Source organism: Lathamus discolor, chromosome 12 (genome assembly GCF_037157495.1).
Source record: "Lathamus discolor isolate bLatDis1 chromosome 12, bLatDis1.hap1, whole genome shotgun sequence".
Taxonomy (NCBI): domain Eukaryota; kingdom Metazoa; phylum Chordata; class Aves; order Psittaciformes; family Psittacidae; genus Lathamus; species Lathamus discolor.
Window position 1 is genome coordinate 1,369,165 of NC_088895.1, and position 274,964 is coordinate 1,644,128.

The window sequence follows — 274,964 nt, forward strand, 5'->3', positions numbered from 1 at the left end:
AACAATGAAAATCCCAGCCAAAATCCTCAGATGCTAATCTCACGGAATGGCTCGTCAGGTAAAGATTAATGACTAGTGACTGGTGACAATACTACTTGGTTTCTAATCACATTTATAGCAAGGGATAGCAACGGTATTTCACAGGTATCACTTCAGAAATCCACTGGAGGAAAAGAATTATAAAATCACAGAATCAACCAGGTTGAAAAAGTCCTTCAAGCTCATCCAGTCCAACCGTTCCCAGCACTGCCAAGGCCACCACTAACCCATGGCACTGACGGCCTCATCCACATGGTGTGTGAACACTTACACAGTTTTTGGACCCTTTAAATATGATTGCTCAGCTCATGTGGGCAGTGTGAGAGTGTGACTTGTGTATTGCCACCATGGTGAGAGGCCCCTCCACGCCTCCTTGGAGGACATTGCAAAACTCGAACTCTCCCTTTTGAAGTGTGAAATTACTTTCATTTCTCCTGCTCCTGCAGGTGTTTCATTTCTTCTCCCCACTCTCCTCCCAGCACTGAAAGCAGCCGCAATCAGATGATTTCCTACACTGCACATGGCAATGGAAATCCCAAAAGAATCCTGTCTGCAGGTGAAAACCCACCGCTGACACCTCTCCGTAAGATCACTGCACAGCATCAGGGGCTGGGGTTATTTTCTTGTTGAGGACGGGGTATTTAAGGATGTGGTTGAGACAATGCATTTTCCGTTTGACTTCAGTTTGACTTTCAGTTTGAAACAGAGCTGCTGCTCTTCTTGTTAAACCCCATCCCAGGAACAGGGAACGATTTTCAGAAGCCTTGCCAACCTGTTTCGGCTTGGCAGGTTGAGGATACCCACATTCCAGCTATCAAAGAACTATCATCACGATAAAGGAAGAAGGGCTCCCCTTCTCCACTGGTTCTCTGGAGATCACCCTTTCCCCTGAGTGAATGTTCCCAATATTCTGTGTTTTAAAGCTGTTTGTAATCTTAATTGCTGCTGGTATCTCTGGGAGATCAAAGGGAGATGGCTCTGATTCTTTGTATTACTCACTGCTCCATTAGCACAAAGCTCCCATATTCACTTATTTGGGTTTAGGAGGTAACTGTCTCCTTTCACTGCATGCACATCATTACTGTAAGCATTCGGGGCCTTGCCAACTGATGCACAGGGGGAGGAGGAGGAGAATCTTTGAAGAAGGCTGTTCAAATGTAATTCAGTCTCTAATTGGCAAGGGACCGTTACTAACGAATTGCTCCTGTTTTATGTCAGTAATGAATCAGGTCGATGATGTGTAACATACATTAAGGCAGTTAATGAGTGTTAACTAGAAATGCGACTGAAAGACAAGAAAAAGGGTTTTTTACCTTTCGCTGGCCAAGCAGAATTGCTAATAAATAAAAGGATATGTGTAAGTGGCTTATGTGATTCCAATCTGCAGTGGAAAGACTTTTCTTAGAATCTGATGGTAACCACAAGTTTGTGGGAAAGAGAAATCAGACGCTTACTGTGGCAGCTCAGCACAAGGTACTTCACTTCTAACCAAGCCTGAAATGAAAATGACTACAAGTCATTACCGTAAAATAGCTGATTAGAAGCCAATGTGAAGTGAGACAGCCTCTGGCCATTGCTACAGCACCAAGACATCGTGCAGTCACCTCTGCTGTGGATTTACTCCATGGTGTCTGTGTGCACTATGTGCTGATCCAAGTTAGCTCATTCACTTTCATTGCGGGACAAGACACTTTGCACCTCCCAGTGTGCACCAAGCAAGCTGCATGCCCCAAAGCCTGCATCTAGGAGAAGGAACAGCCGTAATCCCAGTTTGACTCTTAGACACTATGCAACAACACAACAAGGCCTTGGGTACAAGCAGGAGCCTGTGTATGAAGGAACAGGGGAGACACACAAGCTAGCAGTGCCAGGGCAGAGCCTTGGCAGGTCCCGAGCTGCATCGTCCTGTGGATGTGCAGGCACAAGAGCAAGTATCATTACAACATCTGGGCAGAAGGAAGAGTTCTGGTTTGTTTTGGCATGTGAACAAGCTGGCTTATTAGGCCACAGGTGCAGAAATGAGAACACGGGACTGAAAGTGAGGATAAAATGGAGAACTCTCATGTTCTACAAGTTTTGTGAAATAGGCATCAATGAAACCTGCCAGCCACTGCTGCTCATTGCAGGGCGATTGGACTAGATGACTTCTGAAGGTCCCTTCCAACTAAATCTCTTCCAGGATTCTAATGATAATCCCTACCTCCTGGTAGCTTTTATCTAGACAAGCAAAGAAAGATCACTGTTTCAGCAGTGGGGAAGGTCTCTGATGTCTGGAGCCACCTTTAAGTGCTGCCACAGCAAAAGACATCACCATATGAACGGCAATAGGGAACCAGTGTGTCAAGCAACAGCACTGGTGGCTGAGGTCCTTCAATTAGATGCCCTGGACACTAAAGGTCAGGCACTTGTGGATGAGCCTCACAGCTTTCTAGGGAGCAATCTGACATACACCACAGAAGAAACCCTTCACATCCAAAGCCACTGCTGCTCTTTAAGTCCTGAAGTACCTTTGTGTATGGCAGAAATGTCAGGGATGCTGCTATACCCCAGGTGCGTTGCTCTGCTGTACTCCATGGCTTTTATTTCCCCACCACTGTAACACTTGAACACTTCAGGTGATCAATATCACATTGAGAAGAAGGCTTACTACATTCCCTTCTTCACCACTTCATATTGCAGTATCTCCTTTGCAATGTGTACAAAGTAATGCACAGGCTTTCCCTGAACAACTGATATAAAACGTCCAGTTTAGAGCATTTTGATCCTCCCACTCCAGTAGCAACCAGCAGGTCTGGACAGAGTGCCTGCCAAGCAACCTAAACCAACTACAACTTTTGATGCTGTGCTTCTCCTTATCTGTATCTGCAACCATGAGGTACCTTTATTAGGTTTAAAACGTGGTGTATTGCAATCCAATTTCTATCACCCAACGGTCGAAGCCTCTTGGTGCCTGGCCGGTTGCTGGTTTAGAAACAAGCTGATAATAGAGTCATAGCAACAGGACTTGCAGAGTCATAAAATGAAACATTGAGCATCAGCAGAAGCTAGGTATAGATTGCTGTATCTCTGTATTCAATAGAGATAAAAATCTCTCTTTGAGAACAAAATCTATGCCCCGGAAACAGTAGATAGGATGAAGTTAAGCACAATCTAGTGAACCATGAGGCCTGTTGCTTGCTGACATTGATACCTCAGAGTTCATCTTGAAATAGAGCCACTAGCTATTGGTGCGATACTGGCAAAGGACAGTGCAACCACAGAGGAGGAAGTTTAGCCAGGGAGAGGGGAGTGGGGAGACAGAAAGAAGTACACAGACACCGTTCGCATGGAATCATAAATCCTCAACTTTAGAACATCAAACAAGTGCTGTTGGTTGACACTGCCATGACAATTACAGTGCTTGTTGGACTGCTCTTTGCAATCCAAGCTGTCACCAGACAAATAAACATGCAGAAATACAGGGGTATGGGGAAGAGTTAAACATTGGAAGAAAGTGTCTTTACGAGTCAGGTGACAACGCAAACTCACACCTTTCAAAACGTATTGTGTGTCAGAACGAACATGATTTCCTGCCTTCCAGAAGCAGCTTCTCTGGTTCACTGACCTTCCTTTTCTTCTTGGGTCCTGTTACCTCTTCCTGGCTAAAGGCAAGGTTCAGGCAGTTTATCTGTAAGAACCATCAGAAACAGTGATCATTCTCACGGTACAGGCTCCTGCTAGACGAGTCAAGAAACACAACTTCCAAAACTACAGTGTGTTTTCCTGGATCCTCTCGTATTTGCTCAGTATGATCTTGTTCTCCTGAAAAGCAGTTAGGCAAGGAATCAAAATTGGGATAATGGATGGAATTGGAACTGTAAGATTTGTGAAAGTAACAGGTTCAGCTTCAGGGAAAGAGGATGGGTTTGGTGGCACAAGGAACAGTTCCCATCTCCCCAGCACTGAGAGAAAATACCAGGAGCATGGACACATTTGAGAAATAGCTCACAGGGCACAGCCTGTTTCACCAACCTCAGATCATCATAGAAGCATGCAAAAGAAGTAGGGACACTTATGTCAAATTGGTGGTCACTGGAAACAGCCTTTCAGGAGGAGACACACAGCACCTCCATTTGTACACCAGGGAACTTCAACGTGACTTGGTCCATCTCAGACCTCAAAGACTACCTGTGAGTCTCCAAGAACATAACTCAGTGAAGCAAACTGTTTTCCAAGAGGCTTAACTTCCCTCTAGAAAGACACAAACCTCCCTTAGGAATATTCAGGGGACTACAAACCAGAGGGTTAAAACCCACAGATTAAATAGATGTTAGAATATAAACAGGTCAGTGGTACAGGCAATCCAGACAGACCACAGAGAGATGGACAGCCAGAACAACAGCTGAAGTGTTGGTTCTGCCAAGTGACAAACTCACTTATTCTCAACATCACATCACATATCTGCACTTTTACAGTAATAATCTGGAGCTGCAGAGAGAAATGTGTGTTGTTGCCCACCCAGAAGGGACAAAGCACAGTCTCGCCATGGAACCTCTCCTGCTCTCACTGGAACTGAGCTGGAGGGACACACACATTTCAGCTCAGCCTCCGAAAGTAAGTTCATTTGGGGGAAAGCAAGGTGAATGAAAAGGGAAAAGAGGCTGACCGAGTTCCTGCTCCAGAACTTTACTCCAGCTTCATCCTAAAACATGAGGAATCACGTAAGTGAAACAGGATAAACAGAAGGAGTTAATAGAGAGCTATTCCAGAACACATCCTGGAGACAAGCACAAGGTCTCCAGATTGTGGTCATTACAGAATTCCCCACTCGCGTCACCAAGGCTTTCTTTTCTATCTGACCTTGGTATGAGGCTCTGGTAATCTCTGCATAGCAATGGTCTTTCTAATGTGTGAAATAACTCTGATTAGGGATTAACAGCAAACCAGTTTGAATCAACCTCACTTTGCCTCTCGATCATGTTGCAAATTGTTTTTCCTTCCCTCTTTCCTCCTCTTCATTATGAGCAACACAACATTGCTTAATGCAGAAAAGTACCATTTCCTTTCCATAAAAACAGAGAAAACAAGAATCTGCCAAGGTGGGACGGGCAGGTTCTCTTCACCCTGCACGTTCAGGTTGACACAAGGGGCAGCGCTGCCCGGGGTGTATTTGCTTGAGGGCAGAGTGATGAGTGGATGTGGGTTCGAGCTCCTGACCTGACACCCAGCTGCTCATACTGGCACGTTAGGCGGTTATTTACTTTCCTTTCCCTGGCATCATGCTAACCTGTCTGCTTCCTTTTTGAAGTAAGCGGCCCGGGGGCAGAAACACCGCATCCAAGAACTCTACGGTGCTCATACAGCCGCAGGGTTTGTTCCCTGCCCCGCTGGATGCACACTGAAGCAAAGCAATGAGCCCCAGTTACCTCAATAAGGCAGCAGCTCTCCTATTTCACTCTAAACTGTATAAAAAGCATGAGCTAGAGTTGGTGCTTTTATTTCCTCTATTGAGGAATGGCTCTTCTGCAGCACAGACTCAGTAAAGCTTTTACCTCTTTGCTATTCTTCCTGAATTTTCGGCATGGATGGGACACTTCTGAGGTGGGAGAAAGATCCAGAAGGAGCAGCTGCTCATGCAGAGCCACTGCAACTCTCCAACCATCTTCCCCCCCTTTACCACAGGCAGCGTGACCACCTCACAGGAACCTGAGAGAAGGGTACAAACATCTATGCAAGCCATCAAGTGCTCTAGACAAGCACTATTCATCTGTTGGATGAATCAGATGTCAACCGTGTGAGGTATTTCACCGAAGCCAACATGTCCTGTCCTGCCCCACCCCTGCCCAGCCACAAGTTCATGTAGGAACTTGGAGCAAGGAATAGACCCCAAGTCCAACATCCAGGTCCCATCCTTAACCAAACACTCAAGCTTCTCCCCCAGAGATGTTGTTCTAAATGGGATTAAGCCAGATCCTACGTGTGTTTATTTGACTTAAACCAGAAAGTAAACCTCTTAAATGGTGTGCACAAAAGCAGGAAATCCCTCCCACTGACTAAACATACAATCAAAGCCTCCAGAAGTTGATTAATTCTAATTTTTCCCATGTACTGGGATGCTTGACTTGGAGCTTGCGCTGTACCTGTGTTGTCTTACACAACCACTGCAGGTCCTCGGCTCCGCTGATGAGCCAGGTGCTGTAAAAGCACACAGGAGAGGGTCCAGGCTCCCAAACACTTGCCCTGAAAAGGGACCATGCTGACAACAGGACAGAGGGGACAAGTCCAGGTCAAGCAGCAAAACCAGACACAGATCCATGGCGTCCTGACTCCAAGTACAAGGCCTTGTTCTCCCCAGGACCCGGCTTCAGTGTGTGCTTAAGCCCAGAACCTCCAGTGTGCGGGGCTGCACCCCCAGAGCATGAGCAGCAGCTCAGGGAGGGGATCCTGCCCCTCTGCTGTGCTCTGGGGAGACCCCCCCTGCAGCCCTGATCCAGCTCTGGGGCAGCAGCACAAGAGGGACATGGAGCTGCTGGAGTGAGGCCAGAGGAGGCCATGGGGATGCTGCGAGGGCTGGAGCAGCTCTGCTCTGGAGCCAGGCTGAGAGAGCTGGGCTGGGGCAGCCTGGACAAGAGAAGGCTCCTGAAGGGGAGACCTGAGAGCAGCTCCAGTGCCTGAAGGGGCTGCAGGGAACCTGGAGAGGGGCTTGGGACAAGGGCCTGTAGGGACAGGCCAAGGGGAATGGCTTGAACCTGCCCGAGGGGAGACTGAGCTGAGCTCTTAGGCAGAAGCTCTTCCCTGTGAGGGTGCTGGGGCGCTGGCCCAGGGTGCCCAGAGAAGCTGTGGCTGCCCCATCCCTGGCAGTGCTCAAGGCCAGGTTGGACACAGGGGCTTGGAGCAAGCTGCTCCAGTGGAAGGGGTCCCTGCCCGTGGCAGGGGTTGGGACTGGAGGAGCTTGAAGGTCCCTTCACATGAAACCATTCTATGCCTCTGGCCCCAGGTCAGAGCATGAACACACACCGAGTTGGACTCTCCTAGTTTACCACGCTGCACTACGTGTAAAAAAGTAGTATTTAGGCGCAGAGCTCTGCTGTGCAACCCAGCTAACTTGTGAATCATACCAGTGCTGCTGATTTCTGGCATCAAACTCACAGGACAGCTGCACATTGTCTGGAGAAGATATCAGGCTAAAAATAGATTAGACTTAGATTAAAGCCTTCCCAAGGCAGACTGGTGGACGAAACAGAATGAGCAGACCACAGCTCCACTGCTATTCTTAGATAGACAAAACCAGGCCCTCCTTTTGCTTGCTGAAGTTTTCAGTCCCCAGTGTCCCCACGTATTCCGGCCAAAAATTCCCAGCATAAATCCAAGCAAATTTACAGTTTTTCTGACATGTGTTTTGCTTCCCAAGGCATCCTATGTAGAAAAGCTAAAATTGCACAAGAGCATTTGCCTGTGTCCCTCTTTGTCCCTGGCCTGCCCCATGCTGAGCTTTGGCACTTGGTAAATTTTATGCCCTCAGAAGAGTTCCCTTTGTCAGGGACAGGGAGTGTTTGGTTTGTACCTTGTAACTATCCTGATGCTTTCAGAAGCACAGTAATGTCACAAGAAGACCAGTTCCATCAAGAAAGCTCAAAGAATAAGAACTGAAATGTATGGATTAACTGCTGAAGTAAGGCTAAATGATCCCCAGGTGTCAGGGTGATACACAGTGTCTGCAGGGATGTCCATCATCATCAAGGAACTTGAACAGGAGAAAGCCTGATGCATGCTGTGATTTCAGCTGCAGCTAACACTGACTGGAGCACAGAGAATCCTTGTCTCTTTCAAAAAGCAAACCCAGTGACTTTAGATTGACCCCCAAGACCTGAGACATTCCTGGTGCCATTTCTCTCTGGCTAAAGGCAATACCTCCCACCTACCCACCCACAGCTGGCTGCTCCATGCTGTCCAAGCACAGCAAAACTCAAGTTTCACCAGGTACATTATGGTGTCCACTGAAAGGATGAGAGGAAATGGACACAGACTGAAACACAGCGAGCCAAAGGAGGCCACACAGATGCTGCAAGCTGTGGCTGCTCCATCCCTGGCAGTGCTCAAGACCAGGCTGGACTGGGCTTGGAGCAAGCTGCTCTAGTGGAAGGTGTCCAGCCATGGCAGGCGGTTGGAACTGGATGAGCTTTAAGGTCCTTTCCAACCTGACCCATCCATGATTTTATGAAATCCCATTTAAATGTGAGGACATGTTATTTTTTACAATGAGGCCAATCACACACTGAGAGGAGCTGTCCAGGGAGGTTGTGGAGCCTCCATCCTTGACAATACTCAACACCTGACTGGACAAGCTCCTGAGAAGCCTGCTCCAGGTGCCTCTGCTCTAGCAGGTAGGTTGGACGTGATGATCCCCAATCATCCCATCTCACCCCTGCGGTGCTGCGAAGGCGGCACAGTGGTTAAACGCCCAGCACAGGGCTTGTATCTGTTTCCACTACAGCAATTGCACTGACATCAATGGAATTAATCCTGATCTTCATCTGTACGTGTGGAGGAGAATCATGCTGCTTTGCATGAAAGCCAACTTACGCAGGTGGAAGAATGAAAGACACTCACTGTGGTGCTTCTGTGGCAACCTGCCACATTTTTGTCCCCAGGAAGCTGTGCCAACACATCACTGCCCATCACTGGTCCTCTTCCTTTTCCATAGCTCACTGTTACAATCTTTGACATTCAAGGCAACTCCTTTGTTGCCAACGGGAAGCCTCACAGGCCTGCTCTGCCCCTCACGGATCTCGTAGCATTTAAAGGACCAACAAACAGATTTTCCCAGAGTGTAGAAGAGAAATTCATCAAAACTAACTGTTGAAAAACAACGTTTCTCAATCTCTCTCCTCACAATCTCTTCCAGGGCCCTCAATCCCACTGCAAACTGCACATGCCAATTGCCAGATCCCAATCCAGCACGCCTCCCAAAACAGAAGCATTCCCCAGTAAGGTTACAGCATCGTAACTGAGGAGGCGAAAAGCAACAGACACTCCTCCTGCTTCCTAGGCTGCAACCCAGCTTAGTCCCTCCTGGGATGTTGGATGTGTCCAGCATTCATCAATGCAGATCCCTCCCGAGGCTCTGGTTGCTTGCATGGCCTTAGGAAGGCATGTGAAGGCAGCCACGGCTTCCCACGGGTGTCCCTGGGGCAGCTGGTGGGAATGTGGGGCACAAGGGTTACCTCTCCCCGGATGCGCGGGGTGACGGGCCTCACCTCCGCGGGAGGACATCACTAGGAAAGTGTTTCCTGCACGCTAGACAGGGATAACTCATGCAAGGGATGAATGGCCCCAAGATACAGCTAAGGATCTGACGTGAATTGAGAGAAGCCAGGAATTTCCTGACCTCCCTGTCTCACTCCTCCCAGAATGGCCTGAGCTCACAGGAAGGAGAGAGGGAAGCTCATCTCTGAATCTTGCTCTCTTCATTGTTTTGGGTCTGTGTAGCCTCAGCTGGGTTGGAGGAGAAAATGTTCTGGGAACTTCTCATCAGATAGAGCTCTCTTGATAGGCAGTTACAGATAAACCTTGCTGCTGTTTTTTTTCTTTTCTGCAAAAGTTCAAGATAATGACATTGCCACAGAAAAATGCTTTCCTACTGCTCTGCACATGGCAGGCTTCACCCTTCAACTGCTTGCTGTCATGGCAAGTTTAACAGTGGTGTGCCTGGGAAAGATCAGACAACAAAGGTCTTGATCTCCAAGCTGTTATTCTGCAACTGAACCCCTTGTGCTGACCTTCACCTTCAGACAGAAGATGTGCACAACACGGAAGCTCACCAAAGGGACAAGAATCTCCATCACGGACACTGATCACTGGCAAACACAGCAGATATTACTTGAAGAGTGTCATCCATGAAGGACTCTGGTCACACTGGCTTCCCTTGCTGCCACAGGCCCTGGGAGAAAGGACGTGGCCAGGTAGCCAAGCCTTCTGCAAGAGGAGCAGCAGCTGGAGGCCAGACAGGCTCTCCTCTGAGATCTAAACCAACGCTGACTTACAGCAGTTAGGTCTGAATGTCTCCCTAGACATCCAGCTTCCAGACAGCTCCAGTTAAGAGCTAATCCTCATGGCAGGAGCAGGCCTACAGCACGCAGTGAGCTGCACTGCAGAGATCCCTGAGCTATCACTGCTCCAAAGTGGTATGTCCACATACAATGCCAAGTGTCAACACACTTCCTCATGTCCCACAGCAGTTTAGTAGCATAAGCACGCCAGTCCAGCAGCACAAGCAGTGTCTGGTGCTAGGTAACGAAGCCAGAAACTTGGGAGGCTGATCTGTACTGTGCTGATATGGCCACACCGTTTCCAGCTCTGGTGCAGGCTCGGTCAGGGACGATTCAGGGCTCCCTGCAGTGAGACTGTGCTCTAAGGACCACCCCAGAACTTCAGCCCACAGCTTCCTGATGGGAGATAAAGGTCTGCAGAGGCGTCCACATGGTCAGATTTTACTCATCTTCTAGTTCTGTTTCATTCCAAATTCATTCCACCACAACATGTTTGCGACATGAAGACAAAGCTGACCAAAACCTATTAGGAGGACAAGAATGTTAAAGGATGTTTAGACACATCCTTTAACACAAGAACATAATGGCATCGTAGAATCACAAAATCCCAGCCTGGTTTGTTTTGGAAGGGACCTTACAGCTCATTCTGTTCCAAACCCCTGCCATGGGCAGGGACACCTTCCACTGGAGCAGCTTGCTCCAAGCCCCTTCTCTCCAAGCCCAGCTCTCTCAGCCTGTCTCCAGAGCAGAGCTGCTCCAGCCCTCTGAACAACTCACAAAGTTATCCCAAGTTCAGTGCAGGACCCCAATCACACCAGCAGATTTCTATAAGCTGAAACAATGGGCAGCAATTCCCTATTTTCCCCATCTTCTCACAGCTCCTGGGTGCCAGTGGCAAGTCATGAGACGCATAAGGATAATGCATGGGCCCAATCCTTGGCTGATGCAATCCGAACTCTCCTGAAGCCAGCAGAGGTGGGCTTATTTACATGCTGGTGTCTGACTCTGGATGATTAATTACAGAGCTGCTGTGCTGGGAAAGGGCAATCTCTCATTTGATCCTAAGCACCATCAATCATGAGATTGCAGATAACAAGCCAGTTGAGTGCATGTAAATTTGTCTCCAAGCTGGAAAGCCCTCTGTGGAGACTCTCCATGGCCACTGCTAAAGCCCAGACTGGGCAGGAATAGCTGCTTGTCCTCCAGCAGATCCGCATCCTTTGCCTTTCCCATGTTGATTAGACAAAAATAAGCCTTTAATACTTTCATTCCTGGTTTGCCTGAAGAGCTATAGGTCAGGAAGATAATGACCAAACTCAGTTTCAACAGCACTGGTTTTAGTTTTAATAACCAAGGAATCAGAAGGAAAAAGCTGTTCCTTTTGGAGGAAGAGCAGTAATGGGCTCACTCACATTGACTTGGCAGTGCTGGGCTAAAGGTTGGACTTGGTGATCTTAAAGGTCTTTTCCAACCCAGCTGAGTCCCCGATTTCCAAAAGTAGCTCCTGACTGTGGGCACCATTTCTGAACTCAGCGCATTCAGAATACCAAATCCTTGTACAGACACCACATTCTGGGACACTCCAAATTGGTTTAGTTAGCTCTGAAGATGATGGCCAGTTAATGGTACAGACAGAACCTCTAAACCCGTGTCCCTGAGGTGCTGCTCCATGGACAGCTGAGTGGCTACCACTACATTGCCACCAGAAGGGCAGGACTCCTTCCCAGGCCTTTGTTGCCTGTTCCCCTCCATCCAGCCTTCCTCTCTGCCCCACAGTAGTGCTGGCACGTGAGCAACCATTTGGTAAGCTAGTCCAAAGGGATCTTATGGTGGAAACCTAACACTCAAAGTCACACACTAGCACCGCAAGTCTAAGGGCTCGTGTCTGTCCCACCAAAGGGAGCTCTCCATGGCCTGGGCTACCTTGTTCCCCAATGCCCCTAACCCACTAAGCTAACTGAACTCTGAAATCCAGGAGAAAACAAGTCACTCTGGAGACCTTAAAGCTGTTTAAAGCAGAGAGTTGCTCTGAACACTCTGTGACAGCTGGAGAACAGTACTGCCTGACTGCACTGCAGTCTGGAGAGCACCAAGGTGTTTACATTCATACCCTGCTTCTACCCATCTTACCTACACTTGACCCTGTTAGATAATACCTAACTCAGACTTCCCCTCCACTCAAGCTTGTCCTCATTTTTAAAGACAAACTTCACTGACCAGTTTGGCTTCCCGATTCAAGTGGAATACACAATGGTCATTTGTTTTAACCACTTCCCTCAGAAAAGAAGGGAAAGTCCCTCTCATGTGGAAAATAGTGTCAAATTTTTCTTCGCACTGGCTTTACACTGATGATTTTAACCAGTGACTTGACTTGGTTTTTCCTTAGATGGGCTGAAATATTAGCCAACTTCTAAAAAATAGTATCAAGGAATACATTAAAAGCCCTTTGCCATGCAGAATGTACCAGGCAGAGGGCCTGGATTTATTTTTTCTAGACGTCTTTGGAAGCATACAATGGATAAAGTGACTCTTCCAGTTTTCAGCAACTAATGCTGTTTCCACCACCTCCACAAACTCTCACTATTGCTACTGTAGCCTAATGAAATTCACATGCTGCAAGCACAGAGGTGTCTGGCGCTCTGCTTCCAATCGTGACGGACCCAGAAGAATGTCAGAGCATGAATCAGGGGGACAATCATGAGCTCTAAACAAAAAAGGCTCCTGTTTTCACACAGCCGACAGAATAAACAACGATCAGAAGGAAACTGGAGGATGTGACACCAAACAAAAATGCGGTCAGAGCTTGAAAAATACCAGCCTAGGCACAGAAGTTCATTTCTAAGATGTAGAGTCGAGGCAAATACTTCACAGATGCCTTTTGAATGACACGGGAGGTTGTAGTCTCCAGCTCTGTCTGGGTTAGACACCCCGGGATTCTTTTCAACAGAGGCGGGGAAAATTTTAGTAGCAATTTCCTACTCTCATTAACTTACCCTGTAAAGATTCAGCCTCTGCACATTCAAGCTCACATGATGCTCAACTCATTTGAATGGGAGGAGGATCAAGTGGCAAGTGTGGTGGTGTTCACATATTTGCCCCGTCACTGAAAAACCTCTGCACAAGCCCAGGAATTGGAGCTCTGATTCTGACTCAGGCTTTGGCCAGGGCAGCCTTCAGGATGGGATTGATTTCACACCACTGGACTTATCTAGGATTACATGTCTGGCCTGCCCCTCTTCTTTGGGTTGCCCCAACAACTGCTGAGAAAGAGATCAGCACCTCGAGGGGATAATTCTTCCTATCCTAGAGAGGCAGCCAAAAAGGGAGAGGATCCAGTAAGTACCTGTGACTCACATGGAAAGATAGTCTGGAGGCAGAGAAGAAGAGGTGAAGACCATGTCAGGCAGCAGACAAACACACCTTTCAAACCTGAAATGTGGTGGTGATTTCAGAGCTTAATCCAAACACACACACAGGTGAGCGGGGGGAAACACACACTGATACCATCAGTCTGTGTATGTAATTCACAGATGCCAACTCCAGAGACCGGGACAAAATCCTTGCACTGGATGCAAGAAATAAGCTGACCACAGAGAGTTTCATCCTAAATGCTTCCAGTTCATGCTTCTGTCCCTGTGCCCTCATACATTGTCACCTCTATGTATTTTGATACTGCACAATAAAGCCACTAATGTCAGTTGAATCTTATGCCATCCTCGATGACAGAATGCTCATGGCAATGGATTCCACCCTGTCTGGCATATCTCAGAATCACTAATACCTCCTCACCTGCTGAGATGGACTTGAGCAAGGCATCCTGCCTGTCTCCTTGCCTCTAGTCTTCTTCTTCCCACCTACAATACAAGCACCACACCAAAATTAGCTCCAAAGCTAAAACCTTACGTTCAACTGAAAAAAGAAAGCACAGAAGCCTGAGTAACCCACGGCAGCCAAATCCCATGGCTGAAATTGTGTAACCTTTGCCATCAGGCACTGCCAACACTGGCAGTTTATTCCTGGAAACAGGGATTTCAGAACTGTGTCATCTGAATGTGCAACACACCAACCTGCAGCAGCTCCTACCAATATTTTAGCTCCATTTTAACCTGGTTTCTAAGATAACAAAGCTTATGTCTACATGTGCTTTATGTGTGTGTGTGTGTATGGGAAAGGAAGGGAGATGTCCCCTGAGTAATAACTATTGACCTTACTACACTGTTTGAATAAAACTTGATGGGGAGTAGCAGAGCACCTCAGTTTTATGAAAGCAGACAACTGTTAGAGGAGAAAGATCCTGTAAATATCCCCAGAGTGGAAAAGGTGACAGTACGAGTTTAGCCCTTATTAGTCATCAGAGAATCTACAGAAGAAAGACCTGAAAAGGTGACTCCATAGCAGACAAGCTGCTTTATTCCACTGCCTGGGGATCTCAGGAATGCTATTTACCATTTTGTCACTAGATGGTATTGTTCCACAGGCTATATCTGAGAGCTTCAAAGGTCAGATTCAGCATGGTATATCAGGAGCTGCGTTCGTGGGAGTGAGAGAAAAGGCTTTTTTTGTCATGTATTTCCATACATGTTTTCACATATGGAAGCCATTAGCAAAATCAAACTGTAACAGCTAAAGGACAAGAGCTTTGGGGAAAGTGTAGATAATGTAACTCAGCACTGATGAGCTGTGCCTCTCCTCCACAGCTGAAAAAACCCTGCTGAGATAGAGATGGGTAAAAAATTGACCGTTTCTGTTAACAAACCAAGCATATACAACAAGCCCTATTTTGTAGCTCAATCTGACCCGACACACAATTCAAACAGCCTGACAAACTCTGTTCATCCATTCCAAAGTAAGTGAGAAAGCCTCAGTGTTATGCTAGGACACAGTCACAAGCGCAGGCTCTTCAGCTTTGAAACTGGTGTTTACCTGTATCTTGAAGGCAAGAAGATGCTTCCATTTTCTGTCTGACATTTTTGTCCTCTTCATGCTCACTTGAATCTGCTCTGACAGGGAGAGGGTGACTCTGTAAAGCAAATGATGGCTTGTCTTTACAGCATAATCTAAAAAATCCACTCAGGTGGTAAATCCATAAGTACAGCACTAATGGGGATGAGATCTTCACAGCTCCTCCATGCCCTTCCTCCTCCCAAGCCTGTAAGTCTTTCAAGAGAGAAATTTCTTTAGATAAGACAGAATTCCTACCTAAATGGCTTCCTACCTTCAGGAGTTAGTTATGTTGAGCTTTATTCCCCGATACTCACAACCTAATGTCAAGTCAAGGTTCCCTCTTCCATCATTCTAGAGAGCAGCACTATTAGAAAGCCATTCCTTCCAGCCAACCTTAGTGTCTAAGGGCATCACCTGCTAAAGATGCCTCCTCCTCCTCCTCCACTACGTGCAGAGGAGGCCTAGTGAAATCAGACACAGCACACAACTTTCAGATGGCTGGAGGAATCCCACCTAACTACACAGTGGAACACGGCTTATTCCTGAGAAACACCAAGCAGAAGTGCACAACTGTTTGCAATGTTTTCCATTTTGGCCATGTCTGTGTCTGAGTGCTCTCCCTGGAGGATGTACCAGCCTCTGGGAGTCAGTGGAACTCTGGAACAAAATGAGAATCACAGACTCATGGAATCAACCAGGTTGGAAAAGCCCTTTAAGCTCATCCAGTCCAACCATTCCCCATTGCCAAGGCCATCACTGACCCATGGCACTGAGGCCTCCTCTCCACGGGCTGTGAACACTTGCAGGGACGGTGCCTGCAGCCCTGCCCTGGGCAGCCTGTTCCAATGCCTGAGCACCCTCTGGGGCAGGAATTGTTCCTCAGCTCCATCTAAACCTGCCCTGGGGCAGCTTGAGGCCGGTTCCTCTTGTCCCATCCCTTGCTCCTTGGGAGCAGAGCCCAGCCCCTCCTGGCTCCATCCTCCTGTCAGGCACTTGTAGGGAGCGATCAGGTCCCCCCTGAGCCTTCTCTTCTCCATCTGAACCCCCAAGGTCCCTCAGCCATTCCCCATCACACTTGGGCTCCACACCCTGCATCAGCTCCGGTGCCCCTCTCTGTACCCACAAAATTCACTTGATGTCTGCAGACTCTGAGCCCCAGCATTCGATTCACTGCAGTGCCTCTACCCAAGACAATCAGAAACCCTCATGAAACTCAGATTCTGAGAAAATGTGTCTTTTAAGGAGAGTTTTGCTAGATAAACTCTGGTCCTCCTGCCAGAACTGAATAGAGCCATTTCCATACCTTTGTGGTCCTCTCTTCTTCCTCTTCATCACAGTCTAACCCTTGATGGGAGATCTCAGTAGGGCCATTCCTCCTGATCAGGCTGCTCTCAACCTTCCCCATTCTCTTCTTTTCAGTTGTCACTTTCACTTTGATGAGGTGGAAGGCAGTGGAGACTGACCCTACTCTTAGGTTGACAGGATCACCATCGAAGAACAGGTCACCACGGCTGCCCTCCGCCTTAAAGCCAGGGGGCTGGTAATCGTCAGGAGTTACTACACAGGGAGAAAGAACCCACCGATGTCAGAGAAACCAAGTTCTATCTCTCCTTAACCTGATTTATACAGAACAAGTCTGTACCAGCCTCGAGTAACTACATCAGCCACTGAAAATATTCTGGGGTTCTTTTTTTTCAGGAAGAAGGGAGAGAATGCAAAGGAAAAATGAGCTCAGCAAATGTGACCAGGGAGCTCAAAGACTGACTTTTGGATGCTGAGATACCATTCCAATGCTCAGCTTCCTGAAGCAGAATCTGACATGGCCTTGAAACACCAAAACCCACCAGTGAAGGAGCCAAATGTCTCCTTTTGGCATTACATGGCTGTACTTCTTACATGGATGCTCAAACCTGTCTTAAAAGGCATCTGCCATCCCCACGTGTCAGAAGGTTTTACTGTGTTTTACACCATTTGTCACTGCTTTCAGCCAACACTTTTGACCATATCACCTTTTTATGCTTTATTTACATTACAGGGGCTCATGATTATGATAGGAACTGCTGGACAGGGAATCTGCCCCCCCCAGCACACACTGTTCTCCACCTACCATCGTTGTAGTAGAGGAGTTTCATGGTGAGGGTAACATCACTGGGAAGTGGGCCAAGGTTTTGCATTAGCAGGTAGAGTTTCCGGATCAGGAGCCTGCTGGCCTGTTTAACATCCTCACTGCATGCCCCATCCACAAAGCTCACTTGGTTGCTACAATCAGAAGAAGAGTAACAGATTTGTTTTCCTCAGCCATGAATATTCACGACCTAATTACAAATACAGAGCACCCACTGACTTGTCTGAAACCACCAGCCCAAAGCTACAATGCCAGATCAACAGGGAAGTGAAACATGACAGGGATGGGGTGGCAGCTCTCAGCTAGGAGGCATGGCATTTACATTTGAACAGACTTTGTAGCTGGGGCAATGGACCCCATTATACAAATGTCATGACTCACTTGTTTGAACATGATTAAATTGGATCAAAGGACCATAAAACAAGTGCCTTTCACCTCAGCAATTTCAGGAATGAGAGGAATGAGGTGAGAATCCCATATAAAGCCGATTCATCACAGAGGCTATTTTGCAGCTTGAAGAGAAGTGAATTGCATGTTCTCACTTCAATTCCACGGAAGAAAAACTAGCTCAGAAGCACATTCTTCCAAAGTGACTAAGGGGCATTCCTCTCACCTCCTTCACCCACCCAAATGTCAGCTGGGCAGCCTAAGCAGGCAGTCTAGACTGAGATAACACCTCACAGGAGTGGGATGAATAGGCCTCTGGAGGAGTTTGTTTCTCCTGACTACAGAGGTAGAGGAGATGAGCAACTTAGATCAGCAGCTGACTTCACACAGTTGAAGATGGACTGGATGAATCACTACGTGACTAAGGAACCTGAACTTCCTTGACTTTCAATGAGAAGGGGCCATAAAAACCCCATAGCTCCTTCATTACATCACTGGAAGCCCACTGGCAGGTGGATGACACTATACACAGGCTGGATGGTCCTTAACACAATCATCCCAAAGTGCTTTAATAGCAATAAGTAACCTGTGAGAGCAGAGAGGACCCCAGGGCAGAATTTGACTGATTAAACATTGGAACAACAGCTTCTTTAAGACTCATTTTTCCTTCCAGTTGAAGCTTCTTGGCTTGTTGTGAAAACAGAGGCTGTTGCTTGACTACCAGGGTACAGTTTGGTAGGCTTCAAACTGCTGGTGGCACAACCCTGTGCTGAGCATGTAGCACCATTAGATTAATCCTGAATGATCAGAAAGGTGCATCAACTGAGAGGACCAATGCTGGCAATGCCCAAGGTGGAGTAAAGAGAATGCAGGGCCTTCCCTCCCACCTCACCTTACAAGTCTTGGGATTAGCAGGAAGGGGAAGTGGAAGGAAATGGGAAGTGGAAGAAGTATAAGCAAAAAAAGAGATGAAACTTCCATAGGAATTAACAGGTCAAGTACTGGTTCAATACGGGAATAATACTGTGAATTTGATGGAGGAATGTGTTGAAAGGTACAAGCTGAGGAACTGCTCTGAAGGACTGGGATCCATGGCAAGGAATTCCTCCACAATCCAGTCAAAATAAGGCAGAAACTATTTAGGAGAAAGGTTCCCACTTTCAGATCTGAGGATGCAGAGCCACAAAACATCTCTCAAGGAATGATTAACTTGGAGTTTGCACATGCCAATAACCACTCCAGGCGTGCCAAAGCAGTGTTATCAGCCAAGGGAGCTGATAGCAAAGATGACACAATCCTGATCAATGCCAGAAGGTCACTTTATTAATGACTGCAGGTACACGTGTGACCCTGTGACAGCAGTGTCAGTCACTGAGGAAACAACAGAGCCCAGGAATCCCATGCCACAGGCTCTGAAGCCTCAGAGCAGTAATGAGATATCAACAGAGTAGACAGAAACACAGCGGCAGGATTACTCAGCCTCTCCTTAGCCACACCAGGGGATGCGGAGCTCCATCAGGAGACTGTTATTTCTTTGATCTGAGAAAGGGTGATTAAAAAATCAAAGTGCTCAAAAGCCATCTATTCCATCCATCTCTGGGGCCCCAACACAAGAGGGACATGGAGCTGCTGGAGTGAGGCCAGAGGAGGCCATGGAGATGATGCGAGGGCTGAAGCAGCTCTGCCCTGGAGCCAGGCTGAGAGAGCTGGGCTGGGGCAGCCTGGACAAGAGAAGGCTCCTGAAGGGGAGACCTGAGAGCAGCTCCAGTGTCTAAAGGGTCTGCAGGAAACCTGAAGAGGGGCTTGGGACAAGGGCCTGTAGGGACAGGCCAAGGGGAATGGCTTGAACCTGCCCAAGGGGAGACTGAGCTGAGCTCTTAGGCAGAAGCTCTTCCCTGTGAGGGTGCTGAGGCGCTGGCACAGGGTGCCCAGAGAAGCTGTGGCTGCCCCATCCCTGGCAGTGCTCAAGGCCAGGTTGGACACAGGGGCTTGGAGCAAGCTGCTCCAGTGGAAGGGGTCCCTGCCCGTGGCAGGGGTTGGGACTGGAGGAGCTTGAAGGTCCCTTCAACCCAAACCAGGCTGGGATTATCTTATGATTATCTTTCAAATCAAAAAGGTCTCCTCATTCCCTCAGTGTAGGGAGGACAACCGACAGCAGCTTCAAAGCAGAAGCAGAGGGTACAGTTCACAGGACACTCCAGACTCAGTCACAGTTCAGATTTTCCCAACAGAAAATCATTGTGCCACATACTATGGATTATTTGGATGTGCTTTGAGAAAGAGCAGCAAATGGCACACAACTGAAGCATTGTGGAGGAGCTTCCTGAGGAGCACACAAGGTAGCAGAGCTCTCTTGCTGCACAGGCGGCTTCCAAGGCCCAAACCTCCATCTTTCTATAGCAACTGCAGAAGCAAACTCAAAAAGGGTTAACTCTTTTTCTTTGCTTTGGTTACAGCCAACGGCCTCTGACAGTATTTATTTGCAACTACACAGATTACGGCCTACTAAGCACAGCTTTAAAATATCTAACAGACAGAGAGAGCCCAAAAGATGCAAAACCCTGCTGCTTCCTGCCGCACAGTGTGCAGCATCGAGTGAAAGTTCTCTCAGGTCACCCACGCAAGACTGCTCAAGCAGAAGACACATAGGCAAATGCCCAAGGAAAAGCAGTCCTAGGTGCAGGGTCATAGTGAAAAGAGAGCAAACCTGGAAAAGCTGCATCTGAACACACCAGGCTGCCTGGTGGAAGTGGCAGAACACTTGCTGAGGCAGTAGCAAGCTCAACAACTGAGCTGGTTTCTGCATCACTTCCCTGATAAGGCGCCAGTTCTATCAGCTGTCCTTAATTCAGTTCTGGGGCACTATGTTGCAGTGTTTCTGCTCATCAGCTCAGGAGTTCATACCCTGTAGGGTGAACCCCCTCTGATAGTATTTACAGCTGCTCAGGCACTCAGACATGCTCTCATCATAAAGTGCAGTTTCTCCCTTGTGCTTCAAGAGCACGGTTTTATTTCTGAGAAATAAACCCAAAGCATTACCTGATGATGTCCATCTGGGGCACTTCCTTTTTGTACTTGAATTTGAACTGGTACAGTTCAGTCACTGTCTACAGATATAGCAAAAGAGGGGAAAAGAAAATATAGGTCATCTGTTACTGTAGCAAGTATAAAGATGTGGCCTAACCTTAGCAGTGAACTTTGACGGCTTCAGGCCAGAGCACACCATTAACTAAGTGATGTGACGACAGCATTAACTCTATTATTCCTTGCAGAGGCTTTGGCACATTTTCTTAGCAGCAACTTCTTACCTAGCACTGAAAAAGTCACCCCAAACTGACAAACGTCCTGCCTCCTCCTTCCACTTCCTCTGTGCCCTGACTCCCCAGCCGAAATCTCTAACCAGCCCCCAGGGCAGCCAACCATCAACACATCTCTCCATCCCCCCTTACTAAAGGAAGGACTGTGAGCTCCGTGGGTGATGCAATTACAAGGAAGCCTGGCTCAGGAAAACAAGGGCCTGAAGGATTCTTCCTACTGGGAAATACAAACAATATTGAATGGGCAAAAGTTGCTGAATTTCCCTGGTCTTTCTGAGGGAGATAAAAAAAAAAACCCTTGATGATTTTCCAGTTAAAAGGAAATGGTTTGCTCTGATTTTAGAGAATAATGAGGAATAACAGACAACTTCACCACAAGAGAAATGGTCTATTGTAGTCCAATTCCATGCCTATAATCCACTTTTTCCACAGGCAGTGAGGTCGATTTGTAGGAGCTCAGCTGAGCCCTTAACTCTGAGCCTTCCTTACAAATCCAGCCTTGGGACAGACTAAACTCTTGCTCCCTCCCCACATGCTGAGGTGGGACACAGCAGAACTGTCCTCAGGGGAGCAAAGATTCTGCTGCTCCTCTCTGCGGTGCTGTGGAGATCACTTCTAGATCACACTGCCCAGTTCCTGCACTAGCCAGATGTGGATAAAATGGAACCACTACAGGAAAAACTGAAAGGACAAGGATAGGCACCACCAACACATGCAGCCCAGGTCTGAAATGATGCAGAACTTCAGTCCTAAACCCCTCTCCATGAAAAACCAGCTGTCTTTTCAGCACTGCTCTTAAAAGGATGGTTCATAAAAGAATTCTTTGGAACTTCCCATTTCTTCTCTTCTTTGGGAAAGAAAACCAAACCTGGGAACATGCCCATTAGCTGCCTGTTAACATCCCTGCCTGAGGCCCAGACGGGCCCACAGCCTCGTGCCCAGTAGGAGTGTTTGATCACAGTCCAGCTCACTGAGCTGTTGCTCTGCAGTGAAGGCAGAAGAAGAGAAACGGGGTCACCAGGCAGCTACGTCAGGGTAGAACTGAGGCCTACAAGGCCACTCTGAATACAAATCTACTCACCCATGCCTTCAGTTGCCTCAAAGATTAATTAAGACTCTTTCTTACCTCCGGTTCCTTGGGATTGGTGTAAATCTGTGGAAGAAAGCACAGTGAGGCCATTCTCCCCTCAGATAGCTTGACCCAGTGCGAAGTGCCTAAACAATGATATTTTTCATTTTACAGCAGAGATTGCACTATCTTCAGCGTGGGATCAGGGAAAGGAATGGCTGAGCAACAGCTTCCCTCTATCAGCAGCCAGCACTTACCACTTCAAAGACAGGTAGAAGACACTCATCTGTGTAATTGTGGAGGAATGAGGTGAATTCCCATTCCAACCCTCACAGGCAACTCTTGATGCCTGAGATGGAGCTACTCAGATTATGCACGGAAGAGGTGCATAGCACAGCTCTTGGGGCTTTACCAAGGGCAAAAGACTCACTACAAAACCACCAACAGTGTGTGTGTGGTTTCTTGGGGATCAGATTAATAAGGAGGACTCTTCTGCAAGGGGGAATGGAGAAGACACAGCAGCTTCCAAGGCCAGAGGCAAGAGTTTAAAGGAAGCAGTGATATGAAGCACATGGAAGTGCTTCTAGGAGTTTAAGGATGCATGTGAGGCATCGGTCAGGAGTATGACATACTGAGAAAGATACTCCCATGCAGCCTGGGAATTCATATTTACCATATTCCAGACAGGTCAACGCTCTGTTACAAACCACATACATGCTGACTGCCCCTTAAAAAAGGCACAAGAGGGTTGACACAACCTTGACTCCATATCTCTTACAAGCAGAGGGGAGAAGAAAACCAGTTTACTTACTGCGAGGACAGCAGTGTGCAACTAAGGAGGGAAAAACAGAACAAAGAATCAAAACCTAAGCTTACTGGGCAAGGAAAAGAAAGGCAAAATCTAAGTGTCTGCAGACAGAGAAGGAACAGACACAATCAACAAAGTGGGAGTTAGAAGACAGATTCTCCACAGCACAGCATCAGCAACACCTAGTGGCCAGTTTGCTTTGGCTTTACTTGCCATTTCCCGAGGAAACAACTGCAGGCTCCAGACTTTCCCCTTGGGACTCCTTTGAAACATGTCTCCAAAGGCCACACTGATTTGAAACTCTCTTACAAGAGCGTCTATCCTACTGAAGACTAATATTTGATCTCTGCTATGAAACTTTCCAAAGGTATTTGGTGAATCCTACAGCAAGGAAATGTAGTACTCTCAAAAACAATTTTACAACATGCATTAAGCAGCTCCATTTTTCCCCTTAATCCTTGTCAAATAACAATTAATTTGTGTCTCAGAAATAGCAAAGACCTAAATATCCCCAGGAGCTGTCAGGAAGTAATAAACTGAGTTCACAACATGTTGAATTATCTTATGCATGTTGACACTTGTACTGATGTGCAAGAGCCCATCTGATCATCAGTGCCAAAACCAACACCACTTCATCTCATCGAGATGAGAGGTGGTTTGATGAGCAGTGCTGACAGAGATGACAACAGTTGGTGCTTTTTCCTGTGCAGAGCATTTTTTATGTGAGAATCAGCAAGGAATATGATGATTTACTGGCTGGTTTTGCCCTGGAACCAGTTACATACTTGACTTGATGAATTACTTTCCAAAACCAGTAATGAATTCTGAACTCAAGAGAAAAGCCAGGAGGGTTTCAGAAGATGAGAAGAAGGGAAAAGACTTGGGGAAAGGAAATGAAGGAAGGCAGAAGCACACAATAACCTCTCTCAAGATCTCACTTCTGAGAGGCAGTGTCTCTACCAATGCATTACAGAATGCAAATGTAGAACACAGAACTAAGGGAAATCCATTTCAGGCTACAAATGAATTCACACACCACAGACAAGCCTAGGGAGCAGCAGCATTCAGTACTTGGACTCAAGGAATAAAATTCCAAACCTCACATGTATACACTCAGGGCAGGGCCTCCCCCCCCATCCCACAGCTGTAAAGGAGTGTTGTGTCCATGCAAGATCACTGCAAAACTATAAACCATGAATGGAAAGAAAGCTTTGACCAGACTTCATTAAGAAACAGGAAAATCCTGTATAAAATGGGAAGAAAACTTACATATTGCCTCTCCAAAGCATCAAAACAGCCTTGGATCCTGCCAGGGAAGAAACACATTAACACTAACCAGCAAAATAGATAGCTCCTGATCTGCAAACACACACTCATTAAACACAGTTTAAAGTGCTTTTTGTTTTCTGGAATTAGGACAAGACAGTAACATTTTGGGCCTGTAAAGTCCTTTTCAGGTCAATCATGCTAAAGGCACTGTCCTCCCACCTGCATCTGTGCATTGCCATACTTCAGGACAGTACCCTGTCAGCCTAGAGGCCACTTACGTCCCAGCAAAGACAAGGATTGGAAGGGTAAGGCTGGGGCTGGTGACCCTATGCTCAGTGCTCTGTTCCAGCTCCCAGCCTGACCTTTGATGGCTCTTTTCCCATCAGCCTTGTACAGAGCTTGGCTGGAACTCCCATCTGAACACAGCCTGACACGTCTGTTCTTGTAAAGTCCTGCTATCTGATGCATAGCTTACAGCTATGGATTCTCTCAAAGTAGTAAATATCGTTTGAGCTGGCAATGGTGAGATATTTACTCTCTGAGTCAAGTGATGTGCAGCTAGGTGTCTCCTTAGCACGTCAAAGTCAGATTCTGCTTGTTGGGAACATGCCAACTCTGAAATAGAATCAGACTGCTTTGGGTTGGAAGGGACATTAAAGCTCACTCAGTTCCAACCTCTTGCCACAGGCAGGGACATGAGCTGTAGGGCACTTAGACACACAATTCCAGGCAGATATAATACTGTACATACTAAAACCCAAGCTACAAGAATCCCTGTATAAGTGAAGCTAGAAAAGACTAAATCAAACAGACTCAACCTCATGATTTTTGTCACCCTCTCTCAGTGCTTACACTGCCCACGTGCGCTCTGGGGCCTGACCATGACCTCACTACAGCCAACACCTCAACAGACCTTGAACTCACATGGTCTTGGGCAGCTAATTCTGGCTTAAGTACACAGGCTGCACACTGGGAGTTGCAGCACTGGCAGAGTCAATAGTGCTGCTTGGCTCAGGGCTCTCAAATTCAGGAAGAAGAAGACCACGAGGGCTTGAGGTCTTGCTATTCAGCACAACCTTGTCTTGGTTTCGCTGTTACTCACTCACCACTTGACTATCTGCAGTGATCCCAGACAGCTTTTATCTTCTCGCAGAATTTTTAGACAGAGGTCTGCAAAACCAGATTTAGCACATAGTCAGAGTCCTTATCACAGCTCTGGGGCAAACAACACTGAACCAAAGGCAGTCATCCTCCCTTTTTTGGATAAAACGCTTTATCTAGAGATCCTTCCGGAGCACAAACGTTGGTTTGCCACTAAGTCCCAGGTGGGCAGACACATGCTTATTGCTGCATTTTCAAATATGAAAACTTTCCTCAGACGCTCTGGGCTCTCCCACAGCTACAGCTTCATTTCAGAACCCCAGCAGCTTCCAAATCTTCTCCCTCCTCTTCTCCACTCCCACCTATTCTGCCATTCCCTAACAACACCTTTAAGTCTGCATTTGGCTTTCGCCAACATCCGTATGCGGTGGAGGACTGTGCTCAGAATAAACTGCTTCTTGTTAAGCTTTTCCACACAGCTCCTTCCACCTCTGTTTTCAAGCATTTGGAATAGCCAGAAGAAACCCATCCTACCACTGAAAAGGTGAATTAACATCTTTGGGTTCAGCCAAGGAGCCCTCAGAGGCAGGAGCAGGCCAAGTGTTCACAGCCTTGATCAAAAAGGCACTTGAAAGACCTGACATCCAATGACAAAGGGTTAGGTGATCAAGAGCCAATCTGGGACTTCCTGTGCCCTCAACCAAGTCCACCAAGTACAGGTGACCATGTTTCAGGCCACCTAACTCCATAAGGGAGTTGACTGGAATGCAGTGAGAGATTTCACACCCTACTACCACATCTCGAATGAGCACGAGGATGTTGATGAATCAAAGCATCACTAATTCCTGTGATCCTATGACAACACTCTGGTTCTTAAGGTTCTTTTTGTTTTCTTAAAGCTCTGATTCCCAAAGCACGTGTGACTATGTGAGACAGTTTTCGCAGAAGAATAAAGCCCATCACAATAAAACAAACAAATGTACTTCCAGTCTCGCAAGGAAAGCTGAAAATAGGAACCTGAAAGGCTCAAAACTCCAAAGGGAAATAAACCACACCAACCAGAGTTAATTTTTAAAAACTGACTGCTTTTAAAGTGACTCCTGACTCTGAGACCTGATTCACGGGGCTGGCAATGCTGAGGGGCTATTACAGACCAAATAAATCACTAACAGAAGAACCAGCACCTGCCAACAGCCCTTGGTTGTCTTCGACACTGCCTATCTTACACAGAAGCGCTGTCTGTACCCGCACCTGAGGAGCCCTGGTTGCTGACTTCCTAATAAACTGAACTCCTACACCTCTGAGCAGCTGGAAGCTTACATGTAGAGCAGATTATAGCTAAAACACAGCAAGCAGAAATAAGAATTCAGCATCAAGTGAATGCGTTACCATCCAAGTATCGAGTTCCGTACGAGCTCTCAGGGAAGAGCCCTCTCATGTAGGTTATACAGGACACAGAGATGGCCAGGAGCCTCTTCACCAGCACCACCGACTGCTGCTCAGTAGCAATCTTGTTGGGGAACAATACTGATTCCTGAAAAAGAGAAGGGCAAAGCCCAAACCAGCACCATTTTAGTAACACAGGCATTACCTTTAGAAACAAACTTTTGGCAGGTGGAAAAAGAGGGTGACTTGGAAATGTAATGTTCACATTTCTCTGGTCTTCGTACTACACAGGGAAGGCTCCTGTCTAACATGGGTGGGATTAGGAGTTTTAAAGATAATTATCTACAGATCTGACATGATTTATTCAGGTGCAGACCGCACTGGTGGGTCATTTCCTCCTCTTTTATCACAGCTGACCATTTCCACCCCCTACTGCACCAATCCTGGCACTGAAGAGACAACCGCCCCTAGAAACACCAGTGTGTAGTTTTCTGGCAGCTCAGCTCTCCCCAGTTCATTCTGGAGCCAAACAAGTGCTTGTGATGGTGTGGCACGCACTGCTGTGCCCAAGTTCACTGCCTGCCACAGCTTCTCCGGAGACCTGGCAGCAAGCAGAGCCTGTCAGCACTGGAGGCAGACCCAGTTTTCAGAACAATTTTAGCTCAGAGCTATAAACAGAACATGTCTGGGACTGGAGCTGCTGTAAATACCAAACACTGTGTGACTTCAGCATGAACAATCTCAGTGGAAAGTATACTCAATTTAGTTCCTCTATGAGTTTGTTACTTTTCTTCCTGCTGATAAAGCTCTGTGCACACCTCATGAGCTTACATTTCTTAGGCAAATACATGTCAAAGCCCCATGCTGTATCTTTCTGGACTCACTAAACTGGAAATAATCCAACCAAGAACAGGGCAGGCAACAGGAAGTGTTCAGCACCTCACTAGGCACAGACATGCCAGGTCCAAAACAGAGAGCTGAGGTTCACAGGACCATCACGTTTCAGGGTTTTTACCTTAGAGGACTTCTTCTTTTGCCTAGTCTGTAACAGCTGATGAGTAGCCATTTGATATATTTAAAGACCTGTCTTCCGCTTGTAATTATAACCTGAAAGGAAGAGAAGATAGGAGATACCTGGAAAATACAGTCATTGCTATTTCACATCTTCCTTAAACTGAGATTCTTCAGCTTATTCAGGTCTCAAAGCAAACTGTCAGCCAGGACAGGTAAAGCAAAACCAACCAAGGATACAGCACAGCACTGCCTGAGAGGCTGCACAGCAAGAAAACTCCCTATTTACGGTGAAAGGATCAATAGTAGTTGAAATTCAGGCCCATGACTGTCAGCTGGTGCACTTCAAAACGCATTCCTCATATTCCAAACCACAAATGTTAATTCCTACAACCATTAAGTAGTGTGAAGGGTGAATGTGAAAGAACTGGAAGCCTGCCAAGAGAAGCCAACATTTTAGCAAGGGTAAGCAGGAAATGCACGAACATCGGTCCTGGCTGGAATAAAGGAATGATGCTTCTGGGACACCTTGAAGGGGAAAGGAGAAACACAAAGAGAAGAAAGCCCACATTGTTTCAATGAGAGCGGGCCCTGTTGGACAAGCCTGGATTAAAGAGGAAAATGCTCTTTCCACAAGGATGGAAAGCAGACCGACTAAGGCAGTAACATGGACTGTACATGCTGGGCACCCCGGTGAGGTGCTTGACTTTGCACCAGCTGACAGATCGGTTAAAAACTTCCATGGACGTTGTTAAAACTGTGCTAACCGGGAGGGAAAAAACGGCTTGTGGGGAGATCCCAACACCCAGCTGCTCATGGGGACATGCAGTGAAAGGGAACCCCGCAAGCAGGGGTGTTGCCGGGTCCACATTTCTCCTCACAATGAAAAGACCAGCACAAACAGGGCGGGTCGATTGAAACCCTGACCCACAGCAGCCTTGCCTCAACACAGCTGAGCTCATCTTGCTCTGCATTTGTACCTCCTCAGCTTCTTTCCATGCCAGGCTCATTTCCATTTGTTGGCAGTCATTAAGACATGTTGATTGGAACATGTTGACAGCTTTCATGCTAAATTTAGCCCTTCATTTAGTGAGGAGGAGAGAGTGCAGCTACAGAAGCGCATCCCAACAAACACACACCTGCAAAGTGCTGCATATGTTAAAGACTGGAGGGAAGGAGTCTTCTTTTTGTACTTGCGATTGGCTGCGCACTGTGGACGCGACTGGAATGCATCAACAGCAGACAAAGGCACTATTCCAACGTGAGGTTATTCCCTAAATAAAGGTTATTTAAGTGAGGCAGATAAGAAAACATGTTCCCAACAAGATACCACACTCAGGATTGATTTATTGTGCCAAGGGAACATCACCTGCACTGAGCTTATCTGCTCCAGCCGGGCTGTCTCGGCACAGGGAATCCTCCAAGGCTCCAACGGCACCGTCTCTCCTTGACCAAACCTTGCTTGCTCCCAGGCTGCGAGAGGGAAGAGGTTCCCCACAGCCAGCGCTCATCCATGAGGGTCAGGAAACCCGAGTGAAGGGGGAGAAACTGAACCTCTTCCCTGCACCCCAAAACCCCCATTCCCTGGGGACCCCCTCAGCCCTGCACCCGCACAGGGGCTGCCCCTGATCACCGTGATCCATGCGGTGCTCTGGGCGAAGGGGCCTTAAAGCTCCTCCAGCCCCAACCCCTGCCACGGGCAGGGACCCCTTCCACTGGAGCAGCTTGCTCCAAGCCCCTGTGTCCAACCTGGCCTTGAGCACTGCCAGGGATGGGGCAGCCACAGCTTCTCTGGGCACCCTGGGCCAGCGCCTCAGCACCCTCACGCCTGGGCTGCGAGGAGGCTGCAGGAGGCCCCGAAACGGCCGCCACGGCCCCAAGGGCCCCTTTGGAACCCTTCTGTGCTCTCAATGAGGGGAGGCCCAGGCCCCACGCGAGGCCGGCACCGGGGCCGGGTCCTGCCCCTCACCCGCCGCCCCCCGGCGCTCGGGGCCTCCCGAGGCCCGGCCCCGCCTCCCCCCGCTCGGCCCGGCCGGGCCCGAGTACCTGAGCGCGGCCCCGCCTCGGACCCGCGCGGCCCCGAGGGCGGAACCGGCCCCGGCCGGCGGCGGGCGGGGCAGGCGAGGCCCGGCCCCTGCGGAGCCTCGCGTGCTGTGAGTGAGGGCTCGGGGCGAGCGCTGCCGGGGAAGGGGCCGTGCCCGGGGCTGCAGGGGCTTTGGGGCCGCTTCCGAGCCGTCCCCGGCCGTGGTCCCGGCTCACCCCGCCAGGAGCAGGGCTTGCGGCATTCAAAGGCAGCAGGCACGTCCTTGGGAGGTTCTGGTACTGCCGCGGGGCAGGGGAGGCTCCTGGTGTCATCCCAAGCCAAAGCAACGGCATCAGGAGCTGCTTTGTGTGCCCCGGAGCCTTTTCACCACCGCTCAGTTCCATTGTAACGACGGAGAGCTCCTGCCACAGGACTCACCTCAGCTCCCCTCGGGCAGGTTCAAGCCATTCCCTTGGCCTGTCCCTACAGGCCCTTGCCCAAAGCCCCTCTCCAGGTTTGCTGTGGGCCCACTCACAAAGGTGCTGGAATGCCGCGCTCTCCCCAGTCTCCGATGTACAGGATAACCTGGCTCACCCATTCTGCCCCGTTTCCAGGCATTTCGTTATCCTTCGGATGAGGAAATGTGGTTTGTTCTCATCTCTACCCCGCTGCCATCCCAAGCAATCCGGGGGGATGCTGCCCACTTCCCCCCTGGAATGCCGGTGATGGTTTGCCCAGCTGGCAGGGCAGGACACGGCGTTTCCGGAGCGTTTTCCAGGCCCTGTCTGATGTCTTTCCAAAGACCTTTTCCCTGGTTCCATTGGGAACAGCTGCAGGAAAGCTCCTCCCCGAGGGAGGGGGGAAGACACCATTGATGTTCAAGAACAACCTGAGGACACTGGAGCCGTGGTGCTGCTGCCCGGCGAGGAAGGGGCTGGAGGCGATGGCCGGGGCACACTCGGGGCTTTGCAGGCTCGTGTTCACCTCCCATCTACCCTGGTGGAGATCCAGTGCTCCATGGCAGCCAGGTCACATCCTGCCTCGTGGAGAGGTGCCAAGCACCGAGTGACAGAGGAGTCAGCGCGAGCACAGGCAGCATGTCGGCGTGCAGGAGGAACGCGTGTGGGAGACCTGGAAATGCCCCTTGCAAGGGGAGGAATGGAGGCCCTCTTCCATGAGCAGCCCAAGACCGGGAACCAGTACCTGGAAGATGCTTTGCTGCGGGGTTACCTGCGGACACACTTCCTGCCGAGGTCTGGAGCGCGCCGCTGTGCGCAGCCCAGGTCGCTGGCTGAGGCTGGGAACTGAACGTGTCTCTTGGCCCTGTTGTGCCTTCCAGCATGGAGCTGGGGGGAATTTATCAGCCTTCTCTAAAACTTGTTCGCTTTCACCCAGTAAAGGGGTGAAAAATACTGCCAGGACATGAACAGAAGGGGCTGAGGGGGGTCCTGGGTGTTGTAATACGTGTTGTTTTGGGATCGTCATTTGTTGCCTGATGGCCTGGAGAAAGACATTTCAGAGCAAGGGAGAAAGCTGCCCTGCTTCCAAACTCTGCTATGCGCATCCTCTCCTCTCCCCCAGGGAAGAGGGGCTTTTAAGGACGTTTCTTCCCGAAGGAACGGGGCTCTTCTCAGCTGGGTGTTCAAGAGGCTGCAAAGGCCATCGGGGTTTGCTTTTCTCAGCACAGGTCGTTGGCTTTTCAGGGCTGATTTTCATCCAGAGAAGGCTCTGTACTTACTGCAGGGGTGTGGAGAGGTGGGTGAGACCCTGAGCTGTGGGTCTGTGCTCCGTGAGGTCCAGGCCTACAGGAACCCCTGGGAGGGGGCAGCTCATCTCACTGGCTGTGCTCTGCTGTCTCAGAGCAGAGTGTGACCTCCCTCCATGATTTACACCAGCAGAAGCAATACAATGACCTGTAAAGCCACTGGGTGTTGAGGGCAGAACCTGGCTTTCAGCGATGCTCTCCTTGCTCTCCTGGTCTGTGAGGCCCTGCAGAGTGTGGTGGCAGCGCTGGGAGCTTGCTTTTGTCACAGCCATCTCAAAAGGTAGGGGTGAGGCCCCCATAAGCACCACTGTGGCCTTCTTGCCAGAAGAGAAGACCAGAAAGGAGGATGCCTTTGGGCAACCATGAAGACCTTGCTCCATCTCTGCACCTTTGGAAGAAGCACGATTCAGATCTCCCAAAGAATAAAAGGGTCAGTGCTGTCTTTCACCAGAGCCAAGAGCTGCTCTTAGCTCCTTCCCAAGGCAGCTGCAAAATCCCCCTGGGGATCAGCAGCCCGTCCCTTCGTTCCTGTGCTCCGTCCCAGCGGGGCAGTGTTGCCTCACTGCTGAAAGGCAGAGCTCAGGCTCTGCTTCATGCAGCACCCGCTTGCCTGCAGCCCCGGAGCGAGCTCTCCATGTCAACACCTTCCTCTCCAGGAGAGCAGCGGCAGATGAAGCTCTGCGTGTCCCACTGAAGCAGGCACCACGCTGGGGTAGGTTCCTTTGTGTTCAGTGGTGAACACAGAATGAATGGAGCAATGTGAGGATGATTTCTGGAGAACAAAGCACCTGCTTTTTCTGGGTATTGTTTTGAGCTCTTGCTCTTTGATCCTTCTGAAAATACAGCCTTTAACAGAAAGGTTTGTACTGTCAATACGCAATAACATGCACGTTTCGCATACGCTCATCCCAGGGACATCCAGGATTTACAGATGTCCTCTCCGTACCCTGGTGCAGGTGTTTTGGAGTGCACAGGCTGCTGTGTGTCACATTCAGCAATCACCACCATAGGAGCTCTGACATTGTTCTGTGCTCAGAAACAAACACATTCACTTGGGCAGCACTTGGTTTGTGAGGGTCAGGGGTGAGCTCCCAGCTGGGGCGGTCAGGGGGGGTTAGAAACCATGGATGAGGTGAAGGAGCTGTTGCAGTTTGGGCTCTCTGTGGTGTGCTGACCGAGAGACCTGCATGGTAGAGTCATTCTTCTGCCCATAGAAAAGCAGTTCAAAGGTTTGTGTGCTTCAGGGATCAGCAAAATTCATGACCCTTGTACTGGGAGGTTGTGCCTGTAGAACAACCTTCGGATTGCTGTCAAGGTGCCAGGCACTGGAGGCATACACTGGTCCCAGCTGAGCTCCGCTGACAGCAGACGGGTGCAGTGTGAGCTGTGCCAGTTGACAGGGCTCTCACGTGTGGATTTGGCTTCTTTTGTGATTTTTAACACCATTTCACCATTCACCTGAAGGAAAACTGGTCTGAGGATGGAGACTTCCAGAGGAGTAACTGGACAGTGTGTGGTGATCCTCGTTACACACACTGAATGGCACAGCCATGAACAAATCAATCCTATGGGATGGAGCTTAATGAAAAGTCAATACGGGAGAAACAGGAGAGGAAGAAGCAGTGTTTGTATTTCATCACCAGCAAATTAGTGTGTTTTATAACTGCACTACTTTGGGTACAGCAACTACAGCACTCACCTCCATAATTGTTCTATGGGGAGGAACCGAGCATCTCTTGGTGAACAGCAAAACATTCCTCTGATGAAAGCAAGTGTAGATCAGTGCCCCTCTGACCCCCACCACAGCTTTGGGTGTATTTGTGCTGATGGAGGTCCAGCAGTGCTGGAAGTTGGGCCCACCTGGCCTGATTTGAATCCTCTGTAAGTGAGGTTAGTGAAGCCTCGGCAGCATTCCTTGGCTTTGGCCACAGCAGTGAAGAGCACTTGCAGAACGCAGTTCCTGTCACCTTGAAATAAGTGTTGAGGAGGGTTGGAATGAACCCCTGCTCTGCGGGTGCCAGTTTCCCTCTGTTAACTACAGACACACCGCTCTGTCATAGAATAGTTAGGGTTGGAAAGGACCTCAAGATCACCCAGTTCCAACCCCCCTGCCTTGGACAGGGACACCTCACACTAAACCATCCCACACAAGGCTTCATCCAACCTGGCCTTGAACACCACCAGGGATGGAGCACTCACAACCTCCCTGAACCCCCTGTCCAAGTCAGCTAAGCCTGACTGAGACTGGGTATGTGAATCCTCATCCAGGGCCATTCAGGAGGGGGGATGCAGGATGGAAATTTGAATCTAGACACCCTTGGCGCCAGGCTGGGGCTCAAATGATTGCTCCATCCCTCCTATTCTAATCTGCTAGGCAGGTATCTCCTGAGCCCAGTGGAAGCTTTCCTACACAGATGAGGCTTTCTGGTTTTGGCAGCTCTCCCCCTGGCATTCTCCTCCAGCAGTAAATCACAGAGTGGCTGAGGTTGGAAGGACCTCTGGAGATCGTCTCATCCAACCCCCCTGCCCATGTGCATCTGTGTCACTTTCAGCCCTGATACAAAAGCTCTTCTGTCTCCTGTAGAAGCCAGAGATGCTGCCAAAAGTAACTTGAAAAAATGGGGAAAAGTGACAACTGCGCGGGGCTGTGCCAGCAGCGGCTGAGGGACAGGCTGCCCTGCCGCATTGCTGGAGTCATGGGAGGGTTCAGTGGTAAGAGACCGCTAGTCCCAGAGGACAGGACAGTCAGTGCTCTGCCGTTCCAGCTGGGATGAGGCTCCTTGCCTTCCAGGAGCCTGCTGAAGGGCTCTTCTTGCTGTTCACAGGTACTGCAGGAGGTGGATCAGGACCTGGAGAGATTCGGGAACCTCCTGCTGACGCAGATCAGAGCCTTGGGCTGGGAATGCGAGCTGAAGCGGCCGGTGCTCCGGCAGTATGATGCTTGGGGATGGCGTGTGGGTCATGTTGTCACCTGCTCAGCCTGGAGGAGGATGAAGGAGATTGCAGCAGAAGAGGGGCTGGTTGCTGAGGACTACAAGAGAAGATACTCCAACTGGAGGTAACTGGGAGAATGGGAATGACTTGATGGTATTCTCAGTGAGGTATAATCAGTTGTATAACAGGTACCAGATGAAGCACGGACAAAAGCACACCTACTGCTGCACTGAACAGCAGTGTCTGTCTGCTGCAGTGTTCCACATCAGTGATGAGAAGCTGTCACTAATGGCCTACAGTTGCTCATAATATTCTTTGATGTCACTTTCCTGTTCCAGGGGCCTGGCAATCTGCACTGCGCCAGCTTTACGTGCATTAGTTGTATCACAGCTAAAGAGCTAGGATTTGACTTGAAGTTTTGCTGTGTTCCAGCCTCTGGAGACAGACCCACATTTCTGACTTCTAAAAGCTGCACTTTACGTGCCCTGCCTGGCATAAGGTGCCTCCCAGCCAGCCTTGCACTGCCCATCCCTCTGGGACTGAGAAACTGCTGCTCTTCTTCTGGAGGAAGCAGGTTTTGCCCTTTTGGAAATGTGCAGTCTGATTCTCACCTGCTTTGGCTGTATTTTGTTCCTCTCTTCACATCAAGATGTTTTATCCTCCTGCTGTGGCACTGCTGCCTAATCCGTCTGTTTCCCCTCACTCTCTTTCCTATAGCCGCCTGCATCAGGCTGTCAAACTCTACTTGTTCTCAAGCTCCTCTGGAAGATTCAACTGTCCACTGGCCATGACAGATGGGGCAGCCAAAGTCATTGAGGTATGAGCTCAGCTGGGCTCTGAGGGCCCAGCCCACGTCCTGGCAGTGCTGGTTAGACTGGAGCACTGGCCAAGGATGGAGCAGAGCTCATCTGCCATCTGGCTCTGGGCACAGCCCTCCCTTGCTCTGTGACTCAGCTCCATCTCCCACTGCCTTTCTCCTTTAGTTACAGAGTCTTTGTGCCCAGCTTTTCTGTTTACCTGCAGCACTGTGTACAATAAAGCCTTTGCTGCACATGTGGCACTGCAGGTAGCTGGGAAAGTGTCCCATGTGCTTATTGTGAGACTGTTTTCCTGTTCCTGGTGTGGAGCTGCAGTTCAGTATCTGGGCCAGATCCATACCTGATGTAAATAAACCAACCTAGCAAGACTTGTCACTGTCTGAATATTTGCCTCTGCATCTTGGCAGCACCCTTTGCTCTGTGTCCATGCAGAGAAGAGCTAGCCCTTCAGGAGCTAGCCCTGGTCATTTACACTCAATAAAAGGTCAAAAGCATAATGCAGTGACCTCTTTCCTTCAGCTCTTTGGGTGCTGCTGACACCCATTGTCTATGAACACGTGCTGACACCTGGCACTGTTCTCAGAGCTCTCTGTCCAGATGTCTAGCACTGCAGAAACCCCAGGGTTGCAATACAAGTGAGCACCTTCTGTGTGCACAGTGCTCCAGCAGCCGTGCAGGAGCTGGGCAGGTTCAGGCTTGCAGCAGCAGGTACAGATGTGCTGCAGTGCAGGACACTCTCGCCTGCTTGCAGACGATCCACTTGGAGCCTAGGACGCTTTGAAAGTGGCTTTGAAAGCAACTGCCTAATTTCATCTACTGTGTTATCATCATCCTAAGTTCCTCTTCCTTCCCCCAAAACAGTCACTGGGTATTCCTGGATCTCTGAAAAATGCTTTTGGCCATCTGACATCCCGTGACCCCAAGAAGTTCTGGACCTCTGGCCAGTGGATGACAGAGCGCAGGGGAGGCTCTGATGTTGGTATGTGTTCCAAGGTGGGAAGCAGCTGCAGCAGCAGCCAGATGTGTGAGCAAGGACTGAGAAAATGGGGTACTTATAAAGCCATGTGGCTGGTTTGGGAAACTTGAGCAAAAGTCATCCACATCCTCTGCATAGCTCTGCTTTTTAACCAGGAAAAGGCCTAATCTGCATGCAGCACACAGGCAGGTGCAGAGCTGTGTTCCTTGCACAGATAACACACTCCTATCTAGCCCTATAATCTAAACCTTGAACCAGCCAGACCCATCCCAGCTGTGACTGAGAAAGCATTCTTGGCCTTCAGCTTTAAATGCTAGCAATACTGCGATGGGCCAGGAAACCACAGACCTCCGGACAGAAACGTGGAAGGGGCCTCACCTGCATCTGCTGAAGCCGCAGTTGGTTTCCTGGTGAAGAAGTGAAAGGGTCAGCTGTGGAGTGAATGGTGTGCATCATGGCAGGACTGCTGATTCCGTAGCACCCTTTGTTGTACTGGGCTGTGGTAACTCCTAAAGACATGGAAGCATTGGGTTATTCATCGTGGTGTGTTCTGCTTACAGAGCACTGCCATCACCAGCCCTTAGCCCGGAGCAATTGCTGGAGAGCCTTGCAGTGAAGCAGATTTCCTTTCTAGTACTTAACTCTTGGCTGCATTTCTTATCCAGGGTCAATGAAAGGGATTAGCAGCTAATCCATATTCCACCTGGATCGCAAGAGGTGACTTACAAGAGCTGCTGCTTAAACTGAGAATCAGCATTGATTGATACAGGAGTTCCCATAAAGCCAGGATGATCTTCTCCTTCCTTTCAGCTACGGAGACAGTGGCCAGGAAGCAGCCAGATGGAACATACCGTCTCTACGCTTTCAAATGGTTCACATCTGCAGCTGATTCTGATGTGACACTTACCCTGGCCAGGGTAGTGGATGCTGAAGGCCAGGTAAAGCAGTCGTGTTTGATGGTGGAGCCAGCTGAAGGAGCAGGGCCATTCTTTTTCTTCCTTCTTTCATTGTAATGAAATCTCTTTGCATGCTTTTCCCATGGCCCCAGGGTTCCGGTGGCCTGTCCCTGTTCTTCCTCAAGGTTCGAGATGAGGAGGGGAAGCTCAACAACATCCAAGTGCAAAGGCTGAAAGCCAAGTTGGGCACGCGGCAGATGGCAACGGCAGAGCTGTGGCTGGATGGAGCTAAAGCAGAGCTAGTAAGTAAGGTTCCACCTTCCTCTTGGGACTGGGCTGGCTTGACATGGCAGAGCAGAGGACCAGGGGGGAGGTTGGCAGTGATACCAGCTGGAAAAGTTCCTCTCCTCCACCTCTGTGGCTGGCTGGTCACCCCACAGAACGCTTCACCAATGGGGCTGTGTGGGGCAGAGATGAAAAGAGCTCAAGAAAAGATGGGAGGGAAGGAAAAAGGAAACAATTTCAGGCTGGTCACTTCCCTGACCCTGTTGCACTGACCCAGCCGAGGGACTATTCTGAGGGCCCAGAACTGATCATGCTGCACCTCTGAAAGAAAGAGCAGATCCCATATAGTCCTATGGCTGCAGAGCTTCACATCCCAGTGCTTCCCAAATCACAACTGGCCAGGGAAGTTGCTTAGCAAACAGCCTGTCAGAGACCTTGCAGATCCCGGTGCTCAGAGGTTGACCATCAGATGTGTGGTCTTATGTCCCTTTCCCTTGGGAATGATGTGGAGTTGTGCCCTGGATGCCTGATAGGAGTTCTGATAAGGCACCAGGTGGGCCTGAGAAATGGCACAGCCCCTCTCCTCGTACTAGAGTGCAGTATCCGAGAGCAGCAGCTCCAGACTGCCTTTAATATCTCAGGCTTTGCGCCTTGCCTGGTCAGTGCTCTTTGCCTCTGGAGCTGTGGGTCTGCATGGGTGGCATTTTGCCTATGTCCAAGTATTGCACATCCCTTTGAGATGGTCTCTCAGCACCTCGATGGACCAGGCTGGAGGGAGCCAGAGTCAAAGATCCTTCCCAGTGAAGCTCGCACGTCTCTGCCTGCAGGTGCAGACACGAGGGGCATTCCTGCTCCTTATGGACATCATTCGTCTGCTTGGACTCGCGGAAACCAACATGGCAAGTGAGCAAGACCAGCTTCTCCTGAGAGTGCTGGTACCAGCTGCCAAACTGTACACTGGGAAGCGGGTATGGGATGAGCAGTTTGATGAGGAGGTGGGCTTTGGACAAGGGCCTGTGGGGACAGGCCAAGGGGAATGGCTTTAACCTGCCCGAGGGGAGACTGAGCTGAGCTCTTAGGCAGAAGCTCTTCCCTGTGAGGGTGCTGAGGCGCTGGCACAGGGTGTCCAGAGAAGCTGTGGCTGCCCCATCCCTGGCAGTGCTCAAGGCCAGGTTGGACACAGGGGCTTGGAGCAAGCTGCTCCAGTGGAAGGGGTCCCTGCCTGTGGCAGGGGTTGGGGCTGGAGGAGCTTTAAGGTCCCTTCAGCACAAACCAGGCTGGGATTCTGTGATTAACCTGGAGCGGGGCTGTGGGGCTCGTGAGCAAGCACAGAGCTGGAAAGGGGAGTGCTGGACACAACAGGATGGGCAGTGACAGCAGGAGATACCAGCAATGGCTGCGAGCTGCAGGCCTGCAGCAGTTACTGCTCTGCTCCGAGGGTGGACTCTGGGCAGCAGACTTGTCTCTTTGCTCTCAAGGCCACAGATCCGCCATCTGATCAGAACAGCCACAGAACACTGTGAGAAGGACTCCACAGGCCACAGAGGAATGGTGCTGAGGCTGCTGTAAGACCAAGAAGGGGCACTGAGCCAAGGGGAATATCTGTCCTCTAACCAGGAATAAATAGATGAGAACAGCTTAGCATCAACCTCTAACTTCAGGGGTCTGCCCCTGTGCTAATTGCCCTCAGCTTAAACGCACAGAAGCTTACACACCATAGGCGAGTAGAAGACAAAGACTGCTGGACTTGAGACATACACACCGGGTACCAAGGAAACCACAGGTTTATCCTTACCTGGAGAGGACTGTACTGAGACAGGATCTCTCTGGATCTTCTCCTGAGGTCTGACTGCTCCTGCCCATCCTCTCAGTGTTACTCAGCCTTCACTCCCGAGCTCCTCCTCCTGCATCTGCTTCAGCACATCAGTGGGATCCAGTCAGTGCCATCCCAGCAGGAACCGCTGTGTGCCATGAGAGGTTTCTGGTTGCTCTTTCCCCGTCTGCAGCATGGATCATGTCAGCTCTCTGCATTTTGCAGGCTTCTGCTGTGGTTATTGAGGCAATGGAGAGTTTTGGAGGACAAGGTTACATGGAGGATACAGGCTTGCCAGTCATAGTCCGTGATGCTCTGCTAAGAAAGCAGGAGAAGCTCCTGTGTGCCTCCTACTCCCCTGCCCAGTGCTGCGTGGCTGCCCCTGAAGACGTGCTCAAGGGAGAACACATTCCTCCAAGTGTGGCAGCAATTCCCTGCTGCCTTCCTGCTGAGCCCAGCCATCCCCAGGGAGGGGATGCAGCTTGTTCCTGCTGCTGGGGTCATCTCTCAGCTCCCATCACCACTGCCCCTTTCCGCTGAGGCATCCCTGGAGGTTCCCTTGGCACCCTTTGGCTCTGCCCCATGTCTTTGGTTCCTCACGTTCCCCTTTCTTTACTGCAGTGGCTCCAAGTGGCTCCTTCACGCTCTGCCACCCACAGGTGCTGTCCATATGGGAGGGAACAACAAACATCCTGTCCCTGGATGTGCTGCGATCCCTCAGCAAGAGCCAAGGGCAGGCGATGGCCGCGTTCCTCTCCTCAGTGCAGGTGAGCTCAGCCCGCTGCGCCCGCGGTGGCAGAGCTCTCTTTGGGGTTTCTGCTCCTGCTGAGGCTGGCAGGGGACGTGCCCAGGGTGAAAGCCTTAGACAGGTACTCAGGAGGTGTCCTCCCGTCCTGCTCTGCAAATAGCACTGAACTCAGGCAGCGCCTGTTTGGGATCCGTGTGCTGCAGGAAGCGCAGGGCCTTCCACACAGCAGTGAGGAGGTTTTGCATTGTGAGAGCTCCTCGTGACAGGTACCTCTGTAAATGTACCTTTACTGTGAAGGAGTCACCCTCCTGACCCCAAAATCATTCTGTGGTTCTGCTGCTTCACTGGAAAACCACCCCAACGCTGCTCGTGCCCTGCTAGTGAAGCTTCAGCAGGGCTACCCACTGCGTCACTCTGATTCCCACTGACAGGATGGAGAAAGCCAAAACAATTCCATTGCTGCCTCTTTAGATCTGCTGTTCTCTGGCTTTACCTACTGGCTGCTCTTCCAGAGGTGCAGCATGGGCAGTTGTTCAGCTTTCAAAAGCACAGGAGCGAGAGGCTGTTGGTAAAGAGCGTCTTGGTCTGACACTGAAATGGGGGAGGAAGGGAGCCAGTGGTGGGCTCTGAAGTAGTTTGGAAAGGCACCAGCCTGCACAGTCTTACACGTACACTCCTCAGAACCAGTCCCCCTACTCAGTCCTCAGAGCACCTCCCTGGGGTAGCTGAGGGGGTCCCTCCGGCTTAATGGAAGCATTAAAGAACACAGCAGTGGGATGCAGAGCAGGCACCTGCCCAGCAGTAACCCCAAGTATGCAATGTCTTCATTAGCAAGCTCCTCATTGCTCTCCCACAGACCACGCTGTGGGTGAGACTGGAGGTGACCAGTGAGCACCGACTTCAGAGGTCTCCACATCCCGGTAAGTGCCATCGCATCTGCTGCTGCCCTTGGCTGCCTCCCCTTCCATGGGGAGTGCCGGGGACAGGCTGAGCAGGGAGCAGTGCTGCTGCGCTGGGTCTGGACAGCGCAGACTGGCACCTTCACCCTGCACTGGTCACAGCTTCTCCCTCTCACCATGGGCAGCCGGGCCCTGAAGGGCAGAGCAGGGGGGATTCCTGCAGGGTGCATCCGTGCTGCATTGGGCAGGAAGGTGCTGGGTTCCTGCAGCAGCATCAGGGCTTCACTCACAGGAGATGAACAACCTCTCACTGAGCTCCAGGTGTTCAGACTCTCGGGCTCTGTAGGAGCCTGGCTCATTTGGAAGCACCTTTCCCACTCCTGTCTAGTGAGGACATCATTTGGTGCTGTGTAAAGGGATTTTTGCTGTCCCAACCCATTTCCTTTTTACTGATGCACATGAAATGAGTACACTTTATTTTACTGTTGCCCATCAAGGTTCTCAATGTGCAGGGCCTGTGCCCATGACAGGCTCTGGAGGAAGCAGCATTCGACCTTAGTATGAACCAGCACTTGGTTCCTTGAGGGTCATTACTTCAGGGTAACATCCCCCTGACCCTGCTGTCACCTACTTGTGCTTCTATCCTGTGCCAGTGGCCGTTAATCACAGTGCAATATCTATCCAGTGCTGTCATCTGGGAGCAGGACCCCATGTCCCAGTTATCCCCAAGAACAGGGGAGTGCAGAGAACTTCCCCATCCCCACCCCAGACAATGGATTTTAGGGGTTATGATGCACACGGAAGTTTGTTCCAAACAGGTCACTGCTCTGCAGAGCCTCTGGAGAACACATGGAGAGAAGAGCGAGTGTGAGAGGACAGCCCTGGAAGCCAGCTCAGCCCTGGTGGGAGCTCCAGGTGGATACAGCCCAGGGGAGACTCATAGAACCCAGCCTGGTTTGGGCTGGAAGGGACCTACAGCAACAGCGGCTGCCCCATCCCTGGCAGTGCTCAGGGCCAGGTTGGACACAGGGGCTTGGAGCAAGCTGCTCCAGTGGAAGGGGTCCCTGCCCGGGGCAGGGGTTGGAGCTGGAGGAGCTTTAAGGTCCCTTGAACCCAAACCAGGCTGGGGTTCTGCAATTAGCCTGGGATGGGACTCGTTGGCACATGAGCAAGCACAGAGCTGGACAGGGCAGTGATGAGCAGTCAGATCAAAGGCTGCAGCCTCCGCTGGGTTCATCCAGGCAGCTGTGTCCACAGAGCAGCTGGTTGAGCCTCCCAGCACGGCATCACTTGTGCTTTCGCGTGATACCTGCGGCACCGGGGGAGCAGCAGCTTACCTCGACCAGGGGAGCTCTGAGGCACAGCTCAATGCCCGATGTCCATCAGAAGAGAGCCCCTCTGGGCCTGGGGCCTGTCCCACTGACACCACTTGCAGGGAAAAGCTCCTTTCAATCTGACCTTTTCCAGCTCTGGTGCCTTTGTGGAAGGAAGAGCATAAAACCAGGAGAATCAGAACCTGGTGCAGGTCCACAGCGAGAACTGGGATGGGATCTGGTCCCCACACACAGCTGGAAAACCAGCGCAGGAGCAGCATCACGGGGGCTCTGGCACGCAGGAATTCTCCCTGCTCACGGCCGGGCTGTGAGCTTCCCTTTGGCAACGTGATCCCAGCGGCCCCGTCCCGTGCAGGAGGTGAACACGTTGTGGTTCTTCCTCTCATTGTTTCCCCTACAGAGAAAACTGGATCTGGCTTCGAGCACCGGGGGCCTGGAGCCCGCTGTGGGGCAGACACGGGCTGCACTGGGGAGACTGGAGCAGTTCCTGCGAGCAGCTGGTCCCAAGGGGGCACTGACGATGGAGCTGGCAGCAAGAGACGTCTCCTACACCCTGGCGAGGCTCCACACAGGTGGGGGAAAGGGAAGCGATGGATTTCAGAGTGGGAAGGGGCTGGGAAGCCGGCCTGGCATGGCCGGGACTCACATCTGTGGGGTAAAGGGTGGTGTGGAAGGAAGCTGGGTCCCCCCCCTTCTTCCAAACAGAGGCAGCTCAGCCTGGCCCGTGCTGCTGATGTAACCCCCCTGCTGCTCCCGAGGGAGCTGGGAATACCGGTGTTTCCTTCCACAGGAGCCCTTCTGCTTGAACACGCAGCTCGGCCTGATGCTTCCTCCACAGACATCGCCACTGCTCGAAGGTGCGCGAAACCCTCCTCAGGGTCCGGCCTAGGGGCTTCCATGGGCAACGCAGCTTTGCTCTGCCTCTCTGAGCGGTCTGGCCCCTCACCAAGCTTTGTATGGTCACAAATGGGGACAAGCAGCGTTCTGGGCTGGTTCCTGTTAATGCCCCACGGGCAGTGGTGAGAGGGATGCAACCGGGGCTGCCCTCGTGGCGAGAGCAGCGCTGCCTGCATCCCGGGGCTGGGACAACCCTCGTGTGCCCTCTGTGCGGGCGGTGCAGGCAGGAGCTGGGTCCTGTGCCCTTTGTGCGGGTGGTGCAGGCAGGACCTGGGTCCTGTGCCCTCTGTGCGGGCGGTGCAGGCAGGAGCTGGGTCCTGTGCCCTCCGTGCGGGCGGTGCAGGCAGGAGCTGGGTCCCGCGGCTGTGGAGCTGGACAGTGGCAGCTACGAGGCGGAGGCCGCGCTGGTGGACGTGGCACTGGTGGACGGGGGCAGCCCTGCCTGCAGCAGCCGGCTCTGACCTCCTGGAGGTCCGGCTCCGGAGCCTGCGAGCCCAAATCCTGCGGCACGGTGGGGATGTGGCACCAGCGGCAGGGCCAAACCCGGCCTGAGCCCCCCCAGCCTGCCCCAGTGCGACACCGCTGCTTCGTGCCATCGTCTGCTGCCACAGCCGCGAGGTCCAGGGAGGCACTGACATGCGCTTACCGTGACTTGAAGCAGCAGCTCTGCAGGTACCGATTGCTGCTCTTTTTAGCGACAGAAGTCAAACTGAAAGGTAGTTGAAGCTGATTAAACACACAAACCCACCCGTTTTCCCTGTTGACCTCCTTGCTGCCCATTGCCCTGCACCACCTCCACCCTGGCACTTGCTGGGGTGGGTTTGATGTGGGGGCCGCATCCTTTCCACAAGCAGCCTCTCAGCACCTGGTCCTGAGGGAACGTTTGGCTAAACCAGAGCATCTGTAACCCAAACGTCCCGTTTCCGGGGGCAGGGCTGCCCCGGGGCAGGGCGGTCACTGGGCACTGCCCAGCCTGGGGCCTGCTCTGGATCATTCCTTGTACGTTCTGCTTTGTCTCAGCCAAGCTTTCTTATTCTGAACCAACCTGGAGCAGAAGCTTTACCTTCATGTGCGTGGTTTGGGTGCCTCACCCCCGTGCCCAGCTGAGGAACGCTCTCACCCTCCTGCACTTCCCACAGGGATACAGTCAATGGTCAGTGTCCACACAGGCACTGCCGTGCGGAGCTGAGCCGGGGAGGAGGTCGCTTCAATCACATCCCTCCGGTGACATCGGAACTGTGGGAGCTGGTACCAGAACTGGTAGAGACAGGCAGGTTGGACACGGGCTTGGAGCAAGCTGCTCCAGTGGAAGGGGTCCCTGCCCATGGCAGGGGTTGGGACTGGAGGAGCTTGAAGGTCCCTTCCAACCTGAACCAGGCTGGGGTTCTGTGACATGAACTCTGTGACATGAATTCTGCCCTATGTTTTAGACTGAAACCCCGTAATCCCGCACCAAAGCAAACGCCTCCATCGTGACTGTGTCTCATCACCCTCAGCCCGTCCCTCGTCCTGCCTGGTGTTACCCTGATGATAGAAAGGTTTCCCTTAAGAAGTCGCTAAGAAGAGAGACAGGAATGAACCAAGCGTCTGTTCTCACCCCCAGCGCTGCCCGATGGGGTCACCCCCCCTTCCCGATGGAGTTCTCATGGATTTCTGAACACCAGGATTAAGTTTTCCTAACATATGAGCTATGATTTGCCTAAAATTCAGCCTCACGGATGGGGATCCCGACGGAAGCTCCGGTACAGACCCGAGGGGCTGTAAAGCTGTCACCAGGTAGGAAAATGACAGCTTGATGAAGATGTGAATACTCACTGAGGCTGCAGCAGCATAACCGCTGGTACAAACAAGCACCAGGGCCCAACGCTTCCTGCTGCTGCTGAACAGCTCCTGCTCCCCGGGTTCAGAAGATTCAATGTGCCCGAAGTCATTAACGAAGACTCCAGCTGCCATCTGGATACACCCAGACCCCAGTAAAGCACAAGCAGATGTTGCCACTGCAGAGAACTCACTGGGCAGCGGGACTGGGGGAAACTGGCTGAAAACGGTTGGTGTTAAACAGCAGGATAAAACTTGGGCAGCGCTTGAAGAGCTGAAAGCCTGAGGAGTGGGGTGATGCGAAATCCCCAAATGCAACGACCTGAGCTGGTGCCGGTGCTGTGAGTGCCAAAGGAAGGATGCGGTTGTTACTCCTCTGCCTGGAGTAACTGCTCCTCACTGTGCCCATGGGGCGCAGGGGCAGCAGCACGGATGGGTGCTGGGGTGCAAGGTGATGCTTCTCCCTCTGCACCCTGGCGCTGGTGGAGCCCCTCTGTAACAGAGCACCAGAGGGCTGCTCAGTATCACTGGGCCCAGGCACCTCTCACCTTCCTCATGCTCCAGCCCAGCCTCAGGCACTGCTTTTACTCTTTAAGCACAGCAGGGATCTCCATGGAGCACGGGAGCCCATGATGGAAGTGGCTGAGGGCAGCCCTAAGGGCTGTGTCAAAGCGGAGCGCATCCTGCTCCGCAGCAGACATGGCAGCACCGGCCTCCCTTGGCACTGCTGAGCGGCTCCTTCAGGTACAGCCCAGCCCAGCGCCTGCCAGCTCGCCCTGGCCCCGGCTTCCTCAGAGGCTCACACTGGGTAACCAGGGACCTGTCAGGGGATGGTTGCAGACCGAGCACAGAACATCCGCACCCCCCTGCAGGGCAGCTCGGGATCAGCTTTCCTGCACAGCGCTTTTGTCCTTTGCAGCCTGCCGAGGGCTCAAACCCCATGTGAATGCAGGCTCCATCCCACACCAACAGCCCCTCTAGGGCAGAGGAGCGGTTCCTGACACCCCCTTCCCTTCCCTTCCCCACCCAAGAGCTGTTGTTTCCACCCTACACAGCACAGTTCCTCACCCCTGCACTGAAGCTGGTTCCGCTAATGGCTGCGGGTGCACGAACACTGCTGGGCTCCTCAGCCACTAACACGGCCCCATCCCTGGCAGTGCTCAAGGCCAGGTTGGACACAGGGGCTTGGAGCAAGCTGCTCCAGTGCAAGGGGTCCCTGCCCGTGGCAGGGGTTGGGGCTGGAGAAGCTTTAAGGTCCCTTCCAACCCCAACCAGGCTGAATTCCATGTGTGAGACTCTGGCCATCCACCTCCGTGCGAGGAGCCTGAAGGACAGCAGGGACACCGCACACTGAGCGACAGCACCGCTCTCCTCTGAGGCTCTGCTGCTGTTTGAGAGCTGTGCCAGAGGGAAAGGAGGCTCATGAGGAAGAGCTGATCCCCAGGGCATGAGCTCCCCCAGCAGAGCGGCTCAGGTGGAGCCCATGGGCACACCACCGGCAGCACCGGGAGTACCGGGGGGGACACAACAGCTCCAGCCACAGCACCAGAGAGACTGAGAAAGCACTTGGGGTAACTCGGGTGTGAAAGGAGCTCCAGGAGAATCAAACCCTGCGGTTCCTCTGCGTGTTCTTAACAGTGCAGAACATCAGACATGCTTTTTGTCCCTGCGGGGGTAAAGGGGAGCTCAGCTGCGCCCACAGCTCTGCCCAGAACCTGCAGCTTTAAGGGGTTAAATAAATACCCTGCGATTACAACGCGATTGCGCCTGATGCGCGCTCGGGGCAGGCCTGGCCCAAAGTAACTCCCAGCTGCTGGGGGGGCTCCGCAGCCCCCTCAGAACGGGCAGCAAATCCTCCCAGTGAGACAAGGAGGAGGCGGTGGGAGCCATGGGGCTGGGGCCATGGAGCGCGTGTGGCCGAGCAGGAGCAGCCCCCTCCTGGGGGGCAGACCCGGCAGGACGAGCAGCAGTTTTCCACCTTCCGGGAAGAGATCGGAAGTTGTTAAACGTGAGCCTGGTTTGGTGCCCACCAGCTGCAGCTCCACCGTTCAGCGCAGAGAAAGGCAAAAGGGGCTGCAAGGCTCTGACCAGCTCCCTTGTGGCGAGAAGGGAGACAACGGAGCTCCCTGTTCCAAAGGTCACTGAGAGCCCGTGAGCTCCCTGCTGATCCCGACTGCTCCCGCATTCCAGCCAACGGCTTCAGACCCGCGCTTTGGAACGCGATGGTTGCCTAAGGGGAAGAGGGAGAAGGAGATGCTGAGGAAGAGAGGAAGACAAGGCCCTGGGGCAGTTCCCACCTTGGGCTGTGCCGATGGCCCCCGGGCTTGGTGCTTTCCCCACCCCGGGATACCTGCACCAAGACACCCGGTGGGACAGGGAGCACCGGGAGCGCTGCAGCCTCCTCGGGCAAAGGCCTTGGTGGCTCTGCTGAGCCTCAACCCAGCCCCTGGGAAGGGCAGGGAAGAACGGTGAGAAAGGAGGAAGGGGTCAGCAACTGCTGCCATGCAAAAGGCTGAACTTTATTCACTTTTATTTATATATTTAACAATTCTAAAGTATTTACTTCTGGCTTTGACAAAAATGAAAAATAGAGGAGCACTTTCCTGGCGGGAGGAGCGGGGGCTCTGTACAGCTCCGGGGCCTCCTTTACATACAAAGAAAAATAATAGTAATAAAAAAAGTGCTTCATCCATCAAAAAAGGACTAAAGAGCTGCAAGCATTTATTCACACTGTACATCACAGACCCGCACCCGTATCGGAACCTCTTGGCACCTGGCATTAGAACTGCACAATCTGGTTTCTGGCTGGTTTCACCCCAAAGCCACCCCACGGCTCCCGGAGGCAGACCTCAAAGCACCCCCCTGGAAGGGGCCGGGATGGAGCAGGCGTCGCGCTCTCCCTGCTCTGCTCCACTCGGAGCCACTGCCCGGCCCTGTGCTGGGTCAGGAACAAACACCTCCAGATCCATGTGCCTGGAGAACCCGTCTTTATCCGTGCTCTGCCCTCCTGATGGGCTGAGCGACGTTTCAGACCCATGCTAGGGGAGAGCCCAGCGTGCTCCCCCATCGGAGCCCCTTCCCACATGGATGCAGGCTGCCCGGCCGCCCCAGCCCCTGCACATTCCTGCTTGGCCTGTGCACCTCCAGCTTGCACCGCAGCAGCGCAACGATGCTCACCGAGGGTGCAAGCTCAAAGTCAACACTAGAACACCCTCACATTCCCCATCAGACCTAACGGATACTCGGAGATGGTTTTCTCTGTGCGGTATTTGCTGTGGATTATGGGATTCCGACATTCCAAGCACTCCCTTCCCAAGGCTTCTGAGATTTTCAGCTTTTGGATCTAGTGCTCCCAAATACTCCAGCAGGATTCTTGAGAGTATCACGGGAAGCTGGAACTGGGTCCAGGCAGCACCCTGCAAAGCAGGATTCACGCTTCTTCCTTGCCGGATTGCACTACGCAGGCTCTATCCAAAGGGAATGGGAGGGGTTCCCCACACTCATTTAGAAAGGGATATTCAGGAGATTCACATTTCAGTGAGGTGACTTGAAAAGTGACTTGGACTGGGGCAGAAGGAAGGAGGGGAATCCATGATGTACTTCCAGGCTTTGTGAACCCTCGGGCAGGTTTTTCCTGTCTGGAGTCTATTGGATACAGATTGCAAAGGAGGAGATGAGCACCAGGGCGCTGCCGTGGAGCGGGCCCAGCGCCTCACCGCTGCTCTGCTCTTCTGGGGACAGCCTCGGACCTGGCTCTGGACCAGAGCACGGAGGTGCCCGTGTGCGCCATGGCCAGAGCCCTGCCCCGGGGCAGCTCCACACCCGGTAACCCCCCCCAGCCGGGGCCGGGGGGGACTCGGAGGCCTCCTCCTCCCCACTGGGGTTTCAGTAATGGATTGTATTGGCAGAACTTCAGAGGCACCACAGGAATGCCCATCACAGCCGCTCCAGCCCCTTCTCCCAACAAGCACGTGCTTCCCTTTGCCAGCGCTATCCAGGCGCTCCCGCTCCGAGCCGCCGGCAGCAAAGCACCCCGGTGTGTGTGCAAGCAGAGCTCTGCAACTGATTGAGGGTAACTAAGCCCACTCTAAGAACAGAGAGGGAGAGTGCTCTCTTGGGAAAGAAATTCCCATTTCTTCTAGCAGCAACAGGTTCCCAAACAGCAGTTTCTTGTTTGGAAGTAACAGGAGTGATTGAAAGCGCTAGCACTGACGCTACAGGAATTCACGCTCCGCACACTGGCTGGATTCATTCCTCTCTTCTCCTTCCCACCCCCCCACCCCGAATTGTCTGTCTGCAACAGTTCTGCAGTGGGACAGTTAAATACAAAGGGGAAAGCTGGTTCTGAGCCAGCTCCCATCCCACTGCCACAACCTTCCAGCAAACAAACATATATATATTATTATATATATACACACACACGCACGCGCGTAGACACATACACACAAATAGGACAGCAAGGAAAAGGGGGAGAGCTGGAAAAGGAGAATCCCACAATCCAGCGGCACGTCCTCGAGGTCTGTCCTGCTGAGCAGTGTTCCAGGCCCCAACCTCCCGCGTGCACACTTGGCTCCCTCGTCCTCCCAGCCACAGCCCACCGGGAACCCTCCTGCCTGGCTGTCGGGGGGAACGGGCATGGCTGCTCCGCGCTGCTTCAAGGCTGGAACTTTAGTTTGAGGTGGCAGTGATGGGTTTATCCAGTTCGAGGTCAAGGCTGGAGCTGCTGGGGTGCAAGCTGCTGTAGCAGGATTTGCAGACTCTGCTGGGTTCGAAGAGCTGCTGACTGGGAACGGGCACCTTCTGGTTACAGCAACTGGAGCAGAACACGTTTCCACAATTCCTTGCATCAGGAAGGGAGGAGAAATGGAAAAGAGAAGATTAGAAGCAGTTTGACAATGTTCCCTGAGCTGTAACTTCTGCTGTTCGCTTCTGCTGGGTTGAGATGTGGTCAGCCCGGAGGCTGCAGCGGCTCCTTCCCAAGCACGGGATGCGTGTGAAGCCACCGCACCAGCAGCTGCACCCGGTGCTCCTCACTGCTGCAGCTGGAGTAGGGCTCTAGGGAAGGACACCAGGAGGGAGCACAAAGCTCACGGAGCATCTCCAGAGCCACAGCTCTGCTGTGCACCACTGAGCTCAAACTGAGCTGACAAAGGGGAGCCTGAGCTGAGCTCTTAGGCAGAAGCTCTTCCCTGGGAGGGTGCTGAGGCGCTGGCCCAGGGTGCCCAGAGAAGCTGTGGCTGCCCCATCCCTGGCAGTGCTCAAGGCCAGGTTGGACACAGGGGCTTGGAGCAAGCTGCTCCAGTGGAAGGGGTCCCTGCCCGTGGCAGGGGTTGGGACTGGAGGAGCTTTAAGGTCCCTTCCAGCCCCAAAAGGCTGGGATTCTGTGCTTCTATGAAACTGGAGGGAACCCACTCCTCCCTGAAACAGAGAGGAGTTCTCTCCCATGGCCTGCAGAGGAGCTGGGCACGATGATGCTCATCACTGCACTGCACCCCAGGAGCACATGGCTAAAGCAAAGCAATCAAGGGGCTCCCCCTGTAAGGATATGTGGGGTGTGGTGCTCTGGGCCTGCTCACATTCCTGACCCAGCCTTGTGTTACAGACTGTCCTGGGAGGAGGTGGGAGCCTTGGCTCCTTTCCTCTTCTAAAAGCTGGTGAGTACCAGCACAGAGACATTTCCTTCTCTTTCTCTCAAGCACACTGCTGGGAGTTGAAGCATGGGACACGAAATCAAACCAGCCCCAGTCTGGGCTGATGCAATCCTCCAATGCCCCAGCAGCTCGGTCCCTATTGCAGCATCCCCAGCACTCCCCACACAAGGTGAACTGGGTCCCAGGGATCATGCAAAGGCAGAGCTGGGCAGGCAGGTTTGTCATGCTCAGCGGCACAGCGGGGTGCTCATACACATTCCTGTCAGGTGTGAGCCGGAGCATGCAGCTCGCAGGAGGCAGGGGTGGAACCGAAACCTCGAGTTAGTTCCCTGCTCTTCCTGCAGCCCCCTCAAACCTGCTGCTGCTCACACTAACCTGAGGGTCCTGTGCTCCACACGCACCAGCTCCACAGGGAGTTCAGAAGAGCACTGAGGGACCCGAACTGTGCAGGTTCACCTCCGTGCCTGACACCCTATCTGTTCCCTCTTTGCCACCAGGGGTTTGAGCCATTATTATTATGTGCTAGGAAAGATCTGCTGCTGCCACGAGGCTGACAGAGAATTCTGCCTACACCCAGCAGCTTGGATTAATGCTTCACTGCCAAAGAGACAAGATTTCCAGATGCTGGTCACTGATGGGGAAAGAGGCAGCAGAGAAATCCCATTTGTCACTTCAGTGGGCTCATTTTCTCAGCTCCACGCAGTGGCTCCTGGTCTCAAAGCTGTAACCCTCACACTGGGAGGCTGACAACAGCCCCAGCCTTCCCTCAGTGGTGCTGAAGTCTTCTCCAGGACCCTGTTAGAAACCTCTATCAGAAACCCCAGCAGAGTGAGAACAGGCTCACAGTGAGGTGTTACATGGCAAAGCCGTTTAACAGCCCCCATCTCTGCTGCTCAAAGGTGATCCAGCAGAAGCTCCCTGCTGATGGATGAGGTCAAAAAGGAACTCGAGGGATTAAAACAAGTACGTATTTGTTGTAGTTCACCAGCTTCCTAACATATGCTTGGGGTTCTTTGTTGTTTTACCCTTCTGTGACAGATAAGGGGAGCTGTTCTCCCCCGAGCTTCAGAACACTCTGAACAACTCCTGCTTTCTATCCTGGTGGTCCCTCTGCTTTGCTCAAGAGATTACAAAGAGATGTTAAAACCCCATGCGGGAAAAGCCACCTTGCTCATCTGAGGAAAGGTGACCTGGAATCATGCTGCCCACACCTCCCCTTCCTCCCGAGCCACAGACTAGCACAGGGTGCCCAGAGGAGCTGTGGCTGCCCCATCCCTGGCAGTGCTCAAGGCCAGGTTGGACACAGGGGCTTGGAGCAAGCTGCTCCAGCGGAAGGGGTCCCTGCCCGTGGCAGGGGTTGGGACTGGAGGAGCTTTAAGGCCCCTTCCAACCCAAACCAGGTTCTGGTTCTGGGATTATCCATTCTTGGTGATACTAACCCTCTACCAGCTCTGCATTCCTGTTACCACCACAGTATTTTCAGTCCTTCTAAAAGAAGTAGCAGGTTTTTTGCCAACATGCTGCAGTGTTCTTAATGTTGTTGAGTAACTCATGGACCTCTCCCAAAAATAAGGCAGAAAAGGGAAAGAATCAAAACTAAGTGTGTAATGGCTACACTTGAAAGACAGGCTCTTCTCAGTTAGAAGTGAAGCATTCCTTGTTACTCAAACACACAATTTACTGATGGTGTTAGTGTGAGATCCACACCCCCATTTAAGCTACCAAAAGCCAAGTCCTAGGTGCCTTCTGTGAAGAGAGAGGCCTGGTTATGTGGATCTAAACAGCCACCAGATTGTGCTGCGCCCCCCCCCCCCAACTTATTTCTAGTGATTTCTAGGCAAGTGAAAAACAGAGTGGGAAAGACGGAGTTAGTTCAGAGATGTTACCAAGGCAGACAGAGAACAGACAGAGGCTGTTGTAAATGCTCACCAGATCTGATCAACACCTTCAATGTCCCTGCAAGGAGGGGAGAAAGAGCTCAGAGGGGAACAAGGGAAAGCAGCACACAGGGGCTTCCAAGGAAGTGGGATGCTGTCATCCTGCTCAAGGATTGCACTGTGTGGGTTTCAACTCATTTTCACCCTCGGGTCAGCTGTGGAGCAGACTGCCACTGAGCACTGGGGGTTTGAACACATGTACTATGGGAACACTTGGTGTTCTTCCTGGTTGCCATTCCTTACTGGTCTCTGCTGTAAATGACCAGAGCTCACATGGACAGCCTGGTCACCATCTGAAAGCTGAAGAAACCAAGTCACTAAAGAGCAATTTGCAATCCAACTGGAAACCCTGAGTCAGTTTTAACTCCTCGTGGTGTTGGGGTGTCCTATGTCCATAGGAGTGTGTCCACACTGCAGGAGCTCTCCAGAGCCCAGGCCTAGGAAATGGAAATGTAGATGCCCAGTGTGATGGGTTAGGGAGACAGCTCTGATGGGCACACTTCGCACCCCCCAGTGCTAGGAGAAGGCCACAGGAAAACACCACCTGAGCTCTCATACACCCCTTTGGATGTGTACCACCGCAATGTGTACCACTGGCAATTCTGTTTCTCATCTGAAGCCTCAAGACACAGAAATTTGCTCAAACACTGTGGACACCAAAAAAATAATCAAAGCCCTTCAACAACTTTTCATTCTCCCCTGGCTTTGTCTTTACAAGACTAAATGCAGCAATACATAAACCAGGCACAACCGAAGAAAGATGCTTATAATTCTCTGCGCTTCAAAAAGCAATGAAGCATCACAATGGGATAACTGCCATTTATTTACATGATAGGTCTTGTGTTAGCTTTCTCCTGCCCAGAAATCAGGAGGAGGAATTGCATGAAATAGAAACCTGAGATTCCCTGTCTTTAACTAGAGTATGACCTCATCAAGCAACCTCTGCCACTTGTCTTTCCCTGAGCCCCTGCTGCACCATTGCCAGCAGAGGCTACAGTCAATATGTGTGGCAAAGAATAATCCAAAAAGCTTAGTTCACAAAGGTGTCCTTTCCAGATTCTCTACGTGAGCCATTTAATGAAAAGGGGAGAATGGTTAGAGAAGGAAAGGAGCAGGTTTGCAACCAGCAATGGGAAGATGCTGCTATTCATCTGTTTGCAGTACTGAGTTCCTGAATGCCAAGATGACACACCAGCATTTTTTATCATTTACACTTCTTAAAAGGCTAAACAGGCAGCTGCCTCCAGGTCCAGCCTGAGGACAAAAGGCAGGGTCTGTTTAGGCTGGGGTGGAGCAGATACCTGGCTTTTTAAATATATATTCTTCATAGAACTGAATACAGAGGAGAGACTGTTTAGTTCCTCCAGCGCGCTCAGCCCTTCAGGAGCGTGCACAGCCCTTCTCTAAACCCCATACTGTGACATCCATCCCTGCGAACGGAGGTATGTGGTTTAAAAGGAGAGGGAAACCCGAGCTGTGGCCTCCCTGGAGGCACAGGTTACCTGCAGTGGTGCTTCCTGCTGGCAAGCCAGAAGGTGCTGTCACAGCCATAGCAGTGCGCAGCGAGGTGGTCTGGGAGCCATCGCGTCACCTGCAAGAAACCCAAGCCAAACATATCAAGGAGAGGGCAATTAGAAACAAACCCATCTCATCTGTGCTCCCAAATTCAAAGCAAAGCACCACCAGGGAGGTGCTCATTCTATTTTGAGAGCACAAATCCAGTTTGCAACAACTGGAGACAGACGACAGAAACCTTGAGAACAGAACGCTAGATTTCCCTCAAACAGAAATGATGCCATGAAGTCCAATTCCCTGGGGTTTTCCTGGGCTTTAGATGTATCCAGCCAAGAATATTCACCAAGCATGTGTCCACCTAAGGCTCCTTGAGCTAACCATCCCTTCCACAGCCTCTCAGAGTTCCACGCAGAAGGCAGAGGGCTCATAGGCACAGGTACCAGTGGTTGAAGCACAAGACACCAGTGAAGCGCAAGGAAGAGAGCTCACAAGAAGTGGCACATGACCAAAGGCTGAAGGAGAGTTTGAGTTATGAATATCGCCATCCTACCGGAAGAATGAGTGGTTTACAGGGATTTAGTCTGTACCTCTGTGTCCTGTTTATCCACCTGCTCCCAGCTGGCTTCAGAGAAAATCTCTGTGCTGCAGCGAGACAAGCAGTTCTGATCCAGATTGCTTTCCGAGTCGGGTATAGAAGTCTGTTGGCAAACAAACACAGCTGAACAGAACCATCCCCTATCCCTAATTCCATACAAATAAAACTGGACATGGGGAGGAGTAGAAAGGGTACCTCCTCCTAAGAAAGAGCAGAGAAAGAGCAGGCTACGGTTGTGCTGCAAGGGTGAGTGCCATAACTGGACCCCTACCTACGGTGAATTGCAAAAAAACCCAAACCACCAAGCAGAAAGTCCCACAAGAGGTCAGTTTTGCACCCTCTGATGACAGGGTGATGTGAGGCAGAATGGATCTGGGAGCTTTTCTTCTGCTGGGTTAGCCACACTTTGGGTGATGAACCAAAACAGCTGCTATCTGTGGCTCCAATGTTTCCTTTCCAAGGCTGTTTTGCTTTCAAAGCTAACACCAGTAATACACAGATCCCTTTGTCAGCAGAACTCCTGCAAAATACAAGCCAAATCCCACATGGAAAACTCTGAATTTGAGCCATATATATTCCATATACAGTTTTAGGGGGAATAATACTTCCTTAATACAGTTTATCTACCTAGAGTTGTTTTGAACTGACCTAAAACTCAGCCAGCCCTTAATATACGTTAAAAATAGCAAGAAATCTTGAGTTAATGTCTTTTAGTGCATGAGGAATGGGAATCTCTGGAGCTCCAGAAGGGAACCTTTTACTCCCAAGCTGGGAAGAGCTCAGATTCTCAAAACTGGTGTATTTTCTCGAGCACAGCCCCACGCTGCCCTTTGTGACAGCCCTTCAAAACTGGGAGATGTATCATTAAGCCAAAGCACCAAATTTCTCCAAGGAATCCAAGCTTTCGCCAGTGACAGAAGCCACACGCAGCTGGAATGACACCGAGCTGAAACGGATGCCCAGAAGTGCCGTCATCTCCCAGCGTGAACAGCCAAGAGGCACAGAGTATTCTCACAACAGATGTACCTGGGTCTATAAAGCCTCTCTGCCCCTTCCAGACAACAAGAAACTAAACAGAAGCTGCAAACCTCCTGCAGGTTTATTTTCTCTTCAATTTTGCAGGCATATAAACCACATTATAATGTGCATGTAGGAAGAAGGAAGCTTTTGACGGGTGTTACGTCAACCTCAGGAATTCCAGGCCAATGCATCCAAACCCCAAACCTTTTGACTTTTATTAGTCAAAAGAGGAGAAACGAGGTTAAAAAACAGGTAGGGGAGAAGCAACTTAAAAATCCACCCAAGCCACCTGGAGATGCAGAGAACACTTGTCAGCTCTTGAGATCCTGAACTTGGAATAATGCTCATTTCACCTCTGATTTTAAGTTTCTTTTGCAACCACAACTGCAGAGATGATTTCATCGTATGGAAATCTGTGATTTAGTCCTGGGATTTGAATCATGCCTCAAACTTCAATCTCTGTTTTATGACTTTAAACTCTTCCCAGTAAGAACACAAAAGAGTTTAAAAGCTCCTTTAAAATCATTACAGAAGCCCTGACAGAAGGCTGTTGCAAAAACTCTTAATTTATTGCAGTCAATGAGCCTTGAACTTCACTGTTCTGAGCCAACAGTGCAGCTACTGCTGCATCTTTCTTACCCTAAGCGTGCAAAGCACTCAGAGCTCAGCCTTACACCACTGCTCCTATAAATCTCACATTCACATTTGTAGAAAAATGTCTTTGCCCACATATTTAAACCACAGTTTTCATATGTTTGTGGGGTTTTCTTAAGGCAAATGAAGTTGTCCAGGTATGTGTGAATGAAACACCCATCCTGAAATAAGCATTTGGTGCATTTATGGTCAAACTAAAATATAGTCAAACTATTAGTCATCCTTAACTGCCATTTGCCATGTACCCAGTCAGTTGTCTGCCCTCCTCAGAATGACCTGAAGTGTTTTATAAAGCTTGCATGGCCAAAATATCATCACCTGCCCAGCAACCCAAGAGCTGACAAGCTGGTGAGGTCCAGAACGTGCCTAACTAGCCCACTGTTGCCAGCAGTGGCCCAACTACCATTTCACTTACCACTTCGTCTCCATAATCACCATTGAGACGTAAGGAGCTATTCAGGAACTGGCTCTCCAACCGGCTTTTCAGCTCTTGCACTTGCTTCTTCAAGGTCTCGACTTCTTGCTGGTGGCCAGTTTCTATCTGGCGCAGGCGCTGCTGGATGACATCAGTGTAGACAGGCATCCCATCGTCGTCCAGGTGACTTCTGGCAGGCTGGTCTGGGCTGCTGGCTGCCTGCTGCTTACCAAGGTGACCAAACATCCACTTCTGGTGCAGGTTCCTCAAGTGGAACTGTGCAGAACTGCAGCTAGCTGTGGAGACCTGCCGGCTCAGGGAGGCTTTGATCCGTCCGTCCTCTCCATTCACACAGTGTCCGTTCGTCGCGTGGTATTTCGGGGGCATCCCAAACCCCGTGGGTTTCTCTGTCATCTTGTTCTCGGTCTCCAGCTCCCCGTTACACACAATCTCATCTTTATGTTCAGCTAAAGGCAAGGCACAAGGGGAAGGCATCGGGATGTGAGTGTTGCTGCTACCAGAAGTCCTATGTACTTTTGTTCCCAGTTTCTGAAGTTCTAGCATATTCTCCCCCTCTGGCCTGTTTTCAAGAGTTCGAGATAGCTCCTCAGCACTGCTGTTGCCCAGGGGAGGTATGTGGCAAGGACCCTTCAGAACGAGCTCCTGCTTTGCTTCACTCTCTGTTAAGGTTTCTGTGGAACTTTCAATGTTGGATGTCCTTGCCTCGTGTGGGATTGTGAGAGGTAACAGAAGGCTGGCCTGCTCTGCACTGTACAGGCTCTCTGCTTCTCCTTCAAGTTTGCTAATGCCTTCCTCCTCTGTATTCTTTTGAGTGTCTCTACTTACAAAGCCATCCAAAGTTACAGCCTGTAGTCCTTTCACCTGAGGTACCTTCTGGATAGTATTACTGAGATCAGGATGCTCATCCTGTTGTCCTTTAAGCTCAGAAGCACCTTGTGAAGCTGGATGTGGATTGAGAGTTGGATTGTTCATTAGAATACCTTTATCCATCTCAGCCTTTCCACAGAGGTCACCAACATACCCATGTACATTTTCAGTTCTCTTCTCCTTATCCGGGGCAATTTCATCCCCTTTACCTACTGTCTCCAGGCTCCCTCTCAAGTGCTCCTCCAAACCAACATCATCTTTAGTGGCCTCTTGCAAGATATTCTCCATCTGTCCCTCTGCCACACCAGCTGCCACAGAGAGCTCTGCTCCCACTGGAGCCCTGCCCTGTTTACTGAGGCTGTCCCCATCGAAAGGGTCATCCCCAGGGTTACTGAGGCTGCTCAGCTCCAGGGACCGGCGGTGCTCTTGCCACTTCTCATTGAGGCTGGGGTCGCTACTGCGTCGATTGCTTGGAGGCACGGTGCTGTCACAGGCCGTGGTCAGATTGTCAAAGGATCTTGTCTTTGGTAACCTGGGAAAGTACAAATAATCACAATTCAAAATCAGCGTTTTCAATGCTTAGCTACTGCAGTTTAATACCACCCACCCCACCCACCCCCAATTAGGACAGTAACAATCTGCTAACTAATGGCCTTCTGTGAAGTATGCAGTAGGAGCACATTTTGACCATCTGTAGTGCAGAGCTGCTTCAGTATTTTCTTTGTTTGCCATCAGGAAAAGATGTTCCATCAGACTTCAAACATTCCCAGAATAATCCCCTTCCCACAATGCACAATTACAGTCTGGTCCCATCTCCTAAGCAACATGCACTCAGAATCATTGTACAAAACCCCAGAAGAATAGTTATGCAACAGAAAAAGAACTCAAATTCAAGACCATCAAATGAAAAGCTTATATCCCACAAGGATATAAGGAATTCTACATGGCTGTGCAATACCCAGAGCTTAATTCTATTTGCTAATCTTCTCTGTGGTATGGTATCACCTCTGAAACATAACGGCTTTCATAACTCAAGCAACGACAGACTGCTTGTGGGTAGGTCCCCCAAATAAGCCTGTGAAAAACAGTTCCCTCCCACCACAAGTATTCTCCTTTTTATATCCCACAATATTCTCTGTTGATCTTACTTTACAGGATGGGATTTCTGGGCTCTAGGCTCACCTGCCCAGAGGCTGATCTTCAGGGCTAGAGCCTGGAACAGGGTACGGGGCACAAGTGTCGTCAGTGGGTGTAGAGGGGGAAGAGCATGGCAGGTAAACAGCACTCCAGAGCATTAAGTTCCGCACATGGCACACTGGATACAGCACCTGAGAGGGGGGAACACACAAGGATCAGAAATGGCAAACTGCTCCCTGCTCCCAGAACACAGGGAAGGGTTCCAATCTGACAAAGGTGGCAGGTGCCCATTTGGGTTTGCAGCTGGGAGGGCTTTGGCTTTGCCAGGTCTCCAGGTAATTCTGAAGGCCAGTGAGCAGCTCTGGCATTTGTAACCAGCTCCACTTGGATATGTGATTATCATTTCTTTCAGAGACAGAGGCTGGGGCAGAACAATGCTGCCTTTCAGCTTCTCCTTGAATGAGTTACTGCAGTGTGCTCTGTGTGAATCTACACCTTAATGATGCCTCTGCACAATTCCAACTCCTGGAGAATTCAGTAGCCCATTGTTAGTGCAGAGACTGCCTTGTACTTTGTGTTATACCCTGTCTCATGAGAGCTGAACTAAGAACCTCCTTCTACAGGCTCCAGTTCAAAGTAACCCTGTCATCAGCAGAAGCACTGGTATGGTGAAAAGTAAGTACATGCAGAACTACTCTTGACTTGCTTGTTCTTAAAAGGGATTCTGTGCCTCTGGAATATGCTTTCTGCTTTAGTGTAAAACCACCTTGGGTCACTCTATCAATTCCACTCTTTTCCCAGGCAACTTCCCTGTGGAAAGGCAGGCAATGGCAGAGAAAGTGATGGCTGTGGGGTGGCTTGGTTTGGTGGTTGCTGCTTGTGAACAACTGTGGGTTTACAGACATGGCTACATGAGAGAGACTGAAAAGACTTTTAAAGACTGAAGTAAAACCAACAAGATAAAAGCCTCCCACATGCTGCAGGTTATCCTAACTGGCTCAGCACAGCGTAGGGCCTACTGAGAACAGCCACGGCACTGAGACTGCGCCTGTACTGCAGGACACAGCATGTGAGGGCAGCCAGGGGCAGTACTATCTGTCCCACAGCCTCTGCTGGTGTTTTCAGGGAAAACTTGGATGCATCCACAGCTTTAAAAGTCCTCACAAGCTGTATTTATCTGCAGTGTCTCAAGTTTTCAGCTACTTGAAGGAACAACCCAAAAGCCACATCCATCATATGCAAAACCACTGCACAGGCCTTACAGTTAGGTTTATGATACCTGATATTTTTATAAGCAAAATGGGTTTAAATGTTTATAAAAGCCTTTGCTGTCCTCATCGTGATGATGTTTGATGACTGCCACATGCCCACCACACTGCACCCCTCCATACCTTACATGACCTTCCATCACATATATTAAAGAGAAATGTGAGGCCTTGCTATGGAAGGACCACACTGAAAACATCCAAGTGTTAAGAGAAACAAAGATACCCTGAATAATCAGAATTACTTTTCCTGTTTAGATTCAAGATGAATATAGACACAGTGTCTTAAAAAATAACTTTATGACACTCCTCCGGCATAGCTCAGTCCTCTAGAAAGGTCTGCTTGTCAAACAGTGAAATGTTTTCTGTTACAGAAAATGAGGCAAAATATTTAGTTACAAAAAATGCATTTCCAGCATAGAGAAATTTCTGAGGTTGCATCTGACATTCCTTAAACATCAGCAACTTGATGCAAGACTTGAAACATCATATTGGGCAGAGTGTTTGAAGGAGAACACTGATGAGGACAGCTGAGCGCACCTATACACTGTATTCAGGATAAGAGTTGAGCCATTAGTATGTCCCATTGCTATAAGCTTGGGTGGTTTTTTTAAGTACCTACAGGGGCCAACACAAAATCTGGAGAGGGGCTTTGTACAAGGGCCTGTAGGGACAGGCCAAGGGGAATGGCTTGAACCTGCCCGAGGGGAGACTGAGCTGAGCTCTTAGGCAGAAGCTCTTCCCTGTGAGGGTGCTGAGGCGCTGGCACAGGGTGCCCGGAGAAGCTGTGGCTGCCCCATCCCTGGCAGTGCTCAAGGCCAGGTTGGACACAGGGGATTGGAGCAAGCTGCTCCAGTGGAAGGGGTCCCTGGCCGTGGCAGGGGTTGGAGCTGGAGGAGCTTTAAGGTCCCTTCAAACCCAAACCTGTCTCTGATTCTATGATTCCCACTTCTGAGAGCACTGTACCTGGGAGCCCCTAAAGGGATGCTCCCTGCAAGGTGGGGAATGAAGGATACATACAGAGTCTGACTGGGAGGAGTAGAGCAGGTTTTTGAAGGCTTTGTTTGCTGCCCGCAGCAAAGACCAGACAGAACAGGTCCGTTCCTGAGTGTGTTTCTCTCCTCTCTCTTTCGCATTGTTGCACAGGAATGTACCAAAGAGGCAAGAGTAGGTGTGCTGCACCAACTTCACCTGCACAGACCAACAGAGACATTGTCACATGGCAGAAGATACCAGCTTCATGAAAGAACCAACAGTCAGGCTTAAGAAGCAACAACTCCTTCCTTTGCAGGGAATCCACCCTGTTCAGAAGGGCAGACACACAAACACACACCTGCGTTTTTGCATAACTCCTTATAAATTAATTGCAAAAGAGTTCAAGCAGAGCAGAATCTTTTAAAATCATGACCAAAAAAAATGCAAGAAGAAATGTAAACTAGAAAGACAGCATTTATTCATAATCAAGCCTATTCTGTGCTGATTCACTCTCCTAGCGCTGCAGGACAGGCAGAGGAGAGAACTGTGATCCCTCTGTTACAACACATTGCCGCAGCACAGAAATTCTGATCGTTATTCACTGTGTCTAACAAAATAACTCAACATGAACTTAACTTCAAGCATATAAATGACTTGCATGGGATTATTCAGATGTTTAAATGAAGACAAGTACTTCAGTGCTGTATTCAATTAGGGGTTTACTCTGAAAAGGCCAGAGTATTCAGGGTACTGCAGATTAGCAGTGTGCTGTGGAGCCAGTTACCACCCTTGTATCTCATTTCACAACTGAGCTGACAAGCCAGGACTGTACATGTACCCAGTTACATGGCTGAGCTGGCAAGTGGTAATGCAAGTCAGCCACAAGCACAGGAACGTGCTTTAAATCTCTTAGTGGATCAGACACTTCCTAGAAACTTCTACTCTTAGATTTCTAGCCCTGCAGTCTGTGACCATCCCTTTCCCAGAGATCTGCCTTCCAGCCTTCAGAACTCAGTTTGAGCATCCCAGGCAAATCCCTAATAGGGGAGGTGTCCACTTCAAAAGCAAACAAACACCGCTCATATCCCACACATTTTCAGCAAAGAAACAGAAAAAAAAAATGAATGGAAAGGTAAGGGGCAGGTCAGTTTTAGAGGAGGAACCTTCAAGTCAAAACAAGACCAAAGTAGGGGGAAGTTTATATTGCCAGTAACCATGACTTTTTGTTCATGCTGCATGGATGCATTATACTGGAGTTATGTCAGCACCTCTTAGGTGAGACTATTAAATTCATATCATCTATTTATTTCTTTAAAGTCTAAAAGAAGTCCTTAAGGGTCCTGCTTCCGTTTTAAGAGTGAACAGACCTCAGGTCCCGTGAAGTATACAAGTACTTTTGTCTATTGTACTTGGGCAGTTTTCCCGCTACCTTTATCAGGCTGCAGCATGTCACAGCTAGCTGGGAACATCAGAAACCCCTTGGGGCTCTACAGTGTGTCAGCAGTGGGTACTGGTTTAGCAGCAGTCTATAATAAACAGCAATCTCTCAAGCCACAACTCACAAGGAATGCTTCGTTAAACTCGAAAGAGCAAGGGAACTGCCTCTGGAGCTGATGGACGCAGTCCAGCCACTGTAAAAACACTGGGCAGCGCTCATTCAGGTCATCCGAGTTCTCACCATGGCCACAGCGATCTGCAAACTTGTGGCCAAAATCCAGCCACTCCGTCTCCACTAGCACCTGGAAACCCTGCAGAAATGAAAGGACAGATGAAAAGGTCCTCATTCGCTTTGGTTCCATTTGCTAAGATGGTTTGAGACTTGTGGGAATCCCTTTATTTCTACTGTTTCCCTTCAGCACTGGCCTCATTACTTATCTTTATTGCTTCTTCACCTAATGCTTCTGGGTTCTGAAATGCTGCAAGATGAAATTAGGACAGAGACGAATTCCCAGGTCTATATGAACAGGAGAGGGGATAAGGCAGGTTAAGTCCTCAGTGACTGTCAGGGAAGACCCTGAATGAGACCTCTCTTGGCCAGGCAGGGGCAAGGAGGAACTTCATCTTGCTCAAAACCACCTGGATCATGGAAACCAGCATGTGGACAGGAGAGGAAATGGTAAAGCTCTCCCTTGAAAACATCTGTCTGTCATTAAAGAAACCCATTCCTCCATCCACACAGGACACAGATGCTTGGAGATGATGCTCACCTGTGTGTACACCCCACAGAGCACAGCCACAAGGCTGGTTAAAGCCTTGCAGGACTTCTCATGGAAATGGAAAGGGCAAAGAACATTTCAGAACAGTGCCTGGCGGAACACCTGAACGTGACAGCTCATCTTAGTGGATATAAAACCCATCAGACGTTAGGAAGGGTTTGATTTGTAGTGGGAAGAAAAATTGTAGAGCATACTTAAGTCAACAGCTGTAATTAGGGCAAAAATATCAGCTGAAAACCTTAAGATTTGACATTACTGAGGCCTCATTTTCCTAAACATTTCTGATCCTTGTACAGACAGCTATAGTTTATGGTTTCCACTGATGCAGTGGTGACAAGAAGGCAAGGGATGTGTACAGAACTCCACACTCTGGGCAGGGATGATGGCACTTTTAGGAGGGACCAGGAGGAGGCTCTGTGCCAAGGACAGAGCAGCATGTTTTGACCTGATGGATGCCAACTTCTAGAACCCATGTGAAAAAGCATCTAAGAAGTTTCCACAGTTTCATCCAAAAGGCATTGCCACAGTTTAAACTTCTGGTCCTTGTGTGTCCAAGGCTTTTAGCAGCAGTTTATAGCCCAGTGTTCAGACACATGCTTCTGTTCTAGACAACAAAGGCATCTTGCACGTGGGCTGGCAGATGGAATCCAGCCATCACATATCACACAGTGCTGAAAAGTGATGGGGCGGAGGAGGAAATCAGCCTGGAAAACCAGGAGAAATGTAACTAAGTGACAGAGGGCAGTGAAAATGTGAAACTGGAAAAACATGCAGCTGGGCAATCTAGAAAAGAGAAAGGCTTTGTATCAATACTTGGCTGAGGAACTGCAGCGGTGGAGCAGGAACTGCAATGTGCAGCACTCTGCACTATTCCTAAGTTAAATATGGGAAAGCACAGACCATGACTGTGCAGTTACATCAAAGGGGGAAAATATAATCTGCTCTTGAGTTACAGACTCTATTTACACCTATACGTAACTGTATCTGCAGCCTACTGTTAGGAAACTCCTGCTAGCTTTAGTGCCTTTTGTAGTGGGAAAACCTGACATCAGTTATAGACAGAGCTCCACAGAGAAGGACCTATACCCAGTAAGTACCTCACGCCCTAGCAGGTGGTTACAAACCTCTGTGGTCCTGTAGTACGGATCTAGCAGCAGTTTGGCCAGTGCCACTATCTGGGGCGTTCGGTCCCAGCCGTCTGAGCAGTGCACCAGGACCGGTCGCTGGTCTCTATCCACGGCATGAACTACGAGTAGTGCAGACTTCAGAAGCACAGATAAGTGCTGCAGCCATTTGGTACTTTCCAGAGCTGATAACCAACTAGAGGAAAACAAGGGAAGACAGTTTTTGTTCCTTTACAATGCTTTGTAAAAGAGGAGGTGGAGATATTTGAATTTATCTTGCTTGAGTGGAAGGGTGGAACCTGAGATGCCTTCAGAATCTCTGTACCTCAGCTATTCCCAAGCTCTACAATGTATGCTGTAGGGTAGATATTCTTCAGATACCTAAGAAGAGCTACATACCCAGTTCAGTAAGGGTGGCCATTCTGGATCTATGATGATGCCATGAAAGACTCTTAGCAGCAAACTCAAGCCAGGGGAGTGGTAGGGGAAGCAGGACTGGTACAACTTAGTGGTGCAGTCCTGCATTCAGCTCTGGGACCCCCAACACCAGAGGGATGTAGAGCTGCTGGAGCGAGTGCAGAGGAGAGCATAGAGATGATCCGAGGGGTGGAACAGCTCTGCTGTGAAGAAGCTCTTTCCTGTGAGGGTGCTGAGGTGCTGGCACAGGGTGCGCAGAGAAGCTGTGGCTGCCCCATCCCTGGCAGTGTTCAAGGCCAGGTTGGAAACAGGGGCTTGGAGCAAGCTGCTCCAGTGGAAGGTGTCCTTGCCTGCGTCAGGGACAAACCATTCCATGATTCTATGAACTAACGTGTCCTAACGGAGACCCATCTCAGAAGCTCCTGAGATGATGGGCTGTTAGAGGCCAGTCATCCCACAGCACTGGAGGGCTGTGAAATATGTCTCTTGAAATGACACTTTAAGTGCATGAAGTACATGCAACACCACTAGAATTTTCTGAAGGAAAGCCAAACAGTAGAGATTAAAGAACCAGGAATAGCAGATAACCTCAACGCTAGCACTTAGAAAACCAACTGCAAGTCACAACATTCTAGTAGCAATACTCAAGGCTACATTATAATCTCAGATTTCATTTTCTAGGTTCACTTCAATGATAACAAACCAATTACGTCCTTTAGCTCAAATTCCATGGAAATGAAAAAATACAGCTCACTGTTATTAACAGGAAAGGCACTGAGGGAAAAACCTGAATTCCACTTTATAAACCAGCAGCACAAGAATGCAGTGGCAGAAACATGTAAACAAAGGCAAAACCACCAAACATCCACTTACTTTCCTGGATCTGGCATTTGTGTGCAGAGCAAACGCAGCGACTGAAAGCTCTTCCGGATGGAATGGATGTTTGCCATCCCCATGAACACTACTTCACAGTTTGGGTAATATTCTGTAGGGAAATATCAAGATAGAGGGAAGAAACTAACAACTACACAATGTTTAAATTCTAAAAGGAGCTTTTTCATCAAACCAAACCACTGGTGCTGTGGACAAATGAAATAACCTATTTACAAATGTTCTGTAAGGAGAGAACAGGACTTGGAGCTGAGGAGGTATTCCAGACATTACAGCACGGCAGAGCGTAACAGGAAGGAGTTAGCAAAGTGTTTGTGTATCTACTTTCACTGTTTCACTTCGCATTACAAAAGGCAGAGTACAAACCTACGGAAATAGCAATAGAAGCTCCAGATTATAGATGGTTTAAAAAGACTGAGAAGCACACTAAGAGACTGTAAAGCATCAATAGTGTTTAACTCCTAATTTATGGATTTGGAATGTGGGATACTGAGTGCTTGCACAAGAAAATACAGTGGTCTCTTAAAAGAGCATGGTTTATATCATTAGATTTCCCAACTCTTTATCAGCCCAACAAATCCTGGCCTCAACCAGAACATCCGGTTAGTGATGGACTGTGTAACTCCAGTCAGAAGAGACCGACACCATCAGACAATTTAAGCACTGTTTTGTCTTTTTACTGGATGATATTATGTATTAAATAAAGCACAACATAAATCACATGTTTTTATAGAGAGAATGAAGCAAAACAGGCAATGCCTGGAGAAAACTATCAGCAAAAAGGAAGCACTTAATGCAGGTCTGATGTATTGAAGGAGACAAGCTGTTTGGGAATCTTCTATAAATTCCAGTAGAGAGGAAGAAAATTAAACTTCCTGGAGACTTTGTTTTTCTGATTTGAAATTTTATTCTCTGATGAGGAATTACTTGCTCAGCCTGAAGAAGAGAAGGCTCCTTAAGGGGAGACCTTAGAGCAGCTCCAGTGCCTAAAGGGGCTGCAGGAACCCTGGAGAGGGGCTTGGGACAAGGGCCAAACCTGCTCTAGTGGAAGGTGTCCCTGCTCGTGGAAGGGGGCTGTAACTGGATGAGCTTTAAGGTCCCTTCCAACCCAAACCAGGCTGGCATTCTGTGATTTAGTAGTTTTGAGATGTTAAATGAAGAACTCATCTTTTCTTGTATGGTCAAACCAGCTTTTGTTATCTATAGTTTTTCTGCCTGGTATTTTTCCCTAGATTCTCCACCCATGGAATTTTAACAGGCTGCATTCATATCCAACAGTGACCATAAAATAGTATCTTCTTTAGAATACCAACAATTTACATGTGCCAAAGAACTCAGAAAGTGGTAATTGCAAATGCATTCCAAACAAGATGAATCAGGAATTCAGTTGCTTTGGGTTAAGATATAAATGCTGAAAAATGGTTCAGCTTTAGGAAACTTGCTGCAAAGTGTGCTCTGCTCAACCATTCTAGAACATTATTCTTCTCTATAATCAATGCCTTTACACAAGTTTGCTCAGGGATTTTTTTAGACATCAGCACATTGGACACCTTTGTCTCACTCTAGTTTATGTATTTGACTCAGCAGGGGAAAGCTAATCAGCATATTCCACACAGTTCAGCATTTACTGAACACTGTTACCAGCTGGTTTTATGTTCTGAGAAAGAGACTTCATTTACAGCTAAGCCTGTCCTTTTGAAGGGCTGTGGGAAAGCTGCAAGGATCCAGAACCTTCCTATGGATGAATGTTACCTGCATCCACGCAGTCTCTTAATTATGCAGTACTGAAGTGTAACAGTGTCGTTCTATTTGAGCAAATCCTTGTGATGAACTTAAAGCTGAGAAGAAACACAGCTTACCTGGGCACTCACAGCCACCACCTTTGGCTCTGTTTGCCACAGCTGCTGCATACGATCGTGCATCCAAGATCAAAAGCTTCTGAGGCTGTATCGCCAAGCTCTCTGCTCCTGAAGCGTTAGAGATGGAGGAGTCTGGGGAAGAGGATATGCAACTCATGAGTAACTAAAAGGATACTCCTGACATTGTTTACAACAATATTCACTCGAGCCCCACAGTGCATATGCATTGCACACACACAAACTGGAGAACCCAATTAAACCTGATTATCTGTTACAGTACATGAAAGACAGTAAGCTTTTATATAAAACTCTGCCCCTTACAGAAAAGAAGCAGTGACAAACTCACCGAATTCCACATCAGAGAGGTCCCCTCCATTGGAGAAATCTCTGGAACAATTTCCATTCATTAACTTGTTACTGTTGGACCTTGAGTCTGAGGCACAGGCTTTGGCTACAGACTGGACAAGGTGTTCATCATCTGCATTCCTCCAGCCCCACCAACTGACCTCTGGCTGTCCACAGCGGGAAATAACTGCCCCATTGCTCTGGTGCCTGAAAAGGGAAAGAAGAAAAAGAACTTGTATAACTTAAATCAGGATGAAACCCACAGAGGGCACAAAAAATCAAATGTACTCCAGCAGCTGAACTCCTGTTGGGGACCACTCTATTGTTCAGTAGTAAGCCTCAACCTGTGATCTAGTGGTGATGTATTCCATGAGCTTCCCTGCAAAACGCTGACTGTGACCACGCAGTCACTAGAAGGTAAAAGTCAAAGCTAGGGTAGTGTTTTCTTGCGCAATACTGTCACAGCCAGTGAAAGCTGGAGAACATTCTGGAAGAGCAGATGAGGCACTGAAGAGGCAGCCAACACTGGCTGGACAGCATGTCTACTGCTGTACTACCAGAGTAAATAGGAAAGTGGATGGAACTCACACTAAGTTTGAGGCTGGAAGTCAGGAGGAAACCCAGAGATTCACTTTTTGATGGGATCTCTTAAAAATCAAATTACCACTAATTAAATCTGAAGAATGTAACCATTCTGGTAGGAAATACGGGCAGAATTTGACACGCCTGGTCTGATGATGTCTAATGGTAACCCAACCTCTTCCTTTTGGGTATCGAGGGTGTCCACACCAAGGCATCACCAGTGAGTCACCAGAAGCATTCCTTGAACCCTGCTGAACTGTATCATGAAGCCAGTGGATCTTGGGTACTGTTTCAGTAGCTAGAAGGAAAACAGCCTTTCACATCTCAGGATGCTAAACACCTGCAGCTTTATTCCTTATGAAGCTTGGTATTAGGAGTGGCTCTGCAATTCCCTTTTCAGCTGCATCTCCTCTACTTGCGGCTCTCCTCCATCCCTCTTCCTGACCCTTCTTGGGTAGTGTTTCATTTGCTGCTGCTCAAATACCTATCTAGTGGATCTAGTTCCAAACCCCTGCCAGAGGCAAGGACACCTTCTACCAGCTCCTTTAGGCACTGGAGCTGCTCTAAGGTCTCCCTTTAAGAAGTCTTCTCTTCTCCAGACTGAACCACCCCAGCTCTCTCAGCCTGGCTCCAGAGCAGAGCTGCTCCAGCCCTTGGAACGTTTTTTTCCTATGCCAATTCTAGTTCCTATATGTGATGATGCAGCAAAGAATTTTAGAGTCTTCCTGCAAACAAACTGGCCACCTCAGCTTCTTGTTAAGCAAGACTTGTTCAGTTCCCTCTAACAAGGCAGCAGCACAGAATGGGGAGTTACCTGAATCAGGTGTGATCAGTAGATTCAGACAGCCCTGAGCAGTCAGAGCCCACCCAAGCCTACAAATCCTGACCTTTCTCCTTCTCACCACTCTAACAAATGTTTATGGAGGTGCCAGGTTTGTTGTCAGAGCTGCCAAGATCCATCAGGAGCTGAGCAGCACCATCCCTGCAGTACCACTATGGGGCATGGCACCAGGCAGCAGCAGCTGCCTCCGCTATGCGTTCACAGCAACACTTACCTCGGGTTAAGCCTCCCTGTTGCAAAACCCAACAATTACAAACCAGGCTGTGATACGGGATTTGAAGGATTTCTCATAGCTCTTTTGCAATGGTTCCATACAAAATTCCTTCCCTGAGCAGATGCAACTAACACACTGCAGGAGCTGAACTGAAGGAAAAGCGGCTGACACCAGGGGCCAGCACAAGAAGCGAAATGTGGATGTGCTGAAATGAACAACCTTCCATTTACAGCTCTCCTGGTATCAAATTAGTTCAGCAAAAACCACCTGCCAGTCACCAAAAGGCCACCGAGCTCCCTGCTATGCTCCTGCACAAGTGACATAAGAGAATAAACCACCATTACACGTGTACAAAATCTCTTTGGAACGCTCAGAGAAACTCATTTATTTTTCCCTATGTTCTCCCAGATTTCATTACTACCTGCTGCGGAATCATTCTCACACATTCATCAAGAGTTACATTTTCATCTCAAGGTCCTTGCCTCCCATTTATACCACAAATAATAAGAAATCTTTAGGCCAAAAGCTGAGTTCAGTGCTGGCTGTGAAGGCCTCGCACTCCTCAGCCTGCACAACAGTACAACGTACCAGCAGAATCAGCAAACAATTCTATTACAGCTGGAGGTCTGAGGAATCATACTCATTCCAAATGGACTGGCTACAGCAAGGAAAAATAGCAAATGGTTTAAGTGTGATTCCGAGGTCCCCAGAGATAGAGCTGGGGGTAAGATGGTGTCACTCAGATCTCAGCAACCAAGGAACGACTGGAAAGAATTAAAGCAAACCCTCCAATGCAAATTCCCTGACCCTCTAGAGACAAAGCAGAACGCAGCCTTCCTGCAGGAGGCCAGGCTGGATGTGGTTCTGGGCAGCCTGGTGTAGCTGAAGATGTCCTTGCTCATTGCAGGGGGGTTGCACCAGATGAGCTTTGAAGGTCCCTTACAGCCAAACTGTTCTATGGTACAGAAACTGAAGTATAAATCATCATTAGACAGCTACAAAGCCCTTTACAGAGCCTTATGTAACTGTGTGATGAATGGTAAACCTCTGCACATGCTTCATCTTCCTTGTGTTCAAGAAACCTTTTGAAGACAACAATAAATCCACCAGGTCCTTGTATCTCCTTGCATCCAGGAGGACTAATCACAGAACCCCAGCCTGGTTTGGGCTGAAGGGACCTTAAAACTCATCCAGCCCCAACCCCTGCCATAGGCAGGGACCCCTTCCACTGGAGCAGCTTGCTCCAAGCCCCTGTGTCCAACCTGGCCTTGAGCACTGCCAGGGATGGGAAATCCCTGGGAAAAAAACTCCACAAAGGCTTCTCCCCAACATTGATTTTATTGGGCCAAACCAGAAGAGCTGCAGAGCCCGTTACCAGCCAGATTTATCTACACAGATCTGTGCCCAGATTTTAAACAATTGTAAAGAGAGAAAAACTACAGAAGCTGCTGTGAGGATTTTCTAGAAATCAGAGCATGAAACAGCAGCAACACTCCTGAGAGCCCAACCTCGTCCAAGTACTCTGCATGCTTCCTCCAGCCACTCAGCTCCTCAAGTGCTTTGCGAGAGCAGACAATGAGGGTTTGTTCCATGTGTCTGCCTCTGGTCTCGCTCTGTCCCAGTGCTCAGTGCTCAGAGTCTGAGGCAAGTCAGTGGGTGAATTATAAGACAATCATTATGACTGTTTTCCCCCTGAAGTAAAGCAAAAAGAACAGATGTGACAGAGCGAGCTGGGCTGGTTCAGCCTGGAGAAGAGAAGGCTCCTGAATGGGAGACCATAGAGCAATGTCTTAAAGGGGCTACAAGAAACCTGCAGAGGAGCCTGGGACAAGGGCCTGTAGGAACAGGCCAAGGGGAATGGCTTTAACCTGCCCGAGGGGAAGCTGAGATGAGCTCTTAGGCAGAAGCTCTGCAAGGTCCCTTCCAATCTAAACCAGGCTGGGATTCTGTGACAGCCTTTCCTCCCCCTCACAGAGCTGAGCAGAGGATGGAGAACCCACAGGCAGAAGGGCCCCAGGGCTGACCCCTTCATTATTTGGAAGGAAAAGGAGAAAAGAGGGGGATTTAAAGCTAATGGGCTGTAGCCGTGAGCTAATTTGTTCTCCCTTTATAGAACCAGAATTCTTAAGCTAGGTAAATAATGATTTGTGACCTACTCTGAACTCTCCTACCTTGTCTCCTCCAACCCCAGCTGTACAAATGTGTCAGCTTTACCGCCCTCTAAATTTAGCTTCAAACTCAGAGAGCAGCTTTTCCTTCCTGTTTCTGCAGAAGCAATGGATGGACAGGCAGATAATGGAATGATCAGCATTCATTATCTTTCTAATCCCTTTGTCCTCTGATTTCTTAAAGAGATTTTCAACATTCATGGGAGGATAACTACACCAGGAAGGTGCTCAAGGCATTAAATAACAGTTTCCACAATACCTGAACAAAACCCCAACCCAGAGATGATGAAATGTATTTCTTGTTAAAGCAGCTGCTAAAACCCAGAATCTCAGACAAGCAACTTTGTTATGAAGAGCTGCTGGACTCAGTCTAAGGAGAAGGCTGATTAAAACTACCTAAAGATACAGCTAACACCTACGTTCTGTTGTAATTTGATTTTTACATCTCCCTTAAATGATTTTGGTATTTGTCCTTGTTTCTAGTGCAGTGTGAGTATTGGCCATTGAGAACCGGAGCCAAAGCGAAGAAGCCAGAGATGCCATTTGCCATTTCTGCAGCTGGGTTGAGGTCTTCATCCTACAGCTTTGCATTCTCACATTAACACATTCAAATTCATCTTAGCTGAGGAGTTTGCTCTAGGAGCGTCCTGCAGGAGATGCAAATGCTGAGCGCTCCTACAGCGTATTTGGGATTAAATGATACAAATCTTACAGGGCAAGAGGAAATGGCCTCAAATTGTGCCAGGAGAGGTTTAGATTGCATATTAGGAAAGATTTCTTCACCCAAGGGCTGTCAAGCACTGAAAAAGGCTTGTTCCAGTAGTGGAGTCACCATCCCTGGAGGTATTTAAAAGATGTGCAGATGAGACCCTCAGTGCCATGGGTTAGTGGCAGCCTCGGTAGTGTTGGGGAACGGTTGGGCTTGGTGATCTTAAAGGTCTTTTTCAACTTACTTGATTCTGTGATTCCCACTCAGCATGAACATGCAGGACGTCTGCCTCACCTCATTTATGGTTTGACAAGAGCCAGTATCTGCTGCTGCCTCACACCTTCCTGGGTTTGGAACGGGTATAAACCAACACATATATAGGCAGCACAGGTGGAGACAAAGACCCCGAGCTCTCAGGCCCAACAGGTCCCACTCTGCTGTCAGTTAAATGCAGGTCTGACTGTTTTCTCATGTGAAGAGTCCCCTGTCACCCCTGTTTGAGATCTAAACCCTCCAGGTGGTTCGTGTTTTGTGGTAACGTCCTGCTCTCTACACAGCTTCTAGGATCCTTCTGGAGTGGAACAGCAGGACCTCAGCACAGATGGAGTCCCAGGGGGATTCAGCCTAAGCTCCACTCCACCAGGCAGCACGGAGGGGGCTGTGCCAGGTTTTGTTGCCTCTTCCCAGGCTGGTTCTCCGACTTTACCCTAGCAGGTCCTGGATATACTCTCTGAGATGTTCTCCTGCAGCACCCCTCCACATCATGTTATACATGCACAAATACAGCAAGATGAAAGCCAGACCTCTCTTTACTTTGAATAAACAGGAAAAATTTGATTTTCAAGTCTGCCAGGCTCATTGAGGGGACACCCAGGACACAGAACACCTTTCCTTCCAGGCTAGAACTCCCAGTTACAGCTTCTTTAAGCTTTTATTTGCTGCAACATCCCATTTGTAGCCTGGTGAAAGCTGTTCCATCTGCAAGAGCCTCACCTGTACACAACAGCAGGGATACGCTTCCAGGACCGAAAGCTTGCCACGCTCTCTAGCTCCTTATCCGTGATCCAGGCAGGAACAATGATTTCCTGGGGGTAACTACCACAGAGCCTGCAAGAGAAGTGGTGAAAAGGGGTTAAGGTGACACAGAGCAGTTACATGATTCCCAGACAACACATAATAAGCAGTATGGGCGGCCTGACGGCTCTTCATCTCAGCAACCTGCCAGTTTGTGAATTCCTGTTTCACTGTATGCCAACTAGCTCCTTCACCTGTAACAAAAGGCACTGTGAGCACTGAGGTGCATAAAGGCATTTCAGGGTTTGAAGATTTCAGCTTCCAGTACCTGAAGGGGGCCTACAAGGATGCTGGCACGGGACTCTTCATCAGAGACTGCAGTAATAGGACAAGGGGCAATGGGTTCAAACTCAAACAAGGGAGATTTAGGTTGCACATAAGGCAGAAGCTCTTCCCTTTGAGGGCGCTGAGGCGCTGGCACAGGGTGCTCAGGGAAGCTGTAGCTGCCCCATCCCTGGCAGTGCTCAAGGCCTGGTTGGACACAGGGGCTTGGAGCAAGCTGCTCCAGTGGAAGGGGTCCCTGCCCGTGGCAGCGGTTGGAACTGGAGGAGCTTTAAGGTGCCTTCCAATCTAAACCAGGCTGGGATTCTATGATTTTTCTCAGGGAATTCACACACAGGCAATTTCTGCCTCTGGCTGAAACAAACTGGACCACAGAAGAGAAATTCCAGGTTTCTCCATGCCAAAGAATTAGCTCCTGGATTTCCAGGTCACAAAACACAGAGGCAAAGCCACGCTGGCTACTGGATTCAAGACAGAAGTGGGAAGAGCACACTGGCTCCTCAGCCCCCACTGAAGGCAGAAACCAGAGTGCAGAGCTCATGTTTGGCTAATGGAAATTTCTTCTACTAGATGCACATCCACCTCTACAACTGAACTAGCAAAGCCAAGACTGGCAGTGAGAACCCTGCGAGCACTCAGCAGTGACTGCACTATATTGCTGAATCATAAACAAGTTCACCCCCAGTCCATTCCTTTAAGGAAATGCATTTCCCGCACAAGGGCAGATGAACACGTGTGTAAGACTGTTCTGTTCAGAATAAAACACTGATTATCCTGAGAAAATGTCCTTTGCTCAAGTGCTGGCCACAAGAAGGAAAGGAGAAGTTTGTGTCATTCTGCTTCCATAAGACACAGAAAGGAATTTTTCCTTGTCCTCAGTGTTAAACGCATAAGGGATTTTTTCCTTCCTAGGTTTTCAGAGCAAGACAGATAATGTTCTTGCAGCGACACTAACTACCAGCTGCAAGTCATACATTATCCTGCAGAGACAGAGCAAGGAAACCTGTTTCAGCATGGTGTTATGGCTGCATTTGCTCTGAATTGCATTAGGGATCAGCCAGAACACTCTGTCCTACTGACCATGCATGGCAAACACCAGCCTCTGCTCCAGCAGCAAGAGGAAAGGACATCAGCCTGGATTCTGAGCACCACAGAAGGTATTTTCTCTAGTTTTCAGGATCTACAAGCTCAGCTCTTCCAAACCAACTTCTTTTTGGTTTTTAATACACATCTTTTCCATAGGTTAGAGAATAAGACACAATATAATGTGGGGTTTAAAAGTTCAAACTCCACTGTGCTCACTTCAGGCTTCCCTTCCTTCCATGGGAACGCTTATTCTCTAAGGAGACCTCCAGCAAGCACATCAAAATCCAGTACTTCACAGCCTACAAAAAACTGGAGCAACTAACAAAATATTCATTCTTTAAAAGCACACTTTTCCATAAAACAACAGAAAAATCCTCATTCTGATTGTCCCTTATTAGGAGCTGCAGAACTTGGAAGGAGTTCCAGTAATGTGCTATAACAAAACTGGTGGTTTGAGATGCTGTTTGGCTGTGAATCTGCAGCCCACACAACTCACTTGTACTTCTCGTTGATGTTGGAAATCCTCCAGGCATTGTTCATATCAAACCCCATCCGCTCCACTTCATTTTTAAACCTTGAAGTTACATGTTCTCCTGGGTATCAAAAGCAGAGAGAGAAAATCAATGCAAAATAAGAAGTAAGGGTTCTACCATTCAAAATAGTGACAGAAAAGCACCACTGGAGTCATGAACAGCAGAAAAGAGAAAGGAACAGTCCAAAACCACTACCTGCGTTTCACAACCCTATTTGGGAAATCCATGGTGGGAGAACCACAGGCTTTCCCTGGTCAACTGTCCTGAAATATCAGTCTAAGGATCAGCTTCTGGAAGTTCATGTAAGAAACAACACGGCTGCAGCCCAGAGCCAAGCACATCAGCAAAAGGCTGGAACCTTAAGGTCCTTTCCAACCCTAGCTATTTTATAATCCATCAGCAGTCACAGCGGGAAAATGCCTTCAGTAGTTTTTCCTTTCTGAAGTTCTGAAGAATTTTTTATGAATGAGAAGAATGGGAAGCTCTTGTGTGACTGATCCATGATGGGGGAATATGTAGAACGTGGTCTGGAACACTTCCACTTAGCATGAAGTTCCAGCCTCAGGTTTCCTGTATGGCTGCACGCTAGCCTTGGAATTGAACCTACATCAGTTCTCTGTCTCCAAACTGGACATTATGCTTCCAGGATATGAGGATAAATTGCATAAATCATTGTTTGACACAAGTATCAGTCACAAAATCCTCACAAATTCACGGCTTAATATATTAAAGGAACCGGAATGAGCTCCATATATTTCCTGGACACTTTTAAAAGTATCCAGATAACTGAAAAGTACACAATGCCAATAAAGAATAATTCTTTAGACAGGCAGAGAATCAGAAGGTAACAATCAACATGGAGAAGAGGATAATGCTCAGAGGTTCACAGTAAGAAATGTGATAAATTTACTGAGCACATGAGCAGCATAAAGTAACCCTGAAGTCTGTCCATTGCTTGCCTCATTCAGTTGCTGTATCATGAACTCAGAGGCAGAGCATCACCCCACAGGGGGAAAAATCAGTTGAGAAATTAATCCTTTAAGTATTACATCTTTCCATTCTGTATTTCAGAAAGCCCTTAAAGCCTTTCAATACCCGAGATACATGTAGATATGTATTCATCTCCAAGATGTACTGGTCTGAAACAGTTTTTATGTGATGTTACAGGACAATTAGAGTAAATGTAGAGAAATTGGTGAAGTAAGAATAAAGACTGTGGCCTATCCTTACCTGGGGACATATAATTATCTGTGAAAGAAAAGCTGTAATATTAATCATTCCTACAGGTCAGATTATATACTGAAAATGGTACCTTGCAAACCCCAACACGCTTTACCCTATGGACAACGTGCATGATGAAATTACTTTCCTTATGCTTTCTGAAAGGTAAAATGTGAGGACGACACTGTGTGCAAGTGGAGAACATCCACGGCAGTACAATCTATGGACCTGACTGACCTTCACCACTTATTTCTTTTATATCATGGCACTGGTACCATAAAAAAGCAATGGCTCTGCCTCCTGGGTCGTGCATGTTCTGCAGAAGAGGGACCACAGGTCAGCTCTACCTTCCTGGTGCAAGGTCACTTAGAATGGAGCTCACCAACAACTCGCTGCTCCTCACATGAGGTCTACACGAACCTGAATCTATCACCATCTAGCCACCTACTTAAACAGATCCACAGCTCGAGTCCCTGTCTGACAACAGCTGGATGGCTCCATGACTGACTAAAGCAAATCCACCCCAATAATTTCCTTGTGATATTCAGGTACTGCTTTGCATGCTGATCTCAGAGTAGTTATGGTGGGAGCCAACTTCTCCTTTGTTCAGACAGAACCAAACTCAGGCTGTGCAGCAGACATGCAAGACACTGTAGTGCACTCTAGGTGCACTACACCTATATAATATACATACAGTATAGCCACCAGCTAGTGAAGAAATGCAAGAACTTACGTACAAAAGAGTCCATCCTGGGGCTGTCCAGGTTCAGCTGACAACAGCACTGACTGAACCTGTTTGTAACTGGTTTGGAGGTTCTAGATTTCAGAACAGGCAGTTCTACTTATCAATGCATCTGTGATGATCCCCAAGTGTTATCCATACCTGGCCGGCACAAGTCCCCATGCTGCTCCTTCTCACTGGCATACACCTCCATGCACCACGCGTGGTAGGCAAAGGAGAAGAGGTCTTCTATCTTGGAAGGAGGGCGGATGGCATTGTTCAGTCGCTTGAGCCAATCTTGACACTGCTCAAAAGTAGAGAACTGACACCTGCCCCAGAGACAAAGAGTTACCCGTGAATCTGCAGTAAAAGCTGACAGGCTGGCTGCAAACCATCTGTGAAATCATGGAATCACCAGCAATAAGAAACCGCACATGACCCGTCAGTGTGTGCTTGAGCACACAACACCACCCCCCAGCCCCGTGTGCTGGGCTGCACCTGAGCTTGAGCAGCTCAGGCAGGGGATTCTGCCCCTCTGCTGTGCTCTGAGGAGACCCCACTTGCAGCACTGTGTGCAGCTCTGCTGTCCCCAACATAACAAGGGCATGGAGCTGTTGGAGCAAGGCCAGAGGAGGCCATGAGGATGAGCAGGGTCTGCAGCTCCTCTTGTACGGAGTCAGGCTGAGAACACTGGGGCTGTTCAGCCCAGAGAAGAGAAGCTGCGTGGAGACCTCAGAGCAGCTCCCAGTGTCTGAAGGGGGCCTACAAGGATGCTGGAGAGGGGTCTTCATCAGGGACTGTAGCGATAGGATAAGGTGTGATGGGTTCAAACTGAAACAGGGGAGATTTAGGTTAGATCTCAGGCAGAAGCTCTTCCCTGTGAGGGTGCTGAGGCGCTGGCACAGGGTGCCCAGAGAAGCTGTGGCTGCCCCATCCCTGGCAGTGTTCAAGGCCAGGTTGGACACAGGGCCTTGGAGCAAGCTGCTCCAGTGGAAGGGGTCCCTGCCCGTGGCAGGGCCTGGAGCTGGATGATGTTAAGGTCTTTCCCAACCCAAACTATTCTATGATACTGTGAAAGCAAAAAGCCAGAGCAAGCGCCTTATCAGTAACTTAGTGCTGCTTCTCCATACATACAGCAAAAAATTAAACCTTTGGATATTAGTGAAGAAATACACACTTAGGAAGTCAAAACAGCCAGCACCCTCCCAGTCACGAAGGAGGGAGATGTTTATCCATACGATTACTATCAAACCAAGAACACTATCACCAGGTCCTGCCTGCAGTGTCCACACCACCAAAGACAGGGATGTGTTACAGTGGCACACTGACTGCTGGCCTCAGGTGGGAACCCATAGAACTATCACATATGTTCTAATCCATATGTCATCACCCATGAACAAGAACATGGCTTTCATCAGACACAGGAGAAATATCCATGTGATTGTTATACTTGATTTGAGAATGAGGACGAACTCTGATACCTGAAATTGTGCATTATTCCCCTATCTCATAGGTGAAGAGTCTCTTCCTGGCCTTGGTGGGAAGCACAAACAATGTCTTTGAAACTGAGCTTTGCCTGATGTTACAGACCACCAACGACCCCTGCACAGCAGAAACCAATCTTCAAAGCAGCGTATTACAATTCATTTGCTTGTCTTTGCAAAGAGGACTCCTGCACCCTTAGAATAAGAGGTGGGAATAACACCAGTGATCTATTTTGCTCTGACAGATTTCTTTAACATTTTGTAGTTATAAAACATTCCAAGCATTTACATTCAGCTTGGTCTGTGTTCTGCTGCATTCGTGGCTAATGACAGCACCTGTATTCTCCAAGGGCAGGATTTACGACCCCACAAGTCAGTCAGTGGAAGGCAAAAGCCATGACCAGCTCATGAAACATGCCTGAATACCTGCAAGGAACCTGGAGGTGTTCATCCTGACTGGAAAGCCAGCCAGACTACTAGCTTAGAGCGGCAATTCCGCATTAAATAGCCAGTCAGACAAGATACAACTCAGCCTAGAAACCCCATTTTCTCTCTCAATCCTTTTGAAGTTAGTGTTGCAAACAGCAAATACTATCTTCACTTGAGCTTTAGTGTTCAAAACACAAACTGTTGTATTAGGAAGAACATGACCATGGTCTAAATCTGGCGTCTCAACCTCATACTCCACTGTGTTCCTGCAGCCAGTGTCACCGAGTACTGATGCTCAGAGATGCAATTTTGAAGGGAAATTGATGAGGAAGGGCATAAATACAAATGATCTGTATTCACTCTACAATCGAGGAGAAACATCAAATTGCCGTGAGAGGAAGGACACCTTCCAATGTCAAGAGCTATAAGTTGAGAGGAAGTTAAATATTTAATTGAAATTAAACTAAATATTACTTCTAACCGAAAATCAGTCCTCAGGAAAATAGGAAGCAGCTGCTCTGTTAAACATTCCAAGTGCTCAGCTCTGACTGGGGCTCAGCTCATTATACAAAAGGTGCTGCCAGCAAACATTTCATCAAAAAGAAATGTTCCTTTCTTCTTAATTAAAGTTCAGAGATCCAAATTAATTCCTGCAGCAGGGAAGTAGGAAATAGCTGTAGCTCAGAGGCTCCTGGCTTGGACTTCGAGGTCTGCTGAAGGACAGGCACAGAGAAACCCTCCCTTCCACCTGATGCTGCCCACTGGGTTAGAGCAGGCTGCAGACCTTGCTTCACCTCATCCCTCACTTGCTTTTCCACCAGGCTGCTATGTCTTGAGGATAGCAACTGTGTCCTCACAGCCTTTAGAAACACCAGTGGCTGATGCCACCCAGACTGAAGGTTTCACCTCAAAGAGCACAAAGCCCACACCCTGCAAGCCCCACACCTCCACTACCCACTTCAAGTGTGTGTTTCAGTGGTTTTATCCAGTATCTTGTACCTAACCGAAGCAATATGTTATACCTGATTGTAAGGCAGGGAAAATGCAGTGCAAATGAAATTCATTTCAGAATAAAATCAGGATGAGCCACTTGGGCTCAGATATTGCTGCCATGTCTCACAGCAAGCAGAGAGGCAGAAAGCCGTGCTCCCATCTTCCTCACACAAATGCCCACCTATCATATGCAAAATCAGACCAAAGAACATCTTTTGAGGGCAAGCAAGTGCAAAAATAAGAAAATAACCCTTCCTGAAAGCAGCAGAGCTCTCTGCAGCACATGGAAAGCACACATACCCCCATCCAACACGCAGCCTCTTCCTTACCTTATAACCTTGCAGTCTTTGCAAGTCAGATGAAGTTGAAATATATCACGGCACTCAACACTTTCTATGAGCTGCAATGGAACCTGCAATTAAAAAAATGATATAATTTTAGTTCAAACAGCACTAACACTGTAATTCCTTTGCACATCTCACAAGGATTTATTACAGGATTACATGGGCCCTGAAAAAGAGAGAGAAAACCAAAGAAAATGAAAGGGAACTACTTCAGCAGCTCGGTAACACGTAGCAGTAGCTTCAGTTCCACTGCTCTATGATCCAAACCCCATAAGGGATCATGTCAAAACAACTGAGAGGGCTGCAGCACTGGTGACAAATGCGAAAGCAGAGAGACCCACAAGTTCTTTTCACAAAAGCCGCCTTCTAAGCCTGAATTTGGGATCTTGGGAATATCATTTTAGCTGTTGGCTTTACAAAGGCAGGAAGGGACAGGACAAGTTGTGGCAGTGTTGTCTATTAAGGGACTGGAATGGACCTCAGCCCAGAGAACCACCTATTCTTTCCTCAAAGTGCACAGCCTCAAGGACACTCAGTGAATTATTTAGACCCATCGCTGCCTCCCATGGCAGCACCACAGCCAGTGAGGCACCTCTGCCCAACTACCCCAGTTCAGACCCTTGAACACTTGCTTTTCAGTCAAATGCTGCTTTGCCTGTTAATACTCTCCCCCCAAAACCCTCTTTTTTAGCAGTTTTTCCCATGTCCATCTTCATTTAAGCAGTCCTTCCCCCGCTCCCTCCTCCCAGCTCTGTAATGACAGACCAAGGATTCTTCTACTCCTGCATTATTTTTAATTTCCTTCTTTCAAAGTCACTCTTTGCCCTGTGCCCTTTCAATCTGCCCTCTGCACAACAGCCATTCTTTCTCCCTGTGACAGCCTACCTGCAGCTCAGCATCCATTTCCTCAGCATCTGCCTGTTTCTCTTCAGGAGAACATTCATATCCATCTTCTTAATTTTCCTTTCATAAATATCTGTCCTCTGATCCTCTTGAATTTTCTATCTCCTTCCTGGTCATTACTCTTCCTCCAGTAAAACTCTGTGAAATTACCTGCCTCCACTCCCCATTCTTCCCACTGACAACCTTCCATTTGCCTTGTTAGCTTCCTGGGGCTGATGCACGTGGGCAGCTGGACAGCAGCACAGTGAGCCTGCTCTTGACAGAGCCATCAATTCTATCTGCAGGCACTTCCCCATCTAATCATGGCCATCAGGATAAAGCAGTGCAGAGCAATCATTTTAGCTTTGACAAGAACACACACGCATGGTTATACCAGGACAAGCATACACATTACAGACAGGCCCAGAGCACTGCGCTCCTGCAGCATTCAGGGACCCCTTCCACTGGAGCAGCTTCCTCCAAGCCCCTGTGTCCAACCTGGCCTTGAGCACTGCCAGGGATGGGGCAGCCACAGCTTCCCTGGGCACCCTGGGCCAGCGTCTCAGCACCCTCACAAGGAAGACCTTCTGCCTAAGAGCTCAGCTCAGTCTCTCCTCGGGCAGGTTCAAGCCATTCCCCTTGGCCTGTCCCTACAGGCCCTTGTCCCAAGCCCCTCTCCAGGTTTCCTGCAGCCCCTTCAGGCACTGGAGCTGCTCTCAGGTCTCCCCTTCAGGAGCCTTCTCTTGTCCAGGCTGCCCCAGCCCTGCTCTCTCAGCCTCATGTCTTAACTGTTTTCCCAGTTCAGAGCCTGAAAACTGTCAGGGTTGTGTTACAGGAGGGTTACTTTGAACAGCGTGAGGCCAAGGGTATGTGGGGTATATCCTGAAGCAGGGTATAGTAAAACATCTAGAGAAACTGAGGGTGCAAAGTCAACGCAGAAGGTCCTCAAGGAGTCTCCCCTAGGTGGAGTGAGTCGAATTCCCCCAGGTGTGATCTTGCTCATATTCCTACAAGGGATGCCTGGAGCAAAATTTGCCTTTAATTACAACTAATTACACTCGGGATTTGTCTTGAAGGCAATCATTCAGGTTCCCCCTCTGCTTTCACAATCAACGCACATGCAATGTGACAACTGGAGCATCAGAACCTGAGAACGTAACAAGGACTAAGCTACTGTTCAGCACAGATGAACCACAACTGTGCCAGCTGATGAAGGAAGATGCCAAACCAGCCACTTCCATTGAAGGCCAAGCAAGGGACAGCTCATACTAAAGCTCTGCAGACTGGAAGTCTCCCCTATCTCACTAGCACGATTTTCTTTTACTGTGTCCAAACCCTGCTATTTGAAAGAGGCTGCCACAGCTCCATGGTATCATGGACTACACTAATATCTGAGCTCTCCCATGCATGCGGTTAGCTTACAGGGAAAAACCCTCACCAGCTGCAAGCTTGAGATGTACTGAAGGGAAGGCAATGCACAGAGCTCAGCCTGGGAACCAACCTGCCCACATGCACAGGGAGATCACTGTTGAGTCTGCACTTTTATCCCATGGATAAATGTAAGTCAACACTTCTGAATGTCATAATCCCTCCAATTTATGCATGGTCTACTGGATCTTTTAGGCTTGCATCTAAAACACCACGTTCCTGTTAATACTGTGATCTAGGAAGTTATCCATGGGAAAGATTCACACATACAGCTGTTTTCTGCAGTGTTGCAATGTGAGAATTATCAACTTTTAAATGTATTCAGGCAGAGGTGCAGCAAGTGATGTAGCTGCGTTGTGCTACACACTGAGGTTTCACAAGCACCATTCTCATGGCCAGTCTGGTGAACTGGAAACAGAAAACACTGAGGAAGAAACCAAAGGCCAGGAATCCACATTTAACTGGAATCCATTTCCTCCACACTTGCCTTTACTAAGGGGTGAGTAGCTGATGGGCACGCTGCTTTCTCTGGAGCACCATTCCTACCAGGACAGTGTTCCACCTACTTCAAGAGGAGATGCCAGAACAGCTCAATATACAGACACAAGGAACCAGTTTGTTTTACAAGTATTACAGCACAGATGTGTGTTAAGAATTCTCCTCCTTACAGAAGTCCCTCTCTCCCCTGAGGTGACAGGGACATTGGTGGGGCTGGACTGAGTCAGGACACTGATTCTTCTGAAAATCGCTCAGAAAACCTCCAACTCCAAACATTAATGAACATTTATACATGTTTAAAAAGGTCTCAGAGGTGTTCTCTGAACAGCTCTAGTGTTCAAGGCCAGGTTGGATGCAGGGGCTTGGAGCAAGCTGCTCTAGTGGAAGGGTCCCTGCCCATGGCAGAGGTTGGAGCTTGGATGAGCTTTAAGGTCCTTTCCAACCCAAACCATTCTATGATTCTATGATACAAAACTAGCAGGGAAGAGTCAAGATGAACGCAATCAAAACTTACTCAGTGAAGATTTCACCTAGAAAAATCACCACTCGACCGATAATTTTGATCAACAATAACCAAAGTGATTATTACTCCAAAATTTAACAATTTAAACATTGTTCCTAATTATTGCAAGTATGCTTTAGCCTTAAAGATATTCTAAATCCTGTCTGCCTTAGATTCCAGTGGAGTTCATATTACGGCATTAGTGATGGTCATATGGGTTATGGAAGAATAAGCTGTATTCTGCTCTACCTCACACACTGTCTGATTGATGGTTAATGGTGACACATGGAGCAGAACTAACAACCTCAGAGCAGAGAGCAGAGTGAGAGGGCAGATGTGGTTCTGGGTAACGTGATGTAGTTGAACACGTCCCTGCTCACTGCAGGGGGTTGGAACTGAATGAGCTTTGAAGTCCCCTCAACCCAAATGATTCTAATATTCTATGAAAGTCTGGGAAACAAGATTAACCTGGGAATATTGACAAGGTTTTATGGACTTTTTTCTAAACATAAAGAATATTATTCAAGGAACATGTTTGTATCACAAAGCAGTAAACGAATCCTACAAAGCACTTGCCTCGTATCACACCTTCTCCCTGCTGCCAGCAGCACGCAGGGATGCATCTGGCTGACTGCACTTGAGGCATCCCAGTACCCAGCTTTGCCCTGGCTGCCCTCCTGCTGCATGCTGGCACCTAAACCTCAACTTTTAAGTCTTAGGTTATACTCCAGGATGGAGTATACAATAAGGAAAGTGAAAGCACAGTTATGCTACCCCTGCACATGCACCTACTTGTATTTGCTCTTTTGCATGGTCAGCAGGGAAAATAATACTCCCTTAAGCTTCCAATTCAATTCTTGGCATCACAGACTTTTTGCCATCATCATGTTCAGAAGTAATAGCTTTACCTGCTGAAAAAAACCCATCATTGTGGATTTTAGCACTTTAATGCTGCACAGATGTCCACCAGCCCAGCAGATACCCCCTATTCAGCTTGCTACATTGACTGTCCATGAACTCAAATGGCACTTGAAGAAGTGATTGATGGTAACTGACACAGGCACGTTTCAAAGTCTGCAGATAACACAGCTCTATGATTAGAGACATAAACCAGCAAGGACTGAGTCTCAGTTAATAAACAACAGTTTTATAAGTTAATCATTTGGTTCTGGCACAAAACAATAAAGAACAATTTAAATTTAAGACTGCCATCGCATCAAAAATTAACTCAGGTGCACAGGAGATCTGATGTTCCAGCCCACTGTGTCACACGTGCCTCAGCCATGGAGGTTTGGACACTGGTCAAGTCTCATTTTGCTTCCCTTGCGTTTCTAGCTCTGGATGAACACGCAGCTTTGGGTGTTTCACATTTCACTCACAACTGTGTGGTTCAGGGTTTATGGCTGACACGTGGCAGTTGTGAGCAACTAACCAGGGTCAGGTCTTGTCCTGAAATAAGGAGATGGGTAAAAACCCATCATCAGGAGGAAAAGAATAACATGCTTTGGGTCTTTGGATTTTACTTTACTGGGTTTATTACAAACAGCCACCAAAGTATTTCTGTGCCGTGTGGTTTGCCCTATCAAATTCTGTGTCATTCACAAAGACCATTTCAACTAGTAAGATGCTCTAGGTAAGTATTACCCACTCACTGCAAAGGACTACACAATGCCCATTTAACTCATGTCTATGACGATAAGTAGCTGGATATGTAACAATATTTAAGAGGGGATACTTAGAGTAAGAAATGTGCACGCCTCTGAAGGTGAGGTTGAATTCACAGATCTCTCACGTCAATGACTGTATTCATACTGTCCAACTTCAGACATGTAATTGCAGTAGTTACCTACTTCCACCTTCTGAAGCTCCAAGCAAGGCAGGAATCTAGCTTAGGTGCTCCTAACAGTGCTTTGGAAGACATTTTGTTTCTCTACTAAGTATATACAGAGCCTAGGGAGAGCAAAAGGCAGCTGTAAAAGGAACCTAAAGTTGAGTGAAATGAAGTTTCCTTACAAAGCCTGATTTTCAGAGGTGCCGAGTCATCTTTTGCTGCCTAAATACATATTTAAGGATCATAAAGAGATTTCTCATTACCACTAAGTACAAAAAGCAGGATCATCAGGCTTTTATTCCAAATTCTCTTATCTGGGTTGAGTTCAGAATACCACGAACAACACTTACATTCACAACAGACTCCTTGAATTTGATATGAAGCCTGTAATTGGAAAGTGCAATGATGGCATCCTCTGCTCGTCCTACATACTCCGTACTCTCACCGTGCAGTTCAATGAATGGGACCTTCAGAAGAGGAAGGAAAAAGTCTTTCAGAAAGCATTAACCAAAACCATTTCCCTCCTGGAAGCACACAACATCATGAAATCTAAAGGAACACTGCTGAGAATTCAGCCTGGCTGTTACTGCTAAGAAGGGAAGTCTTGGGTCAGGTTGGTACAAGGTTAACTGCAGCCTTTTCAGAAATGATGCCTCATTTTCTCTTCATTTTCCTGAGCAGGAAGTGCTTGGTCAGGGAAAACCAGGAGCCTTTATGACAAACCTGAGCAAACTTTCCTCACACTTAGGCAAGCAGTCAGACCAACCCCTTGATTTACGCACTTGCTCCTTACCTAACAGAGAGTGACATCTCCTTCATGTTTCTAAATTCATCCTAAAGTAGGCAAAACATGCAAGACGAATAATCTTCTGTGCTACTGGTCATCAATATTCCCTAAGCAAGCTCAGGTAACCAGCTCAGACTGGATAAATCATAGCTTTTGCTTTGGATCTCTCACTGTAAATAAGGAAATGCATGATGTGCTGCTGTTAGAGAGGCAGAAAACCTGTAGTCGTATCACACTGCACATAAAAACTGCAACTGTTTGATTAAAAATGTGACTTAAGCCCGGTTTAGCTGAGCTGGGTGAAGAGTATCAATGCTCAACTTGGAAATAACCTGGGGCTACACCAACTTAGCTTAAATCAAGTAAGAGTTTCTGTTGAAGGAAACAGACTACTTCAGCTGACTGGAGTGTCTACATGGATAACTCTATGGAGTGTCTACATGGATAACGCTATGGAGCGTCTACATGGATAACGCTATGGAGTGTCTACATGGATAACGCTATGGAGTGTCTACATGGATAAAGCATGTCACTAAATGATTTCAAAAGAAACTTTGGAAGACTAAGAAACCAATAAACATCCATTTTGTGCAACATAAAACTTTTGGCTTCTCAGTAGCAAGAAGCAATGGGAGTATCTAACTACATTAGTGTGGACTTTTCAAAGAACCGTGTTCTAAACTATGGACTAAAACCTAGCACTGAAACTCCTACACAAGTACTGGCTCTATATTTCAGACATTCTAAGGATTCTCTAGTAACAGAACACACCAGTTCTGCCCTACCAACAGCACATGAGCATTTAAACAGAAAGCGGGTTTCTCCTATTACTGTGCTCATAGTGAATGAAAATTCTACTGGAGAAGCCAGAGCACACAAGCTCAACTGGAGACACTGGGATCCCCACTGGCAAGGAGCAGCGTGGTGATTACCTGAAGGTTCTCATCCTCTCGGATCAGCTGCTTCCTGGGAAAAATCTGATTAGCCTGGATACATTCAAGGCTGTGCTGAGTCTCTTCATCCTAAGGAACAAAGCGTTACATTGAACTGCAGTACTACCACTTGCTGCCTGCCTTCTTCACCACCCAGTAAGCTATCGGCTCCAGCAGGAGGAAGTGCAGAGAATTCTGCTATCAGTCACTTACTAAAGTTACTCCACTTTCAAAGACAAGCATTGAAACAACTAAATATGATACTATAACATGTTTCCTTCCTGCAGCCTGATTAGAAAGTCATAAATAATAGAAAACCTTATGACTGTGTTAGGAAAAAGGCACCAGCCCAGTCTAGTCCAGCACTACCTTAGAATTCAACCACCCCACGTGTAAACTTTAATTCTCTGGTGTTTTGAACTTTAGCCTATTCTGCTCTGTAAGAGGCCCCATAAAGCACTTTTGCTTACCATGACAGGCCCTGGAGCAGAGGAGCAATCCTCGTCTTTACTCACGATGCTTTGAGGCTCTTTCTTCACTTAAAATCTAGAAAATCAGAAAAGTGTAAGGATGAAGTTAAATTCTTTTTTTTGGGTTTTTTTTTTTTGGCAAATAAATACAAATTACCTTTTAAAGACTGAGGATTTAGCTGTCAGAAAGCTGTGAGCAAACGTCAATTATGAGAAGATGAAGTCCATTTAAAGTGACTCTCCTGAGAGATGGAATGGTTCAAAATGTGTCTACTCCTCCTTAAGGATCACCTGAGAAGGTGGTGCTGGAGGGCACCTGCCTGCATGCAGCCCTCACACTACTGCTGCTGTAATTCAAACATGTTCAGCAGCTCAGAGCACCCTGCATTGTCTCCCAAGTCCTTCGCACATGGCAATGTGCAGGTTACACACACAGGTTATCAAACCAAAGGGATCACGGGCATCAGTTGCGCTGGTATCTAAACACAGGCTGCTGGATCCTCCTCAAGTAATCTTGTTCCAACTACAACATATGAATTGGAACCCACATACAGATAAAATCCCTCATTGTAGAGTTATGACTCATTTTTACATCAACAGGTGTGTCAAAATGTCCATTTTCTTGAACCAACCCTCCCAAGACTACACACTGGAAGAAGCTCTTCCCTGTGAGGGTGCTGAGGCACTGGCACAGGGTGCCCAGAGAAGCTGTGGCTGCCCCATCCCTGGCAGTGCTCAAGGCCAGGTTGGACACAGGGGCTCGGAGCAAGCTGCTCCAGTGGAAGGGGTCCCTGCCCGTGGCAGGGGTTGGAGCTGGATGAGCTTTAAGGTCCCTTCCAACACAAACCAGGCTGGGATTCTATGACTTGCTTTCTCCACTATCTAACAATCCCCAGCCTTTTACCATCTGTAGATTTTCTGGCAGTACTGATTATACCTAACCTGAACTTCCCCTGTTTCAGTTTGAACCCATCACCCCTTGTCCTACCATTACAGTCCCTGATGAAGAGCCCCTCTCCAGCATCCTTGCAGCCCTGCTCTGAGGTCTCCAGCAGCTTCTCTTCTCCGGGCTGAACAGCCCCAGTGCTCTCAGCCTGGCTCCATAGGTCCCCAGAGCAGGGAAGAAACAGTGGATAAAAATTTGGAAGCTGGTTCAAAATCACACAGCTTGCAGAAGGACACGTGCGTGCATGCGTGTGTGTAAATGGAGGATATTATGAGCAGAATTGAGCTGGAACTGCCACTAATTCACTAAAAATTTATGCAAAAAGTAGATAAAAAAACCCCAATTTTAAACAAACAAAAGCTACAAGACTTGACAGAAGCTGGAATCTACCAAGTATGGAAACTGATAAGGAGACATCAAACACCAGCACAGAAGTTTCCATGCCTGCAGGAACAATGAGGAGTAGGAACATTTTTGTAAGTTGCCAGAAACAAGGGGGATCTAGAATACAATTTACCACCAGTGAGATGGAGACAGCATTACTGCTGATACTGGTTTAAAAAAGCCACAATCCTTGAACATTTTTGCTTCAAAAGAAGCAGAGGAAAGACAGTTCATATGTAACCCATGATGTAACCATGGTTCATATGGAAGGCATGCTGTAACTGATGAGAACATTTAAAGGAGCACAATGATTAAAGTCATAAATTCTTCAGGTTTCATCTTTAATGCACCAGAAGCCATCAAATTCCAGCCCCTGTATTCAGAACAAGAACCTGGGCCTGATTCCAGCATGACTTGGTGTTTTACATAGGTTGTGTTTGGGTCCACTTATCTTCAAGCCCATGTCTGCTCTTGACTTGGAGATACCAGGAAAGGAGGGGCTCAGCAGTTCCCTCCAACACATCTGCCTTCAGCTTCCAGTCTCTGGTTCTCCCTGTATGTTTTTCAGCTCACATGGTGTCCCCATTCTTCTTGATGTCCAAGATTTGAAGACTGAGCCTTTTGCTCAACCCAATTTAAGCTGATGGCTGGCTGAGCAACAGGTTGATTTGTCCAACCAGCCTCTGTCTTGCAGCTCAGCTGTCAAGAAAGGTACAGACTGTAGTAACTCTGCAGTGTACCCTGATGCAGTGAGGAATATGAGTCAACACAAGGTGGGTTTAAAACTTGAGGTTTACATAAATCTCCTTCTCCATCCTTACAGTAATGATAAGGTCCACATCCAGCTGTCAGGTGTACAGCTGGCCAGGAGAAGAGAGAGGGCACATCTGTGTGAACACTTCTGAGGACATCTCAGTCTCCAGTTCAGCTGGCTGCTGGAGCCAGACATTACCTTCTGCCCATCAGCCCCAGCTCTGCTCTGCCAGAACAGCACCATTGTTAAAAGCTGTTAAGATCAAACACTTCTAGATGAATTCATCATGATAACTTATGTAGAACTTCAGCAAAGCTTTAAACATTAATAGGAAAGCCTGAACAGAGAAATTCCTTGCTATTCCAGAAGATGCCTTCAAAGACAATTACCAGAGAAACAACAACCTAATTAAAAAGACGAGCTTTATTACACAGCTAAAGCCTGCTCGGTGTCATTGATGAAAAGTTTTCATATGTTAGGCACTGTGCTGTAACCAAATAGTTCCTTTATACTTCAAACTGATTAGATACATTTATCTTTAAAGTTTACTACAGCTACATAGTAATAAACCCAGGATTAGCTTAGGAAATTAGGGCTTTTAAAATTTGTTGCAGCTGCGCTCCTAAAATCCATCATAAACCATCAGCAGAGACTATGCAAGTGACTGCAGGACAACTTCGTGCTTAACTGCTGCATCCAGCTGCAAACAGTTTCTACTAGAATAGCGTGCGCTGGTTTATACGGGTATGGGAATTTGCCTTCTTATGGTGAATTTTGGGAAAGCTGTGTGAAAAAAACATGCCCAGTTCAGTTTTAATCAGGATTTTTCTTCCCTGGGAGGGTGCTGAGGCGCTGGCACAGGGTGCCCAGAGAAGCTGTGGCTGCCCCATCCCTGGCAGTGCTCAAGGCCAGGTTGGACACAGGGGCTTGGAGCAAGCTGCTCCAGTGGAAGGGGTCCCTGCCCCTGGCAGGGGTTGGAGCTGGAGGAGCTTTAAGGTCCCTTCAGCCCAAACCTGGCTGGGATGATTCTGTGATGAGCTTTGCGAGGGAACAGCAAAAAAATCCCAGATACTCATCTGCCTCCACCTCTGTGCCCTGAGCCCAGGTTTAACCTCCCTTTGGAGGTCCCTTCCAACCCAAACCAGGCTGGGATTACCAGATATAAACCATGATATGCCCAAGATAAATCATACAAGAACTTACAAGACTGGTTCTAAAACAAATAGTTTGTACACTCACACTGCTTCTAGGTATTAGAGAAAGGCTTCATCAACTTCTCTGCCACAACACAAAAGTACTTCTAAACACTGGGAAAAAGAGCAAGAAATATTGAATTGTTAGAACAAAGTTGGCTGATCTGATGGACAGCGAATACTGAGAGCAAAAATTGATTTCCCATCATGTCAACAAGCTGACCCCACTCCATCATCCCACCACTGCTGGAGGGAGCATGAGGGAAAGGAAAGACCCCACCGGGGACAGGGCCAGGGCCCATACACTCTTCTCATAGGCAGCCCCTGAGATTAACTCTGAAAGATCACTTCCAATTTCACTTCTTCTATCCCAAAGCTTTGGAACTCATTTCCACCTGCATGCAGAACAGAATCAGAATTCCCACTGTGTTTAACTGCAGCTGGCAAACCATCAGCTCTTCCCTGATAGAAAAGACGATTTCCCAGAAATGAAATGGAAATGGTCCAGGACACCTTAGATATCTGACCAGGAAAACACCTTCATAAAAAGCATCCTCAAATTCAGGCTCCTCCTGATCAATAATATCACCTATAAGGAGCAGGTAACTTCTAGAGTGCACTGAAACTCATTTTTATTGTTAGAAACAGCATTTTTTGTCAAGGCTGAGGCCAGAAAATATGTTATCAACTTACTGTGCTGTCCTTTCAACTGGAGTTTCATCTATATTAAATTACACTAAAAAAGGGCTAGTCTTGTTAATTCTCCATCTTTATGTTCTGCATGAAAGGATGAGTGATTAGTTACAGTTGTAACCCCAGTCTCTGTTCACCCAGGATGGGAACATCTTAATTACCTTTCATTTCAGATGTGCCTCTGCTCTAAATGTTGTATGTAATTAAGGCTGGCAATAACCATCTGTTTGTAGTGATTCTAAACAAAAAAGATGATGTAAATAAAGGATCATTTAAATTCACCTATATTTAAATTTAGTTGGACTTACAGCAAGGAGAAAGAAAAATGAGAGGGAAAAAAAGGAAGAAGGAAATAGCCAAGCGGTTCACTGTTCCCTGCCCACCTCCTCAGGCTCAAAACAACTATTCACACCCTGTGGCACCACTGACCTCTGCATTTTAGACAGGAACCTGAAAGTTTTGACATCGAAGATTAGAATCCCAGCCTGGTTTGGGTTGGAAGGGGCCTTGCAGCTCATCCAGTCCTAACCCCTGCCACGGGCAGGGACCCCTTCCACTGGAGCAGCTTGCTCCAAGCCCCTGTGTCCAACCTGGCCTTGAGCACTGCCAGGGACGGGGCAGCCACAGCTTCTCTGGGCACCCTGGGCCAGCGCCTCAGCACCCTCACAGGGAAGAGCTTCTGCCTAAGAGCTCAGCTCAGTCTCCCCTCGGGCAGGTTCAAGCCATTCCCCTTGGCCTGTCCCTACAGGCCCTTGTCCCAAGCCCCTCTCCAGGTTTCCTGCAGCCCCTTTAGGCACTGGAGCTGCTCTCAGGTCTCCCCTTCAGGAGCCTTCTCTTGTCCAGGCTGCCCCAGCCCAGCTCTCTCAGCCTGGCTCCAGAGCAGAGCTGCTCCAGCCCTCGCAGCATATCCATGGCCTTCTCTGCTCTCACTCCAACAGCTCCACATGCCTTTTGTGCTGTTGCCCCAGAGCTGCTGCAGGACTTCAGTGGGGGGGAGGGAGGGTGTCTCATAATTAAGAGAGGAATCATTGATAATCACTGACCCCACCTTCAACAGGCAGCTCATCTCACCATTTAGCTTACCAAAGAATGAGAGGGAATAAACCAGTCCTCTTTGTCCCAGAAAGCTTCAAGCTACGCTCTTCTGATACTTCACATTGGCAACTGCAAATAAAAAGATGGTGGTTTAAAACATGAACCTTCACATGAAAAAATACACATGTTGAATAGCCAGCAACTTATACAAGAACTTCAACTGCTACAGTAGCTTGTCTTCATTAAATAGTACTATGCAAGGGGCAACTGCTGAGAGCTTGATATGCCCAAAGAGGGAATTCAGTGACTGGATCTGTCACGAAGTGTGTGCGGGCTGAGGCTTCCTTTCTGCTAAGGGGCAGGTCAGAAATCATGGCCAGGAAGCAATTTAAGCTTGTTTTAAACTTCTTTGGTGCACAGACATGAAAAATAACCCAACCCTTAGCAATACAAGCAAGAGGAAAGCTCTCTTGGATAAGATCCAGCTGCTTTTGTACTCATCCTCAACAGTGGGCTTTAATTTTACACTACAATCAGCTTTCCCACTGAAATCAGCTGCCCCAAGGCAGAGACACAGACCTCCATGAGTGGTCACTGCCCAAGTGCTGCTGGGCAAACTGCAGCCAACCCAAGGCAACCAGCAATGCGCACATGGTACCACTCCTCCCGAGCCCTGTCTTTTGACTTCCCAAGTGCTGTACAAACAGTGCCTCAAAAAGAAGTGTCAGCATATGTTGCAAGGACAGATTTGTCCCAAAGTCATCTGGAGGAAAGCTCTGATTTGCTTCATTCCCACAGAATCACTTCAGTAGGTGGCCACAGCCTCCTATGGCACTGGAATGATGGCTGGGACACAACGTTCCATACTAAAATACCCAAACCCTAAAATTATGTGTTCCAGACTAACCCGGCCATTCCTTGAGCATGCAAGCAGCCAAGCTGATGGAATTCCACTCCCTTGTATCCCGTGTGCCAGAGGATTTGCTCTTCACAATACCTTGGAGCTCTCCCAAGAGCATGCTGCATGCGTATGTGCCTGGAAAGCCTAACTGTATAAACACAGCATCCTGCTGCTACAAAGGGTTTGCTCCTACTCCGACTGGCCACAACTACTGGGAGTTTCACATTCAGGTCCATTAATAGAATATAAATCTCTATTTCGCATCTATCTTGTCCTTTAGGGCTTATGACAGGGAAAAAATACAATCTGTACAAAAGGATGTATATTTAAGACTGAATAAAAGAAGTTTTAAAGGTATATTTAAGTAGTAAAATGAGGCTTTAACTCTTAAAATCTTTTTACTTTAAAAGTAAAACATGCAGCAAGCCAAAGAAGCTCTGACATTACGCACAGTGGACACACGTTAGGGGCATCTCATCTCTGTCTCCCTTCAGCTGGTATGTAGACAACCTGTGCTATGAGAAACCACCCTGTGGATCACCACAACTGTCACCAGCCTCTGCTCCTCATGGATTGCACTGCTGAAGTAGCTTCTAAGAGCAACATTCAGTTACCTGCAGCGAAGATCAATGTTGTTTAACTTGGTTTAGAATCTCTCTCAACCAACAACCCAAATGCCAGTTCCAGTGGTTTTATAGGCTGGTAACTCATTGTCACAGAACCATGGAATCGTTTCGGTTGGAAGGGAGCTTAAAGCTCCCCCAGCTCCAACCCCTGCCATGGGCAGGGACCCCTTCCACTGGAGCAGCCTGCTCCAAGCCTCTGTGTCCAACCTGGCCCTGAGCAGTGCCAGGGATGGGGCAGCCACAGCTTCTTAATCACAGCACACGAGGCACAGAGTACACAGTTTTACTCCGAGGTACCTGCTTGAGCATGCAACAAGTTCAACTTCACAGCCACATGGTTGTACAAAGTCCCCCTTGATGGGAAACCAAAAAAAGAAGCCATGAAGAGCACTACACAACTCCAATGACTCCTCAGAGCCAGTTTGCTGGCCACGTCCTTGCTCTGAAACAGGCAAGGTACAGACTGAGGGTAGCAGAAGGTGGACTTAGTTTGTGTGCTTTAGGTCCAAGATGAAAACAAACCTTCACAAAACCTGCAATAAAGTGTTATTGAATGTAATGAGGTTTGGAAGAAGCCCCTGAATCTCAGGAGTTTTGTGCAGCAGTTTAAAAACAGGACAAACACATCCAATACAAGTGCTAATAGTCCCGCTTTATCCCTGCCAGCACTGGAAACGCTCCAGGCCGGGCTCCTCGGCGTTCCCCCTGCAAGGCTGCAGGCACAGATAAGCACCTTGGACCTTATCACTTCCCAAGTAACTCTTGTGCCAAAGCGAAAGGAAAAGCTGACTGTAAGAAGAAACACAGCCCTGAACTCTACTGGATCTCAAACCAGTTACTGACAGGAAGAGCAACCCAAACGCCGGTGTGGAAATAGCTGCTAACACAGTTAAATGCATCTGAGATCACTGCCCCTGAGGATGGGCTGCAGCCTTCCCCTCTGTGTGCTCCCACCACTTCCTCTGCATCAGCTCTGCTGTTTGATCCACAACGAGCAGATTCACAGAATCCCAGCCTGGTTTGAGTTGAAGGAACCTTAAAGCTCCTCCAGCTCCAACTCCTGCCACAGGCAGGGACCCCTTCCACTGGAGTAGCTTGCTCCAAGCCCCTGTGTCCAACCTGGCCTTGAGCACTGCCAGGGATGGGGCAGCCACAGCTTCTCTGGGCACCCTGGGCCAGCGCCTCAGCACCCTCACAGGGAAGAGCTTCTGCCTAAGAGCTCAGCTCAGTCTCCCCTAGGGCAGGTTCAAGCCATTCCCCTTGGCCTGTCCCTACAGGCCCTTGTCCCAAGCCCCTCTCCAGGTTTCCTGCAGCCCCTTTAGGCACTTGAGCTGCTCTCAGGTCTCCCCTTCAGGAGCCTTCTCTTCTTCAGGCTGCCCCAGCCCAGCTCTCTCAGCCTGGCTCCAGAGCAGAGCTGCTCCAGCCCTCGCAGCATCCCCATGGCCTCCTCTGGCCTCGCTCCAGCAGCTCCACGTCCCTCTTGCGCTGCTGCCCCAGAGCTGGATACACCATTGGGAAAGTGAAGGGTAGAAGATGGAAAAACGAATGGGACCATTTCAGTAACTCCTACAAAAGGTGAACTGTGTCTAGTAAAGGAACTGGCTTTGCACTATCTTTCTTCCTGGGCTGTCACATTCCCACAGCTGGTTTGCCATTTCTTTATTCAGGCACAGCTACTGAAGTGCAGATCAACACTGCCCAGTTTTCCCTGTGAAGTCCCTCTGTCACAGGGCTCCAGGACTCAAGGTGATGAGAACAGGAACAGTCAAAACTAAGCTTTTGCTCTGAACCATCTCCTTAGAATCCTTCCCTGTTGACTCTTTTGGGCCCTTGGGCATTAGGTGCACACTTCAGTTAGCACACGGCTCTTGCCTCCACTGGCTGTTGCTGGAAGATGCTCTGCAGGAGCAGTGAGATGATGTTATCACACTGTAACAGTAAAACACCAGTCATAACATAATTATGAGGGGGAAACTCAGAATTCACATTCCAAGGTGTAGAACTTTCATCCCTGGAATATTCCAAACCTGAGCAGCCCCTGAGCACCCCAGCATCACAGCTGGCCCTACCGCAAGCAGAGCACTGGAGTACATGGCCTCCAACCTAGACTATGCAAGTCTGTGACAAGGGTTTTCTTGACAGTTCTTTAAATAAAACAGTGGCCAATAGCTTGGAAAAACACCCTCGAGTTTTAACAAACACGCTTCTTGAATTCAGAGTGGAAAGTTGTCCCTCCAGTTTGTTAGCTGAAGGGCTGTATCCAGCAAGAACGGAGGAGGAATGACTGGCTAGGCATAAAGTGAAAAGGCAGAAGAGAACAGCAGCTTTGGAACAAAACAAATCCAAACTTCCCCTAGCTGCAGACAAACTGTCCTCACAGAGATGTAGAGAAACCAAACCACAAGTGACTATTTTAAAGGTGTATTTTTTCCCTCTCTTTGCTGAAGTAGGGCATACCTGCACGGGTTAGGCCATATCATGTCACAACCTTAATACAACACATGTGGCTGATGGTTAAAAGCTCTCTACTCCTGTTCACATTCCTGACTTCACAGTATTACTGCTCCAACAGAACCATCTCTGCAGTGACTGGACCTCCTCTCACACCATTACCATCACACGTGTACCAGCAATGCACCACCTTTGTGTTTGGCTGCTTTCTGCCCAGCTTTAACTCACATACTGGCTATCGATTGTTCTCCTCTTTCCTTCTAAGCTCTTCTTAGTGGATTCTACTTGCTTCCCCAAAAAACTATTTCTACCCTACTCAGTGTACTAAGGGATAGGAACAGAACACCACTATCAGCTCCCTTCCACCTGGGCAATGTGGTTAGCTTGTGGCCAAGCTAAAAACCCCCGAGAGGGTGGGAGCACTGGAGCTGGCACCATGGACACTGGTGCTCCCAATGCTGGGCAAACTGAGCTCACTGCTTAACAGAGAGCTTTAAAAGCTGTGCAGAGAGAAGGAATGCTGATCTTCAGGGAGAAATCTTCTGGATTCTATTGCCACATGCCTTCTCTATCACACACTTCTCTGAATTGTAAAGTGACATGATTCCCAGTTTGGAAAGCTGCTGAGTATGAAGGTCTGTCCACATCAACACTCAACTGCACGACAGTAAGTGGAGATGAGCAGCCACACTGAGCATCTCACCTGCCCTCAGCACCATCCCTGCCAGTGTTCAAGGCCAGGCTGGATGGGGCTTGGAGCAAGCTGCTCTAGCAGAAGGTGTCCCTGTCCATGGCAGGGGGTCGGGACTGGAGGAGCTTAAGTTCCTTTCCAAGCCAAACCAGGCTGGGATGCTGTGGTTAACACAGATAGGAAACATCAAACTAAGAGCATTTTGAAAATGGCTGATTCCATTTTCCATTCTACCTGTGCTGCTGTGAGTGAAGAATAAACTCTAAGAGTCCAAAGCATCACAAAGGTTTTGCGCCATGTCACTGCACTGACTCATAGGTTAATGGTGGGTAATTGAGCCTCCTGTGGATCCCTTCACAGGTAGGCATAGTAGCTTGCTTCGCCTTCCCACTAAGAAGGGGCATTAGTCTGTTTTTAAAGCAGTTTAAGCTGATGATCGTTGCATCCTAGTTAAAAAGATCACTCCTCGCACTCTTCCAAAATTAAATGCAGAAGCAGCAGTTCAAAAAGTTACAAGGAAAACCATCTCAAACAGTAGCGAAGGTTGAAAGGGCAGAGGAGCACGGGAGGAGGGGCAGTAGAAGCCCTCCTGAGACTCTAGCTATCTGGTAACTCATGGGAGTCATTGGATCTGGCATTAAGAGGTCCATTTTTGATGTACATACACAAACCAGGATATGATTTGCCCAACAGAGAGCTTGTGATGAAGCACTGTAAGTTTAAAGCTCAAATGAACAACCCATTCTGTCATTTTCCTTTAATTTCAGTTACTCCATATTCCCCAGCTTGACACCCATGACAGACAAGTAACATCTACCAGGAAGGACCAATGAGTGACATGGATCAGTTTGAAGTGTGGAGAGATCTGCAAGAAGGGATCCATATCTACCAGTCATGTATGAGAGCTGACAGGACACGAACCACTGACCAGGGCCTGAGCTGGTGGACACTCAGACTTGTATAGGTTCTAAGGTAAAGAAGTGACCAAGTGTCACCTTTGTGTGTGTAAGGCGATGTTCCGTCCAAATGTAACCAAAGAGCCTCCATGAGAAGTAGGGCGATGTCAGACTGAAGTTATGAAATGGAAAAAGCAAGAGAGCAAGCCTGAGACCAGGCAGCCAAAGCTTCCACTTGAAACGTCAGAACAGAGCAAGGAGGGAATAATTTGCTCCTCATACTTCCCATTCTTGCTCCGAGGTCCTCACAGCCCATTTGCCATGAGTCACGCTTCCCTCCCGTACTTATTCCTTTCTAGGAGGCAACAAACAAACAGGGGTAAGAGGCTGCTAATCAGAGTCTCAAAGGTTTTACTCATCCTTCCCAAACACCTCTTCATGCCCTTGCCCTCCTCCATAACACTGTGCTTGAACTCAGCCCTTTCTTGTTACCTGGCTGAGCACTGGGAAGGGGCAACTGCTCTTGTGGGAGAGCAGCATTATACAGCACCCACCAGGGCAGGCTCCTTGCACCTTGTACTGCACTAACAGTCAATGCAACACTAAAGAGATCTACAAGTAACTCAAAGAGAGTTTGGAAACCAGGAAGCAGCGAGTCTGATGAGAAGACTCCTTTGGAGTTCCAAGTTAAGCTCCAATCAGTGTTTTTCCCCACTGAACTCCATGAGGACAACCTACACCAAGTTACAGCTATCAGCTCCTAAGTGGGTAAGTTGACCATATTTTCACCATACTTCATCTGGCACAAAGCTTTTAAAACCTCTTTAGCAAAACACCACTCAGTTCCTTTGTCATAAGACAGCTTTACTGAAAGACCAAGTACCTGCTATGAATAGGCATTTATTTCTCAAAGCATTAAGTAGGTTAAATTAATACAAGGTGGCCGTAACAGGGAACTCAGCCCCCCACAGAGGCTGAGTCATAGCACTGATCAACTACAGAGCAAGAATCTGATGGGACACAGCCAAGGCCGTTATCTATCACCAGGGCTTTCTTATATTGCACACCTTGCACAGTGTTGTTATAGACTACAGTTTTCACAGAATCATGGAATGGTTTGGGTTGGAAGGGACCTTAAAGCTCCTCCAGCTCCAACCCCTGCCATGGGCAGGGACCCCTTCCACTGGAGCAGCTTGCTCCAAGCCCCTGTGTCCAACCTGGCCTTGAACACTGTACCTATTTATTTCTCAAAGCATTAAGAAGGTGAAATGGAAATGGCAGAATTTAGTTCAAACACCAAGTGCCCTCAAGAAGCCCTGACCTGCACTGAAGCTCTTAAAGAGACAACCATATCCTGTACCAGGAGGACCTGAATCCATCTTTAGGTGTAACACAACAGTGACGCTTCCATCAGCATCTGTCAACCCTGGGGTGACGCTTCAGCCCCAAGAGGCCCCTTGCTATGAACTGACCACCTAAATCTCCCATTTCAGGAGTTCATCAAGGCTCAGGAGAGCTTTTCCAGGATCATAAACAGCCATTTTCTAGAGAGCAGAACAAATACTTGTTTGTGCATCATCCACGAGACTGCCCAGCCATGAACAGTGATCAACAGCCTCAGTGCTCAACCAGCTGCTAAATACATGTAAATACTGGAAATAACATCAGGCAAAAGCCAAATTACAAGGAGATAACCCCATGTGTGCTTGTGCATGATAAGGAGAGCAGCAAGAGCTAGGTAAAGAACCATGAGCAGCTTCAGTGAGTGCAAGGAATTTTCTGCCACTCCTATTGAGACAGCAAGTTCCAGTTTGAAGCCAGACACGGGATTTACTGGAACAGGTTACTGCCCTCCAGGCAACCCCTTCCAGACTGGAACACACAGGTTATTGCATCAACCCATTGCCAGTTTGAACTTCCCCAGATTCCAGCAGTGTGCTCCGCTCCTCACCAAGTTCTCCACTGGGGGAGAGGAGACTGGTGCTAGCACTGCCCTTTAGCAAGGCACTGCAGTGCTGAGGCTCCCTATGTGTATTAAGAGATACCCAGAACTCAGATGCCTTCCCCAATTAAGGAGGCTTCCTATATTTAGATCCCAAGGGACACATGAAAAGGTTTGGCTCATTTACCAGCACTGCCTCCAGGAGACCTGCTACTTGATGTCCCTTCTTTGGTCAGCTGATTCAGTTCTCTAGGAGGAAGAGCAGAAGAGCAAACACCATTTCTCCCATAGTCAGTATTTGGAAGATACTGAAGTGATTTAAGACAGTTGTTTATTCCCATTTGCGAGTTGCACTTAAATCCTGGAGATGGGAGTCTACAACTAAAAAGGCAAGGAAAGGGAGAAAGCCTTAAAAAGGGTCCTATAAACACACTGGAAAAGGGACACTGAGCCCATGGAACTGCACCTCAGAGCTGGGAACAGCAGAGATTGCATTACGCTGGAGAGCTGAACCAGCTGCAGGGCTCCAAACAGGGTTTGTCTGTGTGATGTGGGAGGCAGAAGGTGCATGAAGTAATTGCACATCTGTTAGACTCACCTAAAGAATCCTGAAGCTAGTCTGAATGTGCTTCCATTTCCAGAAGTCATCTTGAAGATGAGCTACTGACAAATATCCAGTAGTAAGTAGAGAGATCTTCAACAGAGGAGCTGATTTTGTCACACTAAGGGCACAGCGGCAGTGGTTTAGAACCAGTTGGCTCTATTCTGCAATAGGACAAGGGGTGATAGGTTCAAAATGAAACAGGGGAAGGTCAGGTTGGAGATAAGGCAGAAGCTCTTCCCTGCGAGGGTGCTGAGGCGCTGGCACAGGGTGCCCAGAGAAGCTGTGGCTGCCCCATCCCTGGCAGTGCTCAAGGCCAGGTTGGACACAGGGGCTTGGAGCAAGCTGCTCCAGTGGAAGGGGTCCCTGCCCGTGGCAGGGGTTGGAGCTGGAAGAGCTTTAAGGTCCTTTGCAATTCAAACCATTCCATGATTCCCTGATTCTATGATTTACATTTTTAATCTTATTTACTGTTGAGCCCAGCAGCCCTGAAGCTACTCACCCAAGGCAGTGTTCTATGCAACAGTTTGGTTCTTGACTCAAAGGCAACACCAACTATGACTCCTCAAGCCACGCTTCCAGACTACTGAAAGAGGTCGAGTTCAACCTTGACAACTCCCCACAAATCTTCTCTCTCCATAACTGCTTCCACAATACTGGAAGCACGCAAGCTTGTCAGCTTGCACTGAAGTTGCACAGACATTCAGAGCCAGGGAAGAATTTACTTGTATTAACAGAATATGCTTATTCAAAAAAAGTAAACAGCACGAAGCCAAGGTTAAATATATTCAGGCATTTCAGAGAGGCACCAAAGAAGGGTTTGTGGTTCTTTTTAGGGCACATATGTACAGCAAAACACTGAGTTTCAGTCAGAATTGAACTCAAGTTCTGCAGTCAACAGCTCCTGAAACAACATTTGGTATAACCCAGTTAATTTTCATCAACCAGACACTCAGCCCTCCCACATTTAAAGTTAAAATCCCACTGGCCTAAATGTTCAACCTTCCTTAGGAAGATACCAGCAGGTATTTGCCCTGTGTGGAAAAAGGAATCAATCCTACATGGTTAACTATATCCCCTTCAAAATCACTGTTTCAATGGCAAGATGATCCAATAGCAATGAGTTTCTCTAGGGAACATGAAGGTTTAAGGCTGTATTTCCTACCTGCTCACGTAAATCAACCCCCACTAAATCCTGTACTGATGGTTAGGTTTTACCAAGAAGAGGTATTGTTCCAGTTCTGCTTAAAGATATAAAACCAGTGTGAGCTACACATCTCTAACAGCCCAGTACTTACCTATGACTTGCAGATACCAAGCTTCAATGAAATGCACAGTAGTAGCATTTCACAGTACAAAATAAGTAAGATCAACTGAATTAGTCTATTCTTGGTCTTTATCCTTCCATTTGAAGTACCCTCTGTAACCAACGTCGTAGCAAACCCAAGTCTGTACTCAGTGAACTCCGATGTGTGGCTGAAACCCATGAGGAGACAATACCAAGGATGCATTTGCTTAGATTCAAAAGTAAACCAGGAGTTTTAGAAAAAAAAGAAGTAGCTCCAACATAAATCAGGAGCAATGAGAGGTTTGGTACCTGAGGTTTGGGTCCGGGTTTACTGCTTTGCTCCTGATGAAATTAAAAGGCACAAACCCCCCTGACCTCAAGTGACAACATCTCATTGCAGGATGAAGCTGCTGACAACATATGAACACAACTGAACCTCAGCTTGCTCAGGCACCCAAGATCTTTTGGGGTGTCAGCCTTGGTCAGAGCCCAGACCAAGAAAGGGCAGGAATCTCCTTCCATAAGTACTGAAACTGCCTGCTAAGCTGCCACCGGGTGCAGGACTGAGTTTCACAGGCAGCTTTCCTGCTGAAGCAGACTCCACCACCAGAGACTTCTGGGCTGTTACAGTCACAGCAACACGACCCAACATTCCATTGCCAAAAAGCAGAACACACCTTTGCCCCTTTAAGTCCAAACAGGAATGTATAAAGAACACAAATTGAGAACAATTTGGGTTGAATGGGACACACGAACATCCCTTAGTCCAAGTCCCTATTACATCAAGTTGCTCACACTTGTCCAGCCAAGGCTTGAGTAGCACCACGCATACTCCTTCTAGACAACCTGTTCCAAGATTAAGGTTGGAATCTTAAACTAAGGTCAGAAAAATACTCAAAGGACTCCTTCACACTGAGCAAAACCAGGGAAAGCCACAAGGACAGGAACAACGTTGGGAATACTTCAGTCCCCCTCACTGCTATTTCAAGAGTTTATGTATTGGTGGAATAAGTCTGTGTGAAGACAGCTCTAGGAGCAAATGCTCAGAGCTGAGCTGAAAAAGCATGTGTAATTCAGCTGAGAGCTCACTCAGGAACAGCCTCAGTATCCAGGCCCAGCATTCCTGAAAGAGCTCACAGACAGCTTTGCACACCTAGGTTTAAATGCCAAACTCCTCTCCTGAGGAAAGATTACATCTTTATGTAAGGAAAGCTTACTTGACAAGCTTAAACTACTCTGTCAACTAAGTACAGGGATCCAAGGTATGTCTGTTCCATTAAAAGTACCCCATTTGTGACATTAGCTTGGCAACGTAATGGCTCTGATCCAGGGACAGAACCATTCTTGAAGTCTCCCCTGATGGCGGAAGCTTCAGGAATAACCAGTGACATCCACGACACAGCACTTGCAGCCAAACTTCTGCGCTCAGAGCTTGACATGATGCTCCTTTTCCCAGTCAGCATCACCATGGGCGCTGGAGAACCTCTGCAAAGAGGCAGGAAACAATGGCCTGCTTTGGTATTTTACTACTACACACAGGACAGCTCAGGGAGTCAGAGCAGGGGTGTGTAAATGCTGCTGTAAGGGAAGATATTTCCCAGGCCAGGCATGCTTTGGTGATGGGTTTTTGGACGAGGATCTTATATGCAGTTGCACAATAAAGTAAACAAGGGAGGCAAAGCTGACAGCCTGGGAGCTGAGGATTAATGACACAGCAGATATTTGCTCTACTCATACATGCATGGAAATCAACTTGTAATTGCATCTTAACATGTCTCTGTATATGAAAGAACTGAGTGAAGGATTACACATGAGGAAGTGCAAGCACTGTGAAGCTTTAGTTCAGATTCTCTTGGGATAATGCATGATCCCTAATTTCCTTCTCCATCCTCTCCCGCCCATAAACCCCACCTTCACTCAGGGAACTAGGTGGACAACTCTCCCTGAACGCAAAACTCTGCATCCTCTTCATGTTAATCACGCCTTCTAGTGAGTGTGCAGTTCTGAACCAAGTCAGTCTTCTCTACGCTGCTCATTTCAGGCACTCCTTGGAAAAACCTCAGTGCTTACCACAGTTTTCACACTGTCCCATATGGCTAAGTGGTAGTAATGTGTTTTTAAAAGGCTGGAAAATGAAGCATAGTAAGAGTTCAAGCATCAGAAGCATCTTCTAGTTGTGGTATCCAGAACAGATGTCTGAAGTGTAGTTCTTCAAATACTCCCCATTTCTATAGTATTAGGAAAGTACAACTCCACCAGCTTGGGGCTGAGCTGCAGAGACGAGTGCTCAGGCCTGAAGACGCATCCTCAACACCAGAACTGTAACTCTATACACACCTGCATGAGTTTCCAGTACCATCCTAGCCAGCTCCCCAATCCACAGCAGGGCAGGGACACCTTTAGCTCCCCAGGATGGCAGCTTCCTGCCTCACCAGATCATCACCTAGAAATTCCTCCCAGATAAAGTCAGTGCTTCTCCAAACACCAGGGAACTTCAGACCTTACTGGGCCACCTGCAAGTTCTGGATTTCTTCAGGGGTCCAAAGTTAATACAGCCTCTGCTTAGAATGATCCCAGTTATTACCTGTGCAGATGAACTACTGACGCCAGTGCACACACAGCAACAGCCAAAAGCAATCAGACAGCTTGTCAGGCAGTGGAAAATCATCATTGCTCCCACAGCACCTTCATCTTTATTTGTATTAGTTACTGGCTCAGTTGCACAGCACCGATAAACCTCTCTTGTAAGGCAGATGAACTCCCTGGCAAGGCTTCCAAAGGGAATAGTGCTCCCATCTGGTGAGGCAGCTTGGTCAAGAGCATCAGCCACACTTATCGGGAAGCCCAGGTCAACACAAGGACTCAGTATACCTCATCCCCAAAGCCTCCTTTATCATAGTCAGGGCTACAGAAAATGGTTGGGCCAACTAGAGAGCTGGAGAGGGGCTTTGAACAAGGGCCTCTAGTGAAAGGTGTCCCTGTCCATGGTAGGGGGTTGGAACTGCATGAGCTTTACAATCCCTTCCAACCCAACCCATTTGGGGATTCTATGATCTATGATAAAGCCAGGGACAGAGCTTTCCAGTTTCACCATTCTGCACGTAATGCCAGTGAAATTCCCTTCTCAAATTGGGTAATCTTTGCCCCTTTGACGTTTTCTTGCAGAGCAGCATATTGCAGTGTAAGCTGAAAGCACTACAGACATGAGGGGGATGAACGCATGACACCAACATTTAAGAGTTATTCAGATTTTACACATGTTCAAGCTACACTGATGGTAAAATTGGAAACTCAACAAGGTTCCACAAGCTCTTGTACCAGAATCTGTACACCAACCAGGAACAGCTTAACTTCACCAAGATGCTTTTCCTTCCATGTGCTTTTATTATTGTGGGTGGTCCAATTCATCCGCTGGGGTCCCATACCCGCCCTGAAGCACTGCAGCACCAGGATGCACATCACCTTTCCATGCAGCCACCCAGGCAGATGCAGCCTCCACACTAAGGGACACCTTTGTCTGTCTTCGGGCACCAGTTATTTCTCCAACAGCTTTAGAAACAGGCAACAGAAAAAGCCATTAAGTTAGTTTTAAATGCAGTATATGTAATACCCCACATGCTACCTGCCTCAGCGAGGCATCACGGCCACGCTTCCACTTTGCCTGCCACAGCTTTAACTCCTGTTTATCTTACAGAAGGATGGCAGAAGTCTTACGCAAGTTCACCTCTGCCATACTCGTTATCCTCCCAGGAGCCACTGAATGAAATGGGAGTTAATGAATAACACAGGAGGAATTATTTCATTAGCCCCATGGTGAAAGAGAGCCATCTAATTCTTGGCTATGATGTCAGACTTGAAAACCAGCCAGCAACACTTGCTCAGGCTTCCACTGCTCAATCAAGTGCTGCACCAGTGGTGTTCACAGCAAAAGGCTTGGGCAAGACTGCCAGAGCATGGAACAGAGTGGCTCTGACAGTAGCCCTGGGAAGGATTAAAGCAGCACGAGTGAGGGACTGAAGCCTGGCATTTGCTTCCACAGAGGGAGGGCGGGGGGTGGGGGGGGTGGGGTTAGCAGTGTACGTTTAATATATGGGCCTTGTACAGATATGGAAATCAATGCAGCAATTTTCCCCTTGCCTTACCCTCCACTTTAGAGTCCCAACCCCACAACAGCTACCACCAGTCTCTGGTACAACCTGTCTGTCAAATTCCATCAGCAACCCAAGGCACTTGAAGGGAAGTCTGAAGCAAGGTATAGATCCTCCGTCAGTCAACACCAGTCCTGTCTTCTGACATTCAAGGCTACCTCCCTACAACTTTTCAACTAATGCCTCTCACAATAGAATCTGATGCTTATGATTTCAAGTTAATGTTCATTGCCCTGAAAAAACACACCCATCTCGTTCTGGTATGGGCAGGAAGGAGGACAGCCGCAACAAAGACTTCCTCAGCCTACCAAAGTCCTCCTTTGGGTCATCCACGCATCTTCCTGCAATAAAACCCAGCTTCAGATTGCCTGAAGGGTTGGTATGGTTAAAAGACTGTCTAGTTCTAGATCTACCAAGGAGACCAGGCAGTTTAAGACCGTGTTTAGAGAGATGATATTTTACCAATTCCATAGCCATGGAAGTCCATCCTCACCGAGAGCAGGACAGCTGTGCTAGGCAGTGCTCTGCAGTTTGACTCTTATGGTAGATCTTCCTTCCTGTCCAAAAAGTGCCCCTGCACTTCCTTTCTATTAGCCAGGAGCAAGCTCAGAGACAAGAAAGCAGCAGACATTTGAACAGCCACGCATTACTGAGTCGGCATAACACATCAAAAGCAAAAGCTAATTGTACCATACACCAAGCCATGATGGGAGAAACACTATCTCCAAGGTTAATATGTGCTGTTCCGTCATTCTCACATATAAGATGCATTCATATTCAAGTCCTGGCATCACAATTCCTCAAGAATGCAATGCTTAAGTATATTTAGAATGGTTCTGTTAATACGATAGCCAGCTTCCATAATGCCAATAAAGTATCCTAAAGCCACTACTTTAAACCACTAGGGACCTGTTGGAGCGAGTGCAGAGGAAGCCATGGATATGCTGCGAGGGCTGGAGCAGCTCTGCTCTGGAGCCAGGCTGAGAGAGCTGGGCTGGGGCAGCCTGGAGAAGAGAAGGCTCCTGAAGCGGAGACCTGAGAGCAGCTCCAGTGCCTAAAGGGGCTGCAGAAAACCTGGAGAGGGGCTTTGGACAAGGGCCTGTAGGGACAGGCCAAGGGGAACGGCTTGAACCTGCCTGAGGGGAGACTGAGCTGAGCTCTTAGGCAGAAGCTCTTCCCTGGGAGGGTGCTGAGGCGCTGGCACAGGGTGCCCAGAGAAGCTGTGGCTGCCCCATCCCTGGCAGTGTTCAAGGCCAGGTTGGACACAGGGGCTTGGAGCAAGCTGCTCCAGTGGAAGGTTACTCTAGTGGAAGGAACCATAGCAAGAGTTGGGACTGGATGAGCTTTAAGATCCCTTCCAACCCAAACCATTCTATATTTCTATGATTCCATTGTTTTATACACATTCACCTTGAGTTCTTCAATAATTGCTTCAAATAGCCATATTTCAGATGCAATACTAATCCCATGGCACTATCTGTAAAAGTGGTAGAAAATTCAGGAAGACAAACTATCAAAAGTTGGCTTCTATTACACAAGAACCTTCTGAAATTGTGTGGAACAGCATCAACATCTAATGTTGCCTGTAAACAATACCCCCCTGCAGATGAAGAGCACTGCCTTTGGGCCACCATCTCCACACTGGCAGCCACTGCCAGGCAGTGCCCATCACCCATTGGGTGCTCAGCAGAGCATACAGCTGTGCTTCCTCCTATAGAGCTGCAAAGCAGTGCCTAAAGGTAAGCACAGTAGTACACAGTGAGGCAAGAAACAAGGTTTTGAGACGGTGTGCAATCTGGGATAGAACTGGTGCCCTCACTGGTGAGGCTGGAGCCTCCGCAGCTCTACCCTGTGCAGGGATACTGCTCTAGATTTAACCGCATGCTTACACTCTCTACTGAGTCAGAGCTGGCCTTACACAAGGCACAGTTCTGCAGAGCTCTTTAGTGGGGTCTTTGGAGGCTGCATCTGTACCTTCCCTACAGCAGTTAAATGTTAAATGAGTCTTCATGTCAAGAACACTACCAAAGCCACCTACAGCTAAGAGATTCACCTTAACTGGAAGCATCCTTAGTGCTACAGCAAGGCCAGCTGTACACAAACACTGCCCTAGAGGCCTGAAGTAAGATTCTTCTCACCTAAAGCCAGATTTTGGGTCTGACCTGGTCTCTTTTTCAAAAGGCCCCCATTCTATCCCTTAGTGTGCAGTTCTTACCTATGTTGAACACCCACTTCAGGAAACAGGCAATGCTCGATTCCACTGAATGGTTTGGCAGGAGGACAGGGCAGCAACATCGAAGTGTCCTTAACTCTGCAGTTCCCAGCTTAAATACAGCTAGAAAGCATCACTAGAAGGATGTAAACAGTGTCATTCAGGCTGTGGCAGCATTAGTCATTAAAGAGAAAGCTGCACATCACATTCTTTGGTGTTCAGATGTGAAAAACAAGCAGCTCACAAGACATTCCCTATAGGAACATACTTTCCTCCACAGCTGGAAAACCACTGCAATTCTTCCTGCATCCCCCAAGCTTTTTGCTAGCATTAAGTAGCTGCACAAGTGAGAGTCAGTTATAAAGTCCTTCTGTCACCACCACTATTTTCCCAGAGCTTAAAAATTAAATCAAGTATCCCACTACTGGAATTTCATTACCAGGAAGCTGCAATAATGCTTATTGCATTATGGCTCTTGGTTTGTTCTCCCAGCAGAGCCACTCAATCACTTCAACGCTTTGAGTTAATTATTGCTAAACTGAGGTAAATGCAAACAGAAACCCCGAAAGCATGAAATAACAGCAGGAAACCAAGCTCAGCTTAAACTGCACACTTTGTGATCATCTGCAAGTGCCAGGGAAATTCTCACACAGCTCCAATCTGCATGAGAAAATTCAATCCCTGATGACCAGAGCTTCAGAGTGGCCACATGAAGATTACACAGCGAGGTAAAGACTCAGGCTTTATCTACACACGTGAGATTAGCAATGACAAAGGTTTATCATAATGTATAAAAACCCCTAGAACCTGGATGCAGTACTTCCAGGGGTTCTGTTAGACTTTGATCCCCTCAGCAATAAAGCATAAATAAGCAGGAACGATTCTCTGGAGAGTCCACTAGAACCCCAAAGATCATGGCTCTATAGAGCTGCTTCTGCACTGATCTAAGAACACCTTCAGTCCTGCTCTTCTCTCATTCAACAGAAGGAAAGCAGACTCAGCCTCAAGGAGCTGATGGAAGGCAGCAGTCAGATTCAGCCCTGGCACACTTGGTTTCACAGAAGAGCTACCAGTTGCCAGAGAAGTTTCACTGACTTACACTGACAGGATGGAAACTGGAAGTGTTCAAACAAGCACCTCATTCAAAACTGCTGGTGTGAGAAGTTCAACCTACATGTGAAACCCTTTGAACTTGGCCAGTGGAAGTGACAGTGGAAAGCAATGAGCCTCACTTAGCACGAGCAGCACGCTAAGAAAGGAAGTGAACAGGCAATAGAAAGAATGCTTCAAGTGTCAGTCTTCAGGAGAGCAACCAGGACAAAGCACTTTCTGTATCTACCTTTGAGCCCTTGACAAATCAAAACTAGATTAAATGTACCAGCCTGGCTTCTACCTCAGCCTGATACAGGATCTCATGAAGAGACCTGCCAATACCCTGCAGTAACTCACAGCCCAGCAGACAGGCAACATGTGTGTTCCACTGCCCTCGAATGAGGGCTGAAGCAATCCTGTCTCTTCAGCATCACAGCAAGTGACAAGGAATCATTTTGTTTGCAGTCAAGATGAAATAAAAACTCAGAAATAAGAGCTAGAGGTCCTACCTGTATAGGAGTTAACCAACATGAGCAACAACATGTTTAGTCTTGCTAAAGCCAGGAGGAGTATCTGCCTAGCACAGATATCAATGAAAGCTTTATTACCTCCAGGAACAGGCTCTAAAATACATAATTTGTGGTTTGTACATTTTTCATTTCACCTTGCTAAGTTCACCAGCAGGATTTTCTGCTGTTAACCAGTTACTGAATAACTTTCCAGCAGGAAGTTTCAGTGCATTAGTTCTCACTACTGAATTAAACAGACAGCTGCCTTACCATCCACCAATCCAATAACCATAATCCATAACCCACAAGGACTAAGCACATTCTACCTGTGGAAAACCCACGAGCATTTATCAAGTAACACATCAAATCTTAACCACAAATACTGAACAAAACCAGCAATTCAACTGCTTCAGTTAACAATTAATAAAAGACTTCTGAGAAAAAGGAACGTGCATCCCCTTCCCACGTAACTCCTGAGTACAGCTTGAGTAGCACCACAGGCACAACCAGTGCCAGGCAGCAGCAGAGGCAAAGCCTAGGAGAACTGTGTGTTCTGCTAGGGACACTTTCAAACTCTGGCTGAGAGACAAAACAGTTTCAGGAGCTGCACTGTGGAAGGGCAATTTGAAACCAGATAAGGCCATGCTTTCAGCATTCAGGCCTTCCTGCACCAGACATTCAGTCCAAGACCCTAGTGCTGTAAGGCAAGACAGTATTCCTTAGCTCCAGTCGCATGATTCCAGATCATGGAATCACAGGATGGTTTGGGTTAGAAGGGACCCTCACAGCATCCCCAAGGCCTCCTCTGCACTCGCTCCAACAGCTCCACATTGCTCTTGTGTTGTTGCCCCAGAGCTGGATCCGGAATGCAAGGGGGGTCTCCCCAGAGCACAGCAGAGGAGGAGAATCCCCTCCCTTGACTGTACCTACCCCGGACTGCAGCACACCAGCAGCATTCTACCTACTACTGAAGGCTGTTGTAAGACAGCAGCTTTAGCATCAGGACCATTTTACCTACAGAAACAAAATCAAGCACTGCAGAAGCTCTTGTTAAATGCTTTACCTGAAGCAAGCCTGTCTAGAAGCACTGTATTAAAAACTCCCTTTCAGAGTATCAGTCTGGTCATGCTGAATATGGCACTAGGACTGCAAGCTTAACCCAGAATACGCAGTGTGCTGACACAGCACTGAAGCAAAGGTTAAGTTGCAGATTTCTGCCTCAAACCTGTCTGCCAGGAGCACTGTCACCTGTGGCTAGGAGTTCAAATACTGGGAAAGAAAGAACCACAGTAGAGTTCCAATGCACTTAACTCATCTTAAGTCCCATTCCACCAGCTCAGTCTCAGCAAATTCTGTGAAAACTTTACACCAAGCTACCATGAAATACTAAGACAGGACAGAATTCATTCCTACTGGTTTACACAAAATCTGCTACTTCTACCTTTGAAAACTCAGTGAGGCTTGAAACTACAGCAAACATAACTAGACTGATTCCTTACTTCAGAACTACAGCCTTCAGACCCTTCCATTGAAGCTACTTCACCACCCAGCACTGCATTAAGGTATTCCATATACCCAGTATATGTTATAGCATTCACCCAGCCTATTTCTGTTTAGATGAGACATTAATAAAGACTTTTCCTCATTCCTCCCCCCAAAAGCAGCTGTAAAACTGACATCAGATATACATACATCACATCACTTCCAAGGTAAGGCTGAGGTCAGGCACTCTTCATCTCAGATGCATTTGGGTGAATCGCCAAGATTTCACAGGCAGAACACCTCCTAAATCCTAATCTGGAAGCTTAGCACCAAACATTAACAAAACTGCAGAATGAAGGTGTAAGCACACAGGCACTGCTGCTTGCTACAGGTCACATTCACTTCTTTCTGTTCAAGGAAAAGCTTACCCACCCAGTAAGTTTAGGGTGACACACACCTTGGTATTTAAATAACTGAGATCTAGAGATGTAGGACACAGGTGACTCAGTTGGAGCCAACTCTTCAAACAAATGCAGGTTTTAACAAGAGAAATCCCTGTACTATTCTTACAGAGTTTAAAGGTTACAAAAGGCTCTGTGTTGGAGGAACACAGCAGCACCAGGCAAAGATGCTCTGAATTCCACAGAGGGGCTGAGCTGTCACACAGCACAAGCTGTGGATCCCCAGCTTCATGGGAAGAGTTGCAACTTTCTCTTCCACATTCTCACCTGCAATAAACTACCAGATCTTTAAACTCTGAGTTCCAGATCAAGTGTTATTAAAATAACCCAAGTACCCAGGTCATGATTTGAGGGTTTACAGGAAAGCTGCTCTTCGGAAGTCAGCTAACAGCACATCCTTCAGACAGGTCCCAAGCCATCGTATCTGTTTCAACATGTATGAGCTCTGCTAAGTCAAGTCTTTCAACATCCCTTAGCACAATCCCTTGGGGAGAACACAATGGCAAAACCTGACTAATTGCTGTGAAATATGGTGCCAACTCAGTTTTCTTTTGCAAATGTGATGGAGGCACCAAGTTGTTTTACCACAAGTGATCTTCATTCTCTGAACTGGCCTCAGGGTGTTCCTTCAGCTTCCACATTTTAGGTTGCTGCAAAAACCTCAGCAGATCTATCAAGGCCAGGTTGGACGGGGCTTGGAGCAAGCTGCTCCAGTGGAAGGTATCCCTGCCTCTGGCAGGGGGTGGAGCTGGAGGAGCTTTAAGGTCCCTTCCAACCCAAACCAGGCTGGGATTCGATGACCTTAAGAACACCAACCCCTCACAGGGACCCCATTCTTTCTCCTAAGTTTTCCAGAGTCAACCAAGAGGCTTGAAGTTCTCCAAAACAGGTGCTCCAAGCCCAGTTTAACATGTACTGTTCATCAATTCATGGAAGTTCAAAACCTGACCTTTCACAAGCAATAAACAACCCAACTGGCTGCATCAGCAACCACACCACAATGGGCTCCACATTCCCACAGCTCTTCCCAGCACCCACACCACCTGAACAGCCCTGAGTGCTCTCTGCACCTGCAGAGGCAGCCACCGCACTCCAAACCCTGCCTGGAAATTCAAAACAGCTCCAGGAATTATTCAGTTGTCTTGGCGAGAGTCAGTATAAAAACTGTGCAGTTCAAGCACATAAATTAGGTTTTGGATGGGTTTTTGGCATTAGGCCTTTCTTTAAACTGCAGCTTAACTAGACCGGTCCCAGACACCTGCTTGCGTCTAATATGGTAACTCACACACAAAAACTTAAAGCCCTTCCATGTCCTTTTCATGATACAAGTCACTTCAGACTAAATCCTTTTGACAAGGTATGTTTTATCACTCCTCACCTTTGGTAAGTGAAGTCACTTTAGCCCCATGACAAATGTTACTGAACCTGCAGCACGGTTTTAGAAGAATTCTTTATTAGTGGAGTCCTTGGTCTGCTGGGATTGACACATGGGAGCAAGTGTTTATGACGAAACTAAACTCTGAGTTTTGTTGTAAGAATCAGAAAACACAATAGCAGTTGGTTTATGTACTCAGAAATTGACAGGAGATGAGGCAGATTAACCATATTGCAATTCTGGGACTCAAAGCACGTTCAAGTACACAAGGCTTAGCTCCCCTAGGTGTCTAATCTGAATGCCAATCAATCTGGGTGTAGGAGCAAGAGTTAGGGTTAGGCACTGCTTCAGCAAAGGCTGGCCAGAGAATCACCACTTCTGGGTGAGCGCTGGCCAGGTCTCAGGCCACTGGACATAGTGCAGGGGCAGTTCAGAATACTGGACCATAAACTGAAATCATGGGTAGAAAAGTAAGCTACAGGGCACAGCACAGCACACAGCTTACTCTCCAGTGAGCTGCCACGCTGCTTCCTCCCCAGCCAGAACAGTTCAAGCTGTCTTATGCAAGAGGAAAAGTCCTCATACCTCAGTGCTGAATGAGGAGATGGCGGTCAAGGAATGATGCAACAGTGCTATTAAAACTAATAGGCCTGTGGGTGTGACCCTCAAAGGGCAGGAGCACCTCAACTTGTACCTTCTACAAACAGCTCAGTAGAAAGCTAGTCTTCAAACAAATGGAAGCAAGAAATAGCTCCTACTGTCCTTGTTATGCCAATCTTACCCTTGGTAAACCAAGCTAAATCCTTCTGTCCACAATTCCCAGGGCTCCACGTGAGCACCACACCACCCAGTGCAGGCAGGGACAGCAACGAACCACCACCCTCGCAGGGGAGCAGCACATCAAGCGGGTTGCAAGATTGCTTCTGACTCCAAGTTGATTACAACAGCAGGATTGGCATTGCTTTTCTCAAGGAATTAGTGAAATATTGCCACCTTTAGACCCTTCTACTGGTAGGTTATCACCAGCCTTTCAGATCTCACAGGAAGAAGTGTCTATGCTGTGTATTGCAGAGGCACTAGTGCTGTAGCAATTGAAAGCTAGAGAGCTCCTAAACCGGCTTACCAGTAAACATTTGAGAAGCAAAAGATAATTTGCCTGGCCTAATGAGCTAAGTATAGAGCCACCATGACTAGAGCTCCCCAATTATTCCTGCATTTCTTCTGTTGGGAGTGAAACAGTCTGGGAAGAAGCAGAGGTTTCAACAGTGGGTATGGTCAGTTACTGAAGCTATGCCAAGCAAAGCAACAGTGTTCCTGGGTTTAATGGACCAAATTCTACAAAGCAGCACCAAGAGTCAAGAGCAGCATCTTCCAGATCAGTCGAGTGTGTTCATCACCCTCAGTTCAGCATCACACTTCAGCATTTTAGGGAATCCCATTGGTTTAGAACCCCTGACATACCCAGCTTGTCTAGTCCTCTCACAGATCAGTGCTGAGCCTATCATTCAGAAGCTAAAATGCCAGTTTGACATGTGAAAGCCAGTTTGGTTCCAGCTACTAAAGCCTGCAGAACTGAAAGGGAGGGAAAGTAACATGACAGTGACCAGGCATGTAGGTACTAAGATTATGGAGCTATACAAGAAATTTCTATTTTCTGGAATTATCTTTTAATGAATATTTACTATTCTTTATTATTCTTTAACCAGGTTTTATGAGTATTACTTTTAAGGCTGGTATTCCATATAGTCACAGATTCTGAAGGAAGGACCTGTGATGAGCTGTACTACCACCAAGGAGGTTTCCACATCAACACCCTAATATGTGGTTTGAACATGTGGAGGTGTTCTGGACATACAGGCATGCTCTCGGCATAGTGAAGTTGTAGTCCTTTTTATCATGACCCGGGTAGGAGCTCCAGAGCAGAGATCTGGTCTCCTTACTCAGAAGTATAACTCTGCTTCCCCCTGGTTTTGCCCTAACACAGCCCAGCAACAAAATACTAAACACTTCAACTGGATTCTCCAGAACTGAAAATTTCCATGTGCCTTCTATCTGCAGTCTCAGTTTACTCAACTGTTATGTACAGGGATGCTCTGCAGCAGGGAAGTACACTAACCAAACACCTCAAACCATGTGATACTCATGCTTGAGTCTGGAGGGATTAAGAGATTCCAGTCCAGAGCATATGAAAACAAGCAAGCTATTGTGTTCTGCATTAGGAAACAACTATGCCTTGACCATAATCCATCAGCCAAACCTACAAGGAAAGCCCAGCAGACCTCAAAATATTCACCTTGTTCCATCTTCCTCCTTTTTCCTTAGAGTTCAGATTTTCCCAAAGAGAAAAAAGGTGCATTCTTTTGGAAGTTACTCAAAGAAAGGTTCACTGAGCATAGACAAAGATGATGATTTAATTATAATGGGTATCCAACCAGAATATAATGCCCCGTTCACAGCAAATTCCTGCTACCAGAGTGGGAGAAAATGAAGAATCTGAAATCTCAAATGCACCCATGACCAGTGTGCCCACCCATCACCATGTAATTAAAGAACAGGAACACTTAATTGTAAAGATGAACACTGGTTTGATAAGGATTAGTCATTCATTTGATGAAAAGCTTATTCACTGTTAGAAATGCACAGTGCTCAGATGGAAAGTAGTAAAAGGTCTGCAGGCAGAGGCCAGAGAATTGCAAGTTTACATTGCACACACTTCACCTCCTTTCAGCTTCCATCTATTAAAGGAAAATAATCAAACTAACCTGGAAATGCAACCTGCTTACAGTCTAGTCAGGTTTCTTGGATCAACATGCCCACACTACACTAGCAGATTTGTTCTTGGAAGTGAACAAATAAGGAAAATGCAAATAGAATAATAAAACCAAAGCTATCAGCTCACACCACTGAGAGGTGCTTCTACTCTAGCCCATAGCAAACTGACTGCAGAATGGATAGAGCAATGCCCTCACATCCATTCTCAAGTAAAGCTGCTCTGCAGCATGGCAGGTGAGTTTTCCTCTCAAAGCCTCTCCTTCGGGCTCATCTGTTCTTTGTCAGGACACAGACAAGTATTTGAAAAGCCTGAACTTACAGAAAACCTACAGAACAGCAAAAGTCAGCTTTGAGAACAGTAGTTGAGAGTCAGAGAGGCACTGAAGGCTGGAGGCAAGTAAAACTGCACACAGTTCAGCTGCAACAGATCCAGGAGGTCTGAAAAGGTCTCAAACACCATCTCAAGGATGCAACAAACATTATAATTACAAACAGAACTTCACAGCATCTCATTTATCTCCAGTTTAAATTTCAATGATAGCAATTACAAGCTTACAGATAGCAATGCAGTAAGTAAAGCTTTCCCAGGTACACATTTAGGTCAATTAAGGCTACAAGAGATCAAATCAGCCACCACAGCAACCACCTTGCTCCCTTTCCTGATCTACCTGCAGAGAAAACACAGAGTCAGGCTGCTGGTCACCTAACTACCAGGTAGGAAATTCCAGGGAAACGCTTTCCACCAATGCCAGACTCAGCCACAACCACTTCCCTGAGCAACTTCAGCTTGAAACTCATTTTGAAAGCATGCAGAGTGATAGGATGGAGCTTAATACTACATCAGCTAGGAGACTGGATCACTCTAACCTCAGCTGTACAAGAGTATTGAGGCTTCACACCAAAGAGAGAGTTATGCCACCCATGTAACAACCACTGCAGGATGCTGAAGTATGAAGGCGCCATGGTCACAAGCAGTTTCAGTGCTGCAGTAGGTACAAGTGAATTGTTTGTATCTCTCTGGGTGCTCATTTTGTTACCAGTTCTTTAATTCAGCCTTCAGTTTCAGCCAACTCTTCAATACTCCCAACTACCATGTCCAGTAAGTAAACTGAAAGCAAAGTTCTAGTATTCTGCCCTTGACCTATGAAGTGCTAAACTCTGCATGAGCGAAAGACTCAAAGATCTGATTTTTCACCTATTTTCTGAAATCCTGCCACCAGCTGTACAGAAACCCCCTCAAAAAAATCAGAACCCTACCTGCAGAACAGTCAAAGCACTGAGAACCCGAGGAGTCACACGCACAGGCCTTGCGAGGCTTCTGATCCCCATCACCCCCAAAGGGCTGCTCACAGGGGTGAGCGGAGGAGACAGCAAATACCTGTGGGCAGGTCCTGCCTCTGCTCCACTCTCCAAGAGCAGTCAGCAAGACAACTTCTTGTCTGCAGACTGGATCTCAGCCTATGCCTTCCAGCAGAGACGAGCATTCCTGTCCTCTCCTCACACAGGTGCCTGGAAGCAGCTCCTCCAGGCACTTCCAGGAGTGAGAAAGCACAGCTAGAGAAAACAACCTCATTCTGTCAAAATCCTGCCCGTTCCCCAGTGATCCAGGAGTCAAAAACCTTCTTTAAGGCACAGGGAAAGTGAAACTATTTTTATTTCTTCCTGAAGCCTTGGCCTTCCAGGTAATGCTACAGAATTAATGCTTTGATTATAGCCCTAGTTTCCAGGCCCAGAGTTGGAGAAGCAAATGAGGCCCACAAAAGGGCAACAGAAAACTGTCCTAACAGTGTTTTTATAAATAATGTCTATACCAGCACATAAACCTTTGGTATTGGAAAGAAAAACTACAAATAATCATGGCAATGCCGCAGCCTTCCTCCACAAACTCAATTTGAAGTGTGTTACTTCTCTTTATACTCATTGTATGTTCAAGGAGCTGAACCTTGTAAAGCACCAGAACAACCAAAATACCTAAAAAGAGAATACTGGCCTCATGTCCACAAGAGCCCTCCCATACAGCCAGGCACCTGAGCCAGGGATCTCTAGTTCAAGCCACTGTGTTTCAGAAATCTCACTTAAAGCATGATGGAGAGCTTTTCACTTGGTTTTCCTGATGGGAAATCTTTCCACACTTTTAAAATAGGGTAAGAAAGACCACAGACAAGAGAGCCTTTGGTACAAGTCACGGAACAGTGTACTCACAGCATGAGAGAAGCACATACCAGTAGTAAGTTACTTGGACAACATTGTTTCCTTGAAAAGTAGGAAGCTGAGATCACAGTGAAACAAATCTTTCCCAATACTCTTCCCAGTAAGGACCTGAGAGGGTAGATCCTGCACATCTGCTACAGATAATCACAGTAAAGAATAACTTTAGGTCTGAAATTAATCCAAGACAAAGCAGCTCAAGATACCCTGCAGAACTGCCTCAGCTGAAGAAAGCAAGCACCTAAATCCTGCTTCCATCTCGCAAGGTCTAACAGGAATGCTGAGCAACCCAGGGACCTAATCCTGCAGGCAGAAAAGCACATTTGGATTGATTCTTCCTGTAACCAAGTGAAAATGCAATCACAGCTTCGTGTTTTAAAGCTTTGCCAGAAGATAAAAAAAGACAGTGCTATGAGAGTTCTGACATTCAGGTGCTTGCCCATGAAGCAAAATCGCTTTCCAAGCTCTCCTCACACTGAAGGCTTCCACTTTTTCTCCCCAGCAGGATGCACCAGCCACCACACTAGAGGAGCCTGTGGAGAAGCCCCATCCAACTTTATGGGAAGTGTCACTGCAGAAAATACAGGAGCAACTGGACTAAAAGCACATGGAGGGGAGAACATAACATACAGCTTGAGATCAACATACACAACAGAGACGACACAGTTCAGTATCAAAGCTCAAGTGTCAGAACACAAGCCTCTCCTAAATGGCTCTTCACTGTCTCCAGGTCATGCTCTGGAAGGTCAGAGGCCTGTGGCAGCCTGCCTTGCTGTCCACACTCACAAGGTTCAGACATTTGGAAGTCCCTCTTACAGCTCTCACTGTAGAGAACACACCACAACAGGGTGCTGGCCTGTCCTCCCTGCCCTTCCAAAAGCCCAGTTCCTCCTAAGGAGCCAGGAACTAACACCAAGTTCCTGATTTCAGCCCAGCGTTAAGCTAATTCCACAGGTGGCAGTAATTTTCCAAGCAAAGCTCTGGCTTCCCAGCTATCACTAAATCTAATGCTTCACAAGATAACTAGCTAAAACCCTTGAGCTGACCACTACCATGTTATTCATATACTGGAGATCAAGAGTTTGATCAAGTCAGTGAAAGCATCAGCTACATGTGCATCTCAGATGAAAACCATCTAGCACACCCAGCTTCGTTTTCGTCAAGTCACTCCATCACAATGAACACCCAAAATGACAGTGTGATATGCTGAGCAAGGCAAAAGGCAGCTTGCTTTGCTTTTCACCTATAGTACTTCTCCAAGGCTTGGCTTCTTTGATGTTCCGTCCTCTTTCACCTAACACTGAACTGCAAAGTTGTACTTTCAAGTATTTGCAATTCGCTATTTTTGATTCCATATCTCTAAAAGAGGGATTTAATACTACTTCAGATTGATCAGCATGTGTTACTGAGGACACATTTCATTCCTGGCATGACTGACAGCTTGTACAGCAGCCTGCCCCCAAGCTATCCTATCAATGCTGCTTCAGAGCCTTTCACTTCATTCCCAGTCAAGAGGAAAAATAACAGACTACTCTCTCTAAAATTAAACTCCACTAGAATCTTGTTCAGAGTATTAACTTGTTCAGAAGTGATAATACGCGAATACAGCAGCTTATAGAAGTTTAGCTGCAATATCACCTAAAAAGGGCCATCCAGCTTCAAGTCTTTTGAAATCCAAGGCAGAATAAGAACCACTCAGGCAGCTTTTTTTCACAGGCTGGGGTTTTTTTCCTCCCCTTGTCAGAGTCTGGAAGGGTTCTACCACCTACATGATCACTCTTACAGAGGCATTAGCTGCCTCACCCATACATACACACACTCAGATCAGGAAAACTTCAAACTGGATCATGCCAAGGTTATTTTGGTGCCACTACTTTCAGCATTAACACCCTCAGGAGGAAAAAAGCCTCCAAAGCACCCAGTTGCCCCCCATCAGACCTACTGAGCATCCTTCCAGTTCTTGCTCAGCTTACCACCACGTTCACATGAGAAATCAGGTGATGCTTGCTAACTTTACATTAAGCTTTAGGCCAGAGGTGTTTTAGAAAATGAGTCAAAGCTAGGAATCAGCAACTGTATTTTAAAGTTAAGCCTTTAAAAACATTGCTTTTGAGGGACATCAATGACCCCAGAAATAGCTTATCCATTTCAACTAATGTTCCAGAGAGCCTTCTTCTCTGCTCTTCCTCCCTAGCTCACTTTGCATGCTGTGGTGCTGCAGTTCCACACTTCACTTCTAGGCCATATTGCTACTTAATGGAGGTGAACAGAGCACCTCCAGCTTGGAGCCACACAATCCAGGCACTTCCTAACAAACTGAGGATGGTTTCAGCAAGATACTGCCCTCTTCTTCCCTGCTAACACAGGCTGTTTCTCCCTTTACCTCAGAGCAGCAGGAACTTACTTTACAGTCAGTTGGTGTTCACCACATTTACACACTAGCAGAACCTACTAATCAGACGAGGGGAAGAACAGGTCTGGGCTACTCATGCTCTAGCTTGCAATTAAATTTCTGTGGTATCAGTATGTTCTGTCAGTTGTCCTCACCTGCTCACCCCAAAGCAAGGGGACAAAGTCTTGGCTGTTTCTGTTATCAGCCACATTCCAGATCAGTTGACACCAGAGGATGCTGGAGTCTGTGCCTGCTGCCCAGCCTACAAGGAGCAGGCACAGGAAGCTGACACACGTGCAAATCAATGCACCAGTCTGCACCATTCAGGATTAGTGTATTCAAGGTAGAAGCTGTAAAGCACAAGGAGCAGAGGTCTTCCGTTCTTTACTGGGCACAACCAAGCCTCAGTAAAACATCAGTATTTCTAATTCCTGGATTAAACTTCTCTTTTAGGTCTTTCATGCAAATCATTCAGTCCCCCAAAAATCTGAAGAGCCACAAAGGTAAAGAAATAGTTATCTTTTAACAATGCAGTTAATTTACAAGAATTACAGCAAGGACTGAATGCTAGACATATTCCTAAAGCCCTCCTGACAGCACTGGAAAGTTATGACACCAGTATCTAGAAGAAGGGTGGAATTACAAATCATGAGTTAAAACCCATATGGGATCTAACAGGCAGATCTTTTACATCACCAGCTACTCAAGAGAGAGACACATGCAGAACAGTTGCACATTGTGGCTTGGAAAATGTATACTTAAAAGCTTATCTTGAAAGAAATATAACATTTATTAGCTTGAGTCAGCCCAATGAAAGCAACTATGTATGAAACAAGTGCATATTTAAGTATCTGGACTTTCCATTCTGTTTATGATATTTGATAAGAACTAACACTATTTGGAGTCACATGCTCTGGAAGACAACACCAATATCAACCAGAAGAGTCCCCTCTCATTATATCCAGCTCCACATCCCAGGAGGTAGATACCAGAGCAGAAACAACCATCTCATCCTTTTGACCTGTGAAGGTGAAAAGAGCACCAACTTCATGCCGGATGCTACTCCTGTTCTTCCAATTCCTCCATAGAGAATTCCTTCTTCCTTGCTACCTGTTCCTTGCAGACCTGTTACTCCAGCAGCCTTACAACACCTTTCTCCTTAAGTTACTCCTTTTCCACGCTAATTGCCAGCAGAGCACTGCATAGCCACGTTCCTCCTACTCTCAGAAGGCTGACAACAACTCTCCACCATTGCGGGTTGCACGTAGGTGGAATGAGAGCTAAGATATAATATTGTATCGCCTGTCTTCAGAAGCCTGGCCATGCTGCACTTGTACCTCCTCCAGCTGTGGATGGCCACTTTTATGGGGAAAAAGAAAAATAAAAAAGAGCTTCTCAAGCCAAACTATTCCACCTACTTGGTACCACTTGTGGATTGCATCGCTTAAGCAGGCTAACATCGATATTTTAATAACTGCCAGTGCAGACAGGTTATGTCATGGATACTAACAGTACCCTATAAATGGGGACCTACAGCACTGCAGCAAGAGAACCAGGCTTCAGCCTCGATCTACCACTCCTGTAATGTGAAGCAGGACAGGAGCACCTTTTAGTGCAATCAAAAGCCACCACTGCTCAACATGATTCCCACACGGTTGCCCCTCCCCAGACTGCAGAAACAGGCAATGGGAACACTTGTCACTGAAGCACTTCAGAGCCCCACACCCCGCCTTTACTTATCTGCGGAAAGTTTCAACACTTACACTTCACACTTTTCCTGTGCCATGACAGAAAGAACTTTACTGTCTTCCAAACCCACTGTGATCAGTAACAGCTGAAGCAATGCCACTATCAGATGGCAGCCACCTCCCCTGGCATTATCTACACGCACTCCTTCAGGAAAACTCCTTCACCTCCAACAAAAAGTTAATTTTCTAACACTACGGCACACGTTTTATACATGTTTTATATAACAGCATGCAAAAGGCACCTCAGCTTTTTAGCTAAAGCTTAGAGCATGACAGGTATTAGAAGAAACCTGCCATAGTTCTTTCAGTAACACTACCATCCCTTCCCAATAGGCTCACCTAGGCATTTACACATGCCTTTATATTCACCATAAAGCCAAGCTGCACCTTCCTGCTCAGCACCACCTGACATGATTCACTACACAAGCTCTAGTCTTCTAAGAGAAAGCCTCACTGCACGTGGTTACACGGGCTCATCACACGACAAAACAAACAGGCAAAGCACACAGGAGACCGCTTGTCAGGCATGAAGCCTGCAGCAGTTACAAGCTCCTACTCAGCCTTCCCCCCAGTGAGGGAAGGGTGCGTGAAAAGGAAAGAAAACAGCTTCCTGTGCAGAGAGATGCGAAGGAACATGAGGTCTCATCTGGTGATAAAGCAACAATCCCTAAAACGTTGAACAGAAAAGGGAACAGCTTCAATGCTACAAGCTGAACACCACGTTGGGGGGAATGGAGCAGGGAGGGGGCAAAACACTACTCACCAGAGAAGGGCAACATCCGCTCAGATCCCACCAAAAGAACAGGACTGTTAAGAGAAACACGGGGAAGAGGCACAATTAAAGCCCAAAACTACGCAAATAAAAAGCCTTAACAAGCCCCGCTTATAAAAGGAATGGGAATCTTGGCCCCGCGCACAAGGGCAGTTGAACACAGCTGATACCACGACCAAAGCAGCAGGAGAAGCCAAGCACAGGACGACGGCTGCCAACGGCATGAGGCGATCCCCCAGCTCAGCCACACGCCGCGGGCCGGGCAGCGAGGCCCGCAGGCCGGAGCCCACCTTTCCCGGCCGAGCCCCGCGGCGGAGAAACGCGCTGCCACCGCCGCCGCCGTCCGGGACGGCAGCGCTGCCTGCCCGGGGAGGAGGAGGAAGGAGGAGGAGGAGGAGGCCGCCGCCGTCACCCCCGGCCGCGGAGCCTGGCGAGCGCCTCAGCCCGAGCAGAGCAGAGCAGAGCAGAGCAGAGCAGAGCAGGGCAGGGCACAACACAGCGGAGCAGCCGGCGCCCCTCGCCCCGAGGGGGCGTGCCGGGCCGCGGCCCCGCAGCTGACAGCCCGGCCGCCCTCCTCCAGGCCCGGGCCCGGCCGCCCGGCCCACCCACCGCCCTCCAAGACACCGCAGCAAGGCCGGACACCCCCTGCAGCTCCTTACCGCGGGGCAGGGCATGGCGCGGAGCCCCCACAGCCCCGTCCCGGGGCGCGGCCTCCTGCCTGGGCCGGGGTCGCTGCGCTCCTGGGCCGCCTGCGCCGCCGCTCACAGCCACAACAACATGGCGGCCGCACGGGACGCGGGCACGGCGGGGACAGGCGCGCGCCCTCCTCCTCCTCCTCCGAGGGGCGGGGCCGGGCGCGCCCCGTTCCCGCCCCCCCCCCCATCCCCTCAGCGCTGAGGGGAGCCCATGGCGGAAGCGCCGCTCGCCTCGGCGCGCCCGGCCCCTCACACAGCAGCCTCCCTCCCCCCGCAGGTGCCCTCCGCAGCCCCTCAGCAGGTAAAGCTGGCTCCCCGCTTCCTGCCTTTATCACCCTGCGGGTGGTTCCCGCCTGTGAGCGCAGAGCCCTGCTGGGGCTGGGGCTGGCACGGAGCGTGCCGGAGGGGGCTTGCGGGCGCCTCGGCCGAGCTGTGAGGCAGGGAACAGAGGCGGGCGGGAGCTGGGTGCTGAGCGGCTGCTGCTCGGGGCTCAGCCCTCGCAGAAACGCCCTGTCTGTCGGCAAAAGCCGCCTTGTGCACAAGGTCTTGTGGCCCTCTTCGCCCCTGTGACATTCGGCTCCGCTGTAAGAACATGGGTGGCCCCGTGCCATCAGCAGACACTGCCCAAGCCACCCTGCGCCGCCCGCAGCTCCTGGGGCATGAGGTAATGGGGAGCAGGGAGCCAACAGGAGGCACACGAGCCAAAAACCACATGGAAACGGAGAGCCAAGTGATAAAGCAAAGGGATGTGACCCTTAAGGAACAGAAAGGCGCAGGGAAGCTGAAGAGCAAATGGCAGCGGGGTACGGTTGGCAGGAAGCATCGCAGCTTCCAAACCGAAGCCGGTGCAAAGGAGTCCCTTTTCAGCAGCAAGGTTTGCAGGTGGGTTTTGTGGCGACGGCGATGGGTCATGAGTGCTTTATACCTATCTCCAATTTACAGTGCTGCATGTAGGTCAGGCTGTGCTTTTGAGAGGTACTTCCACCTGCCCCTCGCGTTCGTCTTGATCTGAAATGAAATGCTTGCTTGCAAGGAACTATAAAATGCACTCCTAAATTATCCACAGGACTCTCCCTCTGAGTCCAAGGCTAGTCATTGTAACAGATGGACTTCAGTCTGTCATTAAGTCACGTTTAAGCTAGAAGTAGCATTAACGTTCAGGGAGAACAAGACAAAACACAGGCTCCTGTGTCTTTACACTCATATAAGCCGGGCAGTGAGTCATTTTCTAGTTTCTCCCCCTTGGTCAGGGACAGTAAACACTTGAAAGGAAGTTAACCAGTCCCTACAATGGGATTTTTTCCAACAACAAGCCGTCATGGGAATGCAAATGTGATCTGAATGTCAATATGTACCCTCAGAGGAACTCTGGATGAAATACAGGTAACTGAAGGGGAAAACAGGAAAACAGGATTCCTGGCCTGTTTACAACCGAGAGCAGCTGGTATAGCTGTACCTGACAACGATGTGTGTTGACAGCATTAGGAAGCAGAGTATGAATTTTGAAAGGTCGCTGCTAAATGGTTGCCTTTTGCATTGGGTCTGGATGGAGATCAGATGTGACCTACTTCAGGGAGCTGATTCCTGGACACCCAGAACCTGCTGGTTGCTCCTTCTGCTCTTTAAAGAGGGGGAACTGGCTGGAGTGCCATCACTGTGACTGGAAAAGCCAGGCACTTCCAGCTTTCACTTCAGTGACACCCCTTGTCTTCTTGGCGCTGGTTTTACAATGCAGTTAAACACACCACATGGAGGCTTTCCACATCTTGGGTTCTGAGTCCCTCCATTTCTTCTGTTCCAGTCTTTTTTAGATATGGCCCTGTATTAAATGACTTTTCCCTCTATTTTCCATGTTGATCAGGGCAGAGAATGATAGCTGATGAGAATTATTTTATGGAAATGGAAATTACTGTACCCGGGGGGAGAACCTGACGTGCAGCCCAGGGAACAAGTTGTTCCCAGGTCCACAGACCTGGAACGTATCCTCACTCATCCAGGACAAAGTTTTTAATTTGTGAGTTGGGAATGAATTACTGAGGAGCAACTGAAGCGCTCACTGGTTTTAAGCAGCAGGAGGAGAAGCAAGCCAGTCATTTAGGGACCTGTTAGTCAGACTGCTAGAACATTAAAAGCTTAGAAAAAAAACATAAAGGAAAAAGTAGTTTGGGACAGACACATAAATGGGAAATGAGATAAAAATGCAACACAGCTTTACTAAAGATATACTGAATTTAAGATTTTACCTTTGATAATTGTTTTCTAGATAATGGATAGATAATAGGTTTAATCTAACTGGATTTAGTAAAATACTAAAACCAATGCCACATGGCAAATGTATGGTTCTTCTGGGGAGCTGTTGGGTAGGTGAGAAGCTGGCTGCAGGCAGATGGCCATGGTTTGGGTGGAAAGGCAGACGGTGAGGGTGGAGCTGAGCTCCTTAAGAAATGACTTGGAGACTGTCAGCAGGTTCAAAACTGGATCCAGTAAATTAATGGAGAGCACCTCAGTCACCACCTGCGGACTGCAAAGGGAAGAGAGAGCAGAAGGTGCCCGGGCTATGATGCCCGCCGTGAGCTGCAGCTGTCAGTGCTGGCCACAGTGACCAGCAGGCCACGCACTCCTGATACTGCACAGGATTGTTCAGACAGGCCTTGGGACAAAAGGGAGGAGTGAGCTGGTGGTGTTTGCTGATGACACAAAGTTGGGAGGCAGTGGCAGTGCAGGGAGAACATCCATGTTGCTGGAAGAGTTGGATAATATTGAGAGCTGGCACATTTGGAAATGGGATGAAATTTAATAACAAAAGTCTAAGGTCATACACTTGGGAATACTAACAAGAATCTCTGCAGCAAGCTGGGAGCTCATCAGTTGGAAATGACAGGAGAAAAATCTGGGTGTATTTGTTGATCTCAAGATGACTGCGAACTGCCAACATGAAACAGCCCTGATGAAAAGCACTTATCAACTGAGATACTTCCAGAAGGAAAAACTTCAGTACCACTCTACAGAGCTCTGCTGTAACCTTCTCTGGAATTCTGTATGCAGCTCTGCTCACTTTTAATCAAGGGAGACCAACTTCAAATGTGACTGCAGAATAATTACAGGCTAATCCTGAGTTTTTAATATGTAAGGATCTTGAAATGATTTGTTTAACAAAAAAAAAAAAACCCCAAAAAAACCCCAAAAAACCAAAAAACAAACACCTGAATGCTGAGGAGGGATACAGTTATTCCTATGAAACTTCAGGGAGTAAACACAGCAGTAAACACATCTCCCTTAACAGCAAGGGTGATGTTAATGTAAGAGAAAACAAGTATCCGATGGCCATGAAGAGTCAGTCTGGACTGAAACATGAGAACACCCAAGCGTCCAGCAGCACAAGTCCTGAGGCTCTGGGTCATCCTTCACAGAGCTGCCTTACCCTGTTGTGGTTCCACCAACAGCTGAGAACTGAACCTAGACACCCCACAAGTCCTGCCCAAACCTCTCCTGCTGTTCAGGACACAGATGTCAAGCTACTAGTTAGCTTCTTACAGAAAGAAAAGGGGGTTCTGATGTGGCAGGATATCCTTCGGGCTGCAGTCATCTGAGTTATTGGCTGTATTCAGTAAGGTTACATGGTTACATGCAAAATCTGCTGGTGGGCGTGGTGGAGGCTGACAATTTTGGATCATCCCACCCTGGTCCTTCAGGTCCCTGTGGTGCTGAGGCCAGGCCTTGTGCCCACCCTGCAGGTGGCATGCAATCTGCACCTGGCACCGCTGGAAACAGCAAAACCCAAATGCCTCTTGGGTACCTTCCTGCACCTGTTACCAACCAGTAACCTTTATGTGCTTCACTCTCATGAGCCAAACAGCCAACCTCAGCCTTCGTGGGCTGTTTCTGCTCTGATAAACCTGATGGTAAGCTCAGATATGTCTTTACACACCATCCTGTTTCTCAAGAATGGTCACCTCATGAAATGCAGAGCAGTTTCCTTCCTCAAAACTCCAAACTGGTTGCTTTGGCCAGTTTTCTACCCAAAAGTAGCTGTCTCTATCCTTTCTCTTTCATCTTGTTTGATTTTTCATCTTTTACCACCTCACTTTAATGCTTTACTCATTTTACTCTCTTTCTTTCCACTAAGGCCTGAGCAGAACACTGCACTCAGCCCCATTCCTCACCACTGTATCTGTATTCATCCTGTAGGTGATTCCATTCTTTCCACTTCCAACAATTGTGCAGTCTGTGGGTGACACTTTGCTGAAGGGAGGCACAACAAAGCTGTTTTGGCTACAGCTAAAAAATCAAGATGATTCTGTGATTCTAAATACAAGGATTTGGGCATCAGGCATCATAAAATCACAGACTGCTCTAAGGTCTTTCTGGTTCTCTTCTCCAGGCTGACGCAGCTCAGCTCTCTCAGCCTGGCTCCAGAGCAGAGCTGCTCCAGCTCTCAAAGCATCCCCATGGCCTCCTCTGGACTCACTTCAGCAGCTCCACCTCCCTCTTGTGCTGTTGCCTCAGAGCTGGATCAGGGCTGCGGGGGGGGGTCTCCACAGAGCACAGCAGAGGGGGAAAATCCCCTCCCTGACCCACAGCCAATGCTCTGGGGTCAGACCCAGCTCACACATTGGGGGTGCAGCCCAGCACCCAGCAGGGTTCTGGGCTCAAGCACTCACTGAAGCTGGGTCATGGGGAGCTTCTCCTCACCCAACACCCCTAAGTCCTTCTCCTCAGGGCTGCTCCATCCAGTCTCCCCCAGCCTGTAGCTGTGCTTGGGACTGCCCTAATAAACCCAGGGGCAGGACCTTGCACTTGGCCTTGTTATCTCTGCTATCTGACGTGATAGTTCATTACTGTAGAAATCCTGCGGTCCCCCACGCAGGGCCGTGCCTGGTGTGCAGGAGAGGGAGTTCCCACCCACAGGAACTTGCACCATTAAAGCTCACAGAAGTTGAGCAACAACTTCGCTCCACTGGCCAGGAGGACGTGTACCACAGGTACCAGAGGAGGGAACAGGCACTCCTGCCCCTGGGCAGCACAATGCCATGGCAGAGGGCGAACAAAGACTTATCTTGGGCCACCCCCCAGTGCCCTTCATTAGTGACCAAATAAAACCCAACCTACAATGAGACTTTATGCTAGGAGGGGAGAATATACTTATGCTAAGAATATGCTTCATTGGAGAATGATGGGATATGGAAAAAATAGTTAATAAATTACTGTAGGATCCATCAGGTCAGTAGTTTAATGGTCACAGCTCAGCCTCTGCAACTACCAAGAACATGCTGGGGAAGGCTTAGATCTTCCTTCAGTGCCTCTTAAGCTCAGGTACCTATCATTAAGATAAAATGTAAAAAAGGAAGAAGTAGAGCTGTGTTGAGAAACAGCAAATCTTGGGCTGTACCGAATCAGCATCATCACTGGGCAGCATTTCAGCTGCTTAGGAAATCTAACAGCCCATTTCCAGGACCTTGCAGCTCAGTGCTACAGTTACATCTTTTTTTAGATTACATTGACATTTTTCTCTGTTCTTGTCACAACTCTTTCATTTTCTTTCTATTTTTGTCATGTGTTTACAAGTGCTGGTCCTTCAGGGTTTCCTGCTCCCTCAGCCCTGTGCGGGCTGATGGCTTCAAACCCTGTCCCAGCCCTCTGGAGGGGACACGGGGCCGGGTGGTGAGTGGTGCCTGGTCTGTGTGCAGGCCCCGTAACCACTGAGAGCATGTTGTGAGGAGGGGAATGGCTGGCTGTGTTCCATGCCTGCACGCAAGTGAAGCAGATATTCCATCCAGCCCCCAGGCTGGCTTTTGGGACTTTTAGATGGAATTTGAGGAAATGCAGGAACTGTGGAAGCACTGGTGCTGCTCAAGAAGCAGAATGCCATACCACAGTGTTCTGTTCACTGGAGACTAACAAGGCCAGCACATTCTCAGGGTCATTCCAGTGTTTCAATGCCCCTCTTGGTGCTTTTTGTGCTGCTTGAAATGAAAAGGCTGCTTTTGTGTCTTATCACCAGCTCAGCCGTGCAGACTGAGTCGAGATGACTGGAATGTGCCTGTCAGAACGCTGACAGTGCTGCTGGAACCAGGGCACTCTTCCCTGGCTTTGACTTACGACATCTGATAATCTGCTCTGAGCAGCTTCCTCCCATCCATGAATCATCCTGAAGAAGGATCCTTTCAATAAAAGCTCTTTTTCCAAAAGCTTTTGTCTAGAGACGTTCTCCAGTTTGGATCTGATTTGAAGCCTGCTTGCCTAGTAAATTTGGATGGCTCTAGATCAAACCTTCATAGAATCACAGAATCCCAGCCTGGTTTGGGTTGGGAGGGACCTGAAAGCTTCTCCAGCCCCAACCCCTGCCACAGGCAGGGACCCCTTCCACTGGAGCAGCTTGCTCCAAGCCCCTGTGTCCAACCTGGCCTTGAGCACTGCCAGGGATGGGGCAGCCACAGCTTCTCTGGGCACCCTGTGCCAGCGCCTCAGCACCCTCCCAGGGAAGAGCTTCTGCCTAAGAGCTCAGCTCAGTCTCCCCTCGGGCAGGTTCAAGCCATTCCCCTTGGCCTGTCCCTACAGGCCCTTGTCCCAAGCCCCTCTCCAGGGTTCCTGCAGCCCCTTTAGGCACTGGAGCTGCTCTCAGGTCTCCCCTTCAGGAGCCTTCACTTCTCCAGGCTGCCCCAGCCCAGCTCTCTCAGCCTGGCTCCAGAGCAGAGCTGCTCCAGCCCTCGCAGCATCCCCATGGCCTCCTCTGGCCTCGCTCCAGCAGCTCCGCGTCCCTCTTGTGCTGCTGCCCCAGAGCTGGATCAGGGCTGCAGGGGGGGTCTCCCCAGAGCGCAGCAGGGGCAGGATCCCCTCCTCTCCCTGCCACGCTCAGTTCTGGGTCCCAGCAGCTCCGCTGTGTCACGCTCTACCCTGTCCCTACCTGAGGCACCCACAACCACCCCGCGCTGATCGGGAAGCGGTGATTTGCGCGGGGAGTTCACACCTGGCTTTTACTGCTCTCAAGGTCGGCCCGTGGGTCCGGCCCGTGACGGGTTTAACCGGTGAGTCCCTCCCAACGGGGCACCAGCGGGCCGCAGCCGCGGGCTCCCCTTCCCCTCACCGCCGGGCCGGGTGCGGGCCACGGCCGCAGCTCCCCCGGGACCTCCGGCCGCGCTCGCACCCACGGCGCCTCACCCCAGGTCCCGCCCACCCCGGCCACTTCCGCTCGGAACCGGAAGAGCCGTTCTACGGCGGGACGTGGCTACCGGTACCGGGAGCTCGGGGGTCGCGGCGCGTCCGGGGCGGGGTGACAGGGCTCGGGGTGACAGGGCTCGGGGTAGCGGGATGTGGCTTGGCCGGCGGCCACCCGAGGGGTGTCCGGAGCAGCGCGGCTCGCGGTGGGGCTGCCAGGGCCTGAGGGACCGCTGCGGGGGCCGCGCTGGGCCGGTGGCTGGCGGGGTGCTCGGGGCTGGGACCTGAGCGGGAGTGCGTGCTGCTCCTGCCCGGGGCCCCGGGGGGGAGCGCGGGGAAGACGAGCCCTGGAGTCCCAGAAGAGGGCCAGGGCTTGGCCGCGCTCCCCAGCAGCGCGTCCCACAGCAGAGCTGCCGTTGTGCCCTGGGGGGTCAAAGCCTTCCTGTGCCGTGCCTGGCAGCGTGCAGCTCCCGCCGGGCCCCCCGTGTGTGCCTGCTGGGACGTCAGGGCAGGGGTGCTCCTGACCCTGTGAAAATAAGTTTCCTCCCGAAAGCCTGGGTCCCTGTGAGGGTGCTGAGGCGCTGGCACAGGGTGCCCGGAGAAGCTGTGGCTGCCCCATCCCTGGCAGTGCTCAAGGCCAGGTTGGACACAGGGGCTTGGAGCAAGCTGCTCCAGTGGAAGGGGTCCCTGCCCGGGGCAGGGGTTGGGGCTGGATGAGCTTTAAGGCCCCTTCAACCCAAACCAGGCTGGGATTCTGTGTCAGGGCTCTTTGGCTCATATGCAGTGTGCTTGACATTAATCACGTCCTTGTAGTTGAGACCAAAGCTCGTGGGTCAGGAAAAGCACATGATAGTGATCGGGAGTGATCCTCTGTGCTGAGGATATTCCATGTTTGGGGTTATTCTCTTCTCCAGCTGAATATGCTTTTGGCCAGGGTCCGCTCTCTTCCAAGATGTTTTTGACTTGGAATGAAGACTCCAATGGTTTGAAAATGAGACATTTCCCCCCTTGTTGCAAACACACAGGCCTGTGCAGTTTTCAGACTGACTCCAGAAGTTTTAAGAGCCAAATTAAATGTGTTATGAGATGAAAACCAGCGATTCTGCTGCAAAGTTGTTGGGGTGGATTTTTTTCGTAGAGAAATTGTTTATCACAAGAATTGAAACCACTCTTGTTAATACTTGAACTTCTCTAACAGCGCACGTAAGGGATGTGCTCTTGAATCGCCTTCATGTTTGACTCGCAGTTAATTTTAGGAAGGGAATTGAAATAATTGAGCCTAAAAGTGCTGTTGGAAATGCAGTCGTGGTTTGGTGAGCAGGTGGGAGGTGGCAGGGGAGGGCAGGCTGTGCTTTGCAGGCTCACCCTGGGCACTCTCTCTGGAGGAGTGCTGAGTGCTTCTGCCACGTAAGCACCAAAGCTATTCCTTTAATAGTATGTTGGCAGACTGTGTTTTGGTTGCCTCTCCAGTTTGGACTGTCAGGAGATAGACTGCAAGCATTAAAGAGACAGCAAAAGCCAAGAGTTGAGCCCAGCTCTTCAGGAGCCGGATTTAAATATGAACCTTTCACGTTAAACAGTGTTCCCATCTGGTTTTTATTGTCCTGGATGATACCTGGGGCCTCTCACTGAGGAACAGGGCTGGAAGTAGAGCACCACGTTACAGGTTTCTTCTGAGGTGTGTGCAGGTAGCTTCTGGGTGTTCCCTTGAGGTTTGGGGTTTGGGTCATGGATGAATTGCTTTGCATAAATCCATTTCCAGGCCCTGTGTGGTACAGGAAGGCTCTGTGTGCGTAGCCTCTTTTGTTGTGCTTGACTGACCTTGTAAAATACACCCTGTGCTGCCTTTGGTTTTCTGTTTGCTGAAGACAGGAACAAGTCATCACGATGCCGGCACTGCCTCTGGATGAGCTCCAGCTGACAGAAAGGGATCCCAAAACAGGGAAGATGAGAACTTTACCAGCGCTGGTGAGCTGTCTTTTTCCTGAAAGCCAAAACAAAACCTTTAATAAATAAGCATCTCATGTTGAAGCTTGGGTGAAACTACCCTTTGTCTGGGATATGATGGAAATTGGTTAGCTCACCTGTCACAAGAAGCTTTTTTGTGGTTTAGTGCATTCAGACAGTTGAGATTTCATTTACCCACTATTGGGAAAAAAAAAAACCCAACTCAGACTCACTTGTGTTCAACATCAACCGCAAACTGTGTCCTCCAGCTTATTTCGAGGAGCAGCAATGTAAATTTGGCTGCAATAGAGGGAATGCTATAGGAGCTTTTGCAAGCTCTGTGTGCAGCTTAGGTCTGAGCTGTAGCGCTGGGATAATTCCCTGCATCCTGTGACCTCCCACCCTGTGACTTCTGCTTGGTGAAATCAGGAAATTTAGTGCATGGTAACCCTTTTCTCCCAGAAATAAGAGAGAAAGCAGAGGGCCTTGTGGGCACATTGCAGAAGTGGGCTGCTGGCTTGAGGAGGTTCACGTGTACCTGGGTGTACACGTGGGTTAAGGCAGAGCTTCAGGCTGCTGCCTGCTCTTCAGTGTGATTCTCTTCTAGGCTGGGAGTATTTGGGCAAAGCTTGTTCAGTAACCCTTGGGGGAGGGCAGTGAAATGTTTCTTCTCTCTGTTTGGTGGCTGTGTCAGTTTGACTTCATGGAATGTTGTGCAAGAACCAGTTAGGAGGGAAAAGAGAGCGCAGCCACGCTTCGGAGGCACAGCACCACGCGGCTGCTGTTTGTTTTGAAGGTGTGGGATTGCTGCTTTGCAAGGCTTTGTGTAACAGAGTGCAAGAAGCAGCATTCACCACATTATGAAGGAAGGCCTGAAAACACTGCTGATAAATAAGGATACAAACCTGCTGGTAACCCACCTTGAGAGACTAGAAATGGGAAGTTGCCAGGGAACTGAATGGCAAATTGTATTCAAGTGCAATTTTCTGTTGGTTTCCTAATTCAGTGAGCAGTGCACTTGGTAACTGGGCATTCCTGTCTCTTGGTCTGTAGTTTTAATACAGTATTTTGGCTTTCTGCAGCACCCAGAAATAAAAGCAGATCGGTCTTTTGTGCTATACAGACCGCCACCCCTCACCAGAGACCCTGCGTTAGTGGAAGAGTTCTTGGAGAGAGCCAAATTCATTGCAGAAGACCTGAACTGGCTTCTGGCTTTGCCTCATGACAAATTTTGGTGCCAGGTGAGAATTGTTTTGTGGACACTGAAGAAGGTGTTTCTAGAAGCTGTGAACTTTAAACCAGTTTCATAAAGACTTGTATATGTTCCTTATGCACTTAATGACATGACCTCCCTCTGAGCCCCCACTGGGCACCAGCACTGCACCAGCACCCCCATCCTTAGAAGTGTTCACACACAGTGTAGACGAGGTCCTCAGTGCCATGGGTCAGTGGTGGCATTGGCAGTGCTGGGCAACGGTTGGACTGGATGAGCTTAAAGCTCTTTTCCAACCTGGCTGGTTCTAAGATTCTGTGTTATTTGTCAAGCACTTTAATTACTGCACCTTAGAGTGCAAAGAAAGTCCCGGTAGATTTTCCCCTGTGGATTTTAGGAGTTTGCTTGTATTTGCTGCATGTGGGGCTCCTTTTAGCACTCTAGAATGTTTTAAATCGCTTTCAAATTTAAGTGGCCTTCCCCTGAGCACAACCTGTGGATGTGTGACATTCTCTTCTTTGTTTCCTTGTTTCTGGTGGTGCAAGGTGATTTTTGATGAGACACTTCACAAGTGTCTGGATTCCTACTTGCGCTTTGCCCCTCGCAAGTTTGATGGGGAGCTGGATTGTCACCCCGAGGTGAGCAACATGCAGAGGTGTCTTCACCGGAGCGTCTTCCTGACCTTCCTCAGGATGTCCACTCACAAGGAGTCCAAGGTGAGGATTTCATTCCCTTCCAGTTTCCCTGGGCTGGGCAGCTTAGCACAAACACCATCAGAGGAATTAATGGTGTTCCTTGTGTGTCCAGCTGCGTTCCTCTCCCTGGCTCTTTTTATCAGCCTGTTCCCTCTATAGAGATGATAACCACACAGAGCTGAAGCATCTGAACTGTGGGATGGTTTCAGAGGAAGGAGATCCAGGCAGGCAGCTCAGTAATAGCAGGTTAGCCACAGGTGGAGGTGTGATGCGTCTCTGAAAGAGAAGAGCGAGCGAGCTGGCCGCTGTGCAGCTCCATGGCACAGGGGCTCAGTGCTGCTTCCTCTGTGCTGTGCTGTGCCACCTAACCTGTCCTGATCATTGGCCTTCCTTGAACTTTCCCCAAGTTTTGGAGACACAATGAAATCTCTCTAAATTACTGTTTTCTTGGCATGGTAATTGAAAGCCACACTCAGCCCTAATCACGTGAGTGCAACTCCCATCGGGAGCTGTGGAATTTTCACAAGGCCTGTGGGCAGGATGGGTGAATGAGTGAGGCGCCTTGTGTTTGAGCAATTACTCCTTGATATCCTCGGCTCGTGGTGCGTTATTGATTCTCTTGGTTGTCACAATGGTGGCGTTCAGGATGTTTTGAGGAAAGCTCTTGGAGTGGGAGGTGGAGGAGCGGGGCGGGAACAGGTGGAAGGAATGCTGGAGCCTGCAGCTGGCACCACTTCAGCAGCAGCACTGACACCTCTGTGGTGTCTTTCATTCCAGGAGCTGATTAGATCTTACCCGTCCAGTGAGACAGCGAGCATCTGACACCATGTTATACTTGAGTAATCGGAAGAGAATAATAGTCTGTTGTCCTGCAGGCGGGCAGCAGGAGCTCTGGAAGTTGGCCCCAGCTAGTAGTAAGCCCTGTCCCTCAGCTGAAGCAGGAAATGTGTGTACTGCCTTTCACTGAGACTGGACATATTCACCCACCATAGGCACATTCTCATCTGAAAAGCCAAAGTCGCAGTTTAGCTTGCTTGTTTCTCAGTGTCAGAGGCACTTGTCATGTGGAATTTTAGCTGAAATTCCTGCAGTGTTGAGAGTAAGGTGGCTCTGTTGCAGTGTTCCAGCAGTCAGGATATGGAGCTGCAGTTCCCGGGTTTGCTTCCTACTTGTCAATGATGCAGTTGTCTTTGGTGCCTTGACTCTTCCAGGGTACCACTAACCTCAGGCTGGGATCCCAAGGGTGCTTTTCAGTGTTGGTGCCAGTGAAGCTGTTCCTGTGCCTGGTTACTCATTCCTACACCTGGGCTGAGCCATTCTTTTGTCAGCTCAGCTCTTTGGCCCTATCATGAGCCAGGTCTGGGAGCTGAATGAGCTGGAGGAGCTTTTTCTTTTAACTCTTAGGTTGGTGGGTTCGCTTCATGTGGATAGGCAGTGTTGTGGCAGTGACAAGCAGTGGGGATGTGGGGATGGAGGGTGCTGCAGAAGCTGGTGTAAGCAGAGTTGCTGCCTTCTATGAACCAAAATCCTAAATACACCTTTGATAGATGTTTTTACAGGTGCCATTCTAATGCTGGAGCTCTTGCAGAGCAAGATAGGAATTATCCTTTAAATTACTGGGTTTGGTTTTTTATTTTGCAGGATCATTTTATCACCCCTTCTGTCTTTGGAGAAATTATTTACAATAACTTCCTGTTCGACATCCCGAAGATCTTGGATCTCTGTGTGCTTTTCGGGAAGGGAAATGGTGTCTTACTCCAGAAGATGATCGGTTAGTTAAAGCCAAGGAACAACATGTGGCATTTTGGCATTTTGCTTACTTGTAGAGTGGCAAGTGGGGGTTTATGCCAGTGTAACTGCTCTGGAAAGGAATTGTTCAGTGGCAACTAGAATCTGTAATTTCTGCATCAGATTACTTTAGTTGTGACCTTCATTGATGTCATTGAAAGCATTGTGTCCTGCTGCTTAGCTGTCCTGACCTGGGCTGAGGCCATGAGGGCTCTCTAAAATCCTCATAGAGATGGGAAGGGGGAAACAACTCAACTAGTGAGCAGGGAGGGAGGAGGGTCTGATGATGGGCACAGTCTGGCATGAGTGTTCACAGAGTTGGGAGCCATGGGGAATGTGCAGTGTGAGGTATTCTCTGGTCTATGAAGCAGGAGAACTTGAAGTCTCAGTGCAGGCCTTGATTTGTGGAGTACCTTCAAACCGCAGAGCAGTCAGAGCATTGCTCAAGCTGCGCTTATCACTAGATTTCCCTGCATCTGTACAGCCAGTCTGGCCAGTGCATTTGATGTAACAACTCCGCCTTATGCACTGTATAATGAACATGGGGCACATTGGTTTAGCTGCTGCACTTACCCTGTGCTCCCTTCACAAGGGAACCACTTGTGATCTTTAACATCCGCCTGAGCAGATGGAAGAGAACCTGACTATGGATGAAGTGAGCTCTTCTACCTGAATTCTAACCCACATTGTCTGCCATTCATGTAATGAAAGTTTGTTCTTGCTTTAGTAGCTATTTTTGTCTCATTTCCACATTGACTAACATGAGCTCATGTGATGCAGCCAGATTGCCAGAACAGAAAAACTTAAATAAACCTTTGCGTTTTTTAACCCCTTTATCCTCTTTCAGTAACTTCCACTCTGAATTCACCTGCTAAGCCTCAGAGGTGGCCAGGAGCCATGACAGATAGACACTTCTCTTTTGGAGGTGAAGCTTAGATTATCTGGCTCTTAAGATAGTCCAAAGAAAGACCCAAGTGTGTGAAACCTCATTTGAATTCTACATATGCTCTGCATATACTCAGCACAGTAATGCTGCATGGAGGTGACCGGTGATTTGCTCACCTGATTATGTTGTGACAGTAATGGCACAGCAGTTCTGGTGTGTAATTCAGAACTTGATCAACTTCAGGTTCTTGTCGGGGTATAAATTGTTCTGAAACCTGTCTCGTACCTCTCACCCGTGCTCTGCCCTTGCATAAGGACATCAGCTCTGTTAATTTTCATGGTCTGAACAGTAACTCACAGGAAAACAAGCAGCCTCTGGGCTTACTTGCTGAGGATTTATGCTGTGCTGTTAATCAGAGGAGTATTTTGTAGAGATAATGAAGCCCTAGTAATACAATAGCAGGTATTGCTAAAGCCTCATTACCCTGAAGAAATATTCTGCAGAACACTTCCCAGTGCATGCTGAGCTCTTCTCAGTAATTGAAAGTCAACTCCAGTTGTCAAATACAGGAAGCAGGAATGTTCAGAGGTAGTATTTGTGTTGTTCATTGATCCAGCCTTTGGAGAAATCATCTTACATCTCCTTTGCTCTGCTCTGATGAGCATATCCTTGTTACCAGTCCTGCAGTTGCACTGGTGAGTTGACAGCAGCCCTATCAGTCAGACTGAGCAAGAGTGGAGGAAGGAGCCTTGCCTGTGTCCTAAATGGGTATTAGCTGAATTGGGAGTGGGGGTATCAGTACAGTTCTGTACTGGGGTAACACCAGTACATCTGCTGATGCACATTTGCTCATTGCCATGAATGTTTGAACTAATGGGAAATGGTCTCTTTTCTCCCATTTCTCTTCTCAGGAAATATATTCACCCAACAACCAAGTTACTTCAGTGACCTAGACGAAACTCTGCCCACTGTCCTCCAGGTACTGCTCTGCTGCTCAGCCCAGAGCTGGGATTTCCTCTGGGAATGTGGCACAGCTTAGAGGGTGGAATGGAGCAAATGTGGTCATAGGCAAGCAGAATGCATTTGCTAGTGCTTGCTTTCTCGAGGTGGTGCTAATGTGCCTCAGGCAGGTTTGGAACCTTTATCTAAAACTGTTTTTTGATGACGGTTTCCTATGGCCTTCCTTCAGCTTCTGCTGTCTCTGCAGTTAATCTGAAGGAATGTTCATTAGGCAGCTCAAAAAGTATTCCTTGTATCCCCCACCCACCCCAAGTGGGGGAAGCACTGAAACTTAAACCAGCAAAATAGAGACCATAGACATGTCTACTTGACATAGTGGAATGGGTTAGTATTAGCACTGCAGCTGCTCAGGAGTAAATGGAATTCTCTTGGAAGGGATGCGTTGCTGCCATACAAAAGCTGTTCTGTACCTCTCCATGTCTAAGCTTTCATTTTTATGAGCAGCTTTTATATTCCCCAGACTCAGCAAGTGGGATTCATATTTAACCTGAGGGGGAAATCGAGGCACTTTGACATCTTTATAGCCTGAAAATGTCGTATTTATGTCCTCAAAGATAAACAAACCCAAGATACCATTTACCCCAAGACACCAATAATGTCACTTCTTGAAAGCCCACATCCTTTTTTCCTGAGTGTTAAGAAACTGTTAGAGGTAAATCCCAGAGGTGATACCTTGTTTAAAAAGTATCCTAGGATGCAAGACCAGACCTTCAAATGCATCAGTGGGAGGGCAGGAGAGACTCCAGGTGCTTTCTGTTATGTACCATGTTGGATCAGTTTCTCTGCAGAGCACTGGTTTCTTGGCTCTGTGTGTTGGTGACCACTGCAGGGCCGTGCCTGTGCATCTCAAGTGTGTGGATGTAACAGAGATCACTGATCCAGAAAACTACTGATGTGCTTACACTGTCACTGAAAGGGGTTGATACCTGTGCTGCTTGAGCTTACATGCTCTCTAGAATAGCAATATTAGCCCAAGTATGCAACTTGAGCACCTTTAGCTGCCCATTCATAGGTCTCAGGGAGGAGAGCTTGCCAAATCTCTCAAGGTACAGGTGCAGAGAGTTGCTTTTAATTAGGTCCTACCCCACAGGATGTTCGCAGTCCAGGACCTAATTCTGTCAGCTTCTCCCAGACTCTTTGGTTATAAACAAGAGCCACAAACTCTGTCCTGCTAACCTGCTCACAGGAAGGCTCACAGGACTAGCTCGCAAGCAGGAGGTGGTGTTAACTTCCCAGTTGTCTCACTGCAAATAGGGATTCTGGGTGGTGTCCCAGTGTTGTTGCTGCCTGGTTTTTCTCACCCGGATAAGGATCTGGCTTAGTATCATAGAATAGTTCGGGTTGGAAAGGACCTTAAGATCATCCATTTCCAACCCCCCTGCCATGGGCAGGGACACCTCACACTATACCATGCCACCCAAGGCTCTGTCCAACCTGGCCTTGAACACCACCAGGGATGGAGCATTCACAACTTCCCTGGGCAACCCATTCCAGTGCCTCACCACTTTTACAGTAAAGAATTTCTTCCTTATATCCAGTCTAAACTTCCCCTGTTTCAGTTTGAACCCGTTACCCCTTGTCCTGTCACTACAGTCCCTGATGAAGAGTCCCTCCCCAGCATCCTTATAGGCCCCCTTCAGATGCTGGAAGCCTGCTGTGAAGTCAAATTAGTTGCAGTCACTGTCTTGGCATCACAGCCATATGCAGCTGCACTTAGCTACTTGCAAGCTGCATGGAGTTTCAGAAGTGCAGTGTGGCCCTTCCTGCTGTAGCCTGTGAGAGTCTGTTGCAGCTTCCGCCTTACACAGCTCCATGTTGAATGGAAACAGTCCCAGCTTGCATACATGAGCATAGCAGTGATTGTTAACAAGGTAAAGCATCTCCTGCTGCCTTCCCTGCCTCTTTTAACACTGCTCCCTTCTCTTGATGTAGGTGTTCAACAATATTTTGCAGCAGTGTGGTTTGCAGTGTGAAGGAGCCTCTGCTGAGCCCCAGAAATTGGAAGAAAAAGTAAATGTGACTCCAGGAAACATGCCCCTCCAGGTAGAACTGCTGCTTCTTGCCCTTTGCTGTTTGCTGTCCTGCAGACTGAGCAGTCTGGAGAGCATTGTGACCACAGAGGGTCATTCTGTTCCCAGACACAGGTGGCTCATGCAGCACATGGTTCCCTGTCATTAGTTCACTGTTTATCATATGACTTGATGATAAAGTCTTTCCCCCCTGAGCTGGTTGCTTTGCTTGTGTGCATTTCAACTATGTCCATTGTATCATAGGTTCTTTCTAAACCTGCCGTCTCTTTCCCTTAACCAGCTTGTAGGTAACTTAACTTACTGGTAGCTGAGAGAAGGCTCCACAGAGCCCTGGCAGTGGTCAGAGTTGATTTGGCTTTAATTCAGAAATGTTTGTTTAACAAAAGTACTTTAGTTCATTAAATAGGGAGTTTAGTGCTGGGTGCTGCACAAAGACAGGCCCCATGTCAGTGAGCATGCTCCGAGAAATCTTAATGCAGCTTGTGTGGGGGAGTTGTTACAGCTACACTGGAAATGCATCTTGCACTGAAATGGGCCACTGAAACCATCCCTTTATTTCCCGTCTTACTGCTATGCAGTGCTTCTAGCTAGATAGGGAGCAATACTTTATGTGGAGGAGGATATATGGAGGCCAGAGCCACTGTCCAAAACAGGATATATTGAGGGTTCATGTAATTTCACAGTGTCTTGAATGTGAGTGAGCTGTGGGGATTGCATCATAAATCGTTAAAGGAAAGAAGTTCTAGTATAGATATTGTCTCTGCCTCTAGACCCATTAATGTGTCATGTGTTCATAATTCATAGCAGACTCTTTGTGCAGTCAGAAACAAGGCTTGGTCTGAACGTGGTGTGTCCCTGTTGGTTGTGTTGTGTTCCTGGGAAAACTTGCCTGGCTCTTCTCTCAGTAATTGCTCTTTCACTCTCAGGAGCTGAAGGACATTGTGCTGTACTTATGCGACACCTGCACGACACTCTGGGCGTTCCTTGATATCTTCCCATTGGCCTGCCAGACCTTCCAGAAACATGAGTTTTGTTACAGGTACATCTTGGCCTGCAGACAGAGCTGGGCTTGCTGAAGTAAAAGTACTGAACATTCTGTTGTGTCCTGGCCCAGTTCCTTTACTGCTGACACTGACATTTAGTCATAAATCAGCCTGCTTTGTGTTGAAGGGACCTTAAAGCTCCTCCAGCTCCAACCCCTGCCACGGGCAGGGACCCCTTCCACTGGAGCAGCTTGCTCCAAGCCCCTGTGTCCAACCTGGCCTTGAGCACTGCCAGGGATGGGGCAGCCACAGCTTCTCTGGGCACCCTGGGCCAGTGCAGCTGGAGACAGTGAGGTTCACACTGACAGGAATACAGAGTGATAATGATTATAGGGACGTCCGGAGCTTGTCTGCTATCTGTGCATCTTCCTCATTATGCTTGAGTGATCCTAGAGCCAGGCAACCATGATGGCTTCAAAACCTACTAAATGGTACTTGGTGGGGTGGAAAGGGCAAGGAGGAAAGAGTTGTAGACAAAAAGGGCTTCCTGCTGTAGGGCCTGAAGCAAGGGAAGTGGAAAATATTTCAGAGTGATAGTCCATTGGGGTCTGAAAAGAAATGCTTTTATTTGATGCTCTGCATGAGGTTTATGCTAGAGAATATTACTGAGGTTTGGCAGAAGCTGAGTGCCTGGGAGAGAATGACAGCTGGGTTGGCAGCTAATTCCCAGCCCAGCTCTGGATCACAGTGGTGATGAGTCAGGATGGTCTCGATGACCAGACAGCAGAGTGTGTTCCCACAGAGGCTGCAAGTCCTTGAGTGGCACTTACCCAGCTTGCTCCAGTTGTTTAATCCCCCAGACCATCTTGTAGAGTCTTGCCTTTGGTTAGGAGCCACTGAAGTGTTAATTTATTGTTCTTATTTCCCAGTTTTGTTTGCTTGGGAACAAGCACGTTTGTATTTTGCTTTTGTTTCCAATTGTGTTGCAGGCCTGTGAGGCAGCACAGCTGCCAGTGGTTTATGGACCATAGGTTGAGTAATGCTGCTCTGGGGGGTGTGGGTGTCTGTCCTCCTTGGGTGTTGTGGTCCAGTTGGTTATTGAAGGACCAGCAGATTGGTGGAGTGCTGGTGGCTGTTTGAGTTGGTGAGCACAGCTTCCACGCTTGGTTACTCGCAGGAGGAAAGCCTTTTGCTTTCAATTCTACCGCTGATGTTAGCGATGTGCTAAAATAGTCTTGATCTCTGTGCAGTGGGACAACAGCAACATTCTCATTACTTCTCAATATGGACTAATGTCTGGGGCTCTGGAGCGTGGAAAGGGAAACTGATCTACGTGTCATCCTCCTGGAACCTCTGTGTGGCTGAATCCATCTGCTGGCACTTGCTCATTTCTCTCCCTGACTAAAAGTATCAATGAGAGCTTCTGCTACGTTTGCCTCAAGGATACTCATTTAGCATGTTTGGCTCTTAATAGGAGACACAGACATAATGTTCCTAATGGAGCCTCGGCCCATCAGTTCAGCTTGGCTCTCCTGCACAGTGCTGCAAATTGTGATTTGTAACAGCCAGCTACTGAGGGAGCAGCACTGCCTGTTAGTCTGCATCTCTTGGGGCTCTGTCCCTAAAGGAAAGAGTCTGTTGTGGGCTGCCTGGCATAGAAAATGCGAAACTGGACCAAGCTATCTTTCTTTGTTTCCTCTCTGTGGCATGCTATTGCAGCATGCTGTTAGGCTTTCTGCATATTGAATACCTTCACCTAAGTGCCCACCTAGAGCAGAGCTGAATAGGAAGACCAGTAAGACTTTATTGGAAATCATACTCAGTTTCCTATCTGGTTTTAGCATAGAGCAAGATGGGGCCATGAAGATATTGGAGGGGGAGGGGGTGCTTCAGGATGGGCTAAGCATATCGGCTCCCTGCAATCTGCAGATCTGTGTGTGGGATGTTTCTCAGTTGGGCAGATTGTTCTTCTCTTCAGTAGTGTGGTGATTTTAAGTGCAGTTCTGTGCCTACATCTTCAAAGATGCCTCAATGACCTCAGGGTGCTGCTCTGTCTAGTGCATAGAATCCCAGCCTGGTTTGTGTTGAAAGGGACCTTAAAGGTCATCCAGTTCCAACCCCCTGCCCCGGGCAGGGACCCCTTCCACTGGAGCAGCTTGCTCCAAGCCCCTGTGTCCAACCTGGCCTTGAGCACTGCCAGGGATGGGGCAGCCACAGCTCCTCTGGGCACCCTGTGCCAGCGCCTCAGCTCCCTCACAGGGAAGAGCTTCTGCCTAAGAGCTCATCTCAGTCTCCTCTCGGGCAGGTTAAAGCCATTCCCCTTGGCCTGTCCCTACAGGCCCTTGGCAAAAGCATATTTGCTCCTGTTTCAGGGCACAAATAACAAAATGGTGTAATGCCAGTGAGTGCTAATGAAATGAGCAGTTTGAATTGTCTTTTAGCAAATGACTTTTGAAGCCTCAGGTGACAGTTACTGTTTTGTTGCCCCCTCCTACAGATTAGCTTCGTTTTATGAACTGGCAGTTCCTGAGCTGGAAGCTGCAATCAAGAAGAGGCACTATGAGGACAACAGGTGAAAGTGGGTGCAGGGGCTTTGCCTTTTCTGTTCAACAGGACTCTCCAAGGGCTTAGTTAAGAATTCACTTCATGCTGCTTTACTCACCTCCACAGAGTCTTTGTGTCTTTTTTATGCTGCTTCAAAGAACTCCAGGGAGATGACTTTTCTAATTCTAAATTTCCCTGGGCAGTGGGGTGACTAATGAGTTCTTGCACTGCTGTCTGAGAAGAATTTGATGGGAAATGCATTCCAGTTATAACAAAGCATGAAAACAGGAATGATATCTCTATGTGTAGATTGATCTCATTTTAAGGCACAGGCTGTGCTGGTACAGTTGAGATGTCTGTGTCTAGCTGGTGATTGAGACCAGCTTTTAGTGCATGGATTTTCATTCATAACTAGGAATGGCTCTGATACCTGATCCTTGCAGCAAATAAATGATTCTGCTAATGAAATCCCCCCTCTGGAGGGTTGACTCTGGAGCAAAGGTGTGTTAAAGATCCACATTTCTTGTGCTGATGCTAATAGTGTCTTTTTACTCTCCCTGAAGTGTCTTTGCTGATTTGTGGAGGAGAATTTCACATTCCGGAAAGAAGATGATAGAAGCTTTTCACATCCTAATAAACCAAGCCTGTCTGCAGCCCATCTTAGAAAGCAGGTATTGGCACTGGGACCTGTGGTACCAGCCAGTTATTTGATTGCCATTGAGGGGAGATTTGCTGGAGAAAATGAATGGATGTTGCTATTTTTATTGGGGTTGTAGCCATATACTTTGGCTAAGATGAGAAGTCTGTTGTCCTGCACAGCAGGAATGTTCCAGAGGAAGCTGTATGATCCAGAACTGGTGTGTATTGACCCCACTAGAGTGGGATGATACTGTGGTCCAACAAGCTTTCTAACCTCAGCTTGTGGCTAAATTGCAAATTCTAAGGGTGTGTGTAGGCACCTTGACTGAGACACCACAGTAAAAGTGATGCAGTGTTGCAGATCACTGAAAACACTCATTTTAAATCCAGATACTGGTGCCTTTACCTGGTTCTTCTGCCCTCCTCTTGTGAAAGTTGTTAACTGATAACTATGAATAATCTCAAAATGAAGGCAAGTATAACTGTCTCTGTGTTATAGTAGAGAAGTGAAGTAGCCCACAATCATGCTGCATTTTGGGGATGGAGCCAAGAGGCTAGATCTGGATTGCAAGGCCAGTGCTCCCCTGGGCTGCTCTCTTTGCCTGTGCGTGTTACAGGGTTTGAAGGTTGCTGCAGCTCATGTTCTGCTTGAATATTTGCCCTCATTTGGTATCAGTAGAGTTGTCCAAGAAGATGAGGAGGGTCTGTTGGTGGAATTCCTTATGGGAAACCTGGATTTGCTTCCTTAACTTTTCTAAAGAGCTGCCTTTTTCCCAGCACTGACATACTGCAGAGAGTGTTCAGTTTGGCTGTGGGCTTGCTGCAGTAGTAGGAGGTTTGGGTGTTATAACACGCAGGCTGCAGTAGGAGTTGGCTTGGCCTGTGTTCTTACCCAGGTGAGCACATACTTTCTGGGAGGTCCACTGCTATAATCCCAAGACATATAATAAGAGCACAATTACAAAAGCACTACACACCCTGTTGTGCTTGATGCAAGTCTGGGGCATCAAAGCATGACTTATAAAGTCTGACTCAAGTCTTGTATTTCTAACTGTGATACAGCTGTAGACACAGCTGGCTGAAGTGTTTGCTGAAGCCAAAGAAGAGTCATAGAACAGTTTGGGTTGGAAGGGACCTTCAAAGCTCATCTAGTTCCCACCCCCTGCAATGAGCAGGGACATCTTCAACTAGAGCAGGCTGCTCAGAACCACATCCAGCCTGGCCTTGAACGTCTTCCAGGGATAAAACTTGTTTCCATTTGACTCTTTGCTCCTCTGAAAGCCCCAAAGTGGTCTTGAAATTTATTTTCAGCTGGGGTTTTCCCTTGATGTATGAGCCTGACTGAGGGGGAATGTGGAGGTTGTGCAATGCTTACCACCACTTGTTCACTCTGTGCCATTGTTTTCTGCAGCTGTGAGAACATTCAGCCTTTTGTTGAGGAATTCCTCCAGATCTTCACTTCAGTGCTTCAGGAAAGGAGGTGAGTCTGGCTGCTGAGAGACCCAAAGGGAGGGTCAGCTTGCCTTCCTCTTCCATTCTTTACAATAGAATTGCCCGAGACATTATTATGAGGTATTATGATACATTTGGGAGTTAGAAATCAGCCTGACTAGTTAGGAGAGCTGCTGTGAGAGGATTTCACACTGCAGTGCAGCCTTTACTGTAAGGTGAGGAGGGTGTTGCATGACGCTGGCGAATGTTATTCTTTGCTCTCTTTAATCCAGGCTTTCAAAGGAGAGGATAGCAATTTAGCCATTAGCTACCTGGACAGCTTAGACTATTATTACTGGTCTCTGCTTTTCAACTGCGGTGACCAGAACACAAAAGTGTTTTGTGCTGATGCTGCAGGTGCAAAGTGAGTAAGTGGCAGAACTGGGAATTCGATCTTGGCCTCCCAACGGTGCTGTTCTGATCATGTTCAAATCATAAACTGTCTTTTCTCTGTAATGTGGCACTGGGTCTTCGCATCCTGAGGAGTGTTGCAGGGGTCTGATGGCTGGGGGAGGATGGTGAAGTCTTGCTGCAGTGTAATGGGAGCATGATGAGACCTGGCAATGGGTGCTGGAATCCAGTACTGGGTGAGGGGTTAGAAGTATTCCTTCCTGAGCAGTGAGGAGGCCGAAGCAGCATGGCAGGACCAGCAGTGTGTGACAGGTCTGCTGGTGAGTGACTGTGACTGATTAAGCTTGCTTCTGGGGTTTCAGATTTCTCCGTGATTATGATAAGCTGTTTCCTGTTGAGGATGATGTCAGCCTGCTTCAGCAAGCATCCTCCACGCTGTATCCTTCACCATCACCTTGGGGTTTTGCAGACCTGGCTGCTCTTGGATTCCTTCATGCCTGTGGCATTTCCAACATTGCTGCCCCTGGTTAAGCTGCAGGACTGGAAATGGGTGATAGAAAGTTTTCCTCTAAAAAAGAAAGGGGAGAGGCATGTGTCTATGGAGCCAGGCTGAGAGAGCTGGGCTGGGGCAGCCTGGAGAAGAGAAGGCTCCTTAAGGGGAGACCTGAGAGCAGCTCCAGTGCCTGAAGGGGCTGCAGGAAACCTGGAGTGGGGGTTTGGACAAGGGCCTGTAGGGACAGGCCAAGGGGAATGGCTTGAACCTGCCTGAGGGGAGACTGAGCTGAGCTCTTAGGCAGAAGCTCTTCCCTGGGAGGGTGCTGAGGCGCTGGCACAGGGTGCCCAGAGAAGCTGTGGCTGCCCCATCCCTGGCAGTGCTCAAGGCCAGGTTGGACACAGGGGCTTGGAGCAAGCTGCTCCAGTGGAAGGGGCCCCTGCCCGTGGCAGGGGTTGGGACTGAAGGAGCTTGAAGGTCCCCTCCAACCCAGACCAGGCTGGAATTCTGTGAAGGTTGACTGAGGCACAGGTTTGGGTGTTGCTGAAAATCCCATTGTTTCTTCAGGGTGAGGTCTGAATATGCACATCTAGAAATGTCCTTAATGGTGTCCTCTTAGAGATGAGACCAGGACAGCCTATATCCTCCAAGCAGTGGAAAGTGCGTGGGAAGGGGTAGACAGGAAAAGAGCACAAGCCATTAAAGATCCAACACCAGCAGCAGCATCTAATGGAGCATCAGCAATACTGGATAGAACTGTTGAAGACATGGAAGGGCTCAGGGCTGGATATGTGTCAGAGGATGAGGTGAGTAGACCTGTGTGCACTGGGTCCTGCTCTTTCTGTCCTTACCTCATTCATCTGTGAAGAGAGGATTGGTTTGCTCAGGTTTAGGGGTTACAGGAGATTCAGTCTCATTTCTTACCTTTGCTAGATTTCAGTGCAGCCCCATGTGCCTTGTGAAATGAGAAACAAAGCCACACCTTGAGCCTGGCTTTATCTTGGAGCACATGGCCTCTTAACTCCTGTTGGCTTGGGCTCCCTGTTGCTATGATGTATTCAAATGCTGTGCCTCATCACTGTAGTTCATGTGTGTATTCATTAATGCACAGTTCACAGGTTATTTGAGGAAGGGATTCCCCAGAGTGTCCTTGCTGACCCAGGGACAGACAAAACCAGTTGGGTGCTCAAGGTTATGTCATAGACCTTGTGCAGTATGAACAGCTTTTGATGATTTCTCTTCTTTTGACTTCTTTGTGATTAAATTCAGATAACCCAGGCTGCTGCTTTCCCTTTTCATAACATGCCTTCCTGCCTCCCCTCAGCTGCTGTCTGTCCCCAGTAATGCCCACACTTCTGTCTGGTATCTGCAGTGTGCCGGTGCAGCGGCTGCGCCCATCGCCAGGGTCTCAGGGGTGGAGCTGGACTCCCTGATCTCTCAAGTGAAAGACTTGCTGCCAGACCTTGGTGAGGGCTTCATCCTGGCCTGCCTGGAAGAGTACAGTTACAATGCAGAGCAAGTCATCAACAACATCCTAGAAGAGAAGCTGGAGCCATACTTGGATAAGCTGGACCGAACAATGCAAAGGCAAGGGACAGCTTCTGGCGTGGGTTTGATGTCATCTGGGGGCTTTTTGTTTGTGGGTTATCATTTAACAGAGGGCCGGAGCAGCTCTGCTCTGGAGCCAGGCTGAGAGAGCTGGGCTGGGTCAGCCTGGAGAAGAGAAGGCTCCTGAAGGGGAGACCTGAGAGCAGCTCCAGTGCCTAAAGGGGCTGCAGGGAACCTGGAGAGGGGCTTGGGACAAGGGCCTGTAGGGACAGGCCAAGGGGAATGGCTTGAACCTGCCCGAGGGGAGACTGAGCTGAGCTCTTAGGCAGAAGCTCTTCCCTGTGAGGGTGCTGAGGCGCTGGCCCAGGGTGCCCAGAGAAGCTGTGGCTGCCCCATCCCTGGCAGTGCTCAAGGCCAGGTTGGACACAGGGGCTTGGAGCAAGCTGCTCCAGTGGAAGGGGTCCCTGCCTGTGGCAGGGGTTGGAGCTGGATGAACTTTTAAGTCCCCTTCCAACCCAAACGAGGCTGGGATTCTGTGATTCTATGAACATCATGGTTACTGAGGGCTAGACACTTGTAGAGCTCTAAGAAATTGAATGTGCATTTTTGGGGGGTAGATAGCTGCAGTGAGAGCTTCTCACTGCTATAGCTTTCCGCCCTTATTTGTGTCCCTGCTCAGCATTTCAACAGAGCAGATGCCGAGTCGTGTTTTGTGATGGGGGATAAAAACACTTGTACATTAAATGCTCACTTCAGGACCATTAAAATTGCATCATGGGGACACTGGCTTGGGCTGGCCAATAGAATGTGTTATCTTCAAAAGCTATTAAAAGCTATTTTGCTGCAGAGGCTAGGGTCGTAGGTGTTAACTCCCAGAGGTCCTGCAGGAAAGGGCATCTTCAGAGGAATTGATTAATCCCAAATTCAACCTGCAGGATCAAATATGGTATTTGACAGGCTCCCGTTTTGTGAGGGAATTTAAACCAGGGAGAGATAGGAGGTGCAGCTCAAATCCATTTTCATCCACCCTTTGACAAGCTTTCCCTGGCTTGTACCTGGGACGCAGGGCTCGTAGCTGGCAGTGGGATTGAGCTGTTGGAGTTTGTCTGCAGCTGCCAGCACATGTTTGTGCTGCACCAGCAGTTTCTGCCTGAGCCTCAGGATGTGAATGTGCTGTTTGTTCACATTTCATGGGGGAATGGGCAGACTGTCTCATTGTGCCATTCAAAAGGAAAGCATCTCTATCAGGAAAACCATATAAAATATCTTAGTCTTGCAACAATCTTGGTGCTCTCACAGTCACATCTGCTGACTTGGGCGCAAATGGTGGCTGGCTCTTTGGAAGGGTTGGGGTTTTTCTGCCAAGCCAGCAGTTACAGAAGATAGGGCTGGATTTAGTTTTCCTTTCCTGCCTTTTGCATCTTGAAACAAAGCTGTCAGTTCAATAGCAAATGTGGAACTGGGATCAGGGCTGGGTTTAGGAGTGAGCAGAGCAGCGTCTGCAGCCAACAGCTGAGCTCACAGCCCCAGCACAATGAATGTAAAAATAATGCTCCTTTGACTTACAAGTTGAGCAAATGTAAGCCTGGAACCCTGAGAGAACGGTAGGAAGATAAATATCCTGAAATCATCAGCAGCAAATTACTGGAATCTTTTCCAGCGTGTAATTCATCATACTTAGTGCCTGGCTTTGCTGAGTCGCTGTTCTGAGACCAGGCAGCCTGGTGGCATTCTGTGCTGCTCATGGTTTTGCTCATTCTTAAATGAACAAAAGAGTTTTCCTGTTGCTTTCTGCAAGTTGCTTTATTTTGCCCCAAAAGATAAGCTTCAGAAATGGTGCCTTTTATCTCACACCAATGCCCCATAGTGGTTGTGCATGTACTACAGCGTGGCTGCGAAAGGGAGTTGTAACCTGTGACCTAGCACCACATAGTGGACCTTGGCATGTAGTGGGTGACTTGGAGGCTGACAAAGACTAACCGAAGGCCTCGGGAAGGAGAGGACTTGGTCTTCCCCAGCTCACCTTTGGTTTTATTCTCTCTTGCTCTTTTCTACCAGGCAGCTGAAGCCAGACCCAACTCCTCTGGTCACTTCTCGCTATAATGTTTTCCAGAATGATGAGTTTGATGTTTTCAGTAGGGATTCAGTGGATGTTTCTCGGATCCAGAAGGGCAAGAGGTGAGTATCGTGCACCCTTTATTAACCCTGTCTATTGGGAGGGATGGTACCTGCAACCTTGCAATTCTATTTCTCATACAAACCTCCTGCAGGTCTGTGTGGTGGGGGTAAGGCTGAGCAAAAAGGTTTCCCACCTCTTTCTTTGGGAAAGTGAACTGAATTGTTATTAGTGGGTTGGTTTCAGCAGGTTTCCTAATGGGCTTTCCTCTGTGTGCTGCTAGAGAGGGCTGTGCCAAGCTCCTTTGTAATGTTGGGCTCTTGCGTCTTGGTCTTAAACCTGCACTGAAGAGCAAACCTTGCAGAGCAGCCGCCTCTGCGAGCCTGGGGTGACTCAGAACTGGGAGTGAAGAGTGATCTGATTTAGATCCAAGTGAAGCTTCAGTACCCATCTCCTTCACAGTCTGACAATGCTCAGGGGTGCAGACTACTCTTGTTCCGCTGCTGTAAGCTTCCTGCAGCAGGGCATTTCTTTTGCTTTGTGCCCAGTTTGGCACATTGTGCTGTGCCATGCTGTGCTCAGATTTAGGTTAGGTCATTGCCCTGCTTGCTCCCGTTGATGTCACCTCTAGAATATCCCTGACTTGTTTCAGGTTCTTCTGGAACACTTCAACTTGCCAAGCGTGATCGTTACTTTGGTGTGGATTTACACAGAATGTAAATAGAAGTCTGTAAATTGAGCCCTGTGATCCTGGGAGCGCCCACTTAAGGTTTTGTTTGCAAAGCTGCACCAGACTCTCAGGAGAAAACTGCTTCTGTCCCGAGGTCCAGTCCAGCAGCCTCTCAGCAGCAGTGCTATAGTGTTTCTGCTTGATTTCTCTCTGGCCAAGGCAATGACTTCAGAGGTGTCCATAGCTAAGAACTCACAGACACAACCTTTCTCTTCAAGGTGTTGCCTTGCTCAGAGTGCAGGCAGTGACTCTGTCAGCAGGAGGCTTGTGTGCTTGGTTACCTTCCATGTCCTCAAAGTCTTGCACATGTGGGTAGTGCTGCAGCAGCTGGACAAGGCCAGAGGGCACTGTCCCGGGTTCAGCCCATGTATGGGATAACCCTGCTCGGAGCTCCCTCTGCAGATCACTTGAAGAGCTTGGGAAGTTGCAAGTTCAGCTCTGGGGCAGCAGCACAAGAGGGACGTGGAGCGGTTGGAGTGAGTCCAGGGGAGGCCGTGGAGCTGCTGCGAGGGCTGGAGCAGCTCTGCTCTGGAGCCAGGCTGAGAGAGCTGGGCTGGGGCAGCCTGGAGAAGGCTCCTGAAGGGGAGACCTTAGAGCAGCTCCAGTGCCTAGCTGGATGTTGGAGCTGGATGAGCTCTAAGGTCCCTTCCAACCCAGACCAGGCTGGGTTTCCATGATCCCCGAGCTGGGTGGTGGCACCCTGCTCCCGTGGCATTGCTGTCTGGCCACTGCCAGGGAGGCTGTGTCTTCTCTCAAGCAGTGACATCACTCCTTGGGAAGTTGTCACCTCTCTGCTGTGCTGTTCCGTGAGCTCTCAGCATTATCCTCTGACTGCTGATGTTCCTGGTGTCTCTTGGCCTCCCTCAGGCTACATCTTCCTGATGGAACAGTTGTTCTTAGGCAGCTTGTGCTTATGTGTAGTGTGGTGCTGCTGCCTAAGCGTGATATCTCCAGAGCCAGGTGAGGTTGGGTCCCATTGTGCTGCTGCTGTGTGGATAAGCATAAGTAGTTTGAGGCAGGGAGTGTTAATGTGAAAGAGAGAGTCACACCAGGATGAGGAGAGAAACAAGCATGAGGAAGTGAACATACGAGCATACATGTGATTCTTTGCTGATCCTGAAAAGTAATCCCACTAGTCTGTGCCTGTCCAGCCATTCACCTAGCTGAATCTGTCACCTGAAGTCCTGAGCACCATGGGACTAGAGGAGTTATCCCACTGCTTTTCCTGGAACTGGTGCCTGAAACATTTCATTGCAGCTCTTCTGCAGTCATCAGACCAGCTCAACAGGAGACAATTACCAAACACTTAATTCAGGCTCATGTTGAATACCAGCAGAAGATGTTATCCCAGCTGGGTATGTGTGAACTAACCACATGCTTTGTAGGGCATTTTGCAGCTAAATGCAGGCAGGTACCAGAGTGAGTCATGGAAGAGAGAGAACCACATCTATCCATACGGTTACTGCTTGATGTTCTTAATGAAGATCAGGCTGCTTAGATGACTTCCCCTGGGCTTGCTCTGTGTCACATAAGTTTGTCTGTTCTGGAGTCACTGCAGACTGTTAGGGACAAGCTCTTTCCCTGTTAATATCCAGATGCCAAAGCACCACTAATGCATGTTCCTCCTGCACTCTGAGGACTGCAAGTTGTCCTTGGAATACTTGACAGTGGAATCCCTCATTGCTTTGCTGTAAGCATGTGCTTGGCCAGCCTGAAAAATGGCACTTCAAAGTCTTTATGCTTATGCAGTGTGAGACACAGCATCTTTGTAATACCTCTATCAGAATTCTGTTTCTTGGTCTTCCTTTTAAAATGGCTATCATTGACTTGCCTCCTCCATTCACAAAAACCAAGTACATGCTTTGAGACAGGTTGAATCAGTCACAAGTCTACTCTGGTTTGTTCTTTTCCAGTGTTAATTGTGCTGAGTCCTTGCTGCAGTGCTCATTTTGGGCTCTCCCCATCTGTCTCCATAGTTTGCAGGCTGAGGTTCTTGGCTGTAGGAACTCAGGTGTCTGCAGCAGTGACTCTAACACAGGTCCATGCTTGCGGCTGTGCTGCTACTGCAGTGAGATGCTGCTGCAGCAGGGTGTTAGAGGGCACTCTGGGCCTGGCAGAGCTGGTTTGTAGGCTGGAGTCTGCACCCCCACAGCTTCTCATTCAAGATTCATGGGATTTCTTGTGGTGTTTGAATCTTGGCCTGAAAATTGCAGCTTGAGTATAATTGCATTTGGCCTCCCTAAAAGCTTCCTTTCAGTCTCAAATGACAGTGTTGGTGTCCAGTTCCTGTTCTTATCTGGGCAGTCTTGCTGGGTTTCTGTTTAAGAATGACTTTGATCCAAGCCAGGGGTGGCTGGTTTTAGTAACCAGACAAACAGCCCTGTTGTAAATCAGAGGGGAAATAGGCTTAAGCAGCGCTTGTGGAGTTTGAAGTGAGACTTCTGTTCCTCCAGCTTCCACTTACTAATGCAGTGGGGGGGTGAATTAACTTCTCAGGAAGGTTTTTACACACATTTCTGTTCCTGCGGAGTGCAGGAGGGAGAAGGACACCACCAGAAGTTTGCTGAATGACAAGCACCTGGTTGCTGAGCAGAAGGAGCGCTACAGCAGGTACAGGCTGGTGGTGGAGGAGCTGCCTGTGCAGCAGGGAGAGGCTCAGCTCTACGGGGAGGACTACGAGGATGAGTACGACGACACTTATGATGGAAACCAAGTGGGGGCAAATGATGCTGACTCAGATGATGAGCTCATCAGTAGGAGGTAGGTGCTGTGGCTTCAGTGGATGGGAGGGTGATGGGAATGGCCACCTATGGCTCACACAAGCCTGTTCAGCACTGGCTTTTGGCTTCATTTCTCAATGAGGATGTGTGTGCTTCAAGCCAGCCCTTTCTCTGTAACATGCCAGGAGGGAGATCTGGGTCTCACCTCTCCTGTCAGTAGGAGTGTTGCTGTGGCGTGCACCCAGGACATTCTCAGGCTCCCACTTTGTGTGTCTGCAGGACTCAGCCATTCCCTCAGCTGATCAACACATCAAAGAGGGGAATTTGCTGTTGTGTTGAACTTGCACTCAGCAGCACTTCTGCTCATAGGCAACACTCCTGCAGCAGGGGAAATGGGCTCTCTGGAATAATGAGGAGTGCAGCTGGTGGTTAGAGGAGAATTGCAGCATTGGAAAACTGAACAACACAGCTGCTGCTCCTTCCAATCCCCTCTGACACCTCCGAGTGCTGACACCTGGAATCCAGTCCTTGCAGGACTGCACAGCGCCCTGCACAAGGACAGGCAGCTGGGATAGCTGTAGGGAGCAAAGGGTTAGTTTGGGCTGGGGATTGGAGAATATTTGTTCTAGAAATAAGAGCCAGAGATAGAAATCCTGCGTTTCAGAAATGCTAAACTAGCTTTTAAAAGTGGCCTTTAAAATTCTGGTGTACTACGAAGGTGTCTCTGTTTCTAACCTCAATCCAGAATGCATCTTTGGGCTTCCTTTGTCCCTTTCACTATAGTTTTCTCCCTCTCCTAAAGCATGGTGAGGCTTCAGCTTCAATCCTTTAGTGGTTTGCCTGTAACAGTGGGTCACTCGGGTCTTTTTCCCCGGTTTCAGGTGCTCAGTGCTCAGTGCTCACTGCTCCTAGAGAGAGGCAGGAGGAACAATTAGTGGATATTCCTGTGGAAAACTAGATCTGTAGGTTTGAAGTAACAAAGACATTTCTGGTTTTGCATTTATTTCTGTGACAGTGGGATGGTGGGTCTGAATTCCAATAGAATTTAAGCACACACACATATATATTAAAGAAGAGCTATAGGTATGTGGTAAATTCTGCCTCCACCCCCTCAGGCCCTTTGCTGCTCTGCATGTTCAGGGTGATTCACAAAGCCTGATGGATTTCTCCAACTATTTCTCCCTGTATGAAACTGGGATAGGGCCCAGCCATAAAACTGGGGCTCTGTGGATGACCACTGACGAGTCCTAGAGGTTCTGGAGCACAGCATTTCCTGAGCATTAATGTTTCTGTCTGAGTTTGAGCTTGAGGTTTGAGGGTTCATCTTTGTACAACACGTGCTCCCTGACTGGTGAGCTAAAGCCTAGCAAAGTTTACTTCTGCTTAGTAATGCCCTGGCGCTGGGGCTGGATCCCCACGTCCCAGAGGAAGCACTTGTTTCCTTGGAGAAATTCTTTGTGAGGTTTCAGGTTTTTCCTGACCTGCTCCTTTGCAACCATAATTATGTTCAGTAACAACTTCATAGTGAACATTCCCAGTGAAGAACATGGGTTCAGACGTTGTCCACAGTAAAGGTGTCATTAACTACTGGGTCTCTTTTTATTTGGCTCTTCAGAAAAAGCAGCAAGTCCATGAAACTTGTGGATTGTCATTTCTGGAAGCTGGGATGCAAACCCAGAAGGATGCTGCTGCTCACTTGGTGGCTGCGCTGTCTCCATTGCTGACTGTTTGTGTCTTAATTCTCAGGCCGTTCACAATTCCTCAGGTCTTGAGAACTAAAGGGCAGGAGGAAGGACAGGAGGAAGAGGAAGAGGATGAAGAGGAGGAGGAGGAGGAAGCTGAAAAGGAAAGAACAAAGGTGATACTTAGTTTGTGGTTGGAGTTGGGTTAAGATTTACTGTATGTCTTATCTGCCTCGCCTCCATGGAGAGGTTTCATCTCCTATATTCCATAGACAGGTGATGCTAGCAGCACACTTTGAAGGTCACTAAAGCTCTACTGTCATGGATATACTGGAAATAGGGGTGTTGGTGGTGTTCCTGGCAGAGGGGGGAAGTCTCAGTCAGGTTTAGAGTCACCGACACCAATTCTGCCAGCTCAGACAGAAGAGATAATGGACAATGAACTGACTGTGTTCCATGGTCCAGCAGAATCCCGTCCTGCTCTAGGCTTTGGCAGGATCTGCTGAGTTTACTGACCTCTTCCCTTCCTTCCATGGTAGGACCATTTTGTGCAGGACCCAGCGGTACTGCGGGAGCGAGCTGAAGCCCGGCGCCTGGCTTTCCTTGCGAGGAAGGGGTGAGTAAGCATCAGCCTCCGTGGGGCTGCAGGTAGTAGGAGTTGTTGGAGGGTATCCTGCTCCTTAACATCCCTGTATGTCAGGGTCACTACCATGGTGGTGGTAACTTCCTTACCCAGCTTCTACTTCACTGGTGGTTGTTCTATCCCACCAAATGGGTAGGAACATCCCTTTATCATACACAGCAGAACCCTGTGCAAGATAGGATCTAGAAGAGCACAGCTTCCCAGAGCTTGAATGGCTTCCACAGGGGTTCTGGGACAGTTTAATAGTTCGTTTTAAATGTCAGACTTGATATGTTGAAGGCCATGGTCCTTGTGTGGCTAGTGCTGATCTTGGCTGTTACAGAAGCCCTGCAGAGCTGGGCTGAGCCGAGGTTCAAGGCCGGATGCCTGAACTCCTCCTCACACCCACTTGCTTCCTGGGATCGGTGGATTTTTGCCCCCCAACGTGCAGTGTGCTGCTTGTGATGTCTTTTTCTGTGTACTCCAGGTACAAGCACGACAGCTCTGCTGTGGTTGGGAACGTGAAGGGCCATGGGCAGAACCGGGAGACGATGCAGGAACGGAGGAAGAAGGAAGCGAACAAAAGCACAAGAGCGAACCACAACCGCCGCGCCATGGCTGACAGGAAGCGCAGTAAAGGCATGATCCCCTCCTGAGAGACTTTTCTGCCTGCTGGTGGTGTTGCATCACCCCCAGTCCTCTGCCTAGGAGGAGGCAGTTGCGCTCCATTCCCTCAGCGCTGCCTTAGCTCAGGGCTGTTGTCATCAATACCTGGCGCTTTGGCTCATGGGGAACTGCAGGTCCTGTGGGTGCTCACAGGAAGGAGCTGCCTCCACGCCGGCCCTGACTGCTCCCCAGGTCAGAGTGTGTGCCCCTGGGCTGCACCAGCCCTTCCTTTCCTTTTGTACTATTTATAATTCTGAGAACTTTATTTTCCTATGGGCTCCATGCACCCTCCCCAACACCCAGGTGGGTTTGCAGGCCCCTCCAAGAGCCAGGCTTCCTGGGAGCAGCCCTCACAGCTTTCTGCTCTGCTGAAATGCCTTATCCTGAGGTGCAACTGGAAGATTGGTAGGAAAACACGGGGGCTGTTCCTGTTGTTGGCAGACACAGGAGCTCAGGTGAATAAGACCTGATAAATCTCTGTCCCTCCAGCGAGGTGTGTGAAAACAGAATGTGCAAATAAATGATTTGGATCTTTTAGTTGGTGCTTTAGGCTCTTACAAACCCTATTGATCTTTAACTGGGAGGTACCTCAACAAGCCTTTAATGTGCTGTGCCTGCAGGCAGTGAAATTCACTTGCTGTTTGATGTTGGTTTAGTGTAATGAGATCTGGCTACAGCCACTGAGACTAAAGAGACCTGAAAATCGGGATCAGGGCACCCTAAGCAAGATGCAGTAGTATGGAATTGGAGTTGAAGGCAACAGGGTCAGAGTCCCCAGGGAGCTGCTCCTCAATAACCGCTTTATCACACTCTGTGGAGCAGAACTGCCCCGAGCGTCCTGTTTGCTGTTGGAAGGCTGGGAGTTAATGGTAACCAGCAGTTTGTGGTTGCTGAAAGGACTTCTCCAGAGGGCTCTTTAATTAGGGAGCTGTTCCCTTGGCAGGGAGACACAGAGTTCACTTTGTAACCTGTTCGTAAGGTGTTCAAATGCCACGGCAGGGCTGCTACACTCCAAGCCTGGAGCATCTGCCAGCAGCTGGTGATGGAAGCGTTCCGGCTGCTGTTGTCACGGAGCACTGGCACATTCTGGGAGCGCTGTCCCCATGGTGGAGCTGAGCTCGCAGGTAGACAGTTACCCTGCTCCCCACCACCATTCCCTGTGGTTTGCGCAGGTGCCTGTGGCTGAGGACCCCAGCGGTGGGTGATGTTCCAGGGTGCACCCAGCGCTGCCTTCCCACTGGGAATGCCGCAGCAGGAGCGCTCTGGCAATGAGCTCCGGAGCACGTAGGTGGCTGCCGGGTTTTACGCAGAGGGCGGGACTCCGGCGCTGTGCGATCAGTGCTGCTGCCAAAGCTGGGCTCTCCTCCAAGTGTACCAGTGCTGTTGCTGCCATGCACGTAAGATGAAGTCCTGAGAGCTCCAGACAAGATTGTTCTTTGCAACCCCAGTAACGATAAGGCAGAGGAGAAAGGGAATTACATTTACCAGCTTCCCCAGCTCCTTTATCAGGGGAAATCAGCTGCTAGGATAACTAACTGCTCTTCCATAGCTGCTGTTTTCTGCACTAGTAGCTTCATTTACTCTCTGCCAACCCACTACAACACTTGCCTCCTCCTTCCTAATACAGAGTCATCTTTAGTTGGTGCTTCTAAGCACCTGCAAATCTCTCACCTGCTCAGCACAGCGTGCAGCCCTCAGCACTGCAGGCAGAGCTGGTGGTAAAGCAGGGAGTCATCCACGGAGTGAAATCATTCCAGGAAACCTTAAACCATCCTCTAAAGCATCTCTTTAAAGTGCAGCTGGGGCCCTGAAAGCTGCAGTTGGTTTTTGCTCACAAACCACAAGCACGGTGTTTTTTCAAGTCCTCTGGGTTTAGACTTTACTCCTGATTTAGGATTTACTCCTGACACCGATTTGCAAACCCACTGAAGCTGCTTGCATTAGCACTGGCTCTAATTTGCTCTGCCTCAGCCACTGCTAAAATGCCTCCTGATTAGTGGAAATACAGTGAGGAGGGAAGAGACCTGGCTTTTCCAGGCTGCCACAGGGAGAAGAGCAGGAGTCACTCAGCCAGGTCTTCCTCCAGCTACCTGAGAGCCTGGAGGAATTAACTGAATCCTTACTCCAACGAGTACCAGAATAGCCCTTCCCTAAGAAGGGAGAGGTGTTTGGAATGGCCACTGGGAACAGGCGTGGGCTCCTCAGTGGAGCTGCTGAGAACAACTCCTTCCCCTCAGTCTGCTGCTCCCAGCCAGGGGGTGCAGATCCAAGGACTCTCCTCCCCTCCCAGCAGGACAGGATGGAGGCAGGCTTGTGCCCTGCCACACCACCCTGGTGAGATGCTTCTGTCCCTTGAGCCCCTCAAGGAGCCAGGATGCAGAGAGATGGCTTGGAAGGAGATTTACATCCCATTGCTCTGGAGAAGCAGAAAGTTACCTGCTGTGCCCATTCTCAGCCCAGTAGTGGGTTGGAGACTGGAAGGGCTGAGGGTAAGGCAGCCTCTGGGAAAGGAGACAGGCCAGGCACCAGCCCAGTCTCAGCAATGTAAATGATTGACAGAGGAGCACATCAATGATTCCCGCTTTTCCCTGAACAAGACTAGAAGAAAGCAGACAGCTCCTTACGTCTCTCTGAAGGCTCTCATCAGGCAGAAGCCATGGCAGTGGCAGTCAGACCACAGCTGCACAAGTGCTTTCAGGTCTTTTAGACCATTTTTAGGAAGCTGTGGTTTCTTACGGTGTCTTAGAACTAAGCTGTAGGTGTATTTAAGCACTCTCCTAAATGGAGATGTGGTTCTGGGCAACCTGATCTAGTTGAAGATGTCCCTGCTCATTGCAGGGGTTGGACTGGATGAGCTGTGAATGTCCCTTCCAACCCAAACTGTTCTACGATCCTGTAAGAAGTTAGTCAGGCCCAAGGATAAGGCAGAGGCAGGACATGTGGACCAAGAATGTTTTATTTTAACACAGTAACTTTGAGGACAGCAGCAGAACTCCTTGAGTCCATCTTGCTTTATATCATATCAGGAGGTGGCTGATACAATCTGGCTCGGAGTTGTTCAGACAGGAACCCGTTTCCATTTTGAGACAACCAGTTTCAGGAGGACAAATACTTTTCTGCAGTGTTTTCTGCCACCCTGGGCTGGCTCCTGCTGCTGAGCATGTCAGTCTTCACTTTGGTCATACTTGTGCTTGATGTGTTTCCACAGTTTCTGTATGCAAAACAAACCCCAATCTTAGCCAGCTTTTCAGTGCTCCTGGGGTAATGCTGCACTTGAAAATACAAGTTATCATGACACCTACAACCATGAAAAGCAAGAGCAAGAGGGGAAAGAAGAGTTTGCATGAAAACACACCCACAAGTGCCAGCAGGGTATGGGACAAGGGGGTTCCCCTCAACCTGCACCTCCCTGCCAAGGCGTACACCCCACTATATGGGAGGAGGTCCAGGGCCATGAAGTGGCTTCCTGCTGTGGAAGAGATACAGTGGGACACTCTGTCCTCTCACTGTGCTGTGTGTCCCTCCCACCTTCCTCCCCTTCTTTTGGGCCTTCACAAGTACAGCACCCATGGATGGTGCTGTGCCTCACCTCCCTACAGGCCTGGGTCTGCAGGATGGGGTAGGCATGAGTTGGGCTCAGAGCTTTCAGATGAGATGGGGGGGTGAAGCCACACACATCCCACTTGGCCTGATCTGCCCTGCGAGCTGGAGATCATTAGGGAATTCCACTCACACTGCCTTAGCTTCCCATTGGGACTGGAAAGGGCTTTTCTGCTCCCAGAGAGGTGGGATGCACGGAAGGATACTGTTACAGGCTCTGAAATGTGCTGCAGCCATCAGAACTGACAGGAAGCACTGCACAGGGTGAGGAGTGTGCTGGGCTCTGCTATTTGTCCCAGACAGTGCTTTAGATTTAAACCCCAAGTTATCATCCTCACTAATTGCACAGAATCATCCCAGCCTGGTTTGGGTTGAAGGGGCCTTAAAGCTCCTCCAGCCCCAACCCCTGCCACGGGCAGGGACCCCTTCCACTGGAGCAGCTTGCTCCAAGCCCCTGTGTCCAACCTGGCCTTGAGCACTGCCAGGGATGGGGCAGCCACAGCTTCTCTGGGCACCCTGTGCCAGCGCCTCAGCACCCTCACAGGGAAGAGCTTCTGCCTAAGAGCTCAGCTCAGTCTCCCCTTGGGCAGGTTAAAGCCATTCCCCTTGGCCTGTCCCTATAGGCCCTTGTAATTTCCCAACCTGCCACTAGGACATGGAAAATTAATGCTATAATTAAACCAAAGTCCTAGAGCACAAAGGTGATGTTCAGATGTGATTTTATGTCAGCTTTTAACTGCTGCTAAAGACGAAGGGGCAAGGCCCCTGCTCTTGCTCTCTGCTGTGTCTGCAGGTCCCCAAGCCCTGGTGTTACCCCAGGGCAGTGAAAATGCTGCTGAGGAGCAGAGAGGGCACCAGGGAAGGCACAGGGCAGCTCTACTCAGCTACTAAGGTGACCCGGTGATCCCAGGACACTGTGCCCTTGGTGCTCCAAGGACAGCAGCAGGGCACGGGACCCTGTGCTGCAGGTGGGGCCGTGCAACACGCCAAGCTCGGGGGGTTTTCCTTGTTGCAAGATGGAAGTGCCCGCATTCCCTGCCTCCTGCTCGGGAATGCGCTGCACTGTTCACACCCTGCCCAGGAACCTTCCACGTCCTGTGCGTGCGAGCCGGGATCCGGGCTGCTCTTATCCCACCACAGTGAAACCCGAGGACGACCGGACACAGCTCACCCAGCACCCGGACAGCAGCCCTGCACCTCCCTGCTAACGGCAGCCCCCGCACGGACCCGCAACCCAGCGCCTCCTTCCCCTTGGCGGCTGCGGGAGGCCTCGCAGCGGGCCCTGCGGCAAGGCCTCAGCCTGACCTTCACGGCCCGGCCTATCCCGGGGCGGTCCCGCCCGCCCTTACCCCCTCGTTGAGGCGCTCGAAGAGGGCGTCCGCGCCCTGGTCGAAGACGCGCTCGAAGAGAACGGCGCCGAGGACGATGGAGAGGGCGAAGGTGGAGGTGCGGCGGAACAGCGCGCTGTACGCCTGCCGCAGCAGCGCCATCTTCACCGCGCTCTGCGCAGGCGCGCAGCGCTGCCGCGGGGCATTGTGGGGGCTGTAGGCGCCGGTCCTGCTGGTGCCGCGGTGCATTGTGGGGGTTGTAGGCGCAGTGGCCGCGGGGCCTGGTGGAGAGGAGCGGCGGTGGCCTCCATGAGGTAAAACCGGCCCCGTCAGCGCGTCCCGGTGGGTTCGGGTTCGGCTGCAGTGAAGTTGGGAGCGCAGGGTGGGCTCCGCTCCGGCGGCGGGACGGGCCTGGTGTCGGCTGGGGAGGAGAAGGGGGGAAGTTTCGGTGTTTGCCCGCTGTTTGGGCCCTTGCGGAGGGCGGTGAGCGCTGTGGTGGCTTGAGCCTGCCCGAGGGGAGGCTGAGCTGAGCTCTTAGGCAGAAGCTCTTCCCTGTGAGGGTGCTGAGGCGCTGGCACAGGGTGCCCAGAGAAGCTGTGGCTGCCCCATCCCTGGCAGTGCTCAAGGCCAGGTTGGACACAGGGGCTTGGAGCAAGCTGCTCCAGTGGAAGGGGTCCCTGCCCGGGGCAGGGGTTGGGGCTCAGGAGCTGTAAGGCCCCTTCCAACCCAGACCAGGCTGGGGTTCTATGACCTCAGCCAAGGACCTTTTTTAACCATTTACAGCATACAAAAAGGCCATGGGAAGCACAGCCTGCCGGTGCGGCAGCACAGGGTGGCATCCAGCCGTTTTCCTTGTCCTGTCCCTGTAGGCCCTTGTCAAAGGCACCTCTCCAGCTTTTGGGGGTCTGGGGGGTTCCCTCAGGGGTGGAGCTCTGCCAGGGCAGCGTTGATTTCTAACCTGGTTCCCGAAGGAAGCGGAGCCTGTCAGTGCACCTGAGTGTGGCTTCTGCCACAGCTGCCATGGGGCACACTTGCTGGGTTCCATCAGAAGGGAGGTCTGAGATACTACAGGTTACATGAACATGGAAGTGGGTAGAGGAGAGGGATCCCATTAATGCCTTCAGAAAGGAAGTGTTCTTGACCCTTGCTAGACACCGGGGAATCTCTTCCAACCCAGCCCATTCGGGGATTCTGTGGCTGCGCCAGGGCAGAGCATGACATAGAACCATAGAATAGTTCGGGTTGGAAAGGACCTTAAGATCATCCAGTTCCAACCCCCCCACATGGGCAGGGACACCTCACACTAAACCATCCCACACAAGGCTCTGTCCATCCTGGCCTTGAACACTGCCAGGGATGGAGCACTCACAACCTCCCTGGGCAACCCATTCCAGTGCCTCACCACCCTTACAGCAAAGAACTTCTTCCTTATATCCAGTCTAAACTTCCCCTGTTTAATGACCCCGTGTGGCGCAACTGAAGTGGAAACGTTCCTGTTTGCCACCGTCTCTTCGTGTTTTTGGTACTGTTTAACCTCAGTGAGGGCAGAGGGCTCCAGGGCAGCTCCAGTGCTGGTGGGAAAGAGGCACATTTGCGGTTACAACAGGAGGACAGCCGGGGATCAGGGGAATCTTAAACCTGAAGTCATCTCTCTGCAGGAGTGTTGTTACAGGAGCATCTCCATGAGGTCTGAGGACAGATACTCAGGTGATGCTTGCTCTGTCGTTTCAGTCCTCTTGGCTGCTCAGAAGGAGCTCGTGGTCTGGCTGGGCACTCATTTCTCTGAAGTTATTAACATTTGGCTCCCTGCATGCAGCTCCTGTGGAGATCTGGGCTCGGGCAAAGCCTCTGCTTGTGCTGGAAACCCACATGAAGCCTGGAAGGTGCCTGATGTATTCCTGTGCCCCTAGTGCTGTCCCCCGTTGGAAAGCGCAGTTACTATTAAGCTCCATGTTTACACCAGGTGTAACAGAGGTCAGGGTCTGTCCCTCTGTCATTGGGAGGTGCTGGCAGGCTCTGTTCCCATGGAGATATGAGCACATTTAAACTGGCAGCCGAATGTCATAAGCTTGACACTTAGATTTAATTAACTTCACATCTGCCTGGGTATCCAGAGTGGCTGAAATGGCCCCGAGCCTGGGCTATGAGGCAGCAGGAAATTGAGGTCAAGGCCCAGCAGCAATCCTCAGGGTTCAGCAAGGAGAAAAGCCATTACACGAGACAGACCCACACCTGCGTGTGCCCGTTTCGGGGTCACCTTCTTCCCGCTGTCCACATCTTGGGAAATCAGTGAAAGAACCCCCCAGCGAGTCCTAAATACGACCTGCAGCCAATGAGAAGTGCTGTGGCAGCAATTGCAGAAGGGAAGGTGTAGGATGGTGCATGAGGTCTTGCCTCAAGTCCTACCAAGCACCTCAGCCAGATGGGTGAACCACCTGCCATACCTCCCAACGTGGCTGCAGGAGGCTACAAGAGAGGGGATTGTGGTTAATGCTTTTAAGCATCATGGTACAAGGCAAAGCCCCGATTTTTGTGTGTGTTTGGACTTCTGCAGAAAGACTTAAGGTGTCTGAAACCTGCCTGTGTGTCCAGAGGTCTGTCTGCCTGAATTCAGTTGCAAATGAGGGGCTGGCAGTGGTCACCTATGGCCACGCTGAAGCAGCTTGTTCTAAAGCAGCTCCATTGACTTGATTTCATAATGTCTAACATGGATTTAATTAGCAAACATCTCTGTTTGCAGCTGAATAATGCTCTTTGTTTACTGGGGGAGCCATGTGGGAACTGCAAGTAGGTTACAGCCTTATGCAGGGGCTGCTTTTATTCCTCCCTACGAGTTCGGCACAGGGCACTGTGGATTGCTGCTACTGCAGAGGCTTGTGAGAATCCAGCCAAGACAGTCCAGCATCTGAATCCTTAACAAGATGGAAATAAGTGTTCTTTGGAAGGGGTGATCTCTAGGAGAATGAGATGCTCCTCTAATTGCTTTATTTTTATTCCATTCATCCCCTGCAATGGGAATTGCTGGGAGGATTTGGAAGCCGGCACCTGTGGGGTGTGGGATCTGGCTGCCTGGAATCTGCAGGAGCTTTTGTTGGCGAAGGAGGGGGAAGGAGCTCCTGCAATTATTGCTGGTGGGGTGATGAAAGGAAAAGTTGGAAACAGGATTTCAAAGGCTGCTGCTGCTGGGCTTCTGCAGGCAGAATTCCCAGCGAGAGCTCTGGAAACTTGTGTGGGACCACTGCAGAATCTCATTTGTTTTTCTCGTTCAGAGCAGCTGAGCTGCAGAGATGGAGTGCAGGAGCCAGCAGCTGAAGCAGGAAGCTTTTCTGTTCCCAGGAACTTCGGGACACTATGGAATAAGATGCAGAAGGGGGTTTTCATACTTAAAAGCCACAGCAGAGTGTGAGTGTTCCCTCTGGATCCCAGCAGCCCCACGAGAGCACAGCAAAGCTGCTAGTAAAGGATGGGGGAAATTGCATCTTAATGTTCATTAAGCAGTACTTGGTTTTGGTTTCTTGGGCTGAAGTAGGACAGTTTCACACCTCAAGCCCTGCAGAGCTGAGTTACAGCATCCAAGCAGGAGCCAGGTCTGACTGTTTGCAGGTGAAGCAGTCTGCAGTTGCATCAGGGAGAGGTAACTGGCTCATCACCTCCTGATGGGGTATTTCACCAGGAGACCAAGGAAAGGACCTTAAACCAAAGAGATTTCGCGTTCAGCTGCAGTTTCTGAGTATTTGTCCTTCAGTATGAAAGTTTGCAAGCTGATTCAGAAAAATTGGATCTTTCCATCAAATGCAGATGGAGGAGACTCTGGTTTAACTTGTGGGGTGAAGCCCGAGAGTTTTCCAGGGACTTGAATGTGAAGCAGGGTTCCGGGAGCAGGGAAAGGCAGGGGGTTTGTGCTGCTGCTCATATGATGCCAGGATGGGTGCATGGGTGCTTGGCAGGGGGCTTGGCAGAACTGCTTTAGCTCAGCATGCTCAGCTCAGGGGGATTGCTGTGGCTGTGGCTCTGCATAAAGTCACAGCCTGGTTTGGAAGGACCATAAACCTCCTCCAGCTCCAACCCCTGCCGCAGGCAGAGACACCTTCCACTGGAGCAGCTTGCTCCAAGCCCCTGTGTCCAACCTGGCCTTGAGCACTGCCAGGGATGGGGCAGCCACAGCTTCTCTGGGCACCCTGTGCCAGCGCCTCAGCACCCTCACAGGGAAGAGCTTCTGCCTAAGAGCTCAGCTCAGTCTCCCCTCAGGCAGGTTCAAGCCATTCCCCTTGGCCTGTCCCTACAGGCCCTTGTCCCAAGCCCCTCTCCAGGTTTCCTGCAGCCCCTTTAGGCACTGGAGCTGCTCTCAGGTCTCCCCTTCAGGAGCCTTCTCTTGTCCAGGCTGCCCCAGCCCAGCTCTCTCAGCCTGGCTCCAGAGCAGAGCTGCTCCAGCCCTCGCAGCAGCTCCACGGCCTCCCCTGGACTCACTCCAACAGCTCCACGTCCCTCTTGTGCTGCTGCCCCAGAGCTGGATCAGGGCTGCAGGGGGGGTCTCCCCAGAGCACAGCAGAGGGGCAGGATCCCCTCCCTGTGCTGCTGCTCACACTCTGGGGGTGCAGCCCAGCACATGGGGGGGATTTTGGCCTCAAGCACACACTGTGGGTCATGGGCAGCAGATTTCTGAGGGAGGCTGTGATTGATTCTGAGCCTGTTTTATTTATAAAATCGTTATTTCTTACTCTGGTCTCTCTGCCATTTTTAAAATACGTTTGGCTGTCAAGGTGTCAGAAAGTGGAGAATCACTTCTGGAGTTTATCTCCCAGTCCATCCATCTTTGGCATTTATCAGGTTCCTGTGTGTCACTTGGCAGAGAACTGGCAGCTCCCACAGGGTGCCTGTCACAGCTCCAGTAAGGACAGCAGATGGGGACAGGACTGCACTTAATCCCAAACCCCTCCTGCTCCAGCCCAGCACAGATGAGAGCACAGGAGTTCTGTCCTGTTAATCCTCTATACTCCACAGCAGCATCTCCAGACTACACATATGTATGTGACCAGCTTCTTCCAGGACAGGAGAAGCACTGGGCATCTCCAGGTTGCTGGTGGTGCCCATGGTTTGGGGGTTCTTTCCTCCTGGCTGCAAGGGTGTTGTGATCTCAGCTATTGTGAGTGCTGTACCTGGTGAAGCAGACACATCTGTAGGCTGGGGAGGGTGCAGAGAGCAGCCCTTGGTGTACAGAAGTAAATCAGTAGTGAGTGAAATGTTAGGTCCTTCAGTGTTGGTAATGCAGCCTCCCACCTGTGTGCAGGTCAGATCAGCTGGTTTTCATCTTTGAGGAGTGGCTGAGTTTCTTCCTTTTGTAAAGATGAACACAGGGGAATGTCCCTTCTTTTGCATGGCAGCTTGTGGAGGTTGTCTGTGCTCTGGGGTTCAAGTCTGGGCCCCAAGTGGAGGCCATGGCATGGACCTCTTGCTCCTCTTTGCACTGTGGATAGTTTCTGCTGCAGCTTCCCTGGTGCAGGTGGAGCTGGGAGCTGCTGGCTCTCAGGGTCTCTGTTCTGTGGGTCTGAACTCCAGCATTGCTCAGGGCAGAAGAATTCCTTCAGCAGACCTGGTTTTGCTTTGAGGCAGGCAAGAGGTGTAGATCCAAGCCTGTTCTCCCGTGTACATGCAGCAGATGCTGCCTTGCCAGTCTCTGATGGACAAGAATATATACTGCTGGGTCTCTACTCTTTCTCTGTCTGCCAACCCCACATGATTTGAGTTGTTCCCCTCTGGAAGCAGACGCTGTAAATCCTGGATCCTCCGTCCCCAGGGCTGGGTGCCGAGGAACTGTCTGATGCTTCCCAGCCACGCTGACGCTGCTCTGCCAGAAGAGAGATGGGGAAAAGATACTTCTGTGACTATTGTGACAGGTCCTTCCAGGACAACCTTCACAACAGGAAGAAGCATCTCAATGGAGTGCAGCATCTCAGGGCTAAGAGAGCCTGGTATGACTTATTCCGAGGTGGGTACCAACTGCCACTCTCTTTCTGGAACTGGGGATTTGATAGGTGAGGGGGATAAATGAAATAAATCTGCACTGATGATTTATATTCAGGTTGTCTGTTCCAGTGAATCACATGTTGGCTTGGGTTGAAGGGACCTTAAAGCTCACCCAGTTCAAATCCCTTGCCACGGGCAGGGACACCTTCCACTGGAGCGGGTTGCTCCAAGCCCCTGTCTCCAGCCCGGCCTTGAGCACTGCCAGGGATGGGGCAGCCACAGCTTCTCTGGGCACCCTGTGCCAGCGCCTCAGCACCCTCACAGGGAAGAGCTTCTGCCTAAGAGCTCAGCTCAGTCTCCCCTCTGGCAGGTTAGAGCCATTCCCCTTGGCCTGTCCCTACAGGCCCTTGTCCAAAGCCCCTCTCCAGGTTTCCTGCAGCCCCTTTAGGCACTGGAGCTGCTCTAAGGTCTTAAGGAGCCTTCTCTTCTCCAGGCTGAACTAGCCCACCTCTGGTTTGTGGACTTGATATTGCTGCTGGCAAGCAGTCTCAGAGGCAAAGCCTCATGTGTCTGGATGTGGGAAGGGGAAACTGTAGAGATCAGCTTGAGATGAGCTGGAAGAGATAGGGAGGGTGTTTCTGAGAACAGACGCTGCAGATAAAGCTCTTGGCATAATGAGCAAACCTGTGACTGGTGACCCAAGAGAGCAAAGTGAGTTACAGTTCCTGAAGGTGAGTCAGGTGCCTTCTGCAGACCAGTCAGTCTCTGATGTGTGAGGAGTAAGGAATATGGGTGTTTAGATGGAGAAAGCAGGTAGAGATGGGGGTTCTGAGGGTGGCTGTGGGAGAGGCTGAGTATGTGACTGCTTGACTGGAGAGCCCAGAAGGGTGAAAGGACTGAGCAGCACTGGTATGTTCAAATCTATCTCAGCCAAGGGGGCGGGCAGAGGAGGAGGACTGGATGCACTGAGGTTTGGCACAGGAGGAATTGAAGATCTGGGGCTGGAGGCTGTATCAGGACATGCTGGAGGAATATCCAGTGTCCTCTGCCTGTTTAACCGTCCTCTTCTCACCCAGCGTTGCGCTTGGACCTGACTCACCACATAGTTATCTTAGTGCCAGCCTGAGGAATATGGTGGATATGTGTGTCCAGTGTCAGAGAGAGCAGGACTGTGTCTTTGGCAAAGGCTGACTGTGAAACCATTGCCTGGATGTTCCTCTGCTCCCTCCTGGTTCCTCAGCATCAGGGCTTGCAGGCTGTGTTTGGCTCCTGGCTAGCTAGGTGAGGAATGCCCTGAGCTCTGGGTGGCTCTGCTGTCTGCTTGACCCCATGTGGAAGTTGGAAGGGTTCTCTGGAGTGGTCAAGTGTAGAGGATCAACAGCCCCAGCCCAGTTCTGGCTGGGTCAGTGGTGCTGAGGCACATTACCTAGTGCTTGTCTTCTCACCAGACTGCAACCCTTGGGTTTCCTCTGATTGATAAAATTCCTCTTCCCATCCCTGATTAGGGGATTCCTCTCCTCTCATCTCCAGACTCTGTGGCCTGGCATCAGCCAGTGCAAGTTCTTCCATGGAGTCTGTGGGAGCTGCTGTGTCTTCTAGGCTCATTTTCCCCAGGGATGTCTCCAGCAGGTGAAGGACCATTCCAGTGGTGTCCACTGGAGCCTCAGCACAGGGTTCTTCAAGGGCTCTTCTTGAGAGCTTGGTGAATCTCTTTCTGTGCTGCAGAGTTCTTCCTTTTCTGTCATGCTGCTTTTCCCTACAGAGTATGAAGCAGAGAGTTAAGAAGGTGGTGTTTGAAAAGCTGAAGCCAGGGGTGCAAGCAGGGACTGCTAACTGTTAGTTTGTCTGGTGTAAGTTCCTGGTTGTCATACGAAACAGCTTCCCATTGAGCTGTCTCGGACCACAACAGGGTGGGGTATTGCTGGGCAGGAGATCTTCACCCTGGTTTGTTCTTTGTCTCCCCTAGATGCTGCTGCTATCCTGCAAGAGGAGCAAACCAAGAAGCCTTGTCGGAAGTTTCTGCAAACAGGTGAGTTCTTGTGAGGTAGAAATAACCTCGTGAGCTCCAGCAGCTCCTTCCTGAGCCAGCCCATGGCTGTTCTGGGGAGCCCTGGAGTGTGTGTGTGTCTTGAAGGGAGGGAAGGGGACCTGTGTGCCTGGCATGCGGGTGTAAGAAGGAGGGAAGACCCTGTGTGTGCAGCTCTCATGGAGCTCCATGGCTTTTCTTCCAGGACAGTGTGACTTTGGGTCCAGCTGCAGATTTTCCCACATGACAGAGCAGGACCTGGAGAAGCTGAGTGCCCAGGTTCAAGGTAAGTCCTCAAACTCAGGGGGCTGTGAGGAGGAGCTGCTGTGGGGACTGTGGGCTGCAGAGGGGCACGTGAGGAGCCTGTGGTGGATCCCTCCTGCCTGTCTCCCGGTGCTGTGTGAGCCTGGAGCATGGCTGGCAGTGCTGCAGGTCTTCATGTGCTTTCTGCTCTTGATCTGCTGGCACAGGCACAAACCTGGAGCTGAGCAATGCTGTCACTACTCAGCAGGCAGCTGAAGCAGAGTGGGCTTTCTGAGCCCTCAGGGGTTTGTTCAGTCAGGGAATAAAACCTGCCAGCAGCAGAGGGCACTGGTACATCACTTCCCCTTCAATTTATGGATTTCATTTCCCCCACCTCTCCGCTATTACCAGGGAGCTGCTACTTATGCTCTTGGGAAGAGCCTGCTGTCACATGGGTTGTCCTGAGGAGAGGACATGGGGTCTTGGGTCCAGAAATGGCATCTGCTCCCATGGCTTTGGGTGGAAGTGAAGTTTGGGCAGAGGATGAATGGCAGCTGCTCCCCTGCTGGGAGTCTCCAGAGCACTCCTGAACTTCTTCATTCTGGGAGTGCCACCTCCTTGCCCTAAAAGGGCTGGCAGCTCTCTCTTCTCTATAGGGTTCATTCCCCTGGTGGTTAGAAATGTGAGGTGTTGGTGAGAGCTTGTGGAACATTTGAGATCTCCACTGGAGATCATCTAGTCCCAACCCAACCTTGCTTGAAGTAGGGACTCCCTGTGGTACTGGGGAGCCCGGCACTGAACACAGCATCCAGACATAAGCTCACCAGTGTGGAGCAGAGACGAAGGATCACTTCTGCAACCTGCTGGCAGTGCTCTTCCTAATGCAGCCCAGCTTCTGAGCAGCCCTTGTGCCCACACTGTCTGCTGAAGCAAACTTGTTTTGCCAATAGTCTGACAAAACCAGCCTTAAGTGTTGAAAGTGTGTGCGTGCATTATGCAGACATAGGAGATTTCACAGAATCACAGAACCAACCAGGCTGGAAAAGCCGTTTAAGCTCATCCAGTCCAACCATTCCCAGCACTGCCAAGGCCACCCCTGCCCCATGGCACTGAGGCCTTGTCTCCACGGTGTGTGAGCACTTGCAGGGCCGGTGCCTGCAGCCCTGCCCTGGGCAGCCTGTTCCAATGCCTGAGCACCCTCTGGGGCAGGAATTGTTTCTCAGCTCCATCTAAACCTGCCCTGGGGCAGCTTGAGGCCGGTTCCTCTTGTCCCATCCCTTGTTCCTTGGGAGCAGAGCCCAGCCCCTCCTGGCTCCATCCTCCTGTCAGGCACTTGTAGGGAGTGATCGGGTCCCCCCTGGGCCTTCTCTTCTCCATCTGAACCCCCCAGGTCCCTCAGCCGTTCCCCATCACACTTGGGCTCCAGGCCCTGCACCAGCTCCGTGCCCTTCTCTGGCCCCGCTCCAGCCCCTCAATGTCTCCGTTGCAGTGAGGGGCCCAGAGCTGAGCACAGTATCCGAGGTGCAGCCTCACCAGTGCCCAGTGCAGGGGCACAATCCCTGCCCTGGCCCTGCTGCCGCACTGGTGCTGATCCAGGCCAGGATGCTGGGGGCTTCCTGGCTCCTGGGCACAAGCTGCTCATGCTCAGCTCCATCAGTCAGCACCCCCAGGTCCTTTTCCATGAGCAGTTTCCAGCTGCACTTCCTCAAGCCTGGAGCATTGCATGGGGTTGTTGTGGCCCAAGTGCAGGACCGGCACTGAGCCTTGTTGAACCTCATCCCATTGCCCTCATCCCATGGATCCAGCCTGTGCAGATCCTCTGCAGAGCCTCCTGCCTTCCAGCAGGCCATCTTGGTGTCATTTTCAGATTTACTGAGGGTGCACTTAATGGGGCAGAGCCTCTCTCCTGCCCCTCTCCTGGCTCTGGGGAGCAGGAGGAAGGCAAACACTACAGAGCTCTTCCTGTTCTCCCTGCTGCTGAGTCAGTCTGTGAGTCCCTGAGGCGACTCCGTGAATCAATCACTGAACAGCACTGGCACTCGATAAACCCCATCCCGCCGGGCTGCGTGGGAGCCAGAGCTTCCCAACTGGAGCTTCCCAGCAGTGCTGGGCTGTCAGGCACACTCCTTGTCTCTGCTGCTGGCCCCAAAGCTTCCCCTGTGCCATGGGGTTTAAGTGCTGGGCTCCAGAGGTGGCTCAGGCCAGCAGCCTATTTGCAGGAGCCTGTGGCATTCCCAGGCCTTGAGAGCTGCTCATTGCAGGGAGGTGGAAGCTCTCTGGAGCAGAGCAGAGCTGCAGAGGGAGGCTGGCGAGTGCCCTGTGCTTGGGCAGGTTTCTGTGCCAGTGACACTTGTTACTGAGCAGTGACTGTGTCAGACAGCATAAGTGGAGAGTTGGCTGGTGAGAGCTGCTGCCTGGCTCCTGCTTGGACCCCCTGCATTGGTATTGCCAAGTCAAACATTCCGTTAAACGATTAGGCTACAAGGAGTGATGGCCAGGGGACAGCAGGGTGCCTTGGCCTTGGCTCTGCCTCTCTAACATCAGTGCCTGGTTGTAGAGTTAAATCCTGCTCACCTCTTGCGGCATTACTCCATGGAAATCCCATGTGAGCCAAGTGCAGGCTGAGCAGCACACACACCTCAAAATCCAACCAGTTGAGCCTGCAGGGAGCTTGGGCAGGGATTTGATGGAGAGAAGAGCCCAGCAGGACTTGGTGGAGAAGAGCCCATCATAAGGTAGACTGAATGGAAGAACCAGCTGCAAAAGCCAAGCTGCCATTCTGTTTCATGGGGACATCTCGCCACTCTTTAGGCTGCTGAATGTCACTATCTCAGATGGTGAGGCTTAGGGCAGAGATTAGCAGCCCAGAAACCAACCATGACCTGAGCTGTACCACCAGAGCGCGAGAAGCTGTGCAAGACAGGGGATCCTGCCCTTCTGCTGTGCTCTGGGGAGAACCCCCTGCAGCCCTGATCCAGCTCTGGGGCAGCAGCACAAGAGGGACGTGGAGCTGCTGGAGCGAGGCCAGAGGAGGCCATGGGGATGCTGCGAGGGCTGGAGCAGCTCTGCTCGGGAGCCAGGCTGAGAGAGCTGGGCTGGGGCAGCCTGGACAAGAGAAGGCTCCTGAAGGGGAGACCTGAGAGCAGCTCCAGTGCCTAAAGGGGCTGCAGGAACCCTGGAGAGGGGCTACCCTGTCTGAACACACCACATCTGGGAGCTTGTGACAGACTTGCAGCCTGGGGTGCTTGGGGATTTGAGATGAGCTGAGAGGCTGGAAGCTCCAGAGCCCTCTCACCATGTTGTGCAGAGCCTTGTGTGACCATGCTGGAGATGACCTCGCTCTGCCTCTCATGGGTTGACAGCGGCTGGTCTCTTGGTGGGTCCACAGTGCTGCTTACCTCTGCTTTCCTCAGCGCTGGTGCCTGGGTGCAGAACAGAAGAGCTGTCAGACCGCACTGAACCTATGTCCAAGGGCTGATGCTCCAGAAGAAAGTGGAAGGAAACCCTGTAGTGAAGTGGTGTAGGCCACTAAGCCCTATTCTGGCTTTTTAAACACCGATAAACCATGGTGGCTCTTTCTTTGTCATGTAAATATTGACCCTGTCCCTGAGCCCCTGTCAAGTGTTGGGTGTTGGTAGGGCTGTGTGAGCTCCACTTGCTAATGATGCATTTCTATTATTACAAAGGAAATATTCTGTTCTCCTTCATTCACCCTGTTGTTTGTGTTAATCCTGTGGGTTAAGCAGGGAAATTTCTGTCTGCTGTTCTCTGACAGCTTCAAGTTTGGCTGCAGCATTTCTGCACCCTGGAGAATATACTCCTCAAGAAGCAACAGTTTACACCTTTGGCAGGGAGGGAGGGATATTCCCAGCTCTTACCACATCAAAGCATCAGTCTTCTGCATCTGCTGCATCATTCAGCAGCGAGACACTTCCAGGCTGTCATTTTAAGTACAATCATGTCAAGTCACTATCAAATTGCCATCTTCTTGCCTCAAGTTATTGGCTCCGTGCTAACCCTGTCACTTCTGCTGGGAGCACTGACACATCCCAGCCCCTTTGGTGAGCTCCAGCTTGAGAGAGGAGAGGCACCTGCAGCTGGGTGAGTGCAGTAGCTCCTGTGATGGACAGAAGAGGAGCGATCCTGCTGGGGGTGGCTGTGGTCACCAGTTTAACTTGGTGGCAGGCAGCTCTGCTGCTTCTTGGCTATGGGGTGAAGTCTTCTTAAGCTGCTCATGTTGCAGGGCCTCATCATTCTCATCTCTCTGCTGCTGTTCATGTGCTCTGGAGGAGTTTTTGCTGCCACACCTCCCAACCCAGGGAGGGACCTGAAGGGTTGTATGTAAATCTCTGCTGGGGGACCTGCTCGGTACCGGTGGTTGTATCTCACGTACAGTGGTGCCTTGTTCAGGAAGAAAATTCATGCAAAAAGTTGCATGAGAAGAGAAGATAAATCTGGACTCCCACTCTGGCATCATTAGAGAGGTGCTTCGTGACTCCAGATGCTCTTTTAATTGGCTGTAATTAGACCTTGAAGCAAACAGCCCAGCGAGGAGGGTGGAAGCACCTTCACACTTCTTGCTGCTGCAGTCTGCCTGGCTGCACAACCGCGTACGAGGAGTGAGGGCTGGAATTCTTTTTCAGGGTTACATCTTGGAACTACTGTTGGTATTCAGGGGGTATTTCCAATCTCCTGGTGGTTTTGGTGGTTCCTGGGTGGGCCATCTGTCCTTCAGAGGAAAAGGAGACCAAAGACAGAGCCAGACAGTTGCCTGTACCTGCTGCCTGATTTCTCAGCCTGAGGTTTGGAGCACTTTGGAGCAGTAACTCCTGGAGCTGGGTGGATGGGGAGCCAGCTGAATGTGTTCCTAACCTGGGCCAGCCTGGAGTCATTCCACTGCAGCCAGAGTGAGCTTGTCTGGATGAGACAGTGAGTTGCAGCTGCTCCGACCAGGTCCTGGTGTGGCACTTTGGAGCAGTGGCTTTGGAGCTCCCTGCTGTAAAGAGGCTGTGCCAGTTTCTGGTCTGATTTGTGTTGGATGAAAAGCAAATCTTAGGGCACATAGAGGAGGAAGAGGTTTCTCTCTGTGATTTCTCCTCCCTGCCTCATCGAAGCCTCTCACAACTGCTGCTTGTCCCCTTGCTGAGGTGGGATGTGCCCAGGTTCTCACTGCATGGAGAAACCTGGAACAAAGGGAAGTAAGGTGGCTGTGGGCAGGGTTGCCAGAGAAGTCTAACCTGGGAGCTGAACTTAGTGCCCAGCTCACCAGACTGAGCCTCCCCAGTGCCCTCACCACAACCCAGGCTGTTGGCTTGACACCAGACAGCTCTGCTGGGGCTTTGCTCTTTGGGAATAACTGTAGGAGACTTGTACAGTGTCCTTATCTCTGGGTTGCAGAGCAGCTCCTTGCCACCAGCCCCACGGCAGGCTGGCTGTGTGGTGGCAGGGAGTGCACTGTCACCCCCCCAGCAGCAGCAGATGAACAGGCTGGATGACAAATGATCCATCTCCGGCTGCTCATTGTGCAGCACATTTCTGCCATCCCTATTAATATTCAACAGGCAGATGAATAATTGGTTGCCACCACTAGGATGAAGTGATCCTTCACTCTGCCCAAGCAATATTCATTTCACACCCTGTCTGGAAACCTATAATATTTTCCTTAAATGTGTGACATATGGAGCTATGTGTGGAGCAGGCTCCTGGTGGGCACGGCTGCGGGTGGCTGCACCGGGTTCACCTGGAAATGGGATCAGGGCTCCTCAGAGCACTTGTCCATGGAGGGTTTGGTGAGCAGGGTGGAGGGGAATGACACCAGCTGCCTCTGCTCCCTTTTTATTAATACCAAAGTATCACGTCCTCTTTTGTGTGAGGTGGGAACTTTCCACTGGGCTGGAGATCCAATAGCTCTGAGCATTCCTCAGCCCCAGCGTGCTGTCAGGAGTGTGGCCGTGTCAAGGACTCGGGCTAGACCCTGCTCCCATCCCTTCCTGCCTTGTCACTGATGAGTTCCCAGTCCCTGTTCAAGGCCAGGTTGGACACAGGGGCTTGGAGCAAGCTGCTCCAGCGGGAGGGGTCCCTGCCCGTGGCAGGGGTTGGAGCTGGAGGAGCTTTAAGGTCCCTTCCAACCCAAACCAGGCTGGGATTCTGGCTGAGGGGGGACTGGGGAGCTTTGCTAACTGGGCAGCTGTGGGTTTCTACCCAGTGGGAGGGACTGGGGAGTGCTGGGCTGCCCCATTGGCTCTGTGCTGTCCTTCCCGGAGGAGACAGTGCTGCAGGACAGGGTGCCTGCGGGCATCCATCCCTCACAACCTCCCCAGGGCAATGGAGGGCTTGAAAGTTTGAAAGCAGCTCACACTGCTCGCTCTGCTGGTAGACAGCAGAGGGTTCCTGCTGCTCTCCTTGCTCCTTCCTGACTCACAGGAGAAAACACAGGAGCTTGTTCCCCTCCCTCTGCCGTGACCGTACACCTCAGCTGAGCAGGGCTGGTGACAGGCTCCTGCCCTGGCTCTGCGGGGCTGGGGATGCATCGCACAGCGTGAGCCTTAAACAGAGCTGACAGCTGTGTGACACCCTGCTCCGGCTGCGCGCACACCCCGCACCGCACACCCACCGCTGCCCAGCCTGCACCCATCCGGATGCGTCCCTGTCACTGCCACCCAGCCGGGCAGAGGGTCCTGCCTCTTGGAGGGACACGGCTTTGGGAAGGGCTCAGGGCCAGCAGAGGCTGCTCCAAGCAAGGCTGAGGCTGATGTACCCAGGGGGTGTCAGACTCCCCTCCGCTCAGTGCCGCCGCGCGCGCTGGCTCCGTCGTGCCTGGCTCTGTCTGGCTGGAGCTGTCACCAGTGAGGAGGCCAAGCATCAGCTGGTGACAGGGGCTGCCACAGGCAAACTGCAAGCTCTCCACCGTAAGAGAGTCTGCAGGGTAATGAGCAGTGGGTTAATGGAGTGAAAGGACTGCAGCAGGAGTGTCTGACAGCCTCTGTCTCTCAACCAGGGGAGCAGAGATCGAAGGAGCTGCAGCAGGAGGGAGCAGATGTCTCACCTGGCACCATTGAGGACTGGCTAGAGAAGAGAGCAAAGAGACTGAGCACGGCCCAGAGCAACAGGTACGGGCTGGCTGCTGCTTCTGGCCCTCACAGGGCAGAGAGGAATAAGAGAAGGTGCAGGTGATCGGAGGTCCCAGCTCAATGGGACCCCCTGAGCTCTCATTTCACACTCGCCCTGCCAGCACTGTGTGCCTGCTCTCTGAACATGCTACAAACACACACATGGCTCCAGTCTTGTGTGCCCACATCAGCGATGTGTCTCCCCATGCAGCCAGGGCACAAGCGAGGCCTGGCTGCCTGTGCCTGCTGCCCTGGGGAAGCAGAGCACGTAGCAGTGTCTGGCAGGACAGTGCCACCGTGGTGCTGAGTTATTAATGCACAGAGTTCAGAGGCAGGAGCCTGTCTCATCTGTTGACAGCTTCTCCATCTTCCCCTGCCCTGTCTGCACATCCCTGCCAGGGAGAGGCTGGAATTAGCTCCTCCTCACGGCATTCACTGGGATTCGGGTCCTGCTGTTCCCTTGCTCACCTGACTGTGCCGCAGGCTGAATTGGATGACATTTGGGCAGGTGCCAGATCTCTCTTGTTCTTTATCTGTTTGCTCCTGTCCTCTCCTCTGTTTGGTCTGGGCAAGAACTTCCTTCTGGTGCCTGTCTGGGCTTGTTGCTTTCTGTTCTCTCCATCAGCTTGGCTGCCCTTGGCCTTGCCTGGTGCTCATGGACAGCCAGAACCTTCCAACCCCTACACTTCGCTTGCTGCATTTTGCTTGTCTTGCCCATGAATCCCTTGATCTGAGGGTAGATCACCTCATACAGAAGATGGTCATTCCCATAGGAATTTCCAGACCTTCATATCTACTTGGTCCCTCCTGCCTCCAAAGCTGCACAAGAGCTGAGTTCCTGAGGTTGTTGCTTTCAGAAACAACCAACTACTACAGGAACTAAACACAGCTACTCAAAGCTTCTCCTCCTCTATCCAGCTTTGCCAACGCCTATCCCTCTCATTCCTCTTCTCCCCTGTGTCTTCAGCCCCAGCATTGCCTTTCCAAGCAACTCCTGTGTTTTGCTTTGTCTGCCAGAGGAGTCATGTTGCATTGCCAAGGAAGAGGCCTCTTCTAGGCAATCCCTGTGCTACCGGTGCCTGGGGAGTCCGTGTTCCACAGCTGCTGCTGTGTTAAGCCTCAGCCTATGAGTGTAGCTGAGTTTCTGTCTCTGCCTGCCAGGGGCTTACTGGCAGGATACCTGGCAGGAAGTCATGGATGGAGCTACTGCCAAATTCAGCGCAGCACCAAGGAAACGCTGTGCTGCACCAGAAGTGGCCGTGTGGCCAGGTACAGCCTTGCTGCTGCAGTGCGTTCTTAAAGACAGTCATCCGGGGGGCATGGAGCTGCTGCGAGGGCTGGAGCAGCTCTGCTCTGGAGCCAGGCTGAGAGAGCTGGGCTGGGGCAGCCTGGAGAAGAGAAGGCTCCTGAAGGGGAGACCTGAGAGCAGCTCCAGTGCCTAAAGGGGCTGCAGGAAAGCTGGAGAGGGGCTTGGGACAAGGGCCTGTAGGGACAGGCCAAGGGGAATGGCTTGAACCTGCCCAAGGGGAGACTGAGCTGAGCTCTTAGGCAGAAGCTCTTCCCTGTGAGGGTGCTGAGGCGCTGGCACAGGGTGCCTTCCACCCGCCATTCCTGCAGCCTGGGTGGCCTCAAGGGGACAGTCTTCACTTGGAAGCCTCCACCTGAGGTGCATTTTCAGTCACACTGTGCCCTTGCTGTCTGCAGAGCTGCGGTGGAGCGGAGTGGAGTCTGTGGGGTTCCCTCAGGGGTGGAGCTCTGCCAGGGCAGCGTTGATTTCTGACCTGGTTCCCGAAGGAAGCGGAGCCTGTCAGTGCACCTGAGTGTGGCTTCTGCCACAGCTGCCATGGGGCACACTTGCTGGGTTCCATCAGAAGGGAGGTCTGAGATACTACAGGTTACATGAACATGGAAGTGGGTAGAGGAGAGGGATCCCATTAATGCCTTCAGAAAGGAAGTGTTCTTGACCCTTGCTAGACACCAGAGAATCTGCATGGGACAGCCATTCCGAATGCTGCAGCTGTAGACAAACCTTTGGTAGCACTTGACTCTTATGAGACCCCAGGGAATTGAGTACCCAGACAGCATCCTCCCTATTGATCAGTCCTGCTGCTCACACAGCAGCTCATTACTTGATAGCTCTGCTGTTCCCCTTGCAGTCTGCCTCATCCTGCTCCCCACCACACTGCTGCTGCAGGGCTCCTGCCCGAGAGGGGCTTGGCTTGTGTCCTCACACCCTGGTCTCTTCGTCAGCCCGGAAAACTCCCCATCGAGGGGATAAGGATTACAACAAATGACTTGGCTCCGTGTTAGCTGCCTAGAAAACACTGCACTCAACTTGTGCAGCTGGCTCCTGGCCACATCGCCGGCCCTGCAGGGAGAGGAGGGTGCTGCTTCTCCAGAGCGTTATGTAAAGGAGATTCATGAGGTTTCTCCTGGCATAACAATTAAAAAGATTCATCAGAGGCAGAGGCCTGAGAGGCTGGAAGGCCGCTGTCAGGGCTTGTCCTAAGGAACAGATGAGTTCCCTGCACCCAGGAATTAATGGAAAAGCTGTGTTTGCCATGAATTTAAACCTGCCCCAGCCAAGCTCTTTCTTCAGCTGGAGACAAGGGAGTGATGCTCCTTGCTTTGCACTTCTTCAGTCAGGTGTGTTGTTTGCAGTGGCCTCAACCAGTAAACCTGAGAGAAGGATCTTAAGTGTTTCCCAGGCTGTGAGCTGGAGGAGGAAGCCTCTTCCCTCTGCTGAAGGGTGCTTCTGTGCGAACACCCATCACTTTGGCAGCTTCTCCACTTCCGAGCGGTCCTTGTCCTTTGGGAAGTGCACAGCTGGCTTTGGGATTCAGCCTGCTTGGAAAGGAGCATCTGGTGCTGCTTGTTCTCCTCTAACCCAGCTGTGTGAGGAGAGCTGGGGGCAGGAGGGGACAGGGAGCCCTATGGGTGAGGCTGGCGGGGGGGTACAGGGATGCTCAGCCCCAAAGCAGGGCCCTGCTGCCCACTGAGCCCCTCTCACCTCTGCCCCTTCCTTCCACCCCCCCAGTGCTCTGCCTGAGAAACCAGCTCCCTTCCAGTACCCGCCGGGCTGGCCACCGGTGCAGGAGCTGCCACCGTCCCTGCAGCCCCCCCCGCCTGGAGGGTGGCCGGTGCCCCCCGGCCTGCAGTGGGGCTGAGGCACAGGGACCCCACAGAGGATGTGCTGGAGATGGAATTCTTCCTCCTCACCTGCCCTGGCAAAGGCTGGAATTACTCATATACACTTTTCCGTCAATAAACCCCCCCGCCCCGTTGCAGCCTTTGTGTGTGTTGTGTCATTGCTCACCTGCAGCCCCCCGGGGGCTGTCTCCCTGTCACTGGCACCAGGATCTGTGCTCAGCAGAGCTCCAGCCCTGTGCCTGGGGCTCTCTGCTGTGCTCAGAGTGGCCATTCCATGTGCCCCAGGGCAGGATGTGCCCCCTCAGAGCGCTGCTGTCTGCGCTGCGTCCTGCACTGCTCCAGAGCGGATCCTGGCCGGGAAGGAAGCTGTAACCAGGCTTTTTAAAGCAGTGTTTAATGTTTCCTGCAGTGTTTATGACCTGGGTTTGCTGCTGTGGAGTTCAGTGTGTAAAACTGCTTCGGTTCAGGTGCTGGAGCTCCTAATGAAGAGCTTAGGGAGCTCCCAAAACCCCTCTGCTCCCGCTCCTGCGATGCTGAAGGTAAAAAGCAAGAAGGAAAAAATAACCCAAGGCCTCTCCTTCTCCAGGAAACTGAGTCAACTGTGAGCATCCACAGGGAAAATACCCCCATGGGTCACTCCCCACCGAGGGAGCTGGGAAGGGGTGAGGAGGGACCACAGCCCCCTGCTTGCTGTGGGGCTGCACTGGGAGCTGGGGCAGGCAGGGGACAGGCTGCTCTGGGGAGGATGCTTTTAGGGTGCTTTTAGGGTGCGGGTTTGGATTGGCCAAGCCCAGCCAGAGCCAGGCTGAGCCCGGCCATGTGGCTGCTGCAGTGGGAGCTTTGGAGTCCTCTGTGAAGATGTAAAGAGGAGACCATGGGGATGCTGTGAGGGCTGGAGCAGCTCTGCTCTGGAGCCAGGCTGAGAGAGCTGGGCTGGGGCAGCCTGGACAAGAGAAAGCTCCTGAAGGGGAGACCTGAGAGCAGCTCCAGTGCCTAAAGGGGCTGCAGGAAACCTGGAGAGGGGCTTGGGACAAGGGCCTGTAGGGACAGGCCAAGGGGAATGGCTTGAACCTGCCCGAGGGGAGCCTGAGATGAGCTCTTAGGCAGAAGCTCTTCCCTGTGAGGGTGCTGAGGCGCTGGCACAGGGTGCCCAGAGAAGCTGTGGCTGCCCCATCCCTGGCAGTGCTCAAGGCCAGGTTGGACACAGGGGCTTGGAGCAAGCTGCTCCAGTGGAAGGGGTCCCTGCCCGGGGCAGGGGTTGGGGCTGGAGGAGCTTTCAGGTCCCTCCCAACCCAAACCAGGCTGGGATTCTGTGATCTCCCCGGGAAAGGGGAGGCTGAAGGAGGCCCTGGGCCGGGCTGTCTCCGGTGGCTGCTCTGGCTTCGTGCAGAGCTGTGGGGATGCTGGCAGCAGCCTCCCCAGGGAGCAGCTCTGCACGCGCTGCCCATGCTCCCGCTGCCAGAGCATTCCAGGTTTGGCCGTGCCCGGAGGCGGCAGCTCCAGATTCATGAAGAGCGCAGGCAGGAGCCAGCTGCCGTTGGCCACATCCCTCCTGGACCACGCTGGTACCCGGCTGCCGGGGCCGGGGCAGCGCTCCCTCCAAGGGCTGTGTGGGCAGATCCATCCCGTGCAGCTCTGACATGGATGTGACCCTGGCGTGGCTGGTGTGGAGCTGTGAGCACTGCTGCAGCAGGGATCCAGCCTTCACCGGGGCTGCTGGACCTTTAAGCCGAGCTTAAGGGTGGTTTTATCCCTCGCAGTGTGACTGGGGCTGCTCTGTGCTTGCTGCTCTTTGGAGAGTGGAGCTTGGGCTCGGAGCATGCGGCATCAGCCCCGTGCCCCATCCTCACCTCGTGACAAGGGCTGGTAGACGAGCACCCATGTGCACCTATTTGGGTGTAGAACAGGAGTCCCCAGAGGAAGGGGACCATGCCCTGGGTGCAGGCGTTGTGCAGCTACAGGAGGACAAGTGGTGGGGGGAAGAAACCCCAAGGGGCTGCAGGGTGCTCCGGAGCACTGGGAGCTGCTGGCTCTGCATCCCGGCAGCTTTGGCTGCTCTCTCCTGCCTTGATGCGCATCCCAGTGCAGGGGAGAGCCCCGGGGGGCTCAGCCCATCACCCGCTGCTCCCTGACTGCGGGGGGTGGCAAACGGCTCCGCTGCCAGTCTGAGTCATGGCGCATCCCGAAGGAGGCCCGGCTGGCGGCAGAGGCGAAGCCGACATTCCCACATCTCCCAGGGACGGGAGGTGGCAAAGCCTGTGCTGCTGTGCCAGCCTCGGAACGCCTCCCACTTCCTCGCCTGTGCTTGGAGACCCTCACCCCCCAGCCCTGCTCCATGCGCTCCGGTCCCAGTGTGGCTGCAGCAGCCCAGGACGCGCGGCTGCTCGGGGAGGTGCTGCTTTACCCAACACCCGCAGCTCCAAAGCTGCTCCCAGATCCAGCTTAGATGTGGGAGAGGAGCCCACGTCCGTCGGAGCAGGCGGGAGCAGCAGGCAGCTCCTGGGCGAGCTGCGAACCGCAGCCTCGGGTGGAGCCCACAGTGCATCCCGGTGATGCAGAACCTCCGGACCCAGCTGGATGCGGAGCATCCCCTGCCAAGCCCCGGGCTGAGCGGGGGCCGGCCACGGGGCTGATGGCCTTTGGGGTTCCTGTAACAGCTTCCTTGAGCTCCAGGCACCGGGGCCGAGCCTCACGTCGCTCGCAGGGGTGTCGTGTGCTCCCGCAGCCGCGGAACTCCCAGGTACTTGAGGAGCCCGTAAATCCCGGGTTTTATGGGTGTGTTTTACAGCGGGGTGTCAGCAGCAGTGATGATGGTGTGGATCACCGCCGGCGCGGGCTGCAGCCGCGGCGGGCTCAGCCGGGGAGGGCAGGCTCTTTGCACAGGAGCCGGGCAAGGCGCTCGGCTCCCTCCGTGCTCCCGCACCGCGCCGGGAGCAGCTGGTACCCGGCTCCCAAAGGATGCTGCAGGGATGGACGTGCTCAGCATCCCGCAGGTCCCGGCTGCCGGGGTGGGCGGTGGGGAGCCGGCACCAGCCAAAAGTGCCCTTTATAGAGCCAGAGCCCGGGTAATTTATCGGGAAGCTTTTAGGGAAATGAGCAGCTCCTGGGGCCCTGCCAAGGCGCAGCCTCGCCGGGCGCTGCCCGCGTCCTCTGGCAGCTCTTGGGGGACAGGGCTGGGGATGGGAATGGGGATGGGATGAAGGGGGACTGGATGGGGACGGGATGGGAAGGGGGATGGAGATGGGAACTGGGAAGGGGACGGGGCAGGGACACACGCAAGGACAGGGATGGGAGTAAGGATGGGAATGGAGGCAGGGATGGAGATGGGGACAGGGATGAGGATGGGGCAGGGAGGGAGCAGAGACCATCCCACACCACTTGCAGCAGCAGAGCAAGAGAGCACCTTTTCCATCTTCCTCCCTTCCCATCGCAATCCCCGGCACGGCGCCAACCCCATCCCTGCAACCCCCATCCCTGCATTTGCTGCCTGGTTCCCCCTGCCCCACACAGGGCCCTTCTCCCTCCCACTTCCCACCTCCCACAGCGCCTTCCCTCATCCCACCGCAGCAATCACACAGCGAGACACTTTCTATTCCCATTCCCAGCGATCCTTTACCTCCCTTAGTGAGGAGCAGCCGCAATGATCCATCCCCAGCCATGGCAGAGCCATGCGAGGGACAGCGGGGCAGGGACCTCCCCGTGCTCCTGCATCGGGAGCTGCCATCTCCAGCCCTGCCAGAATTCCCTTCTCCCAGTTCCCATTGCAAGTGAGCAGCTTTGGAAACCGAGCTCTGGAATCACATTATTCCTTTTATCTATTTTTGCGCTTATGTGATTGCATTTCCCAGCGAATTCAATTGTCCTCTTTTCCTTTGTGCCCCCTTCGTGTTTATTCACTGCACCTATGACAAACCTCGTTAAATACATATATATATATATACACACAGAGAAAAACCATCTCAAGGGCACTTCCTTTGGGAATGCCACCCCATAAACCCCCGAAACTTTGCCTGTGGAGATGAATAAAGCCCCATTCCAGGTGTGGGTCACCCCCTCCCCCGCGAGGCCGCCGCAGTGATTCCATTGCCGCGCTGCACTTCCCATTCCCAATCCCATTCCTCCCGTGGACGCTCACTTCAATTTGTTTGATAAATTACACGGATCAAGAACAAACCCAGCCCCGGATCAATGGAACGCAGCCCATCCCTCCCGGCGCCCCCAGACACGGGGGGTCCCCCCCTTACTGCTGGGGAGGCGCAACCCAAGGGTGGGAGATCCCCTGCAGGCACTAGGAAATGTTTTCCCCTTGGATAGGGGTCAAACTGGGCTCCGGGGGATGGGCTCCAGCCCTGATGCCCCGGGGATGGGCTCCTCCAGCCTAATGGAGGGGACCCCATGGAGGGGGCAGCACCTTTGCCGGATGCTCTCCCGGCACCGAGAGCTTCCCCCTCGTTGTATTCATCGGTTTAATCAATTTGCCATTAAAAACGGGATGGAAGCCATGAACGGGGCCGCTCCGAGCACAGCTCCATTGCCGTGGGCTTTGCACCAGCACAGGACCAGAGCCCCCCCAGGAGTCACGGGGTGCTCCCCCCCATCCCGACACCCTGGAGCCTCCAGCCACAGGCTGGATCCTGCTCCCCCCGGATCTGCCATTAATCTGGGTGAAAACGCTCCCCGTGGAGGCCCTTTGTAAGGGGAACGCCTTAAACCATTCCTCGACTGCAGACATGGAATAACAGGGCATGGAGGTGAGGAGCGGGGGATAAATCCACTCAGAGCTCCCAGCGACCCACAGCAGGACCCACATCCGGACAGGGATGGCGGACACGGGAGCAGCCAGGAAGGAGCCCAGGCTTGGGGCTGCTGGAGGGCCCCGGACCCCCCCCTCCCATTGCCACCTCCCAGCTCAGCAGCACCCATGGGTGCCCTCCCAGTGCCAGCACCCATCGCCCTGCCCCATCGCATCGCCAGGAGCCGCAGCAGCCCAGAGCGCTTCAGAAATCCCACGTTTATTTCGGATCCGAAACCAGGAAGAAAGAAAGAAACCGAAACCCCCCCAAAAAACAACCCCAGACAGGAGGAACAGCCCCAGATCCCAGCCAGGCCCGTGCCCAGGGGTGCTACATACAGGCTGGGGAGGGCCCTGGGGGTGCAGGGTGGGTGACCCTGGCCATTGCGGGCTCCCGGCCTCAGGGTCGCTCTGGCTCTTCCCGAGGGAATTCGGCCTAAAGTGCATCAAGCAGGAGGTCACCGGAGTCCCCCCAGTCTGGCGGGTGGGGAAACTGAGGCACGGCACCGGGCCGGGACAGGGGACGGGGTGGGAATTCCAGCCCTTGGCAGCCAAAGTCCATGCAAACGCTCCCATCCCTGGGGACCATCTGAGGCGCGAGTATTGCTTAGGGGACGGTTTTGGTTTTGATCATAAATATAGAGCTACAGACGACAGCATCGGTGCATCCGACGGGATCCTCCGCCCGGGGAGGGGGCAGCACACGGGGCTCCATGCACGGTACATGCTTGGTTGGGGTCTGTGTGTGTGGGTTTGTGTCTGTACCAAGGTTCCATGTTCGGCAGCCATGCGATCGCATCGCCCCAGGGTCCCTGTGAGGGGCTTCCCCCTCGGCCTTGCCCCCATCCGGGAGGGGGGGGTCACGTCTGATTCCATAGGGATTGAGCTCCAGAGGTGAGGCTCCCGTTACTTCATGCCGCTGCGCAGCACCTGGTTGGCGGCGATGAGCATCACGCTGATGATGAAGGCGATGGCGAAGGCGCAGATGAGGCTCTTGCGCACGCAGGTCTGGCGGATCTGCTGGCTGGAGCAGGCTGGGAGGGGAGAGCAGGGGTTACCCCAGCACCCCCCCATGGTACCGGGGCCCGGGGGGTGTTTGGTACCGCGGGCACTCACTCTCCACGTCGACCGGGCACTCCTCGGCCGTGCCCATGTGGCTCTCCTCCTCCGTCATGATGATGTTCTCGATGTCCTTCATGGAGAGGTGCTCGCAGAAGGTCTCGTACAGGAGCCGCTTCAGCTCGTCCACCGTCAGCTTCTGCATGTCGCACTGCGGGGGGGCCAGGGGCTCACCCCAGGGCAGGGCTGCGGCACCCTTGGGTGCTGCGCCTTGGATGGGTGCCCCATGCACGGCAGGGGGGTGCTCGCAGCATCCGCAGCCCCGAGGGTGGCAGGGACGGAAAAGCTTCAGGCTGGTGGAGCCTGATCCCGAAAGCTTCCACTGACCCTGACGCAGAGCCCGGGACTGAGCCTGGCCCTCGCCCTCACCCTAAACCTGAGCCGACCCTGATCCCAAACATGACCCTGACCCCAGCCCTTAACCCAAGTCTGACCCTGACCCAAACCTTCACCTTTTTAACCCCGGTTCCAGCCTCGACCCCAGCTCTGACCCACCGAGCCCCGCGCTGCTCCCGCCGGGGGTCCCCACCTTCCAGAACACGGTGTCGAAGTCGGTGCCGTGGAACTTCTCGGGGATGCCGGACGTGGACAGCTTGGGCCCCAGCAGCGTCACGAACTCCTCGAAGTCCACCTGCCCGTCACCTGCGGGCGCGGGGGGCACGGGATGAGCCCGGGGGGACCCTGCCTGGGGGTGCTCGGATGCTGCTGTGCAGCCAGACCGGCCGGCACCCAGGACCGTGGCTGGTCAGGAGCCCCCAACAAGGGGCCCTTCCGCAAGGTTTGGGGTCCCCCAGCATCGGCCAGGGTGCCCAGCGCTGAGCTGGGGTCCCCCCTTCCAGCCAGGACCCTGATGCCGTGGGCAGACCGCAGTGCTGGACTGCAGACCCGCAGCGCTGGCTGGGGACCCCCAAAACCAACCAGGGACCCCAGCACCAGCGGGGGCCTCATTGCCACCCCCGTGGTGGCCGCGACCCCGGCGGGGTGGGAAGGGCCCGGGTGCTGTGTCCTGCGCTGCGGAGGCTGCGGGTGTCGGGGCTGCCGGAGCAGCACTAACGATGAGTAATGACGGGAGCAGCAGCTTGGCAGCGCTGCCGGAAAGGCTTTTAAATGGGGGGGGGAGGAAGCCAATAAATTAAAGCGCTCTTTAAGGTCTCAATGAGCCGGGAGCGACGCGGAGAGGCCGATGGTGGCAGCGAGCGCTGCAGGAGCACGGTCAGCCCGTGCTGAGGGCACGGCCGGGGCGCAGCATCCAACCTAAGCCGAAGGATCCAGCCCCGGGTGCAGGATCCAGCCCCAGCAGCCCGGTCCCGGCAGGGGTATGGAGCTGGGAGCGGTGCTGCTCCCGCTCCAGGATGGTTAAAGCCTAAGCGAAGCTGCAGCGGTGATGATGCCGATGGATTCGGGTCCTCCTGAATCCCACAGGGTCTGGTCCAGCCGCTGCCAGCCAGTGGGGTGGAAGTGGGGCAAATGGGGAGTTTCACCAAGGGGGATTGGGGGGTCCCATCCCCGTCCCCATCCCAGGGTCCTACCGTCCATGTCGAGGCGCTGGATGATGACCTCCAGCTCCACCTCGTTGGGCATGTACCCCAGGGAGCGCATGGCCGTGCCCAGCTCCTGCTTGGAGATGAAGCCGTTGCCATCCCGGTCGAACACCTTGAAGGCTTCACGGATCTCTGCGGAGGGAGCAGGGCTGGGTCCGGCCGCCCCCATCACCCCGGCCCCACAGACCCCCATGGGCAGGGCTGGTGGTCCCAAACCACCCATCCCTGCGGCTGCAGTGGGGTCCCCATTGCAGAGGGGAAACTGAGGCACAGCCGGAGGGGCTGCAACCCCCGCAGGGACCAGAGTCCCCCCGCAAGCAACGCTCTGCGGTGTGATGGGTGTCAGGGGGTGATGGATGCGCTGGTACCAGGAGGGGTGTGCGAGGCAGCGAGGGTACCTCTGCACACACGCGCACACACACACGCACACACATACACATACACGCACATGTACGCACACACACACACATACACACGCACGTACACATGCACATACACACATTCACATACAAACACATACACACACACACGTACACACACACACACGTACACATACACACACATGTACGCACACACACACACATACACACACACGTACACATGCACATACACACATTCACATACAAACACATACACACACACACATACACATACACACACATGTACACACACACACACATACACATACACACATTCACACACGTACACATACACACACACACACATTGTGGCCCCAGAAACCACCCCAAGAAGGGTCTGATCTCCCCAGGGGGACACCAAGGGACCCCCAGAGTCTTTGCTCCAGCACCCACCCCCCCTGCCCTTGCCACCACCCAGCCCTCGGCAGCCAAAATCCCAGCATCCTGCCCCAAAACCGCCTTCCTGCGACCTGCCTGAGCTGGGGGCACCCCCGAACGCTGCTGCAGGACCCAGCCTGGAGCCTCCTTGTGCCCGGGTGCTGGGTGTGCAGCACCCCCCTTCCCCGGGGCACTTCGCACCCATCCCAGGTTATGTGATGGGTGCCAGCGCTTCAGCCAGGAAAACACCAACCCGGTCTTTGGGATTCAGCCCGTGCTGAATGGAAGAAGGGATGGAGGGGAGAAAGTGGGAGGCTTTGGGGCTTCTGGCCCAAAATGAACCCCTGAGGTGTGCGGAAGATCCCTGCGGGGTGCCCGGGCTCTGGGGGCAGTGGGAAACTGAGGCACGGCCAAAGCCTCGCTGTGCCCATCGGCTCCATCCCGCTCCTGCTGCCCTCGGGGCTTTGCTCCTTCTTGGGGCAGTTTCCGGCTTTCTGATGCCCCGCAAGACGTGGAGCTTGAGCCCAGCCGGTGGCAAAGGGGGGGTTTGCACCGGGAACACCAGGGAGCAGGGCCGGGACATCAGCGCCTTCACCAGAGAGCAAAGCTGCTGCGCCGGGCAGCGCGGACGAGCCGGTCCCTGCCGGCTGCTGAGGGCTTCGCCTTGGGCTGGAACAGGGCTGAGAACTTTGGGGGAGAAAACGCGCACGGGGCTGCGCTGCCGACGCTGGGGGATCCGGGGGAACGTCCCTGCCCGCCGGTGACATCTGCAGAGGGGTCTGGGGGGACTCCGGGGCGGCTTGGCCCGTGGCTCAGCCCCGTGGCTGAGCTCCCCCAGGGCCAGCATCCCTCTGTGAGCAAGGGATGCTTCTGGACCCCCGTGCTCGCAGGAGCCTGCTGTGGTCCAGGCACCCCCCAGATTCACCCTTCAGGGGCGCTCATCCCACCTGGAGGTGGCTCCTGTCCCCCAGCCCGGGGCGCTGGGGAAAGGCAAGGACATGACCCGGCGGTGGCCGAACAGGGTGCTCCCCCCCCCCCCCGCAGTGCGCACCCTGCTCCTGGGGGTCACAAACGCCCCCCGGGGCCGGAGGAGGCGCCGGGGAGACCACGGGCGCCTCGGGGTCACCTTGGGCCTCCCGCTGCTGCCATTGATCCCCTGAGCACATGGATGCAGCCGGGGCGCTGGGAGCACCCCGCGGCCCGGCAGTACCCGGCGGTGCTGCACGAGGCTGGGTGCAGCGCCCGACACCCAGTGCGGGCGAACACGTGTGTGCTGGGTGCGCACATACACACGTGTGTGCTGGGTGCGCACGTACACACGTGTGCGCTGCAGAGGGGCTGTGCACACACAAACAGGGGTCACCCTGCAGCGATGCTGCACTTGGGTGCGCGCATACACACACAGCCCCACTGCAGTGGCGTTGTACTTGCACACACACACCCATTGCAGTGGCGTTGTACTTGCACACACACACCCATTGCAGTGAGGTTGTACTTGCACACACACGCACACACAACCCCATTGCAGTGATGTTGTACTTGTGCACACACGCACACACAGCCCCATTGCAGTGATGTTGTACTTGCACACACACACACACAGAGCCCCATTGCAGTGATGTTGCACTTGCACACACACACACAGAGCCCCATTGCAGTGATGTTGCACTTGCACACACACACGCAACCCCATTGCAGTGATGTTATACTTGCACACACACACGCAACCCCATTGCAGTGATGTTGTACTTGCACACACACGCACACGCAACCCCATTGCAGTGATGTTGCACTTGCACACACACACACAACCCCACTGCAGTGACATTGTCCTTGCACACACACACACACACAATCACCTTGCAGTGCAGTACTTGGGCATGCACACACATCCCCTTGCAGCGATGCTGTACTTGCGTGTGCACACATGGGTACATGCACAAGCACCCTGCAGTGATGCTGTACTTGTGTGCACACACCCCAGCACCTTCCAGCGATGCACTTGTGCATGCACATGTACGCACACAACCACCCTGCAGTGATGCTGTGCTTGTGTGTGCGCACACGCTGCAGTGGTGCTTGCCCATGTGCACACACACAGCCCCCTTGCACTGCATGCACACACGCACAGCCCTTGCAGTGACGTTCACTCACACACGCTGCAGTGATGCTGCCCGTGCGTATACACACAGAGACAGGCACACAGGCACCCTGCAGCGGGGCTGTGACCCGGGGACACGTCCGTGCACACTCACAGCCTGCAGAGCTGTGCACACACACACGTGTCCTCGCACACCTTTGGGCCCAGAGCCCTTCAGCCCCGCGGCTTCCGTGCCTCAGTTTCCCCGGGGGGTGCCCAGGGGATGCCCGCAGAGCCGCGGTCGCCCCGTGCCTCAGTTTCCCCGGTGGGTCCGGGGCTGCTGCAGCCCCTCTCCCCCCGCACCCGGCAGAACGGGGCTCCCGGGGACCCCCCCCACGCCCCCACTCCGAGCCTGGGGGTACCGGTAGCGCCCGTCCCGCGGCCCCGGCAAACTTTTGGGCTGGAAAAAGCCGATTCCGGCTGAGCCCGGCCCCGCTCAGGGCAGGGGTGGGCAGAGCCCGGGGGCACCGTGACCCGGGGAGGGGGTGACACGGGTGACGGTGACAGCCCCCCCGCGCCGCCAGCCTCTGTCATATTATGACAGCGGGAGGGTGGCCCCGACCCGCCGGGGGGGTCCGGCCCCGCGCCGCCACCGCCGGTCCCTGCTGTGTCATATTGACACAACGGCGGCACCGGGACCCCCGCAGCCCCGTCACCCTCTCCCTCTGCCCCACGCTTCCCTTCCTCCCCTCCTCCTCCTCCCCATCCATCCATGAATCCATCCATGCATCCATGCATCCACGCATCCATCCGCATCCCGCTCGCCTCCAGCCTCCTCACGGCGCCTGGGCGGGGGAACCGCGCACCCCAACGCCCCGCACCACCGTGGGGTCCCCCCCGGTCTTCCCCCCGGCCCCGCTCACCCTCCAGCTCGTCCTCGGGGATCTCCACGGGGCGCTGCTCGGAGAGGATGTTGGGGACGGTGTAGATCCCCCGGTACATCAAAGCCGCCGTCACCGGGTGGAACGGCATCTTCGGGGCTACCCAAAAAGCCAAAGTTTAAACCCAAATCTGCTCGCGGGGCGGTGAGGGGGGGGACGGGGGGAACGGGGACGGGGGGGTCCCCCCCCACGCCGGTACCGCGGAACGCTAAGAGCAAGTTACCGGTCCCCGCTGCCCCTCGCCCGGCACCCACCGGCCGGGGGCGGCCAGGGCGAGCGGGTGCTCCCCGTCCTCCGGGGCCGGTGTCGGGACGGGGCTGCGGGCGCAGCCCCTCACCGGGGTGTGAGGGCGCGGGGGGACCCCACTCCGGAGCGGGCTGGCGGCGGCCCGGAGCACATCGCGCCCGAAGTGGAAGCGGGAGGCGAGAGCATCCAAGCACCGGTTAAATCCCGGCGGCGGCGGCGGCGGCGGGGGGGGGCACGGCTCTGGCCATGCCGCTCCGGTACCCTCCCCCCCCGCCAGCCCCGGGCCCGCTCACAGCCCCCGGGGGGCCGCTGCCGCCGGGCCACGCTCCCCGGCGGGCCCCGGCATGGCGGGGCCGCGGCCGAGAGCGGCCTCTTCCTCCCCCTCCTCCTCCTCCTCCTCCTCCTCCTCCTCTGCCTCCCCCCAAGTGTCCCGGCAGGGCCGGGGCCGGGCTCCCGCCGCCGCTCAGCCCCCGCCGCCGCGCACACGCTGCGCCCCCGCCGCCGGCCCCGGCCGCCGGAGCATCCTCGGCCGCGGCCCCGGGGAAGCGGCGGCGAATCCGGGGGGAAGCGGCAGGAACGGGCGGGTTTTGAACGGTCCCGCCCGGCAAATGGGGCTGGGGGGGGGAAGGGGCGGGGGTGGCACCTCCCCCCCCCCCCGGGGGCAAAGCGGGTGTCCCGGGTCCGATCCTGCCCCCGCGGTGCCGCGCTGAGCGCTCGGGGTGCCGGTGGGGCACAGGGAGAGGGGCGCTGGGGTCCCCGCACACGGCACGGGGCAGTTGTCAGCCCAAGGGGCCCAGGTGTTGCCCCCCGTCACCCAGAGGCCCCACATGCAGCACTTGGACATCGTCACCCCGAAGTCCCCGCACGTGGCACCCCAAGGTCCCCCGGCTGAGAGCGGTGACAGGGACCCTGCGGCCGGACCCGCTGCTCCTGCACCAGGGCAAAAACGAGCTGGAAAGAGGCACGAAGCCGGGCCTGGGGCGAAGCCTCCCCCATCCCTACCCCTGTTCCCATTGTCCCCCCTTCCCCTCGAGCCTTGATCATATTTTTCACCCCGTTTCTCGCTTTGTCTCTGATTAATCCCAGATGTGTCCGTTCCCCCCCCCGTGCATCCTCCCCATGGCACCCATGTCCCTGTGTCTCCCATCTGCGCTCCGGTACCCAGCCAGGGATGCTGCCAGCACCGGGGAGCTCCCGAGTCCCGAGTCCCTCTGCCCGCTTGGCAGGGTCCCTCTGCCCTGGGTAGCTCCGAAGGCCCTGGCCCGGCGGGACGGGTCTGTCGCGGTGTCCCCCGTGCCGGGCTGGCACCTCTGCAGCTGCCAAAGCCCCCGCTCCCTGATGGAAACGGCCTTTGGAGGGGCTGCGGTGGGAGGGACGGGGCTGAGGCAAGGGGACGATGCCCCCGGAGCAGTAAAGGGGTGGGAAAGAGAAAAGGGGGGTGCTTGGAACCTCCCCGGTGCTCATCGGGCACCGAGGATGCTCGGGAGCAGGCAGGAAACTGAGGCAGAGCCGGACGGGCTCCAGGTGTGCTCCTCGGAGCGGGACTGCGCAGGAACATTGGAATGGGGCTTTCCTGCCCCTCCAACCGCCCCAGTGAACCTCCCCCAGCCCCGGCCCCGGCCCCGCAGCCCTGCCCGCATCCAGCTCAGCGCTGCGGGGTTCCAGCGGCAGCTCCCCCATTCCCGGCGGGAGCACGGGCCGCGGCTCAGCCCCGGCGCTCCGCAGACCCCATGGCCCCTCCGCGCCCCTTGGCATTAACCCGCGGGGGGGCCCTGGAGGCGGTGGAAAAGCGCCGGGATTCCAGAGCTGAGCCGGTCCCGGGGCTGCGGCTCCAGGGACGCTTCCTGCGGGACGGCGCCGCCCGGGGCACGCAGGGCTCGGGGGGGCTCGGTCCAGCCCCATCCTCCCCCGGGCTCGGGTTTGGGGCTCATCCCCCTGCGCCCCGCGGGGAGGCTCCGGGGTCTGATAGCGCGGCTGAGCCCGCAGCCCCGAGGCGGTGCCCACCGGGGCAGAGCAGCCTCAGCGGAAGTCTCCTCCTTCCCCGGCGGCTCAGGCCGGCCCCCGGGGTTAACGAAGTTGCCTCCCAATTAATTCTCCCTTTGCCCAGCGGAGGCCCCGGGGTGGAAGCTCATTAATGCCTCCCCACGCACAGCCCGGCAGGAACAACGCCGCACTCCCGGGCTCTGCCCCACGACTCCCGCAGGAGCTCGCCCTGCTCCGCTGCCACCGGGACCCGCCGGAGCATCCTTCCCCGCGGAGGGGGGATGCAGCCGCTCCATCCCGGCGCCGGCTGCTTCTTCCCGGGGGATGGAGGCAAAGCAGGCACCGGCACGGGGGGAAAATGGGAATTAAACAACGGCTTAATCGCACTGGGGGCCGCGATCGGGGTCTCTGTGGGACCAACGCGGAGCCCCCGCTGTGTTTAAACTGAGCCGAGGCAGACACCCCCATCCCGCCCTGCCGCGCCGCTCTCCTCCTCATGGGATGAAGGCTGGGACCTTCCCCCGGTGCCACCGCAGCCCCTTTGCTTGTGCCCTCACTTGTTTCGAAGAGAGAAGCTCGGGATTGGGTTCCTCAGACCTGGATGCTGGCTGGAGGCAGCGGCGGCCCCAAACCCCAGCGATTTCAGGCCCTGCCAGGGGCTTTGCTGGTTTCCAGCCTCTGGGATGTGTCCAATGCCCCTCTCCAGGATTCCTGGTATTCTCTTTGCTGTTCCTCTCACAATTTCCCTTTATTTCAGCCAGGGCAGGCCACTGCCACCTCTCCCACCATCCCTCCATCCCTTCCACAATGGCAGCACATTCCCGATGCTCGCGGGTGACACTGGAATTCGCGGATCCCACTAACGAGGAGGGAGAAGCGTGATCCAGGCCCAGCATTTTGTGTCTCATTTGTGAGGATCTCCAGGTCCACATCCCAGCATCAACACCTTCAGTTCCCTCAGGAACTAAGAGGGATGAGGATGACAACAAAGATGTGGATGGGGATGGAGATGGGATGGAATGGGGGGGGATAGGGTTGGAGATGGCATGGGGATGGGATGGAGATCGCTGACAAGGATGTGAGTGGGGAAACCCGGCATAGACGGAATGGTGCAAACCTGGGCTGGGTGCCCCCAAATCCCTGAGGACAACCCCATGGATAACGCACCCCAGGGCAGCACCAGTGTCCCTTGGGATGCGGCTGAGGGGACAGGAGCAGCCGGGGTGGCCCCTGTGTCACCCGGCAGCCACCGCGGGCACTGAGGCCTCGGAGGCACTGGAGCATCCATCTGGGCCTGAAATGAACCCGGGTGGAAGGGAGGCACGGACCGAGCAGAGAGGTCAGCCCAGGGCCGGATCCTGCTGGGAGGTGCCAGGAGCCGGGATCTGGTGTAGCCGTGGCCACCCCTGCGCTGGGATGAGTTCGGGGGCGAATCACACCCGTGATGGGGGAGGCTCCAGCGGCCGGAGCAGGTGGGGAGGGAAGGGAAAAGGGGAAGGATTTGAGAGCTCCGTTTCATTTGGGGTCTCAAAGGGGAAAATGGCTCCTTCATGGGAGGAGGGGAGAGCTCTGCTTGGGAGAAATGAGATAAATGGAAGTGAGCCTGTTCCCAGCATCCCCCAAATGGATGGGGCAGCCACAGCTTCTCTGGGCACCCTGTGCCAGCGCCTCAGCACCCTCACAGGGAAGAGCTTCTGCCTAAGAGCTCAGCTCAGTCTCCCCTTGGGCAGGTTCAAGCCATTCCCCTTGGCCTGTCCCTACAGGCCCTTGTCCCAAGCCCCTCTCCAGCTTTCCTGCAGCCCCTTTAGGCACTGGAGCTGCTCTCAGGTCCTCCCTTCAGGAGCCTTCTCTTGTCCAGGCTGCCCCAGCCCAGCTCTCTCAGCCTGGCTCCAGAGCAGAGCTGCTCCAGCCCTCGCAGCATCCCCATGGCCTCCTCTGCACTCTCAGCCCTCGCTCCCAGTGTGGGCGCTCGATCCCGGTGTCCCCGGCACTGACAAAGGTGCTGAGCAGCCCAGCACCGAGCGCTGAGGGCACCGCTCGCCACCGGTCCCCACCTGGACCTTGAGCCGTTGCCCACCACTCCCAATGCCTTCTCCATCCATCGCATCCCAGGCAGAGCTGCCCCGGGCTCACCACCACCCATGACCCGGCCCTGAGCACCCACCCTTGTGCCCCCCGACACGGGTGCACTTCCCTGCCTCACCCCCCCTGCAAGCACCCGTGTGCAGGTGCCCTTCCCCTGCACAAACCTCCCCGCTCCCACTGATCTGCTGCTGGCGCAGGGATCAGCCGCCACCGAGCCCATGGAGCGGGGCTGGGGGCCGGGAGCAGCCCCCAAAGTGGGGTCGTGCCCGTTCGCGGGGTGTTTGGCACGGAATGGGGGGATCAGTGGGGTCCCAAAGGGCTTTCATCCATAGCTCAATCCTGGAGGACAGCGTGGACGCGCTCCACATTCCAGGCAGGCTGAAAGCAGCTCCAGGGATGGCAAACGCGGGGCTCGGCCCCCAGATCCTGGCGAGGAAAAGGACAAGCAGGGATGGGGGAGCCCCAAGGGGAGAGGACCCCGGAGAGACGGGAGCAGGGCCCATTCCACAGGGAGCTGCTGGAGGGATCCCAGGGGCCTCCCCCTGCAGTTAACTGCGGCAGCGAAGGGCTCCGTGAGGCCTTCCCCAAGGAAAGGACAGACCGAACACGTCCCAGCTGCCCCTCTTCAGTGCTTTGGATCTTTATTAAAACCAGGAGAAAACGGGTATTTCTTCTGAGGACGAATCCAGGGCAACGGGAAGGCGGCCGGTGCCAGGCCGCAGCCATCCGGACGGCAGCCACGAGCCGGAATTCCATCCCAGGCGGTGTGGTTTTAAATAAGGAGAATTCCCTCCGGCCATCCCACTGCAGCCGGAGGTCGGGAGAGGCTGTGGGAGCAGGGAAGTGGGGTAAATCCCAGTGGGAAGGGAGGTGTCCCCCGGGCAGGGATTGGGATAGAGCCACGAAGGAAAGGTCAGAGCATCCCCGCTCTGCTGCTGCCGGGAGGGCAGAGCTGTGGGCAAAGGCACCCGTGTGAGGACAGGCAGGGCAGGCAGGGGCAGGCAGGGGCAGGCAGCCCCGGCTCCAGCACAGTCTGCAGGACAAAGGAGGCTCCGTGTGGTTGGCCCCGGCTGCTCTCCCGCGCCAAACCCTTGCAGGGTGGAGGAGGATGAGGAGGGAGGGGACCTTCACCCCCCTCCTGCCACTGCCTCCGCTCCCTGGGGAAGCAGCATCCCCTCGGAGCGCGGCCCCGCTCCGCCTGCGCCAGCCCTGATTTACAGCACTCCACTGGGACATGCTCTGGGTTCCTAATGGAGCTCCAGGCACCGGGAGAAGGCAGCCGGAGGGACGGGATCCCCATCGCAGCGGGGCACGGCCATGGCGCCAGCCCCAGCACTGGGAGAAAGCTGGGGGGGGGTGGGACCAAGCCAAAGGACTACACTGGAAAAGTAAGGGAAAAGCTGGAAAGAAAGGGAAAAAGAGGGGGATGGATGGATGCTAAGGCAGAGGCCATGGCACAGTCCGGGGGCAGCAGGCCCTGTGTCCGTCGGTGAGCCCCAGGGGGGATGCCCGGCTCCCAGCCCCAGCGGGGCACACGATCCCAAGGGAACTGCCGGTGGCAGCAGCGGTGCGGAGCACGGCTCGCTCCCTACAGCTCCTCGAAGAAGGCCACACGGGACTTGGTGCTCTGTAGGGTGAGCTGCAAGAGAGCAGAGGGGGTGAAGGGCAGCGGGACGAGCCCCTCACACAGGGAGGCAGCCGCTGCCTTTATCCCCCCATCCCTGCCCTTGGAAGCACCAGGGAAGGCGGAAGCGGGAATGTCGCACAGGCCGAGCCGCCAGCAGCCGCAAGCATGGCCCAAAGGAGAAGCGCAGGGGACAACGGCACCTTCCCCCCGTGTGCTGCGGGGCTGCCGGCCCAGTGAGCACAATTCATGTGGCTGTGGGATACACGGGAGCCTGCAGCACTCCTGGGCATGGGACTGTGCCCCTGGGGTCCAGCACAGCCCTTCCTGCCCTGCCCTGATGGCGAGCACAGGGAGCCTGCAAAGCTGGAGGCCAAGGGGAATGGCTTGAACCTGCCCGAGGGGAGACTGAGCTGAGCTCTTAGGCAGAAGCTCTTCCCTGTGAGGGTGTTGAGGCGCCGGCACAGGGTGCCCAGAGAAGCTGTGGCTGCCCCATCCCTGGCAGTGCTCAAGGCCGGGTTGGACACAGGGGCTTGGAGCAAGCTGCTCCAGTGGAAGGGGTCCCTGCCTGTGGCAGGGGCTGGAGCTGGATGAGCTTTAAGGTCCCTTCAACCCATCCAGGCTGGGGTCTATGGAAACAGCCTCCACCAGCTGCAGCCAAAGGCAGAGCCGTGCCTGCCTCCAGACCCACAGCTTCCCCACAGCCTCCGGGCCAGCCAAGCCCATCCTGCCCTGTGCTCACACCCAGCCCACCCCATCGCTGTCACTGGGGTCACCACATCTGCCTGGTGCCCACAACCCAGCTCAGCACCACACTGGGCTCCCCTCCATGCCCCCGGAGAGCCCTGACCGTGTCCTTGGAGCCCCGGCTCTGCCGGACTTGCAAGCCCAGCCCAGGGCAGCTCTCCAAGAAACAACCCCCGCAGAGGAGAAGCATCCTCACGGCGAGGAGGAGGCGGTGGTCCCTGAGGAGCACCAAGGGGAGGTGCCACCTTCCAGCCGGCTGCTGCATCACGGCGCCCGGAGCTTGCCAAAGCAGGCGGCTCCGTGCCCGGCTCCCTCGGAGCGGGATGAAGCAGCCAAAGCTTCCGCTGGGAAGGCCGGTTCTGCTGAAGCAGGAATCCTCGGATCACGTTACTGCGAGCTCAGCCCCGCGGCGGAGCTGCCAAGAGCTTCCCCCCCCCTTCCCTGCTTCCCCCGGTAATTCCTGCACGGCTCTAACGCCACTCGGATAAATCCCTACCGCAGAGGCACCGTCTGCAGGGCTTTAACCCCCCGGGCTGGCAGCATCTCCAGGGCCGGGGCTGGCCCTGCTCCCCCTCCGGCGCTGGATGAGACGGGGCACAGGCCCTGGGTGCTGCCCCGGGCTCCCCGTTCCCCCTGAGAAGCAGACACCCCAAGGAGGAGCAGTTACCGCCGGCTTCCTGACACCCCACACGGAGCCATCCCCTCCGCGGGCGGGATGGGGAATCAACGCTCCCCCCCTCCAACAGCCCACGGTGCTGCTCCGTTAAAGCACAGCAAGGGGAGGTGCCCCCCAGCATCCGCAGTGCTCCAATGGGGAAAAGAAGGGAGCCACCGCTGAGGCGGGGAGGGAAGATGCTGCCCTCAGGCTCACAAGGAAGATCTGAGTGCTCCGCGCCTGCTTCTGCCCTCAGCTACACACAGCCCCCTGTTAATCCCCCGCTGCTTCCACGGCCCTGGGGTACCTCAAAGCACTGCTGGGGAAGCACGGGGAGGCAGGGCCCCGAGGGCAGCCAGCACCGGCACATGGAGACACAGGGATGCAGCCCTGCTCCATCACCAGGAGCCTTCACCCGTGCCTTTCAGAGGCTCCTGGAGGGGGATGTTTTCACCTCTCCAGGGAAACTGAGGCACGGGAGGAGCAGCTCGGCTGTGGGCACACAGGGAGCAGAGATGGGTCTTGAGGAGATGGGGTCCTGCAGAGGGGTGAGCGCAGCTTCCCAAGAGCACCATGTGCACCCCACTGGTGCAGTGCCGGTTCTTCTGCCCATCCAAGTCCCTAGAGAGGAGCCAGAGGCACCCCCAGTAACCTGGAGGGTGTTAGAAGAGCTCCACACAAGTGGGGTCAGGCACAGCTGGGATATTTCTCCTTAGCAGGAGCTGGGCTCTTGCTGAGGCCTCGGTGGTGCCTTGGGCAGAGGAAGGGGGCACCAGCTTCAGGCTGCTCTGCCCCCCGCATCCAGCAGCGGCTCCAGCACTGGGAACGGGGCTGCTCTCTCCTCACCTCTGGCTGCAGCCACGAACGGGCAGAGAGGAAGCGCAGCCTGCTCTTGGCTGCGCGCTGCCTCCGGCACCGCTGCCCTGCTGTGTCCGGAGGGAGAACTCCCCCTCTCTTTTCCTCACCTTCCCTGCCCTCCAGCCAGGGCAGCAGGGCTGTCCTGGGGGAGCTCTGCCACCGGCACACGCTGGGGTCGCAGCAGCAACCCGAGGGATCACAGACCCATCGAACAGTTTGGGCTGGAAGGGACCTTCAAAGCTCCAACCCCTGCAACGAGCAGGGACATCTTCAGTGAGACCAGGTTATTCAGAACCACATCCAGCCTGGCCTGGAATGGCTCCAGGGATAGGGCAGGCACCACCTCTTTGGGCAGCCTGTGCCAGTGCCTCAGCATCCTCACTGTAAAGGACTTCTTCTTCATCCAGCCTGACTCTCCCCTCTTTCAGTTCAAACCCATCACCCCTGGACCTACTGCAACAAGCCCTGCTAAAAAGTCTCTTCCCTTCTTTCCTGCAGCCCCTTTAGGCACTGGAGCTGCTCTCAGGTCTCCCCTTCAGGAGCCTTCTCTTCTCCAGGCTGCCCCAGCCCAGCTCTCTCAGCCTTTCCCCACAGGAGAGGGGCTCCGTCGCTCTGCCCATACCCGTGTCCCTGGACCCTCTCCAACAGGTCCATGTCTTTCGCGTACTGAGGACCCCAGAGCTGGATGCAGGACTGCAGTGGGTCTCCCCAGAGCAGAGGGGCAGGATCCCCTCCCTGCGGATACGCTGCAGGAAGATGGGCAGAGCCAGAGAAAGCTCCTTGGGGTAGGGAGCCACAGCAGCCACACTTATTCCTACACGGAGCCCTGCAGCCCAGCTCGCTCCCCATCTCCTTTGGGCTGCGAAAGCAGGAGCTCTGCAGGGAAATCCCACTCCCTCATGCAGGAATCAACCGGGTTTTCCCTATTCTTTTCCACACTGGGCCATGGAAGCAAGGAGAGCACAGCCCTGCTCCAGCCTCGCCCTAAGGTGGCACCCAGCACCTCCACTAACTCTCTGCACCCTCTGCCCGGCCAGACAAGGAGAAACCCATCTCCATACCCGTAGCACAGCGTTCCGCAGGCGAGGAGAGTGATTAAGAGCGAGTTACATCCTTGTCGGCGCAGAGAGGGGGGGAAAATTGATTTACAAGCAGTATTATGATAATCTGCTTCCTGCAGGAGGGAGGGAGGCTCCACAATGCACTGCCACAGCAGCAAAGGAAATTCAGAGAGAGACAGCGCAATTAAGCAGCCAAAGCTCCAATGAATCAAAATCCAAGTAAGCAAAGAGTCCCCCTCGCTGCATTCCTGCGCCGGGGCTCCTCTGAGCCCTGTTTCACCCCGGGCTGCGGGGCTCATTTGATTTAAGGACAGGGAACCAACACAAGCAACCCAATCAGTGCCTCCAAGCCCGGCGTGGCGTGGAGGGTAACGCAATAACTGCGGCACACGCGCGCTGCTGCCCCGGGCTCCCAGGGAGCCGGTGCCTCCCCGAGCGCTGCAGGCAGGAGAAGGGGGCTCGGATCCCATCCCAGAGGAGCAGGAAGAGGTTTAAAATGCCCCATTGCCCATCCTGCAGTGGATGGAGCAGGGGTGACCCGTGCCACCCCCACCAGCGTCCCCTCACCCCATGCGACGTGGGGACATCTCCCTGCCGCTGGGAGAGAGAGCTACGATCCCGCTAACTCGCCAGCCGGTGCTGCATTCCATAAATCCCCTTTATTCCCCTCCCCGCTCCCCTGAATGCCCTTCTCCATCCCTGCCCGCTCCTCAGGCCCCAGCACCCAGGTGGACCTTTCACTTCCCACCTTCCATTGTGAAGCCAAACCCTTCCTGTTCCTGGCTCCCCAGCTCCCTCGCCCTCCCACGCTGACGGTTGTTCTCTCCCCAGCCCCACTTTCCCCCGGCCCCCAATGCTTTGATGAGCGCATTTAAAAGACCGAAGATGATGCTTCATCTGAAGGAAACGCTTTCAAAGGCTGCCACAAAAATAGCTGATAGGCCTGACGTTCCCTGGTTTCCTTTGGCTCCTTGTAAACAAGGCAAGGAGCTGCCGTGTCCCACTTTAGCTGCCAAGGAGTTTCACTTCCCAGCTCCGAGGAGAACCAGGGCAGAGAGGAAAGGAAGCTGGCAGGGACATGGCCTGGCACACATGGGGATGCGAGGGCCAGCCCCACATGGGATGAGCATCCAGCTCCTCCCACACCTGGGGAAATGGGTGCCTGGAGGTGTCCAGTGCAGCGCTGCTCCCCCGGGGATGTCCCAGCTCCCGCCTGCATCCCAGGTGGGTGCCAGGCAGGGCGAGAAGCCAGCATCCTGGCTCGGGGCTCCTCTCAGCCCTCACAGCTCCCACAGGGAATGGGAATAGGGGGAATAACCGGTGCTGCTGCTCCTGGGAAGTCCCTGGCTGTGTGTGTGGGCTCTGCAGCAGCAGCCTGCCCCTGTGCTGCTGGGACTGGAGCAGACAGTGACACCAAGGCAGTGCTGCATGAGGCTAAGAGCACCTCACAGAAACACAGAATCCAGCCTGGTTTGGGTTCAAGGGACCTTAAAGCTCCTCCAGCTCCAACCCCTGCCACGGGCAGGGACCCCTTCCACTGGAGCAGCTTGCTCCAAGCCCCTGTGTCCAACCTGGCCTTGAGCACTGCCAGGGATGGGGCAGCCACAGCTTCTCTGGGCACCCTGTTCCCTCCTTGTGCCCTTCCTAGAGCAATAGGGCTTGTGCTGGTCCCTTCCTGATGCAGGATGAAGCCCCAAAGGCACAATAACCTCTTCCATGTCCCCAGCAAACCACCAGAGCAAAGCAGACCCACTTCATGCAGGGGAGGCTGCAGGTCCCAGAAGGGGACTGGACAAGGAGGGAGGCTCCAGGAGATGACAGAGACCCCACAACACTCGAGGAAGTCCTCGTGGGACATGTTCCAGTGATCCCTAGCAAGATGCCAGCCAGGCACAGCTGGAACAGAGGGAAGCTGCCTGCCCCACTGGGAAACCCTTCAGCCTGTCCTGACGATGAAGTAGCCTCCTGGCATTTGGTGGTGGCACAGCAGCTTCCTATCTCCATCGTGTAGAGACTCAGATGGCAGTGCCCATCACTAAATCACCAGTGTCCTTATACTGCTGTAGAGGACAACCCAGAGCACAGCTTGAAGGTGAAAGGAGTGAGGATAAGCCTGCAGATGAGTCCGCATTGCTCTGCCTCACTCGCCCCTCCGTGCTTGGCAGCCAGGCGCTGCTCATTGCCTGAGCCTGAAGGGGATGTGGTAGAACATGACTGTTTATGGCCCAGATGATGGAGGAAGCCCAGAGGAGTCTACTGGTGATAAAGCAGATTTGAAGCAGCTTATCCAAACCTCAACAACCCTGCATTACCTGAGGGCAACACTGCATCACCACCAGGGTCAGCCAGGACTGGAACCAGCAACAGCTCACCCATGTCCAACGACCCCCATGGGCACCCCAGTGCTGGCCCTCAGGAGCAAGCTCCAGCCTCAGGAGAACCCTGCATCTGAGGAAAAGCCAGGAGCCACGTGACAGCCTGGCAGGGAAAAGCCAAGCCTGCCTGGGGAAGGACCAGAGAGCTGCTCAAAGACAAAGCTGCTTGTCTGGAACAGCCTGGAGATTTGCATACTTCAAAGGGCTTAAATCACAGTAAATAAGCATGACAGTGCAAGAAGAAAGCAAGTGCAATGAAAGACCTGATTGTGGTTGCAGCAGCAGCCTGTCCTGGGAGCTTCCCTGCTCTGGAGGATACGAGGAAGAAGTGGGTTTTTCCATCTCCTACCACAGCCTAAGTGGCAAACACTCCCGAAGCCAAGTGAGCTGGATCAGCAGCACCAGCCCATGCTGGAGAGAAGATGAGGCTTCAGCTGAGGTGCTTCTGCTGTGCTCACAGGGCTCAGAAAGAGGATTAGCACCTTAACCACGTAATTACTCAGGACAAACTCTGCAGGTGTCTGCAAAGGCAGGCATGGATCCGCGGAGGTGACATCCTGGTTGAACCATGGGGGCTCCTCCCAGCACCGCACTCCTCCCGGCTGCTGGATGGATCTCACCACAAACTGCCAGGGCTCCACCTCACCTTCCTGTGTTTCGCCTGCCATGGGGCTCCTCAAGCCAGTTGGGATGGGGCAGTGGGAAACTACAGCCAGCCTGCCCCAGAGAGACATCCAAGGTGAGGGTCACCCCTCATTTTAGCCTTTTCCTCAGGGAAATGCTTAACAGGGAGAGTGGCCCATCCTGGGAACATGTGCAGCTCCCCAGAGAGCAGCTGGTGGGCACAAACTCCTAACTTGAGTGATTTACACCCCTGGAACCACAGAGCACAGAATGATTTGGGTTCGAGGGACCTTAAAGCTCCTCAAGCCCCAACCCCTGCCACGGGCAGGGACCCCTTCCACTGGAGCAGCTTGCTCCAAGCCCCTGTGTCCAACCTGGCCTTGAGCACTGCCAGGGATGGGGCAGCCACAGCTTCTCTGGGCACCCTGTGCCAGCGCCTCAGCACCATCACAGGGAAGAGCTTCTGCCTAAGAGCTCAGCTCAGTCTCCCCTCGGGCAGGTTAAAGCCATTCCCCTTTGCCATTTCCTCCCTTAGCACTGCCACTCAAACCTCACCAAACCCCAGGAGTGTGCAAGAACCACAGTCAAGGAAAGAGAAATACAAAGCAGCTTCCCCAAATTCATCCTCCCAGCGGAGGGAGCTGATCTCTGCCTGTGGCTGGAGGGCAAATCCTCAGAGGAAACCAGGCTCTGGAAAGAAAACACATCTACCAGAGCCAGAGCCAGCGCTATGCTGAAGGAGGCAGAAGCATCACAGGCAGTCAGGGTGTCCCAGGCACGATGGTGAGCAGCAGCTCCAACACGATCCCCCTGGACCACCCCACTGCAGCCTTGCAGACACTGCCTGTCCTCAGCAGCCTGCTCCACATGCCTGTGCTGCTCCTCAAGCAGGCAGACACGGACACCACGTGCTGCTCCGCTCCAAGAGGGAGGGCTGTGTTTGCAGCCTGTTATGACAGTTCTGGCAGCAAAGAGTTGCTGGGGTTGGTTTGTTTTTAAATCCTGAATTTCTCTCTACAGCAAACAAGGGGGAAAGTCCTGGTTCCTTCAATTAAAGAAATCTTCAAAGGCCACCCTGCACCTCCCCTGGATTCCCAGCCACCAGCAGCACAGCAAGACAGGTGTGGTGAATTATTCACAGGCCAAGGGGAATGGCTTTAACCTGCCAGAGAGGAGACTGAGCTGAGCTCTTAGGCAGAAGCTCTTCCCTGTGAGGGTGCTGAGGCGCTGGCACAGGGTGCCCAGAGAAGCTGTGGCTGCCCCATCCCTGGCAGTGCTCAAGGCCAGGTTGGACACAGGGGCTTGGAGCAAGCTGCTCCAGTGGAAGGGGTCCCTGCCCGTGGCAGGGGTTGGAGCTGGAGGAGCTTTAAGGTCCCTTGAACCCGAACCAGGCTGGGATGCTGTGATTTAAGCCTGTGCCGTGCTGCATGGGCTCCCTGTGGGGACAGGCACAGTGAGCCCAGTCGCATCAGCACCACCACAGCCCTCTGCGGTGTGGGAGGAGGTTGTAGGGTTGCAGCAAGGGGAGCTGGCCAGAGCAGTGTGCATTGCAGGCAAGCTCATGCAGGGGTTAGTGTGGCAGGCAGTGACCCCAGCACCCCACGCAGAGTACCTTGGAATAACCTACTTGGAAGTCTCAAATGCAGATAGGTCTTCTGCCCTGGGCTTGAGGCTAAACCAGCAAAATAAAATGAACAAGAAGAAGAAGGAATCCTCTGTGAGATGAGTAATGTCAGGTCATTTGTGCAACCTGCCCAGCTTGCCCAGAGCACTGAAGTGATCAGCAGCATCCAGGAGGGGCAGAGGGTTGGTATTACTGAAGTATTGTTAAACTGCTATCCCATTTCCGGCCTCACAGCCGCCTTCCCATCGCAACCACCAAGACAAAAGCCCTCCTGACCTCCCGGTGCCACGCACAAAAGCGGGCTGCAATTGTATTCTGATGGGCTCCACTAATAGACTATTATTTCCAACCTTTGCTCCCCCAGTGAAGGTGCAGGAGCTGGGCAGCCTCAGATCCCTCCTGAAGGGAGGGGACAGGACAAGACTCCAGCTTCAAAGGAATGAAGAGTGACTGCGCAGTCCCAATTAGAGTGACGAGCCCTGACAGGCACTGAAATGATGGCCCAGCCACCTTCTTTAAGTGAGACAAATGGGACCATCAGCTCACTATGAACTTGTTTCTGTCAGAAGTGAAAATTTACCATTTTCCACTTAAACTGAGGACTCTGAGCACGGAGACAAAACCCACTGGGAGCAGCAATGTCTCCGAAGATTCTCTACTTTGGTGGGACAGGAACCCAAATAGCTCAAGGCTAGCACAGTGAAGTGAGACCTGCTAGGTCCGTGTTCCTGCCACAATTCAGTGATCATAAACTTCCAGCCATGAATGCTGGCATCAACTGGTATTTCTAAACCCTTTCAGCCCTAACTCTCAGCTGTAGTAGTAAAGAGGGAAGGATTTGGTTTCAAACCCTGGAGGTGTTACCCCAGCGTACGTTCCATGCCATACAGCTTTCCAGATCCCTCTCCAGGTGTGATCCCTGGGCTAGCAGACCCAAGTTACTCATCCCAACAGGATTTCTAGAGGCAGGTGGTTCCAGGGTCCACGGCACTGGGAGCAGACATCTCTCACCCCACTACTAGTGAAAGATTTGGCTGTTAGTATTGGAAGCTGCACTACAGGCTGCTGGAGAACAGATTAAGAGAGACGACAAGGCTTTTGGCTTTTTCTGCTGAGCATCCAGAAGCATTTTTGCCCTTATTATTCACCAGACAAGCTCAGTGTTTGCTTCCTTGCAACGCCTGTAGGGAACAGTTGCAACAGGCAGATGGGGCTTTTCCTGTTCCTGAGGTCACTAGGGCGGTGATCCCTTCTAACAGCATCCCTGTTCAGCAAGACCTTCACAGCTCGAGGCCTCTGCATCCCTTCACACAGCACTGAAGAGACAAGGTTTGGCTGTGGCAACCATCAGCCAGAACGTGACACTCCCTGCCCCCTGGTTCAAAGCTGAGCAGCTGGGGAAGGAAGCCTAGATCAAAGAGTTTTATTATAACAACTTGTGCAAAAGCTAACCCAGACAGAGGGTTCTGTTGTGGTTGGGTTTAAAGGGTTTCATCAGGCGAGATACAAACTGGAGCCCTCCGATACCTTTTTGATAGTGTTGTGCTTGCTGTTGCCCCGGCTGGCGTTCTCGTTGTGCAATATATCCAGAGCTGTCTCCCTCTCCTTTAGCTTCAGTGCCTCAATTTCAGTCTTCAGCTCATTCAGCTGCTCCTGGAGGTGTTTGCTCTTCTCCATGTACTCCACCCTAGCACACACAAAGAGTCCTGTGTTAGGCCAGGGTGACACAATACAGTGATAACAGAATGATAACAGGAAAACCTTCTCTCTGTTACTCCTAATGTGTCGAACGGAAACCAGCCTGAGCAATGATGGGGCTGTTATTAAAGTGGGACCCAGGCAGCTGACCCAGGAACAAAACTAAGTTACATTACTGTATGAAAGGATAAAGGCAGGCTGGAGCTGCTGGATGGTATTTGTAAGTCTCCCCATCCCTGCATGAAGTTGCACCATGACATTACACGTCTCAGCCTACAAGGGAGCGGTTTTAGCTCTTTCCACTGCTCTACTCCACCGCACTCTCTCCCAAAGCCAGCTCCCAAACTCAAAGGCACGAATCCTACCAGTAAGGAAGGACCCTGCTGTACTGACTTTTCATGTTTTGGAAGGATTTAGCTTGTAAATTGTGTGGGAGCAAGCACTGCCCCCAAAATACCAGGTATCTCTTAGATAAGCAAGCCTGAGAGAGACAGAGGTCTCCCAGAAACAGAAAGGAAGGAAAAAAGCAATCCCAGTTCTCAGGACTGGGCCCTAACAGCCTTCCGTGCTGAAGCATCAACTGGAGGAAAATCACACCGTGCCAGCCTTGTACCCACAATGAAACACCGAGAGCCAGGGCAAAGCTCCAGCAGACCAACAAGAACCCTCTCGGAGAGCCAAGATTTGTAGTGAGCTTTCTCTCTGCACCAGAGGAAGAGCAATCCCAGAGAAGACAGCACAAGATGTTGCTGCTTTCAGGATTTGGCAGAGCCAAGCTCTTCCTGCTGAGGAGAGCAGGATGACCCAGTTAACAACCTGGGTACAGAAGCAGGAATTAGCCCCTTCTTTTCAGCTTCTATCTTTTTCCTTCTGGCTTTAGGAAGAGATTTCACCTCTGTCTCCAGCACACATTCCACACACAGGAGAGGGCACTGAGCAGAGGCAACATAAACCATCCCTCTGGGATCCAGGGGTGCTTCATTCCTGCCCTGAGAAGTTTTGGCTGGAGCACTATGGCAGAGCCCTTTCAGCTTTGATCTACAAGCCAGTCGATGCACAAAGCACATTATTACTACAGAGATTAAAATCGGATCTGCTTTGATTTCTGCTCGATCTGTCATGTTGAAGGCTACACTCACACCCTCAGGAAAACACAAGATCAAAGCTCAGAATCAGATCCAAACTTGCTTGTGTGCACTTTTTATATAGGAACATAACACAGATTCCAGGAAAAAGGGGTTAAAGCCCCAAAGCAGGAGCTCAGCACACACTGCAGCTACTTTCCATTCTCTGGACACACTGCACATGCAGGAGCACCTGCCTGCCACAGCTCAGCGCACCAGCAGCCAGGCTGCTCTTAACCTTCTACCAAGATGAACAATTCAAGCCTAAACAAGAGGCAGGATAATCTTACGGAGAGGAATTTCTGGCGCCCCCAACACAAGAAGCTCTTGGAGCAAACCCAGAGAAGCTGTGGCTGCCCCATCCCTGGCAGTGCTCAAGGCCAGGTTGGACACAGGGGCTTGGAGCAAGCTGCTCCAGTGGAAGGGGTCCCTGCCCGTGGCAGGGGTTGGAGCTGGAGGAGCTTTAAGGTCCCTTCCAACCCAAACCAGGCTGGGATTCTATGAATCAACAGTGCAGGGCTCAGCATGCTTAAACCTGCCTTTAAGCAGGCAGCAGGGACATGCCTGTGACACCAGGTCAACCAGAGCTACTAATCCAAGAGGAATCCAGAAGGCTTCTCTCCCCTTTTCACCTCACACTGGTGCCTGTCTGGTACTTAAAAACTACATTCAGCACCCATCCAATTCCTCCCACTACAACCGAGGCACAAATCCCAGTGCTGGACACATGCCACATACTTCTCTTTCTCTATTTCCATCGAAAGCCTCTTCATGTCAGTATCCTTGAAGTCAAAAGACAGGCTCTCACTGATGAGGTTGAAGCTTGGCAGGTCAGTAGGCAGTGCTGTTGTACTTGAGTTCATAGACTGCTAAAGAGAGAGTACAGATTAATCCCTCTTGGCACACAAATGTCCCTATAGCAAACGTTCTGTAACAAAGGTAAAAATCAAAGCAGCAACTAAGCACACAAACAACACGCTGCTTGCTAATGCTGTAGTAAGGGCCCAAACTGCTACTCACACAGGTAACAACACACTCTTCTTGGGGCTGGGTGTATTCTACCTTGCAGAGTGCTGAACTAGAAGGATCTCATCATTTGTATGGGGAAAGGGAAGGGGCACGTGTGGATGAGCTTTAAGGTCTCTTCCAACCCAAACTGGGGTGGGATTCCTGATGTGACACAGCCCACGACCCTGTTTGTCTGAACCAACCTCAAACTTTCTGGAGAACAGATTATGAGGCTGCTCTTCTGCTGGTGATCTTTTAACACAGGAGCTGGTGAGCACACCAAGCACTGGATCGGCTTGAAGAACACCCTGCTCCATTTCCAATTTGCTCTTCCATTCTATTGTTCCTTTGGGACTCCGCTCTTTGTGGTAGTGAAGAGGAGAAAGACACCTCCTGCCTTCAAAATCTATTGACAGAACTTGGTAAAATCAAGGTTTTATCGCTGCTGTGCCACTTAAAGTCAGTCAGAAGCTGCCTTTCGGGAGACATCTGACAGCTATTTAATGTCAGAGATTTAAAAAGCACAAGCTGTGAACAGTGACAATGCCAGATCCTGTATGACAGCAGAGTCCTGCACTCAACAGCTCCCCACAGTGTGAGCAAAGACCAACGTAACCCCAAGGGTTAACTCAGGCAGCAGTTCCAGCAAGGACCATGGAGATGCACCAATGTTCCAAGTGTTTAGGAACCACTGCCAGATTTAGCTGGAAATGCAGAGATAACACTGGGAATCGCTCCTTGCACCGGAGCAAGGATATGGGACTCTGTCCCTCCCGCAGGATGCTGCGATACCCCCCATTGACAAACACACACGGCCAGGCCCTCATATTTCATCTTCCCCTAAAAAAACGACCCTTCTCTTAGTCCAAATTCCTGTCACACCTCTAACAAAGGGGCTCATTCCCAGCAGAGAACAGCATCCTGCCTCCAGTCATCACTCTGCTCCTGCACTACGCTCAATGAGGTCGTAAGCAGCAGCGCACGTCAAGGATCTGAGTCACAACTGCTGCCAGTGTGCTCAGCCCTCGTGTTGGACAGGACTAATCCAGCCTGGCACCCAAAAGGTCACCCACCTCCCTGCTAGACACTTATGCTTGCTCTAATGGGTTCCTGTAATGACAACAATGTGCCCAAGCCAGCCTGGATAAGGGGGTGCTGGGGACGGTGCTGCAGAGGCTGCTCTGGCAGCACACACCAAAACCTGGTAGGATGGGGCCTGCTCCATCACACGAGCTCTTGAGCTTCAGCTGATTCTTTCTTTCCCTCATTCCTCCTCACTGGGATACTCCAGGGATTGTTTGCAGGCAGCTCTGCTTCAACAGGAGCCGCCAGCGCCGGGCTGCTGACAGATTTACTCTGCACATAACCTGCCTCTTCCCTCACCACCAGCCTGGAATTCACAAGTAGCCAGGGCTCGTCCCCTGCTCGCTCTTGGGCTGGACACAGCGAGAGGGACAACATTTAATGTCTGCTGCAGAGGAAGAGCTGGAAAGCAAACACCCAGTACAAGCAGAGACAAGGACCTCAAACTGCACTGCTCGGCCTGGCTGGAGCACAAGTTAGACTCACACCAAGGAGGCAGGAGTTCTGCCTGCCCTTTGCTGCTAGCACAGAGCACACTAATTGCAGAACAGGGCTGAAAGGGACAGCTGAATCCCTAAACCCCAGTCTCAAAGGAAAAGGGACAGGTCTGACAAAGCACTTCACTGATTCAAGTGCTTGCATCCCATTGACATTCAAATCCTATCCCTGTAAGGCACCGAGGTGCTCGCAAAGCCCTTCCCATGTGAGGTTCTAGGATCTCTGCTGGGCAGGATGCTCACAAGCAGGCTGGTGGCCTTCAAACCACCTTTAGCATTTCTTTTCAGCACAAGCTACTTGGGTTTTGTTTTGAAGAATAAACCCCAAAGAGCAGCAGTCGGATTTGAGCAGGAATTTCAGCTGCTGCAATCATTAAGCCCAGGTACCCATCTGTCACGGTTACACCAGCCACTTCCTTCATGAAGCAACAAAACAAATGGTGTAGAAGTTAGAGGAGCAGTGAGGAAGAGTGAGGAAACAGCACAGAGCACGCTGAAGGCTTTCAAAGATGTGGCTTAATGTCTGGGGCAAACATTTCCCTGCCATTGCAGTGATCCTGGGCAGGTCTCGTAGCTGGCACTGAGATTTTTAATCCAGGGATGCAGGATGACAAAGGAGACACAGACCTTTTCCTTCTGCGTCTCCTCACCTGGAACAAACTGCATAACCCTGTTTCTGCATTAAAGCGATTGCCTGCCATGAATACAGGTGACAGTGGACATCCCTCTGGAGTACAAAGCAGGAGAGGAAGAGGAAGCACAGAGCAACTCATGTCATGAGGCTTCCCCTGCAGGAAGAGCTCCTCGCACTGCCACTGCCTTTCCTTCGCTGCTCAAGGATGTGGGCAAGCCCAAGACAGCCACTTATTGCTTCCAGCAGATCACAGAAGAGATGAGTGCCTTTAGTCTTGCCCTGAGTAGTACCTGAAGGGCAATGAAGGAGGGGAAGAGCCGCTGCCAAGTGAGTAAGGAATGAATTGTTCTCCTAGCCCTGACGATCTGAGACTCAGATTCACGTCTCATTTCTCATGCATCACCTACCAGTCACATCACAGAAGCAGCCTAAGCTTCAGGGACTAAAAAGACACTGAAACAAGCTTTAAGGGACCAGCATTAGGTAATGGAAAGTTAAAAGGTATATATATATAGTTATATATATATAACTGTTTCTTGCCTTTTCTGCAACGTACAGCTAGGTTAAGGGTTGGACTCAATTATCTTAAGGGTCTTTTCCAACCTAATGATTCTACATCCATCCACTCCCTGCTTCCTCCCTTGCTCTTGCTCCTCCGGAGGGAAGTCCTGCCGGCTCTCAGTGCCAGGGGACGACACAGCACAAGCTCTGGTACCATGGAAAAGAACAAGCTCAGTGTTATCCTCTCACTACAGAAGAGAGGAGCTGGAATCCTGCACCGCTGGGCAGAGCTGCCATTCACCTGAGGGACATGAGCCTCCCAACAGCAGCTTTCAAACTGCTTCATCCCTCAGGCCACCAGCTTTGAAGTGAGCATCTTATTCTGGCTCATGTAGCAGAGGGATAAGAGGAGCCACAGGGGACAGGGGAAGCAAGGCAGGCACGACAGGGGATGGAAGAGCCCAGCAAGGAGCTGTCACCTGGAAATGGGCACAAACAGCACCACATCTCTCTTGTGCTGAGGGCTCCAGAACTAGGATCCCAGAATCCTAGACACTTGTAAAATAAGGAGCACTCCAAGCTAAGCTTTAGCAAGCCCTGGAGCTGTCCCGGAGCTCAGAGCACCTGCCTGTTTCCCATCTCTGCAACTGTGAAAAGCTCTGAGACACTTTTGCAGGGAACTTCAGCAGGTTCCTTCATCTCCATCCTCTTCAATCCACTCTTCAGAAGTTCCCAGAGGATGGGAAGGAGCCTGCGGGTACAGCATTAGAGAAGTGGAGGAAAGGAACTGCCAGACAGAGCAGAGCAATGGTCATTTAGTCCAGGACCAGATGCTGCAGAGGAAGGTGTGAAATCCTCTTAATGGGCAATCATGGAACAATCTCCCTCCAAGGAAGTGGGTTTTAATTCCTGCACACAGGGGCACAGTGACCACTTTATGGCAAAGAATGAATTTACAGCTTCTGAACAATGTCTATCCCACCTAACAAGGATCAGGACACCTCTGTTCAGTATTTAACCCTACTTTAAAGCTGTTTGCTCCACACGTGCTAGCAAAGCGTGGCCCTGACCTGGGTGTTAAATGGATTCTAAACGTGCTGCCTTTAATTTCTCCAGCAGCAGCTTTGCTCTTGCAGCACGAGGCAGGGCAGGTGGGGGAGAAAGAAAACAACAAAGAGCAAAGTAATGGATGAGGTGTCTGGATGAAGGGAGCAAGCACTGCAAAGGGTTTCTGAACCGTAATGCAACGGGACAGCTTATACCCCTCCACTGAAGGGATGGAGATAGGAGACTCCTCCAGGCTACAGAGGAAGGCACATTTAGGGGCTGGGGATTACAATCCAGCTCGCTCTTACTGTGTAGGATGACTTGCTGGTGATCTCTAACAGCTTCTGCTTCGCTCTCCGCTCAGACTCACGGGCCTCCTGAAGATCCTGCTTCAGCTGATCAGCCTCCTTCGCCCTACAGAGATACAGCAAAAGGCAACTATCAGACAGAAGTTGAGAGGAACGAGAAGCTGGAGGAGCAGCATCACAGTGCAGGTGTGCAATAGGTTGAGATTTGACCCACAAGACCTAAACTAAGAAATCACTGGAGCAAGGGAAATGGCAGAACCTCTGACACGTGAGATGTTTCAATAAGCACAGAACTCCGAGCCACAACAGGGCAGCTCTGCCATGGGCTGTGTGAGCATCAGTGAGCAAGGCCAAGGGCTGGAGAAGGGGGCTAAGGCACCAGGACAGGGAGAACTTCAAAAGTTAAGCTCAGACCTAGAGCAGGAGAGGCAGTTCTCTGACAAGTTACCTTCCACTAACGATTATCTGCTGCATTCAAAAAGGAAGCAGCACCCAAGATTTGCCTACCAGCAGAGCCCAACTATTCTAGGACTAGTATTTACCCTCGAGGCTCAAGGACTTCCCCCCAAGGAGAAAGCCAAAGGAGGAAGGGTGCTTTCCCTGCTGGACTGAATTTTGAGTATAGACTTTGTAAGATAGAGACCAAGGCAAGATGAGATGGACAAGGGCAGTGTGCATCCAAACAGAAGGGCTGATGCCAAACAAGCTCGCACATGGAAAGGAGTAATCAGCTGGAAGGAAACAAGAATGATCTTTCACTTGCCCACTACCAAATGCACCATGGGACCTAGGCTCTGGTATCAAGAGGATGGAAACCAGGTTTAACAAGAAGCAAGGACTCCAGGAGCTAGGGGTTAGCTCAAGGCTAACCTGAAACAGAGAGCTCACCACCAGGAAGGAGAACTAAAAACTGAGAGGTAAACAGGAATAAAGAGGGAATAGGGAATGTAGATCTACCATCCAGAGGAAAAACCAACCACAAGTGTTATTAATGTCACATACTTTGAGGAATGCAGTGGGTGTTTGCAGAAATCACCCCAAAGAAGAGCTGTTGCTGTCAGGGCACAAGAGGCACAGCATGCAGAACACCAAGGGCTGTGGGACCTTCTCCCCTGCTGACAGCCCCTCTCCTTGCTTCCACCACAGTAGCCCTCCCAGAAGAAGGCTTTGGAGAAAGGTCTCTAGCTCTAAATCAGGGAAAGATCAGAGCCACCACTGTTCTACCAACACCGTTTCCTACCTGGGGACAGCCCAGCTATGGCAAACAGCAAGACATAGAGAGATGGATGGAGAAACCAGCCAGCCTTGGGGCCATGCGCTGCTGTACACGCACAGGAGGCCAAGGACTCACTGCACACCCTTGGATGGATTAACTCAAGGCATGAGCCACTCTTTCAGCCAAGTCAAAGGGGGTTGGAAAGCAAAGCAGAGGCAGCTGCAAGGTTGGACCCTCTGACCTCCTCTCCGACTCCTCGGCCATTTTCAGTGCCAACATCTCTGCCTCCAGCACCTTCTGCTCCATCAGCCGCTTCTCCTCCTCCGTCCGGATAGCCGTGGCTTTGATCCGCTGCATCTCCTGCTCAGCCTCGGCTGCCTTCTGAGCCAGGAGCTTGGCCTCCTCCTCCGTGATCTGCGCCTTCTCGGCCAGCAGGTCTGCCGTCTCTTCGGATCTCATCTGAGAAACAAGGCACATGGAGCCATCAGGCACATTGAATGTCCCCCCAAATGTGCTCAGAGCCTCCAGAGCAGAGCCCCAAGCTGCTCGCTCCACACGGCTGCCCACAGAGTGCCTCCCTCCCTTCCACGTAAGCCAGCAGCTTCTGCAGCCAAGACCTGGATGTGCCAAATGCCTCTGTTCCAAATCATCCTCCTTTGTGCCCCTCCATCCACCCTCCTGATCACCATCCACCAGCAGCACTTTGAGAACAGAATCACAGAATCAACCAGGTGGGAAAAGCCCTTTAAGCTCATCCAGCCCAACCGCTGCCCAGCACTGCCAAGGCCACCACTAACCCATGGCACTGAGGGCCTCATCTGCACAGCCACAGGACAGTCACAATGTGCCTCCTAAAACACTCTGGCAGTGGAAAGAGTGAGGCAAAGCCGCAGTGCCTCAGGAAACAACCTACCAGAGCCTCATTGGCCATTGTTGCCTCTTCCTTTAACTGCATCAACCGTCTCTCCAGCTCATCCCTTTTCCTTTCAGCCTCTTCCCTCATTTGCTTCTCTCGAGCCAGACGCTGCCGTTCCATCTAGGAGAGAGGGATTGGGGAAAGCAAGGAGAAACAATACACATTAGAAAGGCTTTTCATAGGATGAGGAATGGTCACTGTGTGTGGTTAGAGCACAGGACTGCACCGCTGCCTTCCCTCTGCTTATCATCAGGAGCTTCACTACCTGGGGGTGACCTGATGCATTCAGCTCCCTTGAAAAGGGCCATTCCTGAGACAATCCCTATCCTCTGATCAGGCTGTTCCCTACAGCACAGCCACACAAGCAGGTGACTGCATCCCAAACAGCTCCCCCCTACACTGCCTCACAGGCAGGCTCACACAAGGAAGGTCCCAAGAGCTCCAGCTACCCGCAGAGCTCCTTACAGCACATTGACCAGACAGCAAGGCTGGGCTTAAGGGCAGGCTGAGGGCATCTTCCAAGCACCAAGTACAGACACACGGCAAGGCAGGAGTCTGGAGGACGTGGAGTGTTCCTGCTTTGATCAGACACCTAACCCAGCGGGCCTGAAACTTCACCTCCACTCATTCCTAGTGGAGGGCACGAAGCTTGCAACCACCTCTGCCAGCTCCTAGATCATGGAATCACAGAACCAGCCAGCCTGGAAAAGCCCTTTAAGCTCATCCAGTCCAACCGTTGCCAGCACTGCCAAGGCCACCCCTGCCCCATGGCACTGAGGCCTCGTCTCCACGGGCTGTGAACCCTTGCAGGGCCGGTGCCTGCAGCCCTGCCCTGGGCAGCCTGTTCCAATGCCTGAGCACCCTCTGGGGCAGGAATTGTTCCTCAGCTCCATCTAAACCTGCCCTGGTGCAGCTTGAGGCCGGCTCCTCTTGTCCCATCCCTTGTTCCTTGGGAGCAGAGCCCAGCCCCTCCTGGCTCCATCCTCCTGTCAGGCACTTGTAGGGAGCCATCAGGTCCCCCCTGAGCCTTCTCTTCTCCATCTGAACCCCCCAGGTCCCTCAGCCGTTCCCCATCACACTTGGGCTCCAGGCCCTGCACCAGCTCTGTGCCCTTCTCTGGCCCCACTCCAGCCCCTCAATGTCTCTGTTGGAGTGAGGGGCCCAGAACTGAACACAGGATTCAAGGTACATGAGCTCTCCCCCAGCTCCATCTGCAGGAAACAGCAACACTTCCCCAGGAGGGGAACACCCAAGCTGAGAGAAGCCACCAGAATCCACCAGCTCTTCCCAGCAGATGCTGAGAGCATCGTGCAGACAGAATGTGCCCAACCGCTGCCTCTCCACTAACCAACAGCCCAAAGGGAGCCATTGGGCTGGTAAGCACACCACGTTTAATCCCTCCAGCAGGACAGCCTGGGTGTGTTATCAGCATCCCCACTGCAGGCAGGACTCACAGCTTGGCACAGGCCCCCCGCTGGCTTTAATAAGAGAAATAAGCGTGACACATCTCTGCTCCTCGGACACCAACTATATTCTGAGACTCCCACTGCTCAAACAGCTCTGCTGCCTTCTCTTTAAAGTTCCCCTCATTAATTATCATTACGATCTGCATCCCGCTCGGGACCTCCACTAACAAGAATTCCCAATACAAAAGGATGATCCAGAACCAGTTCCTAACTGTGGGTGCTGGGGAGGGAGGAGAGCAGGCAGCAGCACAGTGGCTACAGGAGGGCAGCCAACCTGAGCAGGAGCCTGACCTTTCCCATAGGGCACAAGTGCTCTGGGTTGGAGACCCCATGCGAGGTGCTCAGCTCCTGCTGGCCTTCAGCACCCTCACCTCTCCCAGCAGCCTGGCTAAGCACAGATCCCAGGTCCTGCTCCTGTTATTCCAACACATAAACCTGCCCCTGAAGCCACCAGCACTTGGACACCTCAATGCTCCCTCCACAGAGAGCTTTTGCTCCATGGCACCAACTCCTTACGGACCAGAGGAAGCCAGAACCCCCCATTCCCAGAGGAGCTGGCCTAGTTCTGCTCACTGTGACTCATGTCCCATCCTCTCCTGCCCCATGAGCTGCAAGAAGAACTGCTCCAGGAGGTGCCAGTGGGACAAGCCACGCCACATCTCCAGGTCAGCCCAGCACCTCAACGCCAAGCCCAGCCCCATGCAGTCACCTCTGCTGCCATGCTCAAACCCATTAACTTAGCAGTCCCTTGAGCATCAGGCCCTCCTGGGTACAAGTGGCTGCTCTGGTTTCTCCTGCTGCAATATAATGGTTTTATTGCAAAAGGGCCATTTATATTCCAAGCACCAGCACTCAGATTAGCTGTGCAGGTTTCAGGGAGTAGAAAAGGTCTACGAGCAGAAAACAATGATTCAGACAATCCAATTTGCTGATGTATGTTCACTGCCTCCACGCTGGTGCCTCCAAAGAGGCGTTCTCACTGCCTGGGCTGACCTGCGGCAGATAAAGGGGGCCAGCAGCAGATTAGCATGCAAGCTGCATGCCCCAGCCCCAGCGTGCATTCCATCAGCAGGCAATTAGACAAGGAGGCAAAGAACCTCAGCAAAGCACAGCTGCCCCTCACAGCCTCTGCTTTCCCTACAAGCAAATACCCCCTCACACCGCAGCTTCGCAGCCACGGAGCCCAGGGGTAAAGCAAGGCAGGGAAGATGTGCACACACTTGCAGGACACTCGGATCAGCTCTTTCCTCCCATCATCCCAGTTTGGTGTTCCAGTATAGGGTCTGGATCCGGGCTGCCATCGGTCTGCAGAGCCAAGCTGGGCATGGCTGGCGAGCTGGGAGCAGTCTATTAACAAGATGTTCACAGGCCCTTCCCTCAAAGCTGCTCCTTGTGCTTGATGCCATTCTGGAGACTGCTCCCTCCCAAGTTCATTTGCATCTCTGATTTCAGCTCATGGTTTGGTTATAGGAGATGTCTCTCACCTGCTTCCTGGCTTTCTCCTCCCTGGCCTGTGCTTTCATCTGCTGGACCTCCAACGAGTCTGCCTTCCTCCTCCTCATGAAGAGGTCGTGGTTTCCAATACACAGCTGAAGAATCTATTCCAGTCGAGGGTGAAGAGTGGAGAGAAAGAGCTGTACACATGACGACCATGAGGTGGTTTGTATTCCTGACACACACAGCCACTACAGCTACTTGGGTCTGGGGCTTGTAAGCACCTCCACCCACTATCCCAAACCCTATGAGCTACCATAGCTCCCTGGTCCTCACTGCCCCCTTTCTTTACGCCCAAGATCAACTTGTGCCTTCCCTCAAATGCATGTTTAAAGCATTGAGATTGAAAAAAGAAACAAAAAAAAGAGGAAGAAAAACCTTTTCCATCCTGGACAAACAGAAGGTTTATAAAAGACCTCCTTGAACATCCCCAGATATCTTTGCTGAAGGGTTTGAGGACCACCATGGGTTCCTCTGGTACTCAAGGACAAGGGAGGTGGCAATACTAGAGGAGGGTTAGCAAAGGGATGGGTGCACAAGAGAGTGAAAGCTCTTCTCAGCAAGAACAGCAGGTTCTAAACTGGGATTCATTTCTAAAGCACTGATTCACAAGCCCATCTGCTGTTCCACAGGTCACAAATGACTTCTCTGGAGTCACAGGAGCTTCAACACTATGAACGTGGTGCAGTGGATGTGGTTATGTCAGGAAGCCCCACTTCCCTAAGGCATGGGAAGTATAGGACAAGCTCCAACCAGGACAGCAAAGGACCCTCATGCAACTTAACAACGGTGCACAGCTACTACAGGACCTGGATCAAAGCTCCTCAAGATACCAAATGCACAACACTGTCTAAAGCTGGTCTCTAACACGGATGCTCAACATAGCCCCCACCATCTTTGTACAAGGAGAGTGTCCTCAGAGGGGATCAGCCTAGGAAAAGCCAGGACTGTGACTGGCAACGGTCCCAGAACAGGGAGATCTACATCACAGGACAGAATGGGAAAGGTCTGCAGAAGAAAGGGGATCTGGAAACAAAGATCATAGAACCCCAGCCTGGTTTGGGTTGAAGGCACCTTCAAGCTCAACCCCCTGCCACGGGCAGGGACACCTTCCACTGGAGCAGCTTGCTCCAAGCCCCTGTGTCCAACCTGGCCTTGAGCACTGCCAGGGATGGGGCAGCCACAGCTTCTCTGGGCACCCTGTGCCAGCGCCTCAGCACCCTCACAGGGAAGAGCTTCTGCCTAAGAGCTCAGCTCAGTCTCCCCTCGGGCAGGTTCAAGCCATTCCCCTTGGCCTGTCCCTACAGGCCCTTGTCCCAAGCCCCTCTCCAGGTTCCCTGCAGCCCCTTCAGGCACTGGAGCTGCTCTCAGGTCTCCCCTTCAGGAGCCTTCTCTTCTCCAGGCTGCCCCAGCCCAGCTCTCTCAGCCTGGCTCCACAGGATGAGGGGACAAGAAGTTTTTATTCACTGAGTGCTTCCACCGTGCAGGTCAACCCAAGGGCTCAGCAAGGGAACAGAAAATACCGGAGAGGGGGGAAGATGTTTTGTGAATGAGTTCGATTTGAGCTGCCCCTTCCTCTTCTCGAGGCTCTCAGTAGTAACTGCTACCAAATGACATCTAGAGCCCAGGCAGGCCAGCACACTGCCTCTGCCTGCTTCAAGGAAAGCCCGAAACGAACACTGCCTCGTACTGCCTGCAGAAACTACTGCTGCAGCCCATAAAAATGACTCTGTCTGGAGACTTACCAGCTTATTCACACGCAGCTTTGATGAATTGAATTTAAAAACATCAATCTTTTTGTCCAATGGCTTAATGGTAAACTGAAAAGGGAAAAATAAAGAGGGAGAGAGTTATCAGAGAGCAGTGCATTTAATAAAGACACAGCTATAAATGTCTTACTGAAAGCTCTGGCTCGGAGGAGGTCAGCAGTGTCAGACAAACAAGGCTGAGAGCTGTCCCTGTGGCTTTTAGCCAAGCAAGAGAACCAGTATCAAAAGCAAGCAAGGAGACAACTGTCCCTCCGCTCAGACAAACGTGAGGCCACAGAAGCAATGAGAGTGCTGTTCACCCACAGACTGCAACACAGCACCCTGCAGAGGGCAGAGGCAGCCCAGCACCTCTGGAGGCAGGATGCTGCTCTCCTGCTGCTCCAGAGAACAGAGAACCTACAGCAGGAACTCCTGATGCTTGTGGAGGGAGGAAGAACAAGCTCAGGTGCCTGACGGTGGGCAGGAGGTTGCATGAGGAACACAGCAACAGGAGCTGCTGCCCTTCCCCGTGACACCTCCACTCACAAGGGCTGCCCAGGAGGGGTTTGCTCTCTGGCAGTCAGCCCTGTCACAAGCCTGTTCACTCTGAACTCCAGTATCCCCTCTCTCTGTATTCACACTCTAGGTACCAACCAAACAGCTCCAGCCATGGCCTGGGTTTACCCTCTCCAAAGAGCAGGACACAGGTGGCAGGACCAGACTCCAGCAACTCAGCCCCTGCACAGACAGGTAACTGCACTAGCTAAAGGGCACATGAAGAGCTGGAGTGCTCACAGCACAGCATTCCTTAGCAGCATGCTTATATTCCATCACTCTGCCACACACTGCAAAACCACCCAGCTGAGGAGACAGCACTCGAGCAGTCTGTGTCCATTAAAGCAGGCCTATTTGTCAAGCCATGGCACTGCCTGACCAGGGCTGGGCAGAGCTGGCCCTGGCTGGGCTTTGTTTCATCAGTTTAAGAGCCAACCTTTAGACTTTCACACAGGCAGATGTGAGTGCATGTCCCTGGACTGAGGCTCCAGCACAGCCCTACCAGGCCTGGAAAGCAACAGCCAGGAGAGGAACCGCAGCTCCAGGTAAAGAGCCGGTCTTGCTTGGGCTGGATCAAAGCCCTGTGTGGCTGACGGAGCTGTCACAGCCAGCTGTTGAGCCTGTTTACTACCACGTCAGCTCTGCCCATGGTCACTTCATTACGCAGATCAGTGACCTGACGGAAGGTAACACTCCTTTCTCCCAGGAGAAAGCTCTGTTACAGCCTTGTGTCAGGAGCTGGTTAGGGAGGCTCCTGAGGCAATCACTGAGCAGGCAGCTGCTGCTGCACTCGTCTGTCACAGGCAGGAAAGCCCCTGGAAGTGACCAAGCGTGGGGCTGTCCTGCAGAGCTGGGAAGCTCTTTATTCTTAGACAAGAACTCCAGCATGGCCTTACTGCACAGAGAACTGCACAAGACGTGCAATAAAGATGAGGAACCTTCAGCTTCTACCCTGATCAATATCAGCATTAGCTCCGAAAACCATTTTTAATTAAGAAGCTCATTTTCTTCCTCACCACGAGGCAGCTGCTTCCCTTGAGCTGCTGTCTCAGACTGAAAACCGAGCCCATCAGCTCCCCCTCCATTGCCAAGTCCGTTGCTGTTCCCAACTGGGTTTGGTGGCCAACGACTCAGAAGACTCATATTTATGCTCTGGATTTAATAAGTATCTATCCCAACAGCAGGCTTAAATTACCCAGCTTCCTAAAAGGATTCCAGCTGTCATGCCAAGCCTGGCAGCCCGAAAACCCCAGTGATGTAACGAGATGACAAGAGTTCTTCTCACCAGGAAAACACCTAGCTATTTCGTAATACAGTATATAGACACTGGAATCCATAGTGGGTACACTGGCATATATAGAGTAAAGCAGAGAGCTCAGCTTCTGAGCTCTGGCATTACCTCTTTATCGCTGTATGAGATATTGCGGATCTCGTTCCATGGGAAGGAGATTTTAGGGGTCAACCTGTTGTCTGGGTCATAAATGTGAAGACCCAAGGCATCCACTCCAAGGAGCAGCTCGGTGCCCTTTTTGTTCTACAGGAGGAAAGAAAAAAGCAGAAACCCCTTTAATTCCACTCGGAGGGTTGACATGAACCACCGCTAGCTTCATCACCCAGCCCTGAGCAGCAACCCACCAGCACTGTGCATCTGAAGAGCTTCTGGAAGCATCAGAAGGGCCTGGAAAAAGGCTCCAGAAGACCTTGTAACAGTCTCCCATACCTAAAGGGGTCCACAGGAAAGCTGGAGAGGGGCTTTGGAAAGGAGCCTGTAGGGACAGGCCAAGGGGAATGGCTTGAACCTGCCCGAGGGGAGACTGAGCTGAGCTCTTAGGCAGAAGCTCTTCCCTGTGAGGGTGCTGAGGCGCTGGCACAGGGTGCCCAGAGAAGCTGTGGCTGCCCCATCCCTGGTAGTGCTCAAGGCCAGGTTGGACACAGGGGCTTGGAGCAAGCTGCTCCAGTGGAAGGGGTCCCTGCCCGGGGCAGGGGTTGGGACTGGATCGGAACTTTGAGGTCCCTTCCAACCCAAAGCAGGCTGGGATTCCATGACACAGCTTCTGACACTGATCTTGTCTGAAGAAGAGCTCCTGTGGGAGCAGCTCTTCACCACCAGCCACGTAGCACCGCTACACCAGCATCTCCCAGGTCTGCTGGCTCTCCAAAGCTCCAAATCCCACAGCAACACAAAAGATGAACACAAGAGCTACGCCAGCAAGCAGACACGTCCCACAGCCTGCACTCACCCTAATAGCAAAATAGTTCACTCCATACATCTCCAAGTCCTGAGCTATCTTCAAATACTCCATTTCAGCTTCATCTCTGTCAGGCAAAGAAAGGTCAGCGTTACAGTGTTTGGTAGGATCACAGAGAGAGGCAGGACTGCTCCTTCTAAGCCCAAGCACTCACAAGCTTTAAAACCTGGACCGTCTCTATCACACAGGTCAATCCTGTCTTTGCTGGCAGGATCAATAAAGTCCAACAGCAAATCCCACTCTGCAGCTTGCCAGCATCTTAACGGCTGCCAAGGCCTTGAGAGATGCAGCGCTTTAAGCTTTGCTTTGTCTGTCTCCCAATCCCTTGGGCATAATTAGGAAGTCCTTGGCTGGGAGGATCCATCTGACTTCAGGCTTAACCACCCGACAAGGAGCAGTTTTCCTCCTGAGGCAGCAATAACACTTCATCAGAACGCATCCCTACTTCTTTTCCTGGCTCCCAAATCACCCTGACCCCAGGCAGCAGGGCTGCTCACCTCCGTGCCCTCTGCAGCTGGTCCTGCACAGCATCAGGTCCTCTCCAGGACCTTGTCACTGACCTGACAACAGCAACCAAAGAAAGCCCTTTGCAAGTGTGCTGCAGAGGTGTGCTGGGATTAACCCCGTTGTCAGCAGAGCTCATCCATCACCTGCCCAAGCTCCCCAAACCCTGTGGTCCTGATGGGACTGACCCTGAGGCAGCACCGCAGCACACACTCACCTCGCTCTGCCCCGGTGCTCTGCATACCAGGCTGTTATCCTCTCCTCCCACATCTCCGGAGTCATCTGGTACAGGTTTATCACCTGAGACACGTGGGGAGGCAGAGACCAGGTCACGCTGAGCCAGCAACACCCGAGCCCCAGGCACCCCTCAGGCAGCCCCACACAGACCCTGGTGGGAAAGCCACCACTCCTCTCCTTACCCGCTTTGGGAGCAGCTCCTCTTGTGCCAGGAAGCCTCGCTTGTGCACGTTGGGATCGTAATCGCCGTACTGCAAAGAAGCACAGACATTGTGCTCACCCCACCTGAACACCATGGGCAAGGAAAACACTTCACCCCACACATCCACCCCGTGGGCAGGCAGCAAACAGCACTTCCACCTTGCACCTCAACCTCCTGCAGCAGAGAGCAGAGGCTGCTCAGTGGGTTTAATAACCAGATTTGCTTTGTTATTTGATTGCTGATAGGAACCGACATCCTCCTCATGCAGCAGAGGTGGAAGCACAACAAACTGCCCATCGGCTGATGTTCACCACCATAGAAACACAGAATCATTTAGGTTAGAGACCTTTAAGATCATTGAATCCAACCATAAAGCCATCATTGCAAAGTCCTTCCTTCCCAAAACATGCATCCTCCAGGACAGGAACAGACTAACACTGAAGTAAAGCCCTGAACAGCACTGGACTTCCACTGACTCTACCAAGCCTGTGTCCACCATCCATCCTACATCCTCCATTTGGACCAGATGATTGCTGTAAGTCCCTTCCAACAGAACAATTCTGTTCCACACTGGTTACCATGCCCAGGAAACACCTCCTCCAACACAGGGAAAGACTCTGTAGGAGAGGGGTCCTTGCTGGCATCCTGGTATAGAGACAGGGAGTCAACATACAGACAAAGACCTGTCCCCAAAGACTGCCTGATGCCAGTGGCTGGGGCGAGGCAGTTTCTCTGCTGCTGCTCACCACCCTCATGGAAGACAGAACACACAGGACATCGACAGACTTCTTTAAGGTGCCGTATTTTCTGCCAAGGGTCTGCTGCTCAACTGGGGCCTGGACCCCAACTGGGATTTGTTAAGGGCAGCCAGAAATCAGTGCTATTTGTTTAGATTTGCATGTTTCTGAGCATATGAAGTGACTGAGAAACAAACGTGCTATGAACAGAGTGAACAGCCAAATGCTCCTGCTGTGCATGTGAGAATGGATTTACCTCCTGGACGGCCTCAAAGAGCAGGAAACCACCAGAAACCAGCACCTCGAATAAGCCAGCAAGTTCAAGAGGACGGTGGATGTGAGGCATGTCCATGGAACGCTGTGATTTCCATTCACCTGCAAGCAGGGTTCTGCAGTGACGCTCCCCAGTTACACAAGGCACGGTGATGCGCACTCAAGTCACTGCTTTCCTGAAGAACCTCAGCTCGGGAAGTACCAAATGGAGACAATCTTTCAAACCAAGACCAAGAAGCACATGGTGGTCCTGTCCTAGGTCAGGCAGCTCCATATCAGCCTCCTTTTAACACCAGAACCAGCACGTTGTACATTAAAACCAGAGCTCAGCATCAAACATCTCCACAGACATCCTTGTTTCAGAGATGAGAAGCAGGGATTAAAGAGGCAGATGTTGATCTGGAGCCAATGCAGACGCAAAGGAAGCATGCAACAATCAACACTGACTCAGACTTCAATTAACAGTACAAAACCACCATGGATTTCAGCTGTTTTCCAAGGTCTCCAGATGCCTGGAGGTCCTCAGAGACCAGCACGCTGCAGGTACACATCCCCTGAACCCACATCAAAAGGGAAGAGCCGTAACAACGTGGTGCTGGCAAACAAAACACCTCCAATACCCTTGGAGAGGCAGGAAATAAATCACTTGTAGGTGATGAAAAGAACAGCAAAGAGGATTAATGTGATTATATTGGGTTGTGATCTACCGAAGAGATCCAAGACTAAGTATGGATTATGTGATTTGCACGTGGTGAAAAACATTGCTGTGTCCCAAAGGAATATTTGTACTGAGAAGGAGCCCTGGATGAGAACACTGATTACCCACAAGTCAAACATCAACAAACAGCTTTAAGTATTGCACTATATGTTGGCTGAAACGATTTGGCAAACATACTTCTAAAGACCTTTTCAGTTAAATCAGCACTTTAAAACTGTCCTGGAATTGCAGCTCCTGTTAATGGAACTATGATTAATATTCACGGATACCCATGGAAAGCGCCTTTACCTCATTCATACCCTTGGCTTATTGTCTTGGATAAACACTGACACGTTCAGTTTCAAGCTATTGACACCAAGTATTGCTTGTTTGGGAGGAAAATGAACTAAAATGCAAGCAAAGAAGAGCCCTTTACACTGCTACAGGATGTGAAGTGCTGAGAGGGCTGCAGCAAGCAGGGGTCTGCATTTAAGGGGCAAGAAACAGAAGCACCCCCTGGACATCCCCATGTTCTGCTGCGTGCATGTCTCAGTAGATCCCAGGCTATTTAAAACCTGAACTACGTCCACCACCTGAAAGCAGCGTGGCTGGTTTGAACCAGGGCTAGGGGGAAACACAGTAATTCCCCAAATGAGCCCCTAACACAGAAATAAATAAGGGTTTATTGTAATAACCCCCGTGCTCCCTTTGTTATTGCAGTTAGGAGTACAGCAACAGCCCAACCCAAGCTGGCTGTCAGTCAAGTGGCTGTTATCAGATGCGCACGCACCTCTGTGTCAGGCTGTTATGGCCCTAATCATGCAGATCAGCAGGCTGTTAGTGAAATTACTGTGCTCAGTGACCACTCTCTTGACCAGGAAGGACACATTTATCCTATTGAACTGGAAAGGAGATGACCTGCAACATCTTTCTCCCCAGCTCCACGCTGAAGATGCACTTTCAGCTTCCTCCTTCCCTGAAAAAGGAAAAGCAGGAGGGAAAACCCCTCCTGGAGCCTGCCTAGTCTGGAGGAGCAGCAAGGAAAAGCGCTGTCTGACGCTGACATGAAAGCACATTAGCAAAGAACAGAAAGGGCATCACAATCTCTGTGCAGAATCAAGGTTAAAAGAACTGCTCTGACTGCAGCCAAGTGTTGAGCACGTCGAGTGTGCTACTGAGCCCCAAGGGCAGCAGCTGAGCTGGGAGAAGGGAAAGGGGCTGGTACAACAGCCCTGAACCGCATCACAGCCTCTTCCCAGCCACACGAGCAGAAGCTGTCACAGCCAAGAGTTAACAGCGCTCGATATCTACCCAATGGTTTATTCATTCCTGCAACAGGGAATGTCATCCCCTCCGTATCCTCGGCTCAGCAGGTCAACAGAGGAAAAGGCAAGTGTGTGCTCAGGCACTCTAATAAGTGATGAATGCTGGACTCAAACAGCAGTGTTTGGAAAAGCAACTTGTCCTTCCCCTGATGGGTCTCTCCAACAAAACACGGCTCCATCAATATTCTGACAACGAGAAAACCTTTTCCTAGTAAATTCAAACATTCATCACCAAAGAATATCAGTGCACATCACCCAGGGCTGCAGCCTGCACACAACTGATGGGCTGTGAGGCCCATTATATGGCAATGACAGCAACAGGACGAGAAGCAATGGCCATAAACTAAGGCACAAATTTCACCTCAACATGAGCAAGAGCAACTTTCAGCTGAGGGTGGCAGAGCACTGGCATGGGCTACACAGGGGGTGGTGGAGTCTCCCTCTCTGGAGACATCCCAAACCCACCATCTCAGGACCCCAGAACCTGTGTGATTCTTTGTGTGACCTGCTCCAGGTGGCCCTGCCTTGGCAAGGGGTTGGACCTGGATGATCACCAGAGGTCCCTTCCGACCCCAATGGTTCTGTGAAGCAGAAAAAGCCATGCGGGAACACTGAGGACAGGCTCCTGGTTCCAAGCAGCCTGGACCAAGCCCTCTCTTCAGGCAGCAGAGCCAAACCCCCTGTCCTGCACCGTCAGCTAAAGCAGTCTCACAGACCAGAGCCACCCTGCTCCTCCCAAACTGCTGCTCCTCAAGGACAGGGATAGGGCCCAGCCACCAGCCTGAGGTCCTGTGAGTCAAAACACCTCCTTGCATCCCATCCAGAGTCAGGACTGCCTGCAACAGGAGGCCACAGCAGTACCACAGCTGGGCTGTGATCAGACTCACTCCTTTCCCAAAGACATTATCTCTGGAGAGCAGCTCCAGGAGTTGTTAACTGAGCAGCAGGACATGTTGTGCATACACAGGGATAAATTCCTTCCCCTCCTGCAAGAACGTTTCCACCTCTGAACCCCGGGCAGCTCCCTCTGCTGTGGGCTGCTGCAAGCTGTCCAAGGCTGCCTGCTCCAGATGGGAAATCCACGCTCTCCGAAATAAATACTCAGCAAAACACAGACTCCAGAGCTGAGGAATGAAGGGAACTTGGTGACCACCGATTTCTTCCTCCAGCTAGCAAGGCCAAACACCCAAGATCAAACCCAAGATCAAGGGAAAAGCCAGGAAGAGCCCTTTAACACTGCAATAACACCATGTAGCAAACTAAAGTGGTTCCCATGATGACAAGTATTCTGAGGGAGCAGCGAACTGTAAGTCCCATGGCTGGTTTGCCTCTGCCTATAGCAGTAAAGGAGCAACACCAACCCATCACCAGCTGTGCTGCCCCATCTCTGGCAGTGTTCAAGGCCAGGTTGGACACAGGGGCTTGGAGCAAGCTGCTCCAGTGGAAGGGGTCCCTGCCCGTGGCAGGGGTTGGAGCTGGAGGAGCTTTAAGGTCCCTTCAACCCAAAGCCAGCAGGCCCCTGGAGCATCCCGCTGTGCTTACCTTGGCTTGGACAGCGTATGAGGCCAGCAGGACGGAGGCTTCAGGAGGACAGTAGATCTTCTCATCCAAAATCTGCTTCTTCACCTGCACACAGCAAAGGACACACCACACACATTCAGTGGAGCAGGGCAAAGCATGACTGGCACAGCAGATGGGTGCAATTTGCTTTCTCTCGAGCTGTCAAGCACACAGTTAACACTGTTCCTAACACCCATCACAGCTCAGGCCGGGAAGGATCCGGTGGCTGGGAAGGGAAGGCTCTGCCTTGCAAAGGCCCCCTTTTCAGACAGGTTTGTGAGAAGAGCTTAATTTATCTGTGGAAAATGACAGAACCTGCAGCCCCCTGTTAAAGGCAAGAGGCGGGGAGAAGGTCTGGTGTGTAAACACGGAGCTAAAACCTCCTAAGGCAGAAGCCATGGACTGATGGGACATTATCCACAGACTAAATCAAACAGAAGTTTGCAGCGAGTCTCTGAGCACACAAAGGTTTTGCTCTGGGATATTCAGGCCTCATTATGAGTCAGTGCTCACCTGTGCTGGAGGCTAATTCCCTCCAATCCAAGAGGCAGTGCTTTTAGAGCAGGCAAAGCCCTGCACGGCCTCCCAGAGGAGCACACATGCGGCTCCCAGCAGCCACAGCTTTACCTTTTCTGGCTTCTGCGTATTAAATAATGCAACTTGTCATGTTTGATAGTTTGGGGGTTTGCACACTTTATTTTCCTGAATAAAGGCAGGAAAAAAACCCAACATTCAATTTCCTGAGAGACTTAAACGGATTGTCAAAGAGATGCAGCAACATCAATCTGAATTTGTAACATGCTGAGTCCTCAGCGCTGGTTACAACACAAACACAGAGGATATTCTCCTGCAGGATGATAAAACCAGGAGAGTTTACAAGCTGATGTGTGCTTCCATTTCCCACACGTATTACAGGAGCCCAGGCTCCTCGCCCCATCGGAAAGCCAAGTAGCAAAGCCACGGTCTGCATTTGTAACACACAGCTTTAACTGCTTTTCCTCTGATTTTCGCTTTCAAAGATGCCAAGAACGTTTTTCCTCATCAAGGATAAAGCCCATGGCAAAGCAGATGCTTTAAAACAGCGCCACAGAGACACCAGTGCATGAGAGACACCTTGGGAATCAGCAGCAATGCTCTGCATTTGGAAGGCCTTCAGCTCTTCAGAACAAAGATGAACTTTGGAAGAGTGAGGAGCACCACGAGCTGGTGAGCTCACTGTGACAGGCAGCCAGGGCACACTGAATACAGGGGTGTTTCCTGAGCATCCAAATCCAGGTGAGGCGCTGGCACAGGGTGCCCAGAGAAGCTGTGGCTGCCCCATCCCTGGCAGTGCTCAAGGCCAGGTTGGACACAGGGGCTTGGAGCAAGCTGCTCCAGTGGAAGGGGTCCCTGCCCGGGGCAGGGGTTGGAGCTGGAGGAGCTTTGAGGTCCCTTCCAACCTAAACCAGGCTGAGATTCTATGACACAGCTTCTGACATCAATCTTGTCTGAAAGAGAGCTCCTGTGAGAGCAGCTCTTTGTTACCAGCCATGCAGCACTGCTGCAACAGCATCACCTGAGCTAGTTTCTCACCACAAAGGTCTATTGTGTACTCTGAATAAAGACAAAAGCCTGAAGATGGGTTCACCACTTTCCAAATGCTTAACATAGGGGCAGGAGTTACAGGGGCAGGTGGGACTGGTTGGTTTCCCCTTCTCCTCTGCCTTTGCCATCAGTTTCCAACAGAGCTTCTGGGATTTCCTCCTGCTCCAGCTCTTTGAAGGCTGTTCTGCAGCGAGGTGAACCTTGCTGTACAGCCTGAGCAGGAAACAGGCTGCCTGCGTTCTGTTTTGGAGGATGAAATCTCCCTGTTTCACAGGATGCTCTCATATACAAAGGCAATCACCATCCCTCAGCGCAGCCCATTCCCACACCCTGTGGATAGGTGGACTCCAAGCTGTGTGTGTCACTCCAGCCCACGCTGACAGGTCCATTTCCCCCAGCTACCACACACTACCATTACCAATCACCTGCTCATTCTGAGAGCCGCTTTAGGAGGTCTGCAAGTCTGCTTCAGGCAGACAAACCATCTTTGGCCTATTTTAAGAAGGTTCTGTTGTTGAAGACACTCCCTTTGGAGAGATGTGAACACAATGATAAGGATGCACACTCTGCTGAGCAAGTTTCTGAACCCGGAGCCTTAAAATCATGGAATCCCAGCCTGCTTTGGGTTGGAAGGGACCTCAAAGTTGGGATCCAGTCCCAACCCCTGCTACGGGCAGGGACCCCTTCCACTGGAGCAGCTTGCTCCAAGCCCCTGTGTCCAACCTGGCCTTGAGCACTGCCAGGGATGGGGCAGCCACAGCTTCTCTGGGCACCCTGTGCCAAACCTTCTTGCACTTCTGCTTATCCTGGCTCCCTCACCCTTGGGTTAGACAACAGTGTCCTGAGGGGGCTCGTACCTGCAGGAAGAACAAGTGCTGTGTGATTTCCTGGACCAGCTCCTCCTCTGCATTCTCAGGATAAAATTTGGCCAGGAAGTGAAAGGTGACGGGCTCCTCTGTTGGAACATCGTGATCCAGAACCTGTAGGATACAACAGCCATTCAGTTACTCTTCCCAGCTTCCTCAGCACTGTCTCTTGGAGCCCAGACACAGCTCCCTTCTGTTGAGATCAGCACAACTTTTGTCAAGCACTTTACATCTAGAAGAGAGAAGCCAACCTAAATAGTTCAGAAACCACAGCTAAAAAAAGAACCCCAACGTTTCTGACACTTCTAAGGATGCAAGGAAACAACAGCAGCACAAACAAACAGCATGTGAAATGAGACAGCCAAGGCTGATCCCCACTGCTCTGCACACGTGGGCTCCCCCCAGCAGCGCCGGGCGATGCTGTATCCTGCCACGCCACCACCCGACCTCCGCCTTGCTTCCCTGCACTGCCTCCTCTTGTATTTATTGCAGTGCTGCTCCTCACGACCTTTCTGTTGCATTGGCACTGTCCGGTTCGGATTCACGTTGGTTCAAAGCCTTGCCATGACTCACGAGACACCCAGACCTCCCTCATGGCCTCAATTACCAGTGGTATTAGCACTGCATCCTCTGGATGCAAACAGAACCACAGCTACTGCCTCCTAACCCACCCCACAGCAACCTGGAGGCTCGCGTATGTTGGAAGCATTTTCTCCCCTATCTCCATCTCCTTTTCCCTCCTCCCTAACTCTGTGAACATCTCAGCAGCAGAAGCCAAGAGGCAACTTCACTTTTCCCCTAATGGTTTTGTTATTCAGGGGCACAGAAGAGACTTTCAGGTTTCATGCACGTTACAGGCACCCTCAGGGCCAGCATCCCAGCAGGGATGTATCCCAAAACGCCTCAAGGGGATTCCATGTGGATGGTCTGAGGCTTCACAGCTCCAAAGGAGCTGGGCTGGGGCATCCCTGCCAGCTCTTCCCAGTTTGACTGACACAGGGATGGGATTTCAATACACTTCACCCAGTTCACCTCAATACCAAAGAGAACACAACCCCAGGCACTCAGAGAGGAAGGTACAATCTCCCGTGTCATCCCACACAACTTCCCAAGGGAAATTTGGTTCCAACCTTCTTGTCCATTTTGAGCCAAGCCACCGTATCCTTGATAGTGTACTGAAGCCCAAAGAACCAGGTTTCCCGGAGCCCGAGTGTCCTGCACACCAGATCAAACAGGTCCTTCCCTTTCCACTTCACCTGCAGGAAAGCAAACAGAAAGATGGATCTTAGAACATCACTTCCATCACCCAAATCCACACTTCTTTCCCCCTATAAGGTCTCTGAGTGTGGAGAAGGCATCTAGTACAGGTAAGAAAGCATCTTAATGAAGAAAAAGAAGCCTGGTTTGGGTTGAAGGGACCTCAAAGCTCATCCAGTGCTAACACCCTGCGACGGGCAGGGACACCTTCCACTAGAGCAGCTTGCTCCAACCTGGCCTTGACATCCCTCCATCTGATCCTACCTGCAGATCACCAGCTCAATAGGAAACTGAGATGGGATTTCCCCCTCCCAGAAACACCCCTGCAAAGCCCCTGTTTCCTCTGGCAACCCACCAACACTCCACAGAGGGACCTGAGGGGACCTTTCAGGTTCCTTTTGAGCCCCACACTGCTCTAAGCAGCCCGTTTCCAGCAAGAAACAAAACCCACTTTGTGGCTTCAACACCTGTACCCATAGCCCCAGGAAGCACTCACAACCTCCAGTGTCAGCAGAGGTTCTCTCAGAGCGTGTTTCAATAGAGTCAAACTGCATCTGCTGCTGGAAAGAGGGGTGACAAAAGCAGCTCAGGAGCAGAGCAAATTGCTCCTGCTCAAGGACCGTGTCCTCCGAGCACTCCTGTGCCTGTGTCTCTGCTGCTGCTGAAGTTTGCTCATAAAAACAAGAGGTGTTGGGAGGCAGAAAGGTGAAGAGGGACATAAACCAGATTAATCGCATGTGCCAAAACCACTTTGGTCTTCCATCTGCACGGTGGAAACAATCGCTGGGCCGAGCCATATGGCCATCACTCTAAAGCCCCAGGGCAAAAGGATCTGGGCACATCCTCTTGTCACTACAACTCAATCTTGGTGCCACCTGGACAGCATCAATATTAATGCTGAGGCAGTGCAGGGCTGGCTCCTGCTGTCCCCCGCTGCCACCTCATGGGTACAGCCACCCAGGACCAGCCTGTTCCGTGCTGCTGCTTGGATTCAATGAGGATGGCTTTACTGTCCCCCTTCCCAGGGCACACAGTGCACCTGGAACAGCACAAACCCACCACCCCGAAGGCTAGCCACAGCCTCTGTGCCATTCACATCAAGCACTGCCAACACCTCGAGGTCAAAAGCAGCAGGAGGAGCAAGTTTTGTGGTGCTGTGATTATGAGCCTCTAATTCCACACATTTTCCTGCCCTCTGCTCGCCACCAGCTCGGCACAGGAGGGCTCAGATGCAGAACATCTTTCCCTGACTATTATGTGAAGAGGGAGGTTAATTTGGGCACTGAGACAAAACAGAACAAGACACATTTAAAGAGCTCTTTTGTTTCTGCAGGCACATCAAACTGAGCTGCCATCAAAGGGCTGCTTCTCGACTAGAATTAAACCGCTCTGCATAAACCCTCCCCGGCTTTTTATCTTCTCCTTCTGCAAAGACATTTCAGCTTGAGAGGAGCCATCGGTGCCTGCACACACACAGCCCTGCACCAAACCTGTCCCAGGACAGGCTCCTGCGTGCATCTCCTCCCTGGACACTGCACTGCATCCTGTGGGATCCGTGTTGTGAACACACACATCCCCCATCTGGGATCCCCACCGGTCGCAGAGCTCCACACAGGCACCCAAACCTCATTCCCATTCACCCACTGCAGCAACAGGCACAACCCGAAGCTTTCCTCCCCAAACACAAGCAGTCTCAGAGCATTAAAGCAAGAGCTTTGTGTGTTTCCCTTGCAGTTCTAATCTGGGGGTGGGAGCAGCTGAAGGCGTTGCTCCTGCAGCTGGATGTTACACCGCTGCTCTATCACCTCACACGTGCGTGCGGCACGAATAATGTATTTAACATTCCTGCCTGCACAGTGCTAAAGCCTCCCGACCATAACGTGGCACAGACATCCTCCCCGCGTGTGCTGAATTACCTTCATTAAAGATATAAATGGAACAGCAGCCACATTTGCTCCAACATACATTTCATTCCACACCTCGGTACTTAAAATAACGATCTGCATTCAAGCGGCAGGTTTTGACAGCTCAACTCCAACTGCTTCGCGGGCAGGCAGGAGCTCGGCCCTCCTCACCCTCACTTGATGGGCTTCGTGTCATTAACTGCCACATTTCCTGCTTGTAAAACCCAGAACCAGCACCCAGAGGCAGGAGGGGATGAAGAGAGCTGCTGGTAAGGGGCTGGGGGACAGCCAGGACGGGGTAGCAGCTCCTCATCCTGTCCTCAGGCCGTAACAGCATTCCCTGCTCTGAAGTGACACCTGAAGCACAAAGATGGTTTTGCAAGGCACTACCAGCTCCTGACAGCAGAGCACAGAGGTTCAGAGCAGAGAACGCTCCCAGTTATGTGCCAGAGCGGCTGCCACAGAGCCCAGCCTGCCAGGGAAACCACAAGCACCTGAACGCGGAGCGCGAGGCATCACTTCAGCACCCTCCATCGTAGCTCTGGGCTCTCCCATGAGCACAACCACAGCACAGGGTGTCAGACCTACCCGGTGAGTTGCTGTAGGAATCTGTGGAGAGCTGCTTTACAAACAGGGGGGAGCACTGCGAGGCTGTTACTCTGCAGAGCAGGAATTTATGTGCTTCACTAAGCAGGGAGTGTTCACGATATATCAGCAGAGCGGTTTAAGTAAACAGCACTAAACACTGAAAACTCAGCAGCCAGTGGCTCGAATGGAGCCATTCCAGCATGGGTTATTGGCATCATCTTTTTCTCCAGGGGAGACATCGCATTTGGCATCTCTTAACAGGGTTTGCATTATTTATTAACCTGCACCAAGAGTCATTTCCAAGCAGCAGGCAACAGGACAATTTATTTCAGTGCACAACCTTTCTGTCAAGTTTCACAAGTGCTCCCGAGCCAGCGAGTCAATAACACAGCCACGGAACAAGCACAAGGGTTACGGGATCCCCTCGGTGTGGGTGACAAGGAGGGAGGCCAAGTACTGCAAGAACTGGGTGCCAGAGGGTGCAAGAACCCTGCACGGAGAGAGCTGAGCAGGGGCGGAAGAGGCAGAGGGCGATGCCTGGCTTCCATCCAGGCGGAAAGTGGGGGGTAAAAGGGCTTTTTTAGGCAGTTAAGATTCTGGTTCCTCACGTGAGAAGCTCTCCTCAGCCAACAGGGAGGTGCCCAAACTGCAGTGGGCAGAACCTGGCTCTGTCTGGGGCAGCAGATGAAGATCTCACTTCCTTGCTGCCACGACCACACACCACTGGAGCTTCAGGCAGGGTCACGTTGGGGAAGAAGGGCACCTACAAGCGACTGGAGGACATTAAGGCAGCACTCAGCAGCTCAGCCCAGAGAAAACCCTTCACAGCAGTCCCCCCATACCCCTCCTCAACGCAGGCACCCTGCAGGAGGCACAGCCCTGGGCTGACGCATGACCTTGATGACAGGATAACACCTATAGAACATTTTACTGCACCAATTTACCCTTCAGCAAGGCAGAAAATGGCTTTTCACCTCAGCAGATCATTTTGCCCAGTGTTAGCTGTGTGCTGGAGGTGAGGAGGGAGCCAGGCCCCTGCTGTGGTGATGTGACAGCCTCAAAGACCAGGCAGAAAAGGGCACCGAGCCCCAGGCAGATGTGTTCAGGCTCCATGTGTGATGTTCTTGCCCTTTAGAAGCAATGAGAGGATGGGGGACCTTTTCACTGGAAGATGGCAGAAGGGAGAAGCGGGGGCTGAGCTCCACTAACCCCTGGGAAACAAGGCATGGGTAGGCAGTATCTGCTCCTCATCCCAGCAGGAGATGACCAAACCACCCACCCACAACGGTTTACAGCTGAAATGGAGGTAACTCAGACTGCAGACCACATTTATTTCACCTGCTGGACTTGAATCATAACAGGAGTGCCACAGACAACCATTTACCTGGATTTAAAGCCCATTTGGAGCAAACAGGGAATCAAATATGCACTATTCTGGGTTTTTTCCAGCACAAAGTGATGTCAAACACCTTCACTGCCACAGACAGGGCTGTAAAAGTTATTTTTATTTACTAATGCTACACGACATCTCCATAATGAGTTTTTAATTAAAACCTATTTCTGTTAACCACTGAGGAGGCCAAAAACGCACCCAGGCATGAGGAGGCAGATGGTGCAGCCAAGCACGCTGCGTGGTGTCTGCCCAAGGCAGGGCCAGAGCAGGGGACAGGGACATGAAGCTGCTGTGGCAATGGCCAGCCAGCACTGAGGAGTGGGAGAGGTGGAAGGGACAACAACTGGTGACATCCCAAAGCCTCCCCTTGCTCCAAGTTGGGTCAAGCAGGACCTCAACACAGGAGAAGGACCCCCAAGAAGCTCAGGAGCAGGATTTTGCTCACACAGGGAGCTCTGGATTCCTGTGCCGAGGTGCACAGGGATGTAATGCCTTGGTGCTGCTGCCACAGGGTCTGCATTACAGCACCTTCTCCCCATCCCAGGACATGCACAGGAGCCATCCCAAGCCAAGCCCGATGGACACGGGGCATTCCAGCACAAGCCTGGCCTGCTCTGATGCTCCTTGGCATGCTGATGGTTCTGAAAACACACAGCTTGCCCCAGGCAAAGCCAAGCCAGGCTTTAAGGAGACGGTGCCCTGAGCCCCTTGGGCAAGGGCAAGTTTAAACATACATTGTCAGTCCCATGGGATGTTTGATTTTCATCGAATCCCAGCCTGGTTTGGGTTGAAGGGACCTTAAAGTTCCTCCAGCTCCAACCCCTGCCACGGGCAGGGACCCCTTCCACTGGAGCAGCTTGCTCCAAGCCCCTGTGTCCAACCTGGCCTTGAGCACTGCCAGGGATGGGGCAGCCACAGCTTCTCTGGGCACCCTGTGCCAGGGCCTCAGCACCCTCACAGGGAAGAGCTTCTGCCTAAGAGCTCAGCTCAGTCTCCCCTCGGGCAGGTTCAAGCCATTCCCTACAGGCGCTTGTCCCAAGCCCCTCTCCAGGTTCCCTGCAGCCCCTTTAGGCACTGGAGCTGCTCTCAGGTCTCCCCTTCAGGAGCCTTCTCTTCTCCAGGCTGACCCAGCCCAGCTCTCAGCCTGGCTCCAGAGCAGAGCTGCTCCTGGCTCATTTGCTATCAGAGTGCTGCCTCCCAGCTTCCAGTAGATTATTTGCAGGGCTGTTTCTCTGTTTAAGCGTCTCTCATTTCAAAAACCACCACTTGAAAGAAACTGCCTGTGCACAGAAAACAAAAATAACCGAAAAGAGGTATTAAACAGCATCAAAACCAGAGTCTGTGCAGCAAGAGAGGAAGATTTTCTGTCCCGAATGCTTCCCCTCCTTCCCCTTCACATGCACACACCTCCCCTGGACTAAGCAGACTGAGGACTGACAGTGGGTTTTGGACCATCGTTGGAGGGAACTGGGGAACATGGGGTTTCATAACCAGCTTACAAGGAGCTGCAGTGGGATCCAGGGAGTGTTTCGGATGCAGGGAGGCAGAGGGGAGCCACAGAGAATCCGTGTTCATAATCAGCCTTGTGTGACTTGTGCAGAGCTGAGCTGCACCAAGCACGACAGTGCTGACAAACTCATTCCCAAGTGACACTGCTGTGAATTCTGACTTAGGGGGCATAAACCCCTCCAAGACCTCAAGCGAGGTAAGAGCTCTTACCTGCCACATCTCCTGTAGCAAGAGACCAGCAGCAACCAAACAGCACAGACCCCCAGGATCAGGGCAGGAACCAGAGCACTGACCTGACCGCTGGTACCCAACAATTTCCTGGGGATCATCCTGTAGCTGAGGGCCTTTATTTCCTCTCAGCTTCTCAAAGCAGCGCCTACTGCCTATCTTTTCCACCTAACTTACAGCAGCTCAGCATCCCCAGAGGTCACTGCCCCTACCAGCACCACCACACTGCTGCTAAACTTGTAACCAGGGACGGATGGATCCTTATACAACCCCCTCCAAGTATCCTGCAACACAGAGGAAGCTGAGGGCACTCTGCTCCCTGCTTCTTTTCTCTTGCCTTTTAACTGTGCTGCAGTGACTGGATAGAGCTCAAAACTCAACCCCCATTTACTGCACCAGCTCTTACTCAGAAACTTATTTCGGCACAGATTTTCTGCACCAACTCCTGGCTTGCTCCTGGTTCAGAGGATGAGCTTTAGCAGCCCAGCTACACAACAGCCTGCATCTGATGAGAGACTAAAGCTTGGCCACATGCTGCTCAGATGGGGTCTTGCCTACTTACAAGCGAACAGAGAAGCTTTACAACCAACCTTATCTCACTGGCCCTGCACTGAGTGCAGCACTGGGCTAAGAAGATCCCTTCCAGCCTCTGGACAGAGAGGAACAGCTTAAGCACTGAGGCAGTAACAGGATGCACGTTTAGACCAGCGAATACATCGCTCCAAACCTGCATCTCCTTGCTGCAGGAGCACTGAAGGTTGGCTGCAAAGCTTTTCCATCCAGTTTTCATGGAAGACCCACAGAAGCTGCTGCTGTCAAAGGACTGTGGATGTGATGCAGCCAACTGCACCTCAGTGTGTGCCCATCTCTGCAGAGGCTTCAGGCCCACTGTCACACACAGGCATGATGGAAAGGGTTTAATCAAACACACACCCTTCAGAATCCCAGAATCCCAGCTCGGTTTGGGTTGGAAGGGACCTCAAAGTTCCAATCCAGTCCCAACCCCTGCGACATGCAGGGACCCCTTCCACTGGAGCAGCTTGCTCCAAGCCCCTGTGTCCAACCTGGCCTTGAGCACTGCCAGGGATGGGGCAGCCACAGCTTCTCTGGGCACCCTGTGCCAGCGCCTCAGCACCCTCACAGGGAAGAGCTTCTGCCTAAGAGCTCAGCTCAGTCTCCCCTCGGGCAGGTTAAGGCTTTCAGGATAGGTGCTGTGGCTCAGAGACAGTGCCAACCACCCGACTGACTGCTGCAAGAGGAAGAAATGGGCAAAGACATGCACAAGACCAGGAGGAAGACTGCTCTGTTCCCCTATCAGCCAGGGAACTTGGCTCTAGGAGCAGAAAACCCTGCACATCAGTGCATGTGAGACCAACCTGGCCCCAACCAACACTACCCCACTGGAGGGACAGGACGGATGGTGCCTTGGAAGAAGGTGTTATGCCAGAGGTAACAGATAACCAACTACCTCATGCCGAGAGGCACCAACGAAACCACCTCACTTTGCCACATCAACCACCTCCATCTGGTTCAGGGTCACCATCAGCAAGTTGCTCCACTGCGGTGACACTGACAGAGTAGACCACCAGGCATGGCTTAACCTTGGGAAGGTGAAGGAGCCAGGGACTGGTTTAACCCTCGGAATTAAGAGCTATGCAAATGCCTTTCCTTTCTCAAGAGGCTCTTAATTAATGAGGTGGGAGGCTCAAACAGCTGCACTGGAGGTAACAGAAAGGAAGACACTCACTTCGTGATTTCCCCAAACAAATTACAAGTGCTTAAAGTGAAAGCCCAACTGTGATCATTGAGCTCCATCGCTGCCTTAGCGAGATTAAAATTTCATTTCTATGAATTATTTTAGATTTAGCCTCAATTTAGAGCCATTATTTGCAGAGCAAACAGATGCAAAGCAGGTTTAATCTCTCAAATACACAGCTGGGGATTTGCACGGGGAAGGCTGAAGAATTAATACAGGAAGAATAAGGAGCATCCCTGCAGCGATGGAGGTGTTGGTGGGGTCAGAAGAAGAGGAACAAGAGCTGGGGCTCAGTTTGCACCTAGTCACCTTCAGTCCAGCCTCAAGCACCAGGTCTCACAGCCCGCGTTCAGCCCTTGAGGGCTCAGGCCTCTGCTGTCCCTGCCTCGAGGTAGGGATGTTGCCTCTGTCCTGCGTGGAAGTGGGAGTTCTAAGTGGTGACAGCTCAGAACACTCCAGAGCTCTGCAATGAAGTTCAAAGAGTAAAACAAAGAGCAGTTATATTAACCCCACACAGAGAAGCTTTCATTGCTCACCTGTACCTACCAGCAGCGTGATCAATACCTGTTTGGGAAGCCACTGGTTTGAGCTACACTGACAATGAGCACACACAGTGTCAGCATCCCCAGAATGGCCCCACACTCCCTGGACCACTCACCAGCTTTTGGAGAGGGAAAAGGGGACGGAAGCAGCATGGTAATGCTCAAGCAAGGCTGTGAGTGCAGAGGCAGGGCGTGGAGATGAGCAGAGGCTTTGTGATGGGGCAGAAGTGGGACAGGGACCCCTGAAAGCAGGCAGGGCAGAGCAGGTGGCAGGGTGACAGAAATCAGCCTGCTCTGCCTCAACTGCAGCCTCTGCTTCCCCAGGACCTGCACCCTGGCATCTGGGGGATGTAGGAGGGAGCAACAACTTCCAACTGCCCCATCCTGCCCTGACCACCCACCTCACAGCTCCCAAGGCTCCCATGCACACTCCCACGGCTGCTGGGCAGGACAAGGCTATTTGGATGGGCAGCCTGGGATGAAGCTGAGGTGTCAGCCTGGATCAAGCAGCAAAACCATTCCTGCCCCCTTCCTCTGCCTGCTCAGCTGCTATTTACCATGGGCTTTGAAGCCCAAAGCAGGGAGCAGGCTCCAGCACCCGGTACACAACAAAACCCAACCAGAGGCACAACCTTGATGCTACAGACTCACAGTGGAATCACCGAGCTCCTCAGGAGGTGCTGCCTCCAGAGAGCAGCAATGGCAGGGGACAAGCACAAGAAGGCAAGAGGTAGCAGTGATTCTCCCTGCCTGGCTTGGCAGGGAGCAGAAAGCCCCCAGGAGCAAGCTGCCAATGGGATCTCCATCCCTGTCAGCATGAGGTACCATTGACAGCTCACAAAACACATCCCAAGAACCCCCAAGCAGCACACACAGGATTCCCGCTGCCCCTCCTGCCACTAATGCTCTGAAGGGCTCCCCCTCCCCAGCCTCCTGCTGGGTCAGGAATTCTCCTTCCCATCCAAAAGGACCCACCACACCATGCCTGGGCTCACCAGGCTGCTCACTCCACTCCCACCTCACCCTGCAAACCTTGGGACAGGGGCTGGATCCCTTCAGGAGGAGCACGGTCCTCCTCCTCTTGGACTTTCAGCTGGGAAAGCCAAGCCCACCATGGGAACAAGCTCTGCTCCCGGCTCCAGGTCTCCCCATGGTGAGGACCACAGCAAGCCCTTCCCTGGGCCACTGTCCCATCCCATCTCCTCCCTCACCTGAGCCCTAGTGACTGGAGGCCACAGGGTGTGCCTGATCCAACCTCAAGCTTTGGGTTTGGGGTGTTGCTGCAGACTCAGCAAGCCAAGAGCTTTCCTAAGAGCCCTGTGGGACAAAGATGAGGACAGAGGCCTGGCCAGGGAGCTGGGCTGCTTGCATAGAGCTGGAGTTAAACACACACCTCACCTGCACGCAGCCTGCACCAGCCCCATCTGTATCCCAACGACTTCCCCTGTGAACGGCACCACCTGAATCCCTAATGCCAAGAGGCCACATCCCTCAAACACCAGCACCAACAGGCCCATACCCACAGCCCGGGGGCTCCCAAAGGGCTGGTGAAGCCCACCTGCAGCAATGAAGCTTTTTGGGCAGGAACCTCCCCAAGAAGTCATCAGAAGAGGCACAAGTTGGATGGTCAAACCCCACCTGAGAGCGCTGCCTTATCCCTGATCCCAGCACGAAACAAGTGGCCACATCCCTAAGGAAACACGTAAGAACTGACTTTTCATCACGCATTATCACTGGCACGATTGGAACAACCATGCAAGAACAGAGCCAGGCCACTCAAACCCTCCTGGCACTGTAATAGACACAGCCACTGCCCAAACTAAATCCTTAATCCCAAAGAACCGCAGAGCTGCCAACAGAGCAAGGAAACCTGCAGTGACAGCCACCCCTGCTCACACACACGGGAATTCCACCACGGCCGGGGTCAGGCTCCTGGAACAGGAGCTATTAAACGGAGTTCAGCTGCCTGGAAGTGGCTCCGCACGGTCCCGTCCTTCCAGCGGAGCTGAGCGCACAGCAACGACCAACGAGACCCAGGGAAAAACCCCGACCACAACGGGAGGAGGCAGCAGACCCCCGACCCCCGCTGCCCTCGGGCCGGAGCTGGGAATGCCAAGAACGTGGAAAACCCCTTCCTGTGCGTTTGTGGAGCGCTCTGAGTGGATCCCCTTGGATTTAAGCCTGGCCAACCGGGATGCTGCGAGCCCCGGGCTGCTTGGGACAGCCGGTAACGCACAGGGGGCGACTTCGGCTGTGACAGCGCGATAAACACGGGCTGTAACCGGGATAAACCCGAGCTTTAACCAGAATAAACCCGGGCTCCAACCGGGACAAACCTGGCTCCTAACCGGGATAACGCTCGGCTCCAACCGGGATAACCCTCGGCTCCAACCGGGACAAACCTGGCTCCTAACAGGGATAACCCTCGGCTCCAACCGGGATAAACCTCGGCTCCAACCGGGACAACCCTCGGCTCCAACCGGGATAAACCTCGGCTCCAACCGGGATAACCCTCGGCTCCAACCGGGATAACGCTCGGCTCCAACCGGGATAACCCTCGGCTCCAACCGGGATAACGCTCGGCTCCAACCGGGATAACCCTCGGCTCCAACCGGGATAACGCTCGGCTTCAACCGGGATAACGCTCGGCTCCAAGCCAGGCGCTCGCCCGACACCCGGTCCCGGTCCCGGCCCCGCTGCCGGCCCAGGGCAGGCTCCGGGAGGGTCTTGGCCCACCTCAGTGACCCCCCCTCCCCGGGAGCCCCGTCCCGCCCGGTCACCTCGCAGCTGAACTCCATCTCGGCGTCCATGGTGGCGATGCGCACGGTGAACGTCTTGGGCTGCTTCCTCTTGAGCGAGCTGAAGCTCATGCGGGACGCGATGGCCCCGGCCATGGCGGGGCACCTCAGCGCGGCGGCAGCGCCATGGCGGCGCCCGGCCCTCCTCCCCGCCGACCCGGCCGCACCGCCCTGAGCCCGCCCTCGCCGCAACGCTATTGGTCTCGCGCCGCTCTAGTCCCGCCCCTCCATGGTGCTTAGCCAATAGAAAAGAGAATGATGGAGGGACGAGACTGTGATTGGGGAAAGTGGATGTTGCTCAAATGGGGAAGCGGTGCCCTCTTGTGGCGGCTGAGGCAGGCCGCACGCCGCGTACTCACCGGTGGCGCATGCGCGCGGTGGGGTGGAGATGGGCGCTAGGACCCTGCAGCGCGGGGCGGGGGGTCCCGGTGAGGCGGGCACAGGCGGCGATGCCCCCCCCCGGGGGTCCCGGTCCCTCCCCCGGTCCCGGCTCTGCCGCGGCGGCCTCGGTCCCGCTCCGGGCACCGGGAGGGGGCTCGGGAAGGCGGGGACACGAGGCGGGACCGCGGCAACGGGGCTTGAAATGGGGCTGGGACAGCGGCACCGCGACAGCGGGGTAGGGCTGGGCATGGGGTCGGGACAAGGGGACTGAGACCGAGGTACCGGGACCGGGACCGGGACAAGGGACGGGACTGGAACGGGAACCGGGACCAAGACAGCGGGACTGGGACTGCAGAACGGGAGTGGAACCGGGACAACGAGGCGGGACTGGGACCGAGACTGGAGCAGGAACAACGGCCCCGGGACAGCGGGAAGGGTCTGGGACAACGGGACAGGACTGGAACGGGAACCGGGACAAAGGGACTGACGCTGAGCTGGGGTAACGGGACGAGAGCAGGGACGCCGGGACCAAGACAGCGGGGACTGGGACCGCGGAACGGGAGTGGAACCGGGACAACGGGGCTGTGGCAACAGGACTGGGAACGGGATAACGGGACGGAACAGGGCTAAAACCAGGATCAGGACAACGGTACCGGGAAAGGCACAGCGGGGCCGGGACAACGGGACCGGGAAAACAGGACGGGACCGGAGCCAGGGCAGCGGGACGGGACTGGGGCTGGAGCTGGGGCTGGAGCAACGGGACCGGGACCAGCGCCGGGGCCGCGGTACGGGGCAGGACTGGGTCCAGGCCGGGGGTACCGGGCAGGGCTGAGCCCCCCCCCGCTCCGCTCCCCCCCTCCGGCCCGTCCGCCCCCGCCGAGGGGAGAACGGGGCCTCTGTGCCCGCGGACAATGGGGACATTGACGGGGCGCGGCCCCCCCGTGTCTCCGCAGCACCCCCATGGCAGGCGCCGACGAGGGCCCCCCCCGCCGCCCCCCCCACCCCGCGGGCCCGGACACTCCGGTGGGTACGGGGGGGGGTCGGGAATGGGGAGGTACCGGGGGCAATGGGAGCTCGGGGGGGGTCATGGGGAGCTATGGGGGGATATGGGGGGGGGGGCAATGGGGGCTGGATGAGGGCAGGGGAAGGCGTGGGAGGCAACAAGGGCTAGGGGGCTATGGGTGGTCATAGGGACTAGAGGGGGCTAGGGAAGGTCATGGGAGGGTATGGAGGGGCAATGGGAGCTATGGGGGATCAATGGGGGCTGGATGAGGGCAGGGAAGCCATGGGGGGCAATAAGGTTTAAGGGGCTGGGGGGGGGCAACAGGGGCTAGGGGGCACCCAAGGGTGCTATGGGGTGCTGGGGGACCCGTGGGGAGCTATTGGGGGGTATAGGGAGGGGCCGGGGAGCCCTGGGGGGGTCACTGTGGGGGGGGGGGGGGCGCTGGGAGGGAGCAGGGGGCTCTGGGGGGGCTCCGGAGCCCCCGCCCTTGGTGAAGCCCCTGCCCAGCCCTGCCGGGCCGTGCCGCGGGTCCACGCCTTCGGGAAGGGGGGGCAGGCGCTGCGCAGGGACCCCCGCGCCCCCCCCGCCATGCGCGGCTGGCTGCGCAAGCAGGTGGGGGCTGAGGGGGGGGCTGCGGGGTCTGGGGGGGGCTGAGGGGGGAGTCTGTGGGGCTTGGGGTCTGGGGGGGATGTGGGGTTTAGAGATTGGGGGGAACTGGCATGGGGACTATGGGGTATGGGGGGCTGGGGGGGGCTAAGGGGGGAGTATGGGATGTGGGGGGTGTACGGGGTTTGGGGGGCCCACAGTGGTGGGGGATCGCGTTGGGGGTCTGCGGTGTTGGGGGTCTTTGGTCGGGTTACAGGATTCGGGGGGTCTGGAGTGGGGGTGCTGTGGGGTTACGGGGTTTGGGGCATCAGGAGGGGTTTGGGGGTCCCCGGGGGTGACGGGTCTGGGGGGGAGTCAGCCCTGTGCTCCCCCCCCGCCACAGGACAGCTCCGGGCTGCGTCTGTGGAAGCGGCGCTGGTTTGTGCTGGTCGATCTCTGCCTCTACTACTACAGGGGTGAGAGGGGCTGGGGGGGACCCGGGGCCCTGTGGAGGTTGGGGGTCCACGGGGGGGGCATCAGAGACCCTTGGGGATTGGGGTCCCTGGGGTATGGGGGTCCCTGGGGGGGCTGAAGGAGTCGGGTGGGGAGGTTTGATGGGACCCAGAGGAGGTCCCTGACAACCCCCCATTGGTGCTGGGGGGGTCTCAGGGTGCTGATGGGGTCCCCCTCATTGAGACCCCTCTGCCCCCCCCCCACCCCAGACAGCAGAGAGCAGCGAGTGCGGGGCGGCCTCCCCCTGCCCGGCTACGAGATCCGCGTCCTGCCCCCCGCGCCCCGCGCCCCGCACGCCCCCCAGTTCCTCTTCACGGTCAGCACCGGCCCCTGGAGCCCCACAGCCGGGGGTGCCCTATGGGGAGGGGGGGGCACACAGAAGGTGCGGACCCCTCCACCATGGGCACCCCCGTCCCCAGGCCGAGCACCCCGGGATGCGGACCTACTGCCTGGGGGCCGAGACCCCCGAGGAGCTGAACGCCTGGGTCTGCGCCCTGCGCCGGGGGGCAGCGCCCCTGCCCCGGTGAGGGGGCACCAGCGGGATGGGGCCGCATGGGGGAGGGGGCTGAAGTTGGGGGGGTTGTGGGCTTTGGGGAGGGGGGCAGAGAGGGGTTTGGGGGGGCTCGCAGTGGTTTGGGTGTATTTAACCCTTTAACCCCTGTGCCAGCTCCCCATCCCCCCCGTTACCCGCTCGATGCCCCCCCCTGCACCCTCCTTGCTGCACCTCGGGCCCTCCGCTGCCCCCCAACAAGGTGAGCACTGAAGGGGGGACCCCTGTGTTTAACTTGCCCCATGGTGACCCCCAGAGCAGCCTCCTGCCCCCCATCCCGTGGCTCCTGGGGGCTGCAGTGTTCACCCCCCAACCTAACGCCGAGTGGCCCCCCCGCTGCTCTGACACCCTCTGCCCTGGGGTCCCATCGGTACCGGGTGCCCCCGGGAGCAGCAGCCGGGGGGGGGTGGCCAGGGCGGCGCCCGCACACCCCGGGGACCCCTGTGCCCCACCATGGGGGATTTGGGGGTCCCCGTATCCCACAGCAGAACACCCAGGGGACCCCAAACACCCCCTGCCTTAGCAGGGCACCCCAATGTACCCTCCCTGGTGGGGGGGTTAACCCCCATAGGGACCCCATATAATCAGCCCCTCCAGCACTGGGGGTCTCATCCCGTCCTGCCCCCATCCCGCTCCCCAGGGCTGGCTGTGGGTGCTGGGGCAGGGCGAGGGGGCTGTGGTGAGCCTGGGGGGGGACATGGGGAGCCCATGGGGCGGGACGGGGGTGCTATGGGGGAGCCGTGGGGCAGGGCGGACCCGCCGGTGCCTCCCGCCCTCACGCAGGTGCCCGCACCCCAGGAGGAGGCCCCGACCCAAGGGGGGGGCTGCGGGACCCCCGAACCCGCGGGAACCGCTGACCACGCCCCCCGGCCACGCCCCGAGTTGACCACGCCTCCAATGGGGAGGAGCCAGAGGGAGCCGCACCCTCCTGGAGCAGCCACCAATCAGCAGCCGCCCCCTCCGGCAGGCAGTGGGCGGGGCGCAGAGGAGCAAGACCCTTCTGTCAATCAGACGCCGGCTTGTCCAATGGACTCTTCTGATTGGCTGCTGCCCTTCCGGGGCACCGCCTTCCCGCCAACAGCAGCCAATGAGACGTCGCCGAGGGCGTGGGAGGGGCTGAGTGGGCGGGGCTCGCAGCGAGAAGGTGTGGCCGGGAGCGGGGCTCGGCGGCCAATCAGAATCACCCTTCTGCAGGCCAGCTTCTGAGGGAGGGGCGGGGTGCCACGCCCCTGGTGGGCGTGACCGGACTGAAAGGGGGCGTGACCTGACCGAAAGGGGGCGGGGCGGGACAGAAAGGGGGCGTGATCGGACTGAAAGGGGGCGTGGCCAGCGCAGCCCGCTCCCGGTGCGGGGGAAGATGGCGGCGGCGCTGCGGCGGCTGCGGTGGGGCTGTGGCCGCCCCGGAGCGCGGTGAGTGGGGCCTGGCCGGGACCCCCGCGCCCCGCTTCCGGCGCCCCCCGTGCCCCGGCTCCCCCCGAGCCCCCCGAGCCCGTGCCTGGCGCGGGGCCCCCGCCGCTGTTAATGCCTCACCGGCCGGGGCCCCATGGGCAAAGGTCCGTCCGTGCAGCGCGGTCCCGTCCGGGCACCACCGGGGCTGAACGGGACCCCTGCGGCTGCGCTGGGGCTTTCCCCACGTGTCCCCCCCCCATCAAATGGGTCTGTGCGGACTGAGCCCCGCCTGTGGGCAGCACGGGCTGTGGGCCCCGGTTCGCCCTCCACCCGTCGGTGCCGGTGCCGCCCCGGTGCTGAGCCGCTGTCCCGTAGGGGGTACTCGCAGGAGGCCGAGGGCAGCTGGTTCCGCTCCCTGTTCGTGCACAAGGTGGATCCCCGCAAGGACGCGCATTCCAACCTGCTCTCCAAGCGGGAGACCAGCAGCCTCTACAAGATCCAGTGTGAGTGCCCCGCGGCGGGCACGGGGCTGGGGCGCGCCCCCGGGGTCCAGCCCCAGCCTGGCAGCCGCTCTGTGCTCTCCCCGCAGTTCACAACGTGAAGCCGGAGTGCCTGGATGCCTACAACGGGCTGACGTGAGCCCCGCGCCCGGCTGCGGCAGGGAGGGCTGGGGCTGCGCCCTGCTCCTTGCCTCGGTTCCCTCCCTGTGGAACGGGGGCATCCCCGCAGAGCCCGCACCCCTCCTGCTGGGCTGGGGGCAGCGAACGGCGCTATCGGGGGTGTTTTGGGGTGGTGCTGCCCCCCCCCAGCTCCCTTCTCTGTGCTCCCATAGAGAGAAGGTGCTGCCCAAGCTGCACTTGGACCCTGACTACCCCTGTGACCTGGTGGGCAACTGGAACACGTGGTACGGGGAGCAGGACCAGGCAGGTGAGGGCAGCGCCAAGGGCAAAGACCTCGGCTCACCCTGGGGTCTGGGACATGAAGGGAGAGGTTTGGGAGCTGCATCCCCAACCCATCCCATCCACATCCACATCTGCATCCCCATCTGCATTTCCATCCGCATCCACATCCCGAACCCCATCTCCCCATCCGCATCCCCATCCCCATCTGCATCCCCATCCACATCCCCAACCCCATCTCCCCATCCACATCCGCATCCCCATCCGCATCCCCATCCGCATTTCCATCCCCATCCACATCCCCAACCCCATCTCCCCATCCCCATCCCCATCTCCATCCCATCCCCGTCCCACTCTCTCCTCACTCCCAGTGCACCTCTGGCGCTTCTCCGGGGGGTACCCAGCACTCTCGGACTGCATGAACAAGCTCAAGCAGAACCAGGTACCACCGGGATCAGGGTGGGGAGGAGCAGCCTGGGCTCCCCCCATCACCTCTGCCTGACCCCCCCCATCCGGGGCTGTCCCCAGGAGTACCTGGAGTTCCGCAGGGAGCGGAGCCGGATGCTGCTGTCCCGCAGGAACCAGCTGCTCCTGGAGTTCAGCTTCTGGAACGAGCCCCTGCCCCGGCAGGGACCCAACATCTACGAGCTCAGGACCTACAAGCTGAAGGTGAGACCCACAGAGGGAGGGTCCTGCTTTGGCGGGGGGGGGGGCAGCCCCCAAATCCCTCTTGGAGCGGATGAGGTCTGGCTGCTCCCTCTGGTTCCCTTTCTCCACTATTTCTAGCCAGGGACCATGATTGAATGGGGCAACAACTGGTGAGTGGTGGCTGTGCTGGCGCACGAGGTGGGAAGAGGCCCCCCTGGATCAAGGGGGGGGCTCTTTGGGAACCTCCCCCCGTGTTGCCCCCAGGGCTCGGGCCATTAAGTACCGTCAGGAGAACCAGGAGGCTGTGGGGGGGTTCTTCTCCCAGATCGGGGAGCTGTACGTCGTGCACCACCTCTGGGGTAAGGGGTCCCTGTCACCCCCCGGGGTACCCCCACTGCAGGGGCTGGTTTGGAGGGGGGCCCTGGGTACCAGCTCCATCCGCTCCATACAGCCTATAGGGACCTGCAGTCCCGGGAGGAGACGAGGAATGCGGCCTGGAGGAAGACGGGCTGGGACGAGAACGTGTATTACACGGGTGAGTGGGGACCCCCTGCATTGGGGACCCCCCCCTCCCCTGCACTGGGGACCCCGCCTGTATTGGGGACCCCCTTTCCTGACCAGTCTCTTCCTTCCTTTCCCAGTCCCGCTGGTCCGGACCATGGAATCCCGGATAATGATTCCTATGAAGATCTCGCCCCTGCAGTGAGGGGGGGTCTGCCTGCACCCCAAGGGGCTCCCTCCCTGCCTGCACCCCGGCCTCTGCTCTCCTGCCCACCCCCCCCCCATTATGGGGTGCTCTGGGGTGGGGGGGATGGATGCAGGCACGGAGGGGAAGGGGGGAGCCCCCCATCCTGCAGCGGGTCCCCATGTGGGGCAGGGGCTGGTGCTGCAGAGGGGGGCAGAGGTTTGGGGGTGTCTTAATTCCTTCTGATGGGCCCCGTGGGGGCCGTGTCGCCAATTAAATATTGACCATGCCAAAGCCTGGCCCCCTGGGGGGAGTGGGGCTGGGGGGGGGGTGCAAATCGGGGTGCTCCAACCCCCCCGGCATGGGGAGCAGAGCCCCCAGCCTGGTATCAGCCACGGGTGCCCCCTGCACCAGGAACCCCCCCTTGCTTTGGTGCCCTGGTACTGCCCGGTCACCCCCAAACCCCCGTGTGACATCAGGGACTCCAAACCCCTCCATTTGACATCAGGGACCCCCACATCTCTGTGTGCTCCTGGTGCCATTGGGTCCCCATCTGTGTCCCCCCCGGAGTCCATGGATACCCCCGGTATCACTGGGGGTCCCCCACCACCACGGGGGACCCCGCTCCCCGGGGCAGTCGCCCCCCAAGAGGGGCTTGTCAATAGGGGATTGGCCACGCCCCTTTGTGGAAACCACGCCCACTGCGACCGAATCCACGCCCCCTTCTGAGCGCTGCTCACGGTCCTCCGGAGACAGCGTCCGCTAGGGGGCGTCTTCAGCCGCGCTGCACCGCTCTAGTCTGCTCGTCTGCCGTCACTTCCGGGTGGAGCTGAGGGGAGCGGCGCGGTGCTGGTGTGTGGTGTCTGTGGGGCTCAGTGGGGCTGGGGTCGCTGTGTGCCGCTCTGTGGGGCTCGGTGGGGCGGAGGCCCCGGTGTGCGGGGTCCCAGTGGCCCCGCTCGCAGCGGCTTTGCCTGCCGTCCCGCAGGCCGGCAGCGCCATGTCCTCGGAGTCCAGCAAGAAGAGGAAGCCCAAAGTGATCCGCACGGACGGGGCCCCGCCGGAGGGCAAGAGGGGCAAAGGCGATGGGGACCAGGTAGGGCCCCGGCCCCCCCGCTGCAGCAGGGCACTGCTGCGCTGAGCTCATCCCCTTGCTGGCTTTATCCTCCCCTTTGGGGAGCTGAGGCCCATCCATCAGAGCCAGGACAGCTCCAGTGCCTCTGGAACACTGAGCTTCCAGACCTGCTTCCATCCCTTTCAGGACTCCTCAAGGAGTCAAACGTTCATGTGGAGACACAGGGAGAGTGCGCACGGGGCTGAAAGGTCCCTCAGGGCTGGCACATGGCCTTGGCACGCTCCTGTGCGCAAGGATGCTGGGGACGGACTCTTCATCAGGGGCTGCAGTGACAGGACAAGGGGTGATGGGTTCACACTGACACAGGGCAAGGTCAGGTTGGATCTCAGGCAGAAGCTCTTCCCTGTGAGGGTGCTGAGGCGCTGGCACAGGGTGCCCAGAGAAGCTGTGGCTGCCCCATCCCTGGCAGTGCTCAAGGCCAGGTTGGACACAGGGGCTTGGAGCAAGCTGCTCCAGTGGAAGGGGTCCCTGCCCATGGCAGGGGTTGGGGCTGGATGAACTTTAAGTCCCCTTCCAACTCAAACCATTCCATGATTCTATAGGAAAATTCGGTTCAGCCAAAGGGGGATAAGGGCTGGAGAAGTAATTTCCTTCCCCATTGGTCCTGTGGATGCACTGGTGCAGGGCAGGTGCTGCTTTAAGTTCACAGTGACTCCATGAAAGACAGCCTGAGCCTCCCGGGCTTTGTGCCTGGGGTTACCTGAGTCCTGGCTGTGGGATTCATGGCCAGAGGCAGGAGCTGAGCCCTGGTTTGTGTCCCAGTCCCTGTGTGGGGGAGGTGGGAGGAGGGAGGCTCAGGAGGTGCTCTCTGCCCCTGCAGGACCTGCGGTACTACAGCGAGGAGTGCGAGGTGGACCTCCGGGACCCCATCAAAGACTACGAGCTCTACAGAGAGACCTGCCAGGAGCTGCAGCGGCTCATGGCGGAGATCCAGGAGCTCAAGAGCCGGGGCATCAAGGACAACGTAAGGAGGAGAAGCCTTGGGGCTTGGTTCCGTGTGTTTTGCTCTTTGGTGTTTTCCATTAATGTGAGGGAGAGCAGGAGCCCTCATGGAAGTGGAGCAGCCTCCCCCCGGAGCATACACCCCCACCGAGATCAGTTCGGCCTTTGCCTGGGCAGAGGTCCCAGTCACTGAGTTACTGAGCTCCTGCAGCGCGTGGAGGGGGCCGTGGGGCAGGAATTGAGGCCGGGCTGACCGCAGTGGGGCTGGCTGGGTGCTCACTGTCCTGTGCAGGTCACCAGCCCCGCCATGGCTGGGGCAGGCTTGCACTGGGACCGGCCTCCTTTTGGCAGGGTGGGTGCTTCAGGCTCCATCTCCTCCAGAAGCAAGCCCAGACCCCTCCCGGGTTACTTCCAGCAGGGAATCTGAGCCTGGCACTGGGGTGACCCAAGTCACGGCTCCTCCAGGGGCCCCTTTGGAGCGGCCCTGCAGGGAGCGCGTGCAGCAGAGGGGCTCCTGTGCCTCACCCCCCTCCCTCGTTCCCCCCAGGCTGCGGAGATCGACGAGCGGCGCGTCCAGAGCTGCGTCCACTTCATGACGCTGAAGAAGCTGAACCGCCTGGCTCACATCCGCCTCAAGAAGGGCAGGGACCAGACCCACGAGGTGCGCAGGGGCTGCGGGCTGCCACCGAGTGCATTCTGCCTGTGCAGGTTACACACGCGGGTCCTGTCCCACGTGCAGGAGGAGCTGAGCAGCAGCAGCAGGGGTGTGGGGTTTCAATTAGAGAGACTCTTCTGTGGTGCAGCAGAAGCTGCAGTGCTGCTGGACAACCACGGAGCTCTCTTTGCTTCTGTCTTCAATAGAAAGGGAAGTTGGAAAGCTCCATCTCAAGAGGCGGGTGTGCTGCAGGCCTGAGGAATGTGAATACAATTGACCCCAAAGCTCTATACCCAGAGCTCTGAGAGCTCTTCAGTGTATGAACACACTGTTCCATTGTGCTGCTGCAGAGACTGAGGCACGGGGACAGGAGGGGACTCAGTCTGTGTGCCCTGGCAGGGCTGCTCTGCTCTGTGCCTTGTGCTGGGAGGGAACACCATCACTTTGATGTGATCATTTGGTTTCCCAGGCCTTGAAAATGTCTTTTTTCCCCCCAAAACGAGTAGTTGCACAGCCTAAAACCTGCTGTATGGTGAGAGGGGGCTTGGTGACTCCTGTGGGGTGTGTTCGGAAGGCAGCAGAGCTTCATCCCATGCTCTGCCCATGTCTGTGTTGCAGGCAAAGCAGAAGGTGGACGCGTATCACCTGCAGCTCCAGAACCTGCTCTATGAGGTGATGCACCTGCAGAAGGAGATCACCAAATGCCTGGAGTTCAAGTGAGTTTGGCAGGGAGGAGAGGGAGCCGTGGGGTGTCTGAGGTGGGGCGGAGGCCTCCAGTGTTGGGCAGCACTTCCCGTGTTGCCTCAGCCTCTTGAGCGAGGAGAGCGGGTGCTTCAGATGCCACCACACAGGAGAGATGGAGTCTCTCCAGTACTGTCCAGGCTGGCTCAGCCTGGAGAAGAGAAGGCTCCTGAAGGGAGACCTGAGAGCAGCTTCAGTGCCTAAAGGGGCTGCAGGGAACCTGGAGAGGGGCTTGGGACAAGGGCCTGTAGGGACAGGCCAAGGGGAATGGCTTGAACCTGCCCGAGGGGAGACTGAGCTGAGCTCTTAGGCAGAAGCTCTTCCCTGTGAGGGTGCTGAGGCGCTGGCACAGGGTGCCCAGAGGAGCTGTGGCTGCCCCATCCCTGGCAGTGCTCAAGGCCAGGTTGGACACAGGGGCTTGGAGCAAGCTGCTCCAGTGGAAGGGGTCCCTGCTTGTGGCAGGGGCTGGAACTGGATGGACTTTAAGGTCCCTTCAACCCAAGCCAGGCTGGGATCCTGTGTTCCCAGAGTAAAGGTGGTGCACAGGGTGTTGTCACTGACCACTGCCCTGTGAGCCATGGTTGAGCTGGGCTGTGCTGCAGCCTTTCCCACCCTTCCCTGATCTGATCCGTCTGCTCTCGCAGGTCAAAGCACGAGGAGATCGAGTTGGTGAGCCTGGAGGAGTTCTACCAAGAGGCCCCCCCTGAGATCAGCCGCCCTGCAATCACCCTGTCCGAGCCCCACCAGCAGACACTGGCCCGCCTGGACTGGGAGCTGGAGCAACGCAAGAGGTGGGGCAGTGGTGTCTGGGGCTGGTGTCAGGGCTGAAGCCTCTGATGTGGGTGATGGAGGTGTTAACAACCACTCAGCACAGTGTAGAACCTGGGACATTCATTGTGTAACTGAGCCCTTGGTGTGGGGATTCGCTCTGTGGGGACCGTGGCTTCATGGGGTCCTTGTATCGTAGATGAGGGAGTTTCTTCCATGTGTGCCTGATGAGGGAGAGTCCTGGGATGCTGGGAGTGGAGCAACCTCCAAACCAGTACAAGGGAAGCCCCGAGCTCTGCGTGAGGGCAGTGAAGGTGTCCTGGCTCTCCAGAGGAGCCCATGTGTTCTCTCACCAAGGCAGTGAACACCAGCTCTTGAGCACCAAGGGGTGAAAATGAACTTGGTGCCATGAATTTTGATCCTCTACAAAGATAGGCTGAGAACATTGGGGCTGCTCAGCCTGGAGAAGAGAACCTGCATGGAGACCTCAGAGCAGCTTCCAGTGTCTGAAGGGGGCTACAAGGATGAGAAAAGGGACTCTTCATCAGGGACTGCAGTGATAGGACAAGGGGTGATGGGTTCAGACTGAAACAGGGGAAGGTCAGGTTGGAGATAAGGCAGGAGCTCTTCCCTGTGAGGGTGCTGAGGCGCTGGCCCAGGGTGCCCAGAGAAGCTGTGGCTGCCCCATCCCTGGCAGTGCTCAAGGCCAGGTTGGACACAGGGGCTTGGAGCAAGCTGCTCCAGTGGAAGGGGTCCCTGCCTGTGGCAGGGGCTGGAGCTGGAGGAGCTTTAAGCTCCCTTCCAACCCAAACCAGGCTGGGATCCAATGGTAACTTGATGTTTCCTTGGTGTCCCCTTGGAGGCTCTTGCAGCAGGGACTGGGGATGCCACCCACTGCAGAGGTGATAGTGAGGGGCGGGTGGTTCCACACTGCCGTTCAGAACCTGGTTCCAGCACAGGTTCATGCAGGGCACAGTGATCCCTGCAGGGAGCCAAGTGAAGCCAGGCTGGCTCTGGCACTGCCCGGTGCTGCCGCTGCTCCTGCCTGTGCTCCTGCCGCTCGCCGCGGTGGGGAGCTGCCTGTACGGCGCTGCTGTGGCTGAGCTGCGGCAGCGCCGTGTCCGGGGGCAGGCAGCCCCTGCCGCCATGCCCGAGGAAGGGATTTGGGTTGGGAGGAGCTGGGGGGGGGGCACGCGTTGACCCCACACAAGCAGAGCTGTGCTTGGAAACGACAGCGTTTGAGTCCTGCAGTGCCAGGCCTGTTGCTCCCTCTCGGAGCTGGGGTCTTCCCCATTGTGGGTGCTCTCATCCCGTGGGGAGCGGGGTCCCAAGAGGAGCTTGAGCCCCCCCACACTGCTTGTTCTGGGCAGCACGATCCATGCTCAGCTGGCCCTGCTCCTGCCGGCAAGGGTTTGTCAGCAGCAGCAATAAGGAGATTTAGCACTTTCTCCTTGTACATGAGGGTGTCCAGGGCTTGCAGGGCCATGGGGAACATGAGTTTTCCTGGGCTTCCACCAGCTCCTGGAGCACTTGCTGTGCGCTAAACCTCAGCTCTCAGGAGTTAACGGGAAGGACTTGATGTGGAGAAGGCTCTTGAGGAGCTCGGTGGGGTCAGCAGGGCTCCATGAGCTTGGAGAGGCTGCCTGGGAGTGGATCTGCTCAGCTGCTGTCCCTTCTCAGAGCACAGCTTGAGGCCAAGCTTGCATTTCCTCTCCCTGTTTGTTTTCTAGCTCTCATGGGTTCCTTTCTCCCCCACTTGCCCTTGGTCTTTAGAGCTCTTTGTCCCCTGTGTCTGAGCTCTCCTGGTGCCTGCAGTGAGTGGTCAGGTCTGGAGAGCTGGGGCAGGCTCTGTAGCTGTGCTGTGTGGTGATAACCAATTCCTACCCCCAGGCTGGCAGAGAAGTACAAGGAATGTCTGACCAGCAAGGAGAAGATCCTGAAGGAGATCGAGGTGAAGAAGGAATATCTGAGCAGCCTCCAGCCTCGGCTCAACAGCATCATGCAGGTACCTGAGCCCCACAGGAGTGGGAGAACGCCCAAGGGCTGTGTTGAAGAGGTGCAACACCGGGGCTGGTTCTGCTCTGGAGACATTGCAGTCCTGTGGCCCAGGGGTGGATCTGCCTCCGGAGCATCCGTGTTTATGCGGCAGTTCCTGTGGAGCTGCGGATGGAGGAGCTGTTAAATGGGCCTTTCCCTGGAGAGTCATATGCAGTTCCAGCCCCTTGTGATTGCCCTGGGAGGGAAGAACAGGAGAAGGAACTGGGTTATTTTCAGATCCAGAAGTTTTCCAGCAAGGAGAGCTGCCAGCCCTTCCCTGGGGGCTTGCTGTGCCCATGGCTGTGTTTAACCCTGCACCACGGCTGCTGTGCTGGCTTCCAGTCTCATGGCAAAGGGGGTGAGGAGGAGGAGCTGTTCCATTCCCGGTGATGAAGGTTGACTCTTGTCCCCCCAGGCCTCCCTGCCTGTCCAGGAGTATCTCTTCATGCCCTTTGACCAGGCACACAAGCAGTACGAGACAGCCCGGCACCTCCCGCCACCTCTCTACGTCCTCTTCGTTCAAGCCAGTGCCTATGGTCAGGCCTGTGGTGAGCATCAAGGGGGGCACAGTCCTCAGGGACACCCTGAGGGGCTGTCACCAGCTGGGGGAAAAACTTTCTCCCAGTGGGATGGATTTCACTGCTGCTTACAGCAAGCACTGCTTCAGGGATGCCTGTTTTCATAGGGTCATGGTGTTGGAAGTGACCCTAAAGCTCCTCCAGCTCCAACCCCTGCCACGGGCAGGGACCCCTTCCACTGGAGCAGCTTGCTCCAAGCCCCTGTGTCCAACCTGGCCTTGAGCACTGCCAGGGATGGGGCAGCCACAGCTTCTCTGGGCACCCTGTGCCAGCGCCTCAGCACCCTCACAGGGAAGAGCTTCTGCCTAAGAGCTTATCTCAGTCTCCCCTCGGGCAGGTTCAAGCCATTCCCCTTGGCCTGTCCCTACAGGCCCTTGTCCCAAGCCCCTCTCCAGGTTTCCTGCAGCCCCTTTAGGCACTGGAGCTGCTCTCAGGTCTCCCCTTCAGGAGCCTTCTCTTGTCCAGGCTGCCCCAGCCCAGCTCTCTCAGCCTGGCTCCAGAGCAGAGCTGCTCCAGCCTTCGCAGCATCCCTGTGGCTTCCTCTGGCCTCGCTCCAGCAGCTCCACGTCCTTGTGCTGGGGGCCCCAACACAAGAAGTGTTTGATCCCATCTGCTCCGCTGCCAGATTCTGCTGAGCCTGGAGCATCAGGGTGGCCCCATGGCCAGGCACAGTGAGGCAGCAGCATTTGAAACCTTGTTTGCTCAGCTCCCTCGCTGGAAGAACTGCTTGGGAAGCTGCCTTCCCACTCTGCCCCCTTCGCAAGGTCAGCAGGGACATCCCTGCAAGCTGGCTTGCTGCTGGTGTGGCCTCTCAAGAGCTGTCACCCCATGGGGTGGGTGCTGGGTTGTGCCCCCATGGGTGCTGGTGACTGCAGAGCTGTGTCCTTCCCACAGCTCACCTGCAACCCTTCATCCCCTTTAGTAGCTTTGTGTTTTGAGGGTCTTTCTGAAGCTTCTCTGAGTGGGGAGGGATTTCCCAGCAGGGCCCAGGACCCTCCTTGGGATGCTGTAGTGTGGAAGCTGCAGGGGAGCATGGAAGGACCACGCCATGCACTTGGGCCCACACCAGGTCCCTGCTAATCTGTGGCCACGGTGACAGCTCCTCGCTCCCTGCTCCCAGCCCCTCTTGGGGAGGGTTCATAAAGGTTTGATCTTCATGGTTTCCAGGGCCAGTCCCTCAAACCCCAGCATTTTCCCTCCTTTCAGCCCATCCTTCCCAGGAGATCCAGCCCTGCAGTGCCCCCACAGAGCCCCCTGGACAACGGCCTCTTCCCACTGACCCTTCCTTTGGGCTTTCTCTGCCATTGGGAAGTGGGAGCTTCTGCCAGCTGCCTTGCCCAGACAGGGGGGGTTCCTAGCTTGCTTTTTGTGTCTCCTCTGTAGATAAGAAGCTCGTGGTGGCCATTGAAGGGAATGTAGAGGAAGCCAAAGCCTTGTACAAGCCGCCTGAGGACTCGCAGGGTGAGTTGGGGTGGTGTTGCCTCTCTGCAGGCAGAGGGTTGGGTAGAGACCCAGGTGGGTGATGAAATGGTGCAGTGTCAGAGCTGCTGGCCACAGTCCCTGGCACCTCATCCCCTCCATCCCGAGCTCCTCCCTGCAGAGTGATGCTCACAGCCTGTTAGAGGGGCATTGGGGATGTGGTTCTGGGTGTCTGCATCCTGCCAGGGCCCTGCTCTGCAGGGACAGTGGTGCCTGGGGGAGCTGGGCTCTTGCAGAAGGGGCTGGCACTGCTGCTGGTGGTGGGGAAGCTGCTGAGCCCAGGCAGCCCCTGCTGACCCCCTTCTCTCTGCACAGATGATGAAAGTGATTCTGATGCCGAAGAGGAGCAGACCACGGTAAGGGGTAGCACTTTCACCCTGTGGTGACACCATGGGCAAACTGGGCTGTGCCTGGTAACGGGGACGTGCTGGGGGAGCTGGTCTCTACGCGTGGTGAGCACATGTGGACGTGCACTGAGTCAAATCCAGCCATTCCTTGGGAGGAGAGAGGTGCCATGCCCATTTCCTGTCCCAAATGCAGGAGAGCCAGGGCTCTGTGTCCCACCACGCTCACATCCCACCTGGCAGCTCTGGCTGGAGCTGCTCCACTTTGTATAAATAGCCTGGGGCTGGAGTCCAGCCCAAAGGGATCCAGGTCCATTCCCTGCTGTCTCACAGAAGCATTGAGCTGAACTCTGCACCATGGTGCTCCCTTGGGTGGGCATTTAGGTCTAGGTTTAGGGTTGGAGGCTGTAGGCACTGGCAGTCCCCAGCATGAAAGCCCAGGGAGGTCTGTGCCACCACTGCTCACCACCCAGCAGCAGTGCCTGGTGTCTTGGGCTCTTGCTGTGGGGAAGGGTAAAGGGAAGACCCTTGGCTTCTGTTCCATGCAATGGGGAAGCTTTTGGGCCAACAGGTCCTTGTCCTCATCTCACAGGGGTGGGGAAGCTCCTGGAGGCTGACGGAAGGGCAGGAACCATCCTGCTTTGTCCTCACCCTGCAGCAGGGTGGGGGTTTCCTGCTCCCTCCTTCCCCGGCCTGCTCAGTGCCTGCAGTGCTGGGGCTTGGGGATGGAGGCCATGGGGAAGGAGCAGTGGGAGAGGAGGGTGGGCACTGAGGAGCAGGAGGGGCTCTGACAGCTCCGTTCCACCCCAGAAGCGGCGCAGGCCCACCCTGGGTGTGCAGCTGGATGACAAGCGCAAGGAGATGCTCAAGCGCCACCCGTTGTCTGTCACAGTTGACCTCAAGTGCAAGGGTAAGGAGGGCTGGTGAGGGATGGGTGGCAGCGCACAGGGAGTGACTCAGCACCAGCCTGGGACCCTGGCTGCCCCGCTCCCTGTTGTCCCAGCAGAGGGGCACATAGATCCCCTCTGCAGAGCTCCAAGCTAGAGCAGACAACAACAACGACCCTCCTCTGTTGGTGCAGATGAGAACGTGCTTCATCTGACCTTCTACTACTTGATGAACCTCAACGTCATGACGGTGAAAGCCAAGGTGGCCACTGCTGTTGAGATGACAACTGCCGTCAGTGCCGGGTAAGGAGATGCTCTCCTGGCTTGGCCTTTGCTGGCTAAAGGAGACCCAAAAGAGCACAGCTCCATCTCTGCCTCCAGGGAGGCTTTTCACCTTGCTGTCCTTCCCTTTTAGCTCCAGGGCCTTGCCAGGAGCCCTGCCAGGCTGCTGCAGCAGAGGCAGCATCCTTCTCCTTTCCCTCTATCACAAGCCAATTGCAGAGAGCTTGGGAATGTCTTAAGGAAGTGGTGCCAGACCTGTCAGGAGCTGGGGGAGAACCTCTCCTGCTTCTATCGCGCTTTTGCAGCCAAACTGCTCCCCTCCCTCCTGCAGCCTGTGCCTGGCAGCTCCCAGTCCCTGCTCACGCTGCAGGTCACCTTGTCTTGAGCACCAGAGATGCAGCTGCCTCTCCCTGTGCTCCCTGGAGCCTGCTGGAGCCTGATTTGTGTGAGGAATAGCTGCAGTGGGAGCCTGCCCAGGGAGCTGCCTGCTCTCCAGGGGCAATCCCAGGCCAGGAGGAGGTGCCTGAGGAAAAGGGAGGTGGGAGAGGCTGGTCTGGGTGTACCTGGGAGCAAGTGCTGCCTCCCAGCCTGTCCCATACAGAAAGAACCTCTTGGTGTTCTCTTTTCCCTGTAGGTACCCAACCCCCCCCCATGGCAGCAGTTAGAGCCTCTCTGCAGGGTGCTCCCTCCCTCGAAGCACTTGGCCAGGGAGGTTGTGACTTGAGCCCAGGCCCAAATTCCAGCCCTTTATGCTTGGTCAGGTTTGTGAGTGCAGTCAGAGGTGAAGAATCTGATTTCATGAAGCAGAATTCCTCTGCTTAAGCTTGTTGGGTGGCAAACAGGCGCCAGGCTGTGCCCTGCCTGGGCTGGTGATGCTTCCCCTGCACATCAGTGGGGCTCCATGGGAGTTAATGCCCTGGAGGGAGCAGCCTCCTGGGAAGCCGGGAGCTGGTGCCCTGTGGTTTCACAGCCAGGGAGGAGGCAGGTCTCCTTTTGGGGTGAAATTAGGGAAAAGCCATTCATGGTCTTGAAACCCACCTCGTGGAGCTCATAATCCGCCTCGCTGGGCTCAGAGCCTGTCAGGGGCCACCCCAGGGGGACAGGGAGCACCGGCTGCTGCTGACTCCTGTCTCCCCTCTGCCCACCAGGGACCTGCTCTCCCCAGACTCCATCCTCAACTGCCTCTACCCAGGAGACCACGGGAGGAAAACGCCCAACCCGGCCAACCAGTTCCAGTTCGACAAAGTGGGGTGAGCGTGGCTCTGCCCCACACAATGGGGGCAGCTTCACCCAGCACGACCCTCACTGGCCCTCACACCCAGTGTCCTGCCAGTTGGCACTGGGTGGGCTCACAGGACCTTGGAGTGCTCCCTCCAGCTGCCTCACAGGCAAGGAGTGCTCTGGGGTGGCCCAACCCTTCCTTGTTGTCCCCACAGCATCCTGACCTTGAGCGACTACGTGACAGAGCTGGGGCACCCCTATGTGTGGGTGCAGAAGCTGGGGGGGCTGCATTTCCCCAAGGATCAGCCTCAGGTACATCACACCTCCTTCTCCTCCCCACTGGAACGTCAAGGTGGGGTTTGGGAAGGCTTTGGGGGCAGTTGTCATCTCCTGTTGTTCCCAAACCACGGGGCAGTCTGCAACGGGGCCACCCCAGTGTGTTGCATCTGCCATGTGTGACAGCCTGAGCCCTGTTCCAGGCACTGAGCAGTGACTTGGGCTGGTCCCTGTGGCGGGGTGGGTGTCTGTGGAGGACACAGGCTGCTGTGGTGGTGACAGCCGCTCCTGCCCGCAGCACACGGTCACTGCTGACAACACGCTGAGTGCCAGCCACATGGAGCTGACGGTGAAGCTGCTGCGCTCGAGGCTGCAGTCCCGCCTGGCTCTCCACAAGCAGTTTGCATCGCTGGGTGAGTGCCCTGGGGACAGGGGCTGTGGCAGCAGGGTCCTCCTGCAGAGGAGACCTGACTCGGGTCACCTCACATGGTGCCACCCTCCCTTCCCAGCCCTTCCCTCTGTCCTCGGGGGCTGTGGGGACTGCCCTCTTTGGGGGGGGAGAGGAAGGCTGTGCCCCGTCTCAGACCCCAGCACCCCTTTGGGACTGGCCATCCCTGCACTGGGAGTGGATTTGGGCTGAGGTGGGAGGTGACCCACGCCTCCACTCCTTCAATCTGAGCATCTCTCAGAAGGGTAACGGTGTCCTCATGTCCTGGGTTTGGAGCATCCCCGCTGCAGGACAGTTGGCAGAGCCTTGTCCCCAGGCCTGCCCTGCTCAGGGGGCCTTGTCCTTGGTTCCAGAGCACGGTGTGGTGCCAGTCTCCAGCGAGTGCCAGCATCTCTTCCCGACCAAGGTTGTCTCACGCCTGGTGAAGTGGACTGCCATCCCCTATGAGGACTATGCGGTAGGTGCTGAGCATGAGGCTGGGATCCTTCATCCCTTCTGTCTCCTGCACGGTGCCAGCACCTCCTCATTCCTCTTGTCTCTTCTCACAGGAGCTGCCCTACACTAAGGATGTGATCGAGGCCGGCTTGGCTGAAGACACTCACCTCTACTACATGGCCCTGATCGAAAGGGGAACAGGTAAGAGCTTTCCTTCCCCTGGCAACTTCTGACTCCCACAGTGGATGCCCCCATGGGTGATGTTTCTTCCCTGCCCTTCCCAGCCAAGCTCCAGGCAGCCGTGGTCCTGAACCCCGGTTACGCCACGCTGCCGCCCATCTTCAGCCTCTGCCTCAACTGGAAAGGAGAGCGAACGGGCAGCAACGATGACAACATTCGGGTAACGTGGGCTGGGGGGAGAGGAGGCCACAGAACTGCTGAGCTTTTGGGGGCGTTCCCAGCGGTTCTGTGTCCATAGGAAGCCATTGGGGTGAGCTGGTGGCCAGGGCAGGCCCCGTGCTGGCTGTGGCAGAGACCTAAACCGGCACTGTCGCAATCGCTCCCTCTTCCAGGCCATGGAGAGCGAGGTCAATGTGAACTACAAGGAGCTGTGGGGGCCCAAACCTGGCCACCAGCTCCTCACCAACCAGCTGCAACGGCTGTGCATGGTGCTGGATGTGTACCTGGAGACAGAGCCCCACGACACCAGCGTGGAGGGGCCCAAGGAGTTCCCCCAGGAGAAGATGTGCCTGCGCCTGGTCAGGTGAGAGCCCAGGGCCAGGAGGGACCCTGGGTATGGGTTGAGTCCTGGCAGGGCTATGGTGGCACTGCTGGCCCCTAGAGCACGGCCTTGCCTGCATTGGAGCCTCTCCTTTAGCTGCCTGTGGGCTCCCTGCCTGCTGTGCTCAGCCTCTCCCTCTTCTCTTGCAGGGGACCGCTGCGCCTGAAGCCCTTCAAGTTCAACTACCCCCAGGGGTTCTTCAGCCATCGCTGAGTGTCCCAATCCCACCCTGGGCAGTTTCTTCTCCGAGGTTTTGAGTTTCATTAAAGGGTTTTGTAGCCAAAGGGATTAAACAGTGAAGGAAGCAGCATGTGGGGGCCCCGTCTGTGCTGAGGGACCTATGGGGGCTGCAGCAAGCCCCAGGCTCTGGTGCTGCTGGTGCATCCCCTTGCCTGGCACACTGCCTGCCTCCTGCCCTCCCTCCCTGCCTGCTGCAGGGCCTTGGGACCGTGGAACTGAGATAGCTAAAAACTGACATAGCTAAAAATAGCCCTTTTGCAGAGCCTGCACTGCAGCCCCAGGCTGTCCTTGTGCTGGCTCCTTGCTGACTCAGCACAACCTCTGACGCTGCAGAGGGGCTTCAGGGTCTCCCTGTGCTGTGTGAGGGGCTGGGGGCGATCCTGCACCCCAGCTCACCTGTATGGGGACAGGGAGGTGGGGCCTGTCCCACAGCCAGGCTGGCAGAGGTGGGGCTCTGGCCCCATTCCCAAGGTCCTTGTCCCTTCCTCCTCTCCCCTTCTTCCCTGCAAGCAGTTTCCCCCCCAGGAAGGCTGCCAACCCTCTCCCTGCTCCCATTCAGCCTCTGCAGCATTAACCCAGGCCCCCCCAGCCGTTCCTTAGAGAAGGAAGATCAAACCCCACTGCAGTCCTTCGTGGGGAGCAGGGGCTGACCCTGGCTCCAGCCCGCCAGGACACAGGCTCTGCCTGCCTGGGGCTGGGTTTACCACAGGGATCACCCCAAGTCACCCTCCAACCGCGTGTGCCACAGCCCAGCACCCCAACCAGGCTTTCCCACCTTCCTCCACCACCCCTTCCTCCTCCTCCCCCCAGAGAGGAGCCAGCAGAGCCAGGGCATCTCTGTAAGCACTGTATTTGGTTATTGCACAGGAAGCAAACAACAGTGGGCTGGGGTTCCTGGTGCCCCATGGGTCTCAGTGAGCGGTCCCATAGCACCCAGCTTCTCCCACCGAAGCCGGTTACCACCCCGGTCACCGCTCAAAGGGACAATTGTCCCCACCAGCCCCCTCCCAAGCAGCTTGAGCTCTGCATTGCACTCATCCGTCATTGCACATACATGTGATAAATGCACTTGGTGGAGAAGGGCGCTGGGGGCTCTTCTCCTGGGTTATATTCAAGTGTTAAACGTGGCACACTGGGCTAGGGAAGCTTCGGGCAGGGCACGAGGGGCTGTGGCTCTCACATGGACATAGTGCTAAGGGCAAGGCTGGCCCGGCCCTTGGTGAGGAGCAGAGCAGCTCCTGTGCCCAGAGGTGCTCCTCAGCGCCCGGGGCCCCGCTCACTTCTTCCCCACGGCCGGCTCTGGGGCTTTGCCCTCCTTGCTGGAGGGGGCTTCAGCCTTGGCAGGGTCTTTACTGGCTTTGGGCTCATCTTTGGGTTTAGCTTTAGGCTCCTCCACCTTCTTCTTTGGCTCCTCCGCCTTCTCCTTCTTTGGCTCCTCCGCCTTCTCCTTCTTTGGCTCCTCCGCCTTCTCCTCGGCTTTCGGCTTTGCAGCCGCTTTGCTGGGCTCGGGCTGTGGTTTTGGGGGAGCTGCCTCCTCTGCTTTCCCTTCCCGCGCAGGTTTGGGGGCTGGCTTGGTGGGCTCCTTCACCTCCTGAGCTGCAGGCTCCGGTGCCTTCTCCTTGGGCTTCTCCTCCTCCTTGGCTGGGGCATCCTTTTTGGGAGCTTCCTCAGCTCCGGGCTTGGCGGAAGCTTTCGTCTCCTTGGGCTGCTCCTCCTTCGCAGGGGCTTTCAGCTCCTTTGGAGGGGCCGGGGTGGGCTCCTTGGCCGGGGCCACTTCCTTCACAGGGGACTTGGCCTCCTCCTTTGCAGGGGACTTCACGGTCAAGGTCTTGGCCTCCTCCTTGGAAGGGGTTGGGGGCTTCTCTGGGGACTTCACCGCTGGGGGCTTGGCCTCCTCTTTGGAGGGGGCTGCAGGTTTCTCTGGGGACTTCACTGCTGGGGCCTTGGCCTCTTCTTTCAAGGGGAGTGAAGGCTTCTCTGGGGACTTGGCCGCCGGGGGCTTGGCCTCCTCCTTTGGTGGAGGGGCAGGTTTCTCTGGGGACTTCACCGCCGGGGGCTTGGCCTCCTCCTTCGAGGGGCTTGGGGCCTTCTCTGGGGACTTCACTGCTGGAGCCTTGGCCTCCTCCTTTGAGGGGCTTGGGGGCTTCTCTGGGGACTTCACCACCGGGGGCTTGGCCTCCTCCTTTGAGGGGCTTGGGGGCTTCTCTGGGGACTTCACTGCAGGGCTCTTGGCCTCTTCTTTTGCAGGCGTTGGAAGCTTCTCTGGGGACTTCACCGCGGGCGTCTTGGCCTCCTCCTTTGAGGGACTTGGGGGCTTTTCAGGGGACTTGGCAGCCACCGGGCTCTTGGGCTCCTCCTTTGAGGGGGACTCGGGTTTCTCGGGGGACTTCGCCTCCTCTTCACCCCCTGCTTCAGCTTCCTCCTCTTCCTCCTCCTTCTCTTCAGCCTTCTCCTCTCCAGCCTCTTTCTCGGCCTCCTCCTCCTCCTCCTCCGTCACCTCCTCGGTCACCTGGATTTCCTCCGTCTGCTCCTCCACAATCACCGTCTCCTTCTCGGATTTTTCCACCACCTTGATCTTCTCCTCGCTCTTCACCTTGATGCTGGCGGCGATGCTGGGAGCCTTGGGGACCACCTCGGGGAAGGACAGCATCCCAAAGCCTGACTCCATCCGGTATTCCTCCCCTTCCAGGAGCTTCCTGCCAGGACGAGACCAGAGTCGGGCGGTCAGTGATTGCTGCTCCCTTCATCCCATGCCCAGGAGCTGCCAGCCATGGCCTGCAGCTCCATCTCCCTCAAAGAGTGTCCCCAGGGGCCCACCTCCTACCTATAGGCAGCAATTTCGATGTCCAGGGCCATTTTGACGTTGAGCAGATCCTGGTACTCCCGGAGCTGAGCTGCCATCTCCCACTTGGTGTTCCTCAGCTCGCTGTCAAGCTGCTGGATGGTTTCCTGCAGGCAGGGAGAGAGATTGGTGCCATGAGGAGGGGACAGTCCCCTCATGCAGGGTGTCACAGAGCACCCCTAAACAGTGCCCTGGTCTCCAGGCTCACCCAGCACCAGGGTGCCCTCACCGAGGGGCTGCAGCCACCTCCCCCTGCAGATGCAGAGGAAAAGGGATGTGGCCAGGGGTTGTCCCATTCCTGGTGGAACCCCCAGCCCCTTCCAGGGCTGCCTAAGGCAGGGACAAAGAGTGGGAAGACTTCTAGGACTCTGGCGAATCTGTGGCCACCAAACTACTGTAAGGTTGATGGGGACAGTGTTTCAGCCCATGGCCACCACCCAGCACATCCCTTTGGGCTTTGCATCCTAGCTCTGGGACACAAGGCATGACCAGAGCCATTAGTGACCAACAGCATGGGCAGGTCAAAGAAAGGCAGAGGCAAGGGATGGCTCCATCCAGGATGAGATGGAAGAGGCAGGCTCTAGACACAACCCCAATGGTTTACCACAGATCTTCACCAGCTCTGACCCCAAAGCACCAGCCCCAGAGCTGCTCCTCCCCAGCAGCTGGAAGGTCCCTCCCCACTGGCCGGTACCCGGGCTGCTGCCCTACCTGGTAGGACAGGACATCTGCATGATGGCGCTCCTCCGAGTCCTGCCGCTGCCTCTCCAGGGACTCCTGCGTGCCTTTGAGCGCTTCCAGCTCGGTGGTCTTGGACTGGAGCTGGCGCCGGTACTCGCAGATCTCCTCCTGCGCCAGGCGGATGGCGTCCGTGTTCACCTTGGCCACCTCCGAGAGCTTGTCCAGCCTCACTGCAAGGGGACAGGAGAGGCTGCAGGCACCTCAACCCCTTCAGTACAGCACATCCACGGGGCCCCCCATCAGCTCCTGCTGTGATCTATACGTGTGTCACTGCCCCCACCCAGCAATGGCTGGACCCATTGCCCTGGGGTGAGGCGGGGGGGGGTATGTTGCCGCAGTGTCCTACAGCCCCCCCTCTGAAGGATACAGAGGAAGCGAATTGAGGGGGACACACACCCCACAGCCCCTGCTGCTGCCCGAGCGCGCCCATGGGTGCGCCGCGCCGCTGTCCATGGTGCTGAGCGGCCGCTGTCCATGGTGCTGCACCGCGCCCGCCCCGGTGCTCCCTTACCGTAGTGCCCCACCCTGCAGCGCAGCAAGGACACCGCATGCCCCCCGCACTGCAGCGCACTGCACCCCTTCCGGCCTCCCTCCAGAGGGAAGGGCCGCACCGGTAGGGCACCCCTAAGGACAGCATAAGGGGGGGTCCAGCCCCCCAAAAGCACGCTGCGGGGCTGGGCTGAGGGGGGGCTATGGGGGTGCGGGGACGGGGGGGGGGACCCGGGCACTCACCGCGGAACCACTCCTCTGCCTGCAGGGTGCTGCGCGCCGCCGTGCCCTCCAGCTGTGCGCGCAGGTCGCGGAGCGCGGCGGTGACGCCGGGGCGCAGGGCGGCGGGGAGCTCAGCGGGGGGCTCCACGCGGGCCTCCCGCAGCAGCGCGCCCACCTCGGCCCGGTGCTGCCGCCGCAGCAGATCCGCCTCCTCCCGCAGCGCCCGGGCGCGCTCCTCCAGCGGGCCCCGCGCCCGCTCCTCCTGCGCCGAGAGCTGGGCGAGCCCGCGGGCCGCCGCCTCCAGCTCCGCTCGCTGCCGCGCCTCCTCCTCCAGCCGGCCCCGCAGCGCGGCCACGTCCTCGGCCAGGCGCGACCGCTCCAGGCGCAGCTGCCCCTGCTCCGCGCCCAGCCGCAGCACCGTGCCCCGCATGTCGCGCAGCTCCCGCGCGTACAGCTCGCCCATGGCCGAGCGCCCCGCCTGCTGCTGCCGCAGCGCCGCCGCTTCCGCCGCCAGCGCCCGGTTCTGCTGCTCCAGCGCCCGCACCCGCTCGATGTAACCCGCGAAGCGGTCGTTCAGCACCTGCAGCAGCTCCTTCTCGTTGCGCACCCGCGGTTCGCCGTTCATCGAGTCCAGGCTCTCCGTGGAGGAAGCGGCCGCGCTGCCGCCGCCGCCGCCCCGAGCCCGCCCCAGCACCACCGACCCCGGCCACGAGTGGAACCCGCTGGAGGCGGCGGAGCGCAGGGGGCCGCGGCCCGGCTCCTTCCGGAGCCCCCCCGGGGGGCCCAGCAGCGGCTCCAGCAGCAGGCTCATGGCTGCCCCGTCCGCGCTGCGGCACCGGCGCCGCTGCCGCCCGCTTTATAGCGCTCGGGGCCACCGCTCCGCCCCGGCCCCGCCCCGCTCCCTCCGCAGCCCCGCGGGGACCCCCGGGGCAGAGCCCGGCCCCACCGCGGGGCGAAGGAGAGAGGGGTCCCCTAGAACGGGGGGGCCCTGGGGGGCTCCAAGCCAGCCCCTCCCCATCGGCAGCTCCGGGGTGGGAGGGGGTCTGGGGGGGGGGGTACCACACCGCGCCCCCAAACTGACCGGGGGGTGGAACCTGGGGCGCTCGGAGCGGGCTGCCCCGCCAATCAGCACGTGGGACAGTCAGGACATATGGACCGCTGGCCAATCAGCATCCACGGACCGCGAGGCTAATCATAAAAGGTCGGACGAGTCAGCAGGTAGCTATACAGGTGCCTACTGCTCAGCCAATCACAAGCCAGGCCCATAGAGATCAACCAATCAGCAGTCACGCCGAGCCGCTCAGCAGCTCTGTAGATGGGATCCAGCCAATCACCAGCCAGGTACAACAGGGCCGAGCCAATCAGCTCTCCCGCAGCACCCGGCACGGGTCCCGGGGGGTGCCGGCCGCGCAGGAGGAGCCCCGGTCCCGGTGCGGGGCCGCGCGGTGTGGAGGAGGCGGGTAACGGGGGTGCCCCCCGCCCGTGCCCCCCCCTCCCGGAGCCCCGCCCCCTCCGCTGCCCGCGGCCGCCGTCCCCGGGCCCTCTCCAGGCCCCGCCCACCCCAGCGCAAGCCCCGTCCACAAGCGCGCCACTTCTGCCTTAGCCACGCCCATATCAGCCATAACCACGCCCACTTTGTCCATATTAACCGCGTAGCCACGCCCATTCCCGCCTTAGCCCCGCCCACCTCGCTCCATCCCGCCCAGGAAGCGCTCTCGAGGTCCGCGCTCACTTCCGCTGGGCCGGTGGCAGCGGGCGGCGGCGGCGGGGGCAGGTACGGGCCGGGGCCGGGGCCTCCCTCCCCTCCCCTCCCCTCCCGGCGCTGCTCGGGGGCTCCGGACCGGGCCCCCCCGGTCCCCCCCCACCCCCGGGCCCGGCCGCAGTGCGAGGCGCGGGTTCCCTGTGCGAGGCCGCGGCCGCGGCCGCCGCCGCCCCCGCCGGAGGCGAAGGGGCTCGAAGGGCTCCGGCGCTGCCCGGCTGCGGGTGCCCGGGACCGGGAGCGCGGTCCCCGAGGCAGCTGCGGGGCCTCAGCGCCCCCTGCTCCGTGCGGGTCCGCGGGGAGGGCCGGGGCCGGGCGCTGCTGCAGCGCGGGGGCAGCCGGGAGCGGGGCAGGGCTGGGACGGGCTCTGGAGCGCTGCGCTCGCTGCCTCTGCGGAGGCTTTAACGGGGGAGCGCAGCCGGGGTCAGCAGCCTCTGCCCGGCGGGGGGTGACCGGTGTCTCCTCCCTCCCGAGTGCTCTGCGTTGTGTGGGGCGTGCGCTGCCCAGGGCGGCAGCGGGGCTCACGGTGAGGGGTGCTGGGAGGAGCGGAAGCTCCTGGTTCGGTGCCCGCGGCTGCTTCACGGCTGTTGTCAGGGCCGAGCTGATGCTGCGGGGCCTCGGGAGGGGTTGGTCCTTGCCTGGGTCAAGCCCTGTGGAGCTGCGGCCTGGCCCTGCAGGCCCTTGTCCCAAGCCCCTCTCCAGGTTCCCTGCAGCCCCTTTAGGCACTGGAGCTGCTCTCAGGTCTCCCCTTCAGGAGCCTTCTCTTGTCCAGGCTGCCCCAGCCCAGCTCTCTCAGCCTGGCTCCAGAGCAGGGATGCTCCAGCCCTCGCAGCATCCCCAGTGCTGTGGGAGCTGTCACCGGGGCTGATGCTGCATCCAGCACCCCCAGATCCTGCTCCTGCCTGTGTTGGTTGTGGGGCGCTGGAGGTGTTGTCTCCTCTTAAGGTGATTTCTGGCCTCGTGCTGCTTCAGACCCACGAGCACGATGCTTTGTGCAGTGGGATCCGGCGTGGTGCTGTGCCTGGGGCTGTGGCCCATAGGATGCCTCAGGGCCTTCCTCTGTGGGCCTCATTCCCCAGTTACTCACTCATGGGATGTCCAGCTGTGTCCACGTTTTCTCACGTGCAGCTGCCCTCGGGGTCCTTCTGCCACCCGCATTGCCAGCTGCGGTGATGTTGGGGTGCTCAAGCTGTCGATCAGCTTTGGCACCTTGCTAAGGCCGCGTGGGGCTGGCAGTGGGTCCCCCGTCCCGTGCTGGGTTGGTTGATGGGAGATGGATCCTCCTGGCTGGGCAGTAACAGGTATCCAAGAGGATCCATCCATCCCCTGTGCTCGCTGGGGGCTCCTGAGCTCGAGGTGCTCCATGGCTCTGAGCAGCATCTTCCATGGGGGGACGCTGGGTGTGAGCACAGCCTGGAGGGGACCTGCGGGGTCAGAGGAGGGCTGGGAGAGCCCTGGTCCCTCTGGGGCCATGGGGAGGTGGGGGCCGAGCTCGGGATGCAGCAGTGGGTTCGCAGCCTGAGGCTGGCTCGGGTTAGGCTGCTCCTTAGGGAAACGCCGTCCTAGGGAGTGAGGATGGGGCTGGTGCCAGCTGTGGGGAGAGGTGTGGGGCTGAGCACCGATGGAAGGGGGAATCCATCAGGATACCCCATGGGGCCTCCCTGCTGCCGGCAAGGCAGAACCGGGTTCCACAAGGGTCTTTAGGCGCTGGCTCTTGCATCCTCATTACCCACCTGTGGGGAGGTCAGAGCTTGCTGTCAGCCTCTGAACCCCGGCCTGGGCTGCCACAGGGGCTGCAGAGGGGTCGGTGGGGCCATGGGGAGCCCTCTCGGTGTCATAGCGAGGGACGGTGCGAGTGCTGCCGTGGCGCTGGCGTGGATGGCTCGTTCCTCTGGAGGAGCAGCAGCGCTCCCCATGCGTCCCTTCCCAGGCAGCGGGAGCCGAAGGATTCCCTTCAGCAGCATCCCGGCCTTCCGGCATGGAGGGGTTCCTGGAATGCCGGGTGCCAGCCTCAGCTGGGCTGCAAGGGACCTCAAAGCTCCTCCAGCTCCAACCCGTGCCATGGCAGGGGCCCCTTCCCCTAGAGCAGCTTGCTCCAAGCCCCTGTCTTTGCTTCCCTGAATCCAAACTCGGCTCCGGGTGAGTTTGCTGAGGAGAGGGGACAGAGCTGGAGCCACCCCAGGGAGCTCGGGAGCTCTGTGTCTCCCCTGCGTTGTCGCTGCCCACCTCGCATCCTGCTGCACCTCCCGGTGCTGCCCTGCGGGACATCAGCGCTGCCGGGGTGGGCTCTTCCTGGGAGGGAGCTGCAGGAGCGAACACGGGCACTGAGCCTGGCCCCGCGCCACTGCCCCTGCCTGCGGATGGGCCCCTGTGTTCAGCGAGGCCGCGGTGCCCTCAGCTCCGCAGCCAGAGCTGTCCACAGGCCGGATCGGGGCTGGTTGCTCCGGGTCTGATGCTCCCCTGTGCCAGGAACGGGGCTTCTGCACCCTCCGGATCCAGCTCCGGAGCCCTGCCCCATCCGCCCCCTGCCCAGCTCAAGCACCACAAAGGGGATGTGGAGGGGATGGGGTGAGACGAGAGCTGCACCCCCTGAACCCTTCCCTTTGCCCTCCTCAAAACCAGCGCCAGGCACCGGTGCTGGGCCCTGCCCGAGCTCGTGAGAGGGGAATTCACCTTTGGTCGCATCCTGGGGCTGTCAGGGGGTGCTGAGCCCCCAGCTTCGGTGCTGTTTGAACCGGGCTCGGCCTCTCCTCGCCCTGCTCCAGGCACTGGGTTCAGGGCTGGTCCTGCTGCTGTGGGGAGCAAGGGGGAGCCCTGAGCTCAGGCTGGAGGAGGCAGCTCAGGGCTTGGAATCATCTCAGGCTCCCCTCGGGCAGGTTCAAGCCATTCCCCTTGGCCTGTCCCTACAGGCCCTTGTCCTAAGCCCCTCTCCAGGTTTCCTGCAGCCCCTTCAGGCACTGGAGCTGCTCTCAGGTCTCCCCTTCAGGAGCCTTCTCTTGTCCAGGCTGCCCCAGCCCAGCTCTCTCAGCCTGGCTCCAGCCCTTGCAGCACCTCCCCTGCGCTGCTTCGGGTGGTTGAACCCCGCTGCGGTGCTGGGGCTCGGGCGGCACAGGATGGATCCCGGCTCCGCGCTGGCCGCTGCGGTTCCCTGCAGGCTCCAGCCTGGCTCCCTGCGGCGCGAGGCTGAGCCGGAGCCAGGGCAGGGACTGCAGCGAATCCTCCTCCTCCTCCCTCCCTTGCAGGACAGGATCTGAGCTGCTGCTGCGCCGCAGCCGGGAGGACAGCTCCGAACCCACCGCAGGTAACGGGAGCCGTGTCCCGCAGGGAGCTCGGAGCTGGGTACCCCCATGGCGCACTGGTCCCCTGTAACAGCATCAGCGCCCGCAGCGAGCCCCACACCGCGGCTCCCTCCCTGCCAGCCCCACTGCCTGTGTGCTCAGCACCACATCCTTGTGTCCCTGCGGGCGATCCCTGCCCGGCTTGGCCGGGGAGCAGAGGATGCGGCTGCTGTGGCTGCATCAGGGCATTGCTGCGCTTGGCTTTGGAGATGCTCATTTACATCTGAAACCCATCTGTAAGCTCTTTCCTTCCCCTCTCCTTTTGGCTCTGCTGCCTCAGCCCCTCTGCACCACGAGGCCGCTGCGGGCTCTCAAGGACGAGCCTCTGGTGCCTTTGCTGGCCAAGGGATGGGTGGGAGAGCCGGAAAAGCCGGGTCCCTGCGGACCCCTCCGCCTGCCCCGCTCCCGCGGCCGAGCCTCGGCGGCTGGCTGGAGCCGCGCGCCCTTGCCATGGAAAGCAGCGCCGCTGGAGCAGGGATGCGCTTGGAAGCGGCTCCCTTTGAGCTCGCCGCAGAGCCTTGGGCTCCGGCGCTGCCTTCTCCTCGGTTCCTCTTCCCATCCCGGAGCTGTTCCCTGTGCAGGTGGGAGGGAGGCAGGGAGGGGCTGGGGGTGTCCCTGGAAAAGTGGGGTTTGGGCAGGGGGAGGTGAGTGCCAGGAGGTCACTGAGCCCTTGCTGCGGGGGTGAGGGTTGCCCCTTCAGTGGTGTCCTCAGTGACTGCCTTCCTCCTCCTCCTCCTCCTCCTCCCTGTGCTCTTTAGTGAACCATAATGGGCTTCATCTCTTCCCATGAGATCCCATTTCCCTGCCCTGGCCTTTACTTCCTGGAGCTTTCCATAGGGACCCCAGCAAGGATACGATCGACCCTGAACCCCTCTGCTCTGTTCCCAGAGCCCAGCTCGCTGGAGGCCACCATGACCGACTCCAAGTACTTCACCACCACCAAGAAAGGTAGGAGAAGGAGCAGGAGCCTCCCGCAGCCCTTCCCCATGGACTCGGGCAGCCAGGACCTGGTGCCGGGCCCAGCTCTGGCCCTAGACCCAAGTGGGATGCTGTGATTGACACCTCAGGGTGGCTCCTGGGCTCAGAGCATCTTGGGACCAGCCCCCTGGACCCAGACAGGCACATGGGATGTGGGGGCTGCCGCAGGGACATGGGATGTGGGAGCTGCCATCCTTTCCGTAGAGGACCAGGTCCCACCATGTGCCTGCATTGGCCACTGTGTGTGTTCCTGGCCTCATCCAGGCTGTGCTGCTCTCCCCAGGTAGGCGAGGGCTCGCCAGCAGCCACGTGTGGGGCTGGAGCTTCCCCGTGTGCTGTAATAACCACCCCACAGCCCAAAATCCCCCCCTGCCGCAGTGAACCCCGTGTCCTGTGCTTGAGCTGTGGGTGCTGGTGCTCATCGCTCCCACAGCATCTCCCTGCGCTGAAGCCCTCTGGGGCTGGCACATCCATGTGGATGCACTGGCGCCGCTGTGTCCAGCTCCTGGCACCCATTGAGGTGGGTGCCCCATGCCCTGAGCTCCCTTTCCCCCTTCCTCCAGGGGAGATCTTTGAGCTGAAGGCGGAACTGAACAGCGACAAGAAGGAGAAGAAGAAGGAGGCTGTGAAGAAGGTGATCGCGTCCATGACGGTGGGCAAGGATGTCAGGTACGCGCCGGTGCTGCCCGGGGGGGCTCCTGCTTGTCCTTGGTGCCTCCACGGGGTTTTCCTGCTGGATTTCATCTGGGATGAGGACTGCCCGCGGCTGTCCCTGGGGTGTTTGTGTAACTGGCTCTGTGGCAGGCAGAGCCTCCCTGCATGGGGTGTAATCTGCCTAAAAGGATTGCTCTGGCCACATTGGGATTATTCTGCTTCCTTCGTCTGTTATAAGAAGCAAGCAGGAACCCCACTGCGAGCCTGTAGGGCAGCGGCCTCAGGGTTCATTATCCTTTAGCAACCACCCCAGTCGGAAAGGTCAGGGAGCTGGTTTCCCCCTTCTCCTGTGTGCATGTGACCGACCAGCACATTGCTCCCCGTGCCCTCATCCCTCCCAGCCCCCTGAGGGATGCCCTGGGTTTGATCCTGTGAGCGATGGGTGGGTTTGTGGTGCTGGGGAAGCTTCCAAGAGACATGTGCTGGGGAGGGATCACCCCCCTGTTACCCTCTCATCTCGACTGCCTTTCTTAAGGTGGTTTAACAGTGTGATGGGGCCGTCTCTGTCTTTAATAATCCAATTGGTTTGTGGTGAAACAGCATCTCTGGCATCCCCCAGCTGAGGGTGTTTGGGAAGGGGAAGCCCCCAGCTCCATGCTGGCATGGCAGCATCCTGCTGCAGGGCTGGTCCTGCGTGGGGTGCTCCTCCAGTGCCCCATCCCTGGCAGTGCTCAAGGCCAGGTTGGACACGGGCTTGGAGCAAGCTGCTCCAGTG

The 274,964-nt window shown here is 52.9% G+C and overlaps 13 protein-coding genes and 1 long non-coding RNA gene across 66 annotated transcripts in view; 8 read left to right on the plus strand and 6 right to left on the minus strand.

The window, feature by feature from the left end:
• Positions 1 to 3,365: 3,365 nt before the first annotated feature.
• Positions 3,366 to 30,305, minus strand: HORMAD2 (HORMA domain containing 2). Of its 8 annotated transcripts, none has more exons than XM_065692382.1 (15): positions 30,102 to 30,303; positions 28,854 to 28,957; positions 28,624 to 28,758; positions 27,489 to 27,580; positions 26,477 to 26,621; positions 25,093 to 25,156; positions 23,987 to 24,023; positions 22,721 to 22,741; positions 21,967 to 21,993; positions 20,563 to 20,630; positions 17,119 to 17,270; positions 16,315 to 16,568; positions 14,991 to 15,087; positions 13,857 to 13,921; positions 3,366 to 3,706 (listed from the first exon to the last, which is right to left on the minus strand). In XM_065692382.1, the coding sequence occupies exons 4-15, from the start codon at positions 27,537 to 27,539 to the stop codon at positions 3,590 to 3,592; spliced, it is 1,098 nt and encodes a 365-aa protein (XP_065548454.1). In that variant the 5' UTR covers positions 27,540 to 27,580; positions 28,624 to 28,758; positions 28,854 to 28,957; positions 30,102 to 30,303; the 3' UTR covers positions 3,366 to 3,589. The 8 variants fall into 8 exon arrangements, with proteins under 8 accessions (XP_065548454.1, XP_065548455.1, XP_065548456.1 ...); XM_065692383.1 differs by having other exon boundaries at positions 30,043 to 30,303; XM_065692384.1 differs by having other exon boundaries at positions 29,946 to 30,303.
• Positions 30,297 to 47,834, plus strand: LOC136020825 (acyl-CoA dehydrogenase family member 11-like). 17 transcript variants are annotated; one of them, XM_065692381.1, is made up of 13 exons: positions 30,297 to 30,760; positions 33,333 to 33,342; positions 34,107 to 34,330; positions 34,924 to 35,023; positions 35,886 to 36,003; positions 36,811 to 36,938; positions 37,049 to 37,198; positions 38,009 to 38,149; positions 39,220 to 39,307; positions 39,649 to 39,761; positions 42,376 to 42,547; positions 42,766 to 42,832; positions 44,012 to 46,052. In XM_065692381.1, exons 1-13 carry the CDS (start codon positions 30,525 to 30,527, stop codon positions 44,262 to 44,264), a joined length of 1,800 nt encoding a protein of 599 aa, XP_065548453.1. In that variant the 5' UTR covers positions 30,297 to 30,524; the 3' UTR covers positions 44,265 to 46,052. The 17 variants fall into 17 exon arrangements, 5 of the variants coding, with proteins under 5 accessions (XP_065548453.1, XP_065548451.1, XP_065548448.1 ...); XR_010615508.1 differs by lacking the exons at positions 30,297 to 30,760; positions 33,333 to 33,342 and adding exons at positions 30,830 to 31,702; positions 46,724 to 47,834 and having other exon boundaries at positions 34,098 to 34,330; positions 39,220 to 39,412; positions 39,616 to 39,761; positions 45,966 to 46,261; XR_010615509.1 differs by lacking the exons at positions 30,297 to 30,760; positions 33,333 to 33,342 and adding exons at positions 30,830 to 31,702; positions 46,828 to 47,834 and having other exon boundaries at positions 34,098 to 34,330; positions 39,220 to 39,412; positions 39,616 to 39,761; positions 45,966 to 46,261.
• On the minus strand, positions 47,204 to 124,016 carry MTMR3 (myotubularin related protein 3). 13 transcript variants are annotated; one of them, XM_065692363.1, is made up of 25 exons: positions 123,837 to 124,015; positions 123,169 to 123,212; positions 105,469 to 105,555; positions 92,659 to 92,739; positions 91,737 to 91,813; positions 90,929 to 90,996; positions 87,606 to 87,681; positions 87,136 to 87,225; positions 85,767 to 85,883; positions 80,261 to 80,343; positions 77,188 to 77,354; positions 75,047 to 75,143; positions 73,102 to 73,215; positions 67,596 to 67,801; positions 67,250 to 67,381; positions 65,373 to 65,484; positions 64,083 to 64,278; positions 62,305 to 62,490; positions 60,788 to 60,958; positions 58,548 to 58,693; positions 56,478 to 57,897; positions 54,381 to 54,491; positions 53,781 to 53,869; positions 52,271 to 52,297; positions 47,204 to 49,530 (listed from the first exon to the last, which is right to left on the minus strand). In XM_065692363.1, exons 7-25 carry the CDS (start codon positions 87,606 to 87,608, stop codon positions 49,359 to 49,361), a joined length of 3,639 nt encoding a protein of 1,212 aa, XP_065548435.1. In that variant the 5' UTR covers positions 87,609 to 87,681; positions 90,929 to 90,996; positions 91,737 to 91,813; positions 92,659 to 92,739; positions 105,469 to 105,555; positions 123,169 to 123,212; positions 123,837 to 124,015; the 3' UTR covers positions 47,204 to 49,358. The 13 variants fall into 13 exon arrangements, with proteins under 13 accessions (XP_065548435.1, XP_065548439.1, XP_065548436.1 ...); XM_065692367.1 differs by lacking the exons at positions 90,929 to 90,996; positions 91,737 to 91,813 and adding exons at positions 106,617 to 106,759; positions 108,370 to 108,502; XM_065692364.1 differs by lacking the exon at positions 91,737 to 91,813.
• A 66-nt stretch (positions 124,017 to 124,082) lies between these two features.
• LOC136020827 (uncharacterized) lies at positions 124,083 to 130,060 on the plus strand. The gene is made up of 2 exons (XR_010615514.1): positions 124,083 to 124,754; positions 129,874 to 130,060. It is a non-coding gene; the product is annotated as an uncharacterized LOC136020827 (long non-coding RNA).
• Positions 130,061 to 130,979: 919 nt separating this feature from the next.
• Positions 130,980 to 157,728, plus strand: ASCC2 (activating signal cointegrator 1 complex subunit 2). The gene is made up of 19 exons (XM_065692410.1): positions 130,980 to 131,103; positions 132,896 to 132,995; positions 134,057 to 134,215; positions 134,733 to 134,903; positions 136,524 to 136,653; positions 138,468 to 138,535; positions 140,509 to 140,619; positions 141,533 to 141,645; positions 144,087 to 144,161; positions 144,697 to 144,804; positions 146,184 to 146,252; positions 146,977 to 147,051; positions 147,727 to 147,913; positions 148,480 to 148,694; positions 150,714 to 150,833; positions 154,037 to 154,261; positions 155,968 to 156,079; positions 156,443 to 156,519; positions 157,013 to 157,728. Exons 2-19 carry the CDS (start codon positions 132,915 to 132,917, stop codon positions 157,179 to 157,181), a joined length of 2,265 nt encoding a protein of 754 aa, XP_065548482.1. The 5' UTR covers positions 130,980 to 131,103; positions 132,896 to 132,914; the 3' UTR covers positions 157,182 to 157,728.
• Positions 157,729 to 160,129: 2,401 nt separating this feature from the next.
• On the minus strand, positions 160,130 to 162,313 carry LOC136020885 (cytochrome b-c1 complex subunit 9). Its single transcript, XM_065692522.1, has 2 exons — positions 162,141 to 162,313; positions 160,130 to 160,402 (listed from the first exon to the last, which is right to left on the minus strand). The coding sequence occupies exons 1-2, from the start codon at positions 162,279 to 162,281 to the stop codon at positions 160,355 to 160,357; spliced, it is 189 nt and encodes a 62-aa protein (XP_065548594.1). The 5' UTR covers positions 162,282 to 162,313; the 3' UTR covers positions 160,130 to 160,354.
• Positions 162,314 to 162,355: 42 nt separating this feature from the next.
• On the plus strand, positions 162,356 to 180,748 carry ZMAT5 (zinc finger matrin-type 5). The gene is made up of 6 exons (XM_065692521.1): positions 162,356 to 162,461; positions 167,883 to 168,105; positions 170,050 to 170,112; positions 170,315 to 170,395; positions 177,350 to 177,461; positions 180,499 to 180,748. The coding sequence occupies exons 2-6, from the start codon at positions 167,979 to 167,981 to the stop codon at positions 180,626 to 180,628; spliced, it is 513 nt and encodes a 170-aa protein (XP_065548593.1). The 5' UTR covers positions 162,356 to 162,461; positions 167,883 to 167,978; the 3' UTR covers positions 180,629 to 180,748.
• Positions 180,749 to 185,622: 4,874 nt separating this feature from the next.
• Positions 185,623 to 192,366, minus strand: CABP7 (calcium binding protein 7). 3 transcript variants are annotated; one of them, XM_065692546.1, is made up of 6 exons: positions 192,136 to 192,366; positions 191,864 to 191,980; positions 188,052 to 188,195; positions 187,052 to 187,164; positions 186,520 to 186,673; positions 185,623 to 186,437 (listed from the first exon to the last, which is right to left on the minus strand). In XM_065692546.1, the coding sequence occupies exons 2-6, from the start codon at positions 191,970 to 191,972 to the stop codon at positions 186,310 to 186,312; spliced, it is 648 nt and encodes a 215-aa protein (XP_065548618.1). In that variant the 5' UTR covers positions 191,973 to 191,980; positions 192,136 to 192,366; the 3' UTR covers positions 185,623 to 186,309. The 3 variants fall into 3 exon arrangements, with proteins under 3 accessions (XP_065548618.1, XP_065548617.1, XP_065548615.1); XM_065692545.1 differs by having other exon boundaries at positions 192,105 to 192,366; XM_065692543.1 differs by having other exon boundaries at positions 191,864 to 192,366.
• A 4,453-nt stretch (positions 192,367 to 196,819) lies between these two features.
• Positions 196,820 to 243,445, minus strand: NF2 (NF2, moesin-ezrin-radixin like (MERLIN) tumor suppressor). Of its 11 annotated transcripts, none has more exons than XM_065693178.1 (17): positions 243,250 to 243,444; positions 232,423 to 232,548; positions 231,284 to 231,406; positions 228,825 to 228,908; positions 224,231 to 224,299; positions 224,029 to 224,111; positions 223,299 to 223,374; positions 222,458 to 222,592; positions 220,501 to 220,575; positions 218,746 to 218,859; positions 215,793 to 215,915; positions 215,121 to 215,338; positions 213,664 to 213,769; positions 209,324 to 209,454; positions 207,291 to 207,450; positions 205,767 to 205,811; positions 196,949 to 197,022 (listed from the first exon to the last, which is right to left on the minus strand). In XM_065693178.1, the coding sequence occupies exons 1-16, from the start codon at positions 243,361 to 243,363 to the stop codon at positions 205,776 to 205,778; spliced, it is 1,773 nt and encodes a 590-aa protein (XP_065549250.1). In that variant the 5' UTR covers positions 243,364 to 243,444; the 3' UTR covers positions 196,949 to 197,022; positions 205,767 to 205,775. The 11 variants fall into 11 exon arrangements, with proteins under 11 accessions (XP_065549245.1, XP_065549244.1, XP_065549254.1 ...); XM_065693183.1 differs by lacking the exon at positions 196,949 to 197,022 and adding an exon at positions 197,551 to 197,834 and having other exon boundaries at positions 205,767 to 205,852; positions 243,250 to 243,445; XM_065693181.1 differs by lacking the exon at positions 196,949 to 197,022 and adding an exon at positions 197,746 to 197,834 and having other exon boundaries at positions 209,324 to 209,451.
• Positions 243,446 to 243,619: 174 nt separating this feature from the next.
• LOC136021204 (pleckstrin homology domain-containing family A member 4-like) lies at positions 243,620 to 247,583 on the plus strand. Of its 2 annotated transcripts, XM_065693186.1 has the most exons (8): positions 244,350 to 244,433; positions 244,602 to 244,671; positions 245,159 to 245,263; positions 245,640 to 245,712; positions 245,959 to 246,065; positions 246,169 to 246,272; positions 246,417 to 246,501; positions 247,083 to 247,581. In XM_065693186.1, the coding sequence occupies exons 2-8, from the start codon at positions 244,609 to 244,611 to the stop codon at positions 247,503 to 247,505; spliced, it is 960 nt and encodes a 319-aa protein (XP_065549258.1). In that variant the 5' UTR covers positions 244,350 to 244,433; positions 244,602 to 244,608; the 3' UTR covers positions 247,506 to 247,581. The 2 variants fall into 2 exon arrangements, with proteins under 2 accessions (XP_065549257.1, XP_065549258.1); XM_065693185.1 differs by lacking the exons at positions 245,159 to 245,263; positions 245,959 to 246,065 and adding an exon at positions 243,620 to 243,695 and having other exon boundaries at positions 244,166 to 244,433; positions 247,083 to 247,583.
• Positions 247,584 to 247,600: 17 nt separating this feature from the next.
• Positions 247,601 to 250,214, plus strand: NIPSNAP1 (nipsnap homolog 1). Of its 2 annotated transcripts, XM_065693188.1 has the most exons (10): positions 247,601 to 247,709; positions 248,064 to 248,191; positions 248,278 to 248,323; positions 248,521 to 248,615; positions 248,959 to 249,029; positions 249,116 to 249,256; positions 249,374 to 249,405; positions 249,500 to 249,594; positions 249,687 to 249,770; positions 249,877 to 250,214. In XM_065693188.1, exons 1-10 carry the CDS (start codon positions 247,657 to 247,659, stop codon positions 249,939 to 249,941), a joined length of 810 nt encoding a protein of 269 aa, XP_065549260.1. In that variant the 5' UTR covers positions 247,601 to 247,656; the 3' UTR covers positions 249,942 to 250,214. The 2 variants fall into 2 exon arrangements, with proteins under 2 accessions (XP_065549260.1, XP_065549259.1); XM_065693187.1 differs by lacking the exon at positions 247,601 to 247,709 and having other exon boundaries at positions 247,716 to 248,191.
• Positions 250,215 to 250,296: 82 nt separating this feature from the next.
• Positions 250,297 to 263,233, plus strand: THOC5 (THO complex subunit 5). The gene is made up of 20 exons (XM_065693170.1): positions 250,297 to 250,772; positions 250,906 to 251,013; positions 251,873 to 252,016; positions 252,542 to 252,655; positions 253,268 to 253,365; positions 254,035 to 254,181; positions 256,049 to 256,163; positions 256,611 to 256,743; positions 258,157 to 258,234; positions 258,568 to 258,608; positions 259,407 to 259,506; positions 259,678 to 259,786; positions 260,914 to 261,015; positions 261,202 to 261,298; positions 261,561 to 261,675; positions 262,064 to 262,167; positions 262,259 to 262,346; positions 262,430 to 262,545; positions 262,718 to 262,908; positions 263,076 to 263,233. The coding sequence occupies exons 2-20, from the start codon at positions 250,918 to 250,920 to the stop codon at positions 263,137 to 263,139; spliced, it is 2,052 nt and encodes a 683-aa protein (XP_065549242.1). The 5' UTR covers positions 250,297 to 250,772; positions 250,906 to 250,917; the 3' UTR covers positions 263,140 to 263,233.
• A 771-nt stretch (positions 263,234 to 264,004) lies between these two features.
• NEFH (neurofilament heavy chain) lies at positions 264,005 to 268,274 on the minus strand. Its single transcript, XM_065693169.1, has 4 exons — positions 267,482 to 268,274; positions 266,720 to 266,919; positions 265,991 to 266,115; positions 264,005 to 265,862 (listed from the first exon to the last, which is right to left on the minus strand). The coding sequence occupies exons 1-4, from the start codon at positions 268,269 to 268,271 to the stop codon at positions 264,443 to 264,445; spliced, it is 2,535 nt and encodes an 844-aa protein (XP_065549241.1). The 5' UTR covers positions 268,272 to 268,274; the 3' UTR covers positions 264,005 to 264,442.
• An 878-nt stretch (positions 268,275 to 269,152) lies between these two features.
• AP1B1 (adaptor related protein complex 1 subunit beta 1) overlaps positions 269,153 to 274,964 on the plus strand; it is a 22,666-nt gene continuing 16,854 nt past the window's right edge. For 3 of the 4 annotated variants that reach the window (XM_065693164.1, XM_065693167.1, XM_065693168.1), the window contains exons 1-4: positions 269,153 to 269,234; positions 272,462 to 272,520; positions 273,446 to 273,505; positions 274,099 to 274,204. In XM_065693164.1, the coding sequence (XP_065549236.1) occupies positions 273,469 to 273,505; positions 274,099 to 274,204 (143 nt within the window). In that variant the 5' untranslated portion in view covers positions 269,153 to 269,234; positions 272,462 to 272,520; positions 273,446 to 273,468. Of the gene's footprint in view, positions 269,235 to 272,461; positions 272,521 to 273,394; positions 273,506 to 274,098; positions 274,205 to 274,964 lie in introns of all 4 variants that reach the window. The other variant, XM_065693166.1, reaches the window with a different exon arrangement.

Bases quoted from the DNA above. Each gene is read 5' to 3' on its own strand.
- NEFH (XM_065693169.1), bottom strand. From the start codon at position 268,271: ATGAGCCTGCTGCTGGAGCCGCTGCTGGGCCCCCCGGGGGGGCTCCGG. The intron at 266,920-267,481 runs GTGAGTGCCCGG...GTCCCCTTGCAG, and splicing joins GGCAGAGGAGTGGTTCCGCG to TGAGGCTGGACAAGCTCTCG. The intron at 266,116-266,719 runs GTAGGGCAGCAG...CCCTGCCTGCAG, and splicing joins CAGATGTCCTGTCCTACCAG to GAAACCATCCAGCAGCTTGA.
- NIPSNAP1 (XM_065693187.1), top strand. From the start codon at position 247,843: ATGGGCAAAGGTCCGTCCGTGCAGCGCGGTCCCGTCCGGGCACCACCG. The intron at 248,324-248,520 runs GTGAGCCCCGCG...GTGCTCCCATAG, and splicing joins GATGCCTACAACGGGCTGAC to AGAGAAGGTGCTGCCCAAGC. The intron at 249,771-249,876 runs GTGAGTGGGGAC...TTCCTTTCCCAG, and splicing joins CGAGAACGTGTATTACACGG to TCCCGCTGGTCCGGACCATG.
- ASCC2 (XM_065692410.1), top strand. From the start codon at position 132,915: ATGCCGGCACTGCCTCTGGATGAGCTCCAGCTGACAGAAAGGGATCCC. The intron at 138,536-140,508 runs GTACTGCTCTGC...CTCTTGATGTAG, and splicing joins CTCTGCCCACTGTCCTCCAG to GTGTTCAACAATATTTTGCA. The intron at 146,253-146,976 runs GTGAGTCTGGCT...CTGGGGTTTCAG, and splicing joins TCAGTGCTTCAGGAAAGGAG to ATTTCTCCGTGATTATGATA.
- LOC136020885 (XM_065692522.1), bottom strand. From the start codon at position 162,281: ATGGCGCTGCTGCGGCAGGCGTACAGCGCGCTGTTCCGCCGCACCTCC. The intron at 160,403-162,140 runs GTAAGGGCGGGC...TTTTGCATACAG, and splicing joins TCGAGCGCCTCAACGAGGGG to AAACTGTGGAAACACATCAA.
- MTMR3 (XM_065692366.1), bottom strand. The intron at 67,802-73,101 runs GTGAGGCTCTTG...TTCCCTTTTCAG, and splicing joins ATCCCTGCTGTTGTGTACAG to GCACCAGAGCAATGGGGCAG. The intron at 53,870-54,380 runs GTACAGACTAAA...GGTTTCTTGCAG, and splicing joins TGGATAAACAGGACACAGAG to GTGACGCGATGGCTCCCAGA.
- LOC136021204 (XM_065693185.1), top strand. From the start codon at position 243,636: ATGCGCGCGGTGGGGTGGAGATGGGCGCTAGGACCCTGCAGCGCGGGG. The intron at 243,696-244,165 runs GTGAGGCGGGCA...GGACGAGAGCAG, and splicing joins GCGCGGGGCGGGGGGTCCCG to GGACGCCGGGACCAAGACAG. The intron at 246,273-246,416 runs GTGAGGGGGCAC...CCCCTGTGCCAG, and splicing joins GGGGCAGCGCCCCTGCCCCG to CTCCCCATCCCCCCCGTTAC.
- HORMAD2 (XM_065692385.1), bottom strand. From the start codon at position 27,539: ATGGCTACTCATCAGCTGTTACAGACTAGGCAAAAGAAGAAGTCCTCT. The intron at 17,271-20,562 runs GTAATGCTTTGG...TTCTGATTGTAG, and splicing joins CCCCAGATGGACATCATCAG to CAACCAAGTGAGCTTTGTGG. The intron at 13,922-14,990 runs GTAAACACCAGT...CTTGTATTGTAG, and splicing joins TTCTTGCCTTCAAGATACAG to GTGGGAAGAAGAAGACTAGA.
- CABP7 (XM_065692546.1), bottom strand. From the start codon at position 191,972: ATGCCGTTCCACCCGGTGACGGCGGCTTTGATGTACCGGGGGATCTAC. The intron at 186,674-187,051 runs GTGGGGACCCCC...GCCCCCCCGCAG, and splicing joins TCGACACCGTGTTCTGGAAG to TGCGACATGCAGAAGCTGAC. The intron at 186,438-186,519 runs GTGAGTGCCCGC...CTCCCCTCCCAG, and splicing joins GTGCCCGGTCGACGTGGAGA to CCTGCTCCAGCCAGCAGATC.
- ZMAT5 (XM_065692521.1), top strand. From the start codon at position 167,979: ATGGGGAAAAGATACTTCTGTGACTATTGTGACAGGTCCTTCCAGGAC. The intron at 170,113-170,314 runs GTGAGTTCTTGT...CTTTTCTTCCAG, and splicing joins TCGGAAGTTTCTGCAAACAG to GACAGTGTGACTTTGGGTCC. The intron at 177,462-180,498 runs GTACGGGCTGGC...CCACCCCCCCAG, and splicing joins AGCACGGCCCAGAGCAACAG to TGCTCTGCCTGAGAAACCAG.
- THOC5 (XM_065693170.1), top strand. From the start codon at position 250,918: ATGTCCTCGGAGTCCAGCAAGAAGAGGAAGCCCAAAGTGATCCGCACG. The intron at 251,014-251,872 runs GTAGGGCCCCGG...CTGCCCCTGCAG, and splicing joins GCAAAGGCGATGGGGACCAG to GACCTGCGGTACTACAGCGA. The intron at 262,546-262,717 runs GTAACGTGGGCT...TCCCTCTTCCAG, and splicing joins GCAACGATGACAACATTCGG to GCCATGGAGAGCGAGGTCAA.
- LOC136020825 (XM_065692381.1), top strand. From the start codon at position 30,525: ATGGCAGCCAGGTCACATCCTGCCTCGTGGAGAGGTGCCAAGCACCGA. The intron at 39,308-39,648 runs CTCTGCTAAGAA...CGCTCTGCCACC, and splicing joins GCCAGTCATAGTCCGTGATG to CACAGGTGCTGTCCATATGG. The intron at 42,548-42,765 runs GTGGGGGAAAGG...TTCCTTCCACAG, and splicing joins CCTGGCGAGGCTCCACACAG to GAGCCCTTCTGCTTGAACAC.
- NF2 (XM_065693183.1), bottom strand. From the start codon at position 243,363: ATGGCCGGGGCCATCGCGTCCCGCATGAGCTTCAGCTCGCTCAAGAGG. The intron at 228,909-231,283 runs GTACGAGCCCCC...TGCTGTGTGCAG, and splicing joins AGCACTTGTTCTTCCTGCAG to GTGAAGAAGCAGATTTTGGA. The intron at 218,860-220,500 runs GTAAGTCTCCAG...CGACTGGAATAG, and splicing joins AGCTGCGTGTGAATAAGCTG to ATTCTTCAGCTGTGTATTGG.